A 288358-nucleotide genomic window follows, 5' to 3' on the forward strand; every position below is an offset into this window, starting at 1 on the left:
CCAATTTGCTTTTCTTGGGATGGATTTTGTATGTAGACGGATTTCTATGGTATTGTCGGTAGTGCATCTAAATCTGAAGAGGGTGTGTTGGAGGCGCAGTTTGGGTGGGTTAATGATTTGGATGTTTTTCTGCAATAATCAAGTATTGTGGAAAACATCCGGGGCACAATTTTGACGTTTGGTGATAGACCTCTTTTAGCAATGAATAAGTGCCAAAAAGGTGGCCAAACTGACCAGGTGACCATTCAAGGAATGAAGGCATGACACCCCCACCCTCATACACCCCTAGTAGTTTCTGCCCTTGTACCACCCCCAAAATGTGAATGAAACAGAACATACCTGCCTGTATGATAGCTTCAGATGTTATGGCCAGTCCTAGAAGAACAACAAACATGTTTCTAGAGTAGCTTCGTGGGCGGTGTAGTCAACCACGGCGGTGGGGACTCAGGCCCAAATCTCACTCTAACTACTACGCTTATGGTGAATTATGTGAGCCTTCCAAAACCTACTCAAATTCTACTGTACCTACATATAGGTGACACCTGCAGGCAAATGGGCTATTGGAGTGTTGTACAGTTGGGTCCAGTAGGTTTTGGAGGCTCACTATACAATATTAGAGGGCTATGGTAAGTTGTGTACCTGGGCCTTTTTTTGTGAAGTTCACTGCAGTGCCCCCTAGGGCGTCCCACTACTCTGCTGGGATATCAGTGTGGCCAGTCTACTAAAAATGCTGGCCCTTCCTATATCCCAATGGCTTGTTTCATGTGTTTTTCTTATGGATGTGTTTCCCCCTCCCCTCCATGAAAATGGTTAAAAATAAAATAGATACACCTAGGACAGGTACTTCTGAGAAATGGCCATTTTCAAAACAAAAAGAGATGTTTTTCTGTTTCAAAAATGGTCATTTTCGCTACTGGATTTTTTTTGTGAATGTCCTGTAAAAACATTCAAACTCGGATTGGGACATCATGTTGAAAATGTTCCTCCACATCACATAGTGTTAGAAAAACAAGGTTGCAGCTTTGTTAATGCAGCCTAGGGATGCGCATTCATTAGCATCCATTTGGCTTGTTAGTATGTCAAGATTGGGGAGAGTTATCAAGCTGCATGCAAATGCATGTAAAGCAGTTCATTACTATGCAAAAACCAGAATGCAAGTTGCAGCCGGTTTTGGCGTCCTTAAACTGGCCTTGAGTTAGGATGTACAAATAACAGGTATATAGACAATTGGATAGTTTACCTGAGAACTTTCATTTGGGCCACCTTAACAACCTATGTCTTGGACAAAATTCATTTTAAGTTAACCAGATAGGAGGTTCTCTGAGGCACAATAAAGAAGGCAGCCTAGAGATTTCTGCATGATTATCTTGTCCTATAATCCAATGCAAGATTATTAGCTCTGATCTGATTAGCTCTGAACCTTGGAAAATGTCTGACAGTAAACAAAATAAAATTTATGCAGCATTTTGCAGTCCCCAGGGGGGGAGTGTAGTGCAGTGGCTAAAGCTACAGCCTTAGCACCTTGAAGTTGTGGGTTCAAACCTATGCTGTTCCTTCTGATCCTGGGCAAGTCACCTAATCCCCCCCTGCCCCAGGTACATTAGATAGATTGTGAGCCCACAGGGACAGAAAGGGGAATATGCTTGAGTACCTGAATAAATTCATGTACACCATTCTGAGCTCCCCCAGGGAGAATGGCATAGAAAATTGAATAAATAAACAAACATGAAAAGAACTAAGCAAGTCTTGCCCTTTCCATCTAAAGTAGCATCCTCACATCATATGCATGCCTGAATGAGATTAAGTTACAGCTCCAAGGTATTCAAGATGTGCTTAAAGAAAATGGTGGGGCAATATGTTAAACAGAACCAGACTTATTAAACCTCTCTGTACAAGTATCCTGCTTCCAACAAAATACCAGTGCATAACAAACATAGAGGATTCTAACTATCAAAGCAGCCATAGCAAGGTCTAAATTCTTGGCCTTCCTGAAAGCTCAGAAGGGACCTACCCTGTACAATTCATCAACAAGACATTCTGAAATCACTGGAACTCATTTTCCAATAGGCTTTAAAGTTGAAAGGGTTCAATGCATTGCTGTGAATATCAGTAAAGCTGACTTCCAACTCTTCATCTTCAAGATTATTTTTTTTTAGCCATAAGTATTTGGAATCTTTAACACAGCTAAAATTAAAGGGATTGATGCTGATAATTTTGAGAATTATGCTTATAATTTAACCTCTTTGAAAAATTTGCGCTACATATTTCACTAAATGATGCATAAAAAGCGGGTGGCAACTAGGGTGAATTTAGGGTTGGTGAAGTATTAGGAGTTTAAAACCAATTTTCAGCACTAGGCTTATAAATTAGGGTCATAAATCTTTGCAAATAAATGACAGGTCTAAATTTATACGCATATTCAGTGTGTTTTTATCGTTGACCTTTGCTAGCTAATACCCTCTTTTACAAAGCCGTGCTAGCGGCTGCTATAGCAGTAACTTCCCCAAAGCCCATAAGAATTTAAAGGGCTTCCGGGCTTTTGCTGTGCTAGCACGGCTTTGTAAAAGAGGGGGTAAATTAGGTCCCGATATTCAATGCTAGGCCATGTCTGGACATGGTCAGGCAGCCAGTTTTTATGCAGATCCCAGCTGAGATATGCTTAAGATCATAGGTATGGAACAGGGGAGGCCATAGGGGCCATGTACTCACCAAAAATTGGTGGTCGCTGGTTGGGTGTCCACCCTCCCACCTGTTTCCCGGCATTATATTTTAAATCTTCAGGCCATGCAGAGTCAACGATCAGGCCTGCCCTGGAACCAGGGCCAGATTAAAGGGTAGGCCCAAGAGGCACGTGCCTAGGGCCCGGAATTGTCAGGGGGGCCCCAGGGCCGACATTAGGTGGGAGCAAGCAAGGCAGCTGCCCTGGGCCCAACAGATCTAGGGGGCCCCACGGTCTGAACTTCTTTGTTAAACCTCCTAAATTGTCCTTTTCAGAGGGGCCCCGACATGGCAGCTGTTTTCACAAGCTGCCGGCGACTGCCCCGAAGCTTTCCCTCTGCTGTGATTTGCCCTGTGGGAAGTTGCAGCAGAGGGAAAATTTCAGGGCAGCCGCTGGCAGCTTGTGAGAACAGCTGCCATGTCGGGGCCCCTCTGAAAAAGGACAATTTTGGCTGCGGAGGAGAAGTGATCTCTTGCCTTGCCTCCTCCCCTGTACTGTTCAGCTTTCCCTCCCCTGCTGGCCGTAACTCTTCATCTTTCCCCCTTCTCAGCTGTATTGGCAGGCAGGGTCAGCATTAGGGGGGAGCAAGGAGAGCAGCTGCCCTGGGCCCTTGGCTTCTGTTTTGGGCCGCAATGGTCGTCTGCATTCTTCCTGCTTCCCTGACGCAGTGGCCCACAAACCTTCCTCCCCCCCAACATCAATTCTGACATTGGAGAGGAAGTTCCGGGCCAACCAGGCATTGATTGGCTGGCCAGGAACTTCCTCTCCGACATCAGAATTGACGTTGGGCAGGAAGGCTTGTGGGCCCGTCGTGTCAGGGAAGCAGGGAGAAATCGATGGCGGTGGCTTGGTGAAATCAGCAGCAGCGGCGGTGGCTGTGGGGGGTGGGGCAGAGAGAGAGAAAGAAAGAAAGGGGAGGGGGCAGGAAGAAAGAAAGCCTGAAAGAAAGAAAGGGGCAGGGAGAGAAAGAAAAAAAGGGAGGGGACAGGGAGAGAGAGAGAGAAAAAAAAAAGAAAGGGGAGGGGGCAGGGAGAGCGGAAGAAAAAGTTTAAAGTTGGAGGAGGTAATGGAGTGTGTTGGGTGGCAGGGGGCAGGCAGGGAGAGAGGAAGAAAAAGTTGGACTCATGGAGTGACAGTGAGAGATGTTGGTTGGGATAAGGTCTGGAGGAGAGGAAGCATTCAGAAGGAAGAAAGAAAGGATGCACAATCAAAAGGAAATGCAACCAGAAACTCATGAAATCACCAGTCAACAAAGGTAGGAAAAATGATTTTATTTTCAAAAGTGATCAAAATGTGTCAGTTTCTTCAAATTTACATCTGATATATTTATATTTTGCAGAGTATTAGGGGGTTATGTGTCATTGTTTCTGTGGTGTTTCACTATATGCAGTTTGGCTTCTTGGTGGTTCAATTTAACCTTTATCTACATATTTCTTTTTTTAGTTTGTGATAACTTATCCATACTGGGTGAGGATGTATCTGTGTTCTGTGTGTGTGAAAAACATGGTTTTCTGTTAGTGTTTACTAGCCTTGTTTGGCAAAATGCATCAGGCATGGTTCTTGAGAGCATCTTGAATAAACCTGATTTGAATCTCCTTATTGTCTGCCGATCTTCTTTTGTTTTATGTTGGATTCTTTGGTGGATTGCTTGGCTTGTTGTTTCGTTACAAGTTAACATACATGTAATGGAAAGTACTAGAGGAGTTACAGATTTAGTTGTTTATATATACAGTACATATGAGTTATAGTTGGTCGACATAGAGTGAGGCAGTTAAGAGGCGTTGTAAACTTGGTTATTAATATAAACATATTTTGGATAGTATTACTGCTTTACAATATATTTGAACACTTTTATATACGTATGGAAAGGGTTCAGAGTTAAAGTCCTGCGTAAGTAGGTGGGAAGGGAAGGAAGGGGGATTTGTTCAGAGATGTTTGGGGGTGGCATAGAAGAAAAACTGTGCACTGGTATGCTAATCTTTGTTTGTCTTGAATTTAAAAAAGAAAGAAATACAAGTGGAAATAAAGAAGAAAACAGATAAATGGGGGTGGGGCAGGGGCGAGGCAAGGCCAGGGGGGCCCAATGTACTTGTGCCTGGAACCCTTCATTCTACTTCTGGGGGCAAGCCTGCTCATTCACGCTGCCCCGAAGATTTAAAGTACATTGCCTGGAGAAGGTAGGGGGTGGAGTCGGGAGCTGGTGATGGGTCGTAACGCAGGATTTCGCTAGGACTAGGGTGGAGCTCCTGGACCCCCCCCCCAACCAAACAGCATTCTGCTGCCTGTGCTTAAAACACTTACGTGGGTCTTGGCTGAATATTTGCCAAGACCTGCTTTAGTGGAATGTGCATGTGCTTCCTTTCAACTCACCAAGTGTGTTCTGATCCCCCTCTAAACTGCCCCACACCAGCTCCAATCCCCCTCTCAATTTCACTGCTGAGCTCTGATTTCCTTCCCAACCATCTTCACACAAGCTCCAAGGTAATATATAGAAACTAGTCTTTAAGCCTGTTACATTAATGGGTGCTAGAATAGATGTGTGTGTTTGTCTTTCTTTCTTTCTCTCTCTCTCCTTGGCCGCTTTCTGTCTGTCTGTCTTTCTTTCTTTCTGTCTCTTTCCTTGGCTGCTGTCTGTCTGTCTTTCTTTTATTGTTTCTGTCTCTCTCTTTCCTTGGCTGTCCACCACCACCCATCCCCTACTCCCCCCTGTCCAGCTATAGCCCTTCTCCTGCCCCTCCTCTGTCGTACGGGATCGCGTCAGAGGGAACATGCTACCGAGGTGGAGAGCAGCCTGCGAGGTTCGCTACAGCCGGCCGGCGATCCTCAGTAGGCTGCTTTGAAGAGGAGGGCAGACGCGAATGAAGAGCAGCAGTGGCGGTAGCGGTTTGTACCAGCGGGCCAGAATTACTACCCCGCGGACCAGATTTTGACATGTCAAGACTTAGAGTGCGTGAAGGCGGGAGGAGGGAGTCGCTGGCGTGTTCTCCGCCTCCTTGCATCTGTGGTCGCCATTTCAAACTCCACATGCGTAGTAGGAGCCAGAAAACCACAACAGGCTTGTTCTATTGGCATGGAGCTACAGATCACGGACGCAGGGATCACGAAGTTTGAAGTGCGCATGCGCGCTTATGGTTTTATTATAATAGATAAAAAAATAAAGGAAATAAGGTAATACCTTTTTTATTGGACTAACTCAATGCATTTTATGATGCGTTTTTGTAAGTAACTCTTTTTCTTCAGATCAGAAATAAGCAAATGACAAATATAAATATATAAGAAAAACATGAAAACATTTAGGGATAATTTCACAGGAAGAGGGAGGGGTGGGTGGGTGAGTAGGAGGCAGAGAGGTATCAAAGCAGTTTAAAATGTCTTTGTAGTGGGAAGGATGGGTTAAAAATCAAATAAATAAGAAACAGTGCAATAGTGAATGATGTCAGTTTTAAAACTATTCTAATCTAATCTATTTCTGCATTGTTCATACCTAGGCAGGCTCAAAGCGACTTATAGAGAGGTGCGAGGGGCAAGGAGGGAGAAGGGCGGGAGGTGGGGGAGAGAGTAGGGAAGAATGTAGGTAGGGGAAGGGAGAGGAAGTGGATAGGGGGAAGGAGAGGATACAGGAGATTAAGTCAAATAGATGAGTGTTCAGTTTCTTCCGGAATATGGTGTGGTTAGATTCTGTTCTGGTTGTTTCTGTAAGGTCATTTCAAGCTTTTATTCCTAGAAAGGTGAGCATGGAGTGGAAAACATGTTTGTACTGAAGATTTCTTGTAGATGGGAGATTTAGAAGTATCCTGTTGAGGGTTCTCCAGGAAGTAAACCATGCCATGGACATTAAAAATGTCTTTGGAGTACTGGTTGTAGATCGTGTATAATTTTTCTTAGTTTTTCCAGCTCTGGATTGTTTGTCACTACCAAGGGGGTCCTGTCTGCGGTTTTCTTGTCCTTGTAGTGCAGTAAGTTTTCTCTGGGTGTTTTAAGGGATGAGGCAATAATCTTAGAGACTATTTTAGGGTTGTATCCTTTTTGTTTGAAGGATTCAGTCAGGGTCTTTGGGTGTTTATCTCTGTCTCTTGGGTCAGAGCAAATGCAGTGAAAATTATACTTAAAAAATTATATATAAAAAAAATTTATACAAGATCTACAACCACTGCTCCAGGAAGATGAATGACTAAAAGAAATATTCCCAGCTCCACCTGTGCTGGCCTTCCGTCAGCCACCTAATCGGAAACAAAAATTGGTAAAAAGCAAACTCCTCACACAAAACCACAAAGAAGAGAATGGCACATGTCCTTGCAGTGTGGCAAACTACAAACTAAGTGAGCACATCTCAAAGGATCCCACGGTCACTCAGATGGGAAAAACATTCAATATAAAGGGATCCTTGAATGTTCATCTTCTAATGTGGTACATATCATTCAGTGCAAAGAGGGATGTTACATTGGTGAAATAGGCCAGATGCAAAATACCAGAATCAACTTACATTGATATTATATTAAAAATTGTGACACCAACCAGGATGTCACCCCTGTTGGACATCACTTTGGCAAAACTGACCCATGCACAAATGATTTTATGGTAAGAATACTATAGGGAAACTTTAAGACAATCCAAGAACGTAAAGATCTTTGAAATTAAAATGATGAAATATTTTGACATCTATCAGACAGGATTTAACAAAGATCTGGGCTTCCTTTCGCACTACAAAGATATTTGAAACTGCTTTGACACCTCTCAGTCTCCTGCTCATCCACCCATCTCTACCACTTCCTATGATACTGTCCCTGAAATGCTTTCATGTTTTCCTAATATATAACAATATTTGTCAACATTTGCTTATTTCTGATCCAAAGAAGAAGGGCTACCTTCGAAAACTCATCATAAAATGCATTGGGTTTGTTCAATAAAAAAAGGTAATACCTTATTTCCTTTGTTTTTTGTTTTATTTGTATATATTACCTTAAAAAACCTTAGAAATGTTTTAATCCCCATATTACAGCAATTCTTTAAAGAATTTATCATGAAAAAGGAAAATGCCCTTGCTGAGACACCTTAATAAATGCTATCAAAATCCTGGCAGAGATCATTTGGAAAACTAGACTTATAGGCCTATAACATTGATCAACATTGACTGTAAAATAAATGCAAAAATCCTAGCCAACAGACTTCAGCATATGTTAGATAAATTGATCCACATGAATCAGACTGAATTTATGAGAAACAGATTTTCTTCCGATAATACTAGACTTTTTTTTTTTTTTTTGCAATATATTGTATTTGCCAACACCCTAGAAATTCTTGCCTTTTCCATCTCATTAGATGTATAAAAGGCTTTCAACAGAATTGAGTGAGGTTACTTATTTCAAACAATGACATGATTTGGCTTTAGCCCTAATTATTTTATGATTAAAACCCTGCACAGCGTTCTTTATGCTACTATAATGATTAATAGCTCAATCTTTAAACTATTACTCCTGGCGGAATTCTGCAAGTGCAGAATTCCTCACCCCTTCAGGACACAGAATTCTGCACATGCTGTGTAGAATTCAATGCAGGCACAGGCAGTAGAGAAGGAAGTGAACCCCTGTACAGAGGATCACTTCCTTCTCCTGTGCAAGCTTAGACCCGACTTTGTGAACTGCTAACTCACATGCACAGAATTCCACCAGAAGTAAGCCATTCCATCTATTTAAAGGAACAGGATCAGTGTGAGTTTTGTTCCTCTTTTTTTCAATTTATCAGGATCTTGCATTGTTTCTTATTTATTTGATTTTTTTAGCCCATCCTCCCATAGGAGCTCAGAACAGGTTAAAAATCAAGTATGCAAGCATTTTCCCTATCTGTTCCAGTGGGCTCACAGTCTATCTAAAGTACCTGGGCCAATCAGAGCATTAGGGCCCTCCCCGGTGCATCTGGGGAATGTCCTAACACTCTGATTGGCCCAGATGCCTAAGGCCCCTCCCATAGGAGGGGCCTTAAACAACCTAGGCCAATAAGAGCCTTAAGCTACTCCCAGTGCATCCCAGTATGCACTGGGAAGGGGAAGGCTCACCATTTTGAAGAGGGAGACCTGCTGGCCGGAGGGAATAGGCATCTCTCCAGCCAGCCAGCCATCGTAAGCAAGGTAAGAGAGAGGGGGTGGGGTATTGTCGGAGACAAGGGGGGTGTCAGGGGAGGTTATGTGGTAGTGATAGGGAGTGGACATCTCTTACGATACCGGGGGAGGGGTGTCAGGGGTGCATTGCTTGGAAGCGGGAGGGAGTAGGCATCTCTCCTGTTGCCAGGGGGGGTGTTGGGTGGGGGGGTCACTTTACATCGGCAGTGGGAGGGAGTAGGCATCTCTTCTGTTCTGGGGGGCATGGGGGGGTGTTGCTCGGCAGTGGGTGGGAGTGGGCATCTCTCCCGCTGCCAGGGGGTGTCAGGTGGGGGGTTGTTTGATAGCAGCGGGAGAGAGTGGGCATCTCTCTCACTGCTGGTGGGAGGGCGGGGGACATTGCTGGATGGCAGGAGGGAGTGGGCATCTCTCTCGCTACAGGTAGGGTGATTGTGCAACACAGCAGGAGAGAGTGGGTATCTCTCCTGTAGATCTTTGATTTGGGGTTTTGGTTTTGTTTTTTGTTTTTTTTTTTGCAGAGGGAGGAGTCTGAGCTGTCAGACTTTACTTTCCTGTTAGTGCCTGAGCCAATCAGCGCTCAGACACTAATCAGAAAGTAAGGTAATGACAGCTCAGACCTGTCAGCAAATTCTGGCCACAAATGTGGCACAACGAAGTTAGAGAATCACTCAGCAATTATAGAGAATCGCTCGGAGTGATCATTTTAATATTAATGACTTTGTTGTAATACATTTGCATGGCAGTATCGGAGACTGCTAGAAAACTCAGAAAAGACCTCGGTAAGCTGGTTTGATAATCCACTGCTAAAATATAAGCACGGTATACCAGCTGGAACCGGTTTAAAGGCACATTAAAGTCAGATTTTAGTTTTGAGAATCTGTCCCTGAAACAGATATGTAGGTTGATATTCATCAAAGATGTAGAGAAGGCTTTTTTTCACCCAGAGAAGTACAAAACATACATCTACATTACCATGTACTAACTGGTTAGCGCATGGATATTGCATGAACCTTATCACCTACAAAATGCATGGCAATAAGTCTTTACATTGTAATTTTTTTTTTATTTATCTTTATTAAAAATTTATATACTGCTTATACTGATAAAAATATCTGTTTGAAGTAATTCCACAACAATGCCAATATCAGCACATGGCTATTAATGCAAAAAACAAAACAACAACCCTGAAATTTAGGCATTTTATAGTTATGATATTAATAGGAAAGGTATGCTATGGCAATGTTTTGCTACAGCTTAGTTAAAAAGACCCCTTTAGTCATACAAAGCTATGGCCTCCTTTTACGAAACTGCGATAGTAGTTTCTAGCGCATGGAGCCGTGCTGAATGGCCCGCGCTGCTCCCGACGCTCATAGGGTTCCTATGAGCATCGGGAGCAGCGTGGGCCATTCTCTGCGCTAGAAACTGCTATCACAGTTTCATAAAAGAGGGGGATATGTTGTTTCTACCAACTGGAATATATAATTCCTTGCCCTGCCCTGACTCTTAATCCTATCTTTTATGTTTCTCAGGGTTTTTTTTTTTAAAGAAATACGTTACGACAGAAATCACGAACAGGGGAAAAAAGTGAATAAGCAAAACACAATCCTGTAAAGATCAAAAAGTCTTAGTAGAATTAAAATATAATTTGTGTATCCCTTTGATGTTTGTACTTTTATGTTGTATATATAATGACATTGTTGTTGTCACCAGAATAAGAGAAACACAATAAATCAGAGCAATTAAGTGTGGTAGACCATATGCTTTATATCAGAGATGCTAAGCTGGCAACTATGTGCATAGTTTGGGTTTACCGCCCAGTAGTCTCTCTTTTAGACTTCGGAAAATGCTGTCTCAACAGGTGATAACAATAGCAAAGAAAATTAAAATCAGATAATATGAATAAGCACACTTTCCTCGTGTGAACTGAGTTGTGTTGCCAGTCTTAAGATAAAGGAAATTGGACTCCACTGATCACATCAAATGGCATAAACCTTTTGTGGTTATGGATGAAAGACAGGCGGTAATTCTGTAAGGCGTTGTGTTGTTGTAAGCAGGAATAAGGTGTGTAGATGGAGGCATTTTAGTCAATTACATTTGTAAGTGGTCGCTTATGCACATATATGACCTCTTATAGCAGGAATGTCAAAGTCTCTCCTCGAGGGCCACAATCCAATTTTTTTGTATGGTGACTTCCAAGGAGAAATGCCCTATCAATTGTTGGGGTGGGGGTGGGGGACTAGATTTTTGTAGATGCAGAGCATGTTTACATTTATCTTATTTCTTTTTGTTTTCATTTTCCATGTATGTAGATATCATTATCATTAAATCAGTTAATGTTAAATTATACAATTCTTTTTAAATGTCTATGTGTTTACAGAGAGAGAGAGAGAGAAAGAAAGAGGTAGAGAGAGAGAAAGAAAGAGAGAGAGAGAAAGAGGGAAAGAGAGAGAGTGCAGTTGCATTAATGACAGAACAGTTTATAATACTGTGCACTATTCATCTGCCCCTATCCAGCTATTGAAGAAGAATTAGGAGTAAGACCTTCATGAAAATGTAGGTGAAGACGTCTATGAGACCCCAAAAGTTATATTTTGAAGAGAGACATTGTGCTATTGAATTCTAGTTTCTGAACAATTATATCTTTCCCTGTCAGCAAGAAACAATATTCTCTGTAAGAGATTCATCTTTGCCTCCAAAAGCTGGCAAGCATCTGCTGACTTATAACATTGGTTATCTGCTGATGGTAACAGCCTTGGATAGTTTAGGACTTTCCAGAAGACGACGAACCCAAAACAAGAATAAGAAGATAAGCCCAGGCACCATTACTGCAGGATAAGATGTCCTACCAAAAGTTATCTAAACTACTAATGAGGAACAATGAAGCTCAGGAGAGGAGGGGACCTGACCTGTTCTCAGAAATTATTGAACTTGGTATTAAGAATGCATTGTCAGGGAAATAGAAAGGTCAGTTTTGACACTAGATTACATCATGCTTCAATATGGCTCCGAGATAAAAATGCAGACTATACAATCAATAGATATAATAAATGTGTGAACCCCATAGAAAGTATATAAGTAGCATACCGGTTGCCTTAGACTTTAGGATGAATTCATAACAATAGTGGCCACTATGTATGCTATCCATTGGCTCAATGTGCTATACTTTGTTTTCATGAAAGCTGACTTTTGTCTCTTGCTAATAAACCTATATTATATGCAGCAATTGGGTTGTTGCGAGGTCAGTTTTATAGAAAGGCCCACAGTCTACCTTCTCACTACTCCTTAATGCCACTAACAAAGCTTTCTGGAGAGAACACTGTGATATCAAATGTGTACATGCTGAGAAAATCAGATTAGTCCAAGATTTTGTTTATAATGTTGTCAAATTGTACTACTGTTGATAGTCTAGAAAAGTTTTATTAAATATATAAATTTTCCAGTGGCGTACCTGGCAGGGTAGAAACCTGGGATGTAGCACCCCTCCTCCAGTGGAAAGGTGCATGGATAGGTCACGGGATTGCGAGCTGTCTGCACCAGGTCATTGGCTCTGCTGGTTCCCCCCGCAACATGAAGTAGATATCAGAGGGAGCGGGGACTGTCAAACTGCTAAAATTTTCTCCCTGCACACTTTTCTCCAATACTGCCGTGTTCCCAACCATGCTGAAAAAAAATGTGTTGAATTTTCTCGGCACTCCAGGATGATGTCATTTGGAGGGGAGGGCGGAGCCAACAAGACAAAAAATGCAAATAACCGAAGTTGTGAATGCCAAAGTCGCGAATATGGAGGGAGAAGTATACTCTTAAAAAATCCCCAAGAGATGTAGTAACATGATTTCTCTCTTATTTTTCATAATAGCAGAAAGACATGCCCTGCAATGCATCACCAGGGGAATCACTCTACTGCTCCTGTGATTGAAATTACCAGGTTTTCAGCCTTCTTATGGCTTACAGTACTCCTAGGCATGTGAAGGGCAATTCTAGAATCTAGGCACCTAAATATATTACATTACATTACATACGTGTTTTCTATCCCGCCAATACCTTTTAGTTCCAGGCGGTCTACAAAAAGAATTGGCCTGGGCATTCCCAGGGAGCTTACAGAGTTGATAGATAGAATGAGTTTACATGAATTGAAGACTAGCATGAGCGATGGGTTTTGGGGGAGGGTTTATAAGGTTTTTGATTAGCTCATTTGACAGGGGGTATTCACGGGGGCTGAGCATGGCTGGCAATGTAAGTTACATAGAACACTTTTACACTTAGGCCTAGGTTCCTCTAGGCCATGGGGTGTCTAAATGGAGGTGCTCAGGCAGTAGCGTAGCTGGGACTTAGAGGGCCCTAGGTGGAAAGACCGAGATGGGCTCCCCCAGGTCTTGTACCTCCTCCTCTCCCACAATGCTCAATTACCCGCTTACTGGGTCCTCCACCGCAATTGTCTCAGACAGTAGCTAAAGGCTGTTTCTGGCTGGCATGACCTTACCTTTGCCATGTCCCGCCCATAGGAAGTCGCATCAGTGTGGCGGGATGTGGCAGAGAAGAGCTGGTGGGCAGATAAATAGTTGAGCATGGGGTTGGGAAGGTGCTAGACCTCAGTTCACATAAGGGAGGGTTTAGCTGTAGGCAGCCTCTACCATTGGGTGGCCCTGGGCGAGAGTTACCAGATGTTACATATGCAAAGTCCGGCCCCGTAGACCCCCCCCCACCCAGTCCCACCCATTTCTACCCATCCCATCCCGTTACGCCCATGCCATGCCCCTTTCCCCATCCCTAGACCCACTCCCCTCAGCCTGCTTGCCTCGATTGGGAGGGCATTCGCGCATGCACAGATGCGATGCGATGATGTCACCACATTGTATCTGCACATGCACGGATGCCCCTGCCGACATGATTTGCTTTTCAAAACCTAAAGTGCTGGGTTTTGAAAAGCCATCCGGACTCCGAACATCTGGTAACCTTACCTCTTATCCTGGGCATTTTTCCGGGCTGGCTGAATAGTAGCTATGCCTCTGTGCTCAGGTATATTGTCTCATTAATGTGCACAAATACACTGCTTGTAAGAATATGCACCGTTACTCATAAACTCAGATGTTATTCTACACTATTATAGACCTTCCATATTTTAATACTTTTCTGATAAATCCTTCTTTGGTGGCATTGCACAGTTTCTAAGGGAAAGGGAACTAGGCCAAGTGCAAGTACTTATCCAGACGGCCTATTTCCAGCTAGAGAGCTTCTATTTATCACATTTTCTCTGTATTGTCATTCAAAAATGACAATTTAATTTTCCTGAACGGCATGAAAAAAATTCCTCATGGAAAACTAGAGGATATCTGTATTTGGTTAAATGCAGTGCATCCAGAGATCTGTCTTTCTATTAATTTCTACTTTATAAATGATCACGCTTTCCAAATATAAAGAAGAAATATGAAATTCACATATGTTCTGACTACATCATTTGGGATGGGTGTGGGGGGGGTTCCTGGCACTGCTTTAGGGAAGAGATCAGCACCTGGGGGGATTTACTGCTTTGGTGTGTGTTGGGGGGAGGTGCAGTGCTACATTTGAAGATACTGTAATTATGCAAGGAACCATTGCATCTGGTGATTCTGTTTTGATCAGGAGAAGACAGCCTTGTGCTAACTGGCTTTCACTTTTGGGCTGGTTAGCATGTGGGATTTTGTAATCCCTATGGCATGCAAATTAAACTTTTTCTGTTAGTGCCTGCCAATAGCTTTTGGTGCTCTGAGGACAATTTTCTCCCAGAACAAGCTTACTGTAAATGTAATGAATAGACCCTTATGAGATGTTTTGGTATGAATGCTATTTTTTTTCTTTGCGTTAATTATAAATGCTTATCCATATCCCTCTGTTACCTTGTTTAACCCATTTAGGGGTCTATGCATACATTTGGCGAGGCATAATACAGCCTCTAAATGTGAAAACACCCACTCTATGTTTAAATTCAAGCAGTCAAAACTTAATCATGTTTATAGTGCTCAGAACCACACAAAGTGGTAAAACGAAGATGATCACAACAGGACGAAACCCCCGAAAGCAATGTCTTAATGCATATTCAAGATAAGATTAGTTAATGCAGATCTATAAGATAGTCTATATTAATGTTAACAGATACATAGGGGCTCATTTACAAAACACAGTAACGTCCAAATAACGACTTAAAATGGCATTTGGACGTCTTAATCGCCAATATGTCTAAATCGCCGTTTTCGAAACTTACTTCCTAGACTTCTTGCCAGGCTTTTTGTCTGCAGTGCATCCAGTGTTCAAGGGGACATGTTGGAGGCATGTTATGGGCGGGATTAGGGTGGGTTTAGCGCATGGATGTCTTGCAGCTATAATGGAACATTTACCAAGACGCCATTTAGACGTCTGGAACTAGACCTGTTTAAAAGGCGCATACAGGCCAAAAAGGTACCCACACTGACCAGATGCCCACAGGAAGGATTAGGTCATGACCTCCCCACACTTCCCCAGTGGTTACTCGCAGCCGCCAGGTACTATTTTGAGGCCCTCGGTATATTTATCATAATCATAAAAGTAAAATAAAACAGTTTCGTGATCATATGTCTCTTTAGCTATAAATTACAATATTATTATTAAAACTTAGGCAAAGGAAAGATTTATAAACTATAAAGAGTTTTACCTCATGCAAAATTGTCATTTCTTTAATAAGACATTAACTATTTTTTCTGAGGCCCTCCAAGTACCTACAAATCCAAAACGTGGCCCTGCAAAGGGTTTGCGTTTGAGACCAGTGCTCTAAAGCAGTGGTTCCCAACCCTGTCCTGGAGGACCACCAGGCCAGTCGGGTTTTCAGGCTAGCCCTAATGAAAATGCATGAGAGAGATTTGCATATAATGGAAGTGAGAGGCATGCAAATCTGTTCCATGCATATTCATTAGGGCTATCCTGAAAACCCGATTGGCCTGGTGGTCCTCCAGGACAGGGTTGGGAACCACTGCTCTAAAGTATATATATTGAGATCTTTATGTCTGTCCCCATACGCCTTATAATGAAGACCATGCACCATATTAGTAGCCTTCCTCTAGACCAGTGGTTCCTAAACCTGTCCTGGGGGACCCCCAGCCAGTCAGGTTTTCAAGATATCCCTAATGAATATGCATGAGAGAGATTTGCATATAATGGAAGTTACAGGTATGCAAATCTCTCTCATGCATATTCATTAGGGATATCTTGAAAACCTGACTGGCTGGGGGTCCCCCAGGACAGGTTTGGGAACCACTGCTCTAGACCGATTCCATCCTTTTTATATCTTTTTGAAGATGCAATCTCCAGAATTGTACACAATATTCTAAATGAAGTCTCACCAGAGTCTTCAGGGGCATCAATACCTCCTTTTCCCTACTAGCCATATCTCTTCCTATGTAGCCTAGCATCCTTCTAGCTTTTGCTGTCACCTTTTCAACCTATTTGGCCACCTTAAGATCATCACATACAATCAAACCCCAGTCCCGCTCTTCTGTCGTGCACATAAGTTCTTCACCCACTAAACTTTACTGTTTCTTCGGATTTTTGCAGCCCAAATGCATGACCTTACATTTTTTAGCATTAAATTATAGCTGCCAAATTTCAGACCATTTTTACAGCTTCACTAGGTCTTTTTTCATGTTATTTTTCATGTTATTCACACCATCTGGGGTGTCTACTCTATTGCAGATTTTGTTATTGTAACCAGTTTAAAAATTTATTATTACTTTTTTAAAAAAAAATCTTTATTAATTTTCAAAACTAGTACAAAGTGCCAGGAAACCTCACGGTTATTAGCGGTATATAAGAATTAAATTAAATTAAATTATACAGACATTAATAGTCAACGTAAGCATTTAAATTCCATCAATAACAATACAAAAGAAAAATATCCCTCCCCTCCCATTCAACAATTTAATCAAGAGATAAACCAAAAAGATATCCCTCCCCCCCAATCCGCCCCGTCCTGGATATGTATAGAAATAAACAAAATAAAATAAAAGACAACTATGTTGAAATAACAAAGGATGTCAACGGGCCCCCAAACCAGATTTAAATAATTGTTATGCCCCAACATATCAGCATTCATCTTTTCATATTTGTAATCTAAACATAAACTGGCCCACCAAAAAGGAAAGATGTATTATTTTTAAAACTGAAAAAGTTTATTCAGGCTTGAACAGGTCATGGAACACTGAGAGTGCCTGTGAGAATTCCAGGAGATAATGTGCATGTGAGCATTCTGAGAAAGTGCCAGTTAGGCACGTGCACGTTAGTGTGCATGTGCATGGCATCTGCATAAGAGCAGGAGAGAGTTCTGAAGCTCATGGCAGGGAAAATGGAATGTTTTGATTGGTTGTTTCCATCCATTACTTCTGGCCTGAGACAGGAAAGCAAGCAGGTGAAAAGCTGTTTAATTACTTAAATTCAGGTTACTTGCAAAATTAAATACATTTTTGGTGTTTAAATAACTAAAATGTGGGTAATGCATATATTTTTTAATAAGTATGCATGTAGTTAGTGCAGAGTATGCATGTGTATGAGGGATGAATGGATAATCCATGGAATATTATCTGAACACGTTCTAAGTAAATGTTGGTTTTTGAAAAGTTCAGTTGTCAAAAGTCAGTTGGCAGTATGGAGAAGCAGAAGTCAATTGCAGTATTCAGAAACAGAAGGCAGTTGCAGTTGCCAGTTGGAGATTGGAGCTAGTTGAAAAAAGTTGTTGCTAGCTGACTGGAAAAGTATGAGGGTGCCTGAAGAGGTTTGTCAATCCTCAGAGTGTGTTAAAGAGTTTAGGAAATAGTTAAAAGAAGACAGTTTGTTAATATTTTTGGCTGGAGAAGTATAAAAAGGTTTGTGAAACTTCAGAGAGTGTGAATGTCTGTTTTAAAGTCAGATTGCTTGAGAAAAGGATAGAATCTGAATACTAAAGGATAATTTAATGTGTGGTGTTAAAAGTGATTTTATAAGTATCTGAGAAGATAAAAAGATAAGATGGAAATATAATTTGAATAACTTTGAGTTAAAGAAAAGTTATTTTAGCTGGTTTTTAAAAGGGAATTTGAGAAAATAATTACTTTTGAGTATTTATGGGTGAGATTGGAAAGAATTTCTCTGATTTGAGTTTTTAAAAGGGATTTTCTAGAGTTACAGATAAAATAGAATTCTGCAGTACTGTGGCAGAAGTAAAAAGCTGGTGAAGATTCCAAAACACTGAGTAGTGCTGTGCAGTGTTCTAAATGCAGCAGGTTCTTTTAAAATCTCTTAAAGAGACAGTGTTTATTAATTTGAGACTGAAAGTAAGTGGAAAAAGTGAGTGGCACTCTTGTTAAAGGGAAAAGTTAAGGAATAATTTAAATTAAAGTTATTTTTCTAGAAATAGCTAGCAAACACAAAAAGTCAAAGAAGAAAATAAAGATACATCACTGAGGAAGTTAAGATTTTGCCATATTGATTTATTATGAGTCAGGTAGTAGGTATGACAATGCAATTGTTCCACTATCAGATTTTGATCTGAAGTTTCAGTGATTCCAGAAGTTCCAGTTCGTGATTTTAGTTGGAAGTTACAAAGATTGTCCAAGCAACGGTGAGCTCCAACACAAGAAAGCTGCGGTGGGCCCGAAGACAAAGGCTCTTTTTACTTTATTAGTGTGCATACTACTATGGTTATTTTTATTTGGGACATGATAAGAAAATGAATATTTACCTGCTGAAAGTTTAAAGTGAAACCCTGTAAAGAATAAAGGTAGAGAAATACCTGAGTAGTTGTTGGGAAAGGAAATAGGAAATATTTAATAAGTATGTTTTGAGAGTTTGTGTAATAAAATTGAATTTTTCTTACAAACACAGTTGTATGTTTGGGGTCTCTTCTTAAACTCACTTCCTTTCACCAGAACAATCACTCCAGAACAATCGCTCCTCTACATTCTAAAACAAATCTGGTAAAAAAGTTAATTTATTTGCAAACACAAGACCTGCTGTGAGGATTAGGAGTACGCAAGCACAGCCTCAGGGGAAATTTGACCTACCACTCGCTCCGTGAACACAGCAGTCCCTTTGGGCTGTTGTGGATTGAGGTGGAAGTTGACATCTCCCGCATTACGTGCGGGATGATATCCTTCTTTGATTGATTTTGGTCGTATATCTTCTCGAGTACGAGCATACTTCTTACATCATCATCCGTACTTCTTAAGACTCCTGAGGCAGTCCTTGATGGCCGAAACATGTACATGTCGAGTCGATGAATGTGTTTTATTGATGTTTGAACAATAAAGATCTTCAAATCATCAGACATATTGGAGGATACTTCTTTAGTGCACATCATTCTCTTCTGGACAATTCCACTCTGATTTGTGCAATTTTGTGGTTGTGGTGTTGTTTTCTGTCTTGTCTGGTGTGGGAAATAATTATATAATAATAATTATTATGAGGGGTTTATAATAAGTTTGTGATATTGTTATCATCGCCCTGCGCCCGGGCCCCTGCCACTTGCTGTATCATCTGCAAAGAGGCAAATCTTACCTGGCAGCCCTTCAGCAATATTGCTTATAAAAATGTTAAAAAGAACAAGCCCAAGAACAGAACCTTGAGGCACACCACTGGTAACATCCCTTCCCTCATAGCTATCTCCATTGACCACTACCTACTTTGTCATCTTCCATTTAACCAGTTCCTGATCCAGCCCATCATTTTGGGGCCCATCTCAAGAGCACTCAGTTTATTTATTAGACATCTGTGTGGTACACTGTCAAAGGTTTTGCTAAAATTTAAATACACCACATCTAGCACACTCCCTCTATCCAAATTCTCTGATCACCTAGTCAAAAAAAACTGATCAAAATTGTCTGACAAGACCTACCTCTAGTGAATCCATATTGCCTTTGGCCCTATAATTCACAGAATTCCAGAAGCTTCACCATTCTCTGTTTTAAAAGCGTTTCCATTAATTTGCTTACCACAGAAGTCAGACTTACTGGCCTGTAATTCACTACTTTTTCCTTACTTCCACTTTTGTGTAGAGGGACCATATCCACCCTTCTCTAGTCCTCCGGTACCACTTCTGACTCTAGAGAAGCATTGAAAAGGTCAGTCAGCGGAGTCACCAGAACTTCCCTAAGTTCCTTCAGCACCCTCAGATGTACACCATCCAGCCCCATTGCTTTATCTACCTTTGATTTAGGTAGCTCCTCATGAACACAACCTTCTGAAAATTGTTCGCATTTGTCCCTATTCGCATTTGTCTTCTGTGGTCCTGCTCCCGGATCTTCAGCCGTGAACACAGAATAAAAATATTTGTTAAGCAATTCAGCCTTTTCTTTATCAGCTTCTACATATTCCTCCCCTTCACTTTTGAGTCTCACAATGCACTTTTGTACGTCTTCCTATCACTGATATAGCTAAAAAATGTTTTGTCTTCCCGTTTTAATGTGTCAGCTATTTTTTCTTCCATTTGTATTTTTGTTTTCCTGACTGGATATCCTGAAAACCAGGACTGAATTTGAGGACCCCTGATAGGTGGAGGGGCATTTTCCAAAAACCATCTAAAGTTCCCCCTAGAACTCATCATGCTCATAATGTTCAGAAAACCCAGAAATCTCACAACCATAATCAAACAGGAATAATGTAAAGATTTCCTGCAATTTCTTGTTCAATTATGGCTGTGAGATGGACATTTTAACACTGAAAACATCCAAAATGAATAGCCATTTTCCAAAGTGAAACATCCAACTTTTGAACAACAAAAATCAGGGACACAAATGTCTGTCTGGCACAAATATCCCTGCAGAGCAATAAGCAGGTCAGAGGAGTAGCCTATTTAGTGTAATAAACTGTAAACCAACGGACACATGTTCAAATCCCACAGTAACTTTTTTTGTGTAAATGTGATCCCTTCAGGACCTAAAAAATACCTAATGTGCTTGAATGTACACCCCCTCAACAGCCATCAAAGGTGTATGTATCCTATATTTTTAGGTACAGGAGGTATTTTTCTGTTTCTGGAAGACTCAGAATTATTAACCAATAAAATTTTTTTTTTTTTTTTTTTAGTTCAAACATTTTATTAAATTTTTATAACAGACAAAATACAACTGAGAACTATATAAAGTATAACATACGAAGTAACCATAGCGATATTGTCATTGACAGAAGGGAGGAAATACTGTAATTATTATCAGTTTATAATGAACAGAAACACAATCATAATACCCATTGGTGAGATAGTATATTAAATCCGTGAAAAATAATTTTCAAGAGGTTTCCAAATGTTACAAATTTTATGGTATTTATTGTTTTTTTTTTTCTGCAGCCATGTTGCTCTTTGTGACTCTGGGCACTTAACCCCCCTTTTACAAAGCTATGCTAGCGGCTGCCGCTGGCAACAGTCCCGAAGCCCTTTAAATCCAAATGGGCTTTGGGGCCGTTACCGTGCAGCAGCCACTAGCGCAGCTTTGTAAAAGAGGGAGTTAATCCCCCATTGCCCCAGGTACATTAGATAGAGTGTGAGGGGAAAAATGCTTGAGTACCTGAATATAAACCATTTAGGCTATATGTGGTATATAAATACTTAAATAAATAAATATTTATGGATAAGACAAATTGTATGCTTTTTCCCCAGCGTCTTCCTCTTATGTGGTCTAAATTGATGGATTAACCACTTGCATATTATTTTTCCTTTTCACTATTTAGGGCTCCTTTTACGCGTTAGTGGCTTTATCGCAATCACCTTTTTAGCGCGAAAAACTACCGCCTGCTCATGAGGAGGCGGTAGCGGCTAGTGCAGCTGGCAAATTAGTGCGCGCTATTACGCGCATTAAACCACTAACGCGGCTTCGTAAAAGGAGCCCTTAATGTATATCAAGTAATAATAATTTCCATGTTTTTCTTTCCCAGTTTTTGAAGTGTGGTATATATTTTGTTGAACATATTATAAAATAATCTTTTGAGTGTGAATTTTACTGCATAGACCCCATATTGTGTCATCATGGTTCTGATTATAAAAGATTATGCCAATTTTCAAGTTCGCCTATTCTTTCTCTAGAGATCATACTTGAGATTTTTGTGGTTCAGCTTTTGTCTTTTAATTTGTTCCTGGGAGGTTTTTTCTAGGATTAGGGAAACATTCTCAAAGACCGCCACCATGTTTACAATAGGTTAAACTGCTCTCATCTAGCAGCTGAAGATTTACCCAAAAAAAATGGAAATAAACTGAACTAGTGACTCAGGCTTCTCTTTCTCAGATATACAGCACATTTTGTTCCTTTCAAAAACATGTTGCTAATAAATTCAATAATGTAATCAACAATCATGGAACTAGTACGCCTCCAAGACAGAGCTACTATGGATCAGGAAAGAAAAATGCCCGGCCTTCCCTTAAGAACATAAGAATTGCCGCTGCTGGGTCAGACCAGTGGTCCATCGTGCCACGCAGTCCGCTCCCGTGGCAGCCCTTAGGTCAAAGACCAGTGCCCTAACTGAGTCTAGCCTTACCTGCGTACGTTCTGGTTCAGCAGGAACTTGTCTAACTTTGTCTTGAATCCCTGGAGGGTGTTTTCCCCTATAACAGCCTCCGGAAGAGCATTCCAGTTTTCTGTCACTCTCTGGGTGAAGAAGAACTTCCTTACGTTTGTATGAAATCTATACCCTTTTAACTTTAGAGAGTGCCCTCTCATTCTTCCTACCTTAGAGAGGGTGAACAATCTGTCCTTATCTACTAAGTCTATTCCCTTCAGTACTTTGAATGTTTCGATCATGTCCCCTCTCAGTTTCCTCTTTTCAAGGGCGAAGAGGCCCAATTTCTCTAATCTCTCACTGTATGGCAACTCCTCCAGCCCTTTAACCATTTTAGTCGCTCTTCTCTGTACCCTTTCAAATAGTACTGTGTCCTTCTTCAAGTATGGCGACCAGTGCTGGACGCAGTATTCCAGGTGGGGGCGTACCATGGCCTGGTACAGCGGCATGATAACCTTCTCCGATCTGTTCGTGATCCCCTTAATCATTCCTAGCATTCTGTTCGCCCTTTTCGCCGCCGCACATTGTGCGGACGGCTTCATCGACTTGTCGACCAGTACTCCCAAGTCTCTTTCCTGGGGGTCTCTCCGAGTACTGCACTGAATATCCTGTATTCGTGTATAAGATTTTTGTTACCAATATGCATCACTTTACACTTATCTACGTTAAACCTCATTTGCCATGTCGATGCCCATTTCTCGAGCGTGTTTATGTCACGTTGCAGGTCTTCGCAATCCTGTGTCTTCACTACTCTGAATAACTTCGTATCGTCTGCAAATTTAATCACCTCGCTCGTCGTACCAATTTCCAGGTCATTTATAAATATGTTGAAGAACACGGGTCCAAGCACTGAACCCTGCGGCACTCCACTCGTGACGCTTTTCCAATCTGAGTATTGTCCATTTACCCCCACCCTCTGTTTCCTATTCGCCAACCAGTTTTTAATCCAAGTGAGTATTTCACCCTTGATTCCATGGCTCGCAATTTTTTAAAATAGTCATTCACGCGAGATCTTGTCAAACACCTTCTGAAAATCCAGATATATGTCGACTGGGTCACCCTGTGCAGCAAGTTCTTCAAGCAAGATCAGAAACTACTTTGGAGCACTGGGTGAGAGGCTGAAGCGGACAGGAGCGCAGGTGGTTTTCTCATCGATCCTCCCAGTTAGAGGCAAGGGAAGAGCCAGAGATGAACGTATCCTGAGGACGAACGAGTGGCTACAGGGATGGTGCCGGGATATGAACTTCGGATTCCTAAACCATGGGGAAGCGCTACAAGGACTTCAGGGACCAGACGGACTCCATCTGACCAGTAGGGGTAAGAACGTCTTCGGACACCGACTAGCCCGCCTGCTTCACAGGGCTTTAAACTAGGTAAGTCGGGGGAGGGTACCCATTCACATATTAGTGCAGAAAGGAATTATCCTGATGAAGTGAGTCGAAACTCCGCTTCCATGTCCAAGGTAAGTACCCACATTGCAAACAGTTCTTTGGGAGTCACACTGACTCGGTAGGATACGCCTCACAGGGACTTAGCAAACACAAGATATGGAGGGCCATGTATGTCAATGCACACAGTTTAGGTAACAAAATTCTAGAATTGGAGGCTGAAATAAGGAATGCCAACCTAGATGTGGTGGCAATATCTGAAACTTGGTTCACGGACTCACATGGGTGGGATATGGCTATACTGGGCTACAATCTACTTCGTCAGGACAGAGAGGGCAGGTTAGGAGGGGGGGTAGCTCTATACATTAAAGAGGACATCAAAACCACCAGGATCACAGATGTCAAGTACACCGGGGAGTCCCTCTGGGTAAACCTGGCAAGAGGCAGAGAAAAATGCCTGTATCTAGGTGTGGTATACAGACCCCCAAGACAACTGGAAGACATGGACGCAGAATTAATTGAAGACATAGAGAATATCACTCTACGAGGAGAAGCTGTACTGCTAGGGGACTTCAATATGCCTGATACAGACTGGAACTCATTTTCAGCGACAACCAGCGGTAGCAGGAGGCTCTTAACCTCCATAAAGGGAGCACGTTTCAAACAAATGGTAACGGAGCCCACTAGGGCCCAGGCGATCCTCGACCTGGTACTCACCAACGGGGAAAGCGTCTCAGAGGTCTCAGTAGGAGATAAGCTAGCCTCCAGCGACCACAACATAGTATGGTTCAACCTTAGGAAAGGCTTAGGAAAAGGTTGATGCCTTTTCCGCTACCTTCTCCTCATCTTATGGTGTTCCACAAGGATCTATACTATCTCCTCTTTTATTTAATATTTTTCTATCCCCACTTATCACTATCTCACAGTCACTAGGCTTTACAGCTTTTTCATATGCCGATGATATTCAACTCATGCACCCTCTCAACCCAGAAAATGCTGAAGAAATAAAAATTATCAATGACAAATTAGAACTAATAAAAAACTGGCTAAACAATAATAAACTAGCTCTAAATACTCAAAAAACAAAAACAATGCTCTTCACTTGGAAAGGAGATATAACTTTAAAAATACCATTCGCACTTGATAATACTCCTATAGAATCAGTTTCTCAACTTAAAATCCTTGGTGTAATAATTGATGCAGATCTTTCATTTCACAGCCATATTAGCGAAATAGTTAAATCATGTTTTTACAGACTACGGCTCCTTCGTTCAATTTCGACCTTTTTAGATTCCAAATCAATCAACATTTTAGTTCATTCTCTAATTATCTCAAAACTAGATTACTGCAATTCTCTGTTTATTAATATAACTCAGAAAGAAAAGAGACGACTCCAAATTATCCAAAACACATCAGTTAAACTTATTCACAAAGCAAGAAAGTTTGACCATGTTTCCCCCTTACTTATTAAATCACATTGGCTCCCCATATCTCATCGAATTACCTTCAAAATTATATTTCTGGTATATAAGACATTGATCTTTAATGAACCCCAATTTATATCAAAAATGATTGTCCCGTATAATTCTTCCCGTTCTCTAAGATCATCCTCATCACAATTGTTATCAGTTCCCTCGTTGAGAATTATAGGCACAAGACGTAATGATACGTTCTCTGTGATGGCCCCTACACTGTGGAACTCTCTTCCAAATTTTATTAAAAGTGAAAAAGACCTCGTTTCTTTTAAAAAAATTTTAAAAACATATTTATTTCAAGATGCATTTGATTTATGAAATGCAATATTTTAAGGTTTTTTCATTTTCTCTCCTCTTTTACATTTAATATCTTTGAACATTTAATATATTTTATTTTACCTCACCCCATTATTACCCAATGTGTTTTCCTTTTTAATGTAGAAATTTTAACAAACAACGAAATTGTAACTTTCCCCCACCTTCCCATTTTACTCTTGTTTGTCCAATTTGTTTGTCAATTGTCTAATTTGTACAAATTATATGTATTGCCACATTCTGATGTTTTTTTAATTGTACATCGCTTAGATATTGTTATAAGCGATTCATCAAATGCAAATTAAACTTGAAACTTGAAACTTGAAACTTCCCTAGATCAAACACGAAAACAAAGGTACTCAATTTCCGGGGCACAGACTTCGCACGCATGGGAGATTTCGTCCATCAGACGCTGCAGGACCAAGCGGAGACCATTGATGTAGAAGCTAAGTGGTTAACACTGAAATCAACCATACATGAAGCAACTAGCCGCTTCATAAAATCAGTAAATAAACGACAAAGAAACAATAAACCCCAATGGTTCACCGCGGAGATCTCGCACCTCATTAAGGAGAAGAAAAAAGCGTTTCTCTCCTACAAGCGCACGGAGAAAAGAGAGGCAAAAGTAGAATATAGGACCAGGTCTACAGCGGTCAAAATGGCAGTTAGGGAGGCAAAACTTCGAGTGGAAGAAATTCTGGCAAAAAACATTAAAAAGGGGGACAAATCCTTCTTCAGGTATATTAGTGACAGAAAAAGGAACACAGGCGGGATAGTACACCTTAGAAGACCGGACGGAAGTTACGTGGAAGCAGATTCCGATAAAGCCGAACTACTGAATGAATACTTCTGCTCAGTCTTCACCTGTGAGGCACCGGGACACGGTCCGCAGTTGAAGGCAACACAAAGCACAGAAGACCCGTTTCAGAATTTTGAGTTCACACCAGGTGAAGTTTACAGTGAACTGGCAAGACTCAAGGTGTACAAAGCCATGGGACCAGACAATTTGCACCCAAGAGTGCTCAGAGAATTGAGCGATGTCCTGGCGAAACCGTTGGCTGAGCTATTCAATCTCTCCCTAAGTAAGGGGAAAGTTCCCCTGGACTGGAAATTAGCTAATGTCATTCCTCTGCATAAAAAGGGTTGCAGGGCAGAGGCTGCGAATTATAGACTGGTGAGTCTCACATCAATAGTGTGCAAACTCATGGAAACACTAATTAAAAGCAAATTGGACACGATCTTGAATGAAGGGAATCTTCGGGATCCCAGTCAGCATGGATTCACCAATCCAATCTCATCAGCTTCTTTGACTGGGTAACAAGAAAGTTGGACTTGGGAGAGTCTTTGGACGTCCTGTACCTGGACTTCAGTAAAGCTTTTGACAGTGTCCCACACCGCAGGCTGCTAAGCAAGATGGAATCGATGGGGTTAGGAGAGACACTAACTGCATGGGTCAATGATTGGCTGAGTGGCAGACTTCAGAGGGTGGTGGTTAATGGTACCCTCTCTAAAACATCGGAGGTGACCAGTGGAGTGCCGCAGGGCTCGGTCCTGGGTCCACTCCTTTTCAACATATTCATAGGGGATCTGACTCAAGGGCTTCAAGGTAAAATAACACTATTCGCCGATGACGCCAAACTATGTAATATAGTAAGTGAATGCAGTTTACAGAATTATATGGCGCAGGACCTGCTTACATTGGAAAGTTGGTCCTCAACCTGGCAGCTAGGCTTCAATGCTAAGAAATGTAAGGTCATGCACCTCGGAAGCGGAAATCCATGCAGGACGTACTTCTTTAACGGAGAAACTTTAACTAGGACTTCAGCAGAATGAGATTTAGGAGTAATCATCAGTGCAGACATGAAAACTGCCAATCAAGTGGAGAAGGCTTCATCTAAGGCAAGGCAGATATTGGGTTGTATCAATAGAAGTTTCGTCAGCCGAAAGCCTGAAGTCATAATGCCGTTGTATAGGGCCATGGTGAGACCTCATCTGGAGTACTTTGTGCAATTCTGGAGGCCACATTACAGTAAAGATGTGTGCAGAATTGAATCGGTTCAACGGACGGCCACCAGGATGATCTCGGGGCTCAAGGGTCTCTTGTACGAAGAGAGACTAAACAAATTGCAGCTCTACACTCTCGAGGAACGTAGGGAGAGGGGAGACATGATCGAAACATTTAAGTACCTCACAGACGTGTCGAAGTGGAAGATGATATTTTCTTTCTCAAGGGACCCTTGGCCACAAGAGGGCACCCGCTCAAACTCAGGGGCGGAAAATTTCATGGCAACACCAGAAAGTATTTCTTCACAGAGAGAGTGGTTGATCATTGGAACAAGCTTCCAGTGCAGGTGATCGAGGCAGACAGCGTGCCAGACTTTAAGAATAAATGGGATGCCCATGTGGGATCCCTACGAGGGTCAAGATAAGGAAATTGGGTCATTAGGGCATAGACAGGGGGTGGGTAAGCAGAGTGGGCAGACTTGATGGGCTGTAGCCCTTTTCTGCCGTCATCTTCTATGTTTCTATGTTTCTATACTTCACAGAACAAGACTTCAGCCAGCTTCTCTATGCTTTCGTCATTATACGCCTGGACTACTGCAACACATTATTCAATGGGCTAACACCACTAATAAAAACACTAAACAATTAGAGTGGGTTCAAAATGCTATCAGACTTCCCAAAAACCTACAAGCCCATGACCCAGTCTCTCCATCACTGGTATTGGACCACTGGTTGCCCATAAACAAATGCTGCCTCTTCAAAGGCCTAGTGCTAGCTTATAAATCCCTCCACAACATGATACCTAGGTATTTCTCAGATAAACTCCCCCTCTACACACTAAAAAGAGCGTTACGATCCCGGGATGAAATACGCCTACATATACCCTCAGGGCATTCCCTCCAGCTCCATATATTTGGAAAAGTTGTCACTCATCCTTGGTGGTGAGCTACTACGTGTCCTGCTTTAGCAATTGTTGTAGATAAGATGTGGGGGTTGACAGGCCTTTGGGCTGACTCTGCGTGGTATATCTTTTAGTCTTAGCACCTTAGGGAAATAGGCTAAATATTTTCCCGACTGTGATGCCGTTCCACTAGTACTCTGTATACATGCATCTGCTTTTGAATATGAGACTGGATACTATGCAAACAAAGATTTGTTTAATGAGAGACCTGGAAACCATCTTTATCCCAAGTGACTTTCCTAATGAATGCTGAGCAAACAAAGCAACAAGACAAATCTTTTTAATTATCAGAAGGGCAGCCAAACTTTCTTCCAAGACTTTGGTGTATAAGGGGGGAAAAAAAAAATCATGAAACAGCTTTTCAAAAGAAAACATTTTCCTCTAAAAATTCTGGCCCGCTCCAAGTGCTTTACGGGCTGCCTGTTCAGTTTAATGAATCTGAACATTTGCTTCCGCTGTGCAGGGAATGCATCAGAGCTGTGAATGGAGAGGAAGGTACTTCCTCATTTTATTAATGCTATACAGATTTGGGTATTCTAGATTACAAAACGGCTAAATCTGAAGCCAAATCCCACAATAACACAGTTTATTTTAACAGCTTTTCAGTCAGTGCATTCAATACTCACACCAATGGTGTGGCCATAAGTGGGCCTGGCTGGGCAGTAGTGCGCCCAGTTTGTGCTGGAAGGAATACTTAAGCCCTGCCAGCTGACGACTTTCAGCCTCTCTTTCTTACCCCTCCCCTATTTCCTGCCAATGATCTGACATCTCTCCCAACTCTAGGCCATGCATGCCGAAGCAGCATATGTGAATCGTTGCTCATTGTCAGTGAAGTTTTAAAAGATACATGTGAAGGGGGGGAGGGGGGAGGGGGGAGGAGGAAATGCCAGATCACCACTGTGGTGAGGAGAGGAAGCCAGAGGGAGAGATACCGGACCATGAGGGAGCCTGGATAGAAATTTTATGCCCACCAACTTTGGGTTCAGACTTACCCAAAATTGACAGTCTGGCTACACCACTGATCCATACTTATTCTCTTTCATCTACAAGAAATAAAGCCAAATTTAGTTAAAACAAAAATTTTTTAATTTATTTATTCAATTTTCAATACTTTACAAGAAAACTACATTCTTGCTGAAGAAAATACAGCAGGAATAAATGTTGAACATCACGTTTGAAATAAACCAACATTCCATGCTTCTTTAGACCACAAAAGTGTGGGGGAGTAAAACAGGTAACAATAAGAAGTTAATCAGAAAAGAACAATGAAAGACTATAGCATAATCTGCATTATTATTTTATCTCCGTTAAACAGCAATTTTATTTATCTCCAGAAATGATCTTAGCTGCTTCCTCTAAAAAAAATATATACTTAACTTGAGCATACTTTACAATGCACTTACAGGGGTACACCAGTAAAAAGACATCCCCAAAGCCTTGGGGCTTCTTTTACTAAGGTGCGCTAATGTTTAGTGCACAGGATATTACCGCGTGCTACGTGGATAGAACTAACGCCAGCTCAATGCTGGCATTAAGGTTTAGCACGCATGGCAATTCAACGCGCACTATTCTGCGCGTTAATGCACCTTAGTAAAAGGAGCCCTTGGTCTCCTGCCTCATAGAGAAAACGTGTTTACTTTTTTCCTGAGTAACCTTAGCTAGGTCTAGGAAAACCCATATCTTTTTCCCATAGAACAATTCCTTTGACAAACGAAAATAAAGTTTCAGAAAGGAATCGAAATCTTGCTGAAAAATAAAAAGCCAGAAGTGTCACTCTCATTGAGGAGTCTGAAATAGACTCCTCCAACATAGCCGATATGTTATTAATATCCAATTACGGAGTCTGCAGTTTGCCTTCCTCCAATGTTTCCCGGGTTTTAGTGGAAAGTGGAAGATAATATATTTTATTTAGCGGCGGAATAGGATCTGAAGAGTACTTTAACACTTCCACCAAATACTTCTTAAACATCTCATACGTTGATATCCCAGGTACTTTGGGGAAGTTCAATATCCTAACATTAAGTCTGCGATTGAAATTCTCTATGTTTTCAATTTTTCGATGAAGCACATGGGGCTCCTTTTACTAAGCTGCGAAAGCGTTTTTAGCATACGCAGAATTACCGCACATGCTAAACCCACGCTATGCGGCTATAACTAATGCCAGCTCAATGCTGGCGTTAGCGTCTAGCACGCAGGGCAATTTAGCACGTGCTAAGCATGCTCTAAAACCGCTATCGCAGCTTAGTAAAAGGAGCCCATGGTGTCCTTAATCGCAGCTAAAGTCCTGTAAAGACTTCACTTCTGACTGCACTTCTTTAATTGTAGTTTTCACTTCAATATTTGACTGTTCCAATGCTTTAGAGATGTCATCAATCTTACCAGCCAAAACATTTACCTCTTCCAATGTCTTCGAGGCAGCCTTGTCCAATTTCTGGAGCATACCCCAAATTGCTGATACAGTCACCTCAATGGAGGGGATTATCTCCCAAGTGTTAATCTCCATCGGCAGAAGCTCACCTGCCCTGGATGCTTCTTCCATAGGAATCCCCGGCGCAACTTCAGCAACACTGGTTGTCCCTACTTCCAGGGTAATAGCGACTGCCGGACAGGGAGGCGGATCAATTTACGGTGGTGAGAGTGAGATTTCATGCCCCTGTGAGGTAAGGCCTTCTTCAGCTCCACCAGTTTTATGCAGATTCCAGGCACCAACTGCTCAATCGTCTGCTGTCGGGACAGGGTTGCAGGCGTTGAGGAAATAGGCACCTTAACACTCTCTTTTCTCTTATACGGCATTTTTTCAAACACTCACAGCATGAGAGCTCGATCTTAGCATCTGGTCAATGCCGCCATCTTGGCCACTCCCCCTGATATGTCAAAACTAAAATTTTAAAAGTGAACCCAATGCTTTTGAATATGAGCTAAAAGCACAAGGTAGAAACATCACCAGTGATATCATTTGAAAAAAATATTTGAAACATAAGTTCAACACAGCCATTATTTGCAGAGTTGGTGTTTATTTTTTTCAAACACAGTCTTACCTAGACAGTGTTAATTTGCTTGAAGTGCCAAAGACTTTCAGAAGGACATGGAAGCTGTGCAGAAAATTCTGGAATATTGAAATTCTGATTTATTTGAAATGGTTTAGTGTATGACACTCCAAAATACAGTAAAGGGAATGTTAGAGTAGGTGGCAAAGTTATTTGGTTTAAAACTAATCATTATTTTGTGTTAGGTAATCAGAATCTTGTATTGACCAAAGAAGTGGTTACCCTTTTGCCGCAGTTCTAATTGTTTGCCACTGGAGGGAGTCTATTTCAATGACATTAAATTCAGGGATTGAATTGATGAATTAGCTTTATCATGGTTCAAATTCCAGGTCAGAAGGATTCATTGCAGCTAGGATTTTGACTGCTGAATTCATTGTTAGCATTTTTTTTTTTTTTACAATGAATTTGATTTGTATGACTTGGTCTGGTTGCGATAAATTGGCTTGCAATAAGTTCAGGTTTCTAGGTTGGGTATGTGAGATGATATTTCTTCATAGAAACTTAGGACTCCTTTTACTAAGGTGTTCTACGCATTTTAGCATGCACTAAATATACGCATCTGCTAAACGCTAATGCACCCATTATGAGTCTATGGACGCGTTAGCATTTAGCACACACTAAAACGGCTAATGCACCTTTGTAAAAGAGGGGGTAAGATATGATTTTTATATATTCATGTCATAAGCTTACCTATCACTATATTGTAACCAGGATAAAAAAAATATGTGTTGAGGAAAGCAATAAACATCTTTGGTCAACAGTGCCACAACTAGTGCGATGTGAATTTGAGTTGTGTTTCACCAGAATTAATCACAGCTTTAAAAGACTGAACAAATCCAGTCATCACCGACTCTAATCCGAATTCATAATTGGCAGTTAACAGATGTGGAGAATTGCTTCAATCCAGTTCATTAAAAATACAGTACATTTAAACATGAGCTGAAGCGGGTCAAATTGAGTCTGAACATATATAAACTAGTTCAGCAACATTCAAATGAATTTATCTAGGAAGAGAAATAATGAGAAAATGCAATCCAGCATTTACATTCTGCTTACAAAACTCTGATATGTATGCAGATATCCAGAACCTCTGAGGATGCAGATCTGCAGACAGTTTGTGTATGCAATGGAATAGGGTTTCTTTAAAGACTAGAGGACTGGGGGAAATGTTTTACTAGCAAATGTCTTTTCTTGTGTGAACCAAATTTGTCTTAGGATATCCTCGCTCCATGGTGCAACCTCACATGGTGTATTGTATTCAATTTTGGTCTCCTTATCTCAAGAAAGATATAGCGGCACTAGAAAAGGTTCAAAGAAGAGCGACCAGGATGATAAAGGGGATGGAACGTCTCTCATATGAGGAAAGACTATAAAGGTTACGGCTCTTCAGCTTGCAAAAGAGATGACTGAGGGGAGAAATGACTGTAGTCTACAAAATCCTGAGTGGAGTAGACCGGACATAAGTAGATCAATTTTTCACTCTGTCAAAAATTGCAAAGACTAGGGGACACTCAATGAAGTTACAGAGAAATACTTTTAAAAACAATAGGAGGAAATATTTTTCATTCAGAGAATAGTTAAGCTCTGGAATGCATTGCCAGAGGTTGTGGTAAGAGTGGATAGCGTAGCTGGTTTTAAGAAAGATTTGGACAATTTCCTGGAGGAAAAGTCCATAGTCTTTAGTCTTATTGAGAAAGACAAGGGAGAAGCCATTGCTTGCCCTGGATCAGTAGCATGGAATGTTGCTACTCTTTGGGTTTTTGCCAGGTACTAGTGTCCTCGATTGGCCACTGTGAGAACGGGCTATTGGGCTTGATGGACCATTGGTCTGACCCTGTAAGGCTATTCCTATGTTCTTAGAAGGAATCTGAAGTTTCCAGAAAATACTTTCCCTCTCGTAAATAATTAAGAACATAAGAACATAAGCATGGCCTCTGCTGAGTCAGACCATGGGTCCATCGTGCCCAGCAGTCCGCTCACGCGGCGCCCCCCCCCCCCCCCAGGTCCATGACCTGTAAGTGTTCTTATATCTCAAACATTCTATTCCCTAATCATTTAATATCCTGTATGGTAACCCTCTGACTATACCCTTCAATCCCCTTTTCCTTTAGGAAATCATCTAATCCCATTTTGAAGCCCAAAATCGTACTCTGCCCTACCACCTCTTCTGATAGCGCATTCCAGGTGTCCACCACCCTCTGAGTGAAGAAGAACTTCCTAGAATTTGTTTTGAATTTGACTCCTTTCAATTTTTACGAATGCCCTCTTGTTCTTGTTGCCCCTGCTAGTCTAAAGAATCTGTCCCTCTCTACCTTCTCCATACCCTTCATGATCTTATAAGTTTCTATCATGTCCCCTCTAAGTCTCCGCTTTTCCAGGGAAAAGAGCCACAGCTTCTCCAACCTTTCAGCAAATGAAAGATTTTCCATGCCTTTTATCATCCTTTTTGCTCTTCTCTGGACCCTCTCGAGTATCGCCATATCCTTCTTAAGGTACGGCGACCATTATTGGATGCAGTACTCCAGATGCGGGCGCACCATTGCCCAATACAGTGGCAGGATAACTTCCTTCGTTCTGGTAGTGATACCTTTTTTGATAATGCCCAACATTCTATTTGCCTTCATTGCGGCTGCATTGTGCCGCCGGCTTCATTGTTTTATCCACTAAAACCCCCAAGTCCTTTTCTAGTTTGCCTTCTCCCAGTACCATCCCCCCCCCATCGTGTAGTTATACATCGGGTTTCCTTTCCCTATGTACAAGACTTTACATTTCTCCACATTGAAGCTCATCTGCCTCTTGTCCGCCTACTCACTCGGTTTGTTCAGGTCCCTTTGTAGTTCTTTACATTCCTCCACAGTTTTAACTGGAGAGTTTTGTGTTGTCCGCAAATTTTATAACTTCGCACTTCGTCCCTGACTCCAGGTCATTTATGAATATATTGAACAGCAGCGGTCTGTACCCAAATTTGGGTATACTGTCAGAGAATTAAAAACTGTGGCATTAACAAGGGTGCTTATTTTCCAGTATGGTAATGAAACATTTGGCATTGCTTTTACAGTGAATTGGCCAAGCTTGGTTTACTTGGCTTCAATAAATTCAACCTGATCTTCAATTTTTAATGCAAGACTTCTTTCAGTAGCAGCTGATGGCCTAACTGTAATGTGGGTGCAATCAATTTTTCCCAAAGCCTAAAAGTAAATTAGTCATGTCAAAAATGTCTCTCATGGAGTTATGTGTCTCAAAGAAAATAAATACAGTGGTGCCTCACACAACGAACTTAATTGGTTCCAGGAGCAAGTTTGTTATGTGAAACGTTCGTTATGTGAAACGCGTTTTCCCATAGGAATACATGTAAAAAAAAATAATTCGTTCTGCAGCATAAAATATGCTAAGATGACATAAAAAAGATAAATTTTTTGTTATTATTTTTATTTAGATACATCTAAAAACATACATCTCCCTGTCCTTTTACTTCCACTATCTTCCTATCCCATCTCTATTCCCTTTTGTCCCTCTCCCCATGATCAATCATCTCACCACCTCTCTCTGCCCTCACCCTCAGGGTTCAAGATTGCTTCCACTCTTTTTCCTGTTGTTCTCTCTGCCTGTCACCCTATGATTTAGCATCCCTTCTGCCCTTGTCCAATATTTCCCCTTCTCTCCCTCCCTCTCATCCCCTGCTCCAACATGTGCTTTCAGCGGCCTTCTCCCCCCTTAAGCGTCTTTTCTTCTCCACTCCACCTTTCCTCCCTCCCTGCCTCCACCTTTGTGGCGCTTTTGCACCCGACCGACAACAGAACAGGCCCGGTCGGACAAATCTCCCTGTCCTGTAGCCGCGAATCTAAATTACCTTCTTACAGCAGCTGGATTATTGAAGCTGCTGTAAGAGGTAATTTAGATTCGCGGCTACAGGGCAGGGAGGTTTGTCGGCCGGGCCTGTTGTCGGTCGATCAGGGGACCTGACCAGCTGTGCACATTCTTCGAGGCGGACCGCCCCCTCCCCCCTCTTTCGTTCGCCATTGCCTTCTTCCTACTCGTAGACACTTCTCAATTCTTATAAAGCAAAAAAGTATTTGGCTATTAGTACTTAGCTTTTATCCGGGGCCCAGGGCAACTGATGACTGTATATGATGATAAATACAATCAACACTCGGCTATGATTAAACGCTCAACGGAGCGTCTCCGTTTCGCTCTAACTGTAGGTTCCTCGAGAGATGAAGTCTTCCTGATGTCAGCGCTGACGTCGGAGGAAGGGAGGGCTTTGCTTAAGCCCTCCCTCCGACGTCAGCGCTGACATCGGGAAGATTTCCGTTCGGCTGTGGGCTGCGACAGGGCAGGTAAGGAGAAGGAACCCCGGAAGGATGCAGCTCGGGCGACTTCGTTGTGTGAAACGAAGTCCGTTGTACGAATCACGACATAAAGTACGTTGTGCGCAGCGTTCGCTGTGCGAGGCGTCCGTTATGCGAGGCACCACTGTACACTGATTAGTTCTCCTTAGAAAAGCATCAACTAACATATTGAGCGTAATGAGATGTGCTGATGTGGGTAATCCCTGCAGTGTCAGTGGATTCTGAAAACTGCCTCAGGCTAATACTAATGCAGTTTTGTCATTTAGATTTAAAGTCAGGGCATGTTCTCTCTCTTTGCATTGGAAATCCCCCTTTAATTCCTAGCAAAAGTATAAAATTATTTGTATGGCAGATATGACCCCCTAGCGATATTACTAAAAAACTATCACTAGTAGCTATCACTATCACCCAGTGACCTACTAAACCATCAGGGAATGATATAGAACCATAGGAATGGGGGGGGGGGGGGGGAGGTTGTTTAGGAGATGAGCTTGGTGGGGGTGCTTGATTTGAGTATCGTTGAAGTAGGCGATGGTCCTCATGAGGGTGAGTTGCTCAAAGGTGCTTGATCAGGATGGGAGGCTTGCTTGGGGGAATTGATCGAGGGGGTTTGATCTAGGGGGCATGCTCATGGGGAGCATTGATTGAAGGTGTGTGACCACTGGGGAGGTGGGGGGATGGAACAGTGGCCCCTGGATGATGAAGCTGGATTGGTGGCTAAATGATCCCAGGACAGTCTTTTGATTTCTTAAAGTGACAGTTCACTTTAGAGACAGTCTTTGTCGGGTTCCATGGATGATGTCACCCACAGGTAAGAATAAGCTGCCTGCTTGTCTGGGAAAACACTGCTTGTGAGCAGTATTATTCATTTACCAAAGTAGCCAGCAACTAAACGAGGCTATGCTACCAGAGGCTGCTGCCTCCCAGGGTGATTAAAACTGCAGTAAAAACTTGTCTTTTACCACACCTTGATAACTTCCTCCCTTTTTATGATATGCTGTCAATCACCAACTACAAGAAACTATGGGGCTTATTTTCAAAAAAGAAAAACATCCAAAAAGTGACCTAAAGGGACAGATGCACACTTTTCTTGCCAAACCCTTCCAATTCACTATTTTTGAAACTTTTTTTCTAGACGGATATATACAGTATGCTGTCCATCTGCAGTTCATCTAAATCTCAAGGGGGTGTATTAAAGGCATGGTTTGGCAGGACTTGGATGGGCTTCTGACTTGGACTTCTACCATAATCGAACTTTAGAATATGTCCATGGCACAATTTGGTTATTTGGGGTGACCTATTTTAATAACAAGTGCCAAAAAAGTGACCAAATTGATTAGATGACCACTGGAGGGATGTGAGCATGACCTCCCCCAGACTCTCCATGGTAACTGACCCCCTCCAGCTCCCAAAAATGTAAATGAACCAGTATGTACCTGCCTGTATGTCAGCTTTATATGTTAGCAGCAAGTAGAGCAGCAATTAGGTCTCTGGAGAAACCTGGTGATGAGTGCAGTGGACTCCAGAGAAGGGGACCTGGGCGCATATCTTAATCAGAATTATTCAGAGGCGTTATTCTACTGTGCGAAGCTCATAACCACCTTAATACCTTAATAGTTTTCAGTTATTTTCAAAGGGGGCAGAGTCTCAGTTCCCCGAGTGTTGTAAACCCTTAACAATCACACTAGAAAGGGAATTAACCTCACTGGCTCATGCTCCCCCTCCTGCCCTTATCTATTAACTGTTATTAAACCATAGACGTTGCTCAAAGCTATTAGAAAAAGCAAGGACTTAGCTTCAAATCCCGGGCAGGGTGTTGGAAAGTTTCGCAGTGAAGATAGTTATCACTCAATCTCTTCACTGCGAAACTATTAAGGTATAAAGATGGTTATGAGCATCTCACAGTAGAATAACACCTATGAATAATAATGATTAAGATTTTTGAAAATTTTATGAGAAGGGTATTTTCTAAAGAATACAATTCTGGTGACCTAGGCGCATATCCCACTCGAACTACTTGTGATAGAAGGTATGATCCCACCAAAACCCAATAAAAACCTTCTGTATCTGCAGGCATAAGGGCTATTGATGTAGTGTACAGTTGGGAACAGTAGGTATTTGGTGGGTTTTGGAAGGCTCACCATACAATATAAGGGGGGAATAGTGAGATAAGTACCTGGAACCTTTTATGTGACGTTCACTGCAGTGCCCCAATGCTCTGCTGGAATGTCTGTGTGGCCAGTATACTATCAATGCTAACCCCTCCTACATCCCAATGGCTTGCATTGTGCATTTTTCTTTAGGACGTGTTTCTTTTCAAAAATAGTTCAAAAAGATAGCTGCACATCTGAAAAATGTTGAAAAAAAATTTTGGAAAAAAAAAAACACCCCAAGATAGATGTTTTGCAGTTTTGAAAATGGTCATGTTCACAACTGGGTTTTTGTGCACATTCCGCAAAACGTCCAAACTCAGATTTGGACATCATATCGAACATGCCCCTCCATACCTACCAGGCAGTGGTGCACTTTAGCATCATTAAAAAGAGTATCTCAATTAAAAATTCAAAGGATGGGATTAGAAAGAAGGGGGTAAAATTAAGTGGAAGAAAACAGCTAATTTCTATCTGAGAAATGCTAAACAAGCGGAAAAAAAAAAGGCTTTTTGCACTATTATGATTGAAATATAAGCTCAGAGAGATTTTCAGGTTGGCAAGATTTTTGATCTTTAGATACTTTAGATAGGATGAATCAACTATTAAACGGCCCCTTTTGCAAAGTCGCAGTGGCGATGCTGCTGTGGTAAATACACCAAAGCCCTTAAAAATTAAATGGGCTTCAGTGCATTTACTGTGGCAGCATCGCTACCATGGCTTTGTAAAAGGGGCTCAAAGTCATTTAGGGGGAAGTTATCAACATAAACTAGTGTTAAGACAGATTATATCACTGTTAACTCAGGTTATTAGTAACTAGTAGTCAAGGCATAAAATGGGATCTGTACTAACATAGCATGAGTCATGGTAAAAGAAATCATTTCTTACTGACAGTCCATGTTGATAACTCTCTCCCTAATTAACTCTTATTGGCCCTCTTTTGCTAAGCTGCGATAGAGGTTTCTACCATGGACCAGGGCGCTAAATGTTCCAACGCTGCGGTAGCAACCTTTATCGCGGCTTAGTAAAAGGGGGAGGGGGATTGTCCCTTAGATCCAGTTTCCTCTAGTATTTATATTACAGGAACAGAGAATCTTTCCAGCTGGATGATTGATTTATTATATGTCTTCTTGTAGAAGGAGTGATTCCCCACAATTAAAACATGAAATTGTGACCCCAAGTACTGATGAAATGTATAGATTAATTTTTGAGAAGTTTAGATCTACAGTATTTCTAATTTGCCAATCTTTGCCAAACTGATAGAAAGATAGAACATAAGAAGGTGCCTCCGCTGAGACAGACCAGAGGTCCATCTTGCTCAGCGGTCCGCTCCCGCGGTGGCCCATCAGGCCTATTGCCTGAACAGTGGTCCCAGACTAATTTTGTAACTTACCTCTCATCCTATCCCTATAACCTACCTAAAGAGGTTGTTTTTCAGGTGTCTGGAAGGTAGTTTGTTGCTAGATAAAGCCGCTCTTTTAGGTTTGGTATCTGGATAGAAGCCTTATTACTGGCTTTATTGAACTGGGTATACTTTTTTTTTCCATAGACAAGAAAGTTCCAGTCTTGTTGCTTTCACTCTGTTTAGCCATCTGCTTTTGATTTGGTGGAGTCGGGGGTTTTCTTGAAGCATTATCAGTTAAGAATTAGAGAGCTGGTTCTTTGGTGGCTACAGTCTTTTATGCAAGAACATTCTTTCTGTGTGAAAATGCAGAACATTTGCTCACAAAAGTACCACTGGCAGTGGGGAATTCCTCAATATTCTCCACTTTCTCCATTACTATTTATTTAATATCTTCTTATCACTGTTGGCTCAGTGAATTTAAAAAAATATGAATTTGGATATTTATGTAAGGCTTACATATAATGAATAGTTTCACTTACTGGTAATAGAGATGATTGTGTTAAGCTATAGAACAAAGCTAGTTGATAGTGGTTTAGATAAGGAAAGTATCAACTTTGACCTTTAAGACAAGCTATTTTACTATTAAACACTATTAATATTCCTTTCTCTATTAGAACAATATACTCTTTTCAATTATTTCGCAAATCTATGAAAACATTATTATTCCAACAATATTTGGACCTTCAGTCTAGGTTGTCAAAATAATCTTCATGTATTAATAAGGGAGCAGCTGAAGTCTTGGAAGGGTACAGGGAGGATTGTGGGGGACCCTCTCCATGTTGCTAGAAGCATCAGATTGCAGTTTTGCAGCCTGATGGTAAAACAATCCCATCTTTTAGCTGGGATTATTATACTGTGGTTCTGAAGTCCTAATGTGATTTATGGTGTATCACCAGAAGTCACATTGATTCATTTGCATAATTGTAATTACTGCCTAATCCACAACAATTTATTGAAGTCAGGCAGCTTTAGGGCATTTTAAGTCACAATTAACATGCCTAAAGCTCTAATGATGATTGATGAATTCCCACTTAGGCAGTGACATAGTAAGGGTAGGAGATATCTGGGGCAGTTGTGCTCCCCCAATGCTCTCCTCTCCACACCCCCGTTCCTTCCCCATCACCCCCACAACACTCCTGCCCTCCCATCCACCCGTTCTTCTTTAAATCTTCACCAGAATGAGTAACTTTTCTGGCCTTCTGCTCATGCCAGTGTTGGTTTTCCCTCTGATGTCACTTCCTGGTCCCATGACCTGGAAGCAATTTCAGAGGGGAGCCAGGCTGGCACGAACAGCAGGCCTGAGAAGTTGCTCATGCTGGTGAAGATTTAAAGAGGTACCAGGGGGCAAAGAGGGCGTATGTGTGAAATGGGGAGGGCATAGAGGTGCCAGCATCCCCACCAAGATGGCACCCATGGCAGTCTGCTACTTTCCCTCCTTACTATACCACTGCACCTAGGTGTCTTTACAGAGTTCCTCCATGAAGGCTCCGGGTGTAGATAGTTATAGAGCTGAATTCTACAAATTAATGAAATTGGAAATTGCTCAATCAATCTCTAACATGTTTAGTGTGATGATTAATGCTCAAGCTATGCAGCGGCCCTGAGCACTGCATTGCCGATCTGAAGTTCTGTTGATGCCAGGGGTAGAAGGAGGCCCGTTTCCGATCTTAAGTGTCATCACGGGTGAGAAGGGGGGTTGTAGATCTTGTTGCCAAAATCAGAAAGGTGAGGAAGGGAGAAAGATGGGCCTGTGGTAGATGGAGAGATTGAGAAAAGGGGCAGATGATGGAAGTAGGGAGAAAGGGGAGAGAGAAGAGGGCAGATGATGGAAGTAGGGAGAAGGGGCAGATGATGGAAGTGGGGAGAGAGAAGAGGGCAGATGATGGGGGAAAAGGATTGAGTTAGGGAAATACTGGAGGGGTGAGGGAAAGAGGTGGTGAGCTGTAGGTAGACAGTAAAAAAGGAAATTGATGAGAGGGTAGTAAGAACGGAATCTAGATGGATGCAGAAAATAAATTATAAAGGAAAATGAGGGAAGAAAGGGATTGCAGAAGAGAGGTGTGGGAGAGAGATGCCAGACCAATGGGGGTGAAAGGAGAGATGGAAGGGAGAGGCATACAGTTTCTGGAAGGGGCATAGAAGGAGAGAAGATGCCATATAGGGAGAGGCAGAGAGATGGCAGACAGTGGATGGAAGGAAGACAGTAACAAGAAGATGAGGAAAGCAGAAACCAGAGAAGACAAAGGTAGAACAAAAATTTTCTATTTATTTATTGCTTTAGGAGACATGTGCCACTGTTTCTGTGGTGTTGCATTTTATGTAGAGTCCAGCTTCTTGCTGGTTCAATTTAACCTTTGTCTATGTATTTCTATTTTATCCCCCCTTTTACAAAACTGTGGAGCGTTTTTTTTAGCGCCAGCCGTTGTGGTAGCAGCTCTGATGCTCAGAATTCTATGAGCATCAGAGCTGTTACCACCGTGGCTAAAATCCACACTACAGTTTTGTAAAAGGGGGAGGGGTTAGTTTGTGATGGATACTAGGCGAAGGTGTTTTCTGTGTTCCATGTGTTCGAAAGACATGGTTTTCTGTTAGGATTGACGTGTAGGATTGATCTGTACTAGTCTGGCTTGTTTAGTTTTACAATGAGTGTATTGATGTTGTACTGCTCACTGCAATATGTAAGATGCTGCCTTTTTCTAGGTACACATATGTGACGTGTGGCTTGTTACTAAAAATCATGTTTTTCGTATAGATGGGGGGGTGCCAAAAAATGATGGGCCCCAGGTGTCACATATGCTAGGTACGCCACTGGGGCTTCCTTCCCGTTGTGCTGGGCTTCGGATTCCTTTAAGTATCTGGGTGTGTACTTACCAGCTTCTACTACTCAGCTGTACTCGATCAGTGTTTCTAAACTTCTCGCAGTTACCAAACTTCAACTAGAGACATAGGGGAATCTTCCTTTGTCCTTGCTGGGATGCGTAGCTTTGGTCCGGATGGTGATTTTTCCCCGTTGGTTATATGTTATGCAAACGTTCCCCATTCACTTGCTAAAAAAAGGATCTTAATGGTTTGGCTCAGTTATTATCTAGATTTTGTTGGAATCGGAGCAAGCCGAAAGTCCGCTATCACTATTTGGAAGGAAGCTGGATGCAGGGGTGCTTTGGACTCCCCAATTTTGGACTTTACAATGACGCCTGTTTGTTGCGCCATCTGAAAGACTTGCTGCAAGGAGAGGATCAATATACCCCTTTAGATTTTGGAATCAGCTTTTTATGACCCTCATTCTTTCCGTAGTCTTTTACACTTACTTACTAAAGATGTTCCAACTATGTTCTGGTCGAGTGTCCTTTTGAAATCTATGAGGACGATGTGGAGGAGTTTCATCTGTAAGTTAGGCGGGGACCTTAGGATGACTAATCAGATCTCTTTGAGATGAAATTTGGCCTTTCTCCAGGGCGAGATAACTCCACTTTCTTAGACTGGGCTCGACGCGGGATCCACACAGTGGAACATTTTCTGACGCCAGAGAGCCATCTGAAACCTCTCAGTGAGTTTGGTGATCATCTGGACCGCTGTTGGGGGGATACTTTTGCCTATTGTCAGGCTAAACATTACATTCTTTCTCTCCCTCTTGAGAAGATTGCACAACCTATAGGGAGAGGGGGTCCCCTCTGTTGTCATAAGGTGTGTCCCCTTGCTCGTAAATGTATCTTACAATCTTGGACTGTGTCGAACTGCCGCCTTTTGGGGATGGAGATCTCTGATGCATAATTTGGCCTTGTGGGAGGCCAGCGAGGCGATGAGCTGCCCATGCAGATGTAGTCATTTTTTGATCATTTGGGGTGCTTATTTAACTTCTTAATCCCCGCAAGGGTGCAGCCTCATTTTGAATACTATTTCTTAGGAAGCCTGTGGGATACTGAACTCTAGCTCGGGACCAGATACTGCAATCACTTTTATTTTTCTCTTTAAGTTTTTATTTTATTTATTTATTGAGACAAACTTTTTAGATGACCCAGGGGCCACAAGAATCCGGGCTTCTGGTGTGTCTGAGACCTTCTGGTCGCCTTCAATATTGATCTCATGAAGGGGGGGAGGGGGTTGTTTTGACGGGGCGGGATTGGGAGGGTACGGATGGATGGCTTTTTCTTTGAACAGTTGTGACTTGTTGACTACTTGTTGTTTATTCTGAATTCTGTTGGTTATATTTTCTGTCTTCACCTACAATAAAAACATATTTGAACATAAATTAAATCTAATCTAAAGTAAAGTAAACCCACTATGAGTTGAAGCAAAAGTCCACTATATGGAGAAAGGATGGATCAGAAAATTACAAAAAGAAAAAAAAACAAAAGTCTAAAAGAATTGTAGCAAAGAGTCAGTGAAATCCTTCAAATTTTAAGTCTCATGTAGTACCTTCAACTATAGGAGTCAGAGGAGGAATGAACCACCAGGAAACTAGTTAAATGAACAGGATCAAAAAATATATTTATACTTAATGCTCCTAACTGTAATACTCCAGGTTTTAACAAAATAAATTGTTTTCTCTTTTTTTTGTGTCTCTCTCAAGACATCAGCAAACACGTTTATTTACAAATCAAGACATTTCTTATCACGATGACAAAAAATGTACTCAGAAACCACTCTGTCAGAGATTAAAGCAAAAGTTACCACAATTGTGGCTGATATTATATTTTCTTGGTCCAAATGCTCCAATATATTAGAAACATCCAGAGTACTCATTTCAACTATAATTTCTATTCGTGGCTGCTCCTCTTGTTTCTTAAAGTCAGGAAGATATAAAGCCCTTACAGTAGGTGGAATAAGTTCCATAGTCATATCTAGTATCTCCATTACGTGTCTTCTAAACCTATCTAGTGGTGAAACCTTCACTTGTTTATAAAAATTCACCCGCAGTGTAGTGACTGTTCGAAACGAGTGAGATCTTGCAATACAAGTACCTACAGTACTGTATTTTCTATTAGTTTTTTGGGATTTGGAATGAATCGTCTGAGTTTCCATTATTTCCTATGGGGAAATTTGCTTTGATATATGAGTGCTTTGGATTACGAGCATGCTTCTGGAACGAATTATGCTCGCAAACCAAGGTACTACTGTATTTATAAAAATGCTAAACTTGAACAGTTATAGTGGACATTGATATTATTTTTGTCTGTTTGGGTTGTTTGGTTTCTCAGTGAAAAGGCAATAAGCCATGTCCTATGAGGGGATGCTGAAAAGTTCTCAGCCCAAGCAACTCCCTAAATTTGGAGTGATATTTTGCCACTGTTAATGAAAAGAGCGTTATCGTATTTCATTAAGTGCCAATTTGCAGAGACAAAATTCTATGTTTTTGACATTGTTTCAGATCATTGATTGAATCATATCCACATCATTCTCTTCCTGGTTGGGCTGAGAACATTTCAGCATCCCCTTATATAGAATAATGTTAAGGGTTGTCTGAATAAGTTTCAAGATTCCTGGAAAGGACTGAGTGAAAAGCTGCGGTAGCAGTGCTATTAGGGTACACACACTGACGCCCATCACTTCCTATGGGCTTTGCTGCATTTACCATGGCAGTATCACTACCATGGCTTTGTAAAAGAGGCCCTAAATTATTTGCATTTGATATTCTGAGGGCTGTACTTGATTGAATTTTTCTTTTCTTTATTTGCTGGCTTTGTTTTGTTGCTTGGAAATGGACATTGTCATTTCATGCTGTTTAGTTTCACTTCACACTGAGAAAAGCACTAAGCGGGAGAAGAGGAGTCAGCTGTCCCTAACTGGAGCACTGTGGAGGAGGGGAGCAGAGTTCCTGAGGAGAAAACTGTCACTGGTGTCTGACGTCATCTGCAGACTCAAAGTCACAGCAAATTTAAATAGCTTAGTGCCGCGGTCTTCCTTGGAGGAGAGGAATCAGCTGTCCCTGACAGGAGCACTGTGGAGGAGAGTGGAGTTACTGAGGAGAGAACTGTCGCTGGTGTCTGACGCCATCTGCAGATGCCAAGCCATGGCAGATTTAAACAGCGTAATGCTGTGGTATGTTTCCTGAGGTTGAATGCCCATGGACGCATGCCCCTTCAGAGCCAAATGAGGAGCCATTGAGGAATTATTGAGTTGCAGCTGAGGATTTGAAACTTCGTATTGATGGACTGCTGTGACCTTTCCTTTTCAAGGTACTTGTGTGTTTTCTTTTTCTTAAGTTATCGATATGGGGAAAAGGAAAGGATCAGTTGAAAGACAACAGAGAAAGGTTCAAGGTCCTATGGACTCCTTTGCTGTAATTAAAGATGCTTCTTCCATCACAGCTGTGAAGACCATTTTTCCATCAAAGAGCGAAAGTAGTATAGAGATCCCTTCTCTGAGCCCTGATCCATGCTCACCACCTAATCCGCTTAATGTGGTAGCAATCACTGCTCTAGTAACATTTAGCCCCTTAACAGGTGTGGATGGATCTGGAGTTTGTGTCATCAGAGATTGTGGGAAGTTCTCAACCAATTGTTGCAGCTGGGTTTGAAAAGATGTTATCAACTAATGAGTTGTCTTCTAATGATGCAATGATTATAAAGTCTTCTCTTAGACCAGTTAAGTTTGGAGGCTGTATGAGGCAGGATTTTGGAATGACAACAGTCCCAAAGGAAGTTCTGAATGTGGAAATTTGGAGGTTAATAGCTAAGATGGAGGGAACTTTAATTATCTCAACTGTGCATGTTCACAGGGGAAGCAGCCTCTGAGGTAGCTTCTTTGGAGAATGATTTGAAGATGCATAGTGGGAAATTAAATAAGAATCATTGGAAGCTATTAATGCTTCTTTGGTTAAAGGGAATATGACATTTGAAAATAGATGTGAGAGAATTGAGAACCAGATGAGAGCCAATAATCTTCATTTTCTAAATTTTTCTAAGTTCCCCTGAAGAGATTTTGAAGCAGTATATGGAAAAAATTATATCTTTAGTCTCTTCATCACTCCCCCAGATTTATAAATCATTTTATGTTTCTTCTTTAAAGAATATTTCAGGAAGAGAAGTGGGAGAAGTGATAGAGGTGGATTTGACTACTATGCTTGAAACATCTATTCTAGAGACTACATTAAGAGGTACCTTGCTGGTTCCCCTTTTTTGTAGTAAAGACAGAGATAAAGTTTTGTTCAATTTCTTCAGAAAAAGATTGGCTCATTTTCATGGTTCCCCTGTAAATGTTTTTCCTGATGTTTATTGAAGATCTGTAGAGAATTTCTTTAAATTGAGACCTAGGGCTTTGTCCTTGGGTATGACTTTTTTTCTTGACGTTCCCCAGCCATTGTTTAGTGAAGCTTCAGGGAAAAGATTATATTTTCCAAGACCCTAAATAATTAGAAAGATTAATTCAAACTCAGCAATAAGCCAAGTCTGCATCTTCTGGTAAGATGAAGTAAAGGTTAACATGGCTGATTATATTAGGTAATTTGTCTAAATACAAGGGGTTTAGTTAGTTAAGACTAATTGTTAGGTCTTATGATTTCCTTAAGGGTTTCTTCTTTGATTGATGGTACTCTCCTCCCATTGTCCTTAATTGTTTTAAATTCTCTTAGGATAGAGAGAGTTTGTACTGGTGTTGCTTTTTCTTTGTGATTTTGTATCTTCTGTTTGACTCAGTCTGTGAAGAATGTTTTGTTTTATGAAGGATTAAGTTTAAAATGCTAATAAAAAATAAAGAAAGGCACTAAGCCATGTGGTATTGGTTTGCTTTTACACTGAAAAAAGCACTAAGTTATTTGTGTGTGATATTCTGAGGGCTATTCTTGATATGTTTGCAATTGTGTATGTTTTGCTCACAATAAAAAAATTATTCACTTTTTGCTGTATTTGTTGTGATTTTGTGAACTGAAAAAGAATTAACATTTTTGGTAGAGTTGATCTAAAATATCACTAGCTGATGTTTGGTTTTCTGTGCACAATGCAGAATCCAGCATGCCTCACAAGTTGTACTCACTGGAACTGGTTCTTCACTAGAATCACTTGAAGAATTAATAAAAGCTACTTTCTTGGGTTTGTGATTCCTCCTGGAGTGACCATTTTTATTAATTTACAGGTACACAAATCCTCTAATATACTCTTGGTTATCTTGACAAACTTCATTATTTTCTGTGATCGGATCTGTTGATAATATATCCCCTTAATCCCCTTTTCTATCCTCCTCCTCCCCCCCCTTCTGACCCTCTCCCCTCCCCTGTCTCCATCCCCCCCCTTCTTCTCCCCTTGCTATTCGCAACTCTACGTTCAATTTGATATGCAACCACTTGTAACTACTATCTCCATGTTGTTTGCAATTCTATGACCATCTTGATATGTAACCACTTGTAATCTCTGTCTAACCTATGTGAACCGCCTAGAACTCTTCGGGGTATGGCGGTATACAAAAATAAAGTTATTATTATTATTATTATATCTCCATCTGCTTTATTTGATCAGTTAATTGCTGTTGATAAGTTTGCTTAGGAGCTTCCATTTTAGACTCTAATTCCTTTCTTTTTTTTTTTTCCTCAGCCAATGGTCAATAACATAAGATCTAATGAGCACTTGGTGATCACTTCATTCCACTGAGAGACATACTCAGGATTGTCTAAACATTGAGGTTCCTTAATTGCAAGCACCTAGGTTCTCGTTGAGCTTGGCAATATTCTACCAGAGAAGTGGAATGTAGTTCAGTTCTAATCAACAACTTTTGAATCTTCTGAATCTCTGGACAATCTTCTCTAAACTCATCTTGAGCTGATGTGAACAATCTATTACCAGTCATTAGAGCCGTTATTTTCTCAGTTGAAAATTCAACTGTGAATCCTTATCGTCATCTGGCATATTTTTAGAAAAAATTCTGTGAGGAAGGCATCTGTAGTGCATCTATGGAGATGCATAGGGCCGCTTATGAATGCCCAAGGAAAATTAGCTGCGATTCTATAAAGGATGCCGATGTATGATCTTCAGAGATCGGCAGCCTTTACAGAATCAGGCCCATAATGTGTCATGATGGACATTTTCAGACTACCATATTTAGGAAACCCATGGACAGGAATACAGTTTTGCACTATCAGAGTTTCCATCCCAAATCCTTATGTAATGGCAATCCAATGGGACAGTTTTTACAATTGAAACGTCTTTGACTTCACAAGAGTTTCAATCGCATTCAGTTATGATGTCACGTCATTTCCATCAGGGAGGCTATCCAAATAAAATAATAAGGAAAATGTGCAAAAAAGCAACAAATGTTCAAAGAGAATGACTTTTAAACAGTCTAAGACTTAAACTTGAAAATTTGGAAAATGAGTTTGTAGTACCAAATTTAAGGGCCCTGTTACGAAGCTGCAGTAAGCACTAGCATGCACTTACCAGAGCTTAAAAGGACTTATCACTTGACAAGCTCAGGTGTTCTACAGTAAGATCCCAATCTGTGCAAGTAAACCATGTGCTAAAAAATAATTTAAATATTTTTGCGGAGGGGGCATATAAGGGGCAGAAAGTGGACATTTCTGCGCTAATCAATGATTACATCTACATCATCAAAAATTAACTGATTAGCATGTGAGCCCTTAGGCCCCATTTCTTTAAACAGTGCCTAAAACATAGGCACTGAGGAACATGGCTCATAGTGTATGTCAATCATGAGTTAGGTGCCAGTTGACCAGTTTATAGCATCATGCCCAGCGAAGTCTAAATTAGACTTAGGTGCTGGTAGGTGTCAAAACCTTAGACACCCTCTATTTATGTCAGGGTTTTATTGACCTAAACACCAGTGCCTACAAGGAAGAGATGCTCATGATCTACCCTTAACCACAATCACTTTCTGGTAGGCACCTTGAACTAGGCACCTTGTTGAAAGTGGTAGGCATCTACCAATTTAGGGGCCTAGAAAGCAATTCATTTTAATTTAAGCCAATTATGTCATCGGCGCTGATAAGTGTGCTGATCTAGGTACCTGACGGTGTCTTTTATAGACCCCCCCCACCCCCAATCCCACCCTCCATACCTTGTAAACGTTGGTCGGACGGACGGGTGCAAAGCCCGCCCGTCTGGCAAGCCAGCCGGCTCCGGAATGGGGCCAGATTGGCCTAGGCGGCTCAAACCCCACCCACAGATGGGGCCTGAGGCACCTGGGCCAACCAGAATAGGCCCGGGAGCCTTAGGCTCCTCCTGTGGGCGGGGCCTTAGGCACAAGGGCCGGGTTGGAGTTCGTGGGGGCCGCTAGGCAGGAGGGCTTGGGCTCCCTCCTGCCCCGAACATAATCGTGGGCTCGGGGGGGCCGTGGGGCAGGAGGGCTTGGGCTCCCTCCTGCCTTGATCGTTGTGGGGGGGGGGAAGGGTGAATCGCGGCAGGGGAGATGAGCCATCTCTCCTGCTGCGATCATTGCTATAGGAGGGTAGGCAGGTTGCTGGGGCCGCTGAGCTGATCGCAGCAGCCACGATCAGCTCAGCGGCCCCTTTTCGGCACTTATACCTGTTTTGACTTGGTAGGGTGGTAGACCCCTCCCCCGAGGGCGAGGTTAGTAGAAGTTAGGATGATTTCAAGTTCGGTATGTTTACAAGTTATGGTTATTCCAATGTTATCATTTTAATCACGTTATTTATGAACATAAAGGTGATTATTTGTGTTATAACCATGCTGCGGCCATAAATAAATAAACTCCTTAGCGGAAAGTTAACCCTGGTGTCTGTCTCTGTTTTGGGGAGGTGGATGGGAGGGTAGACAGGAGACCCCCGGTGAGGCCTCCCCAACTTTATGGAGGCTATAGGCCTATAGTTGCAATCGAGTTAACTGACCCTTTGTAGTCCTTTATAATCGAGGTTACAATAATATGACCTTTTTTTTAATAGAGAAAGAGCCTTGCTCTACATGTGCTGTGACCAAAGAAAGAATTCTCCTTTAAATTGAAAGAAGGCCTCTTTATATAATTTTGGCAGACATGCCTTAAAAGTGGCCATTGATTTAGAGAATGACATGGGGACAAATTTGTCCCCATTCCTTCAGGAGATTGTCTAAGCGGTTTACATTTTGTTCTCTGGATCTGAGTCTGCCAAAATTATATAAAGAGGCCTTCTTTCAATTTAAAGGAGAATTCTTTCTTTGGTCACAGCACATGTTAGAGCAAGGCTCTTTCTCTATTTAAAGAAAAAAAAAAGGTCATATTATTGTAACCCCGATTATAAAGGACTACAAAGGGTCAGTTAACTCAGTTGCAACTATAGGTCTATAGTCTCCATTCCTTTCTTAGTTAAATTTTTGGAAAGTCTAGTTTCTCTCCAATTAACAAATTATGTGGAACATTTTGATCTACTGCAGAGTTCACAATCTGATTTCACATTGTTCCATAGTACGGAACTAGTGCTGGCATCTCTATTGGACCACATATCTGCACTTTTTAGCAGGGGATTGGGGGCTTTAATCTTAACAGTCCAATCTTAGCTGTGCCTTGTTGATCATACCATATTACTTCAATGCTTGGATTCCATGGCTGTGTTTTTCAATGGCTTCGTGATTTCTTGTGCTTGCGTTCATACCAGGTATTATTTGACAATACACTTTCTCGACCCTGGAGCAACCCTTGTGGTGTTTCACAAGGGTCACCCCTTACCCCTCTGCTTTCTAATATTTATGTATCCTCTTTGAGCACTAGGTTATCAGAATTGGGGGTTAAATTGTTTAACTATGCAGATGACATTACTGTCGTCATTTGTATTGCGCCGGGTTCCCTTAAAATATTCCAAGGAAATCTCAAGGGTGTTGTTGGCTGTTGAAGAGTGGACAAGGGAGTTTAAATTGAAACTAAATTTGAATAAAACCAAATTGTTTTTGTTACTCCAACTAAACTTACTGAGGATTGTTTGTCATTACAATTTGTACAATATCCTATTCTTTCTACTTTTAAATTATTAGGAGTCCTCTTGAACAGAAGTGAGCATAAGTGGATGCTGCAGTAAAAAAAATGGCTTCTCTATACTATGGAAATTATGTTCATTAAGTACTTTTCAATTATTGGTGCAGTCTTTAGTTTTATTAGTTTTGGACTATTGTAAAATACAGTAGTGAAGTCTATTTTGCCAGTCTACAAAATAATTTTCGGAAACTCCGCAGAATGATTGCTTTTTAATTTGGATCACATTACTCCTTATTTTCAAAAACTATACTGGTTTTCCATAGAGGCCAGGGTAGTTTTCAAATTTGGCTGTGGTATATGGGTCGTGCGCATTGATCCCAAAATTGATCTCAAAATTAGCACGGGATGCCTGAACGTGGCCCACAGAAGTACTTTTTAACCTGAATTAAGCATGAATTAGTGCTTACCGCAGCTTAGCAAAAGTCCCCAGTATCTATAGTGAATCATTACGGAAAACCTTAATGGTGTATTTTAATTTTATAAAAGGAGAAAGGATTTTACTGTTTTTGTGGTTTTTCATCTATGATTAGTTGTTAGGTGCCATCGACTCATGTTCGAGTCCTAGCGACTTGATGAATTGCATATCTAAAATGAAATCGGTTATGTGCTATTCCGGTTAGGTCCTCCAGCATCATCCCCATGATTGTTTGCAACATGTCCAGCCATCTGGTTGCAGGTCACCCTCTTCACCTGGTTCCTTTGATCTTCCCAAACATTATGTCCTTCTCCTGTGATCTCTCTCTTCTGATAGTGTGACCAAGATAGACAGTCATAAGTTCATCATTTCAGCTTTGGTTGACATAGCCGGTTGATCTCTTCCAGAATCAATTTGTTCTTCTGACAGTCTATGGCACGCATGGTTAGTATGTACTGGGTAGTATGTACTGGTTAGTATGGCATCTTATGGTTAGTAAGTACTGATAATCGCGAAATATGTAGTATATCAAGTCAGCCATGTGTTCAAAAAATTTGAATTAAGGAGATCAAAGGTCTAATCTAATTAGAATTTCTGAATCACAGTTATCCAGTACAGGTTCAAGGTGATTTACAAAATAAGAGGCCCATATAGGGACGTGGGGAAGGTCAGTGGCATAGTGGGGGTGAGTGGCGTCCATGGTGGTGGCCCTCCTCTTCCACTCTCTCCCCCACCGCGCGTGCCCCTTCCTCGTACCTTTTTATCTTTGGCTCGGGTCCTCACGCCAAAGATTAAAAGGTATGAGGGGGGAAGGGAAAGGGGGCATGTGTGTGCAGCAGGAGGGCGGAGAGCAGGAGGGGTGCCACATGGGCTGGACTGCCCCCCCTGCACCCCCCCTTACTAAGCCATTCAGAAGGTTACATTACATAGAGGAAGGTTACATTGTTGCAAGAAGCTGCCCAGAGACAACAGGACAGATTTGACGCTCTGGGGACCAGGCAGGCCGAGGGAAGAGGAGATGCAATATAATAGAGGGCTATTGGGTACAGTTGCTGGAAATGGATGGTTACAGGTTCATTACTGGACTGTGGATCATGCAAATGGGCAAAAAGACAAGGGTAGTTGCCGGTACCAGGATTGGAAGGTAGGCAGAGTTACAGTGCAGTGAGGAATTTATCAAACAAGTATGTTTTCAGTCTTTTCCTGAAGGTGAGGTAGTTCATTTCTTTTTTTTTTTAATTTTTTGTGTAATTCTTTATTTAAACACTGTATCCACTGTTACAACAAATACCGCAGTATAGTTCATTTCTTACGGACGATGGAGCTCTGGTGGCAGCATATATGAAAAGGGTGTTGAATATTCACTTATATTTCATCCCCTTGGCTGAGGAGATGATCAGCAGATGGGTGTTGTTGATCCTGGTTGAAGTGAAGTTGAAGGTGGAAAAGATAATACACTTAGGGCTTGATTCACAAAGCAAACCGATCGTGTACCCATCAGTTTGTGACCCCTTTACGACCAGATTTCCTTCGGGCTCCATTCACTAACCTCTTTTGCGATCCGCTTTGAATCTGTGCATGCAAATGAGGAGAAACGCATGCAAAATAGACAGTGACATGATTCACCAACCAAATTTTCCAAACCGACTGGGCTGGCCGATCGTCCCAAGAAGCGACTGCTGAGGACCAGTCGAAAAGGTTTTTCCGACTCTCCGAAGCTCTGCTCTCTGCACGCCCTGCTCTCTAATCTCTCCTGCCTGCTGCCCCTATGCTCATCTCTTGCCTGCTCTGCCCCGATCTCTCCTGTCTACAGTCCTGACTCTCCCGCTGCCCTGATCTCCTGCCTGCCCCGAACGCCTGCCTGCCCCAACTCTCCCACCCTTCCCCGCAGTGCAAGCCCATGGTTTTAACCTGTGGGCTTAAGCGGGTCAAAACCATGGCCTCAATTTAAAAAAGAAAGAAAAAAATCTCTGCAGGGCCCGGAGGTCCAGCACTATAGAGCGATCCAGGCAGGTAGATGGGGGTGTTCCTCCGATCGCCCCCATCTGCATATTGTCATTTTGAAAATTCATTGCACCTGCCCGGATTGGGCCCGATCGGGCAGGTTTGTGAATCTAGCCCTTAGATACCCTTATATTAAAGAGATATCTTTAGTGCTTTAGTGCTTACTACATGTTTAACACAAAACATAGGGGGTCCTTTAAGGTGCACTAATAGATTTAGCATGTAATAATGGACAGGTACAAGTGAATCAATTTTTTACTTCACCAAAAATTACAAAGACTAAGGGACACTCGATGAAGTTACAGGGAAATACTTTTAAAACCAATAGGAGGAAATATTTTTTCACTCAGAGAATAGTTAAGCTTTGGAACATGTTGCCAGAGTCTGTGGTGAGAGTGGTTAACGTAGCTGGTTTAAAAAGCCCATAGTCTGTTATTGAAACATACACGGGAGAAACCACTGCTTGTCCTGGATCTGTAGCATGGAATGTTACTACTATTTGGGGTTTTGCTGGGTGCTTGTGACCTGGATGGGCCATTGTGGAAATAGGACACTTGACTAGATGGACCAGTGGTCTGACCCAGTATGGCTATTCTTATGTGTGTTAATTGGCATGCAGCCCATAGGTATACATTGGGCTGCTTGGCATTTAGTAAGTGCTCATCATTACAATGCACTAAAAGGGATGTTTGCATATTTTTTAAAAAGTTTGGAATCCCCTCACAAAATATAGCGACATATCACATTTAAAATGAATATCTTTTTTTTTTTGGGGGGGGGAGGGGGGTAATGTACATCCATGCTGTTAGTTTTCTTATCTTTAGGTATGTTTAGTCTTAGGTCCTCTTCTATTAAACTGCGCTAGCAGTTTGTAGAGCGGTGAGCCATACTGAATGGCCCAAGTTGCTCCCGACGCTCATACAAAGGTACGCTAGGGCCTTAATGCACAGAATAATGCACGCTAAAATGCCGGACACGCTAGCCGCTACCGCCTTCTTTTGAGCAGGTGGTAGATTTTTGGCTAGTGCGCGCTAATCCGGTGTGTGCAGTAAAACCCGTAGCGCACCTTCATAAAAGGAACCCATAGAGTTCCTAAGAGCGTTGGGAGCAGCGCCGGCTATCAAGCATGGCTCTCTGCGCTAAAAACTGCTAGCGCAGTTTAATAGAAGAGGGTGTTAGTGTCAACATTATTTGTATACTGATTATTGTAATTAATCTGTTTTGTCAATCATTTCTGTGAACTGTTTGAGTCATGACTTGTTTATATTTGAAATTATTAATAAAATATATTGAACTTAGAAAAGAAAAATAGATTAATCCAATAAAATGGTATTTTCTTATTTTTTAAAAAAACCAAACAACAACTGTTAGTGCACTTTAGTAAAACGGCTCCTTAATGTGAAACAAGTGCACAGCCTTTGTGGGAAATACAGATGTCCTTCAGAAATTGCTAGACAAGGGTCCACTGAAAAGTTCTCAGCCCAACCAACAAAGCTGGAGCAGTCTCCATCAAGAACTATACACTTAGGGCCTCTTCTATCAAACAGCACTAGCAGTTTATAGCGCGGTGAGCCATACTGAATGGCCTGCATTGCTCCCGATGCTCATAGAGTTCCTATGAGCATCGGGAGTAGCGCGGGCCATTCAGCGCAGCTCTGTGCTAAAACTGCTAGTGCAGTTTGATAGAAGAGGCCCTAAGTCCAGTGATTTTCCACAGGTTATTTATACAGTAGGATGCTAATATAAAAATATACATTTGTTTTGCCTGGCAGTGCTATTAGCATAATTTTGTTATATTATTATCAAACTACAGACTGTGCTCTCCTACTTTTCTCTAATATAATAATAATAATAATTTATTTTGTATACCGCCATACCCAGGGAGTTCAAGGCGGTTCACAACAGATAGATGAATTACATACAGTGCGATTAGAAAAAAAGAAGAGCATAACAAGGCAATCGAAGGGTCAAACTCGTTTATATTAACAATTTAGGTGAGGGAAAGGCTAAATACAGGGTACATACAGTGTGTGCTGTAGTAGAATACAATATAGAAACCAAACAGGTGGCTTTCGTGTAGAATCTGGTTAAATTCATTCTGGGATTTTTTTTAAACAATTATTATGAAACTTCAGAAACAATTGCCTTGCATTTTTCAGTTACAGTATGTCACATACTGGGATCTTGGAACAGGAATCAGAAATTGACTGTCTGATGGTGAATGATCACTAGTATGCTGGGAAAATGCCATTGGATTTGAGGGGAAATCAACTTTGATTGACCTTTCAGCTCTTCCACCTGGCCATTAGCGAGCAGGAAATGACCTCCCAGATGACTATATTATTACTCAAACCATGACGTGTGGAACAAGCACAGAACAAGCTTTTGGAACAAGATTCTGAATGCAAGGGTAAATTTGTCCATTTTTGCTCCCCTTCCCCTCCCTGAGTGTTTCATAAATGAAATTACTCTGAAACCATCAATAGGTAAGGTCAATGGAACTTTGTATGGCATTTCACAGTGCATCACAATAAAAGCAGAAAATGATTTATGGCTGACATTCAACATTCCCCTTCATAAATGCTCTAAATGTTATTTATTCACTGGCAGCAAAAACAATAAAAATAAATTCTGTAAGGATTCGTACATAGACAATAGTACAAGATATCTATAAAGCAGCCATGCTTCTTACCAACCATTCCAACTGAATTAATTAAGGGCCCCTTTTACAAAGCCACAGTAGTGATGCTGTAGTGAAAGATTCAGGCTGCCATGGTAAATCCACCAAAGCCCATAGAAAATGGATGGGCAGCATTGCTACTGTAGCTTTGTAAAAGGGGCCCTAAATTAGTCTAAAATTTGCAGTCATGGAAAGGCAAGCAGAAGAAATTCTAGGTCCTTTGTTACTAAAATCATTCCATTTCAAAAGAAAAATGCAGTTTCCATTTTAATATCTAGGAATCATGAAAATGATGCATAAAATAGGGTAGAGAAAGAGTCTGTTTTCCTATGTCCCACACATACACTATGGCAAAAAGGAAATCTCCAGAGATCTGTGGTCAGACTTGGGATTCAATCAGCAGCTCATTAGATGTTAACTTCTGTGGTCCAACTTGGGACCCATGTGTCATAAGTTTCAAGTTTGAAGTTTATTAAAAATTTGATATTTTGCTTATCAAAATTCTAAGTGGAGTACAAGTAAATTTACATTAAAAAGTAAAATCTGGGGGACACGAGCAATATAACAAACTAACATACTAGTACACCAGGGAAGAGGGGTAGAACTACGTAGCCTATAGGAAAGAGAGACAATAAAGGGAAGAACAATTGGATGGGACCATTCTGTAAGTAATAATCATAATAAAAGGAAGAAAAAGTAAATGTGAGTATGTTAACTTAAAGATCAAAAGTATCTTTAAATAAAAATGTTTTTAATTTTGTTTTAAATAATTCCAAAGATGATTCTTCTCATAGATCTGCAGGCATGGCGTTCCAGAGCGTGGGAGCTGTAATGGAAAAGATTGATGATCGATGCATGCTAAACTGGCGTATTGATGGGATGTATTGGGCATTAGATCTCAGGGTTCTAGCCTGGGTATAAGGGATCACAAGTCTGTTTAAGAATTCTGGAAGATTTGTAGTGTGTGTTTTAAATGTCAAAAGTAGAATTTTATATGTAATTCTGTGTGTTACTGGGAGCCAATGAGCTTTTATTAAAAGTGGAGTAAAATAATCACTTTTTTTTTTGCATTCTCATTGATCTTTATTGCAGTGTTCTGAACATAATTATTGCCATACCGAAACAGACCACAGGACCATCAAGCCCAGCATCCTGTTTCCAACAGTGGCCAACCCAGGTCACAAGTCCCAAAGAGTAAAACATATTTTAAGCTGCTTATGCTAGGAATAAGTAGAGGATTTCCCCAAGTCATCTTAATAATGGCTTTTGGACGTCTCATTTTAAAACCCTGCTAAGCTAACTGCTTTCACCATGTTCTCTGGTAACGAGTTCCAGAGTTTAATTACATGTTAAGTGAAAAAATATTTTCTCCTGTTTGTATTAAATCCTAGTAGTTTTGGAAAGAGTAAACAAGCAACTCACATCATCTACCTGCTCCACTCCACTCAGTATTCGATAGACCTCTATCATATTTCCCCTGAGCCATCTCTTTTTCAGGCTAAAGAGTCCTAGCTACTTTAACCTTTCCTAATAGGGAAGTCACCCTAGCCCTATTACCATTTTCATCATCCTTCTCTGTACCTTTTCCTATTCTGATATAGCTTTTCTGAGATGCAGTGACCATAACTGCACACAGTATTTGAGGTGTGGCCACATTATGGAGCGATACAAAGACATTATAACATTTTCATCTTTGTTTTCCATTCCTTTCCTGATAATTCCTAATATTCTGTTTGCTTTCTTAGCTGTCGCTACACACTGAGGAGAGGGTTTTATTGTATAATTGATGATGGCACCTAGATCCTTTTCCTGGGTAGTGACTCCTAGCGTGGAACCCTGCACCATGTAGCTATAGTTCGGATTCCTCTTTCCCAAATGCATCACTTTGTACTTGCTCACATTATATAGCTTCTACCATTTTGATGCCCAGTTTCCCAGTCTCATGAGGTCATCCTGCAATTTTTCACAATCCTCTTGTGATTTAACAACTTTGCTCATTTGCAAATTTAATTATCTCACTAGTTATTCCCATCTCTAGAATACTGATATTTACACTACTTACCAGGAAGGCTCTAATAATCAAAGAGGATCTGACATATGTGAAATTCTAAGAATAGGAGGAAAAGCCTCAGAACCCCATTGAGAAAACTTTCCTCAGACTGGAAAGGTTAATTACTTCATCAGCTGAAAATTTTCCTAAAGAGCACTTAAATAATCTTTTTATTCTTAATCTTTTAAGTAAAAAAAAAAAAGAAGCAAGAACCATGAACTTATCTTGCATTCTTGTAAATGCTAGCAAGATGCGGTCCCACTTTGCCTCCCAGCCTCATCAGGGAATTTATGGACTGTACATCAAATCGGCGACACATTCGTGCTCAAGGCAATCATTTAAGTTAAAAAAAAAAACAACAACCAAGAACCCTCTTACCCATATCATTTACTATACAGTACACACATTAATGTTCAGCAAAAATGGCTGCCAGCCCCACTTCCATTTTAAAATGGCATTACCGGGGGCAGTGCATAGGTAATTACACACAAGCGTGCACAATTTCCTAACCCAGAAACAAATGTTTATAATTTAAAAAGTGTATGTATACAATGTGCTGATTTGATTTGATGTAAGTGGAATACTGCGTCCAACACTGGTCGCCATACATGAAAAATGACACAGTACTACTCGAAAAGGTCCAGAGAAGAGCAACAAAAAGGGTTAAGGGACCATAGCTGAACTGCTTCAACTAATAGCCAATCTGTCGATCAAATCGGGAAAGATTCCGGAAGACTGGAACGTAGCGAATGTTACACCTATCTTCAAGAAAGGTTCGAGGGGAGATACGGGGAACTACAGACCGGTGAGTCTGACCTCTGTACCGGGAAAGATGGTAGAGTCACTGATAAAGGAAAGCATCATTGATCACCTTGACGGAAATGGGCTGATGAGGACCAGTCAGCACGGTTTTAGCAAAGGCAGATCGTGTTTGACGAACTTGCTGCACTTCTTTGAGGGAGTAAACAGACAGATAGACAAGGGCGATCCAGTCGACATTGTATATCTGGATTTTCAGAAGGCGTTTGACAAGGTTCCGCATGAACGACTACTTCGGAAAATTGCAAGCCATGGAATTGAGGGTGAAATACTCACGTGGATTAAAAACTGGCTGGAGCATAGGAAACAGAGAGTGGGGGTAAATGGACAATACTCGGACTGGAAGAGCGTCACCAGTGGGGTGCCGCAGGGCTCAGTGCTTGGACCCGTGTTCTTTAACATCTTTATAAATGATCTGGACATAGGTACGATGAACGAGGTGATTAAATTTGTGGATGATACGAAGTTATTCAGAGTAGTAAAGATGCAGGGGGATTGCGAAGATCTGCAACGTGACATATAAGCTGTTATTATTATTATTATTATTATAATCAAGCTCGAGGAATGGGCATCGACATGGCAGATGAGGTTCAACGTGGATAAGTGTAAAGTGATGCATGTCGTTAATAAAAATCTCATGCACGAATACAGGATGTCCGGGGCGGTACTTGGAGAGACTCCCAGGAAAGGGACTTGGGAGTTCTGATCGACAAGTCAATGAAGCCGTCCACACAATGTGCGGCGGCAGCAAAAAGGGCAAACAGAATGCTAGGAATGATAAAGAAGGGGATCATGAACAGATCAGAGAAGGTTATCATGCCGCTGTACCGGGCCATGGTACGCCCTCACCTGGAGTACTGCGTCCAGCACTGGTCGCCGTACCTGAAGAAGGACACGGTACTACTCGAAAGGGTCCAGAGAAGAGCGACTAAGATGGTTAAGAGGCTGGAGAAGCTGCCGTACAGCGAAAGATTAGAGAAACTGGGCCTCTTCTCTCTCGAACAGAGGAGATTGAGAGGGGACATGATCGAAACATTCAAGGTATTGAAGGGATAGATTTAGTAGATAAGGACAGGTTGTTCACCCTCTCCAAGGTAGGGAAAACAAGAGGGCATTCTCTAAAGTTGAAAGGGTATAGATTCCGTACAAACATAAGGAAGTTCTTCTTCACCCAGAGAGTGGTAGAAAGCTGGAACGCCCTTCCAAAGGCTGTTATAGGAGAAAACACCCTCCAAGGATTCAAGACAAAGTTAGACAAGTTTCTGTTGAACAAGAACGTGCGCTGGTAGCGCTAGTATCAGTTAGGGTGCTGGTCTTAGACCAGAGGGCCGCCGGGTGAGCGGACTGCTGGGCATGATGGACCACTGGTCTGACTCAGCAGTGGCAATTCTTATGTTCTTATGGAGGAGTTGCTGTGCAATGAGAGGCTAGAGAAACTGGGCCTCTTCTCCATTGAAAAGAGGAGATTGAGAGGGGAGATGATCAAAACTTTCAAGATATTGAAGGGAATTGACTTAGTAGAGAAAGAGAGATTGTTCACCTTCTCTGAGGTGAAGAAAACCAGAGGGCACTCGCTAAAGCTAAAAGGGAATAGATTCCGTACAAATGTAAGGAACTTCTTCTTCACCCAGAGAGTGGTAGAAATCTGGATGCTCTTCCAGAGGCTGTTATAGGGGAAAGCACCCTCCAGGGATTCAAGAAAAGGTTAGATAAGTTCCTGTTGAACCAGAACGTACGCAGGTAAGGCTAGACTCAAATAGGGCACTGGCCTTTGACCTAAGGGCCGCTGCGTGAGCGGACTGCGGGCACGATGGACCACTGGTCTGACCCAACAGCGGCAAATCTTATGTTCTTATGTTTGAATATGTGTTGCTTAGTTTTGGTGCCTGACCTTTGTTTTTGTAGGTATGGTCCATAAATTCCCTGATGAAGCGGTGAAGCTGGGAGGCGAGGTGGGACCACATCTTGCTAGTGTTTACAAAACCGCAAGATAAGTTATGGTTCTTGTTTTTTTACTTAAAAGATTGCCTTCAGCATGAATGAAGTAATTACCCTTTCCAATCTGAAGAAAGTTTTCCTGATGGGGGTTCTGAGGCTTTTCCTCTTATTTTTTAAATTTCACATATGTCAGATTCTTTTTGATAATTAGAACCTTCATGGTGAGTAGTGTATTAGATATTGAAAGTTTCTGGCTTGTTATAGTTTGTTTGTTTTTAACCCAACTATTTACCCTTCTCCATTGAGAATATTGACCATACAAACCTACTCTCTGTTTTCTATTGTTTAACCAGTTCTTAATACATAATAGGACATTACCTCCTATCCCATGACTTTCTAATTTCCTTAGGATTCTTTCATGAGGTACTTCAAAATCTAGATACACAATTTCAACCAGCTCACCTTTATCCTCATGTTTATTCACCCCTTCAAAGAAATGTAGCAGATTGATGAAAAATGATTTCCCTTGACTAAATCCATGTTGGTTTTGTCTCATTAATCCATGTTTATGTATATGTTCTCCAACTATATTTAGAAGACTTCAAAATAATAAATCAATATAAATGTGCTTACGATAACATTATTTGCAATGTGAAATGCTCAGATCACCAACCCAAGTGCTCACTTTTTAGTTGTAAAAAACATAGGTTGCCCTAGGGATCGACTAGTTGGGACACACTTCAAGTTTATGAATTTAATAATTTAAGAATTAGGAAGCCAAAACACAGACCACTAAGTCAGAAGACAGCAAAGATAAGTGAAGGTTTAAGTTTTTGAAATATAAATGTGAGGACTTTGAAATATCTTAATAATGGCAGTTAAGGGACCGTGGAAGTGCAATGATGGTCCCTTAGGCAACCTATGCTTTTTACAATTATAAAGTGAGCACTTGGGTTGGTGGTCTGAGCACTTCACATTACAAATAATGTTATTGGAAGCAAGTTTATATTGATTTATTATTTTGAAGTCTTCTGAATATAGTAGGAGTATAAAAAGATACAAAGGAAATTAATATTTTTGGACTCCCTAACATTGAGTTATATATATTTTCTGCCCTTTTGTTCTTTATAATAGTCTTTACCATTTTGTCCAGCACCAATGTCAAACTCACTGGTCTATAATTTCCCAGATCACCTCTGGAACCCTTTTAAAAAATAGGTGTTACATTGGCCACCCTCCAGTGTTTGGGCACCATGCTGGATTTTAAAGATCATTTTTCAGTTCTGTCATTAGTCTCAGATGTATACCATCCAATCCAGGCAATTTGCGACTCTTCAGTTTGTCAAATTGCCCCATTACATCTTCCATCTTTACCGAGTTTTGTTTCAGTTTATCTGACTCATCTGCATTGAATACTATTTCTGGCACTGATGTCTCCCTCACATCTTTGCTGAAAACTGAAGCAAAGAATTCATTTTATTTCTCCACTATGACCTTGTCTTTCCTGAGTGCCCCTTTTACCCCTCAGTCATCTTGAGGTCCAACTGATTCTTTTCTAGGCTTCTTGCTTCTAATATACTTAAAGGGGTTTTTGCCTCTGCTTTGACACAATCTTCTTTTCATGATCTCTCTTTGCCTTCCTTATCAGTACCTTACTTTTTTTTTTTTTTTAGTATTTATGCACCACTTATAGCCTACATTGTTTACATTTTTCCCTATCTGTCCTGATGAGCTCACACTCTGTCTAATGTACCTAGTGCATTAACTGACTTGCCCATGGTTACAAGATGCAGCATGGGATTTGAACTCACAACTTCAGGGTGCTGAGGCTACACACTTGATGTTGAAAAAAGACGCCCTGGTGTAGACCAAAGAAATCGGGCACTGCAAACTGCAAATAAAATCAATATAAAAAGCTTATCCTTTCGTCTTCCTTATGTAGCGTAGCGAAACACAGACTGTGTTGGAGCCGTGAACTGACCTTTTCAGATAAGTGGTCTACTGTTAAACAGCTTTTGTAGAGCCAAAACATTTGCCACTCCAGTAGAAGCAAGAATCCTTGCTCCATGCAATGTGTTATGATTAAAATTCAAGCACCTTTCCAGTGATATTGTACCGCTGCTGTGGCGCCTTGCTAAAGAGCTTATGAGCACATTTAAATATTTAAAAGCCTTTAAATGTTATATGAAGATACTATTTGAGAAACTTGCCCAGTATTGATGAGAGGGGGGTTTTTGTGTTTGGTTCTATTTTGAAAATATTGCCCCCTCAAGAGGACTGCAATTTAAAATCCCCGGTCTGTTTGGATCAAACCAGATATACTATATAGTTACGGTCTAAGTTTCAAATACTGTATATGGAACCTTCTCAAACTTTTTCTAAAAGCATTTTATTGGAGAAGTGTGGGAAACAGGAAATCTAAAGTGCTGGAAAAACTAAAAATAGTTGAACTTGAGTGGCTTTACCAGCTCTTATTAAGACTTTCTTTTGGGAAAAAAAATCTTAACATAATAACAGAATGCAATATACATGCCACGTTTCATTTCTTCAAGAATAATGCCAGTTACTTGTGTCGAATCTTATGGTATAGACCAGGGGTCTCCAAAGTCCCTCCTTGAGGACCAAATCCAGTTGGGTTTACAGGATTCCCCCAATGAATATACATTGAAAGCAGTGCATGCACATAGATCTCATGCATATTCATTGGGGAAATCCTGAAAACCCCACTGGATTCGGCCCTCAAGGAAGGACTTTGGAGACCCCTGGTATAGACAATATTTTCACACACTGGTTATAAAAGAGGTAACAAAATTTGTTGTGTCCTGTTCCCAGACACTTCAAAGATATATGCTAATATTATACATTGACTCCTGAATTCTATAAATGGCACTTTGAGTTGTGCATGCAAGTTAATTGAATACTGAGTCAATTAGCACAGGTAATTGACTTCTTAAAAAGCAATTATTGTCAATCAATTTTAATTTATGCACATAAATTTAGATGTACAATCTATGCCTAAAATTTACAGGTAGCATCAAAAAGAGGGCACGGAAATGGGAGGGTCATGAGCAGATTGGAGCATTCCTCAAAGTTACACATGTAATTATAGAATAAGGAACATCCACACTTAACTTTACACACTGGCAACCCCTTTGCATTTTAAAAGATAAGGGGGTGGGGGGTCTTTGGAATGGGATGGGGAGAAGGGAAGGATATTCCGGTACAAGGGGGCCCCCTGGAGCACCTGATTTTTAAATGAAGGGAGGGATGCTGGATGGGAGGACATGTGGGTGGGGAAATCGTGGGAGGGGGCAAGAAAGAGAGGAATTGAGGCCCCCCTCCTTAATTTCTGCCCTAGCCTCAGCCCTTGCTGTGTATCTTTACATCAGCGGATTTGAAAGGAAAGAGAGCCACAGTGCAGGGATGAGGGTAGCTGGTTAATTAATTGCAGTGTACCTTTGGTGAGGTCCTCCTTCTCCTGCTCAGACACTTTCTGAACAGAAGACAGCCTCCCTCACTTGCCTCAGAGTCAGAGGACAGCCTCCTTCACTCGCTTCAGTGTCAACTCCCAGATTCTATATATGGCAACAGATTTGCACATGCCACCGAAATACATGCACAGATTAATTGCTTAACCAGCTCAATGGCATCAATAATGAGTGCCAATGATCAACTATCGATGTTAATTGGTACTCATTAATATTTCAATGCACATCTGGCTGCATACTATTCTATAAGCTAGTGCACTTAACTCCCTTAGGCCCTGATTCTGCAAACTGCGCCTAACTTTAGGCATGTTTTAGACATCTCCCGCACATATGTTGCGCTCAGCGTTACTTAGGCATCACATGCACGACACCGATAATCGTATTTTTCTCTTGCAGATGCCAGATAGACTGTATTGATATGCCAGATACAATGTATTTAGTTATATGTTAAACTGGGAACATCAGTATAGAAGGGTATAACTTTAACCTGTATGCTACATAGGAAGCTGCATAGTAATTGTAAAATTAGCTCCTACAAACAGTGTAAAGAATAGCTGTTTGAGTGTTGTTTGGGCTTTAGATAGATGGGGTTTGGGCTTCAGAAAGACATTAGTTGGATAGATGCTATTTAGGCAGCCCTGTAGGTCATCTGTTGAGCTTTGTTTGGGCTTTAGATAGACGTTTCTCTGAATGGGATTTAGGCAGATTTTGGACGTTTCCAAAGTGATCTTCTAAATACAGTTCATGGATTTTATTCTGTGATTCAGCCAGCACATAAACAGGACACATCCATACAAGCATATTGAATTTAAAACTTACTCATTTCCTGGCTAGAGAAGCAATGTTATTAGCTAATTACAGCACATGACAATCACAGCTTTAGGTTTCTTGCTTCAAATAACACTTTCTTTCTCACTAAACATTGCTACAATCAGCTCATTCTTCAAAGCAAAGAAAGCTCATAACTTCATTTGGCAAACCTTAAAACCAGAATAAAACACAGAACAGACCTGAATGTGGCTTCTAGTTCATTGTAAATGGAGGTATGCAGCTGCACTATGCTGACCTCATTGTGAGATCATCAAGGTGCAACTGCAAGTTACAATGCCACTGTTAAAAGATGGGCTGGGAGTTGAACTCACAACCTCTGCAAGATCAGCACAGAGCTTTTACACATTGAGCTACACCACCTTCCACTCCAGTTTCCCTGACTCCCCTGTCATATCATAGCTTAGTGATCTGCTAAGGTATCATCTGCTTAGCTATCATATCACAGTTAACTGAGAAAAAAGACTGTTAGCTCAATGGCTTAAAACACTGCTTTCATTTTCCCAAAAGCCAGAATCTCAAGTATGGTTGAATAAATGTGACATGGAGTCAAATACTGCTGTTTATATCAATTGCAAACTCCTCTTTTGGAATTTTTTGCTTCTAGTATTGCTAATGTTGTACTGTTTGAGATGAAAATTAGATTTGATTGGTCTGTAGCTTGTAATTTTTATTAAAATGAGTTTTGTGTCAGCTGAAGTACATGAGGGAGTTGAACCAACACCAGCCTCACACGCTAACCTTCATTCAAACTGCCATACAATAATAGCAATTCAGGTTTGATTATACTGTTCCGTATAGGCGTCATTATGGCTGTAGCTACTGCATGCTTGCGGCTCCGTAGTGGAGCGCCCGAAGCACGCCAAAATGGCTGTAGTTAAGCATATCGTAATCTGTCAGGGTAGGAAACCTCTCTCCTGACTGAAAGAAGCCATTTCTGGCTCACCAAGTTGAGGCACCTTGTTGCACCTTGTTCATCCTCTCCAGCTCTCATATAATGCCATTTTCTCAAATATTATGCTGTTTGCAGGCTGTGAGGCAGGAGATATGCCAGCCCATGCTACCCCTATGAAACATAGTACAGCTACCCTGTTTGCCATCCCCTAAGGGCCACCCCACTTCTCTCCTTTGCAGCCTGGTATTCATGGAACACTAGATAAGACAAAGGTCAATGTGACGAAGTAGCTGAATTTAAAGTGGTGCTTAGTAAGGAAATACTAATGCCCGGATGCTAATCAATGTATCTGAATGGGCCCTGGCCTTCCTTTTGTAAATAAGCACAAGGTCAAAAATGGTTTAAGATTTTTATTGTAGAACATCATGTCACTTCCTAGACACTCCAATCTAGAATTCTTGCACAGTCCAGGAAAGCAGCATGCAAATGTAACATCATGCAACTGCAGTTCGATGAGATGGATGACAGGTTTGCAGAGTGAGCCACGCCTAGGTCCAACTTTGGTTGAATTGTTAAGGTCCCATAATCTTCTCCTGGTAGGAGAAGGCAGGCTGTAGAAAAAGGAAGTTGGATTAAGACAAATTAAGAGTATATTGGTGACTTTTAGGCTCTCTTTTACAAAGGTGCGCTAAATCGACGCATACGCTAAATCGACACATGCGCTAACTGCTAATGTGTCCTTAGGATAACATGCACACGTTAACATTTAGCAAATGCTAACAGCACCCTAAACGTCATCGCTTTAAGTGCATGGTAAATGTTATCGCGTACATGTTATCCTATGGACGTGTTAGCAGTTAACGCATGCTTTGATTTAGCACACCCTTGTAAAAGAGAGCCTAAAACTCACCAATTTACTGTTCTCTCAGAAAATCATCAAGAAGTATACTCTTGTGAAGGAAAAAGTGTGGAACATGTTAGCATTGTGAAAATGTATTTAATTCATCACAAGGGCTATTCAGGGAAGAGGTATAGTTATTACAGTGCAAATAGTAAGCAAACTTTGCAGTCAAGTAAAGGATATATAGCGTAAGCAAACAAAACTTGCAATACATCATTCTCACCTATTCTTTCTGTTTTTCTATTTGAGCTGCTGGCAATAACTCTTTGTCCAGCTGCAAGCTGGTGTGCTGAACCTTTGCAAATCAGCCTAGTTTGCCGGTCTTATGTTTTCAGGTGGACTTCCTGGGACACCAGGCCGCTCAGTGGTATAAATTAATATCTGAATTTTTGAATAAAAAACCAAAGACTGGTCTGCATGACATTTGGAGCATTGAGATAAAGCATCAAATTACTGCGCCTCAATGGCCACGAATTTGAGCTTGGAGGATGAGATGTACGACGTCGGCATCTATGAGACAAACTTGGGGGGTTTTGTTACATAGAGCAGTTTGGACCCAAGTTCATTTACAGAAATTAGATAGCTCTAAGTCTAATAGATGCTGGCACTGTCATCTCGAAGCTGGGACATTAGATCATTTACTATTCTATTGTCCATTGATACTTAGTTTTTGGAAATCCATTTGGGGCCAAGTGAATAATCTACTGGAAAATCCTGTAGCATTATCATATGACACTGTGTTATTTGATACTTACATGAGCACCAAGAGTCAAATCTTTTCTAATAATAATAAACTTTTGCTCATCATGACAGGAGTTGCCATAGAGCAAATTATGAAAAATTGGAAAAATTGGGATTGGCTAAATTATAATTTTTGATGGAATTCATTATGCCAAATCTTTAAAATGCCATACAGCAGGGGCATTTTAAGAAATTTAGGGATGTTTGGGAGCCATTAACAAAATATTGTACAGAATATTGTACAGAATGAATATTACTTTTTTTCCCTTTGTTCATACACGTCCAGGGAGGGGGGGGAGGGAATATTTTCAGATTTATAATGCTTATGAACAATTGTTGGGTATAAGGGAGGGGGGATATTTGATGTGAGTTATATTTTGATGGTATATTAAGTGATGTTAAAATAGAAAATGATTGTATCTTATGTTACACTTGTTGAAAGTTTTAAAAATGAATAAAGATTAAAAAAAAAAAAATAATAATAAAATTGCCTAGCACGTTTTCAAAGACTTTTCAGCTAGGCTTGATGGCTTCTGAAAATGACCCTTTTTATTTGCATTTCATTTCAGTTCATTAGTCAAATTTAACATAGGAAATAGAAGTCAAGTGCAGCTGGAACCATTGCACAGTGCGTTTCAGGAGTCATGCAATTAATGCCACTGTATTCTGTAAACCATAAAGGTAATTTATTTTTTCTAAGCTGTTTAATCAGCTTGAAATATTCCATAAATGGATAATAAATGGTTTCAAACTATACCCCGAATCACTGTGTACCAGATGAGCTTGAGGGAAAGCTCTGCAAAGCACCTTAGACTGCGAGTGGCTGCAAAGGCTCTTCTCACACCCACCCTTAGCAAACAGTCATCATTTTTTCCACATTCAGTTTTGGAAAAATTATGTTTTCTCTATCCAGCTATTAGGTTTAAGAAAAGGGAAAGTCAAAATAAAAGTCCTGTATCCTCTAATGCTTAAAATGTACTGACAAGGCTGGAGGATTGCAGAGGAAAATATATTACCTGAAGGGATTGGAATATGACTAGGTGGAATTATAATATTCCAAAATGGATTATTGTGCCTTGGAAGCCATGTTCCATACCAAGGGCTAATAATTTCCTATATTAATCTGATTAAATCTATTGAACATTGTGCTCTATTGAACCATGATTGTATTGGTCTGAAATGATTGAAACTTTTGAGAGTTGAACATCTTATTTTAACTGCTCACAACATGCTGGAAGCAGGTATATGATAGAGGAGGAGGGTGCTGAAAAGTTTGCAGCCCAACCAAGAAAGAGAATGATGTGGAGTCATGAAACGTACACGTTCCTACACATATTCACCCCTAAGTTCTACACACTTGGCAAATTGTGTCTGAAGTTGTAACCTTTACAAAAAATATTCTGATATCTGGCCACTGAAATACTGCTCCTCTGCTGCAATCCCCTCCTTTCAAACTCTTTTTAAGGTTTGGGAACAGAAAATAGTCAAATGGAGCAAGACCTGGTGAGTAGGATAGATGGCCTATGCACTGAAACCCAACTGCATCAAAACAACCATCATTTTGCTAGCCTTGAGCAGGTGCATTGTCTTGCAAACAGAGAACTCCTTCCCCTTTTTTCTCTCAATGCCTCCTTTAATCAGCAGAGCAATTTATAGTAGTATTCTGCATTAACTGCTTGGTCCCTTGGAATATAGTCAGTCATTACAATACCTTCCTGATCCCAAAACATTGTGACCATGACCTTTCTTGCTGACTTTTGGGTCTTGAATTTCCTTGGCCTTGAATAATCTGAATGCCGCCATTGCTATTGTTTTGTCTCAGGCTCATAGTGGTATAATCATGTTTCATCAACAATAACTATTTACTCCAAAAGGTTGGCACCAGCTCGCTGAAAATGCTGCAAAATCAACTTCGAAGTGTCCACTCAACGTCATTTTGTGTCAGCATTCAGATATTTGGACACCCACTTAGCTGACAGTTTCTACATGCCCATCTGCTCATGGATTATATACCTAACACATTCCCAGGATATCTGTAGTGTCTCAGCAATTGTTTTAGCCAATATCTGCCGATCTGCCAAAATCAGGTCGTGGATATGGTCAACAATTTCAGGAGTTGACGCCGTTTGAGGTCTCCCAGACCTTGTTGCATCTTTGGTCTTGAAATCTCCACTCTGAAATTTTGCATACCACTTTTTCACTGTATGATGGGCATTTGTCACTCAATGTTTGCATCATACATTCATGGATTTCCTTTGGAATTTTCATTTGCAGGAATTGGAACTTCACGATGGCTCTGAGTTCCACACTTGAAAATTCTACACATTCCATTCACATGGTTCAATCAATGATCTGGAACAATGTCAAAACATAGCGTTACGATTCTGCAAACTGGCACTATGCAAAATTAAAATATTCAGTACCAGTGGCAAAATAATGCTCAGAATTTAGGAAGTTGGTTGGGCTGAGAACTTTTCAGCACCCCCTGGTAGAACAGGAGAAATGTTATTAGCTTGTGCCCCAATCAGCAGAATTAAAAAAAAAAAGCTTTAGAATGAGAAAAATACAAAGATGGTTAGCACTCCATAAGAGAACTACTGTTATTTTAGGAGGATAACAATAATATCATGTGGTAATGGTAAAATAATTTCCATAACCTAAATTTATGTATCAATTTTATAATATATGGAAACCAAGAAACAGAATGATCTATTTCTCTTATTGGTGGTTTCATAATGATACCATGCATTCTGCCATATCGCATGTTAAACCGCATTGAAATAGCAATGCCTTTATTCTCACCCGTTGTCTCCTGTGAAATGCAAACATGTTATAGACATGCAGTATATTAAAAAAATCTCTATTAAAATGTATCTATTATAATAAACTTATACTGAAGAGGACATCCCCTTTCGCTGCAGAGTTCAATAGGATTTTTTTTCTTTCATGAATTATGTGCTTAGATGTTAACTTAAACCAGGAAAACTGCAGCTTACATAAGTCAAATATTGTTTTTCTGCCTTGTAAAAAAATCCAAACACAATTATGACTGAAAAGGGGCCGCTGAAAAGTTCTCAGCCCAACCAAGAAGGGAACGATGTTTTTGCCACGAAACTTATAAGTTATTCCACACTTTTCTTGGCACTTTTCGTTTCATTTCATATCATTGAAACGAAAAGTGCCAAGAAAAGTGTGGAATAACTTGTAAGTTTCATGGCAAAACATCATTCTCTTCTTGGTTGGGCTTGAGAACTTTTCAGCTACCCCCTTCGTATGTCAAAGCAATTAGTTATCTGTTATTTCTGAAAAGAAGAGCTTTACAAAGCAGGAAAACTGACTTCCAGATCGGCTGAGGGATATAGTTCAGCAAGATATTCTCCCTCTGTTTTATTCATCTGAATGGATTATATCAAAATAATCTTCAGCAGTGCTCTCTGTTCATGAATGCTATCCTGGAACTCATTTGTATCTCAGCTTCAGTTAAAACAACTAATTTCTTTCCCCACTTTTCCTTTTGTTTAATATGTTTTGTCTTATTCGTTTGTTTTGTTTCCCCAAGAAATTTGAAATTTTACAGTTTTGTACATCGCTTAGAATTTTGAATAAGCGATTAATCAAATTAATAATAAACTTGAATTTGAAACTTCTCTATACTGTTGAGCACCGGAATAATATGAGCACCAGATCTATTACTTTTGTAAATCATTTTATTGAGCAGTTTAAAAAAGAAGAGTAGAGACTTATTTTATTCATTTTTAAAACAAATTGTATAGTCCTTTTTTTTTTCTTTTTCTTAAAGAATTTTGACAGGTGAGCAGCAGAGGGGTGGTGGAAAAAAAATCTTGCATCAGTAAGTATGCAGTGAAAAGATCTCTCTCGGATTCCAGAAACTTCAGTAGCATGATAATATGAACATTGGGGGGGGGGGGGGGGGGGGGGGGGGAGTGTTTGTTCCACAAAGTATTACATGAAAAGAGAAAGAGTGAGAGAAAAAGAGTAGTTTTAATATGCCTAAATTAAAATTACATGATACAAAAGGAAAATATAAAGAGGGAAGGAGCTTTCCAGGTTCTGATGCTGTTCCATTTTGTTCCTACTCAAATTATAGTTTTGATCTAGTAGCAGGATGCAATATATTTAATATATTTTGCCGTTATATCCGCTGTTTGCCCAGTTTCCCACTGGATTATATGGCATTTATCCTGTTCCTTCATTTTTTGGGGAAGTCTTTCATTTTGTCTCTCTGTCTGTGTAACATTGGTTTCATGAATGTAATTTTGTTTCCTTGGTACTCCGGTTGAAATGGAAATTACACTACGGGATGTACTTTGATTAGTGAAATTATGGTGACCAGTAAACAAGGCTGGATAAATATGCCCTCTGAAATCGGATTACCTAAATTCCTGTGTACTGAGATTTGTCACGGTCCTAGAATGTAAACCTGGTGTCTACAGCCACCGGAGTTCTGTAATTAGTGCAACGGTAATTGCAAGGTTTTCCAGAGTCCAAACGCTTTGGCTTAGTTATTTCTAGAGTAGGAATTTGACTTACATACAGGATAAAGGCAACATTTTATACAATCCTGATACAAATATCTAATTTTTTCAGAAGTGGCTGAAATTTTTACATTTTGTAAAGGAAATTTCTCTCAATGCCCTGCAAGCTGTTTCAATAACCACCTACTTTCCCTAGACAAGATGATGAATCAGACAAGACAAAATCCAGACTCGGGGACAAGAAACTATTCCTCTGCTCCTAAAGACATGCAATGTTGCCAAAAGAGAGAAAGAGAGAGAATTTATATGGAACCTCAGTTATATAGAGACTAAAACCCCCGTCTGTGTCCCTCAAGAATAAGAAAGTGATTTTCTCAGATAATATTGTTTCTTATGGATCATCACAACGAAACAAAAATTCACATTTTACATATACCGTAAATACATACATATATATATATACACCAGGGATGTCAAAGTCTCTCCTCAAGAGCCGCAATCCAGTCGGGTTTTCAGGATTTCCCCAATGAATATGCATGAGATCTATTTGCATGCACTGCTTTCATTGTATGCTAATAGATCTCCTGCATATTCATTGGGGAAATCCTGAAAACCCGACTGGATTGCGGCCCTCGAGGAAGGACTTTGACACCCCTGATCTATACGGATCACAGAAGCATATTATGGAAGAAAGTGGCACTCACTATGCAGGTAAAAAGAAACAAAACAAAGAGAGACACGTGTATACGTGTAAAGGTGCATAGAGGTATAAACGCACTAGACTAGAGAGAGAGAGAAAGGATACCCACATACAATCCTGTAGCCGGGCTACGGAATGAACCATCTATGCACTGCAGGTACCATACTGTAGCTCTAAATCCCCCATCCAGGTCTCCTAGTAATAACCTGAACCTGCTCTGAAGCCAGAGAGGAGCCAGGGACACCCCTGCCGGCCTCTGCACTCCGGAGGTTCTCGCCGTCTCCGCCTCGCTCCCAGCAAAGTGCAGGGGGCCGTTAGGGGGGGGGGGATCCGTTTCACCCTTTTGTCACTCGTAAAGGGGGGCGGGGGCAAAAGAACCCATCGTGGAGACCTATAAAAAGAAAGGAGCTGCGATCGCATAAGAGCAGACCAGCAAGCGAGATTTTGGAAGAGAAAGCGCGCGTGACTGTGCCTTTCTGTAGTGTGTTCGGTGCCTGGCTCCCCTCCACCCCTCTCCCGGAGCGCGTGTTGGTGTCAACCTCGCATCTCTGCCGCGTGGTCACCTGGATTAGATTGATCGCGCGCAGCGAGAGAGAGCGAGGGAGACGCAGGGCGCTGAGGTGTTTTGCATATCTCTAGAGCCCAAACCGCCTCTGCCCCTGAGCTTCTTCCTGGCCGGATCCGCGCGGCGATCGAAACAGGATAACCACCGAACCTTCTTTTCTGCCTGAGCGCAGTTGCTCAAGCTGTCTCGGAGTTTAAAAAAAGGTTTATTGACTTCCAGCCACTGAAGAATTTCCTGCGCTGCTGCCGAAGAACTTTGCAGGAAGCGTCCCTCCTTTATTTATTACCTGCCCCCCCCCTCCCGGTTTTAAACTGTATTCTTATTATACATGCACTCACATCTATATATGCATATATTCGGGGAAATGCTCGGGCTTTTTGCTCACTGGGCTTCCTGAGATCTTTACAGAATCTAAAAGCGAATTGAAAGAATTGCCCTGTTTCTAAGGAGACGTTTTGCCCATCTTTTCTTTGCATTTGTTGTTTTGCACCTTTTTTCGGAGGGCAGCTGAACCGACGCCGTGCCCGATGCGGTGCACAGGATCCTCCTGCTGTCTGCTGCTCTTACTAGCGGCGGTGCTGATGGGAGAGAGCTCCCAGCAACGCGGCCCCAGAGGCAAAGTCAACTCCATCAAGTCTCTTCTGCTGGGACAAGCCCCGAACCACGCGGCCAACAGATCGGCCACGGTCCAGCAGGGAGCCATCCACAAGAAGGGCAAACACCTCGGCCAGGTAGGAGAGTCTCTCTTCACCAGTCATGTGCGTGATCCGGATGTCTCTTTATTCCCTTGCACTTCAAAATATTCTCGCTCACAGTTTTCCTTACTTTAAATCGTAAGTATTAGCGGAGAACCAAAAAAAAACAAACTATTCTTAAAATCATTTATATTTTCCTATTGAATTTAAAATCTCTAGGGTATGTTTTTCTGGATCCTGTCTCTGTTCTTCTTTTTTTTCCATGGAAGAGTTGTTGCATAACATTTACACGCGCAAGCAAAATTAACGCGCGCTAGCCTCTGTTGCATTGTCTTTGGTTCATCGCGGGCTGGCGTGCACATCTTTAAAAGCGTGCAGGTATCACATCTGAGAAAGCCTGGAGGAGCCATCTGGCAAGCAGGTCCTGGTGTCTGATCTGCATTAAGCCACTTGCTGCTTGAAGACTGAACTTCTGGCTGCTTTGTTGCTCTCACAAGTACAGTTCACTTTAGCAGAAGAAATTGCCCCTATTCAGTGGAAACCCAATGGGCTTTCCAGCACGTTATTTTCTTACAGAAGTTAGTAGCGGCTGGTTGCGAGTTTTGACAGCTTTCAGCCTTGTCTTTCATGAGCCCACGGCCGGTGGGCAAATGGTGGCCACTGAAGGGATGGCAAGCTTTTGCTTACAAACAAAAATAAAAGACCAAAGAAGGTGCACGAGGACCAGCTAAGCTCTAACAAATGGCTCATTTGCAGCGGTTCCCAGGGACAACAGGTTTTAAGCAGGTATGCGACAGACCAACACCCCCCTCCAAATCCAGCTGTCCTCCGTCTGCTAGATCAGAAGTTTTAACGTGAGTTAAACGGAACCTTATGTCAGAGGCAGAGACCAGCAAGAGCTGTTACTGTATTTAGAAGCATGGGGGTGGAGGCTGGTGTAAGAATGATTGTTCAATGTGCTAAGACCCATCAGTATGTTCTTGTATTAAAGAGAGAATCGATTTTACCACGGAGTTTATCCTATTTTGTATCTATAGGAAAGAACGTTTTAGTTAATCACACCGCGGAACGTAACAGAGGGAAGTAAAGAATATTTTTTTGACTGTGATTTTCAACCTTAATTTATTTTAAACGCTAATGGCCTTGGACGCCTGAGGCATTGTTAAGTTGGTGCATAACAGCCAGTGAATCTGTTTTAATCTGAGGGGATGGGATACGATTATAATTTAGCACAGTTTCAATGAGGACAGTCCCTCTTTGCACTTTGGTAGATGTTTAACATTTATAAATGGGCAAAAGGTTTACAGCAGGGGTGCCCACACTTTTTGGGCTTGCGAGCTACTTTTAAAATGGCCAAGTCAAAATGATCTACCAACAATAAAATTTTAAAAACACCAAAAAGCACACTGTATGCAGAGAAAATGTTAATCATCATTTATATTCTGCGGTTTTTCAAAGAGGTCAAGGCAGTTGATTTTATGCAATGTTACCTCAGGAACAACTATACAAAAATAGACAAATATACCCCCTCCCTTTTTACTAAACCGCAGTAGCAGTTTTTAGGGCAGGGAGATATGCTGAATGCCCTGCGCTGCTCTAGATGCTCATAGGCTCCCTGCATTAAAAAACGCTATTGTGGTTTAGTAAAAGGGGGCCATAGTGCAAAATATAGACAGCAGATATAAATTCTCAAAATGGACACATTTTGATCACTAAATTGAAAATAAAATCATTTTTTCTACCTGTGTTTTCTGGCAATTTCATGAGTCTCTGGTTGTACTTTATTCTTCTGACTGTGCATCCAATATTTCTTCCCTTCTTTTCAGCCTGCTGTATGCTTCCAGACCTCATGCCCTCCGCCAACTTTTTCTTCCTCTCTCCCTGCCCCCTCCCCTTTCTTTCTTTCTGTCTCCCTGCCCCTCTTTCTGTCTGTCTTTCTCTCTCCATGCCCCCTTTCTTTCTGTCTTCATGTCCTTTCTTTCTTTCTTTTTCCGTTCTTTCTTTCTGTCTCCCTGCTCCCCCTTCTTTCTGTCTCCCTGCCTGCTCCCAAGCCACTGCCGCCGCCATGGGGGAACAGGCCTCCAAACCACCGCCGCCTCAAGCTCTCCCTGCTTCCCCACACGGGAGCATCGGGCCAACCAGATTTTCTCTCCCCGACATCATTTCTGAAGTCAGAGAGCAAGTTCTGTGCTAGCCAGGCAAAGATTGGCTGGCTTGGAACTTCCTCTCTGACATCAGAATTGACGTTGGCTAGGGGAAGTTGGTCGGCTCGGCGCTTCTGAGTTGGGAAGCAAGTAGAACGCGAAGGCAACGCGATCGACTCGCGTTGCCTTTGCAATCTACCGGTTGATCTTGATTGACCTTTTGGGCATCCCTGATTTACAGGAAGAAGAGAGATTGGAATCTGCTTTGGTTGCCACTGGAGGTAGTGTGTAGTAGTTAATTGAAATGATTTTTATACTTCCATGTGTTGGTGAATTTATACATATCACAGTCAAAGGCTGCACACGTGTGACAAATCATCTCTGGGATATACCTTCCCTCTCCCCTCCACATAAAACAAACAAACAAAAACCCATAGAAACCCTTGGTACAACAATCTCTCCAAGGGCATGATACTGTAAATAGCAAAAGGCAAGACAAGGTAAGATTCCTGAGGAGAAAATTATTCTGATTGGGGCTTACCTTTTTCTGTCTCTGTGGCATTGGTATTTTTGCAGAATGTTTCTAGAGGGATTTTTTTTTTTTTAGAGGGGGGGGAGGTGCTCTTCTATTTTCATCCTTAATCAAGCAGGGTACAGGCTAATACAGTGCTTCTCAAGCTAGTCTTGACCTACTCTTTAGCCACTATGGGAAAAAGACATGGGACAGATTTGCATACAAGGTAGGCAGTACTTGCAAATCTCTTTCATCTATCCCATGTATCCTCATTGTGGATATCCCGAAAACCCGAATGACTAGGGAGTACTTCAAGATTGGCATCAACAGTAGTGAGGTTAGAATCCATGAATTTAGCCAGCATCTCTACACTACACAAAGATGAATTTTCTGGCCACAACTTGCTGTAGGTACTAATAACATGTATGGGTGTGTGACTTCCAGTCCTTAAAGGCCACAAACAACTTGAGTTTTCAGAATATCCCTAATGAAAATGCATATGTTAGATTTGCAAATAGTGGAAGATGCATACATGCCAATCTATCTCATGCATACGAGGTTGGTTTGAAAAGTATGGTAAAAAAAAAAAAAGCAAGTTAAACGACTTAGTTTCCATCAAGGGCTATACATTTAGGGGTCCTTTTACTAAGGCACTAGTGCGTCTTAGCACTTTAAAAATTAGTGTGCGCTAAATGCTAACACATGCATCCATAGGATAAAATGGACACATTAGCATTTAGCGCCTTAGTAAAAGGACCCCTTAGGGCTTCTTTTATCAAGGCGCGCTACGGGGGTTAGCGCGTCGGACATTTCATCACGCGCTAACCCCTGCGGCAGCCTAAAATCCTAACGCCTCATCAATGGAGGCATTAGGTACTAGCGCGGCAGGCAGTTTAACGCGCGGTATTCCATGCGTTAAAGCGCTACTGCACCTTTGTAAAAGGACCCCCTATGTTTAGCAAATTTCCAGTTTTATTTCATTAGATGTTTTTTCCTATGACACGAAAAAACTGGAAACTCACTGCACTAAGGGGCTCATAATAAAAAAACCTAAAATGTCCAAAAAACCCCCCCCCCCGCCTAAATTGGCACTTGGACGTCCTAATCATCGGAATGTCCAAGGTCGATAAAACAATTTTCCTGGATGTTTAATGAAACATTATATGCTGTGCATCCAGAGTTCCAGGCGACATATTGGGAGGAGTGTTATGAGCATGTTTTGGGTGGACTTTGGATGTGCTTAACTTGGACGTTTGCTGGCAATAATTGAACCTTTCCCGAGATGTCCTGGATGGAACTTAGGTGTTTGGAGCTAGACCTGTTTTACAAGCATCTTAAGTTCCACAAAGGTACCCAAACTTACCAGATGACCACTGGATACATTAAGGTACGAGTATGACTCCTCCACTGCTCACTGATCCCCTCCCACCTCCCATAATTCTGAATGAAAGTACATACCTGTCTCTAGAACAGCAGCACTTGGTATGGGAAAGTGTAGTAGAGCATCACACAGGTGTCTAAAGTAACTTGGTGGAAGGGCCAGTAAACCATAGAGAAGAGGACCCAAGCACAGAAGCCATTTTAACTACGACATTAATGGTGAAAAGTGTGAGCCAATCAAAACCCTACTATACTGCTTTATAGGTGCCACCTGCAGCAATAAGGGCTATTGAGGTGGTAGACAGGTGGGTATAGTAGGTTTGGGGAGAGTTTTGGAAAGCTCAAAGTAAATTAGAATTATTCTGTGTTGCCAGTCCATTACAATGATGGCCACTCCCATATCCAAATGGTCTGGATTTGGACGTGTTCAATTTGGACGTTTCTTTAGTTGAAAATGGGGTATAATTGTAGGTATCCTAAGGTTGGACGTCCTGTTGGTCTAGATGTTCAAGTAGATGATTTTAAAAATACATTTTTGGGACGTCTAGTGGTTCAGCTTTCGAAAATGGACGTTTCTGTTCTTCCGACTTTGGACTTTTAGTGGGATATGTTCATGTCAGACTTAGATGTTCTTTTCAAAAATGGTCCTTCACATGTATAGCTCTCGATGGAGACTACGTTGTTTAACTTGTTTTTATTCCAAACTTTTCAAACCACCATCATATTCATTAGGGAAATCCTGAAATTTGGACCTATTTGAGGCCCTCAGAACACGTCATTGAATATTACTGTGTTGGAGCATTTTACCTCAGGGCTCAGAGAAGCAAAAATGAAATATTATTGGCAGACCGCAACATCTTAGATGTCTTCCTTTCTAAATCTGCTGGTCTGAAAAGAAAGAATTTCAATTGCTGTAGAGAAGTAGTGGCAGTTTTGGGGTGGTGAGGCTATGTTTTTTTTTATAATTGTTGTTGCTGTGTATTTTCATTAAAATGGTATCATGCATAGCTTGCTTATTGATACTTACTTCCACTTTCTATATATTGTAGGATATACATATTCATGGGTGTTCTGCACAGAATAGGCATATTGAAGTATTTTATGTTCTACACACTTTTATAAGCAGTCTCATGAGTTAGTGATTTACATCCAGGATTCAACCCCATGAAGGTGATAATCATTTTTTAAAGCAGATTCAAACTGGCTGTAATTAGCTACCTGGTTTTCTGAGTAACTCATACACTAAGTTGTTGGTTTTTTTTTGTTCAACTCTTTTTATTGGAATTATAGGCAAAATGCTTCATATTAGCTATGCTGTATTTGCTCATTGCTGACGCAGAATTAAACATGTATGTATAAGTATTGTTTTCTTTTTCTGTATACACTAATTTTAAGAAATGGACTTCTAAAGCTAACATTTCTGATATAAGAGCTGAGTTCTTGGGGTTATAATTGTACTTCAGTTCTGTCTTCAAAGTACCCTTCTACTGCACCATAGCAAAAAAGAATATGAGTCCAGTGTTTAGAGCTGGAGCAAGTGAAAAGTTTAGACAAAACAGAACCAGGAAATACCATGACTACTACTACTACTATTAATTATTTCTATAGCGCTACCAGTCGCACGCAACGCTGCACAGAGTCACAAAGAGTAAGAAAACAGTCCCTGCTCGAAAGAGCTTATAATCTAAACAGGCAAGACAGACAAACAGGATGTCATGGATACAGTTAAGGGAAACGGTTAATCAGCAGGCTGGGTTGGAGGGCAGAGGAGTAGGGTTAAGGATTGAAGGCTATATCAAAAAGGTGGATTTTCAGTCTGCTTTTAAACAAGGGAAGGGGCTTGACGGACAAACTTGGGTAATTTATTCCAGGCTTAGGGGGCAGCTTGACGAAAGGAACGAAATCTGGAATTGGCAGTGGAGGAGAAGGGTAACGCTAAGAGCGACTTAACTGACTCCCATTAGTTTGGTGGTATTAGAAATAGAAGAAATGCAGAGCAAATGACACATGAACTGTCTCATTACTTGGTTTATTTGGTTGCACAAACAGTTCGTTGAAGTGTGATGACTTTTTTTTTTTTTTAAACTTGTTGTTTTTGTACCTGAATAGTTAACCTCACCTGATTCGAGCTTGTGATTTTATACTTTTCACTCTAACATTGTAAAGTGCCTATATATGTATAGAATAATGTAAATATTTGGCCTTCATAGTCTATATTTCTATAATTAATGCAAACTCAAGTTTTTTTAGAAATCAGACCTAGAAATGTGCTACCCTTGCTGAATTCGGTGGCAGGCTCTTCTAGTCAGGAAGTGCATACCACCATAACTACCTCGCAAGCTTCAGCTTCCCACTGAATGCTTATACAAATTTTGGCACTAAACACGGGAGCCATTTCATATTTAAAAATGATATTCTATTTTATGGTGCTAAAATGGGGATTTTAAAGCCATTACCAAGTTTAGAGGAAGGAGGTGAGTGAGTCAGTATGTTATTCCTCTATAAGTGCGGTTTTTGCATTGGCTATTATTAATATGAATGAATCACTTGAGCAGCCTTTTCTTGCAGGGATTGTGGTTAATACATTTGAAAAGAAATAAAAATAAATGACAACTTCATAAACTAATTCATGGCGGCAAGTATCATGTCTTTTAATTCTCAGAACAATTTGTCAGACTCATGAACCTGTGCTGAACCTGTTGTATACCCACCAAGCAAAATACTGATTATTTTAGTTTTATTAACTAGATAAATCAGCTTTCCCTTGAGGTATCAAGGAGGTAGGTAACTCTATAAATTGGGTGCTAATATTTATGCACCCAGAATTAGGGGACACTCACCCCCTCTTTTACTAAGATGCGCTAATGCGTCCATAGACTAACATGCACATATTAGCGTTTAGCACACGCTAAATCAATTAGCGCGCGTTAATTGGTTAGATCACCTTAGTAAAAGAAGGCCTCAATGAAGTTCCAGAGAAATACTTCTAAAACAAATAGGAGGAAATATTTTTTTTCGCTCAAAGAATAGTTAAACTCTGGAACTCATTGATTGGACAGAGAATGTGGTAATACCGGTTAAACATAGAGGGGTGATAGATTCAAGAGTAATGTAAGGATTACTGTAAGGAAATTTTTCTTTACGGAGAGGGTGGTTGATGCCTGGAATGCATTTCCGAGGAAGGTGGTGGAGAGGGAAAGGGTGCCAGAATTTAAAAAAGCATGGGATGAACACAGAGGATCTCTAATCAGAAAATAATGGTATATATTGAAGAACTAAGGCCAGTATTGGGCAGTCTTGCAGTCTGTGCCACGTATATGGCCATTCAGTTGAGGATGGGCTGGGATGGTGTAGATGTTCTGGAGTGAGCTTCAATGGAAACTCCAGTAGATGCACAATACCTGGCAAAGCTCTGGATTTCTGGCCCAGAAATATCTAAGACAAAAGAACAATTGAAATTAAATCATTAAATTATAGAGGGTAGACTGGATGGACCATTCAGGTCTTTATCTGCTGTAATTTACTATGTTACTATATATATATGGGTTTTAAAAACTTTCAATAAATTCCTGAAGGAAACGTCCATAGTCTTCTATTGAGACAGACATGAAAGAAGCCATTGCTTGCCCTTGATCGGTGGCATGGAATGTTGCTACTATTTGGGTGTCTGCCAGGTACTTTTGTCCTTGATTGGCTAGTGTGGAAACAGAACACTAAGCTAAATGGTCCATTGATCTGACTCATAGAAACATCTAGTCTGCCCATCTGCAGTAACCATTATCTCTTTCTCTTTCTGAAAGATCCCATGTGCCTATCCCAGGCTTCCCATGTGCCTATCCCAGGCAATCTCTGTCTCCACCACTTCTTCCGGTTGACTGTTCCAGTCATCTACCACCCTTTCTGTAAAAAAGCATTTCTTTAGATTACTCCGGAGCCTATCATCTCTTAACTTCATCCTTTGCCCTCTCATTCCAGAGCTTCCTTTCAATTGAAAGGGACTCAACTCATTCGTATTTACGTCACATAGGTATTTAAGTGCTTCTCTTGCCTTTCCTCTAAAGTATATATATTGAGATCTTTAAGTCTGTCCCTATATACTTTATGATGAAGACCACGCACCTTTTTAGTAGCCTTCCTCTGGATTGATTCCATCCTTTTTATATCTTTTTGAAGGTGTGATCTCCAGAATTGTACACAATATTCTAAATGAGGTCTCACCAGAATCTTATACAGGGGCAGTGGCGTACCAAGGGGGGGCAGGGGGGGCGGTCTGCCCGGGTGCAAGCCCCAAGGGGGTGCACAGTTGGCCACCCTCCAGTGTTCTCCCTAGGGCAGTGGTCGGGTTCGTAAGCCACATGTGGCTCTTTAGCCACTTGAGTGCAGCTTGCAGCTCGTCTACAGCAAGGATGCCCAACCTGCTTCCCTTCTCACTGCCCTCCCTCAAGCCACCGCCGCCATCGGGGAACAGGTTGGATCTCCCTGCTTCTCTTCCCCGCGGAGCTGACCAACTGTCGCCACATGACATCAAATCTGACGTTGGAGAGGACGTTCTGGGCCAGCCAATCGCTGCCTGGCTGGCCTGGAACGTCCTCTCCGACGTTAAAATTGACGTCGGGTGGCGAGAGTTGGTTGGCCCCACGGGGAAGAGAAGCAGGGAGAACTCGGCGCCGGTCTGTTTCCGATGGCAGCAGTGGCATCCTATTCCCCGGTGGTGGTGGCAGCATGTTTCTCAATGGCGGTGGCATGGGGGAGGGCAGGGAGAAAGAAAGAAAGGAGGGGACAGGAAGCGGGATCAAAAACACAGTATGAGGCAGATGCATAGAAAAAACGTAGAGTACTTGGCAGACTTTTCCAGAACTTATCCTATTCCCAACAAAAAATAATGAATCTTTATTGGGGAAGATTTTTATTAAATCCTCCCCAATAAAAATCAAAATAAAATTACTGGGAGTAATCATCGACAAAGATCTTACCTTCCACGATCATATCAGCTCAGTGGTTAAAACCTGTTTTTATAAGCTTCGCCTCATTCGTTCTCTTACCTCTATTCTAGACACGGATGCAATCTCAACTCTGGTTCACTCCTTAGTCATCTCACATCTTGACTACTGTAACTCTCTATATAACGGAATTCCTCAAAAAGAAATCCGACGTCTACAGTTAATCCAAAACACAGCTATCAAACTCATCTTTAAATCAGGGAAATATGGCCACGTTACCCCCCTCCTGAAAGAAGCCCATTGGCTTCCCATTACCCACCGTGTTACTTATAAAACAATCATGCTGACCTTTAAAATTCTACTTTCCCACCAACCTTCCTACCTTGATAGGCTCCTCATTCCACAACGCCCTACACGGATGCTTAGATCTGCAGAACAGAACCTCCTTTCCATTCTCTCCATAAAGGATTTCTTCTACATTAGGAAATCAAACTTTTCAGTAGTTGCCCCTACCTTATGGAATGCTTTACCATCTCATCTCCGTCACGAAAAACAGCTGGATAGATCTAAGATAAGCTTGAAGACTTTCTTATTTCAAGATGCTTTCAACTGCTCTTGAATTATCTCTTTCCCATTCAACCAACCGCTTCTATGAAGTGATCCCATTCCTAATGTTTTATCCGCTCCCTCCATTTTTCATTCAATTTTTTTTTTCTTTTCCCTCATCTATTATGTAACTTTACCCCTCCCCTTCTCCTTTATCCTCACTCTCCTGTCTATGCCATTAATTGTACACCTCTACTACCTCTCTTTATAAGCGCTACAATCTTTTATTTCTATTTTTAATATTTTATTGTAAACCGGCTAGATACCAGCTGATGGTCGGTATATTAAAAATTAATAAACTAGAAACTAGAATCCACAAAAGGACACTCCACAGTCCTATTTAAAATTCATTCCACTTTCCATTAACCATGCTGGAACAAAAGTCTCAACAAATCAAAATATCAAAAAGCATTAATTTCAGTCACATTTACTTCATTTCAGTCAGAAATTACTTAAGAAAGGTTTGGACATGATCCTGGAGGAAAAGTCCATAGTCTGTTATTGAGAAAGACATGGGGGAAGCCACTGCTTGACCTGTATCAGTAGCATGGAATATTGCTACACCTTGGATTTTGGCCAGGTACTAGTTACCTAGATTGGCCACCGTGAGAATGGGCTACTGGGCTTGATGGACCAATTGGTCTGACCCAGTAAGGCTCTTCTTATGTTCTTAACTGCCGATAATCCTCAATCTAATAGCTATTCCGATCTGTATTCCAGCATTGACAGGAATCTGTGTAGTATCTAAAAACTACGAGTCTGCCATTTCCTTCAATTCTGCCATTCAGCAGCAACTCACAGACCGCTAGCCCCAACAGATGCACCCTGTTTCGTTCCACCCATCATCAGGGGACATTAGAAGAGAACAAAATCAAAACCACTTTTGAAAAATTTGTGCAACAGAATAATCCACTTCATGAAATGAGAGTAGAGTTTTCTATGTATATTTTGTAAATTTCAATTACCCTAATATTAACTGTGTAAATGTAACATCAGGGAATGCTAGGAAGATAAAATTCCTTGATGAGATCAAAGACTGCTGTATGGAGAAGCTGGTTCAGGAACCGAAAAGAGATGAAGTAATTCCAGACCTAGTCCTTAGAGGAGCATATGATTTGGTGCAGGAGGTAATGGTGCTGAGGCCACTTGATAACTGTGACCATAACATGATTAGATTTGACATTTCCCCCCTCCTTTACTGACGTGAGTTTTAGTGCCAGCAGTGACGGTAACTGCTCCGATGCTCATAGGAATTCTTTTTTTTTTTTTTTTAAATAATCTTTATTCATTTCAAATCTTAAATCAAGTACAATAATGACATTTATCAATTGAATTTTCAAATACACTTGAAGTCTTATAAATTGATCCTCATATAATAAAATATTACCCCCTCCCTTAATCATTTATGAAAATGATTTATCACAATAATAATCAAAAATTCCACCCCCCCCCCCATAATATCTTAAAATTTTTATTCAGGGAAGAATATTTTTAATCTTTACAATAATCTATCAATGGCCTCCACACATCCTGAAATTTGCTATAATGTCCTTTTTGGACAGCTATCCTTTCCATTTTATATATATGGCACACAGAGTTCCACCAAAACCAATAATTAAGTCTATTCCAATTTTTCCAATTGTAAGTGATCTGTTGAATGGCAACTGTTGGTGATCTGTTGAATTGAATTCTATGAGCATCGGAGCAGTTACCACTGCTGCAGGCGCTAAAACCCATGCTACAAGTTGTTAAAGGAGGGGGGTTTGTTTTTAATTCAGCAACACAGAGTTTGAGAAGGACCACTTGTTTTGCTTTCGCCTTAGTAAAAGGTAGTACACAAGAAATTTTCGAGTTGTATGCTTTCTCATTAAATTGCTCAATGGGAGTCGGAGTCCATGTTTCTCCCTCTGGTAAACAATGCGTCTTTTTATTTAAATTTTAGATGCATGTTAAAAATGGTTTTATTTATTAAATTTCTGGGGAAACAGTGATTTTATATTGATTTAGTACTGTACTTAATGATGTCAAATTTATATTTTCACTGTCTTTGTATAGCTTGACTCTTTTGTAAGCCGCTGTGAACTGCAGGGCTCAGTGGGCTATAAATAAAGTTTTATGATATGTTATATAATCTCTGGAGTAAGTACACACAGGAAATCCAATTCAATAGCATTTAATTTTAAAAAAAGGAGACTATGATAACGTGAGGAAAATGGTAGAAAAGAAACTTAGAGGAACAGCTGCAAAGGTCAAAAATTTACATCAGACATGATGTTATTAAAAAAATACCATCCTGGAAGCCTAGACAAGATATATTTCATGTATTAAAAAAGAAGGAAGAAAGATCAAATGGCAGCTGGCGTGGTTAACAAGTGAGGTGAAGGAAGCCATTAGTGCTAAAAGAAAATCCTTCAAGTAGGGGAAGAAGGATCCAACTGAAAAATAATAGGAAACAGCCTAAGGCAAGTCAAATGCAAGGCACTGATGAGGAAGGCAGAGAGCGAGCAAGCGAGAAAGACCTTGAAAAGAAGATTGCTGTGGATGTTAAAAGGGCACTCAGGGAAGACAAGGCCATAGTGGAGAGATTAAATTAATTCTTTGCTTTGGTCTTCACTGAGGAAGATGTAAGGGAGATACCAGAGTCAGAAATGGTATTCAATACTAACGAGTCGGAGACATTGAAACAAATCTCTGTAACACTGGGAGATGTAATGGGGCAATTTGACAGATTAAACAGTAGCAAATTTACTAACTTACCTTAAGACCGTCTTTTATAAAGGGCTCTTTTATAAAAGGGGCGCTACGGGGGTTAGCGCGTCGGACATTTCATCACGCGCAAACCTCCGCGGCAAGCCAAAAAAACTAATGCCTCGTCAATGGAGGCGTTATTGACTAGCGCGGTAGGCGGTTTAATGCGCGGTATTCCATGCGTTAAATCCCTACCGCGCCTTGATAAAAGGAGCCCAAAGGCGTGCTAAGCGTTTTAGTGCAGATTTAGTCCACGCTAAATCAACATGTGCGCTAACCGCTAACGCGTCCACAGGATAACATGCCCGCGTTAGCGTTTAGTACGTGTTTAGTGTGCACTAATATTTAGTGCGCGCAAAAATGCTTAGCGCACCTTTATAAAAGAGGAGGTAAATCTCCTCCCTCTCGTCTCGTGTACGTCAGTCCTTTGAAACTCCCTTTGTATTTATTTTTTATTAAGGGCTCCTTTTACGAAGGTGCGCTAGCAGTTTTAGTGCACACATTGGATTAGCGCACGCTATAGCGCGTGCTAGCTGAAAATTTACCGCCTGCTCAAAAGGAGGCGGTAGCGGCTAGTGCGCACGGCAATTTAGCGCGCGCTATTCTGCGCGTTAAGGCTCTAGCGTGCCTTTGTAAAAAGAGCCCTAAGTTTGGATATGTTATAACATTTATTTTAATTATTTTCTTTTAGACCTTATTTTATTGTAAACCGTTTAGACACCTATTTGATAAACGGCATTTCAAAAATAAAGAAACTTGAAACATAAAAAATGAACTTGTAGAACTATTGTTAGTAATTTGTAATTTATCTTAAAAATCCAGCATAGTACCAGAAGTCTGGAAGATGGCCAATGTGACGCCAATTTTTATAAAGGATTCCAGAGGTGATCCAGGAAATTATAGTTTGATGAGTCTGATGTTGGTAGATGAAGATGATGATGATGGTGGTAGAGACTTTTCTAAATAACAAAATGACAGAACATATACATAAGCATGGATTAATGAGAGAAAGCTAACATGGATTTAATCAAGGGAGATCTTGCCTCATCAATCTACTGCATTTCTTTGAAGGGGTGAATAAACATGTGGAAAAAGGATAGCCAGATGATACTTTGTACCTTATGGAAGACTTCTGAGGAAATCAGAAAGCTATTGGGTAGGAGCTAATGTTTTATTATGGATTAAGAACTGGTTAAAAAAAAACCAACAGAATAGGGTTAAATGGTCAATATTCTCAGTGGAGAAGGGTAAATAGTGGGGTTTCCTAGGGGTCTGTGCTAGGACTGCTGCTTTTTAACATATTTATCAATGATCTAGAGAAGGGAATATAACTATTGAGATAGTTAAGTTTGCTGATGATAACAGAGTTGTTCAAAGTTGTTAAATTGAAGAGGACTGTGAAAAATTGCAAGAGGACGTTGGGAGACTGGGCATCAAAACGACAGATGATGTTTAATGTGGAGAAGTGCAAAAGTGATTTATGTGGGAAATAGAAACCTGAACTATAGCTACGTGATGCAGAGTTCCACGTTAGGAGTCACCACCCAGGAAAAGGATCTAGGGGCTAGATGCACTAAACACGGTCGCTAAGACGTTGCAAGTCTCTGTTAGACGATTTTTTGGCTGATTGTGGAGCAGCGATCGATGTTCCAACAAGTTTCCAAGCAAATGATTTGCACAGAGGTTCACCGTAATCCCGTCTCACCAGTCACTCTGAGAGTGCCTGACACATGCGCAGAGCCGGTTTGGGGAAGTCCGAATATCTGAGCTGTTGGTGCTTTTCTTTAATGGCACAAATGTTGTGCATGTGTTACACATGCACAATATCTGCCCCATTAAAGAAAAAAGCCCCCACCCAATAATGGTCCCCCTCCTGTCGACACTACCCCTGACAAACAACCCTAGAATTAAAAAAATCGTCAAGAGAGATGCCCACTCCCTCCGGCCTCTGAACCAACACTCCCCTCGCCATACCCTCCACCCAAAATGATCCCTCCCCTCCCCTAAAAATTGACAAAAGGGATGCCTACTCCCGCCTGCTGCTGCAAACCAACACCACCCGCACTGACCTCCCCCCACCATGCTCTCCCAACTTACTCCTCCCCTTCTCTGCTCCCATTTCTAAAAATTAAAAATAAATAAAAATCACAGGATGGTTGCCCAGTTCCACTTGCCACTGAATGCCCCCTAGTTCCAGCCCCTCCCCCTCCCCGAACCTCTCTTATAATAGAGGGATGCCCAGTTTCTCCTGTTCTCCAGGTCTGCCACTTCAAAATGGCGGGCATTCCCATTTCTGTTGCATCCAGAGGAGGGGCCTTAGGCATGTGAGCCAATCAGGTCTTTAAGCCCCTTCAGGGCATCCTAGGATGCACAAGGAAAAGGAAGGCCCACCATTGTAGATATGTGTTTTTGTTTCCTAATCCCTCCATATGACTCCCAGTCAGCAAAGCACCAAGCACCACTGGCTAAATATCAGATCCCAAAGGAATAACTTAACTTGAAGACGCCCATGGCGAGTGTTATGCCTGGAAATTCAAGGCCGTGCCATGCCTAGGCTTTGGCATTGAATTTCTGGGTTTGCAGAGCCGGCTAATGCATAGCCACTTAAGTGTGATATTCAACACTTAAGCAGCTATAGGTTACTGCATAAATATAGATAAGGCTGACTTTTATACTGCCCTATTTACGAGGGCATGCTGAAAAGCTCTGAACCCAAGCAAGAAGAGAATGACGTGGATATGGTTCAATCAATGATCTGAAACAATGTCAAAACATAGAATTTCATTTCTAAAAATTGGCACTTAACGAAATAAGATAACACTCTTTTCAGCTACCGTGTCAAAATAACGCTCAGAATGAAGGAAGTTGGTTGGTTGGGCTGAGAACTTTTCAGCACTCTCTTGTCTACAGTTACCTTGACTGGTTAAGTGCTGAGTATTGGCACTTAACCAGTGAAGTGCTGACTCCACCCATGGAACCCCTCCCTCAAATAACTAATTTTGACTTGGACACTAACCAGATATTTTTAGCAGTGCTAACCATTTAAATGCTGTTGAAAATGAGCAGTTAGCCCCTATCAGGAGATTTAAATAGCCAGGAGCTGTTTCTGGCCAGTTAATAATAATAATAATTTTATTTTTTATATACCACCAAAGCCATGATAGTCCGAGGCGGTTTACAACAAGAGGTGCTGGACAATCAGCAAAGTGGTTTGAATATCAACCCAGTTGATTACAGGTAGCTCTGAGAGAAAAAAGTATGATGGTTTTCTTTGGTGATTTCAGTTGTTCCTTGGGATGTGGTATCAGCTTAAATCAATTAGTTTTCACCTGACAGGAAGGAAAAGGCACTACCATGTCAAAACAGAAAATCATTCTGGTTGGTGCAGCTGTTTAAAAAAAAACACCCCAAAACGTTTGCATGATTGATTGCCCTGAATAGTAAAGTTATGCAAAAGAGCCAGGGACTCCAAATTACAATAAGCTATTAAAAATGTTTCATCAAGTCCTTTTTTAGCAAAGGGCAGTGCCCCGAGCACAGTATTTCTTGAGGTATGAATCTTGGAATTTTTGGAAGTATAGGGCACTCTACCATTGTTTGACATGGCTCTGCCCTGGAATCTGTGCCACCTGGTTCTGGTACTGCATTGAATTATAGATTAAATACATTTTTTTCTCTTGTTTGTTGTAACTTGGAGAGTTTATCTCGTTTTTTTCTGTAACAAAGTTTGCCATTTTATGGCTGCAGTCTGACAGCCAGCTGAGTGCTAGGATATGCAAATAGTATGATGTAATAAGAGAAACATATGTTGTCAATTTAGTGTCATACAAGAAAACTGCTGCTTATTAAAGAAGGCCTAGTATTAATCTCAGTCTTTGACTGTGAACAATATAATCCCCTGTCAATCATTATCTTCTCCCTTCAGTGCAGTGTTTTTCTGATTTAAGTCTCAATGGCCCATTCTATATTATTAAAGTGTGCAATGTAGATTTTTTTTATCTGATTGTCAGCAATTTATAGGGAAAGAGTGCTAAGCTTCAACTAATGTTTAGAATATAAGTAAGCATTTTTTTAAATGTTCTTTATGTTGAAGATCTGTGGGACATTACGAGGGGCTGCTGAAAAGTTCTCATCCCAACCAAGAAGAACCATGAAACTTACAAGTTATTCCACACTTTTTGTGACACTTTTCGATATGAAATGAAACTAAAAGCGTCAAGAAAAGTGTGGAATAACTTTTAAGTTTCATGATAAAACATCATTTTTTTTCTTGGGCTGAGAACTTTTTAGTGGCCCCTCGTATTATTTTTTTATTTAAAAAATTTCTATACCGTTTATAACTAAACAGTTCACAAAGTTGCATACATAATGACATACAAATAATCCTAAAAAATCATGTTAAAACATTTTTTTAAACAAATTCTTTATTGATTTTTCAATCTTCAATAGTGCAATAAATAAAATACATATAATAAAACAATAAAAGCACATTCAGCTTACACGTATTCATAACCAACCATTTTCTCCCACCCACCCACCCACCCAATGATTATTCAATAAAACACAAAAACATAGATTATCGCAAAAAACTTATCCTAATCCAATTAATGATATCCTCCCATTCACCCACCCACCCCAAGAGCAAATACCCAAAGAACAAAATTAAGACAGAAATAATCCCCCCTTTCTCCCCCCCTCCCCTTCCCCTGGATGTGCATGAAAACAAACTAAAGCTAACTCCTGATCAAAGACCTACTAAAGTGAAGAAATGTAAGATGTCAATGGACCCCAAACCAATCTAAATAAATTACTGTGCCCCAAACTCGGCATTCATTCTTTCACATCTATAACTGGAGCACAGATTTGCCCACCAGAAAGGGAAATTTAAACGATTAAAACATTATTAGAAACTAAAACCATAATAAGAATGATCGTGAACAGTTCATCAGCTTTGCCAAAAAAGGCAATTATTAACTAGAAGAAAGTATCTACAAATAGCTGTGTCTTGAGTAATTTCCGGAACATGCCCTTTACACGGCAGTTTCGTATTTGGCCCACAAGGGAGTTCCATTTTTTAACTCCTGCACTGCAAAAAGTCATTTTGCCAGTCTCAACAAGCCTTGGGTTTACATCCGTCTTCAGTAAAGCTGAATTTTCAAAATGTAATGATCTATTTGGTGTATAACTGGACATATTAGTTTTAAACAATTTTGGGATGTTTCCATACAAGAATTGATGGCAGATTATTACTGTTTTATATTGTATTCTGAAGGCGGCTGGAAGCCATTGCAATTGCTGTAGATATGGCGAAATTTGATCATATTTGTCCAGTCCCATAATTAATCTTGCCACTGCATTTTGTACAACTTGCAAATGCCCTACTCCTTGCTTTTGTTATTCCAAGATACAGAGCATTACAATAATCAAGTTTCGACAGGACCATAGCCTGAACTACAGTATGAAAATCAAATGGCGCAAGCATTGGTTTCAATCAATGGAACAAATGAATTTGTGCAAAGCATGCTTGTTCAGTCTTAATTACTTGCATCTTCATGGTAAGGCCAGAATCAAGTCTAACACCTAATATAGTCATAAACTCGTGAAAATGAAGAAAGTCATCAATGACTTTCAATTGTTTAGGCCATCCTGTTTCCTGTTTTCCTGTGATCCTGTTTTCCTACAAACATTATTTCGGTTTTATCCACATTTAATTTCAAACCTTGACCTCCCATCCACTCCTCAATTTTACACATATAATGACCCAAAGATTTTTCAAAATATTTGTCAAATCTATCCACTGGAAAGAAGAATATGACATCGTCCGCATATATTCGATATTCGACTCCTAAGGATTCAAAAAGTTTACCTATAGCAGCCATATAAATGTTAAACAAAAGGGCAGAAAGGGCCGAACCCTGAGGTACTCCAGTTCTGGCAGAGTATTCACTTGAGATCTTATTTCTTACTTGAAAAGAGCGTTCTAAGAGATGTTTTAAACCAATTGAAAACAGCATTGTTCATTCCAAGACTGAATAATCTGACCAACAAATTATTCAAATCTACTGAATCAAATGCACCATTCCACCAATACCTCATCCAGTGATGTCAGCCTCATCAGTGATGTCACAATGGCTTGGTTTCCCTATGCTTGTGTCCTTTTACTAGATGCATTTGCCTCATTGAAACAAAAAGTGTTAAGAATAACTTGTAATTTTCATGGCAAAACATCATTCTCTTCTTGGTTGGCCTGAGAACTTTTCAGTGGCCCTTCGTACTCTTACATCTTTTCTAGTTATGCTCTCTCACCTATTTCACAGGCCATACGTGAAACAAGACAGTTTTGTGAGTTATAGACAAATGTCACTTTTTCTTTTCTTTTTTTTATGTTTGAGTGTCAGCATTCATATGTAGGATTTTTAAAAAAATATAAATTATGTATAGTAATAGACTTGAACCAACATATGCCCATGCTTGGGGTCAGGTACCTTTTTCTGTTCCTTTGTCACAAAATTATTCACTAGCATTTTTTTTCAATGTGATTCTTCAAATGAATTCCTTCAGTGGCTGAGAAAAAAATGTGCTTCAGGCTTACATGGTTCTTATTCACTGTTTCATGAGCTTTTATTCCTAACTCTTCAGAATGTTTTATTCCTATTTTAATAGCTATCATTCTCCCTTTAAGGCCAACTATCATAACTAGCCCTCAACTAGCCCTTCTGAACATGCAACCATGAATCCAGAATCGGGGGTTGGAAGGCTTCTATATGGGTTAGTTTGTGCATTTGCTCAGTCTCTCAAATTCACTGCTAATGCTCACCAAAGTGCTTCCACTGTACCAACAAGAAGCTGTCCTTCTGCAGTTCATACAATGTAATATCAAGGGTTATTTGGAAGCTGCTTTTAATTAGGCCTGTGGCATCACATTTCATTGGACTCTGTCTGTATTTTGAGGTACTTAAGGGTGTTTTCTTTCTCCACTTCTGGGACAATTCTATAAAGGTCATCCAAATTTGGGTGCTAAAAGGCAGGCTGCTGAGTTGGAACTCTAGCAGCCCAATATTCAGCGCTATTTAACCGGTCAGGAATGGCTCCTGGCCAATTAAATAGCACTTAGCTGGTTAAACGTCGGTAATCAGTATGAGATGGCCGCTGAATATTAGTGCTTAGTGGCTAGTAGATAGTCAGCTATGTCGCAAAATTTAAAGTGCTAGCTGGCTATGATTAGTGGCCAACCCTCTCCCCTCATATATTTAGGCTGAATGTTGGCCCCTATAAGTTCATCTGAGTACTCAGATTCTATTATAGAATGGAGGGTAAGTATTTGCATGCCAACACTTATTGACTCTGTATCTGCTCAGTATTTTCATCTCTTCTCTTGCCCTGCACTCCTCCTTGGGAACTACATTCATCAGGTAAGTCTCTTATCTGTACCCTTCTCCTCTACTGTCAACTTCAGATGCTGTCCCTTCTATCTTGCTGCACCATATGCCTGGAATAAACTTCCTGAGTTAGTATATCAAGCTTCATCTCTGGCTGCATTCAAATCTAGGATAAAAGCCACTTTTTTTTTTTTTTGGAGGCTGCTTTTAACTCCTAACTTCTACTCACTTATAGGAGTGTGTGGTGCAGTGGTTAGAGCAAACAACAAGAAAAATCCAACAGGGTCTGCAGTACAACAAGCAAAAAACAAACTGCAGACTGATATGTACAAGATGCAGGCAGTGTTTATTATACCAGATATTTAATGCAATTAATAATACAACCTTATTACAAACCAAGGGACCTGACATGGTCCATGTTTCGGAGAACACACCTTCTTCAGGGATCCTAATGGATATAAATAGCAAACCTAAGCAAGTTCAGATGATAGGTACAAAGTGGTGTGCCAAAATAACAAGGTGATAATCCATTTAAACCTCACAAAATACATTAGATCAAGTAATCATATACAGTTTAACATATAAAAAGTGCAGAATGTAGACAAAAGGGGATAAAAAAGGAAAGAAGAGATGAAGATTAATGTGAATATGGAAATACAAGTATGAAAACAGTGTACTTGAAAATCATGCGAATGTCCACTTTCTTATAACCAGCTATGCTATCCGCTCTTAGCACAACCTCTGGCAACGCGTTCCAGAGCTTAACTATTTTCTGAGTGAAAAAAAATTTCCTCCTATTGGTTTTAAAAGTATTTCCCTGTCTCCTAGTCTTTGTAATTTTTGAAGGACTGAAAAATCGATCCACTTGTACCCATTCTACTCCACTCAGCTTGGAAAAGAGACGGCTGAGGGGAGATATGATTGAAGTCTACAAAATCTTGAGTGGAGTAGAACGGGTACAAGTGGATTGATTTTTCACTCCATCAAAAATTACAAAGGCTAGGGGACAATCGATGAAGTTTTAGGGAAATACTTTTAAAACTAATAGGGGGAAATTTTTTTTCAATCAGATAATAGTTGTGCTCTGGTACGCGTTACCAGAGGATGTGGTAAAAATGAATAGTGTAGCTGGTATTAAGATTTGGACATGTTCTTGGAGGAAAGTCCATAGTCTATTATTGAGAAAGACATGGTGGAAGCCACTGCTTGCCCTGTATCGGTAGCATGGAATATTGCTACTCCTTGGGTTTTGGCCAGGTACTAGTTACCTAAATTGGCCACTATGAGAACGGGTTACTGGGCTTTATGGACCATAGGTATGACCCAGTAAGGCTATTATGTTCTTATGTTCTTATTTTGTAGAGTTCAATCATATCTCCCCTCAGCCGTCTCTTTTCCAAGCTGAAGAGCCCTAACCTTTTTAGTCTTTCATCATAAAGTCTTTCCTTCATCAGCTTGGTTGCTCTTCTTTGAACCTTTTCTAGCACCACTATATCTTTCTTGAGATAAGGAGACCAGAATTGAACACAATACTCCAGATGAGGTCACACCATGGAGCGATATAGGGGCATTATAACATTGTTAGTCTTGTTAACCATCCCTTTTTAAAATAATTCCTAGCATCCTGTTTGCTTTTTTGGCTACCGCCACACATTGGGTGGACCCTAGCATCCAGTAACTGTGATTCGGGTTATTTTTTCCCATTGTACATCACTTTGCATTTGTCCACATTAAATTTTATCTGCCACTTGGACGCCCAGTCTTCCAGTTTCCTAAGGTCTGCATGCAATTTTTCACAATCCGCATGTATTTTAACAACTTTGAACAGTTTAGTGTCATCTGCAAATTTAATCACCTTACTCGTCGTTCTGTTTTCCAGATCATTTATAAAAAGTTAAATAGCACCAGTCCCAGTACAGACCCCTGCGGCACTCCACTGTTTACTCTCTTCCATTGAAAAAAAATGACCATTTAACCCTACCCTCCGTTTTCTATCTGATAACCAATTCCTAATCCACAACTGAAGTTTGCCACATGTCCTATGACTCTTTAATTTTCTCAGGAGCCTCTCATGAGGAACTTTATCAAAAGCTTTCTGAAAATCTAGATACTAAATACATCAACTGGCTCACCTTTATCCACCTATTTATTCATACCTTCAAAGAAGTCAAGCAAATTGGTGAGGCAAGATCTCCCTCAGCTGAACCCATGTTGACTTCATCTCATTAAATCATGTTTGTCTATGTTTTCCACAATTTTATTTTGTATAATTGTTTGCACCATTTTGCCCCGCACTGAAATCTGACTTACCGGTCTGTAATTTTCTAGATCTCCCCTGGAGCCCTTTTTAAAAATCAGCCTAACGTTGCCATCCTCCAATCTTCAGGTACTACAGATGATTTTAGCAACAGGTTACAGATCACTAACAGCAGGTCAACAATTTCATGTTTGAGTTCTTTTAATACACTAGGATGTATACAATCTGGTCCAGGTGATTTATCACTTTTTAACTTGTCGATTTGGCTTAGTACATCTTCCAGATTCACCGAGATTTCATTCAGTTCCTCCGCATTATTACCCTTGAAAACCATTTTCGGTTTGGGTAGATCTCTTACTTCTTTCATAAAGACCGAAGCAAAGTTTCCATGTTTATTTAAAAATTTGTTGCACCGCTTATCATAATGCAAATAATTCATTCAGTCTCTTCGCTTAAGACTAGGGGTGTCCAACCTCGGTCCTTGAGGGCCACAGTCCAGTTGGGTTTTCAGGATTTACCCAGTGAATATGCACGAGATCTTTGCATGCACTGTCTCAATTTTATGCAAATAGATCTCATGCATATTCACCCTAGAAATCCTGAAAACCCAACCTGGTGAGGGCCAAGGTTGAACACCCCTCTTTAGACAATAAATGTTATGCAGAGCACAATTTTAAGAAATGTAAAGACATAAAGGACTATATTAAACTACAATTTGCATCAGTATATAATAGCTAGAAAACAATACCCCCCCCAAAAAAAAAAAAAAGCCCTAATCCAGCTAGTAAAGAAACTAATCAGTATCCTGGGTAAAGAAACTAATATTCCACAATATTGCCATGTCCTTTGAAAACAACTAATGAGCATTCAGGTATGTTTTTAGTAACTAGGAATAGAGGCTAACTTGTTAATTTTATGTACTGTTGGCCTGTTAATTAAGACTTGTACCTCACCCACTCCCAAGTCACCAGATGGATTTTCTAAATTCAGACTTGTCACAACTCTACAAGTGGAAAAATATTCTGATTTTCATGAAAACAACCACCTGTCAGCTGGACTTAGCTCAGACCAAGCTGCATAGATTTTGAATCATAAGTTACTGCTTTTATAGACATATATTAAAAAACTAGTCTTTAAACCCATTACATTAACGGGTGCAAGAATATATGTCTGTCTGTCTTTCTTTCTGTCTCTCTCCCTCACGCTGTCTTTAGTTCTGTCTGTCTCTCTCCCTGGCCCCCTTTGTCTGTCTGTCTTCTCCCTGTCCCTGTGTCTTTATTCCTTTCTTTCTATCTCCCTCCCTCCCGCTGTCTGTCTTTCTTTCTATCTGTCTCTCTCCCTGCCCCCTATGCATCAGCAGCATTTCTTTCCCCCCACTTTCCTGTGCAGCAGCCATAGCAGCATTCCCTCCCCCTCCATTTCCCTGTGCAGCATTTCCCCCCACCCCACTTCCCTGTGCAGAAGCAACATTTCTATCCCCCCACTTCCCTGTGCAGTAGCTGCAGCAGAATTCCATCCCCCTCCATTTCCATGTGCAGCAGCATTTCCCTCCCCCCACCCCACACAGTGCAGCAGCAACAGCATTTCCCTCCCCCACTTCCCTGTGCAGCAGCCGCAGCAGCATTCCCTCCCCCTCCATTTCCCTGTGCAGCAGCATTTCCCTCCCCCACCCCACTTCCCTGTGCAGCAACAGCAGCAGTATTTCCCTTCCCCTTCATGTCCCTGTGCAGCAGCGGTATTTCTCCCCCTTCATGTCCCTGTTCAGCAGCAGCAGCGGTAGTTCCCTTCCCCTTCACGTCCCTGTGCAGCAGCAGCATTTCCCCCTACCCTCCCCTTCCTGCGGTCTGGCCTGCTCCCTTAGTCCCTTGCCGCCGCCCCCCTCCTTCCCTTCCTGCGGTCTGGTCTGCTTTATTTTTAAGTTGAAAGGTGCCGCAGTGGCTCCTCTCACGATCGCTGCTTGCGTCGGAAGCCTTCTCCGATGCAGGTGCAGCTCTTGAGAGGAGCCGCCACCGCGGCTTGTTAACTTAAAAATAAACTTAGGCCGGTAGGGCTATATTTCCTGGATGGAGGACTACGCGAGATGGAGAACAGGGAGGCCAGCACTTTTCAATTTCTCTGGCGGCCACTGGTATAGCTAAGCGCACATGCGCACTCCTGCCGGCCATGGACCTACAGATCATGGATCACGCAGGTAAGGGTGTGCATGTGCGCTTAGCGTTTTATTATAGTAGATAGAACTACTATCTCAGACATTAAACATTAGTCAGGCATCATGAATAAAGGAGAAATAACTTCTCTGGTAGTGGAAAATGATTACCCATTCTCAGATTTGCTGTTTCCTCTTTACACTTTAAGCAGTCAGTTAAGAGATCACGATTTTTCTAATTTTTTGATTTACATGATGAGAATATTTCTTTCAAGATTGTCTTAGATAAGTCATAGGGCTCCTTTTACTAAGCTGCGCTAGCGGTTTTAGCGCATGTTTAGCGCGCGCTATATTGCTGTGCACGCTACACGCTAATGCCTCCATAGAGCTGGAGTTAGTATTTTCCGTGTAGCGCGGGGGTTAGTGTGCGCTAATCTACAGCGCACGCTAAAAACGCTAGCGCAGCTTAGTAAAAGGAGCCCATAGTTTTCACATGTGCACAAATAATATTTATAGTTTTTTTTTAAGAAAAATGATTAGGGGCTCCTTTTATCAAGGCGCACTACGGGGGTTTGCGCGTTGGACATTTCATCACGCGTAACCCACGCTGCAAACCTTCAAAACTAACGCCTCGTCAGTGGAGGCGTTAGCGACTAGCGCGGCAGGCAGTTGAACGCGCAGTATTCTGTGCGTTAACCGCCTACCGCACCTTGATAAAAGGAGCCCTAAATCTTTGTTAAAAGTCTTTGACTTGAAATAAGAGTAGTCCAATGGGGGTCTGTTGACTTTAAGAAAAAACATTTATGATGTCCTCACATATATATATTTACCATATATGTGAAAACTTAAAAGTTTGGTATATTAGTCAGATTGTGAGCCCACTGGGACAGATAGGGAGAATTATTTGAGTATCTCAATGTAAACCATTTAGGCTATAAGTGGTATATAAATATTAAAAATAAATAATATAAAATTTTGCTTCATTAAGCAAAAATAACAGCAAATTGTAAGAAAAATGGAGCTTTGTGTAATCAGTGGCTTTGAGGGATCCCAGGATGGGCTTAAAAAATTTTTTAAAATATATTTTTTGATCAAGCGCATTCAAATTCATGGGAAAAACATGGATTTACACAGTTTTTCCAGCTAAAAAAGATTTTTCTGGATAATCCTAAACCATTCGATTATCTCCCACTAAATACTGGCAGATAGGTGTTTATGTGCTATTTGACCAGTCAAGAGCCATTCCCAGCTGGCCAAATAGAGATGAGAATAATTAGTGAGATAATTAACACCCCCCCTTTACAAAGCCATGTTAGGGTTTTTTTTTATTGCCTGCCACGTTGGTAAATGTTCCAGTGCTCATAGAATCCATATGAGCATTGGAGCTGTTACCACCATGGACGGCACTAAAAACCATGCTATGGTTTTCTAAAAAAGGGGGGAGGGTTAATGTGAGCAATGATGCATGTGGGAAAGAGGAACCCAAATTATAGCTATGTGATACTTGGTTCTATGTTAGGAGACCCTGCCCAGGAAAAGGATCTAGATGTCATTGTTGAGAATACATTGAAACCCTTGGCTCAATGTGCGGCGGGGGCTAAGAACACAAATAAAATCTTAGAAATGATCAGAAAAGGAAAGGAAAACAAAGATGAAAATGTTATAATGCCCCTGTATCACTCCATTTTGGCTGCACCTTGAATACTGTATGCAATTCTGGTCACCATATCTTAAAAAAATAATAATATAGCGGAATTAGAAAAGGTACAGAGAAGGGTGAAGAAAATGATAAAAAGAATAGGATGACATCCTTATGAGGAAAGACTAAAGCAGCTAGGGCTCTTCAGCTTGGAGAAGAGACGGCTGAGGAGTGATATGATTGAGGTCTAAAAAACACTGAGTAAAGTGGAAAAGGGTAGATGTGAATCATTTGTTTACTCTTTTTAAATATACTAAGACTAGGGGGGCATGTGATGAAGTTACTAAGTACAGTGGAACCTTGGTTTACGAGCATAATTCGTTCCAGAAGCATGCTCGTAAACCAAATTGCTCATATATCAAAGCGAGTTTCCCCATAGAAAGTAAGGGAAACTCGCTTGATTCGTTCTCACCCCCCCCCCCCCCCGAGGCCAGCAGCACTGCTCTATTCCCCCAAGAACCGACATTGCTCCCCCCGCCCAAGAAGGCCCCCCCATGTGATCTAGAATCCCCCCCCCCGCAATGATCCGGCATCCCCCACACGATTCGGCACCCCCCCCCCCCGCCACGATCCGGCATCCCCCACACGATCCGGAACTCCCACCCACCCGAACACTTCACTTACCCTCCATCTGGCACCCGGCATTGGCACCAATGCACAGGACATGCCGGTGCCGGTGCCCGAAGATCTGCAGTCCTTTTTGCTAGGCCTTGAGCATCTGCGCATGCTCAAGGCCTTCGAGTTCCCGGTCTCTCCGAGATTCTCAGAGATCCGAGAATCTCGGAGAGACTGGGAACTCGAAGGCCTTGAGCATGTGCAGATGCTCAAGGCCCAGCAAAAAGGACTGCAGATCTTCGGGCACTGGCATGTCCTGTGCGTTGGTGCCGGTGCCGGGTGCCAGATGGAGGGTAAGCGAAGTGTTAGGGTGGGTGGGGGGTGCCGGATTGTGGAGTAGGGGGGTGCTGGATCGCGGGCGGGGGGTGCCGGATCACGGGGGGAGACGCTCGTACATTGAGGCAAGCTCGGTTTGTGAATGTTTTGCTCGTCTTGCTCGAATAGAGTAGCGCGGAGCTTTCTTAAGGTAAATTAATAATACACTCTGGCAATGGGGAGAGTTTGTACCCTTGATCACTGGTGGTTATTTCTGCATATTTGTAGGGATGAACGGCCTTGAAAAAAACTTTCTGGTGAAACATGTTGGCAAAGTTATCCCTGAAAGGAAGACCACATATAAGATAAGTCACTTTATTAAAAAATTATTGCTAAACTATTTATACATTACAACAGTATAGTTAATATCAATGCGACCCGGTGAGGAAACAACACTTAAAGCCTAAGACAATGAATTATAGGAGGTGGTGTATCTGAGGATCACTTAATTAACAGTTGCTGAACTGGTTGAATGAGAATAGAAGGTGGAACATTAAACTATTGTCCCACAAATTGATTATATTGAATGTTCTCATTCTAAGGACATTTATTGAAATTGGTGCTTCATTGAAAGGAAGTGAAACCAACATTGACAGCCTTTGCCTTTTGAAAGGGAACATTATGATTCCTCTAGGCCAAGCTGTTTCTTAGCAGTGTCTGATTTAAATACCAACCCCAATGTCTTTTTAACCCAAGCAGTGATTTATGAAGGATATAACAAACCTCAGGAAGGTTTTTGTGGTAGATATGGGAAATGAGATTTTGACCACTTAACATAGAAGCATCACCCAAGCTCATGAATCCCTCAGGAAGTCTGGTGACTTTTGGAGAATAAGAAATCCAAATTTGATGTGTCACCACATAAGAATCAGAACCAGATCATAGATGAGAAAAATCTGCATATGATCAGACTTTCCCTTCATGATCATAAGGTTTGGGGTTTAGATGTGACATATTTTTTTTGCTGTGTAATACATATTGCACGATATTTACCAGGAAATGTGGTTTTAGTGGCTTATTGTTAGCTCCATAAAGGGTTTACAAAATATCGCTGAACAGAAATCATTGGTTTTCAAAGTGGTTTGAAGCAAAATATGCAGAATTCCCTTACAAAATATTCATTCTTTTCATAATTCCTACTCTAGAGCAGTGTATTGGTGTTTTTCAAAATGCAGCATCACAATTAGGGCTTCTGATTTTAGGGTTTATTCTACACACACCAATAAAACACCCCCAAATGCAAAGCCATCAAATTAGATGTTTAGTGGATAAACACTAGGGAAAACAACACTTTCCCTATCTCTCACTCCTCCACTGGCTTATCCTGCACACTTTTTTGTGCCCTTTCTGTTCTAGTGATTCAGGTCCTGCAATTGTGTGGCTTTAATATGATCTTGAACAAGTAAAGGCCACTCCCCCATCCTTTTCTTCATACTCTGTCTTTCCTGAACAGATTATAGCCCAGTATAACTATATCCCAGCCATGGTTCTCCGTGAATCATGTCTTTGCAATCGCCACTAAGTCCAACTCAGCCTCTTTCATCACAGTGTGTGGTGCAGTGGTTAAAGCTACAGCCTCAGCACCCTGGGGAATTGAAACCCACACTGCTCCTTGTGACCCTGGACAAGTCACTTAATTCCCCCCATTGCCCCAGGTACATTAGATAGATTGTGAGCCCACCAGGGAAAAATGCTTAAGTACCTGAATAAATTAATGTAAACCATTCTGAGCTCCCTTGGGACAAACATTACATTGTGCTTTTTAACCGCATAACCACAAGTTGAACGCGGTTTACAAAAGACTATTAACGATAGGCATAGTACAAATGTATTAATTAATCAGATACTTGGAAAATAGATAAGTCTTCAGCTGTGTTCTAAAATGTTTATAAGAATAAGCTGTGAGCAATAACGCTCGAAATTCTTTGTCGTGAGAGGCTGCTTGGTACGCTAGTGTATGATCAAGACATTTTTCACTTCTACAGCCTTGGACAGAAGGAAAATTAAACAAAGGATAAGTGTTTATGCTATGTTTATATGAAGCTAAGGAGAATCTATTGACCAAATAAGGAGGAACTGATCCATACAGTACTTTGTAGCAAAAACAACCCAGCTTCAACAGCACCCGAGTTTCCATAGGAAGCCAGTGCAATTCACAGTAATAGGATGTGACATGGTCATATTTCTTCAGCCTGACCGCTGTGTTCTGTATTAGTATCATTCTCCCCAATTCTTTCGTAGTGATTGTCAAATAGACAATGTTGCAGTAATCAAGAAGACTCAGTAATAGTGATTGCACTACCGTATTTTCACTCATATACGCGCACCCGTGTAAAACGCGCACACGGGTATAGCGCGCGGGAAACTGTAATTTATGTAAATAAATTTTTATATACCGCGCATGCCGCCCCGACTCTCCTTTCGCCCGCCCCGACTCTCCCTTAACAGGAGGAGAGCGCGGCGCTTCACTCTTCATTTTCAGCCGGCGCGGGAGGAAGCAGGCCCGGCGAAGACAGCGGCAGAAGAGGGAGAGAGGAGAAGCCGAGAGAGGGAGAGGCAGGACACAGCGGCAGGCAGCGAGCGGTAGCGTGGGGGAGCGAGAGGGAGCTCCGCCCACCCCCAGCGCGTCACCGCCAGCATCACCAGCAGAGCGCCGGACTCCCCCTTAACAGGAGGGGAGCCAACGGCGCACAGCCGTTCGGCGCGCGGCGAAGGCGAGCGGTAAAGGCGCTCGCCTTAGCAAGAGCGCCTTTGCAAAGGAGCCTGCAGAAGGAGGCAGGAAGCTGGGCCGACTAACAGGGAGCACCAATACGTAAGTTACATTCCAGTTATTGTTCCTTTGTTTACTATTACCTAGCCACACAGCACACACCGAGACAAGCGCTCTCAAATAGCTCAACAGCACCAACACAACCAAGACCAACGATCAACAGGAGGAGGACTGCTATCAGGAGGGCAGGACACACACAATTGAGAAGGAGAACAAGACATGAGCGCCCACGGAAGCCAGAAGATGAGCTTTCCAGTCTTCTGCACCGGCTGCAGTATGTATGACTACCTCCCCTCGGGGACTAGGGCATACGTTTGCAGCCGATGCAAGGAGCTGGACAGCCTGAAACTGCAAGTTCGGCTGCTGGAGGGAACTGTGATGGAACTCGAAGAACTCCTTGCCAGGAAGGAGGAAAACTGCATGCAGGAGAAGCTGCTAGGGGAGTCCGATACCAGCGAAGGGATCATGGAACTAGAAAGATTCATCGAAGAAGCCCACCAGCAACACGTAGAGATCCCAGGGCTGGAAAACTGTACCCAGGATACCCAGAAAGAAGGCCTGGAAGAGAGGAGAGAAGACACCCATGCAAACACAGAAAAAACCGAAGATGAGGTAGGAGACATCCGCACACCAGGAGGAAGAGAGAGAACGCAGAATGACGTCCCCCCATTTGAAGAGCCGAAAACAATTTCAAGAGTAGCACTGGAGGAAGAGGACTGGCCCTATACCATAGACGTGGACTTACGACCCCCAAGAAACCCCCGAATAAAGAAGATGGGGATCATCGTAGGGGACTCCATTATACGTCACGTGGACAGCCACACTGCAGGAGGAAGAGAGGACAGAGTCGTCACCTGTCTGCCTGGAGCAAGAGTGAAGGACGTGGCCAACAGGATCTCCAGGATCATAGACAGCACAAGGGGAGAGGATACTGCTGTGCTCATCCACGTGGGAACAAATGATGTGAGCGGACGGAAGTATGACAGGGAAAAGATGAAGGGCCAGCTCCGCTCACTTGGAAGACAGCTGAAGATCAGGGAGGTGAAGGTGGCCTTCTCCGAGATCCTCCCAGTACCAAGAGCGGATGGAAAGAGACAAGGGGAATTGCAAGCTATTAACGCCTGGATGAGACGATGGTGCGAAGAAGAAGGCTTTGACTTTGTGCGCAACTGGACGGCGTTCTGGGGAAAAAGCAAGTACTACAGAAATGATGGACTACACCTCAACAAGGAAGGAGCAAGAGTTTTGGCAGGCAACATGAAGAAGGCCATCGAGAAGGCTTTAAACTAACAAATAGGGGAAAGCCGACAGTCGACCACCAGTTGATGGCACGGACGACAGGATGCCCCGATGAAGGAGCCATGGGCAACTACTCATACACAGGAGGGGACGACCTGACAGCAAATAAGGAAGACAAGGCAGGAAGGGACAACTCAGACACAGGAGGGGATGACCGCACAGCAAACAAGGGAGACAACACTGGAGCAGTTAAGGATAACGTGAAAGAAACAGTAGGGACAGCAAAGAGTAGAAAGTCCAAAAAGGTAACACGAAGAGAACTCAAATGTATGTATACGAATGCTAGAAGTCTAGGAAACAAAATGGGGGAACTAGAGACAATAGCAAGACATGATAAGTTGGAAATCATTGCCATAACAGAAACATGGTGGAATGAAGAAAACAAATGGGACACCGTACTACAGGGATACAAACTACATAGAAGAGATCGAGTAGGGCAGAAAGGTGGAGGTATTGCCCTATATGTTCAGGAAGGAATAGAATCTGTTGAAGTGGCTACGACGGAAACGAAAGAGAAGCTAGAGTCCCTCTGGGTCAAGATTCCTGGCCAAAACAGCGCAGACACGAAAATTGGCCTTTACTATCGTCCCCCAGGACAGGCGGAGGAAACTGACTCAGAAATGATAGAGGAAATCAAACAAGAATGCAAGACGGGCAATGTAATAATATTGGGAGACTTCAATTTTCCGAGGATAGACTGGAAACTAGGAACCTCCAACTGCGGCAAGGAGGCCAAGTTCCTGGAGGTGCTAGGGGATTGCTTCCTGGAACAAATGGTAAAAGAGCCGACAAGAGGCAACGCCACCCTGGACTTGGTACTAAATGGCCTCACGGGACCGACAAAAGAAGTAGAAGTTACGGTACCGCTGGGGACGAGCGATCACAATGTGATCAACTTTAAGCTTGACATCGGGAATAGAAAACGTGCCAAAACCTTAACCAAAACCTTTAACTTTAAAAAGGGCAAATACGATCGCATGAGAGCCATGGTGAAACAACGACTCAAGAAAAAGGTGGACAAACTTGAAACGGTAGACCAGGCATGGTTCCTACTGAAAAATACTATCACAGAAGCACAAAATCTCCACATTCCAAGGATCTCCAAAGAGGGGAGAACAAAAGGTAAGGGAGAACCGGCATGGCTTACCAGACAGGTGAGGGTAGCCATAAAAGAAAAGAAGGACTCTTTCAAAAAATGGAAACACATGAAAACAATCGAAGCATGGAAAATACATAAAGATGATCAAAAGAAATGTCACAAGGCGGTGAGGGATGCCAAAAAGGACTATGAGGAAAAAATAGCGCAAGAAGCCAAAAACTTCAAACCCTTCTTTAGATACGTGAAAGGGAAAAAAACCCGCAAAAGAGGCGGTGGGACCCCTGGACGACCAGGGAAGAAAAGGGTACATCAAGGAAGATAAACAAATTGCTGACAAACTAAATTCCTTCTTTGCGTCCGTCTTTACGGAGGAGGATACCGCTAAAATACCAGAAGCAGTGAAAGTGTTTAGTGGAGTAATAGAAGACAGCCTCACCACAGTTGAAGTGGAGTTGGACCAGATATACTACCAGATCGACAAACTTAAAAGTGACAAATCCCCTGGACCGGATGGAATTCACCCGAGAGTTTTAAAGGAATTGAAGGTTGAAATCGGAGAGCTATTGCAAAAACTTGCCAATCTGACAATCAGAACTGGACAGATACCAGAGGACTGGAAGATAGCGAATGTCACGCCAATTTTCAAAAAAGGATCGAGAGGGGAACCGGGCAACTACAGACCTGTGAGTCTTACGTCTGTCCCTGGAAAGATGATTGAAGCACTGATCAAGGATAGCATAGTCCGGCACCTAGATACACACGACTTGATGAAACCCAGTCAACATGGGTTCAGGAAAGGGAAATCATGTTTAACGAATTTACTTCAATTTTTCGAGACCGTGAACAAGCAAATTGATAGTGGAATGCCGGTGGACATAATATATTTGGACTTCCAGAAAGCATTCGACAAAGTTCCACATGAAAGGCTTCTCAGGAAACTACAAAGCCATGGAATAGAGGGAGATATACAAAGGTGGATAGGCAAATGGTTGGAAAACAGAAAGCAGAGAGTGGGCATAAATGGGAAGTTCTCAGACTGGGAGAAAGTGACTAGTGGTGTGCCCCAGGGCTCAGTGCTTGGGCCAATCCTATTTAATATTTATATCAATGACCTGGAAGACGGAATATCCAGTGAGATCATTAAGTTTGCAGACGACACAAAGCTATGCCGGGCAATCAGATCGCAGGAGGATAGCGAGGAACTCCAAAGCGACTTGTATCAGTTAGAGAAATGGGCAGAGCAATGGCAGATGAAGTTCAACGTGGAGAAATGCAAAGTAATGCATTTAGGTAGTAAGAATAAGGAATACGAGTATAGAATGTCAGGCGCAACTCTGGGTAAGAGCGAACAAGAAAAGGACCTGGGTGTACTGATAGATAGGACCCTGAAGCCGTCGGCACAATGCGCGGCAGCGGCAAAGAAAGCAAACAGAATGTTAGGCATGATAAAGAAAGGAATCACGAGTAGATCGGAGAAAGTCATAATGCCGCTTTATAGAGCAATGGTCAGACCACACTTGGAATACTGTGTCCAACATTGGTCTCCCAACCTAAAGAAGGATATAAAACTGTTGGAGAGGGTGCAGAGACGAGCAACGAAGTTAATAAGAGGTATGGAGAACTTGGAATATGAGGAACGACTCAAGAAACTGGGACTGTTCTCCCTTGAGAAGAGGAGGCTGCGAGGGGACATGATCGAGACGTTCATAATGCTGAAAGGCATCGATAAAATAGAGCAGGAAAATAAATTATTTACATTGTCCAACGCGACACGGACAAGAGGACATGGTTTGAAGCTAAGGGGGGACAAGTCCAGGACAAATGTCAGGAAGTACTGTTTTACGCAGCGAGTGGTAGACGCCTGGAATGCTCTCCCAAAGGAGGTTATTAAGGAATCCACTGTGCTGGGATTCAAAGGCAAATTAGATACACATCTCCTTATGAGAGGCATAGAGGGATATGGGTGACTAAAACTACATCAGGTGTATACCTGACTGGGCCTCCGCGTGTGCGGATCGCCGGACTCGATGGACCATGGGTCTGATCCGGAGATGGCAGTTCTTATGTTCTTATGTTCTTATGTTCTCCTCTGGCCATCCCGACTCTCCTTTAGCCCGCCCCGACTCTTCTCTCCCCCTTGAAGTCCTGTCCCCACCCTGAAAGCCTGATGCCCCCCCCCCGACGTCCGATTCACCCCCCTGCAGGACCGCTCGCACCCCCACCCCGAAGGACCGCTCGCACGCACTCGCACCCGCACCTGCACCCCACCCCGAAGGACCGCGAGCGGTCTTGCGGGGTGAATCGGACTTCGAGGGGTGGGGGGGAACTACGTAAAAAAAAGTTGTAAAACGCGCAAACGCATATAACGCGCATGGTTATGCACGGTTTGTAAAATTGTGTATAAAGTGCACGTTATATGCGTGAAAATACGGTAATAGTCGAAAAGCAGCAAATTCAAAATAGGATTTAATTGTTCGTAACCTCCATAAGGTGAAATAACTTTTACGTACTACTGCATCTATCTGAGTCTTCATGGTGAGATGCTGATATAAAACAACTCCTAATATTTTGATCGTTGAATGAATTGTATATACAGTTCAATTTATACTAATGGAGGATTCAGGAAGAGTTTTACTAAGAGACGCCACGAACAATTTAGTTTTGTCAGGATTGAGTTTAAGTTTAAATTGCTGCATCCAAATAGACATCTGTTTCATTATAGTTTCAATTTTTAGTGGCGATCTGCTTTCCAGACATTGCCCCTTTTTCCCATGTTTGTAGAAGTCATTAATGATTCACTTACGTAAAGGCTTATACCTAAGAACATAAGAATAGCCTTACTGGGTCAGACCAATGTTCCATCAAGCCCAGTAGCCCGTTCTCATAGTGGCCAATGCAGGTCACTAGTACCTGGCCAAAACCCAAGGAGTAGCAATATTCCATGCAAGAAGTGGCTTCTCCCATGTCTTTCTCAATAACAGACTATGGACTTTTCCTCCAGGAATTTGTCCAAACCTTTCTTAAAACCAGCTGCACTATCTGCTCTTACTACAACCTCTGGCAATGCGTTCCAGAGCTTATATATTCTCTGAGTGAAAAAAAATTTCCTCCTATTGGTTTTAAAAGTATTTCCCTGTAATTTCATTGAGTGTCCCCTAGTCTTTGTAATTTCTGACAGAGTGAAAAATCAATCCACTTGTACCCGTTCTACTCCACTCACGATTTTGTAGACTTCAATCATATCTCCTCTAAGCTGTCTCTTTTCCAAGCTAAAGAGCCCTAACTGTTTTAGTCTTTCCTCATATGAGAGGAGTTCCATCCCCTTTATCATTTTGGTTGCGCTTCTTTGAACCTTTTCTAGCACCACTATATCTTTCTTGCTATTGGAATCAACTGCCTCCTCACATCAGATCCCTCAAAGGATTTCTGAACTTCAGAAAAGCAATAAAAACTTATCTCTTCCCATAAATTCAGTCACTCCCTTCCAACCATATGTATTCTAATGTATGCTGAGCTAGACCCACTCTATATGTTAACTTAAAGACCAAACTGTATGCTAAACTTGACTCTGTATATCTAACATTACTGTACAAATGTAAATTCATAATTTGGCTATGCTTTATGTATGTCAACCTTGTTAACTGTTCTGAGTTCGTTAGGGAGGACAGGATATAAAACTAACCAAATAAGAACATGTAGATGGCAAGGGAATAGTGTGGGCATAGTTTGGGTGGTACTAGGGCGGGCCTACAAAATGAACATCTCTTCTCATTTCAGAAAGAGAATGAATGTCTATGTCCTAATGTCAAGATAGCCTATGTTGGTGAAGAGCCCCTGCTATGCTTCTCTAAAAGAGATGAGTACTTTTCTAACTTTTCTATAATTAAAATATCTAAATACGAAAAATAATTTATAAAAAAATATTTAAAATAAGACCGATGAAGACTTTAGTGCAAACAACTCTGTGAATGAAATGCTCTCACAGCTTGTACCGCTGAGGTCCTAAACGGAAAAAATATGTGTATCTAATGTTGTATATGTGATACTAATGTCAAGATATACATCTGCTACCTAGGAAATCTCATATCAGCAAAGTGATCCTACAGAGCAGCACTTCACAGAGATTAGGAAAGGTCGCTCCCTTAACCACCCAGTGATGACCCCTCCCTTCCACAAGATTGCACATAAAAAAATGACTGGCAATAGATACTTAGCTCTATGACAGCTTCAGGAAAATAAACATTTATGTTTCAAAAATGGCTAAGATAAACGTTTATATTCTGTCCCAGAAACATTTATGTTGCTGTTCCACAGTATAAACATTTATATGCAAGCACTGTTTAGTGCCTGTTTTAACTTATTGATCATTTAGATATTTAGATTTTTTAAATGGAAGCTCATTCTATAAGCAACCAAACCATAAACATCCTTTCTTCATGTAATTTAGAATAATCTCTGTGTTGGGAGATCCTGCTCGAAACTTGACATATCTTGACCTGAATGCCTCAGTTCTAATTAGAACATAAGAACATAAGAAGTTGCCTCCGCTGAGGCAGACCGGAGGTCCATCTCGCCCAGCGGTCCGCTCCCACGGCGGCCCATCAGGCCCATTGCCTGAGCAGTGGTCCTTGACTATTTCTATAACCTACCTCTACTCCTATCCCTATAACCCACGTCTACTCTTATCTGTACTCCTCAATCCCTTTGTCCTCTAGGAACCTATCCAAACCTTTTTAAAATGCAGTCCCACGTCAGTAAAAGAGAAATTTCACCCCTCTGACAATGTATTTTTACAAAGAAATGTTTTTTTCCCCAAGAGTCAGGAGGAAAAAAAAAAGTGAGGCGAAACCTGGAAGACGTGAAATAATTTTAAGAGAACGTAATAGAGGAAATCATGTTAACAATACAAAGTTCATGAGGAGGGCAGATTTACTGTACTGATTTTATGTTGTGGCCACACCAGGCACTGTATTATACATTCCTCCCTCAATATTCGTGGGGGTTAGGGGCAGAGCTGACTCTGACCACCCCGCCTCTCTCCCGCCTTTCCCCTGGCATCCTGGACCTTACCTGGTGGTCTGGCGGTCTTTCGGGGCAGGAGCGATCTTCCTACGCGCCTGCCCCGTGCAGATCACTCATCCAAAATAGCTGCCCTGAGTTCCCAGGGCGGGTCTAGAGGTCTGGATTTTCCAATTGGAAAAGCTGGCAATCTTATATGGGAGCATTCACTGACCCCTGTTTAACAAGTACTAAATGCTCCTGTGTTAACCCTGTGCTAACCAGTTAGCATGCAGTAATGGAGGCACACTAGCTGCTTAATGCAGGTACACCCATTCTCTGCCTATGACATTCCCCCCTCAAAAAATATCGAAAATAGTTTTTGTGCTTATCATGTCCATACTGGAGAATTACCACAGGATGAGTTAATGCATCATTTTAGGGCTTAGCACACCTTAGTAAAAGGGCCCTTAAATTAGGCCCCCAAATTTACATGTGTGGTACCTGCATACATATTTAGAATGCTAACATTTATGAAAATCCTTATGTTTAATTGGGGGTAATCTTAGTTTTTATCATATATATATGTTGCATATTTGAATATTTTTATACATCTCATTAAAGTCTAATTGTTTTATTATTTATATGTGCAGGAGTAAAGTTGTGGAATAACCTCGTTGGCCAAATTCGAAAATGTAGTGACAAGAGTTCATGTAGGAAAATGTTGAAAACACAACTATTTGTTGATGCATTTCTTTGAGCATTGACCTTTTGTAAGGACTGAATCTTTCTGCTTTTGCTCCTGATCTGTTTTAATATTTTATGTATGTAACCTTTTTGTAAACCATTTTGGAATGACATGGTATAGAAATTTTAAAAATAAATAAATATTTTTTTACATGGAATTTTTGTGTGTTTATATATTTATGCTTCTTGTACTATAGACTACTGATGGAGGCCGTTTAGGCTGAAACACTTATGTGACGAGTCTTTGTTGGAATGAATAAAACACTGTAGAACCCAGAGGTCACCTTCACTGTATTTGTTTTTTTATTTCTCCTGTGTTTGTTACTCTTGATTTTTTTCTGTCATAATCGAGCATTTACATTACATTACATTACATTAGTGATTTTTATTCCGCTTGTACCTTGCGGTTCAAAGCGGATTACATAAGAAGAGAACTGGACATTTCCAGGATGGTACATGACAATAGAGAATACAGTTTGAGGATAGAGACTTAATAACAGAATGATAGTAAAGACTTAATAACATCGGAAGATGTTTTGGACGGCAGTGTTTTGGTTTCTTGGGGGATGGGGTGAGGGAGGTTAGGTAGATTGTATATGCTTTTTGAACAGCAGTGTTTTGATTTCTTTACGGAATGTCTTGAGGTCTGATGTTGTGGTTAACAATCTGGTGATGGAAGGTTCGAGTTTTGCAGCATGTGTTGCCAGGAGGCTATCATAAAGCTTTTTGCGGTGAGTACCCTTGAGTGGTGGGTATGTGAATGATGTCAGTGTTCTTCTTGTTCTGGTTGGAAGGTTACGGTTTAGGCGGTCATTTAGGAATACATCCAGGGTACAATTTAGCCATCTGGGGATAGACCTAGTTTAGCAACAAGTAAATGCCAAAAAAGTGCCCGAAGTAACCAGATAACCACTGGAGGAATGTAAGCATAATTCCCCACACTCCCCCAGTGGCCGCTGACCCCCCTCCCCCCAAAGATGTGAATGAAACAGTACATACCTGCCTGTATGATAGCTTCAGATGTTATGGCCTTTCCTAGTAGAGCACCAAGCAGGCTCCTGGAGTAGCTTAGTGGGTGGTGTAGTGAACCATAGAGATGAAGACTCAGGTGCAAATTCCACTCTAACCACTACCCTTGTAGTGAAATATATGAGCCTTCCAAACCCCATCCTAATCCCACTGTACCCACATATAGGTGTTACCTAAAGGCATAAGAGCTATTGTGGTATTCAGTTGGGTACAGTGGATTTTGGGTAGGATTTGGTGGGCTCACCATATAACATAAGGGGGCTATAATGAGATGTGTACCTGGGACTTTTTATGTGAGGTTCACTGCAGTGGCCCCTAAGGTGCCCTCCCCACCCTCCCCCTGCTCTGCTGGGATGTCTGTCTGTCCAGTCTACTAAGAATGCTGGCCTTTCCTACATCACAATGGCTTGTTCTGGATGTGTGTTTTTTAACAAACAATTCAAAAAGATAGACACACTGAGCACAAACACATCTTTTTTTGGGGGGGAAAAAAAAGAAGATAGATGTCTTGCAGTTTTAAAAATAGGCATATTTGTTACTGTATTTTTGTGCATGTTCTGCATAACATCTAAACTCAGATTTAGACATCATATTGAAAATGCCCCTCCATATCAAGTGTGCAAGATTGAAATGAATACATTTACAGCATTTGAAGATCATTTCAGCATACTGTTTGGAGGCCACAAAGGAGGACTTTGGGGGTTGCTAACAGCTCTGGTGTCATGCTTTAGAGACCACTAGGCACTAAGCGCTATTTAACTGGTATGCGCAGTTTCTGGCCAATTAAAAACATAGTATGAATGCTACTATTGTATAAAGGAAAGTGAGCACCTACTTTGCTTCACAGAATAGGCTCCAAGGCTTGGATTCTCAAACCGGCGCTGATTTTCTAGGTGCTGTTAGTCGTCTCCCTTTCCCTCAACGATCACCTGAATTCCCTGGCAAAATCTTCTTTATGCAGCCTCCACATGCAGAGGAAAGTTAGATCCTATTTTCACCAAAAGCATTTCACCGTCCTTGTACAATCCATCATCCTATCCAAACTTGATTATTGTAACGCCATCAACTTAGGCCTAACGAAAAAAAGTCTTCGCAGACTCCAGCTTATCCAGAACACTGCGGCTAAGCTGATTTTTGCTAAAACGCAAATATGACCACGTCTCCCCTCTACTTACCAATCTTCACTGGCTCCCAGTACTTTCCAGAATTCATTTCAAATGCTCCTGCCTGGCTTTCAAGATCATTCACGGAATCCTTCCGCCCCTAATCCCTCTATCCTTCCTCGCCCCGACACCAACTACCACCAGATCTGCCCACAGACTTAAACTATCCTTCCCCTCTCTACACGGCATCCTCCACGTAGGTAAACTGGGTAGATCCCTCCTCTCCAAAATCATCGGCCTCTGGAACGACCTCACTGTCCCGCTGCGGAACCTGGACTCCCTCCAACTATTCCGAAAACAACTGAAAACCTGGCTCTTCTCTAGCATATAATAATCTCTTCTCCTGATTACGTCCCCTCTTTTTATGCTTTGTAAACTCTTTCTCTTCTCTCTTCCCATATTTTTTAAACTCTGTAAACCGTGTCGAGCTCCACTTCAGTGGAGAAGATGCGGTATATAAACCTAAGGCTTAGTTTAGTTTAGTTTAGTCTATACCACTGTTAAAAATGCTGTCCAAATGCATTTTTAACTGAGATTTGAGGCACATATCGGCGCATAGAAAATCGGCACTGGAATCACGCCTAATTAGGCGTTTTAGACCGTCGAATGCCAAAGTAGGCGTGGCCAACACCGGAAGTGGCATTTAGTGGCATAAAGCACCTACGTAGGTGCAATTCACATGAGGAGAGCCACCAGAAATGTAGGCCCAGAAAATCCTGGCCTATATTTCCAGTGCCTTTTGCAGTGGTGCAGTTCTGAAACCGACGCTGATGTGTGATTGACACATAATTGGTGGCTGCTTTTAAGGCGGCCACAGATGTCGGTGCTGGTTCGTGAATCTGGGCCCAAATGGGTGTCCTCTAGATACCCAAATGCCTGTGCCCCCTTCATAGAATTGCCTTCTTAAAAGTTAATTCTAGCCTAAAATGGGTGGAAAATTAATGCGTAATGAACAGGGAATGAGCGGACCGTGCCTTGCGGTTGGCACATGGTAGCTTATTGCAGGTAATGCAGATCAATTAACCCCAACTCAATAGGAAGCAATAGTGTGTTTGTCTTGCCAGTTATTAATGCATTGGTAAATGGTTTTCTTCTGCATTAATTTTATGGTAGGATGCTGGGAATACCTTCAGTAGTTAACACAGATTCTGTACAATAATTTGTGCACTGCCCACAAGGTAACTACAAAATTATACTGCACTTTCATAAAAGGCTCCTTCAGTTTTGAGTATCTTAAACTGAAACAAAACAAAACTATATACTGATAATTTAGCCCAGATTAAAAATCACAAAACATAGGAATTGACGTTTCTTCTCTACCCTCATTTGGATCCTAATGTACTTGGATACAGTGAGTGACCTTTGAACTGATCTATGGCTCAAACTTTTTTTCCAAGAACATAAAGGAGCTGGATAGAACAGCAAGAGTGAGAGAGAATGTCATACTTATAATACTTTTATTGTTCTCGGCCTTCAAATGCATTTATAAGATTTGCCCTCTCTCTAACTCCTGAAGCAGTTCCTGTGCAGTACCGGATGAATGCACAATAACCATGGAATGTTTATTATCCATTCATTTTATTGGGGGGGAGGGGGGTCACCATGTATGTACTTTCTCTATCCCTTTTCATTGAGTCCTACAAAATCTGTTCATGTAAATTGCAGAAAATATGAGTTTCCATTAGCAATATGAAAAACTATGGGGTTCATAATAAAAAAAAAACATCTAAAAAGTGTCCTAAATGGCTACTTGGACGATCAAAAAGCCTGATCATCCAAGTACCCATAGTGAATTCACGGGCGTTCAAGGCCGAAGCAGCCTGTTTAGAGTGCTGCCGGCCCGACGCTGCTTAGGGAGGTATGTACTAGGGCTCACAGTCGGCGGAGTTCAGATGGGAGGGAGGGAAGGATGGGGGTTCGACGGGGGCAGGTGCTCGGGGGGGGGGGGGGGGTACTTGCTCAAGGGATGGGAGGGAGGGAAGGGGAACTGCACTAGGGCTTATTTTTGGGATATGGCTTATATTAAGACCTACCCCGAAAATCCTGCTAGGGCTTATTTTCGGGGTAGGTCTTATTTTCGTGGAAACATGTATTAGTCGAGTTATCTTATTGAGATTTTTGTAAGTTATTTAGCCAAGTTAGAAGGAAGAAAATGTATGTGAGGTCAATAACAAGTATAGATATGCAGTGGCGTACCTAGCATATGTGACACCCGGGGCCCATCATTTTTTGACACTGGAAGTGGAACCTTCTATTCCTTTATGCCGCAATAAACTCAAAACTTCAGCAAACTAGACTATGAAATGTTCTTGGCAGACTGCTGATTTCAAGTAATGTATAATGTATTTCAGTTTGGTTTGAAGCACTGCAACTTAAACACAATAAAGCAAACATGGAAAAAAGCCTCTCACACCTGCAGATAATATAGGGCATCACGAGAACCTCACACTGGAACCTTTGCATGTGTTTTCCAAGCAGTGTGCCTTAAGAATGGATCAGATGGCTCTTAAACTTGTAGGAGCTCCTTTCTGAGCATATCTGTATTTATGCACACCTCTCTCTCCTAGCATGAGAGCTACAGCCATGGCACCCTGAGGTTGTGGGTTTTGTATCCCACACTGCTCCTTGTGACCCTGGGCAAGTCACTTAATCCCCATTGCTCCAGGTACATTAGATAGAGTGGGAGCCCGCTGGGACAGTTAGGGAATAATGCTTGAGTACCCAAATAATTTTTAATCTGCATAGAACTGTAGGATATGCGGAATATAAATTATATATATATATATATATATATAAATTAACTGACAGCATGCAAAAAATGGATGAATGGGCCCTCCTTTGGGCAGCTTATTTATTCTACCTTATTCAGATGTTCAAATACTTCAAAGGTATTAATGTAGAACAAAATCTATTCCAGAGAAAAGAAAATGGTAAAACTAGAGGACATAATTTGAGGTTGAAATAATTTGAGGTTGAGGGGTGATAGATTCAAGAGTAATGTTAGGAAATTCTTCTTTACGGAGAGGGTGGTTGATGCGTGGAATGCGCTCCCGAGAGAGGTGGTGGAGAAGAAAACAGTGACAGAGTTCAAACAAGTGTGGGATGAACACAGAGGATCTCTAATCAGAAAATAATGGGTATACATTGAAGGAACTAAGGCCAGTACTGGGCAGACTTGCATAGTCTGTGCCACGTATATGGCCATTCAGTTGAGGATGGGCTGGGGAGGGTTTTGATGGCTGGGATGGTTAAGATGGGCTGGAGTGAGCTTCGATGGAGAATCCAGTAGATGGAACCTAAGCACAGTACTGGGCAGGGCTCTGGGTTTCGGGCCCTGAAATATCTAAGAAAAAGGACCATTTAAACTAAATTAATTTATGGAGCATGTATGGTTGGGCAGACTGGATGGACCACTCGGGTCTTTATCTGCTGTCATTTACTATGTTACTATGTTACCTTGGTAGAAGCAAACCAAGAACCAGGGAAGCCCAGTTCAAATTCTGCTGCAGTGCTGTTTGTTCTTAGGCAAGTCACTTAAATCCCATTGCCTCAGAGGTAAATTTATACTGGTCAATATTCAACCAGCAGCAGTCAGTGTTTTCTGGATGCCACCGATTGAATTAGGTGAAGATTGTAATGCAGTCCGCTTTCCATATAAACCTTATCAAAGTCTACCAAGAGAAGCAGTAGTCATCTTAAATATCCAGTCTGTTGCTTTGCTGCAAACGTACTTTCTGGACAGGAGAAACCCTATTTTGCCAAGATGTGTCTTCAGGAGAAAAGCTTTGCCTGACATTCCAGCCCAATAGATTCCAAAATGGATGCAGAAAGGGAAAACAGCAACAGTTATAACCTTGATGTAAATACCCCAATGTGCAACAAACAGCTCCTCGTGAAGGTCAAAAGCTTTCCATTCAATAGCAAGATTTAATCCCTTAGGAACCACAGTACTTAATCCAAAAATCCACCGTTGTTCTTTCTGTCTCAGAGAAATATCACCCTGGCAATCACTCAATATTAACTGTTCCAGCAAACCACAACGAAAAGACAAAAACATGTGCTGCTTATCTAAACAGTGAGCCACCAGAGGTTCAAGCATTTTTTGTGTGCAGATATGCAGTGCCTGTGCTCAATTAATTGTGTCTTTAGTTGTCTCGAGGTCTGTCCTATATAATAAAGATCACAAGGGCAGACTAATAGATATATCATATTGCAAGAAGTACATGAAGTTTCAGTTAGAATTTTTCTCCTGAAGACGCTTCTTGGTGAAACAGAGAAAGTGTGGATGCAGCAGAGCAACAGACTGGATATTTAAGATGCCAAAAAATAGTATTGAGATACAGTGGCATATCAAGGGAGGTGGGGGGGGGGGGGGCGGTCCGCCCCGGGTGCACGCCCCAAGGGCGTGCATAGCCGGCCACCCTCCCTATTCTGCCACTGCTGCCTTTCCTTAACCAGCCACAGCGCAGTAAACAGGGGTGTCTGCGGGTGCTCACCGGCGTTGCTCAACTTCTGGCTAGCTCCCCTACTGAAAGTTGCGGGCGTCCGTTCCTCGCGCAATCCGAGGCTGCATCAGAATGTTCTCTCTGACGTCATGACATCAAAGAGAAGGCTTCCGATGCAGCCGCAGATCGGTGAGGTGTAGACACCCATGGCTTTCAGCAGGGGAACCGACCAGACATGCTTGGCAGGAAAGGGGGGAGGGTAGAAATGCTGGGGAGGGAAGGGGGGAGGGTAGAAATGCTGCACAGGGAAGGGGAGGGTAGAAATACTGCACAGGCAAGTGGGGAGAAATGCTGCAAAGGCAAGGGGGGAGACATGCTGCTGCTGCTGCACAGGGAAGGGGGGAGGGTAGAAATGCTGCAAAGGCAAGGGGGGAAGAAATGCTGCTGCTGTATAGGAAAGGGGGCAGAAATGCTGCTGCTGCACAGGGAAGGGGTGAGAGAAATGCTGCTGCTGTAGCACCCAATTGGGGGGAGAGAGGGAAGGAGGGAGAAGGAAGACAAGGGAGAGGAACCAGAGATGCCAAGTCCACGGAAGGGAGGGAAAGGAAAAAAGGAAAGGAGATACCAGACCATGGAGGGGGAGGAAGAGATGCAATGGCATGATGGAAGGGAAGGAGATAGAGATACCACACCATGGTGTGGAATGGGAAGGAAGGAAGGAAAGGAGAAGAGAAAGAGAGAGATGCCAAAGCATAGGGGAGGGGGTGGAGATAGAAAAATGGATAGGGGGTGAAGCTGAAATGAATCATGTGCAAAGGAGAGAAGGGACCCCAGATATACAGTTTATTGAAGGGACATAGAAAGAGGAAAGATGCCATATGGAAGAGAGAGAGAGGGTGGGCAGTAGATAGAAGGGGTAGAGAGAGAGGGCAGAAGCTGGGTGGAAAGGGCAAAGCGAGGGCAGATGTTGCATGGAAGGGAGAGAGGACAAACACTATAGAAAGAAGAGAGCAAAGAGAAGATGATTAAAGCAGAAACAACAAAAGGTAGAAAGATTTTTTTGTGGCTTTACTTAGAATCAAGTAGTATTGATAAAAGTTTATAAATAGGAAATGGAAATAAGACAATTTTTTGGACTAAACCCCTTTCCTCAGGACAGGATACCATAACAGCAGTATACTGTATTGTTCTGAAGAAAGATTTGGCCTCTGAAAGCTAATTGAAAAATGGATTCGCCCAATAAAATGGTATTTTCTTATTTCTTATTATTTATTTTATTTTTATTTGTTAATTTGTAAAGTGGTGATTGTTATGTATCAGTTTTTTTCAAATTTACATCTACTGTCTTTATATTTTGCACAATATTAGGGGACATGTGTCACTGTTTTTGTGGTGTTGCATTGTATGCAGAGTCTGGTTTCTTGGCGGTTCAGTTTAACTTTTGTCTACATATTTCTATTTTTAGTTTGTGATTATTCCATATTGGGCGAGGGTGTATCTCTGTTCTGTGTGTATGAAAAGGACATAGTTTTCAGTTGGCATTGACTACAGGATCAATTGACTGTGCGGGATCTGGCTTGTTTAGTTTTACAATGTATGTGTTGGTGTTCTAGTACTCACTGCAGTGTTTAAGATGTTGCCTTTTCCTAGGTACACTCTTGTGCGATATGTGGATTGTTACTAAAAATCATATTTTTGATATAGATGGGTGGTGTGTCAAAAAATGATGGGCCCCGGGTGTCACATATGCTAGGTACGCCACTGTCGAGATAAAACAGTATAATTCTGTGTCTCGTTGGCCACAAATTTGGACTTGGAGATTAAGGTGCACAGCGTCAGCATCTATGAGATAAAATGGTTGTTTTTATTACATAGGATTTTTTGGATCCCTGTTCGATTACAAAAAATAGATAATTCTAAATCTAATAGATGCTGGCATTGTCATATTAATATAGGGACTTTGGATCATCTGTTATATTTTTGTCCATTGATACTTGGTTTCTGGAAGTCAATTTGGGGACAAATTAATCTCATTCTTGAAGCAGATATTCCCTTATCTTATGAAGCTGTAATTTGTGGTACATTAGTTCATGTTAAGCCTACTTTAGACAAGTTATAAAAGTCACCTTTTCTTGATTTTGATAGGAATAAGGTGTTCAACTGATTACTCATAATTGGAAAAACCATGACAGGATTAATTTCACTTTTTGGTGGGTAAATGTGTGTACCACATATAAGTATGAAAGGATGATGGCAAAACGTTTGGGAACTAGTAAATCCTTTAATGATGTATGGAGTCCATTGACTTTATAGCATTATAATAAGGGTCATGTTTCTTTCATTATTATTAGATTTCCTTATACATCCAGGGAGGGTGGGTGGGGGGAGGGAAATATCTTTTGAATAGTTAAATTATTTATTTATAATTTGTAATCACATCATATATATTATTATATTAAGAATGAAGATAAGGATGGGAGAAAATGAGTGTTTAATGTAATAATTGTATAGTGTGTTATGTGCAGTTTTTCTGATTTACTATTTGGATTGCACTAACAAAGTTTGAAAATCAATAAAGATTAAAAAAAAAAAAAAGATGATTACTGCTTTCCCTTGGTAGACTTTGATACGGTTTATATGAAAAGCGGACTGCATTACAATCTCTACCTGACTGAACTGAATTTAATTGACTTGCATAGCCGGTTTTGGTTTGGGAACAATTACCGTTTGTTATATGTGGAGTTTTGTCTGACCTATGATTAATGTGAGCTTTTTATAAGCTAGGCAGCATTGTGCTGTGATACAGTGGCTTTGTTTTACTGAGGTCTTTTTTTCTATACTTTGGTTGAACTTATGTGCAGCTTCAGTTTGTTCCCACTCCACGATGGAAGAGAGTGAGTATGATTTAAACTGTGATACATAACTCTACTCTGACTCTGAATAATTTTTTTTTAGTTTATAAAGGTAGTTGAAATCATAATTATACTGTTACCTGATTTGCCAGCTTTCCTAATTTCTGTAAACATTTCTTCCTCTATCTGTTCATTCTGTCCAGGGGGAAGATAGTATAGTCCTATCTGTATACTCCTTCCCTTTACACATGGAATTTCTATCCATTAGGATTCCACACTACGATGTGTTTCATGTAGAATGTTTATTCTGTTTGACCCAATCCCCTCTTTAACATATAGCGTAACTCCTCTCCAATTTGATCCTTTCTATGATTGCAATATAATTTGTACCCTGATAATACACTGATTGTCCTCTTTTCATCTGGTCTCTAAGATGCCTATTATATCTACCTATTTAGTGCTATATACTCTAATTCACCCATCTTATTTTTCAGGCTTCTGGCATTTTCCTCCCTGCATCTGCAAGTTACTTAGAGGCTGACAGAGATAATTTGCATCCTTTACTTTGCTCTTTCCTTAAACACTCCTGGCTTTCTTCCACTATAATTGAAACCTCTTTATTGGGGGTTCCCTAAATATCCTATTTCAATAGTATCCTTCAAGAATATTTCACATCAAACCATGCGTTCTTGGGCGGATGTCGGCTTCCCCACCACCCCCCTTAGTTTGCATATGATCCAGTTAACTCTGTCTCACAAAGTACTGCACTAAGGCACTTCTTTATACCTATCATCACAAATCACTCTTCACAGACCATGTGCTTCTTGCATGACTTTGGACCTTATTTTTCCTATTGGACCCTACTTGTTAGAGTGCATATCTCTGTATTGCCATGCAGCTTTGGAATGCTCTTCCTTGTTCACTTCAAATGGTAGAGACTATTATAAAGAACAAAATTACAGAGCATATACATAGGCATAGATTAATGAGACAAAGCCAACATAGATTTGGTCAAGGGAAATCATGCCAAAACTGCTACATTACTTTGAAGGGATGAATAAATATGTGGATAAAGGTGAGCTGGATTTTCTAATTTCCTCAGGAGTCATTCATGAAAGTAATGGGATAGGAGGCAATATCTCTGTTGTGGATTTAGAACAGGTTAAAAGATAGAATAACAGAAAGTAGGGTTAAATGGCCAATATTATCAAAGGAAAAGGATAGAAAGTGAGGTTACCCAGGGAACCAGTGTTTTTTTAACATATTTCGGATGTCCAGGAGGAGCTGGGATTTCTTTTTACCTTGCGGACTCAGAATAAAGTTCCTCTGAGATACCATCATAGAGCTCTCTTGGACTCTTCTCCTACTATTCTGTATCATGCTCATGCTTCCGCGTAGGAGGCTGATCTCAAAATTGCTCTACCTGAGGCTACCTACAAGTCCTTTGTTCTTGCAATACGTAAGGTCACGGTCAGTGTGGTCTGTTGGGAGCTTCAATATAAATTTGCGCTTCACCTTCACTTATCTCCTTGTAAGACCTATTTGGCAGGGATGGCACAGACCTCCCATGTTCCAAATGTGGGTGTCGTGAGGCCACCCTGGGTCATAAGTTCTGGCAGTGTCCCCCTGTCCAACGCTTTTGGAGCTTGTTGTTGAGGGCCATATCATCTCTGTGGCAGTGTGGCGTGAAACTGGAAGCTTTGGTCCTGTTTGATGTCTTTTCTTTACAAGTTCCCACTCCTAAGGGCTATGCCGCCTTTCGTCAACGGGCGGTGCTTATGGGAAAAAATACTATCTTGCTGTTATGGCTGGAGCAGCAGGCCCCTACCGTTCAACAATGGACACAACATATGACCCTGCTATTGAAAATGGAGCGCACATAGATAAGAAACTTTGATTCTGTACCGGGACAGAAGTTTGTGCATATCTGGAGTTAATTTTGGAATTCCTTTTCCCCAACTGCGAGGAGTAGACTTTTGAACTTTTAGGAGAGTTGAGCGGTTTCATTGAAGATCTATTGCATATACCATATCATTCTATGTCCCATTTTTTGTGTTATTTATTGTTTATTATTTATTCCTTTTCTTTCTTCTTTCGTGTTTTGGTGTGTGTTGAAAATTGAGCCGGCGACCTGTTTTATGCCGCCCTGTATTCTGCGATCCCAGTTTTGCACGTTACATTTGCTTTTGTTCTGCTCAATAATCATGATTTAAACATCAATGATCTAGAGATGGGAATAATAGGTGAGGTAATTAAATTTGCTGATGACTCAGTTGTTCAAAGTTAAATCACAAGAGGACTGACGTTTAATGTGATCAAGTGAAAAGTGATGCATGCAGGAAAGACGAACTGAAATTATAAATACATGATGAAAGGTTCTACATCAGGAGTCACTGTCCAGTCCAGTTTTTTGACACCCCACTGCCATTATTTTTGACACCCCCCAATGTAAAAAATATTTTTAGTAATGTATCCCCCCAGGTGCCAGCCATGAGGGGGTGTTCCTGGCCTAGGAGTCATGGTCCGGGAACTTCCCTTCTCAAAGCCCCGGTGCCAAGGCTCTGAATAGTCCCTCTGGCCCAGCCAGTCTTTTCTCCCTTTACCTTCCGTGAAGCTGAAAAAACTGCCGGCCTCGGCAGTGATTCAGCTACGTTGTCCATGGCTCACCTTCCTGCTTTCCGTGTCTGCCTCTGCAATCCACCCGGACGGAAACAGGAAGTTGCGTCATTGGCAGACGCAGAAAGCAGGAAGGGGAGCTGCGGGCGACGTAGCTGAATCACTGCCGAGGCCGGCAGATTTTCCAGCTTCATGGAAGGAAAAGGGAGAGAAGGTTGGGAACATGCTGGGCCACGGGGACTATCCAGAGCCTTGGCACCGGGCCGTGAGAAGGGAAGTTCCCGGACCATGACTCCCAGGCCAGGAACACCTCCATCATGGCTGGCACCTGGGGCGGATCCCCTCCCCCCTTTGGTACGCCACTGCTGTCCAGGAAAAAGATCTAGGTGCCATTGTTGATGATACACTGAAACCCTGTGCTTAGTGCACAACAGCAGCTAAGAGAGCAAATAGAATGTTAGGAATTATTAGAAAAGGAATGGAGAACTAAACAGAGACTATCAGAATGCCTTTGCATCACTATCGCTACATGGTGCAATCACACCTTGAATATTGTGTGTAATTTGGGTCACTGCTTCTCTAAAAAGATATAGGGCTCTTTTTACTAAGCTGCGGTAGCGTTTTTAGCACGCGCTGCAGATTCGGATGCGCTAACCCCCACAAAACTAATGCCACGAAAAACTAACGCCAGCTCAATGGAGGCGTTAGCGTCTAGCGCACGCGGCATTGTAGTGCACATTAAGCGCGCGTAAAACCGCTAGCTTAGTAAAAGGAGCCCATAGCGGAATTATAAAAAGTACAGGGAAGGATGCTGAAAATGATAAAAGGGAAAAAACAACCTCCTTTTGAGGAAAGACTAAAGAGGTCAGGGCTCTTCAACTTGTAGAAGAGACAGTTAAAGGGAGATATGATAGATGTCTACAAAATGCTGAGTGGAGTGGGACAGGTAGATGTTGTTTACTCTTTCCAAATATACAAGCCCCCCACCCCAATATTCAATAGGATTTACATGTCTGGGAACAGCTCCCGACTGGCTAAGTCCCATTTGGCCAGCTATCTGCCAATATTCAGTGAGAGATAGCCCCATGGACTCTAGGGCACACAATGAAGCTACTAAGTAGTAAATTTAAAACAAATTGGAGAAAGTATTTCTTAATGCAATGTGTAATTAAACTATGGAATTTGATGACAGAGAATGTGGTGAAAGCATGATACCAGCCGAGAACATCTTTAAACTTACCAGAGAATTTTTCCATTCAATGGGAAAAATGGACCAACTTCTTTTCCCTTGTACATTTTCTGCAGTTTTGGTTTGTTTTCTTTTTCCAACTTCTTTTCCCACCAAAATTCAAATTTGTGACCAACAGACTTTCTCACCAAAATTCAAACTGGTGACCCACGGACTTTTCTGCCTCAATCACCTCAAGCCCCAACCAATCAGATTTAAGGACCCACTATATATAAAGACAAACTGCAGACTTCACAGATTACCCTGAAGAAAGCCATAGCATGAGGCTGAAACGTCAGTTGAAATTACCTGACCAGACGTGGCGAAACCCAGAAAACTGCAACAAGAGTGGTAAAAACAGTTAGCTTAGCAGGGTTTTAAAAAGGTTTGGACAAGTTTCTAATAGAAAAGTCCATAAGCCATTATTAAGATAGATCTGGGAAAATCCACTGCTTATTTTAGGACAATCAGCAAAAAATCTGTTTTGAGATCTTGTCAGTTACTTGTGATTTGTGATACTGGTCTTGTCTGTCTCAGGAGGATAATGCTTATGTTGTTATGTTCTTACAGAGTAGGAGCTGTGAAGAGTAGGGTTACCATATGGCTCCAGAAAAAGGAGGACGGATTGAGACATCCGGGTTTTACTTCTATTGAAAGCAATGGAAGTAAAACCTGGATGTCTCAATCCGTCCTCATTTTTCTGGAGCCATATGGTAACCCTAGTGAAGAGGAGCTATGTATTTACACTGCCTTTAAAGAACCTGTAGTGTCTTCCATAAAGCTACTGCAGCAAATTTCTTTGGCCTAAATAGAAGTTTTGAGTTTCAGCAGTATATCAGAGCGTAGTGTGAGCTTATTAAGTACCCTTTCATGGAGGAGAGGAGGGTTTGAGAAGAACTGACACTGAGGGTTGGATTTTACAAATAATGCCATTATCAGCGGCTGCCTACAAATTGGCCACCAATCACATGTCAGTCACACAATGGAGCCATTTGAAGAATCACAGGCTTATAGGAAGGGGATTCACTGGGACCTAGTTACATTTGTAATTCTGATCACCAAATCAGCAAACCGGAAACAGCAGAATCCCTCCAGCAAACAATTTTTATCAAATAGATTGATGAAAAATTCTTAACTCTGGCTTTTATGAGCGTTGGAGTCTTTACCTCGCCAACCCACAGTAGAAACATCTGCCACCGTTTTGTAAAAAGCAGCCCTAAATATATAACAGAATAGAATAAATATCCAAGATTGCATAAAGCCTGCTTTTGAAACATGGAACAAGTCATTCCTTAGTTAAAAAAACAGTGAAGAATATAATTTCTGAAATTGAAAAATAGATCAAGCTTTGGCTAATCCCTAAAGAATAAACAACTGGTGGCAAATACATGCAGAAACTGAAATTAGCTATTAGTCAGAGGTGATCATTTTTCACTAACCTGAAAGCAAAAACTTAATTTAATTATTTTAAAATTAGAATGAAATTGAGACTCGGAAAACCTGAATAATTTTTCTCTCAGTGCTGTACTTGAATTACAGGATTCTGACAAAAAAAAAAAATAGTATCTCTGCTTTTGGTTTTAGGAATAGCTATTATTTAGGGCAGATTCTTTGTCCAATATAGTTCTCCTTTAAAGACAGAAAAAAAGTTTAATTGTCCTAATAAAAACATTTTAATCATGATTAATCACACAATTAAAGGTATTTTATTTATTTCCTTCTGCAGCTCGTTGTGACTTTGGGCAAGCCAATTACCCTTCATTTCCCCAGGTACAAAATAAGTACCTATATACAGTATATAATATGTAAACTGCTTTGATTGTAACCACAGAAAGGCAGTATATCAAATCCCATCCCTCCTTCCCAACATCCTTTCTTTCTTTCCCTTCCTCTCCTCTTCTCCTAGATCCATTGCCTCTCTTTCTTCCCTGGGGTCCATTATTTCTCTCTCTCTCTCTTTTCCCTTCTTCCTTACTTCCCTTCCTCCCCCTCCCTCCCCTCCACCTCTATGAGCAGCACTAAGCTCTTCTCGTGGCTGCTAGAGTGCATTGCCTTGGTCTTAGTTTCCATCAGTGGCCCATCCAATACTGCTTGCAGGTTTGCAGCTCATGGCCCTCTCCCCACCTGGGTTCAGTATGTACCCTCTCCCCTTCAATCCCTCCTGCCTCTGACATCTTTTCCTGTTACTGCCTAGGCAGGACGGATCAGAGGGGCAGCTTTGGGCCAGGCTTCAGGCAACATAAGTACAATGCTGCCACTGGCGAGGATCAACAGAAGACCACCATGAAGGTAGACTGGTGTTGGGGGTTGGATGTGGAAGAGAGCAGAAGGGATGCTTAGAGGGGCAGGAGACACTGCAATATGATTCATGTTCTTAATGGTGATTAATGCATTAATCACAGAGTTAACCGCAATTAAAATGCAGCTCTATAAAATGTTTTACACATTGAGGAGGGAAGTTATCCATCTGCACTAGGGTAATTATCCAGATTCTTTGCCTCTAGTGCAATTTAAAGGATACTATTACAGGTTGTCTTATCCAAATGCAGCATCATCTAAGTTCCCACAGGATCATAATAATGAGATACAAAACATGCATATGCACATAAATCAGATCATTATTATGTAAATGTTATATTGCAACTAGCAGTGTGCAATGGGTGCACTCTGCAAGTTGAAGTATAGCTGGTTAAAAAAAAAAAACACACCTAAATAAAAGCCAGGGTTAAATTACCATCAGGAAGGATCAAGCTGTCAAGCAACGGCCCAATGCTCCTGGACCACATCTTAAAGAGGTTGTCGGTGCTGTCAGATACTCAGTGAGTATTCCAATCTCCCCAATGAGATCTCCAAACCCCCTAGATCAGAAATTCCACTTCATTGATCAATATCCCCACTCCCTGATTAAAAGTTGGTGGCTCTTGCATGTTCCAGCGGCTGTCCTCAGAATCCATCTTTGGCAGTGCATCCTGATGTAACATAACGTATCACGTGTATCCCGCAAAACCTTGCAGATCCATGCGGCTAACAATTAAAGGGCAGCTGAACAGAAACAGCAAATTTCCAAAGAACCAACAATTAATTTTTGAAAGGGGTTAATCATCTGAAGCCTCCAAGAGAATGACACAGAGACAGAATTTAACTTCAGGAAACCATTCCGTGTCCTTTAGTGTCTATCTCAACCTCGGTCCTTCTACACCAGTATTCTTCAATGCAAGGCTTGAGGGTCAGTGGCTGTGCCCATTCTTACTCTGATTCTTCCCTCTCTCCTTAAAGAATGACACAGGGCTGGTTTCCCGCAGTTAACCACGGGGATGGGGACAAGTGTTCTTGTGTCATTCTCTATGGCAAATCTTATGTAAGTCATGTATAGAACAATCAAGCCATTGTGACATCACTGATGAGGCTGGCTCTTAGGCATTGGTGGAATGAAGCATTATGACATCACAATATCAGCTCTGGAATGTTGCTACTATTTGGGATTCTGCCAGGTACTTGGGACCTAGGTTGGCCACTGTTGGAAACAGGATGCTGGGCTTGATGGACCTTCGGTCTGTCCCAGTACTGCGGGAAACCATCCCGTGTCATTCTTTAGTGTCTATCTCAACCTCAGTCCTTCTACACCAGCATTCTTCAATGCAAGGCTTGAGGGTCAGTGGCTGTGCTCATTCATACTCTGATTCTTCCCTTCCTTCTTAAAGAATGACACGGGGATGGTTTCCTGCAGTTAACCGACTCAGTCTGATGCTGAAGTCCTTGCAAAAATCACCTTTTGAGTCTCTCGAGAAGGCCACTATTTAGCCATTGTTTTTATTGACTATTATCTCTGCCAGAAGAGTGTCAGAAATCCAGATTTTATCCAGGTCCAGTTATGGAATTGCTTCACTTACTATTTGAGGTTATGCTAAATCTTTTAGGAGACATCTAAAAACTCATTTGTTCGTACAAACTTTTTGGTAGAGTTAAGAGTTGAAATAGATCTGTGGAGAGAGTTTGGTGGAAGAGTTTTGGGGATTTGTAACTGCTGTCATCAAAGTGACATGCAATTCATGTATGTTTTCTTCTAATCCGTTTAGGATCAAAGTGGAATAGAAATTTTAAAAATGAATAAATAAAATTAATTAAATAAATAAATCTTGTAGAGATACTTTTCTGTGTTTTATGGAAGATGGGGTATCCATTCGCACCGTTCCTTCATTTCTCTCTGAGATGGTGGTGTCATTAATTTAATTCAGACTTTGACCGGTAGCAGTGGATAGTCAAATTGGAATATGGAAGCAAGCATCTTTGAGATCCAGAAACTGAATAGCAAGTAAGGCCACTGAAATCACTATTGACTGCTCCAGCACTCTCTGGATAGTGTCAGCATGGTGTGTAGGCAGAATTGGAAGTTATCCTGTTAGCGGTGATATGCAGATTGCAAATCAAATAACTGTCTGGATAAAGTTTGTACAGAAAAATTGCTGTCATAATTTTAGCTAGTTAATTGTAGTCAGCTTCAATATTGCTGCTATGCAGATAGTACTGCTACTTTCTGCTCTATCTGGATAAAAAAAAAAAAAAAAAAGACATCAACTGCAGTGGCTGAATATTGAACCTGAGATTTTGATCACATTGCTTTCCTCAGCATGTGAAATACTGTGGAGGTGGATTTTTGCACTTAAATTCTTGGTTATTGTGACTGATACTAAGGGCTCCTTTTACGAAGCCATGCTAGCGGTTTTAGCGCACTCAATTCTGATAAAACCAAATTCTTCTTGGCAAGTCCGAATGACAAAATCAAAGATTCAACAATCTCCTTGAACGGTCAAGTCTTTCCTATCACTGATTCCATAAAAATTCTGGGAGTGACACTAGACCGAAACCTTACCCTTGAAACCCACACTGACCTACTAGTCAGATAAGGCTTCTCCGCCTTATGGAAACTAAGAACCATCAGAAAGTACTTCGATGCAACCTCATTCTGCTTACTGGTGCAATCCTCCATTCTTAGCTTACTCGACTACTGCAACATTATCTACCCGGGGTCCTTCAAAAAAAACATTCAAAGACTCCGTATCATCCAAAATTCGGCAATCCGACTGATCTTTGGGCTAAAAAAATGGGAACACATAACTCCCTACTACCAAAAACTCCACTGGCTACCCTTGGAAGCAAGAGTGCAGTTCAAGTTTGCCTGTCTCTGTTTCAAATCCATTCTTGGTTCGGCCCCCTTATACTTGGTTCCCCATTTTACCTTAGACTGTCCATCCAGACCCACTCGCAGAGCTCATCTATTCAGCCATCCAACTCTAAAGGCCTGCCGTTACAAAAGATTCCTGAACAGAATACTTGCCTTCCAAGCAGGTCACCTAAATGATTGGCTGAGCAATACTATCTCGCGCTCCTCATCCTACCTGAACTTCAGAAAATTATTAAAAACTAACCTATTTAACCGATTTGTAACCCAAGACCTCTCTCCCGACCCTTGTCCCCTAAGGTCTCTTTGTCATACCTCTGCTTCCTACTCAACGTACATTTAACCCCTTATATTTCTCCTGTTCCCTGCTTACATTTATTAATTGTATCTGTACTCGCTGATTGTACTCATTCGCTGATTGTTCAGCGCTTCTTTGTTGTAAACTGCCTCGAACTACTACGGCTTTGGCGGTATATAAGAAATAAAATTATTATTATTATTATAGTGTACGCTAGCCGAAAATCTACCATCTGCTCAAAAGGAGGCGGTAGCGGCTAGCGCACGTGGCAATTTAGCGTGCGCTATTCCGCGCATTAAGGCCCTAGTGCAGCTTTGTAAAAGGAGCCCTAAGACAATGGTGAAAAATGGGAAGAAACCAGGAGTGAAGCATTACTGTCAAGTTCCTTAGTAGTGGTATAAAAAAAATGATTGTTAAGTATCCAGTAAGCTTTTCAATAATTAAAACATCCTCATTTTTTCCTAAATTATGCAAACCATTTAGGGTCCAATATTCAGTCCACGGCAGTCAACATTTTTAAGCCACTGACAACTACAGGTTTAAAAAACCTGGATATTTAGTGCCAGGCCATGCTCAGGTACTGCCATTGAATATCTGTGCCAGTGTATTGACCAAGAAGTTAACCCGACACTGGCTGACTTTCAGACTGGTGCCCACTTGGCTTGGCAGATAAAGCTGTCCTCATTTTATGTGCTTACTTCACTGGTTAATGAACTAATTATCACTGCTAACCGGTAAGTGTTGGTTCTGCCCAAGCTCCACCCACAAACCTTCCTGGTACTAACCGGACAGTGCCATAGTGTTCAGAGCTGATATTCAACAGCAGTGACCCGTCCACTTACAGCCTACTGATCCCTTTGAAAAATGTTCTTTTATACTTTCCCATTTCTAATACTTCCCTACTTTCCTTTATAGAATACAAGTGAAACTGGATATTAATATAATATTTTGGTGCTTGTATTCACACCAGCCATAGGTCTGAGAACCTACGTGCAGTAGGGATGGGTGCAAATTCCTGTATTCTGCAACTTATACCAATAAGTGGGAGCTCCTCCCATGTCCCACCCATAGTGCGCCCCTGTGTATGCCCCCTTTTGCAAACACACACTATGGAGTCTTTTTCCTAAGCTGTAAGCTCACTACATCTGCCTCTGACATATTGATCATTCCATTTTAGATCTTTTCTGCCTCTTAACCTACTTCAATTGTTCACTTTTCAGTTACCTATCAAATTTCCATTTTCTCGCCCATTCCCAGTCTCATTCCTTCCTCAGCCCTGTATTCCCTGCCATCTTCAACATACTCCTCTTACCATATTTTTACCCTCTTAATAATAACTATCCTCCTATCCATGTCCTTGCCCTCCTACTCCTCCTGACCTTGCCCTCAGGGTTCTACCGTTCTCAGCATCTTTCTTCCTTCACCCTTAAAGCCCATCATCTGCTACCTCTTCCTTCCTTCCCCACCCTCATAGCCTGACATTTCCCTGTCCCTTCTCCCTTTCTTTCTGCACTCTCCCCCATGGTTCAGTTTTTTTTCCACTCATCCCTCACTCTCATTGTCAGGCATCATTCCATCACTCCCTTCTACCCCTGGATCCAATATTTCTATTTCTCTCATCTCCATCTCCTGTGTATCTCACCCTAACCTCTGATCCACTCCATGTCCAATATCTGTCTCCCTCCCATGTGCACTGGGTCCAGTATCTCTCTTCCCCCTTACACCAGGCAGCATTCTCTCCCTTCCATCCTTCTACTGTCATATTCTGTTTCTTTCCCACTGTCCACCATCCTTCTCTCTCCCTGCCTTGTACCCTAGGTCAAACATCTCTATCCCATCATGCAGCTTCTCTCCCTCCCTCATTATGTGTCAACATTTTTCCTCTCCCCATGAAATACTATATCTCCTCTCCACCCCTATGTCCAACGACATGTGTTTTTCACTTAAAAAAAGATCAGTTTTTGCAGTATCTTTCATTCCTCCCCTCTTCTCCCCCACTCACAGCTCTCTTTCCCTAAAGCAGGGGTGTCCAACCTTTTGGCTTCCCTGGGCCGCATTGGCTGAAAAAAATGTTTCTGGGGCCGTACAAATGCGTAAACGCTGTAGCAAGACAGAGGAGGGAGCCGGCAAGTTAGTAAACACCTGGGGGCAGCAGAGGAAAACACTGCATCACCCTCGACTGGGACCGCACAAAATACTTCATGGGGCCCCATGCGTCCCTTGGGTCACAGGTTGGACACCCCTGCCCTAAAGCATTGCTTCAGTGGGTCCTAGTGGTGGCAGTGATTCACACATGCTTCTACAGGTCATGGAGAGGCAAAGGAGAGGCCTCTGAGTTAGTGGCAGGCTGCATGTGTGAATCACTGCCATGACCTGTAGAAGCAACATTTTGGGGATGGATGTCATGGAGGAAAGAGATTCTATGCATAAAAGGGAAATTCTGCATGACTGTGCAATTCTGCAGAAATTCTGCATTGCGCATACATGTAGCATTCCACCAGGAGTAGCTGTTGTAGAAGATTTTCATCGAACAGCTGAATTTTTCTGCTCTATGAATAACTTTGTGTCTGCTTTGAAACCCCTCTTATCAGTCTATGCCAAAAGTTCCCAAACCGCTCCAGCCTGTCAGGTTTTCAGGATAGCCACAATGACTATGCATGAAATAGATTTGCATACAAAAGAGGCAGTGTATTTAATTGATCTCACAAATATTCATTGTGAATACCCTGAAAACCTGACTGAATGGGGTTCCCCAGGACCAGGTTTGGGAATTACTGGTCTACATATAAGCTTCATGCATAGAATTCATGTTGACATAGTCTACAAACAAACCTATGCATAGAACAGATGCAAATGATTTTTTTTAAAAGACTGCATATGTCTTTTCAAATATCAAGTTCAGCATTGTATTTTACCTGCTTGATAGCGATGAGTATTGTGGGACATTGCTTCAGAGTTGGTTTACTTCCTTTTCAAAGGGCAGCACAAAGCCTGCTTTTTTGTTGTTTTCTTTTTTTAAAAATTTCTATTGGCATTTTATCATATTTATTACATAAGAATATTGAAAAATTGAAAAGTGAAATATATACACCTTTAATACATACTATAAATCTAGAAGCTGATCAGGATTGTAAAATGTAGCGATTGATTTTTGTTCAAAGATTTTTGCAAAATTGAAACTTAGATGGGAAATCATTAGTTGCACTCAAGATTCCATTATCGTACTATATTACAAAACAGATTTATATTCCACTAATACCACATAGTTGTAAACTGATTACAAAGCAAGTTAACCAGTCAGACATTGGGAATTACATATCAAAACAAATTAAATTAATAATTTAGTAATGAATGTTTGCAGAACAAATGCACTTTCAAATATTTCCCAAAAAGCGGATACGATCTGATCGCACTAATTTCTAAATATATAGAATTCTAAATCTGAGTAGATTGATATGATATTATTATAATATAATTTCTCTTTGACCAATATAGAGTTTACAGTGAGTAATGTAAAGTACTTCCATCTTGCAGGGTCCTACTTACCCCCCCTCCTTACAAAACCATAGTGCGGTTTGTAGTGCTGGCCGCGGCAGTGACAGTTCCGATGCCCATAGAATTCCTATGAGCGTTTGAGCTGTTACCACTTCGGCCGGCACTAAAAACCATGCTATGGTTTTATAAAAGGGGGCAGGACACCTTCCAATAGGGAAACAAATGATAACCCATTATATAGGAAGAAACATTTCCAATTTGAATATTTCGTACAATTGTTCAAACTTGAAACTGTATTTGACTTGAAATTGGTAACCAATGAAGAGACTTCAGTTAGGGGGATAACTATTATATTGTATATTGCAACACAAATTAGGCACATAACAACATGTTGAATTGTCTGCAGTTTTCTAATTGCTTTTGACAACCTATTTTTTTAAAACACTGCAGTAATCAAGCCGGGACAATAAAAGACTTTGAACCACTAATTGAAAATTAGATTAACCTCATAGGGGTCTAATCCTTCATAATTTTTTTTTTTTAAAGAAGAAAAGCTTTCTTTACAAGAAAATTAATTTGAGCTTCAGGTGATAGTAAAGCAGTAAGTCCCCAATATTTTCAAGTGTGGTTCAAATTTAAAAGTAGAATTACTTTTATGAAGAAAAGTATCATTCATTTTGTTGACCCAATGAGAAACTTAGGGGTCCTTTTACAAAGGCGCGATAGCGGTTTAATATGTGGAATACCACGCGTTAAACCGCCTGCCGCGCTAGTACCTAACGCCTCCATTGATGAGGCGTTAGGATTTTAGGCTGCCGCAGGGGTTAGCGCGTGATAAAATGTCCGACGCGCTAACCCCCGTAGCGCGCCTTGATAAAAGGAGCCCTTAATTTTCTCTATATTTAATTTTAAATGGTATGCCCTATCCACTGAGCCAATGAATGTATACATTTTCCAATTCTACTTGACGTTTCATCATTTGTCCTAAGGACTGGTATTGAAATAGTTATATTGTCTGCATATATCATTGTGCAATAACCAGCTGCAGGCAATTCATGGCCCAATAAACTCATCAATGTATTAAACATTGTCGGGGATAATGGAGAACCCTGTGGGACTCCATATTGAGGGATCCAAGCTGATTCTGAAATTTTACTCTGTATCTCCTCTGAGATTTAACAAAAAAAACCCCCTCCTTAGCCAGAATAATACCTTTCCTTCTATACCAATTGAACTTAAAACATTACTGCAATTCTCTATATAACGGAATTCTTCAAAAAGAAATCCGACGTTTACAGTTAATCCAAAACACGGCAATAAAACTTATATACAAATTAGGTAAATATGATCACGTCACCCCTCTCCTGAAAGAAGTGCATTGGCTTCCCATTACCCATCGTGTTACTTATAAAACCATCTTGCTGACCTTTAAAATTAAACTTTCCCATCAGCCTTCCTACCTTGATAAGCTTCTCATTCCACAATGCCCAACACGTACACTTAGATTAGCTGACCAGAATTTCCTTTCAATTCCCTCTATAAAGGACTTTTTCTACACTAGAAAAACAAATTTTTCAGTAGTTGCCCCAACATTGTGGAATGCTCTGCCACATCAACTCCGCCATGAAAAACAACTTGATAGATTCAAGATTAGCCTAAAGACTTTCTTATTTCGAGATGCTCTTAAAGCATTTCCTTCCTACTCAACCAACCGCTTCTATGAAGCGATCCCACTCTAAATGTTTTATCCTTTCCCTCCATCTTTCTTTCAATCCTCATTTCTTTTTTTTCTCTTCTTTTTCTCTTCTTCTCCTAATTATATAACTTTACCCCTCCCTTCCCTTTTTACCATCACTTTCAAGTTCGTCCAGTTCATGTCCTTAATGTACACTTTCTTTAACTCCTTTTATAAATATAATCTTTTATCCCTATTTTTAACATTTTACTGTAAGCCGGCTAGATACTAGTTGATGGTCGGTATATTAAAAGTTAATAAACTTGAAACATAAGGCTATGATCAACCAAATCAAGAGCTTCTATTACAAAGCCTGGCGGCAAATGCTCTGACACCCATTCAATCCATATGGACATCGGAGCTTTAACCACATTGTCCTACCCTATCAGGCTTTGTAAAAGAGGGAGGCAAATGTGCAAGATAAATTAAACTGTAATTTTAATGCCCTTTGGCTTTTTCCCAACATTGAACGGCCCTCCACCAATAAGGTGGCTATTATCTCAGTACTGTATATTTTGTAGAAACCTGTCTGAGAATAAAGCAATATGCCAAACTAATCTAAGTAAGTCACCAAGGGCCATATTCTATAAATGGCGCTATAAGTTAGGCAGCGGTAGACGTCTTACCACCGCCTAATAATTGTTTTAATTGGCTGTAATCGGTGGGGTAATTGACCACGTTTAAAACTAATTAAAAAGTTGTTAACAAAGTAGGCGCCAAAATCACGTCTAACAGTGCCTTAAACCTAAGTGGGCATGGTTAGAGGCAGAGATGGACTTAGGTACTGTTAGGTGCGATGCACTAAAGAACTTAGATGCCTGCAATGTAGGCCAGTAAAACATTAGCCTACATTGCAGGCATCTTAAGTTTTTTCATAGGCTTTGTTAGCTATGATTGGGAAGGGGTAAAACGTGGACCTCATGGATCTAAAACCGCACGTTCTTAAAAATCTGAGGTCCCTGTCCGTGCCACTTGTAGTTTCTGTCTCTTACAGACCTCTATGACATTTTAGCGCTGACGGATCCGTCTCAACAAAGGGAGGGAAAAGTGTTAGGATCCGTCAGCGCTAAAATGTCATAGAGGTCTGTCAGAGCCAGAGACTAGTGCTGGAGCGGCTCTAAAATGAATCCTTTAAACCAGTTTCCTAAAATCTGAGGTCCGCGCCACTTTTAGTCTCTGGCTCTGACAGACCTCTATGACATTTTAGCGCTGATGGATCCTAATACTTTTTTCCCTCCCTAAGCTGAGATGGATCCGTCAGCGCTAAATTGTCATAGAGGTCTGTCAGAGCCAGAGACTAAAAGTGGCGCGGACCTAAGATTTTTAAGGACGTGCGGTTTTAGATCCGCAAGGTCCGTCAGGTCCGCGTTTTACCCCTTCCTGCTGTGATTCTGTTAACAGTGCCTAAGCATGATTGGCACGCAGCTGGTATCCATTTGTCCAAATTCCCTTTCATCAGTTAAAGCAAACTTGTTTAGAATTTATGATTAGCGTTTTATCAAATTTTTAATAAACTTGAAACTTGAAACTTTACTCTATTTGTAGGTATTCTTACAAGGTGGCCAAACAAATTTATTAATTTTGTCTTAAGTCTTAATTTTGATTTTGATTTGAAAGTGAGTGACCAGCATTTGAGCTGATGCAACAAGATCACCATTAATCTATAATACATCAGTAGGATCTTTAAAATATTTTACTAATCTAAACAATATACAGTAGACTCTCTGTTAATCAGAACCCAATTAGAACTCTCATGCAACCAGAAAAAAAAATCTAAGAAGGAGGGGTTGGGGGAGATTCATTCTTTCTTTGTGAAAATCAGAAAATTGCTTTGTTGCTATCTTTCTTATGGCGATACATTTCTTCCTTCTTCCGCGTAGTTTATTCTGCTGTGTCTTGTTGTTTCATGCCTTTGCATGTTTATTATTATACTAGTCTTTAAGCCCGTTACATTAACGGGTGCTAGAACATATGTGTATGTGTCTGTCTTTTTTTCTCTCTCTCTCCTTAGCCGCTTTCTTTCTTTCTGCCTTTCTTTTTCCTTAGCTGTCCATCACCACCCCTTGCCTGCTCCCCCTGTCCATTTTCCCTTCCTTTTACCTCCATTGTGTCCACCACCACCCCTTCACTGCTCTCCTTATGCAGCACAGCCCTTCTCCCTTTGTTTTACCTCCCCCCTGTCCAGCAGCACCTCTTTCCTTCTCCCCCTGTCCAACATTAGTCCTCCGTTCCTTTTTCTTCACCTCCCCTGTCCATCAGCATCTCTTTCCTTCTCCCCCTGTCCAGCAGTAGGCATCCCTTCCTTTTTTATCCTCCCTCCTCCTTCTTATCCCTATGATACTCTTACCTTGCTCTGCCCCTGATCAGAGGTTCCCGACAGCTGCCCAGTTGCACCCATTGGGAAAAGTTCCCACTGCCGCATCCCGCACCCCTCCTGACGTGGCTCCCGCTGTCCTTTCTGTCTGTCTCTGTTCCTGGCCCCCTTTGCCTGTCTGTCTTTCTGTGCATCTCCCTGACCCTGTGTCTTTCTTCTTTCCTTTCTGTCTCCCTTCCTCCCTCTGCCTCTCTGTCCAAAGCAGCATTCCATCCCCCTCCATTTCTCTCCCCCCACACCAGTTCCCTTTGCACCTGCCCCTGTGTCTTTCTTATTTTCTTTGTGTTTCCCTTCCTCTCTCTGTCTGTCCAAAGCAGCATTCCATCCCCCTCCATTTCCCTCCCCCCACACCAGTTCCCTGTGCACCTGCCCCTGTGTCTTTCTTATTTTCTTTGTGTTTCCCTTCCTCTCTCTGTCTGTCTGTCCAAAGCAGCATTCCCTTCCCCTCCATTTCCCTCCCCCCCCACCAGTTCCCTGTGCCGCAGCATTAGCGTTTCCTCTACCCCCCCCCCTTTCCCTTCCCGCGGTCCGGACTACAAAGGTGGTGATTCCAGCAGCGCTTGCATCAGTCTCCACACGCTGCTTCGGGCCCTTCTACTGCCCTGATTTACTCTGGCATGTCCCTGATGACATCATCAGAGACGCGGCAGAGCAAATCAGGGCAGTAGAAGGGCCCGAAGCAGCGTGTGAAGACTGATGTACACGCTACTGGAATCGCCATTCGGGCCCGCGGGAAGAGAAGGGGGTGGGCGGCAAAGGAGAAACGGAGATCGGCGGCGGCGGCAGGAGGAACGGAGAACGTCGTCTGGCTGCGGTCCGGCTTGTGGAGGCGATAGGCTGGTGACGTATTAGCACGCATGCGCCCTCCTTCGGCCACAGACCTACAGCGCACAGAACACGCAAATAGGAGTGCGCATGCGCGGCTAGCTCTTTATTATATTAGATTCTTGTATTAGCAACTAATAAACATGATTTTAAAAAAAATCTAAGAAATACTGTAATACTTTAAATAAAAATGAAAATAAAATCAATTTCTGGCTGAAATTTAAGTGTAAACTTGGCATGCCACCCCCGAGTATGCCCAAGCTTTGCCTACCGCATATCCGGTAGTTTGTCTGGAACGGTTTATGGTATAACTCAAAAGCAGGGGTTTGTTGTAGGGTGCTTCTCTGGTTGTATTACCCTCGACACATTTTCCCACAAAGTTCGGGAGGTTTTTTAAGCCAGTGATGTTTTAGAAGCTGGGCTTATTTCTTTGCTCTCTTCAAGCCTGCGGCTTTTTCCTCCATTAGAACATAAGAACATAAGAACATAAGCAATGCCTCCACTGGATCAGACCCGAGGTCCATCGTGCCCAGCAGTCTGCTCACGCAGCGGCCCAACAGGTCCAGGACCTGTGCAGTAGGCCTCTATCTATACCCTTCTATCCCTTTTTCCAGTAGGAAATTTTCCAGTAGGAAATTTTCCAGTAGGAAATTGTCCAATCCTTTCTTGAACTCCAGTACCGTACTCTGTCCTATTACGTCCTCTGGAAGCGCATTCCAGGTGTCCACCACACGCTCGGTAAAGAAAAACTTCCTAGCATTCGTTCTGAATCTGTCTCCTTCCAACTTTTCCAAATGCCCTCTTGTTCTTTTATGTTTTGAAAGTTTGAAGAATCTGTCCCTCTCTACTCTCTCTATGCCCTTCATGATCTTGTAGGTCTCTATCATGTCTTCTCTGAGTCTCCGCTTTTCCAGGGAGAAGAGCCCCAGTCTCTCCAATCTTTCAGTGTATGAGAGGTTTTCCATGCCCTTAATCATTCGTGTCGCTCTCCTCTGGACCCTCTCAAGTATTGCCATATCCTTCTTAAGGTACGGTGACCAATACTGAACACAGTACTCCAGGTGCGGGCGCACCATTGCCCGATACAACGGCAGTATGACTTCTCTCGTTCTGGTCGTAATACCCTTCTTAATAATACCCAACATTCTGTTTGCCTTCTTCGCGGCTGCTGCGCATTGTGCTGTTGACTTCGTTGTTGTGTCCACCAGTACACCCAAATCTCTTTCAAGGCTACTTTGGATTTTCAGTATCACACCATTGCATTGACTTGATGAAGTTGCATGGTGTTTGAATTATAGTTTATGGTATGGCATAGTATGGGGTATAGTATTAGTTAGGTCTATTTTTAATAGTAACTCTCAAGCAGCAAGAAACTACATTTATCCGGCATCTATCAATCCCCATGAGTGCCGGCACTGAGATTCTACTGTAATTTATTACTTCTCTGCCCCCAATATGTGAAGAACCCTTTTTTCTTAATTTTTAATACAAATTTGTAGTGTTGAATTTGTAACCTCCAGTTCAATTTATCATCCTCTCTGTTTGACGTCAACCATTTTCTCTTTCCAAACTTATGCATATCTTTTCGTTTTGAAGCACAGCATCAAACCATAAATTCCCTTGTCTCTTCTGAAATACTTCCCTCTCGTGGGGCTCCTTTTACAAAGTCGCACTAGCAGTTTCCACATAGTAAATGTGATGAAGCCCATAGGAATTGTATGGGCTTCCTCACATTTGCTGTGTGGGAAACACTAGTGCGGCTTTGTGGGGGCAACTGTGTCTAATATCTGCTCACTAACACTATTCCAGTTAGGAAAGAGAGAACCAAAGGCTGAGGACTGATCCTCTTCATCTTCCAAGTGCTAGATTAGCAGATTCTTCCCTATAGAGCACACAGGGACTGCTGAAACCCCAACATTTCATTTTTATGCCAGGGTCAGTTCTTTGCATCCATAGAAAGCTATTCTACTGGGCTGAGACAAATTATGTGAACAAGTTGCTCATGGTTTGCTTTTCCCCAAGTTCTCATTCCCTCCCACCTCATCTCCCCGCTTCCCCCAAGGTCAAATCTTGTTGAAAAATGTGGTTTTATAAGTCTGGTCTTGTAGTATATTTTGCTAGTGCACTCACAGTAAACAAGAACAGATCCAATTTTTAAGATCTATGGTCCAGGCTTCTGTAACCCGAGAGCCTATTGGCGTGGGATTCATTTTCATTTAGTCAAACACCCTCAAATTTAGGCTACAAATCATCGTAATAGTTAGAGCCAGGGGAATGCTATGATATAGAGGAGAGACATAACCAGCAGAGAAAGGAAATGATAATGCTTCTGTAGAAACCAACTGGAAGAATTTATCTTTAATAATGAGTCCCATTCTAGAGGTCACACCTCCAAAAGAATATAGAGTACAATTTAGAAGAGGCCTGTCAAAATGATATAGAGTTTGTAGCATAAAATCTATGATAACAGACACAAAGACCATTGTATGAATGTCCCAGATGAGAGAGGGGAGAAAGCAAATATGATAGAGACGTTAAAATACCTAAAAAGTATAAATAAGAGTTACCTATAAGCGAGTTTCAGTTGGCTGGATGTTCTATAAGTGGGACATTATCATGTTTGGCTGAAAAGGGTGGCTTCTTTACAGTTCTGATTCAGATTGAGGACTAATATTAGACACGTTTTGCCATTCCTTTACTTTCCTGCCTCTTTCTCTATTTCACTGTCACTGTTCTAACATAAAATTGTCTCTTAGTCATTCTTTTTTTTAAATAAATCTTTATTCATTTTGAAGCCAAAAATAAGTGCAACATAATATACAGTCATTTTATACTTTAACAGCACTTAAAATCAATCAAAATTATATTCTATGACAAATACATATATCACCCCCCCTACTATATATCCAACAATTTGCACTCAAATTAAAAATATATCTTCCCACCTACCCTGGACGTGTATTATCAACGGGCAAAATCAACAATCACTCCTTACAGAATTTTGTCAATGGCTCCCAAATATCCATAAACTTCCTATAATGTCCCTGTTGTATGGCCATCATACGTTCCATCTTAAAAGTATGACACAGATACTTACAGTGACACAGATTCCCACCAAAAAGTATAACTTATTCGATCCCAGTTTTTCCAGTTCCTCAAAATAAGTTGTATGGCAACCCCTGTCATAATAAAAAGAAGTTTGTTATTCCGAGCAGATATTTGGCTTTTAGCCCTCTTTAACGTACCAAATAGGATGGTATCGTATGTCAGTGCCACTGGATTTTCCAATATTTTGTTCACTTGATCCCAGATGGATCTCCAAAATGCTGAGAATTTCTCGAGTCTGGTAAATAATTTTAGACTGATTATACTGAGTCTTACCCAAAAGCTGAGATACCATGGAAATAACCAGAACATTTCTAGAATATTTTACTCCACAGACTTTAACAGGAAATAATCTTTTTCATACTTCAAGTTTTGTACATCTGTTTTTCCAGATTATCTTTGAGCTGAACCACCCAAACCCTAGCATAGAAGGATGATCCAGTTGTGTCTATACTGTATTATTGTATCTGTATTATGAAGTGGGTAATATACTATATATACCTATTCCTACATCTATATCTATCACAGTTCACTGCTGCTGAAGGACAGATACACAGTATTATTATTGCAGGGTAAGGGTGGAGGTTATTCCCTGCCAATGAAGTGTAAGAGCCAGAGGTTCAGGAGATCTGTGCTTGGGAAAAGCTATTGCTATAAATTTGCAAGTTAAAAAAAGAGAAGGAATGACAGCAAGGATCTGAAAGGGGGATATTGGGGATGGAAGGGTCAAGAAGGCACGCCAACTACATGAGAGAGTTTGGAACAGAGAAGGATAAAAGGCTTGCAGATCAGGAATTCAGTGTGTTGAGGTCAATGGGTGGGATGATGCATGGGAGTTTGGCTGCTGACATGAACCTCCCTGGATTATCTTTGAGATTCCACATGTAATGGTGTATTAAGGAGGGGGTGAGGCAGATTGCCCTGGGCGCCAAATTGGCAGGAGCACCAGCACATCTCCTCTCACCCTTCCTCCCTCCCTCCCTTCTTCAAATCTTCACCGATCATGAGCAGCATCTCTTACCTGCTGCTCTTGCCAGCCTCATCCCTCCCTCTGACATCACTTCCTGTTTGCAGGGACCAGGAAGTGATTTCAGAGGGGAGGATGAGGCGGGCACAAGTAGCAGAAAAGAGGTACTGCTCGCGGCTAGCGAAGATTTGAAGAGGTACGGGGATGATATAGAGAAGGGCTCACGACACAATGGTGCCAGGGAGGGCATGGTGCATCAATGCTGGGCGCTTCCATTCCAGGGGCAAACTTTCCTCGCTACACCACTTTCCACATGTCTTTATAAAATGGTCAAAATGCTTGAGACTAGATGTAAATGTACAAGGGTAATATATGCACATGCATGCATATTTTATGAACTATGGTTTATTGAATTTGATATACTGCAGTTCATATCTATGGCAAGGTGGTTCGCAATAAAATAATATTGTAAAATACATTAGTGTTGAAAGAAATTGCAATCTATAAGATTAAAGTGAAGGATAGGTAGAGGAAAATTTAGAATCAATACAGTTTTGCAGTCCAAACCCATCAAAAACTAGCATGCAAATGATTTGTCAAAAAGGTATGTTTTCAAGAGTATTTTAACAATTTTGAAGCAAGGTTCCAGATGGATATGTGTAGGACAGGTGTTCCAATAGAATGCACTTAAGAGGGTTGAATCTAAGTGTGTGAGAAGCTGATGAAATAAGCAATTGGAAATCATTCAACTGTCGACTGCTGGTCCTGGGTCAGAGATGAGTATTGAGGGGGCACAGGTGGCTTGCACAAGATGATAGATACATTTTCTAATGCTGGTGCCAGGAAGGAATACAGGTTGTCATTGGAGGGAGGGTTTTAGTAGTTTGCCACAAGCAGATTTTTTTTTTTTTTTTTTTTTTTTGAGGGGGGGAGTGGGGGAGGAACAGCAGCTACAGCCAATGGTAATTAACAACATTGTCCTGAAACTTAAATTTATGAAAACAAAATGAAAAAAAAAAAAAGAACCTCCCCCCCCAAAAAAAAAAAAACAAAACCCTGCAAATAACAGAGGAAACTAAACTACAGGGTGAGGCAAAAAAAAAAAAAAAAAAGTTATCCCTATATCTGTCTGGCTCTGATCTATTATGTTTTGTTTTTGGGTTTTTTTAAACTTCTTTTTGTTTATATGTACCCATTTTATTTTACCCTCATTCTCCATTTCTCTCATCTTCTAGTCATTATTCTTCTCCTTTTCACATTTCATCTACTTATTGTTTTTTCCCCATTTCCCTCTCCTACCCTTCCCCATCTTTCACCCTTCCCCTAGTCTCCTATTTCCATTCTCTCAACTCGCCCTCTCATCCCCTCACCAGCCCTATCTCCATTCATGTCTTTTTTTTTCCTTCTCATGTTCTGTGCCCCATCTTTAATTGTCTTTCATCTTTTTAGCTACATTTCTGCCCTCAATCCCTTCAGTGATCTATCCCCTTCCTCTCATATCCCTCCCCAGTGCTCTCATCCCTTTTCATGCCTCATCCTCTCCCCATTCTTCCAGGTGATTCACACACTGTTTCAACCTTTTCCCACACGTCATCCCCTCTCTCCTATCCTCCATTCATCCCCTCACTCATTCTCCCAGTCCATCAACATTCCCTCCACTCGTTCCTACCAACTGCCAAGTACTCACTATCTCCTCAAAATTCCCACTCCATCTCTCCCATCCAAAATTCTCTGCTCTGCTTCCCAGCACTCATTCAACTGTCCCAGCCATCTTCTGCTCTATTTTCCTATCCCTGCCCTAGTCATCTGCTCTGTTCTCTCTCCCCAGCCCAATTCATCTTTTGCTCAGTTCCTTTTCTCCCCTAACCCCTAACCCCTAGTCCCATCCATCTTCTACTTGGTTCCCCTTCTCCCTTCTACCCTCTAGTGCCATCTATCTGCCACTCTGTTTCCTTTTTCCTTCACCTAGTACCATCCATTTTCTACTCTGTTCCCCCTTCTCCCCTCCCCATCCCATCCCATCCATCTTCATCTCTGTTCCTTTCTTTACCCCAAGTCCTATCCATCTCTCTTTCTTTTTCAACCCCCCCTCCCCAGGCAGTCCAGTATCTGTATCCCTTCCCTTCACCTGTCTGTGGTCTGAAGTCTTCCTCTTCTCTCCCTATCCTTGTCTCTTTAGTCTTCCAACCGTCCAGTGCATTGCAGATAAAGGCAGCCTGAAAGCTTTTCCTTTGCATTGTCCCGCCTACGCAGGAACAAAGTTGTGCAGAGGGAAGACTTCTGAGGCTGGCAGGAGGTAAGACTGCCTTGATTTGCCATGCTGCTAGAAGGTCAGAGGACTGCAGAGCTGGGAGTCAGGAAGAGAAAGAAAGTGATGTCAAACTGTGAAGGGGTAGAAGGAAAGGCAGGAAAGAGAAGGAACAGATATCGAACCAGCAGGGGAGGGAAAGTGATACTGGGCTGTGCTAGAGGCAGGGTAAGCCAGACAATCATGCACAGAAAGGGGGCCTGAACCAAGACTCTGTGTGTGGGTGGGGGGGTGGGGGGGGGCATGGTCCTGAGTTCTTCCCTCATACGTTACACTCTCGGTCTGCCCAGATATTTACGACCTCTTTTACAAAGCCGCGCTAGTGGCTGCCGTGCGGCAACAGCTCTGAAGCCCTTTAAATCTCTATGGGCTTCGGAGCTGTTAGCGCAGCGCAGCCGCTAGCATGGCTTTGTAAAAGAGGCAGTTAGTGGTACTATTCAGGAAAGTGCCACTGAAAATCCAGATGTGGCCCATTAGTTTCTGGTTTGGTCATAGAACAGAGATGTTGTTAGTGTTTCTTTTTAATATCATTTGGAGGGAGTTAGAAATGCCAAATGCTACCTTTTTGTTAGCTTTTATGAATACACTATCAGCCTTTAATTACATTGACTATCAAATAATTCTGCAGAAGTTGCAGAAAGTTAATAACATAAGAATAGCCTTACTGGGTCAGACCAATGGTCCATCAAGCCCAGTAGCCCGTTCTCACGGTGGCCAATCCAGGTCACTGGTACCTGGCCAAAACCCAAGGTGTAGCAATATTCCATGCTACCAATACAGGGCAAGCAGTGGCTTCCCCCATGTCTTTCTCAATAACAGACTATGGACTTTTCCTCCAGGAACTTGTCCAAACTTTTCTTAAAACCAGCTACGCTATCCGCTCATACCACATCCTCTGGCAACGCATTCCAGAGCGCAACTATTCTCTGAGCGAAAAAAAATTTCCTCCTATTGGTTTTAAAAGTATTTCCCTGTAACTTCATCGAGTGTCCCCTAGTCTGCAATTTTTGATGGAGCGAAAAATCGATCCACTTGTACCCGTTCTACTCCACTTAGGATTTTGTAGACTTCAATCATATCTCCCCTCAGCTGTTTCTTTTCCATACTGAAGAGCCCTAACCATTTTAGTCTTTCCTCATATGAGAGGAGTTCCATCCCCTTTACCATCTTGGTCGCTCTTGTATTGAACTGATTTCCTTCATATTTAACAGACTATTAGCATCAGGGAAAGACTGATTTTCAGTGTTCTTTATGGAAGGGTGCAGCAGATAGAGTACCACAGGTATAATGTTTTCTGCATTGTTTAATATTTATATGAACCCACTCTATAATATTATCCAGAGTTTGGAGTAAATTACCATATACAGGTATATGCTTATGATATTATGATATATAGCCTGGAATAAATGGAACTCATAGTGCTGCTTCTTCTCAGAGAATGATGAATTGGCGTAAAAGCCATGGGTTGGTGATTAATTTAAAAGAAAAAAAAAAAAAAGGATGTGTTAGTAGTAACACCAGGATATTTGGCCTATGAGGTAAAATCCGTTGCATTGAATGACATTGTGTTTCCCTTAAGGTATGAGGTAAAGCATCTGGGAATTGTTTTCGATGGAAATATCAAGCATCCCCATAGCTCTAACTATGTGATGGCAGGTTTCCAAAATGAACAATAAATAATCAATATAACCTCAAGTGTGGTGAGAAAATGCTCACAGTAAGTGTGAAACAGAGGCCTCTGTTGGAAAGAAAGGAGGTTCAACCATAAGAAAAGAGATGTTTTATGTACTATGCTAAGTATTACACAATGGTATTTAGGGACTTTGAAGTCATTATATAAGTTGAAATATCTTCATTGTGAGATTGGGACCTCTGCATTACCTCTGTTACTGTGGTGATGTGGTTTGCAAATGTGTTAATGATTTTGGGATAAGTATTTTGTGGGGGTTTTCTTTTTCTTTTTTTTTTTCACTTTGATAATATGGGTGGAGATTTTTTTCTGACTGGTGATAGAGAAGCTCCAGCTGTGCTTTGTGAAACTTCTTAAACCTGTGAGTTTTTTTTTTTTTCTCCACACATTTTTGTGGAAGATTTCCAAAATAATAAACAATTATCAATATTACATTACATTAGTGATTTCTATTCCGCCAATACCTTGCAGTCAAGGCGGATTACAAAAGAAGTTATCTGGCCATTTCCAGAGGAATTGAAAAGTAGAGCAATTTGCTACAGAGAATTGGGATGAGTCTTGTGGTGTTAGTTTGTCTTCAAGGATGTCTTGAATAGGATGGTTTTTATTTAGAAAAGAAATAAATAAATGAACTTCCTATGTTGGTATTGTTCATTTGGCACAGCTTGAAAGACTTTCTATGCTCTTTTTTTTATTTTTCAATAACTTGTATAAAATGGGTAATCACCAGCTTGTCTAAATAGCTTTCTGCCTCATTGTCTCAGATTCCTTTCCAGCCTCAGAAATGCATGAAGCAAACTCCTTGTGATCATTTCAGATATATATGTGTAAAATCTGATTGTTTCCACCCAAGATTTCTGACTTTGGTCATTATGATCAAATCTAAGTTAGAAACATAGAAACATGATGGCAGATAAAGGCCAAATAGCCCATTCAGTCTGCCCATCCACAGTAACCATTATCTCTTTCTCTCTCTGAGAGATCCCACGTGCCTATCCTAAGCCCTCTTGAATTCAGACACAGTCTCTGTTTCCACCACCTATTCCGGGAGACTATTCCATGCATCTGCCACCCTTTCTGTAAAAAAAGTATTTCCTCAGATTACTCCTGAGCCTATCACCTCTTAACTTCATCCTATGCCCTCTCATTGCAGAGTTTCCTTTCAAATGAAAGAGACTCGACTCATGTCCATTTACGTTATGTAGGTATTTAAACATCTCTGGTTAGAGTCAGTGTGGCTGTATCGTCTGTGACTTCATGGAACGATGCCAGGTTCTAGTTGATTCATTCTCTTTGTCATAGCTCTGTCTTCTTTCATAAACTGTGACTATAACTAAATGGATTCTGATTTATTCTCTAAGCACTTTTTAATGTTGTTTCCTTCATATTTAATAGCCAATGATTCGAAACATTGACTATATATATATATATATATTTTAACTTGGTGAGGTTAGTTCTGGAATTCATAGAATCTAATATTTTTAATTAGGTTGGATTAATTTACCACTTTTTTTTTTTCAGTCTACAGTTTTTTCTCTAAAGACTTTTTAATTGTGTTATTTCATTCTGAAGAGTGTCTGGTTGTGATTCTTCTATTTGTAACACATGGGCCATATTACAATACTTATATGTTCCATAAATAATGCAGATAATAAATATAAACATGACATTTCTCCACAATAATATCTTGTAACAGTATAATTAAAATATGCTTTTCATGTAACCGTAATGTCAGTACTTTATGGGAAACAGATGCTAAGTTTAACAAATGCAAAGTAAAGCACAAAGGAAAAATAATTCCAACTCTGTACAAGATTCTTGCATTCCGGTGTTCTCCTCAACAGAATGTTGTATTGGAGGAGCTGTGTGGAATTGGTTTGATACTTTTAAATTCTATTTGATCATGTGCCTTTATGGATTTCACCATGAGCCATATCATCTCACCGTGCTGACAGGCCCTGTTGCATTAAGAGGGCAGTTCTACAAAAGGCCATGTACTAGGGTTCTTCAAAACGTCTCCACAATTTCATATTGTCATGGGAAATGATTGGGGTGGGAGAAGTGGCAAGAGAATGTGTCACAGAATGTCATGTGACTAGTTAGTCAGGAAAAACAGGGTGATTATGTGGAAAAGTGATGTAATTTGCTTTTGAGATATTTAATAAATGGTGTTTAAAAAAATGAAAGTGCAGAAACTTTTTGAAGATCCCTCGTATATTTAAGTCAAGTACCATTTTAAAAGTCTCTCGTTTTTAAGTTAATACCATAATAAGCAGCTTTAGTGAGTGAGTGTGAACCGATGATGATGTTCATTACCCCAGTAAAGACACCGGTATACTACGGTTGTTTGGGTGTTTGAGGTTCAAGACTCACTTCAATAAATGATATCTATATGATCTGTTTCATATATATTGGCTCAGTTTTGACAAGTGATTGATTTTTGTTGAGCAAGATTTTTTAGTTCTGATATTCTTGGACCAAACATAGGCGCCAAGGAATGCGGTGCTTAGCGCATGTCAATCTTAAGTTAGGTGACGTTTATAGGATCACGCCTAGCAGCACCTAAAGTGAGCTTAGGTGCCAGTAAATGTCCTAACCTTAGGAGCACCCTATTTAAGTCAGGGTTTGCCTGACCTAAATACCAGTGCCTTAGTCTAAAACAGACACCTACACACAAAATATGCCCAAGATCCAACCCCTAAGCACACCTACTTTCTGGTAGGTGCCTTAGACCAGGAGCCCAAGTTAGGTGTCTACCATCCAATTAATGTTATTTAAGTCAGTTATGATCTGCTAATTGCTTGTTATCTGCACTGATTAAGCTTTTTAAATAAGTTAGGCACTAGATCAACTAGGTGGGCCAATCTAGGTGCCTAACTTTAGACATCTTTTATAGAATCTAGCCTCAGTGCTGGCATGATCCAAATAGCAGTGATATTCAGGCCAAAATAACAGGCTTAACTTTAAAGATAGGTGTTGGCATGGTCAACAGTCAGACATATATTCAGCAACACTAATTAAACAATGCCAGCAGAGCCACTGAATATCAGGCCAACATTTGGCATATTTATGCTGCTTCCTTTCCTTTTGCTTCTGCTTTACTGCTCCTTTTGCTCAACTTAGACTGTCTGTCAAAATTAATGACTGTAGTTGAGACATCTGATTAGACTGAGATCAAATAATAGAGAAAATAATGCTAAGAACTAGGTGTACCTGGTATTTGATATTCCAAGGGGCGAAATATGTTTCCGAATAGCAAGAACTGTTTCCATCAAGAAGATCACATCTATTTAGTTAGCCTTTCTTTGTTTTATTTGAAAGTAAATTACTATTAACCTCTGTATTCATAAGCTATAACTTACTGCAAATTACTGATCTAAGATGTCATGTCCTATTAAGGGTCTTTCAGAGATTTGACCTGCTATATTCTGAATGCTCTGCTATGTTCTGAATGCACTGAATGTTCTGTGCTGCTCCTGACACTCATAGAGTTCCTATGAGCGTCGGGAGCAGCTCAGAGCATTCAGCACGCTGGCCTGCACGAAAAACTTGCTATTGCAGTTTTGTAAAAGAGGGGGGTAAATGTTTTAAGTGCTGGTTTATGCATGTATCAAATGCAAATAGTCCTCCATTCCCTCCCAAGTTCCTCAGATCCTACATAAGAACATAAGCAGTGCCTCCGCCGGGTCAGACCATAGGTCCATCCTGCCCGGCAGTCCGCTCCCGCGGCGGCCCAAACAGGTCACGACCTGTCTGAATCACCAGAAGGGGCTCCCTTGCCACCTTGGTTTCTCATTGAAGTCCTATCTTCCCATTGAAGTCCTATCTTCCCTCTTGCCCTATTGAATGTCTCTTCATGGGGCAGAAGTAATTTCTGGTTGCCCCAGCTCCACAGATGTGGCTATTGCAAACAGTGTTTAAAGACAAAATTGGCATACTACTTCTGTACAAGAAAATGGAGCCAACTTGTGTCTGATGCAAACATTTCTGCTTTAAACAGGTCCACTCGTTAAATGAGAACTTTTGGAAGAGCACATTCTCTTTGTACAATTACTTACTATGGTCACCCAGTGATCCAACTTCAAAATATTTGTATTTGTAATTTGTCTATTTAATGTTTACATTTCTACCCCCCTACAAAAATTTATTTTAACCTTTCATTTTTAGCATTGTAAACTGGCCAGGTGCACATCGATGGTTGGTATAAAAGCACATGGTAGCTGGCAGGGGAGTTTGAGGATTCAATCAATGCAAGCCGGAGCTATAAACAATCCTGATTTAATATTTCTTCCTTAAGAGCATGTGCACTGGCATTTTATTTTTGCTGTGTTTGCTGTTGTCACTCTTGGTCTCTTTTTCCTTTTTGGAAGACTGATGTGCTTTCTTCTTTTCTGGCCCATTAGACCTATCCTTGCAGCAACGATAAGGAATGCGAAGTTGGACGATATTGCTACAGTCCTCACAATGGTCCTTCTTCTTGTGTGATGTGTAGGAGGAAGAAGAAGCGCTGTCACAGAGATGGCATGTGCTGCCCTGGGAACCGCTGTAACAATGGTACATGAGTTATCTTTTCTCTTGTTTGATTTATGTCAGAAAAGGCACCAGCTGATTGATTATCCAAATGGAAGGCAGGCGGTATCTCCTTCTGAGCTGCTCTATATTTTTCCAACAATGGAAAAGCCTTCCCTGCCCTCAGCAAATAGGCACCACACACAAAAAATTGTAACTTTCTCTTTAGCCAATGGTTTCTACCTAAAAAGGGATTCTCTGTCATCTTTGCCATTTAATTAGAATCAGGCCAGTGTGGCCATACAGGGTTTAAAGATGGCAGAGATGCCATGTCCATTGTCTCTCTTGCTCAACTGTGATGCAGTTGGTGGGCAGGAGCACTTGAGAGCATGCCACACAGAATGCGTTTCTGGGTCACTAAGCTTCTGATTAGAATCATTTAATATTGCTTAAGGAAAATGGAATTAACTCATATTGTTGCAGGTGTCACAAAGTAAAGAAAAGCCTTCATATTTTGTCCTATTTTACCTGAAACAATTCGACTTAGCTGAAATGTTGAGCTGGCTAAGTTAAAATGTCACCCTCGATACCCCAGGGCGGGGTGACTGTAACATATGTGTTATAATCCAAGAAAAGTCTTAGAAATTGAGTTATTCAGCTGGCTAAGTAATCAAGAAGATGCTGAGTTAAATGCAACAAAGTACAGGCAGACCCCGAGTTACAGATGCCTGACTTAAGTACGACTCGTACTTAAGAACGCAGTTGTGGCTTCGTTTGATTTCACTGAGCAGTAGTTCCAGTGGCATAGACTCCTTCACTTCTCCTGCAATAGATTCATTAAGAACAGTGTGTGGTTGTGGATGCTGTACCTTAGAGGGAACACTAGGGACAGTTGGCCCTTTTGTCAGCTGGGAGCAGAGGTAAGCAGCAAGAATCTTAAAATCTACAAGTTCTGAGTTACGTACAAACCCGACTTAAGAACAGCTTTGAAAACGTAACTCGTTCTTAACCCGGGGACTGCCTGTACATCTTTCTATCATTTCATTTGCCAGAGATATACCGTTTCAATTAAGATAATTCAACAAATAAAAAGAACCCAACTGACATTGTTGCCTCATTTCTCAAGTAAACGTTCGCTAAGACTGAGTCCCTTTTCTTAGACTGCAGCACACATTGTCCTGTTAGTTCTATCTTAGTCTTAAGACTTGTCTTTACTATTTTATTCCAGGAGAGTGTTTCCCATTTCAGCCCTTTCTTATCCTGTAGACATAGCTATAATCACTAAGTAATGGAAACGTACTTACGAGGGCACCACGATAGTATTAACGCCCTTAGCTAAATGAATTCATATGTGTATAGGGATAAATTAGGAAAAGCGTGAGGAACACAGGCACTATGACTCACACTCACACACCAAGATAGATAATAACCTTCACTTTATTCCACACGTTAATCTCTTATGCTGCTTCGTTGTTATGATGTCTCAAAGCAATGCTGCTGTGGTACCCTTTCTATCACAGTGAACATATGAACATAAGCATCGCCTCTGCCGAGTCAGACCATAGGTCCATCGTGCTCAGCAGTCCGCACCCGCAGCGGCCCCCCAGGTCCGTGACCTATAAGTGATCCTTTACTTAAGACATTTTATCCTGTGTAGTACCCCTCTAACTATACCCCTCAATCCCCTTTTCCTTCAGGAACTTGTCCAACCCCTTTTTGAAACCCAAAATCGTACTCTGCTCTACCACCTCCTCCGGAAGCGCATTCCAGGTATCCACCACCCTCTGGGTGAAGAAGAACTTCCTAGTATTCGTTCTGAATCTGTCTCCCTTCAATTTTCTTGAGTGCCCTCTTGTTTTTGTTTTCCCCCGCCAGTCTGAAGAATCTGCCCCTCTCTACTTTTGTTTGTTCTCGCCCTTGTCTGGTCTGTTTTTTCCGAGCCAAGTGTCTTGGATTCTTTCAGACAGCTGAGGTCTATTTATTTATTTAATTAATTCGTTTGCCTTCCCGTTGTCCCCACAGAGCTCAGAACGGGTTACAGGTTAAACATGCATAATTTCAGTTCAAGTTTACGATACAAGTTTTTATCCTAACGTGACACGTACTAGGGGGTCTAATATTAATATTGAACCTCACGGTATAGCGGTATATCTAATATAATAAAATGGTAGGACGCGCATGCGCACTAAAAAAATCGTGTTCCCTGATCCCGTTGCGGAAACACGAGTGCGCATGCGCGCCTACTACGTCACCACAGCCTGCTCTCCACCTCGCGCCACTACAGGCCCCACACTCGCAACTCACACATCCGCTGCAGCCTAGCAACTCCGACCACAACCTTCCCCCCTCAACCGCCTAGGAGCTGCGGCGGGGGCTTTCAGAACAGAATATGATTACCATCTTTCTTTAGGCAGCCCCGGTTGTTTACTTGGATTCAATGTCAGCATTAGGGTTCGCCGGCCGCCAGCCGTGAGAGCCGGGTGAGGAAGGCCGCCGCAGCCTCGCCGCTAGGTAGGGGGACAACAATGGCGCTTATGCTCAAGCCGCTGCCACTACTCCTCTCTCGAACCGCACCAGGATCGAGAGAGGAGCTGCGGCGGGGGCTTGAGCATAAGCGCCATTGTTGTCCCCCTACCTAGCCGCGAGGCTGCGGCGGCCTTCCTCACCCGGCTCACATTGAATCCAAGTAAACAACCGGGGCTGCCTAAAGAAACCGGTGCTTGGCCCGCCAAACAATTCCTGCCGTTGCCGAAATTTGCCTCACCGTTCCTTCCCTTCCTCCATCACGTCAGTTCAGCTCCGTCTATGTTAAAAGCAGCTGCTTTGAAATTGGAGCCCTGCCGCCACCGTAACACGTTCCCTCTGCCACGGTCCCATATGTCAGAGAAGGGGCGGGACCAAGGCAGAGGGGAACGTGCCACGGCAGTGGCAGGACTCTGATTTCGACGCGGCTCCTTTTAACATTGCTGAATTCACTGCACCTGATGGAGGGAGGGAAGGAAAGGTGGTTGGGCGCTGTTGAGCCCCTCTTTGCCCTCAGACCCTCTCCTAACTGCTCCCTCCTGTCTCAGACCACTGGGGGGAGGTGCCTGTCTTTAGCTGCAGGGATGGAGGGAGGGAAGAAGAAAGAAGGGGCCCTGGCAAGCGAGTTTTCAAAAGCCAACCATAGCCTGGGACCCCTACATGATATGAATAATGACCAGACAACAAAAGGTAAGAAAAATAATTTTATTTTCTGTTTTGTGATTACAATATGTCAGATTTGAAATGTGTTTTGAGGGAGGCTGCCGCGGCGGCTTTGGACAGAGGGGTACCATTTTCGTGGGAGCTGGCCTTCGGAGAGGCTTGGGACGCGGGGACGGATGCGGGAGGGGCTGCCACTGCGAAGGGCTTTGGTGGGGGAGCCAGCCAGACTGCGAGTGTGGGGACGTTGTAAGCACGGATTGGTCAAGGAGCCGCCGCTTCCGAGGCTTTGAAATTGTTCTCCCACCGTCACTCCCTCCCGCCCCGGCTCTGCCTCTGCCCCTGCCCAGGTTCAAAAACAGGAGACGCGGTCATCTAGCACCCGTTAATCTAACGGGCTTAAACACTAGTAAGAAATAAAATTATTATTATTATAATTTGTCATAGTTATTCTTACCCTGAAGTTTTATCCTAATTTGACACACATAGACAGTTTACAGATTGGATTTGCCACAGTTACAGTGCAAGATTTAACAATGCAAGTTTTCCTTACATGACACACACTGGTTCTGATACCAATATACATTTATTTGAAGTCCATCAGTAAAGGGCAGGGGGTTAGGTGAAGAGGTAGGTTTTATTGCTTTTCTAAAGTTGAGGAGTCCTTTAAGGGATCTGATCTTCGGGGGCAGTCGATTCTCTGTTATTGTCCTGTGAGGCCACTTTAGGGTCTGGCATGCTTCTTGGTTTGCTGTTTTCCGGTAGAAGTTGGATGAGAAATAAACAGTTTAGAAAACATCCCTTTTTTGGCCCACTGAAGATAGTCAGCCCACAATTTTCCTAACTATATTATTATTATTATTTTTTTTAATCTTTATTCATTTTTAAAACTCACAATAAGTGTAACATAAAATACAATCATTTTATACTTTAACATCACTTAATATATCATCAAATTCTAACTCACATCAAATATCCCCCCTCCCTTATACCCAACAATTATTCATTAGCATAAGAAATCATAAAATAGTTCCACCTCCCCCACCCCACCCTGGACGTGTATGAACAAAAGGGAAAAAATATTTATTCTCTATTATTTTAATTCCACCCAAGCTCTGTCATAAACAAGTGAACTCAAAGGGTGTGGATTGAGCGGGCAGTTTATAGGCTTCCCATGTCTGTGACAGACCTCTGTGTAATACAGACATATGTGGTAATTCTGTAAAGATCACCTAAAGTTAGGTGTCAGGATAACACGTGTGAGTCTGAATTTACATGCTTTATCTATAGGCACAAAAACGTACGCTAGCTCAATGACTGATGTAAATGTTAGGGGGCATAAATATAGCCAGTTAGTTGTGTAAATACTGAAATTCTATAAGCTGTGTGTGGAAATGCTGGATATGCCTAGGGTTAGCAGATTTTCCTTCTGGAAAATTCAGACAGCACATCTAAGTTTTATTGGTAATCACAACTGGTCTTATAGTCATAACTGGTCTTTTTCAAGGGCCTTAATCACTCAATAAATAATATAGCACTGAATTATCTTACAAAAATGATGCTTTTATAATTCTATTATGAGGGACACTTAGGGCTCCTTTTACTAAGCCGTGTTAGGGCATAAATGCGCGGAATAGCGCACGCTAAATTGCCACACGCGCTAGATGCTAACGCCAGCATTGAGCTGGTGTTAGTTCTAGCCGTGTAGCACGGGTTTAGCGCGCGCTAAAATGCTGCGTTCGCTAAGGCAGCTTAGTAAAAGGAGCCCTTAATGATTCTCCCCTCCCCCACCTTTACAAAACCGCAGAAGCGTTTTTTAGTGCAGGCCATTGCGCTGAATGCTCTGTGCTGCTCATGACACTCATAGAGTTCTATGAGCGTTGGGAACAGCACAGAGCATTCAGCGCACCGGCCTGCACTAAAAAACGCTTCCGCGGTTTTGTAAAAAGGGTGGGGAGGTATGTCTTTTCAAGAGTCTTTTAAACTTAAGGGAGAGTATTTTGAAGCAGCTAAAGGCAGAAGCGGGCAACTTTGATCTTTGAGGGCCACAACTCAGTCGGGTTTTCAGGATTTCCCCAATGAATATGCATGAGATCTATTTGCCTACAGAGGAGGCAGCACGTGCAAATAGATCACATGCATACTCATTGGGAAAATCCTGAAAACCCTGCTGGGTTGTGGACCTTGAGGACCAAGGTTGCCCACCCCTGGCCTAAAGGTAACAAAAAAATGGGGCGGCTATAATATAAAATCAACAGCAACATAAAAATCGCGCACACAATTAAAATGAAATCCACTTGAAATAAATCTGTGGGATTATTGATTTCTGAAAATGAAGAGTGAAAGCCCCTAAGAACATGAGGGAAAGTTTCAGCATAATGATTGCTGCCAAGTAATACTCACTCCGTTTAATTCTGTCGCAGGGGCTAATCACAGCCTTACTATCGTGTTTCCCCGGAAATAAGACCTACCCTGAAAATAAGCCCTAGAATGATTTTTCAGGATAGGTCTTAATATAAGCCCTACCCCCCAAAATAAGCCCTAGTTGCCCACGGCAGCAGCGCTCCCCCCGTGACCCTTCCATCTCTCCAACCCATGCGAACCCCGACCATGAGACTGAAATACAGTACCTTATAACAAACCGCATCGTCAGCAACACAGGCCCCATTGTGGCTTTCTCACGCCCGTGCATTTCTCTGCCGCATTGCTGATAACAGAGAGAGGGGGGTTGCATGGCGGTGGCAGGGGGATGGGAGGGATTAAAAAATGCTCCACGGGGGATGGGAGGAAGGGAGGGATATAAGCTGCAAGGGTTCTGCTGCACAGGGGGATGGGAGGGAGGGGAGAGGGATAGAAAGATACTGCACAAGGGGTTGGGTGAGAGGGGAGGGAAGATGCTGCACATGTGGGGGAGAGAAAGGAAATAGGAAGAATTGGGGTGGAGGAGAGGAAGGGAGGGAGAATCATTGTACATGAAAAAAATAAGACCTAGTGCCTTTTTTGGGCCCAAAATTAATATGACAGTGTCTTATTTTCGGGGAAACATGGTATTAAAGGTGATCAAAATGCAAAGTGTTCCAGCTAATTAATCATTTAAAATACAACAGTTTGCTCAACAGTGGTGTTTATACTGAAGAAAGCAGATGTACTCAGGAAAATATTAATAAGATTCCACTTAGCTTAGGGCACAGAAGAACAAGCAGTAATAAACATACAGTAATAAAATTAGCTGCATATGCAGACAATATGTTGAATGTGTTAGGAATAACCGAGTAGTGGTTTTATTGAACCAATTGTGTACAGAAGATTTAGAGAAGGGAGGAAAGGAGGGGATTGTTTTGATTATGTTTAAGGAGTTTGGAGACCTTCAGAAGTTTTGATGCCGCATTGAAGGCAGAGAATATGTTATAGTGAAGTGTGAGAAGAAAAGAAGTCTAGGACTTTCGCTTTTATATAGGGTGCCAGGAATGTTAGAGGAACGCATGGGAGGAATGTTTAGGCTACGTTACTTTTTTACAAAATGATTGGTATTAAGGATTTTAACTTAGGGAGTGGTAGTGAGTGGCATGTAAGCTTTATATCAACCAAACATATATGTCCTATACCCTAATCAGACTGGTTTTCATAACCATCATATGGAGACTTCATTAGTGGGTAAGTTGGCTACTGTTCAAATTACCTTAGACCCTGATAAGTCCGTCCTCCTTTTGTCCCTTGATCCGTCAGCCACATTTGAGCTCATCAACCACCAGCTTCTGCTAAAGGAGTTAAGGGAAATTGGGTGTTTCCACTTTTACTATATTGATCGCGCATATCATGTCCACTGGCAACACAATACTTTGGATTATGTTCCTCTTATTTGTGGGGAGTCCCAGGATTCTCTCCTGGCCCTCACTTTGTTCAAATATTTATGTCTCCACTTGCTAAACTTATTCACTTTTTAGAATTAACTCCTTATATCTACATGGGTGACATTGAGAATCTGACCATTATAGATCCCTGACAGTCCCAAGATACAAAACTAAAAAAAACAACCTCAAACTGGCTAAAATGGCATTAGGGCTATAAAATATTACTGGACCACCAGGGTTTTGAGGGATAGGGTCTACTAGGATTCTAGGACTTTGGCTAGGTTTTAGGAGGTTAGGGGGTCTACTGGACCCTATGGGGCTCATAATCGAAAGAGAAAAACATCCAAAACACGGCCTAAGTCGGAACTTGGACGAACATTTCTCAAAAATGTCCAAGCGCCGATAATAAAACCAGGTTTTGGACGTATTTCTAAACAACCTAGGCCTTCATAGTGCCGCTCAACATCCAAAGCTAAACGGGGCGTTTCGAGAGGCGTGTCGAGGGCGGGAGTTGGGTGGGACCTGGGCCGGCTTAGACTTAGTCGTACAGCATGTATAAGTTATACAGGCCAGCATAGACGAAACTTGGACGTTGTGACTTAGACCATTTAAAACATGGTCTATGTCACAAAAACCCACCTAAACTCACCAGATAAGCACTGAAAACACATAACACAGACCCTCACACACTACCCCAGTGATCACCAACCCTCCCACCCCATAAAAAGTTTATTCACAACTTTAAATTTCAGCCTCCAGACCATCATCACCTGGCCACCTGGCATAGGAAAGCCTAGTTGTCCAGTACAGAGGCAGCTTCAGTCGTCTTGGAGGTGGGTTAGGGACCCATAGAGAAGAGGACCCATGCCCATAAGCCCCTGTAATCACTGCATAGATACTTAAACATGTGCACTGCCCTATATACCCCCAAAACCCTTTTTTACTGGCATATAAGTGGCTCCTGCAGCCATAAGGGCTATTGGGGTGGTAGATAAGTGGGTCTAGGGGATTCTGGAGGTGGTTTGGGGGGGCTCACCATCACCTATAAGGGAGCTGTAGTGAGGAGAAGCCATGGCACCCTTTTTGTGAAGTTCACAGCAGTGCCCTGTAAGGTACCCCACTATTTAGGTGGCATGTCTGGGTGTGCAGTCCATCACTTTGCAGACCCCTCCCACGTACAACAGGGCTTGTTCTAGGCGTCTTGGACTTGGATGGAAGGTTGGACGGAAATATGGTATAAAGATAGACGATTTAGTGGCTTGGACGATCAGATCGGCAGGACGTAAAATTAGACAATTTTCGAAAGTAAAAAAAAGTTGGACGTATCTTTCGAAAATGTGTCTTAGGCTCTTTTTAACTTTGGACGATTTGCGAAATGCACGTAAACGGACTTGGACGTCCCTTTCAATTATGCCCCTCCACGACTTTTTATGAGGGGCCAGAAGGGGGCCACCAGACCACAAGAAATTGTGATTGGGGTCAGCAAGGAGTCCACCAGGCCAGCTTTGAAATGTTTTAAAGACAGGTCTTTGGGGGCGGCACAGGAAATCCATTTGGGACATGGTGGTCATTCATTATCTCTCAGCCAACCCTTCTAATGCTGGCCTGGACCTGGTGTTGTTTTCTCCGGCGCTAAACACACCTGATAAATCTTTCTTTTTTTTTTTTTTTTTTTTCAACATGCTGCAGGGATACTAAATTACCTCATTTGCATTTAAATGCGGTCTGCACTAATGATTTCAGCACCCACACTGAAACCATTAGAGCACACTGGGCAGCATTTTAATGCAGGCAATAGTCGCCTTTAACACTGGCATTGGGTTTTGAGCATCGGACCAAAAGTTAGGATACTTATTTATGAAGACCTGTTTATGTGCTAACACTGGCCATTTAGTTCTAAAAATTGGGCGCTAAGCAGACTCTACCCCTGAAATACCCCTGATATAGCCAGCTTGCACTTTGGTGCTAAGCAATCATTTTCAGTGAAAATAACCAGATAAGTGCTGCAAAAAGGACTAGTTAGCTGCCAACAAGTGAGTTAACTGGCCGCCAGCCGTTCCTGACTGGTTAACCCATGCTGAATATTGGCAGGTGTGTATGTTGGTATTTGGCATCTTCTTTCTTCAGAGATGAACTATCTTTAAAAAAAAACTTTGCAAAACTTTTAATCAGGCCTTAATTTTTCTAAGAGGCGCTTATGCACTTTCAAGTCCACATTTTCTTACGTCTTAATGAGCAAGCAAAAATACTCTCTGAATTCTCATTTCATCTGGAACCTTCTCACACAGATCTTAGCAGGCAGAACAGTCCGTAGCCCACAGCCCACAGCTTTTCTCAGCTGAAATGGTGTCAGCAGCATTAGGGCTATAGAACATTACAAAGAGCTCTCTGCCTTATCTTGAACCTGTGAAACATAAGCTGGGATGCAACTTCAATGAAATTGCTGCCCGATGTTTAAGATGGCACATTGGCAGTAGCTCAGAGTGGGTATTCAGGTGACCGTGTTTGTCCAGCAACAGATAGTGGATAATATTTTTATTTTTGTTTAAATCTTTATTGATTTTCAAACTTTGATAGTGCAATACAATTGGTAAATCATAAAATACTGCATAGAACGCACTAATAACTATACAATTATTACAATTATTATTATTTTGTTGCATTACAGTAAGAGTCATGTTTCTTCCCTTTTCATTAGATTTCTTTACATATCCAGGGAGGGGGGGTTGGATGGGGGAGGGAAATGTACTTTGAGGAGTTAAATTATTTAATTATAATATTGAAATCACATCATATGTTTTATTGTATTAATAATTAAGATGAGAATGGGAGTAAATGACTGTTTAATGTGATGGTGGATAATATTAATAAAAGGTCTTTTTTTAGCTTTAGCAAATACTTATTAGGAGTTTTTTTTTTTCTTAAGAAAATGCCATTGTAGAGCTGAGTGATCGTATTAGCTTGTGATGAATCATAGGGGGATAAGTGCTGTACACAAATCATGTGGAAATTACATAATATATCTCCATTATGGTAACAAATGTTCCGGTACGAAAATCAGTTTTAGCAATGTATCATGTTCTGGTTTTCGGTTAATTGTTTTAAGGCATAAGTAATGTTATAGACAGAACAATGAGTTTGTAGCAACTTAGGGAGGACTTGTCACGTTTCCTGTTGTACAAGATGGCATCATTTCTTTTTTTTCCTATGGATTTTTCACTCTCTTGATTTGCCACAGAGTACCACTCATTATACTAGTGGCTCATATACATGCCTGCAAGACTCAAATGTGATTTTCTTGTATGATTATGTAGGGCTCCTCAGAGGTGTAGTAAGTGGGGTGTGTGGTCTGCCCCGGGCGCGGTCTTCCTAAGGGCGCAGCGGCGCCCCTCCTCCTCTCTGCCCACCCACTTGCTCCCCCACCCGCTCACTTGCTCACCCCCCCTTTGTTTGCTCCCATTGCCTTCCCCCATACCTTATTGGCGATCTCTCTGATGTCACTTCCGGGACCATCACCTAGGAAGTGACGTCAGAGAGAGCTCCAAAAAGGTACGGGAGAATGCAAGGGGGGGCACCACTGCCCCAGGCTACTCCACTGGGGCTCCTGATGAAGGCTATTGAGCTAAAACATAGACAATGTTGGGTCAACTTATAAAGCTTGATACCATACTGTATTCTGTTGGCGCCTTGTCTTTTGGCCCATTGGTTTGGTTGCTCTCACTCCACTTTTGGATGTTTTCTGGGACTGTTCTACAAGTCCTCCCTTTTCATTTTCATTTTTAAAACTGTTTAATTAGTTTTATAATATAAAATAAAACTAATATACAGTGTAAGAAGTGTGGTGCAGTGGTTAAAGCTACAGCCTCAGCACCCTGAGGTTAAGGATTCAAACCCCCGCTGCTCCTTGTGACCCTGGGCAAGTCACTTAATCCTCCCATTGCTCCAAGTAAGTTATATAGATTGTGAGCCCTCTGAAACAGAGAGGGAAAACTGCTTGAATACCTGAATGTAAACCGTTCTGAGCTCCCCTGGGAGAATGGTATAGAAAATTGAATAAATAAATAAATAAAAATAATAACATCAGAAAACACTAAGGTACTACATATCTATTCTTGGACCCCCCCCCCCCAATTACGTCCTGGATGTGGATGAAGGATCTCAATGAGAAAATATACTGTTTTAAAGAGATTTAACGTAAGAGTCTAACGGTCCCCAAGTTTCTTTAAATTTCTGGAAATCTCCAGCTTATATTGCCATCTCTCTTTCATAACGATAATACAAACAAACTGTTTCCCACCAAAATGAGGAATTCAAACAATCCCACCATTTCCATCATTTCCATTATCATTTGTAATGCAATACCAGTCATGACAAGCAGCAATCCTCCCTTTTGTTCTTTGGCAATTTTCTGCCACCCGTTAATTCTGAGGAAGAATGAGGAACCTAATCACTTCCCTTCTCAAATGCTCCTCTTTTTTCTATTTTCAGTGAATTCCCACAGTCAGGAACAGAAGTTTAAGGGGGGGGGTTATTTGTTTGTGCTGTTGTTGCTATACAATGTTTATGTTTTTAATTAATAATTGTATTAAGGGTCTTATTTGCTAAGGCTTTGCACCTAACACTCAACTGCAAATGTTACAGTATGTTAGGTGTAAAACCTCTGAGGTAACATATGGAGGCATTTCCAGGAGGGCTGATGCAGAGCCTGTAGTGCGAGCTACTTTTAAAATGACCAAGTCAAAATGATCTACGAACAATAAAATTTTTAAAAAACACAAAGCACACTGTATGCAGAGAAAATGTTAATTATCATTCCTATTCCGGGGGTTTTTCAATGAGTTCAAGGCAGATGACTCTATGCACCGTCACCTCAGTAACAACCATACAAAAATAGACAAATACCCCCCCTCCCTTTTTACTAAACCACAATAGCAGTTTTTAGCGCAGGGAGCTGCGCTGAATGCCCAGCGCTGCTCTCGACGCTCATAGGCTCTCTGCGCTAAAAACCGCTATTGCGGTTTAGTAAAAGGGGGCCATAGTGCAAATTATAGACAGCAGATATAAATTCAGACACATTTTGATCACTAAATTTAAAATAAAATCATTTTTCCTACCTTTGTTGTCTGGTGATTTCATGAGTCTCTGGTTGCACTTTCTTCTTCTGACTGTGCAACCAATCTTTCTTCCCTTCTTTCAGCCTGTATGCTTCCTCTCCTCCAGACCTCATTCCCTCCCCCAACTTTTTCTTCCTCTCTCCCTGCCTCCCTTTCTTTTTTCTCTCTTTATACCCCCTTTCTTTTTTTCTGTTTCCCTTCTTTCCTTCTGTCTCCCTGCTTGCTCCCTTTCTTTCTCCCTGCCCTCCCCCAAGCTACTGCTGCCGCCATCGGGGAACAGGCCCCCAAGCCACCGCCGCCGCCATCAGGGAACAGGCCCCAAAGCTGCCGCGACCCCAAGCTCTCCCTGCTTCCCTGCGTCGTGCCGACCAGCATTCCTCTCCCCTACGTCAATTCTGCCGTCGGAGAGGAAGTTCCGGCCCAGCCAGGCAGCGATTGGCTGGCCCGAACTTCCTCTCTGAGGGCAGACTTGACGTCGGGGAGAGGAAGGCTGATCGGCCCGGTAGATCGCCAAGACAAAGTGAGTCTATCACGGAGCCCGGGATGGGCTCCGCGTTCGACTCACTTTGCCTTGGTGATCTACCGGTTGATCGCGATCGACCTATTGGGCACCCCTGCTGTAGTGCAAGAACGGCACTAAAACTTGGCTCTCCAATGCGCGAAGCAAATGAAATTATGTGTCATAAATACAAACAAATCAAGAGAGATGTAGATATATTAGGGAATAGCAAATTATTTAAATTGGTTTGGGGCCATTGACATCCTTTGTTAATTCAACATAGTTGCCTTTGTTTAAAATTTTTAGTTTATTTTTATACATATCCAGGACGGGGTGGGTGGGTGGGGGGAATATCTTTCTGGTTCATTTCTTGTTTAAATTGTTGGATGGGAGGGGAGGGATATTTATTTTCTGCATTGTTATTAATGGAATTTAAGTGCTTATTTTGTTATTAATGTATATAATTCATGGCACTTTGTATTAGCTTTGAAAATTAATAAAAAAATTTTAAAATCAAGAGAGTAAACTTATACAATATAACTCACTATTTATTCAGACCTCGTACACCCAGAGCATTACTCAAAATACTTTCATTCCCTTACTGGGGTGGTGCATTCATCATTGGTCTGATTTTCTTTTAACTTTAGTCTGTGATGAAACCAACTGTGTACATCAAAATATATATACAAGAAGAAGCACTTAACTTGTTCCCGACGGGTTACTCAACTGTTTCAATGTTTAGTTTCCTTAAGGGCCGTGCCACTTCATCTGTGTATGTTCTTAACACCACACAACGGCCATTTCATATTACTTTTTATGGACCCTGTCTTGCTATTCCTTCTGCTTCAACCAGGTGCCTGTGAAGCAGAAGGAATAACGAGATACACAGTTGGTTTCACTACAACAACGGGAAAAAGGGAAACAAACGGGAAAAAAGGAGGTTACTCATGAGGTTTCAAGCTATTCAACGCTGCCTAACGCATCTCAAAAGACATTCCCGTTGGCGCAGTGGCATACCTAGGGTAAGCCATCTTTTTGGACTCAGCAGAAGCGGTTGTTTCCGCTCTTCTAAGACTGATCGGTCGGGTCACACCCTGATGCAGCTAGTCGGTGAAACGCTGGCCTCCGTCGGTGTGCCGATCAGTTAAAGATAAGTGGCTTTACTCCTCTATCTATATTAATACACATGTGAAGCATAAGTTTCTTTGCTCACATCAATTCATTTTTGAAGGTTTTGCCTGTGAGGTTACCGTCTAACCACCTTGACATCCACGTTTTGTGGTGGTGGGAGGGCCTTTTCTGAGGCTTTTTCCTTCTTTTTGATTGAAAAGCGAGGTGACACCTGCTCCACTGTGTTTCAGCAAAACGTTATCTTTTCATGTCCTAACATCACAGCAGTCGACAATTGAAAGTGTTGGTTAATACACATTGGTTTTTCAATATATCTGTGTTTTCATAGCTAGTACCTAGGGTATGTGGCACCCGGGGCCCATCATTTTTTGACACCCCCCCCATGTAAAAAAATATTTTTTGTAATGACCATGAAACGGAATAAATGGTCAGAATAGAAACAGGCAGTGAAAATTTTCTTATATTCCAAACATAACATAAATTATGTCTGAATTGTCATGACATCAGAAGTACATATGGAGTAGTTGCAGGTGATGCTTGGGACAGTTCTGATTGTGTTAGTTCGGTTTTATGTGTTTTTTGAATAGAAGGGTTTTTATTTCTTTTTGAAGGTTTTGCAGTATGTGGTCGATGTCAATTGGTTGTAGGGTTGGGGGTCGAGTGTTGCAGCTCGAATGGCTAGGAGGTTGTCGAACAGTTTTTTTCTTTTGACGTTTTTGGTTGGAGGGTGTGTGAATGGTGCGTGAGTTCTCCTATGTCTGTTTGAAGTGGATTGAATTATTTAGCTGAAGAAATTAGTTAACCCCTCATCCCACACACATTAATTCTCTTCCATTTTTGTTCCCATTATAAAAAACACTGATAAGTTCCCAGAAAAAAAATACATTAAAATAAGAAGTGAAAACAAAGGCCCCTACAGATGAGAACATAACATAAGAATAGCCTAACTGGGTCAGACCAATGGTCCATCATGCCCAGTAACCCATTCTCATGGTAGCCAATCCAGGATACTAATACCTGGTCAAAACCCAAAGAGTAGCAACATTCCATGCTACCGATCCAGGGCAAGCAGACACTTCCCCCATGTCTTAATAACAGATTATGGACTTTTCCTCCAGGAATTTGTCCAAATCTTTCTTAAAACCAGCTACACTATCTGCTTTTACCATAACTTCTGGCCACTTCATTTTTAAGTTTAGATCTTTCCTTTCAAACAGAGACCTTGCTAGATGTCAAATACAGCACAAGGTAACTTCACATGGACTTAGCTGTGCAGGAAATGTGAATCTCCTCATACACCCACCATATAGTGCAAAAATGTGCAAAGGTCTGTTTTTTTCTTTCGATCACTACATAGCCTAATGCCACACAAGCAGCGCTGTTACAAACATATTCTGTAGGTCAATGCTAAGGATAACAAAGTTTCCTTCCTTGGACCAGAAGGAGATACTGATAAACCACTGGAAGAGATCCCAACACAACACCCAAAGACCCACTCAGTGTGTGAACCAGTTGAGTGGAGTGGACTAACTGGGGGGTGGAAATGGGCCCGGAGTTTGCTCAGCAGAATTTCCCAGACCACCTCTTCCTCTCAACACATTGACACACTGCCACCACCACCACTAGAAACACCTCACTGGGTAGGCCAGCTATGCTATAAACTTTATAAAACACATTATTATATTTTCTTATAAAGCACATATTTTAACTGAACTCTCTGACATCCTCAGCCTTTCCATTCACAAAAATAGAAGGAAGAAAAGTTCCCATTTCCTGCTGTTTCATGTCCCCGGCCTATACAATATTTTTTTTCTGCAGACCCTTCAAAAGTCTGACCAAATCCTCGTTTCACTTGCATTATAAAGTACTGAGGATGCCATCTCTCCCCAATCCCAGGTCCTAAAGTCTAAGACAGTAGCGCAAACTAATGCTGCCAGATTCAGGAAAAAAAATTTCGATTCGATTCAGCCTATTGAATTGGTTTTTCAATTCGATTTTCCTGCCCAGTTGGGTGATTTTTTTCAAAACTCCTGGTGGGTTTTATAGCTTTTTCACCCCCTTTGGCTTCTCCTAACCACACTGGCGCTGTGGTGTAAATAAAATAAAGAAACAAAAAGGACTTTTCCTCTCTCTGTTAAATCCTAGCTCACGTTTGCAGTCCAACACCAGCTCTGTCAGGATATACATTTCAAATCTGACATATTATAATCACAAAACAGAAAATAAAATTAATTTTTCTACCTTTTGTTGTCTGGTTATATTTCAAATCTTGTTGGTCCAAGGCTCTGGTTTTCTTCTGATAACTTGCTTGCCAGGGTCTCCTTCTTTCTTCTTTCTGCGTGCTAACCATCCATCTGCCAACTCTGTCCTCCCTTTCCATTTCCCTTCCCTCCCCAGGAAGTCTGGTATCTTTCCTTTTTTTCATCTCCCTCCACAGATCCACCTTTTCTTAACTACCCTTTCATCCGGCATCTCTCCCTCCTTCCCCACCACCCCAGAGTCCACCATCTCTCCCTTTCTTTTCCCAATTACCCTCCTATCCAGTATCTCTATCCCTCCTCCACACCATCCCTTATGTCCAATTTCTCTCCCTTTCAGTTCCTTCCCTCCCTAAATCCAATGGTCCATCATTTCTCTCCCTCTCCTCTATTTTCAGACCCATTATTTCTTCATCCCCCCCCCCAAAGTTTGGCATATGCACGTCTCTTTGAACACCCCCTTCCCTCCGTGTACTTCTAAATCAGGGTCCCCCCCAAAGGCCTGTCCCCCCTTAAAGGTCTGCCTGTCCCCCCTTGAAGGCCTGCACCCCCCTAGAAGGCCTGTCCCACCCCCTTGTAGGCCTGTTCCCCCCTTGAAGGCCTGTCCCTCCCCCTTGTAGGCCTGTCCCCCCACCTTGAAGACCTGCCTGCCTGTCCCCCCCTTGAAGGCCTGTCCCCCCCCCTTGAAGGTCTGCACCCCCCCGAAGGCCTGCACCCCCCTGAAGGCCTGTCCCCCCCTTGAAGGCCTGTCCCACCCCCTTATAGGCCTGCCTGCCTGTCCCCCCTTGAAGGCCTTACCCCCCCTTGAAGGCCTGTCCCCCCCCCTTGAAGGCCTGCACCCCCCCCCGAAGTCCTGCACCCTCCTGAAGGCCTGCACCCCCCCTGAAGGCCTGTCCCACCCCCTTGTAGGCCTGCCCACCCCCTTGTAGACCTGTGCCCCCTTGAAGGCCTGCCTGCCCCCCCTTGAAGGCCTGTCTCTCCTCCTTGAAGGTCTGCACCCCCCCCGAAGGCCTGTCTCCCCCCCCCCCTTGAAGGCCTGCCTGCCTGTCACCCCCTCCCCCTTGAATGCCTGCCTGCCTGCCCACCCGCCCCACCCCGAAGGACCGCTCGCCCCCCTGGCCTCCTCGCACCACCTATGAAGCAGCACTACCTATGCTCCCGGCCTTGCCGTTCAGCCCCCACCACCACCACCACCCCCGAAGGACCGCTCGCCCCACTGACCTTCCTGCACCACCTATGAAGCAGCCGCAGCAGGATCGCGACGTCAGCTATCCCTGCGCTGCTTGGGCGTTGCTTCCTGCGCCGCGTTCCCGCCCCTCCTCTGATGTCAGAGGAGGGGCGGGACCGCGGCGCAGGAAGCAACGCCCAAGCAGCTCAGGGATAGCTGACCTCGCAATCCTGCTGCTTGCTGCTTCACAGGTGGTGCAGGAAGGTCAGTGGGGCGAGCGGTCCTTCGGGAGTGTGGGGGGACTGAACGGCAAGGCCGGGAGCACCCCTTCAGGGCTGGCACCCGGGGCGGACCGCCCCTCCCGACCCCCCCCTTGGTACGCCACTGCGTTGGCGTGCAATTCCCGGAACTTTTTGAACAGACCTCGTATAAGAACCTAAGCTTTGCCATACTGGGACTATTTGGGCATTGCTGCTGAATATTTGGTTGTGATCAGATTATTGCTAGCTGCCTTCACTTGTGGGTTTTGGCCCCTTGTCAATTCAAATACCCTTCTCCTGAACCTCCCCCCCTCCACCCCCACACACACACTTCTGATTCCAACCCCCTTCTGGAATTCTTCTCTGAGATCAACTTTCTACATAGATCAGTCCCCACTGAGACTGCCCCCCCCCCTCAGGGTCTACCTACATGTTTGGCATCCAGTGGGGGTATCCCGGGCAGCAATGTTTCCCACTTGCTCCTGTTCCTAGTGGTTCCATGTGCTGAAAGTGCTGTGAAGCTGTAGAGGTAGTCTTACATACTACCACTAGAGGGCAGCATCTCCTGCCTGCTTGAATTACTTTGAATATCAGGCAGATGACAGAGCAGAAGAAAGGACATATAATATATTCTTGTCTATAATATCTAATAATGAAAATAATCATTTCACAGTTTATGTTCAAGCTTTTTTACAGAAAGGGTGGTAGTTGCATGAAATAGTCTTCCGGTAGAAGTGGTGGACACAAAGACTGTGGGCTCCTTTTACTAAGCCGCGTTAGGGCTTTAACACGCGGATTTGTGCACGTTACCTTGCCACACGTGCTAGACCTTAACGCCAGCATTGGGCTGGCATTAGTTCTAGAAGCGTAGCGTGTGGTAATTTCCTGCTTGCGCTAAAAACGCTAGCGCATCTTTGGAAAAGGAGCCCTGGGTCTGAAGTCAAGAAAGTATGGGACAGGCAAGTGGGATCTCTTAGAGACAGGAGGAGATAGTGGATGCTGCAGATGGTTAGACTGGATGGGCCATTTGGCTTTTATCTGCCATTATATTTCTGTTTCTATGTAAGCAAGATTCATCCTTGAAGCAGATTTGAGTTTAGCTTTGATAGGACCAGGAATGGATTCAATAAATCATATTTGCAGACTCAGCGAGTTGGCAAATAGATCAGAATTAGTGCTGGTTTACTTGTGTCCAAAATGAACCATATTCTGTGCCCTAAAATAATGCTTCCAGTTTGTGATGCTTTGTTTATCTTTCTTGAGACAGGTATTTGCATACCACTGACAGAAAGCATCCTGACTGCTCACATCCCAGCTCTAGATGGGCATACAAAAAAAAATGAACAGCTCTCTGACAAGGACTTGGGTTGGCAAAATCTAGGGAGACACCACTCAAAGTTAGGACATGTAAAAGGTAAGTCTAATTTTTATGGCTCAATCAGCTTTATTGTCAAGAACATCAAGCGTGCACAGTGTAAAAGTTCAAAATAAATAAACATAAAAACCTGAACATATTGGCCCCACTGTAAATTCAGTATGGGCCACCAAACCCATGCATTTGATCAGTGGAGCTGTATTTGGAATCAGAAATATTAAAGACTCTTTTAGTGAAAACGATAAAAGTCTTACTATGAATATTCAATTCTATTGGATACATTTGACCTAAGTTAACTGCTTTCATAAATTAGGCCCCCATTTCTCAAGCTGCATCAGGGTTATTTTATCACAAATCGCTACGGTAAAAGCTCCGACGCTCATCGGAGTTCCATGAGTGTCAGAGCTTTTACTAAAACGGCCTGCGCTAAAAAAACCCTAGTGCAGCTTGATAAAAAGGGGCCTTAGTCAGTAGTATAAGCAGATGCCTCTAGACCGTACCATTGCAGCCCACAAGTCCAACCTTGCATGTATAAGTTGCAAAAGGATTATCCAATTTGGAGTGTATTTTTCAAAAGGCTCACTTTAATGTAGAGCCTTTCATTAGATCAATGATTCCCAACCCTGTCCTGGAGGAACACCAGGCCAATCGGGTTTTCAGGCTAGCCCTAATGAATATGCATGAGAGAGATTTGCATATGATGGAAGTGATAGGCATGCAAATTTGCTTCATGCATATTCATTAGGGCTAGCCTGAAAACCCAATTGGCCTGATGTTCCTCCAGGACAGGGTTGGGAACCACTGCATTAGATGCATATAAGGCTGTGGTAAACACAAGTGTATTTTTTTCAGAATGAACAGTGGAAATAGCCATTTTACAAAACAAAATGTTAAAAGAGAACAACATCACTTGAGATTTCATACATACAAATGGAAGATTTATGGAACCTATGGGGTTTGTTAAAGGGTGGCAAGTTTTTACACTTATTACATGTTAACTGCAAAAATTAACCCCTTCCTTTACAAAGCTGCACTAGCATTTTAGCGCCGGCCGCAACGGTAACAATGCAGCCCCATGGACTGAATAGTCTCACAACCTTGCAGAGCCCAGCAGCCTCACAGACTCCGTGTTACCAGTTCTTTTTCAAAATGCTTTTTAAAACTCAAATATAATATCAGAAATGCCAAGGGTGGCCCATCCCAAAGCTAGAGATTTACCATTGTTATGCTGTAGAGTACTGGAGGTTTTTCTCACAGACCCCGCATATTGAAAACCAGCTCTGGTAGATGTAAATTTCAAAAACTGACATATTCTAAGCAATACATAGAAGATAAAAATTATTTTTTGCACATTTGTCATCCAGTGTTTTTATTTTTCTAATTATATTGGTCCCAGTCTCTGGTTTCTGCTTTCCGCTTTCTTTTCTTAACTCTCTTGCCAGGATCTCTTCTTCCATTTGATATTTTTTCTCTCTCCACGCCTACCATTCATTTTTTTCTGTGTCCAGTATATTTCCTGTGTCCCTGCTTCCTACCTTCCCAGTGTCTGTATTCTTTCCCTATCTAGTATCACCTTTCTGTGTCCCCATCCCCTTTACATTTCTGTCATCATCCCTTTGTCTTTCCTATCTTCTGCAGGTCCCAGCATCATTTTCTTCCCTTCCCCCACTCCCTCGGTTCCAATATTTCCTCCTCTTCCCCCACAAGTGCCACGTCTTTTAGCTTTCCTCTCCTCCTGGTGGTATAGAATCTCTCACTCATTTCCCTCCCACCCTTCCCAATTCTGCATCTTTCACTTATTTCTCTCCTTTTTCTTTTTTTCTCCCCTCCTGATATAGTAACATAGTAAATGACGGCAGATAAAGATTTGAATGGTCCGTCCAGTCTGCACATTAGTTATTTTCATTAAAAATACATGTCTCTTCTTTGATATTTCTGGGCCATAGACTAAAGTCCACCTGGTATTGTCCTAGGTTCCAACTGCTGAAGTTTCCATCTAAGCTCACCCCAACCTATCCAACCATCCCGTTGTTTGCAGAATATCTACAGTAAAGTCTGGCCAGTAACATCCTCATGTTTCAAGTTAGTGGAGTTCCGATTGATGCCCTCCCTAGCCCATCCTACACTGAATCACCATATATGGGGCTCAAACCATAGAAGTCTGTCCAATACTGGCCTTAGTTCTTTAATTTATACCATTTGTTTTCTAATTAGAGATCCTCTGTGTTTATCCCACGCTTTTTTGAATTCCATCACCGCTTTCCTCTCCATCACCTCCCTCATCCTTAATCCACTTCCCTCATTCCCATTCCCCTCCTCCCCCCGCCTGGCATCTGTGCTTCCTCCTTCTGGGGTCCTTTAAATGTGCACTCTTTAAACTTGCACTTGATTGCTGGCACTGGTGATAGTAGCAGGAGAGGCAGCTCTGAAAACAGACTGTGGGTGTTCTACTGGGTCTTCTATGTGCTGGCACCACCCCTTTGGAAACAGGAAGTAGAATCAGAGGAGGCAACACTGGCAGAGAGAAGACCCTGCAGACTGCTGTGGCTGCTACTGCTGCTAGTACCAGTGATGATTGAGGGCAAGTTTAAAGGACCCCCCAGGGTAGGGTTGCCAGATTTCCTCTTTGAAAAAAGAGAATGCCAGGCCCCGCCCTGTTCTACCCCCAGTCCAACCCCATTCCGCCTCCAGCTCCACCCCCACACGAAGCTCCTCGAGCTTGAAGACCGCATTTGGAAGCCTTCGCACATGTGTGGACGTTGACGCAATGACATCGCAGCATGCATGCGTGCATATGATGTCATCACAGTGACAGCTGCAGATACGCAAAGGCTTCAAGATGTGGCCTCTGAGTTCAGGACTTCCCAAACCCGGACTAATTGCCGGGTTTTAGAAATCCCTCTGGTTGCCCAGACAGTCCTCTAAAGAGAGGATCTGTTCGGGTTTACTCGTACTTATGGTAACCCTACCCCAGGGGCAAAGGTGACAACTGCTGAACCTGGAGGAAGGAGGAAGTGGGCCAGAGAACACTTTGGCATGTGAACTAGAGAAGGGCAGCAAATTAATGTATCACATGTCTAATGTGTGTATCTTGGCATGTCTGTAATATTAACAGGTATTTCTGCAGATACCTTTTAGGACATGTGTACTTTTTCAAACATAAGAATAACCTTACTGGATCATGCCCAGTAGCCCGTTCTCACGGTGGCCAATCCAGGTCACTAGTACCTGGCCAAAACCCAAAGAGTAGCAACATTCCATGCTATGTTTCACTTTTTTTTTTTTTTTTTTAAGGGAGGCAGGAGATACCGTAATGCTGGCTTGGCCTTGCAAGGCCTGGGAGGAAGATTAAGAGAGAATGTGTGATTTCTGGCGATAACGAGGGGCTTGAGGGAGCATGCATGGAATGATGAGGGGGATAGAGAGGAAGTGTCCATATTTTTAATCTTTGATCATTGCATGTTGCAGTGAAAGTATGTGAAAATTAAAAATAAACTGTGCCTTGTTTGTCCCTTAATAGCACTCATCTAAAATAGTTTTAAAAACGTCATTCTTTTAGTAAACTGTTATGAACTTCGCATAAGCTAATGTGCAGTAAATGCAAATTTGTGGTAAATGTAGGGTGTGTGCAGAGAGTTACTGCAAAGACAGTGATTGATAGCAGAGGCACTACCTGTAACATGATATGGGTCCTTTGACTAGTAAGGCACTGAGCATGATTCTATAGAAGTCAGGCGCATTGTAGAGAGCAGTGGTCTCAAACTTGCAGCCCAGGAGCCACATGCGGCCTGCCAGATACTATTTTGAGTCCCTCGGTATGTCTATCATAATCACAAAAGTAAAATAAAACGGTTTCTTGATCATATGTCTCTTTAGCTATAAATGACAATATTGTTATTAAGACTTAGCCAAAAGGAAAGATTTATAAACTATAAAGAGTTTTACCTCATGCAAAATTGTCATTTCTTTAATAAGACGTTAACTGTTTTTTCTGAGGCTCTCCAAGTATCTACAAATCCAAAATGTGGCCCTGCAAAGGGTTTGAGTTTGAGACCACTGGCATAGAGTCATGCTTAGTACCACCTACGCGGGTTTAGGCTTCACTATCCATCCTAACTTTAGGCACAGCCTAGTTATGACTGGTTTTTTTTCACCTAAATACCTGTGCCTAATTCCCCAAAAGACGCCTAACTCAAAAACACACTCATGATCCTCCTATAACCACACCCACTTTTATGTAGGCACTTACTACTACTACTACTTATCATTTCTATAGTGTTGCGAGGCATACACAGCGCTGTACATTAAACATATAATAGACGGTCCCTACTCAGTAGAGCTTACAATCTAATTAGAACAGACAGACAGGACAAATAGGAGCTGGGGATTTTCTTGCAGAAGGAATGATAGGATGAACATAGGTATCTTATGGTGAGTTGGAGTTAGGATTAGGAGTTAAAAGTAGCTTCAAAAGTGGGCTTTTAGCATGGATTTGGATACTGCTAGAGACGAAGCACTTTGAACTAGGTGCCCACTTTTTATAGAATTGTGTTTTTCGAGTTAGGAGCCTAACTTTCAATTAAGATCAATTAAAGCTAATTATAAGGTACTAAGTGCCAGTTATCAGTGCTGATTAAGCCTATTAATCAATTAAGTTAGGCATCTACATTGGCTAGATGGCACTTAACTTTAGGCGGACTATATAGAATTTGCTAGAATATGTGCAACTAGGAGACATTCCCAATGCACCCCCTACTTGTTAATACCCCCTTGCAATTAGGCACCTTGCTACCTAATAGAAAAGTGCCAAGTGAATATAGGCGCTTGACAATCAACGGTGCCTTTTACACGTGTAAGTGGCACGTTCCTCTAGGCCTCAATTTATAGAATTGCCTTCACTGTGATATTTGTGATAAAATCCCTTGCTCCGTGGTGGATTTTATATTTTTAAAGGAAAATTGCAGGCTGATATTTCAAACACGATAGAGTCGATATTCAACGTGATTTAACTGGCCGGAAACGGCTCCTGGCCAGTTAAATCACCTGTTCGGAACTAAGTGGTCATTTTTGGTGGCCCTTAACTGGTTAGCACCTCTGAAATTAACCGGTTAGTGTCAAACTCAATACTAGCGACAAGGGGGCCGCTGAAAAGTTCTCAGCCCAGCCAACAAAGTTGGGGCTGTCTCCATCAGGGCTAAACACTTAGGGCTCCTTTTACGAAGGCGCGTTAGGGCCTTAACGTGCGGAATAGCGCGCGCTAAATTGCTGCGCGCGCTAGCCGCTAACGCCTCCTTTTGAGCAGGCGGTAGATTTTCGGCCAGCGTGCGCTATAGAATGCGCTAATCCGGTGCGTGCGCTAAAACGCTTAGCGCACCTTCGTAAAAGGAGCCCTTAGTCCAACGATTTTCCACTTTTTATTGTTCCATATTTTTCCGACGGAGCGAAAAAAAGAGACTGCCCCAACTTTGTTGGCTGGGCTGAGAACTTTTCAGCAGCCCCTCATATTTTGGGGGAATTCCGGGGACAGAGTCAGCCCTTGGCTGCTTAAGTGCTGATATTCAGCACATAACAGGCCAGGGTAATTGAATAAAAACGATGGCAGTCAGTCCTGTCTTTGGCAGGCTTTTACAAAGGTGTGCTGCCGAACCGTGTATGCTACCAGGCGGTTCAGCTTTTAGCGTGCACTGCTTGGGAGCATACCTTTGTTACAGAATCTGTTTATGTGGTAACCCATAACTGATTAGATCCTGAATATCACATTTAATCGTCTATGTATTAGCCAGCTCTACAAAGCCTGAATTGAATTTCCAGGTTTAGTGCCAGCAAAGGTCAGCAAAATTCCAATTGCTGCTGGTTGACTATGGACCCCTAAGTGGACTCGATATTGGAGATCTTCTAGACCAGTGGTTATACAGCCTCCAAAACTACATGCTTATGGCAAAAATCTGCAAATGCATTTAAAAAACACTTCAATAACTAGTGAGACAAATTTAATAGTGGTTTATTTAGCAGAGGTGTCGTCTTGTGTTTTTTATTTACAATGTTCACCCATGAATTTGCGAATCGCAGACTCGCTCATTCACTGTCTGCTCTGACCGCCTCTTCCTGTAGTAAAGTTGAGCTACACCAATCAGGAGCTGCATGTCAAACAGGTCCTGATTGGTGTAGCCTGACTTTACTACAGGAAGAGGCGGTCAGAGCAGACCGCGAGTGATTTTCTTCAGCCGCCGGTGCTCCAGCTGCCCTCTCCTGCCTTTTGACAGGCGAGAAACCATGAAATTCACGGGGGTTCCTGGTATAGAACCCCTGCGAATTTCAGGGGAGTACTGTATACCATTTCTCTCAAACATATTTGTCATGAAGTGGTTCACAACAACAGAACCACGGAATCAAAAAACATTAACCCCCCCTTTTACAAAGCTGCAGTAGAGGTTTCTACTGCGACCTGCCAAGTTTCCTAGTTTATTTACAGTTTGATATACCAACCATCAAACAAATATCTGGATGGTTTACAATTGCTTAAATTATAATAATAATAACAATAATAATAACTTTATTTTTGTATACCGCCATACCCAAGGAGTTCTAGGCGGTTCACATTTGTTTATCAAAAAAATTACAAGTGGTTCACAACAATTGAACAAAGTTAGAAGCAACGAAGTAGTTGAGGTTAGAGAGAGAAGGGAATGTGTAGGTCGGGGGGGGGGGAGGATTGAGGTGGGTAGGCTGGGTAGAGAGGTGGAAGGGGAAAGGAGGAGGTTGTGGTTCATTGGAGAGGGGTGTTAGGTGTCTTGTCCATGGAATAGGTGAGTTTTGAGAGATTTTCTAAACCCGAGGTAGGTGGGGGCCTCAAGGACAATTTGGGCTAGCCATGGGTTCAGTTTGGCAGCCTGGAAGGCAAAAGTTTTGGCAAGGAATCTTTTGGAGTGACATAGTTTTAGGGAGGGGAAGGCGAACAGCTGAATTCTGCGGGAGTGCTTGTTTATGCGATTCAGGTAGAAGTGAGGGTTTAAGTAGCTTGGGGATAGGCCAAATACTGTTTTATAATAGAAGCAGGCGAATTTGAATAGGACTCTGGATTCAAAGGGTAGCCAATGAAGTTTGTGATAAAAAGGGGTGACATGTTCCCATTTTTTCAGGCCGAATATGAGGCGGACCACAGTGTTCTGGATCATTTTAAGTCTCCTAACGGTTTTCTTCGTGGAGCTCAAGTAAATGATATTGCAGTAGTCTAGTATGCTAAGGATGGAGGATTGTACTAGCAGGCGGAATGAGGTTTCGTCAAAGTATTTTTTAATGGTGCGGAGTTTCCATAGCACCGAGATGCTTTTCCTGATTGTGATATCTGTGTGTTTCTCCAGGGATAAATGTTTATCTAGTGTGACTCCCAGTATTTTTAAGGTTTGTTCGAGGGGGAAAGTAGATCCTTTCACTTGAATTGTAGTGTCTTTGATTTTGTCATTGGGGGTAGCTAGTAAAAATTTTGTTTTGTCGGGATTTAGTTTTAGTCTGTAGGATAACATCCAGCATTCTAGAGTTTAAAAAAGTAATAATAAAAATAAAAGTAAAATAGGGTAACATAAAAACCAGACAAAGACAGATAAGGACAAAGTTGATACAATAGGTACTGTGGGAGGGGAAGACTCAAAATTAAATTGAAGTCAAAATAAAAATAAAATGGAGGTAGGAAGGGGAAGGGAGAGAATGAATAGGGGAGGGAAGGGGGGGGTCACTTCTTAAAAGTGGTTGTTTTTAACAATTAAAGATGGAAGAAAAAGGATCTTATCCAGAGTTTTGGTATGCGTCTTGAAATAAAAAGGTTTTTAGTTTGGTTTTTAATTTGTCGAGTAAGTTTTCCGATCGAAGGTGAGATGGCATTCCGTTCCAGAGGGAAGGGGCTGTGATGGAGAAGATAGAGCACTAGATGCTCCTATACTGCTCCGACGTGCATAGAAGTATGAGTACTGGAGCAGTGGCGGAGCATTTAGCAATCCGGGTGGCAGTAGACACCTCTACTGTGGCTTAGTAAAGTTAATCACCAAAATACTTATACCTACTGTAAATTATTCAAAGTCCTTTTTCTCGTGTATAATGTTCATCAATATACCGTTCTTTTTTTTTTTTTTTGTAGGACATGAAGGTGACCCTTGTTTGCGGTCAACAGACTGCATTGATGGTTTCTGCTGCGCTCGCCATTTCTGGACCAAAATTTGCAAGCCTGTGTTGCGTCAGGGAGAAGTATGCACCAAGCAGAGGAAAAAAGGTTCACACGGGCTGGAAATTTTCCAGAGATGTGACTGTGCTAAAGGATTGTCTTGTAAAGTATGGAAAGACGCCACATACTCCTCAAAATCAAGACTGCACGTGTGTCAGAAAATCTGAAAGAGTATGGGAAAACTGTGAAATTGCGTATTTAATGCGTCGCAGCATAATGGAAACATCAGGATTCTGTACAAGAACACCAGGACTAAAGAAAGAGTTTGTGAAATACAAAAATCACCACAGCTGAATCTGAGGCCAATACATTGGCCACTGGAATGATTTCATTATGCAGCTTTCATGTGTAAATAATGTAAAAGTCTGTGAAAGTGTCAGTTTATTAAAAAAGAAGTAGAAAAGGATATTTACCAGCTAATTAACTGTATTCTTCATGACTTTGTAAAAGACAGATTATATACAGTTATAGAAAATACTTTCTATTCATTTTAATATCTATTAAAATGTATTAAGAGGTGACAAACAGCTTTTTATGCTATTATTTTGTGAACATATATAAGAGTGCCTTAGAGTGATAATACTACAGTATTTGCCGGAGAGTATTCATATCAATCGGCTTTCTTGTCTTATATGATGTTGAGTAAAATTTAACCCCACCCCCCTTTTACAAAAGCGCAGAAGAGGATTTTAGCAATGCTCTGTGCTGCTCCAACGCTCATAGGAACTCTGTGACCATCGGAGCAGCGAAGAGCATTCAGCGCACCGGGCGTCGCTAAAAAGCTCTTCCGCACTTTCGTAAAAGGGGGGTACGGTTACATTTTTAAAACTAATAGGAACTGAGATAAATAAGCTGCAGAGTACCCAAAATTATTTCCACAAAACCAATACTCCACACCCTGATATTTTCCACATCATTCTTCATACTGTATATGGGTAAATCTATGAAGTAAGTACTAACATGGATGCCCCAGTTATATACTTTAGTATTTAGAAAATTATTATATATGTGTCTATACAAGTCAGATATGTGCCTGTTGAATTCTGTAAATATGTGCATATCTGCAATAGCGCATATTTGACAGGTGGGTATGCACATGGGCAGGTTGCATATTTTCATGCAGAATACTTTGGGATCCTTTTACTAAGCTATGATGTAAAGTGACCTTAGCAAGCGAAGGCCATTTTTACCACAGAAGTATAATGGCCGATTTTCCATTTTTTCAATTAATGGCCTTGCACTAATGTTGCCATAAACGTGCAGCTATTAAAAATTAAAAAAGGTTTCCATTTAACCAAATTTTAAGATTTTCACCATTTCCATTGGGCACAATCCAAAGCAAATGCAAAAATTCTGAAATAGATTGATAGAGCGAGCTTCAAGTAATTTAAAAATTAGTAGGCACATTGGGTGCAATAAAATCCAAAGTACAGCAATCCTCACTCAAAGGAATCCAATGTAGGATGGCAAAGAGGCTTACAAAACCTTTCACATCAATACAAAAACCAAATGTAGAGAAGCAGTTTTTCTCTAGCCCCAAATGAGGTTGGACGCTGATAAGAGCTCTTCTATGAACGCTTGAGAAAGCCCTTGTGGGTGAAACGGGTCCCGTCGGGGCATGCTAGAGACACTGCATTAAAAAATGGTAAGTAAAAGAACTATGCTGTTTTCTAGTTTTTATTTCTGAAAAAAAACTTACAGAAATAAACATATAAGCTGCATTGGATAAAGGAGGCAAGGATAAGAGCCAAGCCAAACATCTACATTTGGTTTTCGTATTGATGTGAAAGGCTTTGTGAGCCTCTTTGCCATCCTACTTTGGATTCCGTTGAGTGAGGATTGTTGTACTTTGGTTGTTTCCATTTTTGTCTCACTTTTCATCTTCTATACCTTCTAGTGCAATAAAATCCACTTATTTTTTCCCCAGAGATCCAGTAGAATTTCATGTCTACTGTGGGGTTTTCTTTGAAGAAGGCTCATCAGACTAATTTAGAATTCTTCCAAGTTTTACTGGTTTGTCCACTTTTTCAGCATACTAAATTTAAAGCAAACCAAATCTGAGCATGCCTCAGTAGCCTAGAGGCAGCACCACATGCCTCCTTCACCTCTCTCCCATTCCTTTCTCCCCCAAAGGCCAGGGTTAGGGATATAAGCCTTCCTAGGCAGGAATGACAAGGAAGATGGGAGGTTGATACTAGTTAAGTTTTGGGGGGTTCCTGCCAGGAACCATCAAGGTGTTGCCCCATTGATATTTTGGATATCTATTTCTCTAAAATGGATTTTCATGCTGCACATTGGCCACTATAGGAAACAGAATGTTTGTGTTGATGGACCTTTGACCTGACATGGTATAGCAATTCTTATGTTCTTATATAAAGAAATCTGTGCACATTAATATGACAGAACAGTTAGTAGATGTAACAAAAAAAAAATCTGACGAGAATGGTCATCTCCGTGTGACTTTGTGAAGACTGACTACCTAGTAATTAATAGCAAAACTATATACACATTGGCAGTAAATTAGCTTAACACTCAGCAGCTGTTTGTATTCATTTTGTACAGAGTACAATTGTGTGACCCACCTAAAGTTGGAAAAACAAGATAATGTACATCAGCGTTTCCAAAAGAGGTTCAACAAACTGGTTTAATGAAGCTTTGACATTCATACTTGTTTGCCAAGTTAATTGGAAAACCAAAGAGTCTACTTACAAACCTGATAGGTTCATACTTGTCCAGTTAGGTTTTCATGATTACTACAATGAAGATGCCTGAGGTAGATTTGCATACACTGGAGTCCCAGTCCTGGAAATCTTTCATTGCGGTGATCCTGAAAACCTAACTAGCTAGGCATGAGTCCAGGAAAGGGTTGCAAAACACCATCAATGAATGTTATTTATCTTAGTTCCTATGAAATAGACAATTAAACTATATTTTATAATTTATAGGGTCACTATTCTGAATTTGCAATTTATAATTTCATTACACATCAGATGCATTGACTTGTAAGCATGTTCAACAAGCTACAGCAAGCAAAACATCAAACTTTTATAACAGTTTAAAATGCAATTATTTTAAAAAGGAAGCAGATAGATAGGCAGAGATGTAAAGCAAGCCAAAGAATGTTACAGAGAGGACAATTTTAGCAGCAGCTTACCAGTGAGAACAAGTAAATAATAGAAGACAACAGTAGGTGCTTAAATATTTAAATGAATTTAAAGGGAGGTACACATTAGACATATTAGGGTTTTTGCATAGGAAATTAAGACATGGCTTGATCCAAATATAACTATTGCTAGGTAATAAATGCATTTGCTTGTCATGTCTGATATTACATGTACAATTTCATTGCCTCCTATGGAATCACCAGGTCTTAGACCATTGGTAGGGAACTCCGGTCCTTGAGAGCCGTATTCCAGCCAGGTTTTCAGTATTTCCCCAATGAATATGCATGAGATCTATTTGCATGCACTGCTTTCAATGCATATTCATTGGGGAAATCCTGAAAACCCGACTGGAATACGGCTCTCGAAGACCGGAGTTCCCTACCCCTGTCTTAGCCTATTGCTATTGTAGGTTAAATAGGCATTTACGCTCTTAAACATATAAATAAAAAAATAATTTTATAACGGGACATATAGGTTGTCAAGGCGCACAAGTGCATATGTTGTGTATATTTTACAAAGGCAACACACGCAACTATGTCGCTTTGATGCTTAATTTAGAAGCACCATTTGTGTTTTTTGACAGCCATAAATTGGCACTTAGATACCTGTCATCCATAGATTCTTGCATAGATGTCTAAGTTCTCATTTTACAAAGCTGGAATGTGAATGTCTAAACTGAAGCATGGCAAGGGGGGTGGTCGTGAGCCTGTTTTGGGCAGAACTAAGGCAGGCCTAAAATAATAGACATCTATCTCCCATTTCAAAAAGGGTGTGAACATCTATGTCACCAAAAATGGACATTGGGAGTTAGACCAATGACCCAGGACATCGGGGTTTCAGTAAAGTGCTCCTATTGATAGGGTTGCCAGATGTCCAGATTTTCCCAAACATGTCCTCCTTTTGAGGACATGCCCGGGGATCCGGATGACTTTTCAAAACCTGGCACTTTGTCCGGGTTTTGAAAAGCTTCCCCCGAAATTGTGTCGGGCAAGAGGGCACCCGCGGATGTGCCAGATGCCCTCCTGCCCAACCAGAGCAAGCATTGGGTTCAGGGCTATGGTGGGATTAGAGGCAGGACTGGGGTGTAACAGGGTGGGAATGGGCGGGCCTGGGGGATGGTCTAAGGGGTCCGGATTTTACAAATGTAAAATCTGGCAACCCTACCTATTGAGCAGTACTGCACTGGAGGGATTAGATGGGGGTCAGTTTCTTCATCTACTAATGGTTGTTGCCCCCTCCCAAAGCAAAATTGGCAAGGGATTTTAGGCTCTCATAGCTTTGGGCGAAATAGATGTCTATGATTTTAAAATGACTAACATAAATGTTTAGCAGTAGTGTAGTGAGGGAGGTTTGTGTCTGGGGAGAAGGTACCTGGCATCACAGCGCTGTTCATCCCTGATGCATTCTACCCCATCCCCCATCATCACAATGCATCACATTGCCTTGCACTTCTTCAAATCTTTGCTAGCAACAAGCAGCATCTCCTACCCATTGCGTCAGTTGAGTCTGTCCTTTAAAATCACTTCCTGGTCCTGCAAATAGGAAGTGATATCAGAGGGAGGGACAAGGCTGGTGCAAGCAGCAACTAGGAGATGCTGCTCGCTGACAGCAAATGTTTGAAGAGGTATGTGGCAGGGTGGGGGGTGCAATGAAATGACTCATTCTATCACCAGAGGGAGAAAGAGGAGAGGTGCAGGTACTTCCACCAAGATGGCACCCAGGGTGCTCCTTTCCTCCTCTGCCCTCATACTATGCCACTGTGTTTATGTGCTGGAACCAAAATGGTTATGCTGCCATATCATAACATAGATATTCCCGTGCTACTATCAAGATGTTTATGTTCCTGTGTTGCCCAATTGATGTTTTGGATGTTTATTTCTCTAAAATGGATGTTCATGCTGCACATCACTGACAGATCCTGTTCTAAGATACTAGAGTGACTTCAGATGTCTGAGCTTGGAAATTGTGATTTGTACATTCTTTCTAAAATTATGTTTTTATAAAATTACCCCAGGAAAACTAGGTGCATACATTGACATCTGCTCTGAGGTGAGTGTAATTAGTGTCAATAAGGATTGGATTATACACAGTGGCTTAGTAAGGGGGAGAAGGACTACCATGGACACTAGCACCTCTCCCCATCCCTACCCTTCCACGCCACACTTGTACCCTCCCTTCCCCGTACATCTTTAAATCTTCACCACCACGAGCAACTTCTCTGGCCTGCTGCTCATGCCAGTGTTGGCGTTCCCTCTGATGTCACTTCCTGGCCCGCAACCAGGAAGTGATGTCAGAGCGGAGCCAGGTAGGCTCCCCACTGAATCCCACCTATCCCACCCATTCTTTGTCTCCCAGAATACCTAAACATATATCATCAAAAAGTAGTTACTAAGATTTCTCTGTGCTTTTTTCATATTACACACACACACACACACACAAAAAGAAATAAATACCACTGTAAATTGACCCCTTAACTGGATAGGAAGGTTCCTACCCATTTAAATCCCACTGACCATCCCTAGAGTGGATATTCAGCAACACTTATCAACACTTATCTGGATATTGCAGCTGCATTTCTGCTCTGACTATCTAGATAGTTCCAGGATAATCCAGGAACAGAGTTAGGGTATCCTCCGGTTATCCAGGTACCAGTGGGGAGAAGTGGCCTAGTACTTAGAGCTGCTGCTTCTGCACCTTGAAGTTGTGAGTTCAATTCCAGGCTGCGCCCTGTGATTCTGGACATGTCACTTAACCCTTCATTGCCCCAGATACCATAGCTAGATTGCCGGGACGGATAGGGAAAACACCTAAGAGTATCTGATTACAATTGAATATATTGTACACCACTTTGGGTGAATCTCTTCATGAAAAGGCAGTTAATAAATCCCAATAAAATAAAAATTCAGTAAAACAAATAATCTATCAACCCTGATATTGGACAGAATGTGAAAAGTCCAAATTAAATAGAATCCAAAATACTGTATGTCAACCAATAAAATGATATAGATAGATGAATAAAAGGAATCCTCAAATCAACTTTCTCCCCCCCCCCCCCCCATATATAGGATCTGAGGGTCCATTTTCTTTCATTGGGTTTCCTCTCTGGAGGTACTATATGGAAGTACTTGTGTGCTATATATGGTTTATGATTTCTTTGCATATAGATTAGGCAATTTTACAACAGTCTACTTGAGCTTTACATACTCAAGTCCCCTAGACTGGAGATGTACCCTCAAATCATCCAAATAAAATTCTCCATAAAGTTTGATATATGTTAAATCAATAGCACTTTCAATATACAGTTTCTCCATTGAGGTTTCAATAAATTGATAAAAGATTCAATTAAACATACAATTACTGTGGACATTTTAAAAACATTAATATGGGGCTCCTTTTATCAAACCGCAGTAGAGCTTTTTACCATGGGTCAGCAAGGTGAATCCTCCAACGCTCATAGGAAGTGAATGAGCGTCAGAGCATTTACCTTGCTGGACCGCGGTAAAAAGCTCTACCGCGGTTTGATAAAAGGAGCCCATGATGAGCATAATGTGCTTCCTAGCTAGTTTTAACCCCTTTGTAATTATAACACTTTTCCACGCCATCCCAGCCTGTGCATCTCAGCTGATACTTGTACAGCATACTTAAAAAATGATAGTGATAAATCTTTGATTAACCAGAGATCACATTATAGACAAACCTCAGCAAACTGTTTTCAAGTCCAATTTTCTTAATAGGTAACCATTTACTGAATGACATTCAGCTAGTGGTAGTCAGCATTTTGTACCGAAATATTCAATATCATCTCCTATCCAGGTACTAGCATTGAATATCTGGGCATTTGACAATAATCATCAGTGCTAAACTCAGATTGCCTAGCTTGCCTGGATAGCTATTTATATGGCCCATCTTGCCTGCATAATTATCGAAAATCAATAGAATCCAATACCTAAACCAACTAATAAATATATGAATGAGAGGAATCTTCAGATCAACCTCTCATCCAAAAGGACCCCCAATATATAGGATCTCAAGGTGTCTAGAACATTTTTTTCATCAGATTCCTTCTCTGGTGGCAGTTTAATATTAATATACTTGTGTACTGTATATACTGTGGAGGAGTAGCCTGCCTAGTAGTTAGTATAGTGGTCTGAGACACAAAGGAACTGGGTTTGATTCCCACTGCAGCTCCTAATTGGGTTTGATTCTATAAATGGCGCCTAGCAGTTGATTGACAACTCTTGACAAATGACGCATAGGAGTTAAATGCTGTTTATAGAATCAGGGCCTTCATGATTGTTTGCTATACCGTATAGTTATCCGGGCACCAGTACTGAATTTCGCTGGGGTCTAGATAACCAGAGGATACCCTGACTGTGTCACTGGATTATCCTGGAACTAAGCAGATAGAGCAGATATCCAGTGACAATTTCCAGTTAAGTGTTGCCGTATATCCTTTCTAGGGATGGTCAGTGAGATTAAAATGGGAGGAGCCTTCCTTCCCAGTTAAGGGGTCAATATGTAGTCAGACTTAATTTTGTAATGTTGTCTACTAATTATGATTTTATTCTTAACTTCTGATGGAAACTCGTATTTCACATTAAAAGTACAAATACCTGGAATCTATATGTGGGGCTGATATCAACTTTGTCTATATAATTCTTAATGCTTTCATAAGTTGTTCAAAATATTCCTTAGATTGTTATTCGGCAAACTACAGTATGTGAGGAGTTTTGACCCAAAAGCAAACATGAGCTGTTGAAGGCTTGTTTTCTTGAATATATTTGTGATTTTGGCCAACTTCGAACAAAAGTTCAGTCAGATTTCCAAAATGAGTCTGGATGTGCTCTGGCTTAACTGAGGAACAGATCTGTGAATGCATAAGTTCCCCTGCTTGCAAACCTTCTCCCAGTAACTCTGGATTCAGTTCTCATCCATATTCCTTACGCTAAGTATATTGATTTATGTTGTCTCATCTTATGTTTTATCCATTTACTGTTCCAGGGAACTTTGGATTCTCACCAGGGTCACTAAAGTAAATTTGTCAGCAGTTGGCAAAAAATGACAAGTCTGAAAAAAATAATTTCTTGTCACCAAAGCTGTCTACATTTGCTTATCTCTAATCTGAAGAAGGATTACCTTTGAAAGCTAATCTAACCATGCTCTAGTTAGTCCAATAAAAAAGTATCACCTGAATTGTTTTGGTTTTGTTTTATTTCTTTTTATTTCTGCTTATTGCCTTACCACTGTCAGCAAAGTCCAGGTTAACTGGCCTTTCTCTGGGCCCTCAAGTTCCACGAGGCTGCACTTTTCTGGTTTATTCTTCTGCATGGATTCAGATTTGGGTGCCTAAATTTGGGCATGATCCTGAGATTTATGTGCAACTTAATTGGCTAATGAACTATTGGCACACAATAATTGGCAGCAAACAACAAATTAAGTACATTAATTGGCGCCAATTAGAATTTGCATGCGCATCTAGCTTCATAATTTTCAACAATGCTTGGCACCGAAATCCCAAAGCACACAACTCAAAAGGGAGCCAGGCCAAGGGAGGGGCATGGGCATATCAGTGGTGTTGCAAAAATTGGCACGTTGTTACAGAATAATGAGTCAACATGCTCAGTTTGGGTGCCACAGGAGTAAGTCTGGTGCCTAAAGTTAGGACTCGGGAATTTGAACAAAGTGAACTTCTATAAAGGATGTATACCCTTTATAGAATCGCGCTTTCAGTGCCAATCTGTGCCAGCACCAATTTTTGAGCGCCATTTATAGAATCTGGCTTGAAAACGTGAAAAATAAAGTGGGTTATTCATGCACAGTCACAGGGACTGTTACCGCACTGGCACGAGAACACGCAAATTCATGCATTAACTTCATGTTGTGTCGGGAGTGGGAACTGGGTGGGTTATGGCAGAGAAGGGGGTGTGGAGTGCACATTGCAAATAGTGCACAGCACTTACAGCATTGTTGCACCTGACGTTAGCATGGGAGCATCCGTGTTAATTGTGAATAATCGTAACAAGCAGTAAAGAATTCTTCTGTGCAGTAACTGCAGAGACATACTGGACACGGCTACGGCTGCAGTGGGAATCAAACCCATTCCCTTGTTTCTCAGACCATTGTACTAACTACTAGGCTACTCCTCCACACTATATTTTTTTGAGCAAGGGTAAAAAAAATGACTGTGGAGGCCTATCCTAATGGATAATACAGTCAGTGGTCTCAGAATCAGGGGAATTCTGTTTGATTCCCACTGCAGCAGTGCCATTTAGGCCAGGGTTTTCTTGGCCTAAATGAGTGCACCTAAAGTAGGCATCTATCGTAGGGTTACCAGACATCCGGATTCCCCCGGACATGTCCTCCTTTTGAGGACATGTCTGTGGGTCCGTGGGCACTTTGTCCGGGTTTTGAAAAGCCTCCTCTCAATTGCGTCGGGCAGGAGGCAATCCGCGCATGCGTGGATGCCACGGGATGACATCACGCGCATGCGCGGATTGCCTCCTGCCCGACCAAAGCAGGCCATGGGGGTGAAGCTAGGGCGGGACTGGGGCGGAGATGGGCGGGACTGGGGGCGGGTCTAGCATGTTCGGATTTTATGATCGTAGAATCTGGCAAACCTAGTCTACCGGCACCTAACTGAAACCAAACAGAACCCTGAATCCACACCTAACCATGCCTAGTTGCCATAGAGGTGCCAGTAGGTGCCTCGGTGCAGACACCTACCTCAATGTGGTAGGCATCTACCTGCAAATTCATTTTTAAATGGTTTTTAATGGTGCTTTCAATTATCAGCACCAATTAAGCCAATTAAAAAAATTAAGTTAGGGGCCTAGATCAGCTTGGCGTGCCAATTTAGATGCCTAACTATAGGAATGCAAGGCCTTTGCTTTTACTGTGTGGGTTTTTTTTCCTGTTAGAGCACAATCAGTTCAACAACTTACTACATCAATAAAGGGACACTAGGGGGTCCTTTTACTAGGATGCGCTAACCGATTTAGCATGTGCTAAATGCTAAGGTGCCAATTATATTCTAAGAGCGCCTTAGCATTTAGCGTGTACTAAATTGTTTAGTGCGCGCTAAATCAGTACGCGTGCCTTAGTAAATGACCCCTAGGTTTTGCTGCATAAAGGTGTAAATAGGCAAATGCTAAGTCCAGCAGTGTAGACGTGGCAAAGGAAAATAAGTGTCTGTGAAAAAAAAAATTTACATTTGGCAGACTATCAGTAAAGATAGTGTCATCTTTACCAATGGTGGTTTTCTAAAGAGAAGAGATTGTATAGATCAATTTATATTCTTAGCTTTAAGATATTGGAATTATTTCTGTGAAGCATTTCAAGTGTAGTAAATGCTGACCTTTTAATGTTTTCTGCATGCACTTCCATGTCCCATGCAAAATAACTATTTGAAATAATTTATTTACAAAAGAAATGTTTTATAGGATGTATTTTCTTAGAGCTATTTCTTACAGAAAGCTTTGTAGCTGACCATATTTGCAACTTAGAAATGTTGTAATGTCGAGAAAAATGTATAGAAAGATTATGTATATTAAATTTCATTTTTCCCCATACGTCTCCTGCATGTTCTGTAATTCTATTTATGAAACAAATTGGGGATATACTGTATATCTGAACTTTGGTGGGAATGAGATGATAGTGTTTAACATAAAATACATCTTTGTTTAACTGTATGAAGGTCTTCTAATTATTGGTTACAATCAGAAAACCCTGATACCCTCCTAACCTGGAAATTTGGGTTTCCAGTTATAATCAAACTCTCTAAAATTGACTTCCCTGCAGGGATCTGAAGTCATCAAACAGCTGCTATCATGACCAGATGACATCATCAGATGACATCATCATCTGCTCATTTGTCCCTATGCAGTGGCAATACTTTCCTTTGCTACTATCACTCACTGCCTCTTCGCTGGCTTGTAAGTAGGGTTATCATACAGCTCCAGAAAAAAGGAAGTAAAACCTGAATATCTCAATATGTCCTCCTTTTTCTGGAGCCATACAGTAACTCTAATTGTAAGAGAGTTTAAAATGCATGAATAGACCCTTATGAGACAATTCTATAATAGCACAATTTAGATGCCATATTATGCATACCAATGTCATTTTAGAATACTAGTGTAAACCTGTATCATTGCACCTAAATGTAGGTGTGAACATTTACAACAGGTCCGCTGGACTAAGGGGCTCATAATCGAAACTGAAATACATCTAAAAACCAGCCCAAATCAGCACTTGGACGATCTAAAAGAGAGGTTGTCCAAGTGCCGATAATCAAAACAGATTTTTAGATGTATCCAGGGACTTTTTAGGCCTCTGAATCCCGCTGTGCGTCCAGAGCTGAAAGCAACATTTTTGGTGGAGTGGTTTGGGCGGGATGTGGGCGGGAAGTGGACTGACCTAGACTTAGTTGTCCTGCAGTGATAATCAAATTTTTGATGAGACACGTATAAGTGCCAAAAAGGAATCCAAAGTGACCAGATAACCACTACAGGGACATAGCAAAGACCCCCCCCCTACACACTCCAAACCCACCTCCCCCCACCCATGTTCACTGGCCCCATCACTCACCCCACAAAGTTCAGAATAAAAACATACATACCTGCCTCCGGAACATCAACACCTGACATAAAAAAACCCTAGTAGAGCTGCACACAGGTGGCTTAAGTAGTATGGAGGGTGGGCCACTCTATCCACTACATTCATGGTGGAAAATGTGAACCTACGAAAAAAACCCAAAACCTTACTGTACTACCATCTGCAGCCATAAGGGCTATTGAAGTTGTAGACAGGTGGGTATAGTGGGTTTTAGTATTGTTTGGGGGGGGGGGGGCTCACCATAACCTATAAAGGAGTTCTGGTGAGATGTTTATCTGGCACACTTTTTGTTAAATTCACAGCAGTGCCCCGACGACTGTAGGCGACTTGCGCCCTACATCCAAATCAGACTTAGTCGTTTCTTTTGATTATGCCCCTCTACGTGTATAGTACTTGATGGAGACTACTTTGTTTAACTTACTTTTTACCAAACTTTTAAAACCACCCTCATATATATGGCTTCTTTGGAATTGGTGCTTCATTATTTAGGTGTTAAATATCACTTTTATGCAGTTTTTCCTACAGAGAATGGTGATTTACATGGTCATTTGAATGGATGTATGGATGCAGTGAGAATAGGCTGATTTTGACATCCAGGAGAGGGAATAGGCTGATTTTGAATATGCAGAAAACTGAAATTATGATGGTGAAAAGTTATGATATAGAGGAGAATTCATTAAGGTGCAGTATAGGTTCACCCTTTACCATTCCTTGATGCCCTACAGGATACAGCAACCTGCAGAATCCCAGTACCTCAAGTTGCTGAATCCCATTTTAGAGGAATAATGCTGCTTGTGAGCCACCTTGCAAGCAGCATTATTCCTGTAGCTCAGTAACACTGGGCCACAAAGCCACAGTCCAAGGCTCCTGGGCCAAAATATTCTTTGAGTTGAAGCCCCCACTCCTCCTCCCCCCATCTGAAAGGTTACATTGGAGATCCAGGGTGAGAGTCTTAGGAGTCCTCTAGGGTCCAAGGGTCTTCAGGAATTTGGGGGGGTCTCTTCAAGCAAAAGTAACACCTAGTCTATCCTGCCATGCCTGTCCCACCTTTAAAATGGTGCCCCTAGTGGTAGTCTTATACAACTTTCGCTAAGGAGTTCATATATTCCATATGAGGAAATATTTTAGGATAATAATAGAGTCTGGTTTTGTCAAAGATAGACTATTGCAATGCCCTCTACCTTGAGGTTACAGCCACCAGTTGGAGGGCCTTTTATGTTGTCCAAAATGCAGCTGTTAGGATGATTCCTAGGGTTGCAAAGAATGTTCATATTACTCCTATGTTGAAGCAACTGTATTGGTTGCCTATTCAGTTTTTTGTGCAGTTTTAAAATATTATGCTTAATCCCCCAGATTTTCAATTTGGCCTCTCCATGGAACTTGAGATTAAAGATACTTGACTTCAGGGATATTATCTGAAAAAAGTATGAATAGGATGAACGATCCTATTTGTTCTGTTCATTCATTCATTTATTCAATTTTCTATACGTTTTCCCAAGGGAGCTCAGAACAGTTTTACAATAATTTATTCAGGTACGCAAGCATTTTTCCCTGTCTGTCCGGGCAGGCTCACAATCTACCTAATGTACCTGTATCTTTGTATAGTGATCTTTCCCATTTAAATGAAATTCTTTTCAATTTTATTTTAATATTTATTGATTATATTGGAAACTGTTTTGGTCTATTTATTTAGCTAAGTGATATATAAAGAGGGACATAATCTAAGTCTGTTTACGTCCAACTCGCAAGTCGTCCAAAGTAAAAACAAGCCTAAGACACATTTTTGAAAAATACGTCCAAAATTTTTTTTGTTTCGAACATTGTCTAATTATACATCCTGCAGATTTGATCGTCCAAGTCGCTAAATTGTCCATCTTTATACCGCATTTTCGTCCAAGTCCAAAACGCCTAGAACAAGCCCTGTTGGATGTGGGATGGGTCTGCAAAGTGATGGACTGCACACCCAGACATGCCACCTAAATAGTGGGGTACCTTACAGGGCACTGCTGTGAACTTCACAAAAAGGGTGCCATGTCTTCTCCTCACTACAGCTCCCTTATAGGTTACAGTGAGCCCCCGCAAACCACCTCCAGAATCCCCTAGACCCACTTATCTACCACCCCAATAGCCCTTATGGCTGCAGGAGCCACTTATATGCCAGTAAAAAAGGGTTTTGGGGGTATATAAGGGAGTGCACATGTTTAAGTATCAATGCAGTGATTACAGGGACTTATGGGCATGGGTCCTCCTCTCTATGGGTCCCTAACCCACCCCCAAGATGACTTAAGCTGCCTCTGTGCTGGACGACTAGGCTTTCCTATGCCAGGCGGCCAGGTGATGATGGTCTGGAGGCTGAATTTTAAAGGTGTGATTAATATTTTTATGGGGGGAAGTTCGGTGATCACTGGGGTAGTGTGTGTGGGGGGGTCTGTGTTATGTGTTTTCAGTGCTTATCTGGTGAGTTTAGGTGGTTTACATGGTCTACATGTTTTACATGGTCTACATGTTTTACATGGTCTAAGTCACAACGTCCAAGTTCCATCAACTAAGTCTAAGCCGGCCCATGTCCCGCCCAACTCCTGCCCTCAACACTCCTCCCAAAATGCCCCGTTTAGCTTTGGTCATTCAGCGGCACTATGAAGGCCTAGGTCGTTTAGAAATACGTCCAAAACCGGTTTTTAGTATCAGCACTTGGACGTTTTTGAGAAATGTTCGTCCAAGTGCCGACTTAGGCCGGTTTTGGACGTATTTCTCTTTCGATTATGAGCCCCAAAGTGTTTTAATAAACATAACCGAAAACATAAACGTGAAACAGATGTTGTCAATTTACAAGCCAAACTGACAGTTATATTCTGCGTTGGCCATGTGACTATCTACCCAAGGGATATGTGAGGCTCATTAAAATGAGAGTGAATAAAGTGGGGAGAGAACTGTACACGCCAATCAGGGATAAAGGAATTAAGGATTATTAAAACAGATAAAATAGTCTGTATTGTGTATTGAATCAAAGCATTGAAACTAATCTATGTAGCAGACCCGACACAGTCCATGTTTCAGCTTAAAACCCTGCCTCAGGGGTTACAATTGACATCCAGTAGATGGCACTCTTGTAACGTAGGTGACTATTGAGTGCGTATAATATTGAAAATCTGATTTAACGCCTCTCCGGTAAATTGTACATATGTGACTTTCCCATATGGAATATGTCATAGCAAACCAACATCTGTAAGAATATTGAAGAAATGCCAGGGGGAGGGAAAGGAATGAAACAGACATGCCAGATCAGGGGAAAAAGGAAAGAGGGAGGGCAAGGAAAAAGAAGAGATACCAGAGCACGGAGGGGGAGGGAGAGATAGAAGGGAAGGAAAGGAGAAAGATCCCAGGGCATAGGGGAAGGGAAGCAGATGCTAGACCAAAGGTTGAGTTGGGAAGGAAAGGAGAAGAGAGAGAGATGCCAGAGCATGGGGTAGGGAGTGGAGACAGAAAGAGAAAAATGGAAAGGACTGAGAAAGAGGGTGGATACTGGATGGAACGGAAAATGAAGAGAAGATGAGGAAAGCAGAAACCAGAGATGACAAAAGGTAGAAAATTTTTGTTGTTGCTTTATAATAAAGTAATATTGTAGCTATATTGATAAACATTTATAAATAGAAAATAGAAATACGGTAATATATTTATTGGACTAATTTTAATACTTTTATTTTTTTTTTACTAACTTTTGGAGACCAAAATCCCCTTCCTGAGGCAGTGACGTACCAAGGGGAGGGGAGGTGTAACTTCTAGGGGCCACTCCTCTAAACCCTTTTTATATTTGGGGGGAGTGTTAAAAATGATCGACCCCCAGGTCTTACATACCCTAGGTATGCCACTGTATGTATATATATATATATATATATATATATATATATATATATATATATATATATATATGTATATGTATATGTATATATACCTACAGCCTAGCTGCTCTGGGTAGGCCTGCTCTTACTAATGGAAGCTAAGCAGGGTCAGGTTTGACTAGTAGGCTGAGGGACCCTATGTTGTGCGGCAGCAACATAGTAGAGCCACACAGTGCACAGGGGAAAGGCAATGGCAAATCACTCCTGTACTCTGCTGTGAAACATCACAGGGTGTTCACTGTGTGTTACCAGGGTTCAGTAATCTACTCAGTGGCATAATCCAATCCATATATACACATATGCCTGTCTACATAGTTCTCTTGAAAAAGGATAAAAAGTGTCACTGAAAATGAACAATTAGTCCTAGAGATTTAAATGGCCAGAAGCATCTTCTAGTTGTTGAAATCATTTTGAATATCGGGCCCCAAATATTAGAAATTCAGGACTTTTGAGTCCTGTGTGTCAGCACTCTGTCTTAGCTCTTATATCAAACCATACTGTATGATGACAACAACTCCCCAGGTAGGGCCCCCCCCCCCCCCATCCATTCATTCAACACACTTTCCCCATTTGTGAATACTAGATCCAGAGTTGCCTTTGCTTTCACGGACTCCGCCACTATTTGTCATCCATGATCCATTTCTTTCTGATTCTTCAGATGGAAGACTCCAATTCACCATTCAGCAGGTTGAAATCTCCCAGCAACAGCACGCCTCCTTTCATTCCTAACTTAGTTATTTATCTTGCCTGCTCAAGATCTATATGAATTTTGACCTCATACACGCTGTCACAATTACTCATCTTTGTCATTTAGCTTCCATTGTGTGTATTCAGTACTCATTCTACCCACAATTTTATATTATCTTTAACTTTTCTATTAGCCATTTCCCTCAAAATATGCATTATGAGTAAACATCTTTTCAACTGTGTCTTCTCTTTTAATCTTTTTTTTTTCTTTCTAGTGACGCAAGGCTCGTGAAGTAAATTATAAGTCATAACAAAACATGAAATAATAAATGACTTGGCAAACCAATGCATAATATTATATTTTATTCTTTTTTAATATTGTAAATCATGTCAAATTTGCTACATTTTTATTAGCTGCAAAATTGTATTTCTCAGTTACTGTTGCCTTGGAATATTCCAATAGGCTAAATTATTGTTACTCTATTATTCATTTTTATTTTCCCATATAGTTTAAGGGAAAAAATACATATGGTAGCAATAATTTTCTCTAAAATAGATAAAATAAATCAGAGCTTACTGAAACCAGCTCAACTGTATCCCTCGAGATGCATGACACCTATAAATAGCCTTGATTAATGAAGTAGTCTGCTAAATACGCATTCCAGCTGTGTAAATATCGCATGATAACTACTTGTTTGGGGAAATAAATAACTTAAGACACTTTAAACAGAAGCTTAGAGAACCCTATCCATTTATAAGAGCTAAGGGTAGACCCGAGTTATGATTAGTTAAATTAGGTGACTTACAATAATAACAGGTTCTTAACCAATGGGTCACAAAAAGCTGGGAGGTGTGCCACCAAAAATTTGCATTGGACGGCAATCCTACACTTTCCATAATAACTACATGTACGTGCAGGCTGGGAATAGCACAGAGAAGGAAGTCAAGTACTTGATATCCCTATCACCACTCACTTTTTATGCCTTCCCTGAGCCTCTACTCAGCCTGGGCAGAAAACATTGTGGGCCTGCTGTTTCCAGCACCCCTAGCAATTATTATTGCAGTGCCACCAGGATCACTGCTGCTACCAGCTTGAGTTGGAAATGCTGCACTCCATTCCCTCCCCTGCAGGTACAATTACTGCTACCTGTCTAGCCCAGAAATGAGGGGTCTTGCTCCCTTTCCTGTGTCACAATTACTGGCATGGGTGGCCAAAGAGGAGGAAAACATGGCTTGAAAAAAACCCTCCTTTTGCTCTCCTTCTTTTGCCAGCACAGATCATTAGGTGGAGAGGATGAGTTTTACAAGGGGGACTGATGAGAGAGAGGTGTTGAAAGAGAGAAGGAATGAGGATGGGGTGGAGAGCCTGATGGGTTTAAGAGAGATGGAGTGAATTTAGGGGTGGAGTGAGAAAGATGATGAACCTGGGGGCATGAAAGAGAAGGGTAAGCCTAATGCAATGGTGCTACTACAGGTGATAAATTGTTCTCCCCTTTCCCTCCTAAACAAATGGATTTTATGATTTAGGGATAGATTCACTAAGCAAACCGATCGTGCACCGATTTGCGACCCGATTTTCCACCGGCCCGATTCACTAACCTCTGTCCAGATCATCCTCCGATCCGCGCATGCAAATGAGGGGGATCGGCATTAAAATGTAGGCAAGCAGTGATTCACAAAACAAATCTTGAAAACCGATTGGGCTGGCCGATCAAACAAAAGAAGCATATGAAAGCAATACAATTGGGACATTATAAGAAATTTAAGGATGTTTGGGACCCATTGACAAAATTTTGTAAAGATTTATTATTGGTTTTAGCCCTTTGATTATACACATCCAGGAGGGGTGGGGGAGGGGGGATATGCCTTTAAATTATTATTTGATTGTAATTAGTTGGTCTTGATCATTTGCATTACTCTTGCTTATCTTTATACTGTACTAGCTGATTACCCGGCGTTGCCCGGATATTTATTTATCCCAAAATGTCTACCCCCTACATGTCCCACCCCCCTATGTCCCATATGTCCCACCCCCCACGTTACCTCCCCCCCACATGTCTCATATGCCCCACCCCCATGTCCCAACCCCCTACCCTCCACATGTCCCAAAGGAATGTCCCTCTCTATGGGGCTGAACTTAGACTTAAACGGCATCGGGAGTGTCAGTATTCATCTCAGCGAGCTCGAAAACTATGGGCTGGACATTAATATCTGTCGCTTTTGATAATTTTAACATATCACCCCCTTCCCACCCCCACAGTATTTTACCCCGTCCCACCTGCACAATATTTTTCCCCAGATAGTAAGTCATATGTGTACCAAGTTTGGTTGAAATCTCTCCATGCGTTTCAGAGTTATGGTGAGTATTCATCTGTGAGCCCGAAAACACTATGGGGTAGATACTAAAATCTGTTATTTTCAATCATTTTTACATATCCCCCCCTTCCCACCCCCACAGTGTTTGTCCTCAGATAGTAAGTAATGTGTATGTCAAGTTTGGTTGAAATCTGTCCATGCATTGAAGAGTTATGCTGGAACATACATACATACACACACACACATATATTCAAATTATAATGTGAAATATTTGACAAAATGAATACAATACAACTAACGCAAAACTTGATTATAAACAACATTTTTAGTTTCACCTCCAGGAGCAAGAACATATAAAATCTTGGGTGAACCCACCCTTGAGCAAGCAACATAGAGTTGTGGGCCGCGAGACCCCCAGAACATATCACCCCAGGTAGTGAGGGATCTGCATACCAAGTTTCGTTCAAATCGGTCAAGCCGTTTTTGAATTACTGTGAGAATGGCAGCTTTTTACATTTTTTCCATTGACATGAATGGGTGAAATCTGATTTTCTGTTTGTAGCTCCGCCCACGTGTGCAGGTGGGCCGCGAGACCCCCAGAACATATCACCCCAGGTAGTGAGGGATCTGCATACCAAGTTTCGTTCAAATCGGTCAAGCCGTTTTTGAATTACAGTGAGAATGGCAGCTTTTTACATTTTTTCCATTGACATGAATGGGTGAAATCGGATTTTCTGTTTGTAGCTCCGCCCACGTGTGCAGGTGGGCCGCGAGACCCCCAGAACATATCACCCCAGGTAGTGAGGGATCTGCATACCAAGTTTCGTTCAAATCGGTCAAGCCGTTTTTGAATTACAGTGAGAATGGCAGCTTTTTACATTTTTTCCATTGACATGAATGGGTGAAATCTGATTTTCTGTTTGTAGCTCCGCCCACGTGTGCAGGTGGGCCGCGAGACCCCCAGAACATATCACCCCAGGTAGTGAGGGATCTGCATACCAAGTTTCGTTCATCTACAGATGGTCTGCGCATGCTCAAGGATCGCTGTTCAACGATTCGATTCAGTCAGTTGGGGGCGTGAATCAGCCCCCCCAGAAACGGATCAAATCCCTCAAGGATCGGATCTGATCCATGCCTTTAGTGCAGGGGTGTCAAAGTCCCTCCTCGAGGGCCGTAATCCAGTCGGGTTTTCAGGATTTCCCCAATGAATATGCATTGAAAGCAGTGCATGCACATAGATCTCATGCATATTCATTGGGGAAATCCTGAAAACCCGACTGGATTCCGGCCCTCGAGGACCGACTTTGACACCTGTGCTTTAGTGAATCTAGGCTTTAGATTAGATCAGGGGTAGGGAACTCCGGTCCTCGAGAGTTGTATTCCAGTCGGCTTTTCAGGATTTCCTCAATGAATATGCATGAGATCTATTTGCATGCACTGCTTTCAATGCATATTCATTGAGAAATCCTGAAAACCCGACTGGAATATGGCTCTCGAGGACCGGAGTTTCCTACCCCTGGATTAGATGGTGATGGGGGAGGAAAGGGACACATGGATTGGGTTAGAGGTGTGGTGGTTTAACAACTAGATAGTGATTTGGGGGGATGACAGAAGTGGAGACTGAGAGACTGAACAGAGATGCAAGGGATTGAAAAGAATGAAAGCAAGGTAAATGGGTGGATGTATGTGTAGAGCAGGGGTGTCAAATATCAATCCTCGAGGGCTGCAAACCAGTGGGTTTTCAGGATTTCCCCAATGAATATGTATGAGATCTATTTGCATGCACTGCTTTCATTGTATGCTAATAGATCTCATGCATATTCATTGGGGAAATCTTGAAAACCCAACTGGATTGTAGCCCTTGAGGATTGACATTTGACACCCCTGGTGTTGAGGTATGTTAGGTAGGCTAGGGTCTCTCAGCGGTGAGGAGGAGAGATGGTGAGAAACTATGGAGATCATTGAGATGCCAGAAGAAAAGCGAGGTGGGGAGGGGAGGATGGGCAGGTCTGTGAAAGAATGAGAAGTATAAACAGAAGAGCTGAGGCGAAGGTGGCAAAGGGTATGGAAAGCTAAATGGGTGGTGGGGAGGATAAGACAGAAGAATGGGCTAGAGGTCAGGGAAGAGATAAAAGACAGAGAAGGAGCTGTGACTGGCGAGGGCACAAGACACAGAGAAAAGTGGATGAAGACTTAGAAGGAAACAAAGGTGCTTTTATAAAATGGGCTTCAAGAAATGGCACACCAAAGCTCCAAGAGAAATGTAAATGTATGTATGCATTCTATGCATATACTCTTGTGAAAGGTAATTTTTTGAACCTTTTTATACATAAAAAGTCACATAAATTAAGTCATGCCAAAATTATGCGCAATGGAAGCCAGAATGTACTTGCCTGTAAACTCTGGCTTATAGCTATTTCATTTCACTGCTTTTCTTTGCATCGTCTTGTTTGTACTTAAAAATTGTAAATAATTTTGAATTATTACTTTTTAAATAAGAACTGTATAGATATTTTATTAATAAATACATAGAGGGGCATAATCAAAAGTGTGCCTAAAAGTCTCCCTGTGCAAGACGTCCACAAACCCAGCAGGAAAAATGTCCATTTTCAAAGCTGCCAAATATCTATCTTTTATTTTTAAAAATGAGCTAGGTCCTTAGGACATCTACCTTTTTTGCCCATTTTCAAAAATAAAAATGTCCACCTGAAAAACATACACAAGCAAGTTTTATAGACGAACCCACCAACTACCTTGTCTGATCGAGGCAAAAGGAATCCCCATCAGCTGAACCGGTTTCAGGGATTCCTGGAAGCTCAGCTGATAAGGATTCCCCCTGCCAGGATCAGCTGAGCCACGGAGCTTTACATCCCTCCCCCCATCCCCTTCACATTCCTGATATTGTGTATCTCCCCCTGACATCCTGTACCTCCCCCTCACATCCCCAACATTCCCCTGACATCCCATACTTCCTCCGACATCCCTTGACATCTCCGCCTCCATCCCCCCAACATTCCTGGGCCCTTTCCCACATCCCCGGAACCCCCCCTCCATACTTTCGGAAGAGCAAACGACAGAAGGGAAGCTCAGTCCCTCCTGCCTACAGGGCTGCTTGCTGCAAATATTGGGGCTCCCCCTCCCAATGCATCTTGGGAGGGGCTGAAGGCCCTGATTGGCTCAAAATGGTATGGAGGATTCTGGGGATGTGGGAATGGAGCTCAGGAATGTTAGAGGGATCATTATTATATACTGCCTTTGTATGTCATGTTCATGATTTTTTTATATGATGTCTTTTATTATATGATGATTTTGGTCTTATGTATTTGTATATGTCTATGTGTATAGACTCCTGAAGCAGGCTGATTTGGCTGAAACATGTACATGTCGAGTCACTGAGATTTTTTGGATGAATCAAGGACTTTTTAAGAAAGAAGATTGAATTCACCAGTCCACACTGGACATCTCCACTCTTTGTTTTATGTCATTGTGGTTTGTGGATTTGGTTCTCCTGTTCTTTGTTCTTGGAGGCAGAAATGTCAGGGGATGTCGGGGGAGATAAGTGATGTCAGGGGATGTTGGAGGAGGTACGGGATGTCATGGGGAGGGGTGTAGAGCTCTGTAGCTCAGCTGATCCTGGTAGGGAGAATTCCCTTCAGCTGAGCCACCAGGAATCCCTGAAACTGGCTCAGTTAATGGGGATTCCTCTGCCATAATCAGTTGATGGGAAGCTTATGTGTTGTTTTTTTTGGGGGGGGTTCACTCTTTGGGTGGTGGGAGGGGGTCATGACCACTGGGGTAGTAAGGGGAGTCATGCCTTAAATCCTCCAGTGGTCTTCTTGTCAAGTTGGGCACTTTTGTAAAACTTAGATGCAACTCAAACAGGTCTAACTTCCGGCAACTAAGTTCCCTCTAGGAAAGCTTTGATTATGGCTGGGGTACATCCAGAAGTCCGCCCAATTCCCACCCATAACACACCTCACAACAAGCCTCTTTGATCTCTGGATACACAGAAGCTTAGGAGTGCTGCTGCATGTCCAGAAAGTTGGTTTTGATTATCGGCAGTTGGACATCCCTGCTATTAGGACGTCCAAGTGCCGACTTAGGCTGGTGTTTGGACATTGTAAAGTTTTGATTATGAGCCTCATAACATACTAATCCAGGGGTGCCCACACTTTCTTGGCTTGTGAACTACTTTTAAAATGGCCAAGTCAAAATGATCTACCAACAATAAAATAATAATAAAAAAACACAAAGCACACTGTACGCAGAGAAAATGTTAATTATCATTTATATTCGGGGGGAGGTGGGGGGTTCAAAGAGGTAAGGCAGATGACTTTAAAATATGCAATGTCACCTCAGTAACAACTATACAAAAATAGACAAATATACCCGCTTCCCTTTTACTAAACTGTGCTAGCAGTTTTTTAGTACCGGGAGCTGCGCTGAATGCCCTGCGCTGCTCCCGACGCTCATAGGCTCCCTGCACTAAAACCTGCTATCGTGGTTTAGTAAAAAGAGGCCATAGTGCAAAATATAGACAGCAGATATAAATTCGGACACATTTTGATCACTAATTTTAAAATAAAATAATTTTTCCTACCTTTGCTGTCTGGTAATTTCATGAGTCTCTGGTTGCACTTCCTTCTTCTGACTGTAAATCCAATATTTATTTATTTCTGCTTCCAGATCTCATTCCATTCCCCAACCAACATCTCTCTTTGTCCCTCCATGAGTCCAACTTTTCTTCCTCTCTCCCTGCCCCTCTCCTTTCTTTCTTTTTTTAAAATTTTTATTATAACAAGTTTTATTAAATTTTCACAATGGCAAAGGCACCACATAGCCAAATCCCCACCCCCAAAACATAAACAGTCATACTGGTACTCTTCAATATAAGGCATTACTATCCAACCCAAAATTTCCCCCTCCCTCCCTCCCTTTTTCTTTCTCCCTGCCCCATTTCTTTCTTTCTTCCAGTCTGTCTGTCTTTCTCTCTCCTTGCCCCCCCCTTTCTTTCTTTCTGTATGTTTTTCTCTCTCCCTGCCTCCCCCAAGCCATCACCACCAGTTTTTCCCTGCTTCCCCAAAACCAGGCCAGGCACGTACAAGTGCCGGGCCCACAACCTTCCCCCCTCTCCCCAACATCAATTCTGACATTGGAGAGGAAGTTCCGGGCCAGCAAGGCAATGTTTGGCTGACTTGAAACTTGACGTCGGGGGGGGGGGGGAGGCTGTGGCCCTGGTGTTTGTACGCACCTGGCCTGGCGTCAGGGAAGCAGGGAGAACAAAATGCAAAGGCAACGCGATTCTATCGTGAAGCCTGGGATGGGCTCCGTGATTGACTCGTTTTGCCTTTGCAATCTACTGGTCAATCGCGATCAACCTTTTGGGGACCCCTGTACTAATCTAATCTAAGCCTTAGATTTATATACCGTATCATCTCCTGAAGTAGGGACTCAACTCGGTTTATATAAGACTTCAATAAATGGGGAAATCAATTTAACTAGCATGTGAATTACTAAACAAGACAATTAACACTCCTTAGTACCATTTTCCCAAAACTGTTGAAATAGCATTAGTTTCATCGATTTACGAAAAATCTGGAGAGAGTAAAAAAATTCTAATATAACTAGGAATTTCATTCCAAATCATTGTAAACTTATATGAAAAGGAACAAGAGATATTACCAACAAGCTTTATCCTTTTCACTGAAGGAAATGAGAATTCCTTGAAACAAAAGACCGAAGTGGTAGAGGGACTATAGGCAAAAATAGACCATGGATAATTTCGAATATCATACAAACATATTTAAATTGAATTCTAAGATGAACAGGGAGCCAGTGAAGATTTCTCAGTAATGGAAATACATGATCAAATTTCCTTTTTCCAAAAATCAATTTGGCCGTTGTATTCGCGTGGGACTTGGTGAGAATGTTGCCGCGTCCGGACACCTCAGAAAGAGAAAAATATGAAGAGCGCCCTCAAAGCCAACAGATATAAGAGAAGCTCACACTTGAATTTTGTCTCCCCTCCGGTTAGAGGATGTAAATTTTAAAGACATCATCAACAGCGGGCAAGCAGGAGTTCGAGGCAGGAGGCCGATCCTGCAGGGGCGTTGAGCCGTTTCCGCCCCCCCCCCCCCCGAGTCCAGCAGGGGCTGACTTTTAAAAGAGAGCAGCGTGGAAGCTGCTGCTTACAACCACCGATCCAGCGGGCAAGCAGGAGTTCGAGGCAGGAGGCCGATCCTGCAGGGGCGTTGAGCCGTTTCCGCCCCCCCCCCCCCGAGTCCAGCAGGGGCTGACTTTTAAAAGAGAGCAGCGTGGAAGCTGCTGCTTACAACCACCGATCCAGCGGGCAAGCAGGAGTTCGAGGCAGGAGGCCGATCCTGCAGGGGCGTTGAGCCGTTTCCGCCCCCCCCCCCCCCTGAGTCCAGCAGGGGCTGACTTTTAAAAGAGAGCAGCGTGGAAGCTGCTGCTTACAACCACCGATCCAGCGGGCAAGCAGGAGTTCGAGGCAGGAGGCCGATCCTGCAGGGGCGTTGAGCCGTTTCCGCCCCCCCCCCCCCCGAGTCCAGCAGGGGCTGACTTTTAAAAGAGAGCAGCGTGGAAGCTGCTGCTTACAACCACCGATCCAGCGGGCAAGCAGGAGTTCGAGGCAGGAGGCCGATCCTGCAGGGGCGTTGAGCCGTTTCCGCCCCCCCCCCCCCCCCCGAGTCCAGCAGGGGCTGACTTTTAAAAGAGAGCAGCGTGGAAGCTGCTGCTTACAACCACCGATCCAGCGGGCAAGCAGGAGTTCGAGGCAGGAGGCCGATCCTGCAGGGGCGTTGAGCCGTTTCCGCCCCCCCCCCCCCGAGTCCAGCAGGGGCTGACTTTTAAAAGAGAGCAGCGCCCAACGCACAGCCACTAGATTATTGCACGGTTTCTCCACAATAACCTATACCGACTGATAAGTTGTTACTACTGTCTATCACCATAATAACCTGTACAGTCTGATATGCTGTTAGCACTGTTTATCTCCATAATAATCTGTTTAGTCTTATAAGCTGCAAGAACTATAATCTGTAGAGTCTGATAAGCTGATAGTATTATCCAACTCCTAAACAATCGATACATCTTCCATATTGCCTGATAAGTTGATAACACTGTTTAACTTCAAAATAACTTGTATAAACTGATAAGTTAATAGCACTGTCTACCTCCCACATCTTGACAAGCATTGACAAACCAATACTGATGACACTCTAATTCTCCTCTATAAGCTCTCCTGTTCTTACAAATCCTGAAAGCACTCCCCCGATCCAGAAGGGACCCCCACAATCTCAAAGAAGTGCTACTCATCTCTCAACAGAGGGAAGAAAAGCTTACCCATCTCTGAACTCACCACTGAAGGTCACAGACACTACAGAACAAACGACCCCCATCCCCTAACCTCCCAACACCACCCAGAACCTTGCACCTCACACCAGTCACCAAACAGCAGAGTCTCCTACACCTCACTCAAAAACTCACTATGCCTCTCAATATCTCTACAAGCGTACTCCTACAACTACTGCTCTTCCTTCTCCTAACCAACAGAAAAACAGAAAGTTATCATACATCCTCTATCCCAACCTTAACAGAATCCCGCAGGCCCCCCCCTACCTACCAGAAGAATTCATTCGCCCAGAAATTTGATAGAATGCCCCTCACTCAACCACATCAGCATACCAACCAGCTGGGGAAAAAGACCACCCCCAAAACCAAAAACAGAAAACCTCAACCGTCATCCAAAAACCAAAGAAAATCTCCTCCACCCAAACAGCTCACCAACTCCCCAAACTCTCAGCATCTCTTTATCATGCGCATACATGAACATCAGATCAATATGCACAAAAGCAGATCTTATTAAGGACTGGATAGTTAAAAAACAACTAAGCTGCTTATTCCTAACCGAAACCTGGCTAACTTCAGAATCCGATCCCATCATCACAGAACTATGCCCAACGGGTTACAAAATAGAATTGATCTGTAGGAAAAAAAAGCGTGGTGGAGGTCTAGCCATCATACTCAAAAACAACATCAATATAAAGACCCTTGACAAACACTCCACACCACACCTAGACCTCCTAGCCTGCCAACTATCCGAAGACTCACTCACCGGATCATTAACATGCATCCTCTGTTACTCAACTCCAGGAAAGTGGAATGATAACAAACAAGATATCGAAGAATTTATTTACCAGAATTCCCTCACATCACCTCACAACCTAATCCTAGGAGACATAAACCTCCATCTTGAAGATCACACCTTGAAACAAGTAATAAATCTTCTCTCATACCTCAAAGCACTGAACTACCAGATCCTTAACCCCCAACCCACTCATGAAAAAGGCCACCAACTAGATTTTGCTGCCTACATGACCCAACACCCTCACAAACCCGAAATTCTTATCTCAAATGGGGCCTGGTGCCCCTCACTCTGGTCAGACCACTACAAATACACCTTTAACATCAACTGGCCTCAAAACATTAGCAAACAATCTCCAAAAAAAACCTCCTTCAAAATACGCCAAAAAATCGAACCCCTCACATTTTGGGATAAAGCAGACCAAGCTATCACCAACACAACCCCCAACGAATTCATATCCCATTGGCGAACCATAAGCGAAACCATCCTGAATGAACTAGCCCCAGAAAAACTAAAATTTAAAATAAGTAGACCTTCTGACAAATGGTTCGATTCCGAACTCCACCAAGCAAAAAAGCACTGCAGACAACTAGAGAGAGACTGGAAAAAAAATAAGAGCTCAGAACACACTAAAACAGCATGGAGAAATCAAATTAACCAATACAAAATCAAACTCAAGGAAAAACGGAAAGCCTACTACTCCAAAATGATAGGCACAAAAATCCCAGACACAAAAAAACTATTCAACCTAGTAAAGAATCTCACTGACACCAAACCATACCTGGCCACTCAAGGTACCCACCCACCGACAGCCATCCACCTAGCAGATCATTTCAAAAATAAGATCACAAATATCAGAGCTGCATTCATAAACACACCCACCCATCTCGAAAAAATAATAACAAACCCAACAACTGATGAAGCCATCGCAGCAGACAGATGCTGGTCCAACTTCCCAATCCTGCTTTGGTCGGATATGAACCGACTCTACAATAAATACAGCCATGCATCTAGCGAACTCAATAACTGCCCCACCTACCTGTTATCAAACGCCTCCACCACATTCAAAACCAACCTGATGCTATGGATTCAAACCACACTAACAGAAGGCCAATTCCCACAGGAATTAGGAGAGATTATAATCACCCCTATCATAAAAGATCACAAGGGCCCAATAGATAGCCCCTCCAACTACAGACCCATCGCCTCAATTCCAATGTATGTCAAAATAATAGAAGGTCTTGTTACACAACACCTCACAAACTACCTGGAAAAACATAACCTACTTCACCACTCACAATCAGGTTTTCGAACCAACCATAGCACAGAAACACTTCTAATCTCACTCCTAGATATAGCCCGGCAACACATCAGTAAAGGAAAAAAGATGATACTAATACAACTTGACCTCTCCGCAGCATTTGACCTAGTAGACCACACCTTATTACTACAGATACTCGACGCCATAGGGATCTCAGGCAAGGTCTACAATTGGTTACACTGCACAACAATTTTTTGGTTAAGTCTTGATTCCTGAAAAGTTTTTGGTGATTATGACAGGTACCAACTTGGTATGCTCAAATATGGTTTTGGTTTTACTGCATCACGTAAGAACTATGAGAAATAGACATTTTTATGTTTACTGACAATAAAATATATAGTCAAGTTTACGTTTCGCACAAGCGACTAAATGAAACAGAATTAAAAGTGTTTTGCTCCCGAGTTTCTTTTATATTCAGTGTCTGGTGCATCACGTTGTAGCATCCAACAATAGTCGGCAAGCATTGACGGATTCCAATTGCCCTGGTATCGTTTCTCCATCGTAGCTATGTCTTGATGAAACCTTTCACCGTGCTCGTCACTCACAGCACCGAGATTTGCGGGGAAGAAGTCCAAGTGTGAATGGAGGAAATGAATCTTGAGTGACATATTGCACTTCATTCTCTTGTATGCTTTGAGAAGTTTGTCTACCAGCTGAATGTAGTTTGGGGCTCTGTAATTGCCCAGAAAATTGTCAACAACGTCTTTCAAGGCTTTCCAGCCAATTTTTTCCGGCCCAACTAACAGATCTTCAAATCGCTTGTCACTCATAACATGTCTGATCTGGGGGCCAACAAAAATACCCTCTTTGATCTTGGCATCAGTTATTCTTGGGAACATCTGTCTTAAATAACGAAAACCTTCCCCTTCCTTGTTCATTGCTTTCACAAAATTCTTCATGAGTCCCAGTTTAATGTGAAGAGGAGGCAAAAATATCTTTGTCGGGTCAACAAGCGATTCATGTGCTACATTTTTCTGTCCTGGAACTAACTTTTTACGGAGTGGCCAGTTCTTTCTAGAATAGTGCGACTCTCTGTCTCGGCTGTCCCATTCGCAGATGAAACAGCAGTACTTTGTATAGCCAAGCTGCAGTCCTAGTAACAGAGCAACGACTTTGAGGTCTCCACAGATATTCCAGTTATACCTGGTTGATAAGACACTTATGGGAGAAAAAATTGTTTGCATCCAAATATAAGAAAAAATCACGACAAAATTGAAGATTTCTCTGAAATGGTACGTGATGGGTAATTTTTGATGTAATATTCATGATCAGCACCCAAAATTCTATAAGAAACACCCAGCAGTGTTCAGGAAGCAAAAACTTTGTTGTGCAGTGTTACAAGGGTTCCTCAAATCAAGAACCTATAGGGTAAAATACAATGACACCAAATCAGAGCCATGGGCAAACCCCTGCGGAGTACCACAAGGATCACCTCTCTCACCTACACTCTTCAACCTCTTTATCTCCTCCTTAGGAGCCACCTTAGATAAACTAAACGTCACATCCTTCAGCTACGCAGACGACATCACCATACTCCTCCCCTTCGACCCGTTAGAGCCCACCACCACAGAAAAGCTGGAAACAACCTTAGATACAGTAGAAAAATGGATGATGGATCACAAACTAAAACTAAACCCAGAAAAAACAAAATTCCTCCTGCTTGAAAAGGCCAAAACCCCTACCATCACAGAACTGATAATCAAAAACACCAAATACCCAATACAACTCGAACTAAAACTACTAGGAATTACCATAGACAGATGTTGCACAATGCACTCCCAAATCAACAAGACAACACAGAAAGCCTTCCTAACTATGAGAAACCTACGCAAAATCAGAAAATTCTTCAACCAAACACAATTCAGACTAATAGTACAATCCTTAGTACTAGGTCTACTGGACTATTGCAACTCCCTATATCTCCCTTGTCCAGCCTCTATGATAAAGCAACTTCAGACCATACAAAACACCGCCCTCAGACTAATCTACTCACTTAGAAAATATGATCACATAACAGCTGCCTTCTTAGACTCCCACTGGCTACCCTTACAAGCACGAATTCAATTCAAATTCTACTGCCTATTATTCAAAGCTTTACACGGCTCTTCCCCATCCTACTTAACCAACCGCTTAAACCAGGTCTCCTCAAAAAGACACAGAAGAACCCCTAACCCTTTCACCTTCCCCCCTTTCAAGGGCACACATCGCAAGAAAATGTTCGATAACCTTCTGGCAACCCAAGCAGCAAAACTCAACCAATCTGTCACCAACCTGCTGACAACATCGGACAACTTCAAGATGTTCCGCAAAGAAATCAAAACCCTGCTCTTCAAAAAATTCATCCAAAAACCCTAACCCCCTTACCTACCACCAACTCACTTCACCAACCTCTCACCTTCATCCAGAAAATTCCAGTTACCCAAAAAAAAAATTTAAAAAAAAAAAAAAAAAAATTGCATCCTCACTGGAAAATGTCCAGTAATCTCCTCTGAAATGTTTACATCTCTGGAAATGTCCAGACAATTCTTTTGTAATCCGCCTTGAACTGCAAGGTATAGGCGGAATAGAAATCCGTAATGTAATGTAATGTAATGTAATTCTGCAAAACGATTTTGCAATAGTAAACTTTGGATCTTGGAAATTAGAGATAGTAAGAGTTTCTGTACTAAAATTAGATCTAAAGCCATGTTGAAATGGCAAAAGTATTGAGAATTTATCTAAATAACTAGAAAGTTGTCTATAAATAATGGCATCTATTATCTTTGTTAACAGAGGGATGTTAGACCTGTAATGAGATGGAATAGCTGGGTCTAAATCAACACTTTTTAGCAATGGTGTTAGCAATATGTCCTATGCTAATTGGAAAATAGCCATTATCTAGAATGTAGTTTACAAAAGATTTTAATCAAACTACTGCTTGATTGGGAATATTACAAAAAATATAAGGAAAAGGATTCAGAATGCATATTTTTTGTCTTAGCTTATCACGTGGCTTCTTAACTTGATCATCATTTACAGCTTCAAAATTGCACCAGGTCCTACCAACTGGGATCTTTAAATTTTTTGTTGTCCAAATCAGAATAAAGATCATCATGTTTTACATTTCCAAAGAGGCTCTTATAATCAAAATCTTTTTGTTGAAAAACTTTGCAAGATCATCCACATTTGATCTGTTATTTTTGTGCAGCGTATCACTCGCTTTAGTAAGGGATTTCCATAGTTTAAATAGAGCTGTATTTTGATCTTTAGAGCTACCTATTTTGATTCCATAATAGGTCTTCTGAGCTTTATTGAGTTCTTGGTTATATTCAGTGATTTTCTTTCTCCATTTTAACCTATTATCTTCTGAGTTGCTTTTTTTTCCCATTTGTGCTCTAACCTTCTACAATTCTGTTTGAGATCACGATGGCACTGAAAGTACCAAGGAGCTTTCCATGAATAAGAAATTGTTTTAGCTGTAAGAGGAGCTAAGGTGTCAAATATTTCCCTCGATTTATCACCCCATATTTTCCAAAGTATCATCGAGTTTACAATCTTAGGGGCATGGTAAAATTTCTATGAATTTTGACCAAAACACTTCTACACTGATTTTTTTTCCTCACAGTTATTTCTTTCCTAAGTGGGATCATTTGAAGTTTTGACATAAAAATAGGTAAATTGAAGCACCCCAAAAAATGGTCTGACCAAGGTAACTTTTCCCATCCTATATTAGTAATTGAAGATCTATAATACTTTGTATCTGTATAGCTAATAATGTCTAGAATATGTCCTTTATCATGGGTAGTAGCTGATATTGTGTCAGTCCCAAAGTATTCATAAATGATATGAAGTTAATCGTATCACCAGCTATCAATAATCTAGGATATTTCAAGGAGGCATTAGCTATAGTATCAGTAACTAAATCTACTGATTTGGACCAAGGAACTGGAGGGCGCTAGAATAATAAAATGCCCAACGGATCTTGATCCAATTCATCACTTACTTTAACTATCATGTACTCAAAATATGGGTCATTAGTCTTCTCACATAATTGAACATAAAAAAAAAAGATTGATATATTATTGCCAATCCTCCTCCCCTTCGTTCTGTTCTGGATGAGAATAGACCATTAAAGCTTGACACTTCGGTCTCTGCACTGATTTCGCTCCCTTGTGCTGTTTGTGCTCTGATGTCATTGTCCAATGCCGGCATAGCCAAACTAGCAGGAGCGCTGCACAAACACGGCTGTGGTGTAAGAATCTTCAAATCTGGGGTGAAAGAGATCTCATGCCCTGGAGACTCCATAAGTCCTCCTGTTTCTCATGACGTCTCAACTGGGCAGGCACTGGCAACCTCCTCGTGAGCCCTTGTTTGTTCTACTGGAGGCAAGGAGCCAGGCTCCAAGGGGAAAGTCCTGCCACTAGCTGGGAATCCTCATGAAGAAGATCCTGAAGGAACTATTTCAGGCAAATATGAAAATTGAAAAGTATGCATATAATGTAGTTCCAAACCTTTCCCAAACCCCATCTCCAGGGCTGTCTCCCTTAACGAAAGGTAAATATGAAAAAAGTGGTACTACGAATTTAAGTTTGCTCACATAAAAGATCAATCGATTTTATAAAAGTCCATTTCGGCTGATAAACCCATGGGGGAAAAAAATTGAATACTTTTCTCTCTGTCCTTAATGTCAAACAAAATGTCTCTTAGAAGTTGCAGATGCAAATCAAACAGTACTGGTCAATATAGCTAGTTCTTTAAAGGACTAGTGAGATTATCATTTCCAGACCCAGCCAACCCCGGAGAGGAATTCTGACTTAAGTATTCCAATGAAAACTTCTGATATAACTATTCTCTCCATTCCTCGTCAGAAACTATTCAAATCACAGCAAAGGACTTGGATACAATCCAGGAGGTGTTAGATCAGTATCTTGATTCCAGTCTGAGCACCTGCAGGCATCTCCCAGTGTTTGGAATCACATGGGAAATATTTCAAGAATACTCTATCGTAGGGGTAGGCAATTCCGGTCCTCGAGAGCCACAGGCAGGTCAGGTTTTCAGGATATCTACAATGAATATGTATGAGATGGATTTGCATGCACTTCCTCCTTGATATGCAAATCTATCTCATGCATATTTATTGTGGATATTCTGAAAACCTGACCTGCCTGTGGCTCTCGAGGATCGGAATTGCCTACCCCTGCCTTATCGCAATGATCCCTTCCAATCAAATTATTTACCCTACCCTCTTGCAGGTAAGCTTCTTCCTTTATTGCCACAGAAGAAAATGCTTCTGAGGTGGTTAACTTCTCTCATTTCAACAGTATTTTTGTATATATAATGAATGTACATTCTGTTCAAAGTGTAGGATTACACATGGATCAGAGAGGCATGATTAGAGCATTTCTCCAAATAGAATCAATATCAGTAAGAATTTCCTCCCCTCCTGATGTGACTTTATACATTCTGGTCACAATATTACACCCTGGTCACCCATATATATATCACTTGAATATTACAAGTTTTATAGTCAGGCCTCGGTGCTCAAAGTATACCATGCCAGTAAGGTTTGCTTTAGATTGGTTGTAGCCAGTCTAGTGTGCAAGCTATTTCAGCCTCCAATGCACAAAGGGGTCCTGCACAGAGAGGAAAGTCTACCTTTTAGGGCTGAAAATTTTCCAGCAGGTCTGAAGCTGTGGCAACACGAGGGAGACTCCTCGGTGGAGCAGTCTGCTAGCATTTTTTTTTAAATCCGCGCCTGAATGGGATGTGTGTCCATGTACGTGTATTGTATGTTTGTGTGTCTGTGCCTAACAAACGTGTCCAAAGTTGTCATGGAAACAAACAAACAAACAAAAAAAGGCCTTCCAAACTACTGCCAAAGCAAGAGGCTTCGGCTGCAACTCTGTGAAAGCTTTCTTATGGGTTTTTTTTGGGGGGGGTTTGCCTTGTGTACTGCTTCTGCTTTGTTCAGAGCTCCAGAGACCGCAGCAGTATACTCTACTGAGTGTGTGCTCAAGAGCTAAGCCTGCCACTCAGCTCTTGTGCACGAGTGCATATAGTTTGCATTCTGTTAGTGCCAGAGTTTTGTGCATCTGGCTCTCAATCATTCTGTAATAATATCAGTAATATCATTCCAGGTAACAGAGCCAGCAGATGTTTTGATTCCTGAGCATTGTTAGTGTTTTAGCTCTCACAAATCAATAATCAGATCTAAGCGTAGAGGTAAATGCATGTCTAGACTCTGAAAAACTTGTAGGTACCGATAGCAGGGACTGAGATGAAAATTGCCATGATGTAGCTGGTATACACATTAACAATTTAGAAATGGAATTTGTAAATTTTCAGTGATATAGCTCTGAGACAGGAATATGTGTTGTAATAACATTATTTATGGTCTGCCTACTGAGCTTGAAAATGTTTGCACTCTAAATGAGCAATGCACCCTGATGATTTAATCTGGGACCTGAAAAGGATATCTCCTGCAGAGCTGTGATACCATATGAATGTTATACCTCCTTAGCCTGAAGTGTTTAAACAGAAACAGGTCATGTTATTTCCATTTTCAATACCCTGACAGCATGCCTTATTGACGAATGTTCACTTTGAAAAACTACAGTGTACATGATCACTAATGAGAACTACAAAATTCACTAACGTGTGTTTGATCACGCTAGAAAATTCATACTCTCAAGGATACTTTAGACCAGTGGTCTAAAACTCGTGGCCCGGGGGCCACCAGGTACTATTTTGAGGCCCTCGGTATGTTTATCATAATCACAAAAGTAAAATAAAACAGTTTCTTGATCATGTGTCTCTTTAGCTATAAATTACAATATTATTATTAAAACTTAGCCAAAAGGAAAGATTTATAAACTATAAAGAGTTTTACCTCATGCAAAATTGTCATTTCTTTAATAGGACATTAAGTATTTTTTTTTGAGGCCCTCCAAGTACCTACAAATCCAAAATGTGGCCCTGCAAAGGGTTTGAATTTGAGACCACTGGTTTAGATCCAATATTATAGAAAGTTATATATTCAGTATTTTATATATATATATATATATATATATATATATATATATATATATATATATATATATATATATATATATATATACATATATATATATATATATATATATATATAATGTATGTATATTCTGTTCAATGTGTAGCATTACACATGGATCAGAGGGGCACGGTTAGAGCATTTCAGGCTGAACCTCACTACAAATCACTGTTTATGTTTTAGACATTCATAATGTGGCACTTAACCACCCATATCACATGGACATCTAAATCCCAATATTACAAGCCAGGATATGAAGAATACGCACTTGATTGGTGCTTGTCCTTTAAAATAGGTGTTCTCAACTCAATCCTTCGGGCACACCCAGCCACTTGAGTTTCAGGATATCCACAATGAATATACATAAGATACATTTACATGCACTGCCTGCTTGTTATGCAAATCTATCTCATGCATATTCACTGTGGATATTCAGAAAGCCTGACTGACTGAGCATGCTCTGCAGACTGGATTGAAAAGCACATTACAGGAACATATTGGTCAATATTCAGCTGACAGTGGTTAGCATATATTTATAATAGAAAGAGAAGAAAAAAGCAAGACTCGCCTCAAAAAATAACAATATATACACAAAAAGAGGCAAGCGAGATGTCTAAAACCAAACCATGGAAATGTATTTATTAGTCCATAAAAATGTCCAAATAAGAGAGCACCTCTCTTCTATAATATAGGATCCCAGTTTCAGCAGAAGCCTTCTTCAGGGGACTAGTAAGGTACTGGTAAAGCAATAAAGCCCAGGACTAATAAACCTATACAAGCACTTATGTTTGTTTTAAAGAATCTCGCTTGCCTCTTTTTGTGTATATATATAGCGTATATTTATATGCCGACTAAATTACACCCAGATATTCAGTTCTGGTCCATGTTCAGACACTAGAGCTAAGGCCAGAGAAGTGCTAAGATAGGAGCAAAAAACCAAGAACAACTGCAGACTATGTACAAGATGCAGGCACTGTTTATTTCAAACTCTAATGGTATATACAACCTTATTACCAACCAAGGGACCCGACACGGTCCGTGTTTCAGACAACACACCTTCCTCAGGAGTCCGTGGTAGATAAGGTTTTATAACAAACAGCATTAAAGGGAAAAAACAAGTGCCCAAACGAGTGTAGTGCTGAATTGTAAGAAACGTAGCAAACACAGTGATTGCTACATTTCTTACAATTCAGCACTACACTCGTTCAGGCACTTGTTTTTTCCCTTTAATGCTGTTTGTTACAAAACCTTATCTACCACGGACCCCTGAGGAAGGTGTGTTGTCCGAAACACGGACCGTGTCGGGTCCCTTGGTTGGTAATAAGGTTGTATATACCATTAGAGTTTGAAATAAATAGTGCCTGCATCTTGTACATAGTCTGCAGTTGTTCTTGGTTTTTTGCTCGCTGCTTGGTTTTGCTGCAGTTTCTGTTGGATTTTTCTTTTGTTTGTGGTAACTTTCAAGATTCTACATGGCATCCTTCCTCCCTTTATTCCACTTTCTTGGAATTCCTCAAATCCTAACACCACCAGATCCACCCAAAAATTAAAACTATCATTCCCCTCATTAAAAGGCATTTCCCATGCTGGAAAACTAGGGACCTCCCTCCCCTTCAGAATCACTGAGCTCTGGAACAATCTTACCTCCCCACTTAGGAATCTGAGTTCCCTCCAACTTTTCCGTAAACATCTGAAAACTTGGCTATTCTCAAAAATGTAATATTTCCTCCCTCTCTGGTATACTAAGCCCCTCTGAACATTCTTTGTACTAAGGCCTATAACCCTTCATTGGAGTTCCTTTTCTATCCCAGCTCCTGTAAACCGTGCCGAGCTCTACAATTGTGTAGAGGATGCGGTATACAAACCTAAGGTTTAGTTTAGTTTAGTTTGATCTGTACAATGGTGAATCAAACACTTCAAAAATAGAATTCACAGCACTTATCTTCAATACTATCCAGATGGAGCACTTTCGCTTCACCAACGGCTTCCTCAGGAGAAATGGAAAATGCTGTGTTCAATGTGAGAACATATTCCCCTGTAACAAAACATCAAATTAACAGAGATACCACATAACATGATCAACAAGACAACAATCCAACCTTTAAAACTAAGGCATCAGGCATGCTGATGTTCATTGAACAATGTATTCATTTTAAGGTGTTATCTTTGGTGCATCAGTGTGCATCATTCTCTGCCAGACTAGTTTCAAGATCGTTGGGCAGTCTATAGACCCTCATGAGTTCCGAGATCAGACGGTAGTATGCGTTTGATATCTAAATTGGCTGTGAACATAAGGTTACATGGCCATACGATTGAAAATGTTTTCATGTATGGGTGTTTCCCTATGGAATAAACTACAGGGACAATTAAAATTATGTTCGGATCAATATAGCTTTAAGAGATTGCTTAAAACAAAGCATTTTGCCGATGCATATCTGTGAATTACTCCCTTGGACTTTTATTCTAAATCCATCTGTAATGACAGTGAAGGATGATACTGAGGAGTCCTCAGGTTGCACTTATTAAGATGTTTTGAATTATTGTAAAATGTTATGTATGTGTTATTTTCATGTATGTTATTTTGGAAACTGCTGAGGCTCCAGGCAGTATATACATTTTTAAAATAAATAAATTGTGCTGTGAAATGCATATAAAAAATGTCTGCGGGTTAAAAAAATGCTAACCGCACAAAGACCAATCAAAAGTGTCAATATTGATGACAAATGAGACTGTGGATTGCAACTAATTTAAATGTCCATTGTAATAATACCAAAAAATAGAGGGAGGGGCTTCTGGCAAGTGTAGGGAGACTTCCATGGGGGGTCTTACCAAAAGAAGGGCCCGTTGGGTGAGGTAAGGTTGTCTATGCACTTAAATTATAGGATGGTTCGATTTAGGCAGGCCCTAGAGGGGGTGTTGATTGGGAGGGGGGTTCTAGCCACCTCTTCCAATTAAAGATGAAAGCCTCTTTTAGAGATAGGCCAGCAACAACATGGCACAGTTTCATGACCTGATGTAGATCAGCTGAATAATGCTGTTAGTGAGGTAGTTGGCAAGCAATGTTATTCATTTACCACAAGTCGACAACTGTGGTACTGAAATACTTCAGGTTAGTGACTCCCATGACACATCAAAGTGCAGTAAAAGCCAGCCTTTTACTGTACATTGAAAAGTCCCCCTTTAATCTTCTCAAAAATCAGGAAGAAGAATTTTAACAGCACAATGCAAAGTCCATATAGCTGAAGATAAAATTTCAAGCAGTTCCTGCTTTACTACAAGCAGTGGTGTAGTGAGGGCGAGAGGCGCCCAGGACTGTGGTGTCCTTCCCCCACCCTCTTCTCCAGTGCTCCATCTCCCCCCCCAACCCCCACTGCATGCATGCCCCTCCCCCCCACCGTACCTCTTGCTCCAAACTGCTGCTCTCGCTGGCTCTCTCTCTAATGGCACTTCCTAGGCGTGGGGCTCAGAAGTGACATCAGAGGGAGAGTCGAAGCTGGCGAGAACAGCAGGTTGGAGTTGCTGCTTGTGCTGACGAAGAGCTAGAGGTACATGGGGGTGGGGGAGTGAAGGCGGACACATGGCAGGGAGAGGAGCGTGGAGGACTGAGAGGAGTGATGCTGCCCCCCACCAATACGGCACCTGGGGCGGATCTTCCCCCCCCTTACTAAGTCACTGACTACAAGCATTCCCTCTAACTCTTCATTATCACCGTATTTTTGCACACCGAGTAAAAATGGTATACTTTGCACCTAGAACACTACGTAACACAATTTTTGTTCCTGGGCAGTAAGGCCCAGATTCTGGAATGGTGCCGACATCAGCCAGCACCTCCAAAGATGGCACCGACTGAATCATGACTTACGTCAAACCTAAGCACAGTTAATGTGGACCAGGGTTTTAAAGGCCTACATTACTGGCACCTATGTGTGACAGAGAATCATGCCTAATGGTGCCTAAGGTCAGTTTCAGTCATAACCACACCTATTTTGACCTTAGGTGCCACTAGGCACCATGACGTAGCTGTGATTCTGGCACCTATCGGGGTAGGCACTTTTTATTAAAATGGAATTTTAATTGGTTTTTGGCGCAGTCAATTACTGCGTCGATTAAACCAATTAAAGCCATTAAGTTAGGTGATGGTAGGGTGCCTACCACCATCTAACTTACAGCGCTGAGTTTAGAATCCAGGCCTAAGTGTAATTTCCTAATTGTTCATGCCTAAAAAGTATTGAAAATGTCTGTTATTTCCATAAAACTTTGCCTTTGTGACCATGATAATCAAATTTTGCAATTTACCTATATTAAAATGTGAAAACGCCAAATTTTCATCTTGTCATTCTTATAAAGTCATAAAAAGCACCATATGAATCATAATTAACATCTATTTATATTGAAGTTATACAAAGCTGACCACAGATGATTTAGAAGTGAGTAGTTTTTCGAGATTTGCGATTATATTTCACGAATCAGCCCCCAGATGTAGTCTGTCATCATGTTCTCATTATATTGTGCTTGGTAGTGTCGTTCGAAGTCCAGTATATCCTGGTGGAAGCACACACCTTGATCCTCTGAGTATGCTCTCATGTCTCAAGTTGAGCATCAAAGATATGGACCTGAGAGACATCCTACAGTCCATTTTACTATAACTCTTCATTCTCAATGAACTTCACGTAATTTTCAGCCTTGTGATTGCCCAGGAAGTCCCGAACCACTGTGACAAAGCTTTTCCAAGCCACTTTCTCCTTTCTAGTTAACTTTATGGGAAACTCCTTGCACTCCAGGATCTTCTTTATCTATGGTCCAACAAAGACACCAACTTTGACCTTTTCCTCAGAGAGATTAGGGAAGATATTTTGAAGGAACTTGAAGGCTGCCAACTCCTTATCTAGAGCTCTGACAATTTGATATGCAGTGGTGGCATCAGAACCTTCCAGAAAATTCTGCCATCCTAGTGAGAAACAAAATTGTTTTACCTTCTAGAGGTTTTTTTTGGGCAGTACTTGCTTGTGAAGTGAGGTATCCAAAGTTTGGGCCGGATTCTCAAAATTCACTGTACCTTTAACAATATTTGCTAAACCGGTTCTTGCCGGTTTAGTATGCTAGTATTTTACCACCCAATTCTCCACGGCTCACCATGTTTATTTTCCGAGCTTCCTAGCAGACTCCGACTCTGCCATGCAAATGTAGTACAATGAGGTAATTTCTACTAAAATAGTAGTAAAATAGGTTCATTAATATTTAAACAAGCACTCTGGGTGATTATCATTGCCGAGTGATTCTCCAAATGAAGCACTGGCTTTTAACAACCAAAAATTGCTGGCTGATTCGGGGGGCGGGGGAGGGGGGTGACATTACTGTGAAAAGTGCATCTCAGGCATATATATCAGGCTGTGGCTCACGCTAATTTTTTAAAACACATTATTCACATAAATTATAGCAATATAGTAATGAGAAAAAATTTCAAAAGCACGCAAATCGAGCGCATTTACTAAAGGCGTGTCTTACATGTACTTGTAGAAAGCTGATAACTGCATCTCACTCCCTTCCCTTCCTTTCCTTTCCATCCAATTCATTGACACGCCTATGATGGGCACAACTACATAGCATTTGCTGGTAGTTCTCCTATTCACCCAATGCCATCCATGATATGATATGCGTGCCTACGGTGTGCCTTTTCCCAGCACATGCTCACATTTATGCCTCTTTCCATGGACTATTCTGTGTATGTGTTGATTGCTATCACCAGCGACTGCTCTCATGCAAATGTGGGGACCTTCTGTGAACCTCATTTGCAAGCACGGTTATTTGAGAATCGCTCTTCTTTTATGAATCATTAGATTTACGGCCACTAGAGCGGCCTGGCGGATTTTACTGATGATATTAGAGACTCCGGCCCTTTGGTCTTCATCCCCAACAAGTATGCTAAATTATGCCTTGTAGGCATTGCATACTTAGTAGATGCTTCTGTGGAGTACTTTTTCCCTCTTGTGTTCATAAACTGACTGCATACATAGCAAAATGCATCTGCCAGATGTTTGCGTATTAGTTAAAGGGCCCTTAAGTTTATTCAGCTTGGAATCAATCTGGAACGTTCTGCAAAAAAAGGTAAATTTCAAAATATCAATGTCCTGGTTACAAAACAAACTTGAAGGGTAATGATATCCATGTTCTATACATTTGTAACATAGAAAATAAAGAAAGAATACTAATTACCCAGGCACAAAAAAATAAATTGTTACATAGTGGAATTCATATAACTATCAGCTTAAGTGATATCAATTGATGTTTGTACAGTACATTTGTCTGCATTTAAACAAGCATAAATGGGGGAGGTTGGTTGGGGTTGGGGATGTTTCTGTTCGGTGCTTGCTGAGTGGCATAAGAATGCAGCTTGCTCAGCAGTTCTTTCTTTGGGGGATGGGGTGGGTATGGGGGGGATTCCAGTATGGGTGGAGTGTATGCAATCGGGAGTTGGCAGAGTGGGGGGACGGGGGTTTATTTCCAAAACTTGTCTTGTACTTTTGATTTTCTCGACCTTGTTATGCTTTTGCTTTGTTCTGTGTGTTTGCTGATTGTACAACAATAAAACGTGATTTACACTAAACAAGCATAAATCCTGTGTGCAATAGTTTCATGAGGATTCCGCAGTCAGCCAGGTTTTCAGAATATGGAGTATGAATATGCATGAAGCATTTATTAAATTTCTTCTCTCTCTGCTAGTTAAAAGATTGCAGTGGTGTATGAAACTAAAGAGGCCTTTTACTAAAGTATGCTAAAGTTTTATAGCAATCCTGCAACATTTGCCTAAATTATCATGTGATAACTGCAAAGCCTCTGCATCAACTTTTTGGGGGTTACCTGCATCTTCCCATGCATGACCCAAAGAAAATATAAACACTCCTACAGCCACTTCCCCCACAAGTCCCCACCAACTCCCCCCTCAAGTCAGATCACAGAACTGATTGATGACCTTCCGAACAGCAGTGAAGGCCTTTCTCTTGTCAACTAAGGTCCAACCGCAAACAGTTCCCTCTGATCTCTCTCCCTCCAACCAGGGCAGGATTAATTCGTCGGGGGCCCCTAGGCATACAAGTACACTGGGCCCCCTACCACGCCTCACCCCACCATTCGCCCAGGCGGAAACAGGAAGCTGCATCAGAAGGAAGCTTTGGCCAAGCAGTATCGCTTGCACAATTACAGTTCCCGTTGCCTTTCTTACCCGCGTTGCTTGCTTGTCTTACTTTACATCGATGGGGGGACCGCGTTGCCGATTGGGGGGGAGGGGCCCGCATTGCCGATCGATGCTGGAGGGGCCCATCGCCGTTTGGAAAAAACAATGTTGATGCCCTTCTTCATCGGGCCCCCTGACCATTTAGGGCCCTAGGCACGTACCTGCTTGGCCTATTGGTTAATCCTGCCCTGCCTCCAACAACCACCAGCTGGCGACCCCCTGGTCCAATCTTCTGTAATGCCCCTCCAGGAATTTCCTATGACTGTCCTCAAGTTACTGTGCTACCCAGCCTTGCCCTTTTGTGACTATATCGTATCGCCAAATGTACAGTCCAATGTAACTTCTGTGAATGTTGGCTTGTAATCCGTTCTGAGCTCCCGGGAGGACGGGATAGAAATCAAATCAATATATAAATATTTTTAAATGAATTTTTTTTCATATGTACATATCCATATATGCAGGTACAATTCTTTTTATAGAATTAACCATATGTACAAAAAGATGTGATGACCAGAACACACATACTTGTATGCAACTTTAGTACAGATGTGTTCTGGGGTGGAATTCAGCCAGAATGCATGCATATTTGCAATTCATGCACATATTTTATATGCAAACATTTATGCCTGTTTGCAAGCATCCTTTTAGGCATGATTTCTGCTGGATTTGTGTCAGTATTTTATAAATATACGCCAAGAAGCATGGTTAGGGGTAGAGAACAGGTGTGGTTGACTTAGGCGTCGCTAATATATCGGCACCTACCTCCATGGCGCCTAGCAACACCTTAGCATGCTAGGTGGGATTCTATAAACGGTGCCTACTAGTTGATTGACAACCTCACCGAGCAGCGCTTACAATATAAGTGCCACTAGGCATCATTTATAGAATCAGTCTCTTGCTGACTGCTTTAGCTGGCAAGACATTAAGCAACAAATGTGCAGGTCCCATTGGAAAAGGGCTGAATTCTGCTACTGAGCTAGAAATAGATGCTGATTTTGCTAATATCTCTGTTGGTCCTGATCTTCCTCAGCTCACTGATGAAGTGATCAAAGACTGCGAGTCCTTGCATTGCTACTGTCAATAAAGTGAATCTTGAACTTTATGCCCATGGCTGAATTATTGACATCTCATCCTCATGACTCCTTTGTTGTGCCGTGATCAAAGACTTAAGCACAGATCAAAGTTATTACTTATTTTCTACATATTTCAACTGTGATTTGATGTAGGTAAGCTTCTAAATATTGCTCTAGATTCAGCGTGCAAAACTGCATATTTTGGTCACTGGTAGTTTGTAAAGTTTGAAAAAAATAAAATAAAAAATCTCTCCCTAAAATCGACACACCCTAGAAACAGCATAAGAAACGGGTTCCATTCCAAGGACATCCAAATTTCTATGTCCAAATATACTCTTTGGCTTTATTGTAGACACTCCCAAGTTAAGCCAGTTAAGGCTGTACCTCTGGTGGATTGTTTTTTTCCAGTTTAATTACAAACACTCCAAGTATATTTGGTTCTCGTGTTTAAAAGAATACTTGGGTTTAAGAGGTTGTAACAAGTAGGGAAAGTTTCTGCATTTGCTCTCAGTAATATTAGCACTCTTTAGGAAGAATTAACAACAGTGTTTTCAGGAGTATAGCAATGCCTTGTTAAGTTTTGCTGTATAGACACTTGTTTGCTGTTATTCTCATCCACATGAAACTGGACACCCTAATGCCTCTGGAATTCTGCAATGCTCCAAAGCCGTTTAAGCAATTTAAGTTACATTTTCCAGAAAGGTGAGGTGCTCATAAATGAAGTTCAACTTGTCAAAACTCATTACTAAATGATGTATGACCATTATATAGCAAAAGGCAATTTTCCATGTTCAAGCTCACAATAAACATTCAGCTTGGAAGATGCAGCAGTGCTAGCAGGACCTGATCACAAACTGAGATTTCTAGATTTAGATTATATGCATTTTTCAGGAAATACAAAACTAGTGCGTGGCCAAAAATAAAAAGAGAGTAGGATTTTACTTATGGCCACTTAACTCTAGTTCACATAAGCAAGCGATGAATAGGTTGAAATATTCATCTCAGTCAAGCTGTTGACAAGTTCAGTGCGTGAGGATAGAACTGCTTTATTTATTAGGGATGGTCCACCTGTAGATTGCTTAATACAAACCTTAGAAATGCATTCTATAAATACTAGTCACTCTATATTAGTACCTGGGGATAGCGAATTGTGCATTATGGGCTCAAAACCCCCATCCATCTTTTCAAGTTACAACCACATTTATGCCTGCTCATGAGGTGACCATGTGGCTTTGCACTGTGCTTATGGAGAAATTTTCTAAGTACACAACTATGAGGTACATAATCGAAACGGAAATACATCTAAAAACCCGCCTAAATCGGCACTTGGACGATCAAAAAGAGAGGACGTCCAAGTGCCAATAATTGAAATGGGTTTTAGACGTATCTAAAAACAGCTTAGGCCTTTTCAGTGCTGCTGTATGCACAGAGTGAAAAGGGGTATTTTTGAAGGAGTGGTGAGGGCAGGAGGTAGGCGGGATGTGGGCTGACCTAGACTTCGGGCCTCTTCTATCAAACTGCGCTAGCAGTTTGTAGCGCAGTGAGCCACGCTGAATGGCCCGCGTTGCTCCTGACGCTCATAGAGTTCCTATGAGCGCTGGGAGCAGCACAGGCAATTCAGTGTGGCTCTCTGCGCTAAAAACTGCTAGCGCAGTTTGATAGAAGAGGCCCTTAGTCGTTCTTTCAACGATAATCGGAAGTTCAACAAGACTTCCTAGACGGAACTTACATGTTGTGACTTAGGCGATCTAAAAACAGGTATAACTGCCCAGAAGGTATCCAAAGTGACCAGATAATTGCTGCACAGACAAACTAAAGACAACCTTACCTTCCCCCCACCCACCATATAAAATCGGGGAAAAAAATACATACCTGCCTCCAGAACATCAGCACCTGGCATAGGAAAGCCTAGTAGAGCTGCACAGAGGTGGTTTATGTAGTCTGGGGTGTGTGCTAGTGAACCATACAGAGGGGAGACCCAGGCCCATAAACCACTCTAATCACTGCATTTATGGTGAAACATGTGCACCCACCAAACCCCTCCCCCCCAAACCCTACTGTACTGCCATATAGGTGGCACCTGCAGCCATAAGGGCTATTGGTGTCGTAGACAGGTGGGTATAGTAGGTTTTGGGGGTGTTTGGGGGGCTCACCATGACCTATAAGGGAGTTGTGGTTAGATGTTTATGTGGCATCCTTTTTGTGAAGTTCATAGCAGTGCCCTGCAAGGTGCCCCATTGCTATATTGCCATGTCTGGGTATCTAGTCCATCACTTTGCTGACCCCCTCCCATGTCCAAAAGGTCTTGTTCTAGATGTTTTTGACTTGGATGATTTTTTGGATGAGAATGGGGTATAACGATAGCGGTCTGGAAAATCAAACGGCTGGACATAGAAGTAAACGATACTTGAAAAAAATATTTTGCATGTATTTTTCGAGAATGGACTTTGGACGTGTCCAACTTTGGGCGACTAGCGACTTAGGTGCAAAATGGATTTAGATATTTTTTTTATTATGCCGCTCCACATGTCTATTTTAACAAATCTTATAATTAAGATAACACATATAAATGTATGCTATTTATGCATTTTCTTATTATTCGTAATTTCTTATTATTATTATCATCTACAATTCACAAATGATGTGGCACAGCAAATGTTGGATGGTTCCCTTCATAATGATTCAGGCCCCACCCAAGGACTTGGAAATCTGGAAGGTAGCACTGAAAATGTACAAGGGGCCGCTGAAAAGTTCTCAGCCTAACCAACAAAGTTGGGGCAGTCTCCATCCTGAAGACGCCGCGTTGATCGCACGGTGGACCGGCGGCTGAAGAACACTGTCTTAGGCCAGATGGACGTGCCGGCCCTGTGGACTGGCAGAAAATGTCTGCGGACCGGCACTGGTCCACGGACCGGCGGTTGAAGAACACTGATCTGTAAGGTCCTTCAGATAGGTTTCATTCAAAAAGGTGATCCATTCATGCAAACTTCGGATCATACCCAATTTGTCATCAGTTCTCCAATTTTTTGTTAATTATTGTCCCATGTTCCTTATTAATGGAAATTTTAAGTATTTTTTCAATGTGAATAATTGCAATATTCTAAGTCCACAAATCAATTCAAATTAACACACAATTCTAATCAATACAAGGCCACACATCTCAAAGATGAGTTGTGATACTTTAGAACAGCCTCCAACAGTACTATGTTTCACCTCTTCTGGATGCATCAGGGAAGCAAGTTCTGTACAATAAAGAGTATTTAAAAAAAAGACAAAATATTACAGAAAGAGGAAGACAGACAAAAATATCTGGAAAAGATAAGAGGATGGTCGAGTAGTCAGGAAAGCAAAGATTCAAATGGAAGAAAAAAATAGCTAAAATAGGTAAAATGGGGAGACAAGACTTACCCCCTCTTCTACGAAACTGCGCTAGCAGTTTTTAGCACGGTGAGCTACGCTGAATGGCCCGCGCTGCTCCCGATGCTCATAGAGTTCCTATGAGAGTCGGGAGCAGCGCGGGCCATTCACTGCGGCTTTCTGCGCTAAAAACTGCCAGCGCAGTTTAATAGAAGAGGGGGTTAGATATATCAGTGATAGGAAGAAGTGCAAAAGTGGCATTTTGAGGCTCAAAAGTGAAGGGGAAAAATATGTAAAAGCTGATAAAGAAAAGGATGAATTGCTTAAGAAATATTTCTGTTCTGTGTTCATGGCTGAAGCGCCAGGTTAGGGACCGCAAAAGACAAACGTGAATAGGGATGGAGGAGTGGTAGACCCTGATCGATTTTCAGAGGGTTGTGAGGAGCTAGCTAAATTAAAGGTAGGCAAAGCGATGGCACCGGATGTTGTACATCCGAGGGTGCTGAAGGAACTTAGGGAAATTCTGGTGGCTCCACTGACTAACCTTTTCAATGCTTCTCTAAAGTTGGAAGTGGTACGGAGGACTGGAGAAGGGTGGATGTGGTTTCTCTCCACAAAAGTGGAAGTAAGGAAGAAGTAGGGAGTTATAGGCTGGTAAGTGACTATATTAACAGCTTAAATTTAATCTGATAAGAAATGGGCAGCCAATGGTACTGTATATATGATGGTGTTACATGATCATACTTGTGAGAGTAACCCAATAAATGGATTGCCACATTTTGTAATGTCTGTAATCACCATCAGTGGTATACTAAGGGCGGACAGTGGGTATTCTGGTTCTTTCCCCACACTACAGCTTACAATCTTCAGGCCACCAGCAGCATCAGTGAGCTTTCCAGCCCAGAAGCTTTCTCTCTGCATCATTCTGCCTCTGTGGGCTGGCACACGAAGGAAAAGCTTCTGGGGCCTTCAAAGGCAATGTGTTCAGCTGACTGAGGCTACTGGCAACATCCTGCAGGTAGAAAAAAACAGAAAGAGAGAAAGATAGTTAGCCTGCAGAAGGGGAGAGAAATGCCACACCCGATTGGGGGGAAGGACAGGTAAGAGAAAAAGCCACCAAATTGAAGGAGGTGGGTAGGATGTGGAAGGAAGGCCATGGAGGGGAAGAAAAAGAAAGGGAAGATAAGGGAGAAAAGAAATATGCCAGAGCATGGGGGGGGGGGGGTAGGAAAGGAGATGTCAGCATGAAGAGGGATGGGGAGGGACAGATGGGAGGAAGGAGAGGAAAGAGATGCCAGAGCATGGGGTGGAGGGTAGGAGAAATGGAAAGGAAGGAGACAAAGGTTCTCCTCCCCCATTGGTCCAGCATGTCTCCCTCTCCCTCCTTCCCACCCACCCCCTCCCAGTTCAGCACATTTCCCTTTAACTCATCCCCATGAGTCCAATGCATCTCCCTTATCTCCTCTATAGATGCAGCACCTCTTCTTCCTTCTTCAGTCTTTCTTCCTCAGTCCCCCCCCCCTTGAATCCAGCATCACTCCCTCTTTCTTCCTTAGCCCCCTGGATCCATCAAATATGACTTCTTTGCTAGCTTTAGCATTGGATTACATTGTGCCTTGGCCAGGTCTGGGCAGTATCGCATTCACACATAAACAGAAAGTTGAATTAGAGGGGCAGAAAGAATGCTGGTTTAAGTAGTATGTTATCTCTACAATTTCGAGGAAAGAAGTCAGATTCAAAAGGTCAAGGGGGAGGGGCTGAGGAGGAAAGAGGGAGTGATGCTGGACTCAAGGGGGGGGGGGACTGCGGAAGAAAGACTGAATAAGGAAGAAGAGGTGCTGCATCTATACAGGAGATAAGGGAGATGCATTGGACTCATGGGGATGAGGTAAAGGGATCCAGACTAGAGAGTGACGGGGAGGGGGGGGGAAGGGGTAGATAGAAGAGATGCTGGATTTGCAGCAGGAGGGGACGGAAGGAAAGAGAAGTTTCAAGTTTCTTAGGATTTTATATACCGCTTATCAAGGTTATCTAAGCGATTTTTACAATCAGGTACTCAAGCATGAAAGATGATGTAAACTTTACAAAAAATAAATAAATAAAAATAATCAGCTTTATGCAAAACTTGAAGGCCCTGACCCCATTGTACTGGTGACCAAGGGGAGGTATACTACAGATATGTAATTTCAGTGTAAAAAATCCTGTTTGTTCTGATTTCCTAATAAAAAATGTGTTGGTATTTTGAGGACTGGTCTTATATTTGCAGTGTTTCCTTTTTGTATGCTGCATAACTGGTGACCGAGGCATGGCTACAGTGGGAATGTGGTTCCTATTGGGGCAGAACCGTGGATTGTTACCTCACCCCCCAAAGGTTAGCCCTACAGTGTGAGTGTAACGGCACCTTTATTTCTTTGGGGGGGGGGGGGAAACACCACACACAGTATAATAAGCACATGTATGTCTACATCTATCTCCCTGGGAATGATTAGTTTCAAGCTGCCTGATGTTCGGCGGTATTTAGCCAGTCAAGAATGGCTCCCAGCCGGCTAAATACTCCTAATCCGGTTATCTCCTGCTTAATATCTCAGTCAGTAGTTGCCCAGTTACTGGCTAAGTTGCGCCACATAGCCGGACACTGCCAATATTCATCAGGGTGCTGGCTAAAGCCAGCGGCCAGATAGAGCCTTCTATAGAACTGGCCTTCTTTGGCTGCTAGGCCCTAACCAGCTTGAATATCAGCTTGGCTGGCTAGGTAAGACGCGGCTGCACTAAACCCGGAAAATCAATGCCGGCGGCTAGATCCAGCCCCAGCATTAAATATCTGGGTTAGCTGCTGAATATGGGAGGTAGCCAAGCTGCCTCACACGGTCTGAATATATCAGTCCCGAAAAAGTATAAGCCTAGGATTGCTGTTTGCACATACTGTGAACCATGTACCTGGCAAAGTGTTTCATAGAATCCATAATGGACAGTCCCTACTCAATAGAGTTTACCACCTAGTCAGTATGGACACATGCGTGATACGAGAGCATGTGTACCTCAAGTTGTCACTTCCCAGAATGTTCTTATAAAATGAATTCACAAGAAAGTGATAATAATAGCAGAGGTGTTTTTTTTAACCCATTTCTCTGGGAATGCACAACCACTAGGGATTTTCAGAATATCTCCATTAAATTTACATAATAGTATCATAGTTTCTGAACTTTCCATGAAGCCCACATACCAGGAATGTATTGCCCTGTCATCCTATCCAGAAACAGGTTTCTTAAATATTAAACTGCAAAGCATATTCGGATCCTCTTTAAAGGGAAGCTCCCGTATAAATGTGAATCATTAGCACTCTCAGTGCTACTGTTTCATTCTGCTCTATCAATAAAGTATACTCTCATATCTATTCTGTGGCCATTGGGCTATTGCAAGTCCCATAAAAAGCAACAAAGATCTTCTCAGTTGGTGCCCAAATGACAAACATTTGGTGCCCAATGTCAAAGGGAACAACAACAAAAAAAACCTGGCATTCCAGAAGCAGATAGCTAATCCACACTTAAACCTGATAGAAATCCACAGCTTTGCCTGGCATCCATAGTAATGACAGCCAGCCGACTTTGAGTCTGTAGCAAAAGCTAAGCATGTGTCAGTAGTTTGATGCAAGTCCCAAGCTTAAGATAATTCCCAAATTACTACAAGGCTGGTATGTGCATTTTAAGATATGAGTAATATTTCCTATTTATCTTTAAATGTCTCTTTGGATGCTGGGATTTCTTTTTTCTCAGCTTGATTCTGAGAACATTTCTTCTATTTGAATTCACTAAGCCCTACACTACATTCTCATCATATTTTTTTTTTCTCTGTTCGGTTATTAGACGGAGCATACCTACTCTTTCCTTATTTCTTTGATGTTTGTGTCTGGAGCTTCCCCAGTTCTGGGGGTATTTTAGGAACCTTTCATTCGGGCTATAGCACCTGTTGTGGAGGGTGCGTCTGTTCTTCCATCTGTACACATTAATTTTTAGCTTCAGATGCACAGGGGCAGCACAGAATGAAGAGCAAGATTGGGTCGGAGGTGACTGCTGCAGGAGGAGGGGCAGGGGAACAAGGCAGAGAGCTGCTGTGGAAGTTATGGTGCCCAAGTTCTTGGAGCTGGGGACAGAAGAGGAGGAGATTGGAAGAGCAGAGAACTTAGTGCTTTGAACTATGGAGACCATTCTACCACTGCCGCTGGAGACCGCCCTGGTCCAGAAGGAGGCAGCATCACAGATCCCCATCTATATTGGACAGACAGACCTTCTTGCTGATGTAGCCTATACATATTATCCTTTTATGTGATAGGAGTGGAAGCAGAGACTGTTAGACAAAAGAACAACTTGCTTCAGAAGAGCAACAGAAGAACAAGAAGAAAGGCAAGGGGAGGAGTCTGTCCAGCAAAATGGTCTTTATTCAAAACATCTCAACAAGGATCCAAGTTTCAGTACACGAAGTGACACCTTCTTCAGGGAACACTGACGTAAAATTGGCAAAAGAAACGCACTCGCTGAGTGGAGTCTACAGGCACTACGGCGTATAGACGCCACACAATGAATGTGTTTGGCCAATTTTATGTCAGTGTCCGCTGAGGAAGGTGTCACTTCATGCGCCAAAACTTGGATCCGTGTTGGGATGTTTTGAATAAAGACCCTTTATGCTGGACAGCCTCCTTCCCTCGCCTTTCTTCTTCTTGTTCAGCGGAGACTGTTAGCCAGTCGAGAATGCAGCCAATATTTCTTAGCAGAATAGGTTGCAAGGCAGCAAAGAGCAACAGCACTTAGTTCAGGAGTGAGATGAAGGTTGCTACTCTTTGGGAGTTTTCCAGGTACTAGTGACCTGGATTGGCCACCATGAGAGCAGGCTACTGGGCTTGATGAGCCATTGGTCTGACCTAGTAAGGCTATTCTTATGTCAAGGAAGAAGAGGCAGAGAAGTTTGGGCTTGTTGCTATGGACCCAGAGTGTACACAGCAGTACCAAGTCTCTCTGTGAGAGAGAGGCGCACAGGTCTGAAGCCTATGTACACATCATGACCCAAGACCCCCCATTCAAAACATCACCTTATTGTTTTACTTCAACCTGACATAATGTCATGCTTCTTACAGTGGAGTTGCCTTATTTCACCTAACCTTCTAAAAGGACCCCATCCTTATACTGTATATTTGAATTACATCTTTCTTGTGCCCATTTCATCCGCACCTCTCTTCTATTTAAGGAGGCCCTTTTGCTCTTTCCCAATGAAGGTGTAGCAGGACAATTACATCTTCCCCCTGTTTTCTAAAAAGAGAAAAATTCTGGAGCCCCTGCTCCTATTCTGACCCTGCCAAGCAATGTACATTGAAGGAGGCTGGGTTTATCCTTCCATTGTCACAGACTGTATCCTCTGATATTTGGAGAGAATCTTGAGGGAACAAAGGTTGTCTTCTCCCTCTAGAGCAGTCCATGTGTAAGAAAGACTGAGGGAGCTCAACATCCACACCAGGAGAACTGCCTTCCTGATGTTCATCTAAATACTCCAGATGGGAGAAGAGTTGCCTTAAGCCAGCTAGGCATTACACAAATGGAGAACCTCAGCTTTTTAACATGATTATAAATGACCTTGAAATGGAAACAATGGGTGAGGTGATGAAATTTGCAGATGATCATAAACTTATTCAAAGGAGACTAGGCATCTAGATGGCAAATGAAATTCAATAGGAACAAGTTCAAAGCGAGAACAAAGGACATTGTTACCACATATAAAAAGGGTCCTTGAAATATGTAATCCTTTATTAAAAACCCATTTGGCTTTGATAGATTGACTCATGCTGAAATGTTGTGTGTGACATTATGAGAGCAGTTTGACATTATTTTTTTATTCAGTTACTGAAATAATCTTATATTTGAGTTATACAGGTGCCAGCAATATTCAGAGTTGGCACCCACATAGCTAACTGGGGAAAGTTAGATCTACTTTTTATACAGTCTTACATGCCCAGTTAGCTAAGTGGATGCCAGCAATGAATACTGCTGGCATAACTCCCAGCTATACTTTCTTTTTAACAAAGCATATTGGACTCCTAGCAAACTATATAGAGCCCATTTAACTGAGTCTAATACTTGTTGGTACTGTAATAGTCAATTAGGTTATCTTAAACACATGATATATGATAGTCTATTAATTCAAATATTCTGGTCTTCCATTTGGAGAATCATTGCAAAATTCTACCAATTTCATCTCCACTGAGCTTCAACATAATCCTTTTCAGATCCCTTCCTCTGCCTGGTTCTCTAGATGTGTGGCAATCTAAATTATTAGATGCTCTTATAGTTTTGTAATTACAGATGATATTGTTAAATCGGAAATCTGCTCATTTATTAAATCCACTTTTTGGTGGGCCACAGTAATGATGATTAAGAATCTTAAGTAACGGATCTAAAGCACTAAGAATGTGGTCCCCCTTGGGTAATTTTTCTTCTGTCCCCTCATTCCAACTGTCTCACTATTAATAATTTTTCATCATAACCAGTTTACTGTTTATCATCTCATATTGACTGTGTTGCTTTCAATTCTCATAAATCTCTTATTGAACCAATTGTTCTCTATATATGGCTTCATGTAGTTATTTCTGTTATACTCATTATACATGGAGCTTGTTGCTCCCTTTTCGCTTTCTTGTTCTTGTATATGTCATATTTTACTGTATAATGTATTTCTTGTGCTAATGTACAAAAAAACTTCAATAAAAAGATTTTGAAAATTGAAATTGAAACATGGCAATTTTTATATCCTTAGAAATGCATTTCTTTCTCTAATGAACAAATATAAGACCCAAATACAAGGAGTTACAATAGTCTACTAAGAATGTTTGAGTTGTAGGTTTATTTATTCATTTAATTTTTTCCATTTCTTTATTCATTTTAAAAACAAACACAAAGTGAATTACGTTATACAAACATTTGGTACAGCACTTATATCTAACAAGTAATCATATAAGTACATTTCACCCCCTTTCCCTTCCTCCCCAGATGTGTGCAAAACTCCTTTAGAAATTAAAGGCTTACACTAGTGATCAGTATTTACAAAATTTCCTAGTGGGCCCCAATTCTCCTTAAATTTTTTATAATGCCCCAATGTTTCTGAATTCATTCGCTCATATCGATAAAATAGGCACAGGGTTTCCCACCAAAAAGTATAATTCAGTCTATCCCAGTTTTTCCAATTTTTCGTAATCAACTGTATAGCAATCCCCATCATAACAAGAAGTAATCTGTTCTTGCTTGAGTTAACTGGACATTTGTGTTGTAATATAGTTCCAAACAAAATAATATCATATACCCCATATAGACCCCATATAGACTTCCAAAAGTTGAGTATCAAGGGACAATAATATAACAGGTGATCCAGTGTCCCTACATCAAGATGACAATGCCAGCATCTATTAGACTTTGAACTGTCTAACTTTTGCAAATGAACAGGGGTCCAAAAAAATTCTATGAAAGAGAATAAAACGCTGTACATCTGATCCTCCAAGTCCAAATCCGTGGCCTTCGAGTAGCAGAAATCTGTGCTTTGTCTCAATGCTCCAAATATCTTTTAAGCTTGTTTTTGATTTTTTTGTTCAAATATTTTTTATTTTATTTAGGGCTCCTTTTGCAAAGGTGTGCTAGCGTTTTTAGCGCACGCACCGGATTAGCGCACACTATCCAAAAAACTACCGCCTGCTCAAGAGGAGGCGGTAGCAGCTAGCGCATGCGGCATTTTAGCACGTGCTATTCTGCGCGTTAAGGCCCTAAAGCACCTTTGTAAAAGGAGCCCTTAGTCATTTGATATACTGCTCTTAAGGTTGATGCATAGCAGAGGGATTTACAATAAACTGCTTCCATTGTAGGTAAATAGTTCTCATGCATATTCATTGTGGAAATCTTGACAACGTAACTTTATGGCCTTTGACGTCCCTCGTTGCCTACTACAGAATGACACAGGGATGGGTAACTGTGGTTAACCATGGGGTGAGGACAGGGACAATCCAATTACCTTCCCACCTGAATCTTTGGGAAGGATGTACCAAAACCAGATCAAAATTGAAGGCTCTATTTGTGATTTATAAAAAGTTATACAGAATATTGTCCCTTTTTATACTTTAATAAAAAATGTAAATATAAAATCATAAGTGTTCGAGGCTTGTACAAATGAGGACAGAGTCTGCAGGGATGAGATGTGGTGGGGACAGAGATAGAGTCTGTGGGAATGGGGCAGGGATGGGGCCAAACTTTGTCCCTGTACCAATCTCCATTGCCTACTTCTGATCTTGGTTGTTCTGAAGGCCAGTTGGAACAGCCAGGTCTTTCGACTCTCTTATATTTACAATATAATGCTTCAGAGTGAATCTGAATGGGGAGTGAATTCCAAGTGAGGGCCTAAATAGGAAAAAAAGGAGACCCTTAAGATGTTTAGCTGTAAATGCACTGGGGAGGAGAGAGAAGACCTATTTGCGAAAAATGAAGGGAATAGTTCAGACCATATGGGGATAAGATGGTAGCCAAGTAAGAAGACACTGGTGTACTAAGACCAATTGTATATGTGTGAGGATATATAGGAACCAGTTTGGAAGAAGAGGATTGGAGGGTTGGGGCATGTATGAATGCATTCATCTTGTACATAGGAGTGTGGTGTAGGAGGAGGGAGGAGGGAGGAGGGAGAAGATGAGTGGAAATGGAATTAGTAGTGAGTTGGCTTGCATTACAAGAACTATGTTCTTATTTTAGTGTGTAGAAGTCCAACTTTTTCAGGAGGTATATATGGATATAGATGTATGTGTACACTATGTAACAAAATTCTATTTATTTTATTTTTTTTCCTGGTTAATAAGTGTTCTTTCTTAATTGCCTATGGCACAAAAGTATAGAAAATAGCTATCATTCCCCTCAAACCTTGCTTTTGTGGCCAGGATATTGATATTTTGAAATTTACCTCTTTTGCAGAACATTCTAGATTGATTACAAGTTGAATAAACATGGGGGCTCAAGCAGTGGAACTTGTTGGATGAAATTGTGCAAATCACAGATCAGATGAAGTGTTACCAAGCTTTTTACACCTTCTTTACCCATGAAGATGGATTCTGCTTCTGCCACAATGTGACCAGTCTGTTTGAGACAACTAGAATCGCCAGTAACCCGTAAGAGTGACGTCTCTTCATTGATAGCTCATTCAGGAAGATCAAGGCTGTGCTGCTTCATAACGAGAGCAAGTACTCATCTCGTCCACTGGCTTACTTAGTGCACCTCAAAGAGGATTACAACAGCATCTTGAAGTATGATGGATATGGCTTGGAGGTCATCGGAGACTTCCAAATGGTGGCATTCCTAAAGGATCTCTGAGGTGGTTTTACCAAGTTTCCCTGTTATCTCTGCCTTTGGGATAGCAGAGACACAAAGGTACACAACCAAAGCTGAGACTGTCCACAGCGGACCGAGTTCTCTTTGGGGATAAACAACGTCAAATGGGAACCACTGCTGGACCCTCAGAAAGTGCTGATGCTACTACTGCTCATCAAATTGGGCCTAAGGAAACAATTTGTCACAGCTCTAGATAAGGAGTCTGTAGCCTTCAAATACCTTTAAGACATCCTCACTAATCTGTCTGAGGCAAAGGTCAAAGCTGGTGTCTTCATCAGATCATAGATAAAGAAGATCCTAGAGTGCAAGAAATTTCCCAAGAAGCTAACTGGGAAGGAGAAAGTGGCTTTGAAACAGCTTTGTTACAATGGTTCAGGGCTTCCTTGCAATCACAAGGTGAAAAATTACATGGAGTTGTTTAAGAATCTGGTGAAGAATTACAGCAAAACGAGCTGTAGGATGTCTCTCAAAGTCCAAGTCCTTGAGACATTTAAGGAAAACATGGGAACATACTCAGAGGGGCAAAGTGAGCGCTTCCACCAGGATTTATTGGACTTCAAAGGACAATATAATGAGAACATGACAGGGGACTACACGTGGGGGCTGATTCATGAAAGTGACTTACACTATAGTCACAAATCTCAAAAAACTACTCACTTCTAAATCTTCTGTGGTCATCGATATAAATACATGTTAACTGTGATTCATATGTTGGTTTTTATACGAATAAATTTTATAAGAATGAAAAGTTGAACATTTGGTATTTTCATATTTTAAATAGGTAAATTGCAAAATATGACTATCTTGGTCACAAAAGCAAAATTTTATGGAAATAACTTCTATACTTTTTAGGCATGAGTAATTAGGAAATTTCACTTAGGTGGAAATTCCAGAAAGGGCGCCTACATTTAGGTGTCAGTAGGCGCCCTATCGGCACCTACGAAAAGTAACAAACACCGTTTAAAATGGCACCATTAAAACAATCTACTGTTGCCTAAAATAATACAAGCCAGAAGAGAATGATATGATGGCAAATTTGTCCCCATCCCCGTAGGAACTCAGTTTCCCCGTCCCATCCCCATAAGTTTTATCGCTGTCCCTGCCCCGTTCCTGTAAGCTCTGCCTTAACCACACAAGCCTCCGGGCGGCTTTCCCGCAGAGGAGAGAATCCTGCATTCACCGTGGGCCTCATCTGGGGCAGCCTCCTTGGAGCGGCTGGGGCACGGGCAGTGTGTCTGGGAGGGAATGCATGGATGGGAGAACATCGCAGGGGAGGAGACATAGGCATCCTGGGACTGTCTGCCAAGTCTCTTCCCTGAAGAAGCCCTTTCTGGAAACGTCAATCGCTCCTCCTAAACTTACTTGCTCCACTTCATCACTGACGCTGAAACCGTGGATTGAAGACAAAGTTTTATTTTATTTTTCTTTCCAGCTTATGATTTATCTTTAATCTTATCTATTGTTTTGCCTTTTGTCTTTGTTTTGTTCTATTTCTATCATTTAAATTTCTCCAGAATTCTACTGTTCAACTGCTCCCCCTTCTGCTTCTATTCCTTTCTCTCCTCTCTTCTACCTTCCAAAGTATTTAGATCAATGCTGTCTTGTTAAAATGTTTATTTTATTTTTATTTTTCCTCTAACTCTACTTTTCACTTCTCTATTACCCTCCAGGTACTTTAGTTAGATTGTGAGCCTTCGGGACAGTAAGGGAATTTTTCAAGTACCTTTCTTATTTCTAATCTTAATGTATATTTTCTGTAAACCGCTTAGAACCTAACGGATGTAGCGGTATATAAGAAATAAATTACATTACATTACATTACAAGCCTCGAACACTTATGATTTTAAAGTGTTTGAGGCTTGTGCAGATGAGGACGGAGCTTGCAGGCATGGGGCGGGGACAGGAAAATAACTCACAGGGATGGGAAAATGAGTTCTGGCGGGGATGGAGAAAAACTTGTCCCTGTGTCATTCCCTAATGTGGATATAGTTCAATCAATGATCTGACGCAGTGACAAAACAGATAATTTTATTTCTGCAAATTGACAACGAATAAGATAACACTCTGTTCAGCTACATTGGCAAAATAATACTCAGAATTTAGGAAGTTGGTTGGTTGGGCTGAGAACTTTTCAGCACCCCCTTGTATGAAGCAGTAGGTATCCTAGTTCGCTCTCTCACACACTTTTTTCCCTCCTTTTTGGATTGTGAGGAAGGGGGTCAGGAGGGGTTATTGCCATCTTGCTGGGGATTATGGGAGTTTCTTTGAGGATTGAACTGGCAAAACACTTATTTTCAGTGCTCACTGACTAAGATTGGATGGAGAACCCAGCTGCACAAAATTGTGCTAAATCAAACTAGTGAAAAATTGACAGGCTAGATTTGTCTAATTTTCAGCTGAAAAAACATACCAGGCTAGCTTCAGCTGAAAATTATATTAAAGATAGTATGATACCTTGGCCACTCAGCATTGACTTGAAAACGGACGCAGAAACTCAAGGGCTCCTTTTACAAAGCCGCGCTCGCGGTTTTAACGCAAGCACCGGATTCGCGCGCGCTATGGCACGCGCTAGCCGGAAATCTACCGCCTGCTCAAAAAAGGAGGCAGTAGCGGCTAGTGCGTGCGGCAATTTAGCGCATGCTATTCCGTGCGTTAAGGCCCTAGCGCGGCTTTGTAAAAGGAGCCCTCAGTGTATTCTTTCTGAAAAACTGTAGTAATGCCTATGTGCTGTAAGGAAATAGCATTGAACTCAGGGATATGTTAGCGCTTTGTTAATAGCTAGATGGCTGCACAGACAAGCAACATAATTAGTTCAGTCTTTCTGTACTGTTCACTGGTGACACACAATATGGTACCCACCCATAGACCTTAACTCCTACAGTTTGTCTGATGCCTTCTGCAAAACACATGTATAATTAGGCAAGCTCATCCATTCACGCTGTCAACATGCGGACATTTGGACTGCTGAAAAAAATAAGTTCAGACATCTGGATAAATCTAGAATAAGTGCAAAGGCTGTGCGGTAATTGCTGGGGGTGTGCCCAGCATGTCCTCTGTAGTTACCACACTGAAATATATATATGTATATATATTTTTTTTTTACTATGCATTGAGACTGTTTGCAATTAGCTTGATTGCACAAGGAAGGCATTGTATAAAGGAGGGCCTAGTTTTAAGCACCTATTTGGAGACAATTCTGTAAACAAAATTAGTTGACAAATTCTATATAGTTCACCTAAAGTTAGGCATGCCTAGCTGATGTAGGCACCTAACTTAATTGATTAATAGGCTTAATTGGCGCCAATAATTTTAATTTAACACCTTGTAATTGAATTTCATTGGACTTAATCGAAAGCTAGGCGCCTAACTCAAAAAAAGTATGTGCCTAGTCCGGGGGTAGGCAATTCCGGTCCTCGAGAGCCGGAGCCAGGTCGGGTTGTCAGGATATCCACAATGAATATGTATGAGATGGATTTGCATGCCCTGCCTCCTTGAGATGCAAATCAACTTCATGCATATTTATTGTGGAGATCCTGAAAACCTGACCTGGCTCCGGCTCTCGAGGACCGGAATTGCCTACCCCTGGCCTAGTCCAAAGCTCCTACATAAAAGTGGACATGGTTAGGGGCAGGACATGGGTGTGTTTTCTTTATAAATTGGGGTGCAGTTAGGCGCAGGTATTTAGGCGATGAAAGCCCTGTCCTAAATAGGATGCGCCTACAGTTAGGACGCCTAAGCATGATTCTATAAAGTGCGCCTGACTTTTATAGAATTGTGCTTAGTGCTGCATTAGTTGGCGCTGCGTTTCTAGGCACGCTTTATATAAATGGACCTCAGATGCCGACTTTCCTTTATGGAATACTAGTGCAGCACTGCAAATATGTGCACGTAATGTAGATGCAACCACTTACACCAGTCACAGAATTGGTGTAAATGCTAATGTCTAGTTACTAAAAAGCAATGAAAATCTCAGCACTTGGTTAACTTAAATGGAGACTATTGTATAATTCAGTCCGTTAAATGCAAGAAATTATCTTACAAATGTGCCTCACTCCATTTTAAACTCTTTTATTCACAAATTTTTTTTGTATTTCATAGATCCTCAGAGGGCCACCACGCACTCAAATGTATTTCATAGTGCGGGCTTTATGCACCCTTTCGTCACTGGACCTGATTTTTTAGTTAAGTGTGACATTTTAGTGTTATGACTAAAGTATAGGTATTCTGAAAGTACTTAGCTTTTAGTTGACGCTAGTCGGGAGGGTAGAAACATAAATGTCCAACATGTTTTAATCCTGGGGTTCATTATTGTCATTTTCCAGTATACAAATCACTAAAAATCACTAAGGATAAGCCAGTAGGTAAACTTTACGTCACACTATGACGTCCCTTAGAAAACGGGACGTCGTCGTGATGATAGCGTATATAACAGCTGACTAAATACGTGACCGCCATTTCGTCAATGACGCAGTGGTTGGAGAAAGTTGTTACTGAACGGTAAGGAATTATCAGTTTTAAAGATAAATAAGAATGATAAATATAGGTTTACGGTTAAGGTATAGATACTTAGGAAACCTGTTTATGACTCGACTTATTTGTAAACTTTTTTAGGGAGAGGGAGCCTTGATAAAGCCCTGTGAGACAGACGGGCGAAACATGTTGGACATTTATGTTTCTACCCTCCCGACTAGCGTCAACTAAAAGCTAAGTACTTTCAGAATACCTATACTTTAGTCATAACACTAAAATGTCACACTTAACTAAAAAATCAGGTCCAGTGACGAAAGGGTGCATAAAGCCCGCACTATGAAATACATTTGAGTGCGTGGTGGCCCTCTGAGGATCTATGAAATACAAAAAAAATTTGTGAATAAAAGAGTTTAAAATGGAGTGAGGCACATTTGTAAGATAATTTCTTGCATTTAACGGACTTAGTTACTAAAAAGTGCACATAAATTTTCATATTCTATCATTTACACACGCAACTGTGATCCCTGCCCATGCTCTATCCGTTCTCCGTCAATGCCATCACATTTATGTGCCCTCTTAGGCCCTCTTTTAATAAACTGTGGCAGAAGTTTCTACCGCGGCCCAGAGCACTAAATGCTCCGACTCTCATAGGAATTCTATGAGCATCAGAGCATTTGGCACTCCATGCTATGGTAGAAACCTCTACCGCGGTTTAGGAAAAGAGGGCCTTATTGAATAGCAATAGACAGAATGTTGGCATTTATGTGCATAAGTGCAGATACGTATTTTGGTCATTTATGTACAGTGGAGTACCTAGCATGTGTGACACCCGGGGCCCATCATATTTTGGCACGAAAAACATGATTTTTAGTAACAAGCCACACGTCACACATGAGTACCTAGGAAAAGGCAGCATCTTACATATTGCAGTGAGAAGTACAACAGCAATACACCCATTGTAAAACTAAACAAGCCAGACTAGTACAGATCAATCCTGCAGTCAATCCTAACAGAAAACCATGTCTTTCGAACACACAGAACACAGAAAACACCTTCGCCTAGTATGGAATGTCATCACAAACTTACCCCTCCCCCTTTTATAAAACTGTAGTGTGGATTTTAGCCATGGTGGTAACAGCTCTGACGCTCATAGAATTCTGAGCATCAGAGCTGCTACCACCACGGCTGGTGCTAAAAAACACTCCACAGTTTTGTAAAAGGGGGGATAAAATAGAAATACATAGACAAAGGTTAAATTGAACCAGCAAGAAGCTGGACTCTGCATACAATGCAATACCACAGAAACAGTGACATATGTCTCCTAAAGCAATAAATAAATTGAAAAATTTTGTTCTACCTTTGTCTTCTCTGGTTTTTGCTTTCCTCATCTTCTTGTTACTCTCTTCCTTCCATCCACTGTCTGCCATCTCTCTGCCCCTATATGGCATCTTCTTTCCTTCTATGCCCCTTCCAGAAACTGTATGCCTCCCCCTTCCATCTTTCCTTTCACCTCCATCGGTCTGGTATCTGTCTCCTCTCCTTCCCCCCTGCTCTGGCAACTCTCTCTCCGCTCCCTTCCTCCTGTTCTTCCCTGATCTTCCTTCTCAATTTATTTTCTGCCTCTGTCTAAATTATTTTTTACTATTCAGTCCTCAATTTCCCTCTTTCACTGTGTCTACCTATAGCTTGCCACCTCTTTCCCTCACCACTTCCAGTAACTAACTCTATCCTCTTCCCTCAATCCTGCATGTGCCCTTTTTTTCTTTCTCCTCCCCACTTCCTTCCAGTATCTGCTCCCCCTTTCCCTCACACTTCCATTCAACAGCTGTCCTTCCTCTCCCCCACACTTCCATTCAGTGTCTGTTTCCCTCTCTCTACCCCTTCCATCTACTGTTCACCCTCTATCTCGCCCCTTCCATTCACTGCCCTCTGTGCTCTTTCTATCCAGTGTGCACCCTCTCTCTCTCTCTTCCATATGGCATCTTCCCTCTTTCTATGCTCCTTCCATAAACTATCTATCCCGTGCCCCTTCTCTCCTTTGATTTCAACTCTGTCACCTCTCCGCTTTTCTCTCTCTGTCACCACCCCCTCCCCTATGCTCTAGCATCTCTCTCTTCTCCTTTCTTTCCTTCCCACTTCACAGTCTGGCATCATCCCTTCTCGGATTCCCGGCATCTCTCTCCTTTCCTTTTCTCCCATCTCTCTTTCCCGCTCATGCTCTGACATCTCCTCCTTCCTTTCCGCCTTCCTTTTTCCTTGATCTGGCATACCTTCCTCCTTCCCTCCATGCCCTGGCGTCTCTTCTTCCCTCCAGTTGGGTACAGCAACACTCTCCCCAATTCTCTCCCCCTCTGCTCCCTTTCCTCCTTCTGTCACCCAAGGCCTGGTGTCCTGAACTTCATCGGGCAGCAGCAGCATTCACAATTCACTGTTGTTGCCCATTTCAGGCCTTCCTCTCTGTCGGGTCCTGTCTTCATGAAAACAGGAAGTAGGCAGGACCCAGCAACAGCAGTAAATTGTAAAAGCTGCTGCTGCCCGAAGAAGATAATGGCGCCAGGCCTTGGAGCACCGAGGCAGATCGCTTCTCCCCCCTCCCAGCCGAACTTCCGCTGACCCTCCTATCTCTCCCCCCCCAAGTGAACCTTTCCGACCGTGGCTTAGGGTTTTATTATATTAGATGATTGAACTATATTCACATCATTCTCGTCTTGGCTGGGCTGACAACTTTTCAGCACCCCCTGGTAATAGAGGTTTCGGGTTTATTAAGGCTTAATTTGCATTAGGACATTCCACTCTTAAGGAGAACTTTCAGAGTGTTTTACATCTGCAATATATAAAAAAGAAGAATGGAATAATTGAAAGGGGCTACACTGAAAGAGAGGATAGAGGGAGAGACAGAGTTACTGTAGAGCAGGCACCTCTCACAGTGCACCTGAGACATCCCTCAAGCATGAGAACTTTCAGAGGGAATCAGTCAGGGAAAGCATCTCTAAATAGAAATGGTCTTTAAGGAAAGTTTAATGCACAGACAAAGAGGGTGCTCATTCAAGGGCCCCAAACACTGAAAATTTTCAGTTTAAGAAAGTCATAAGAAATGTGACGGAAGGAAGGAACTACAAGACGGTTAGATTGACAGAATCTAAGGGTTTGAGATAGTGAGTAGGGGACTAAGAGATGAAAAAGATAAAGCAGCCAACCCAAGTAATGTACTCTGCAGACCAGTGGTTCTCAAACCTGTCCTGGGGGACCTGGACCCCCAGCCAGTCAGATATCCCTAATGAACATGCATGAGTGAGATTTACCTAAAAAGTAGGTAGTAGGCATGCACATTTCTCTCATGCATATTCATTAACCTAAAGCCTAAGCTTGGGGTTTTATTCAGTTAATTAAATAGCTGCCTATTGGATAACTCAAATTCTTAAAACCAGCTATTAAATATTTAATACAAACAAGTATTATCTGAATCAATTCAATTTTAATCTTATCTCCCACAATTCTTTTCATTACACTACTTTTACAACTTACCAATACTTAATTTATTAATAAACTAGTCTTTAAGCCCGTTACATTAACGGGTGCTAGAATACTGTTCACCCTCTATGTTGCCCCTTCCATTCACTGCCCTCTCTTCTCTTTCCATCTCTCTTTCTCTCCCATATGGCCTCTCTCCATCTCCTCCTTCCTTTTGCCTTTGTCTGGCATACCTTCCTCCTTCCCTCCAAGCCATTCTCTCCCCCTCTGCTCCCTTTCCTCATTTAACTACTTCATTGGGCAGCAGCAGCATTCACAATTCATTGCTGTTGCTGGCTTCAGGTCTTCCTCTCTGGCCGGTCCTGTCTTCATGAAAACAGGAAGTAGGCAGGACCAGCCAGAGAGGAAGGCCTGAAGCCAGCAACAGCAGCGAATTGTAAACGCTGCTGCTGCCTGAAGCACCCGAGGCAGACGCTTCTCTCCCAGCGAGATGACTTTAATATCAAACCTCCCTCCAGCGTTGGCATCCGCTGCACGTTAAACAGGCTGCTTCGGCTTTCTTCTGCAGTTGAGTCCCTCTGTTGCGTCATTGATGACATCATCGGTGACGCGGCAGAGGGACTCAACTGCAGGAGAAAGCCCGAAGCAGCCTGTTTAACGTGCAGTGGCTACCAACGCTGGAGGGATGTTTGTACCGGTGCAGAAACGATATGTCTCTCCCCCTCCAGTACCTGTGCAGCACTTTGCTGCGGCGCATCCTCCCATGGGGGGGGGGGGGGTTTGCACAGTGGGAGCGGGTGAGAGCGCCGATCTCCAGTTGGGTTTTTTGTTTTAAGTTGAAAGCCAGCGCTGCAGCTCCTCTCTCGATCCTGGTGCAGTTCGAGAGAGGAGCCGGTACCATTCACGGCGAGGAAGGCCGCCGCAGCTGTGTAATTTTTTTTTTATTATTTGAAAGCTGCCGCGAGCAAGTGGTGACGTAAAACCTGCACATGCGCAATCGTGTTTTTGAGACGGATCAGGGAACACGATTTTTTTAGTGCGCATGCGCGGCCTATCATTTTATTATATTAGATATCTGAATAATTTTGTCAGTGAACCCAATCCCCATCACTTCCCAACTTTCACACACATACTACAGTCATTGTGATTACTTTTATCCAAAACTTGATCTTGGTTAGTTCATGAGTTCATTAGTCCATGATCATCTAGTCAGAGAGGCTTCAAACTGAGAGTTGCACATCAGTCTAGCACAGGGGTGCCCAACGCGTCGATCGCGATCGACCAGTAGCTCAGGAAGGCAACTCGATTGCACTCGTGTTGCCGTCCTGATCTACGGGCCGATCAGCCTTCCTCTCCAGTGTTCTCCCTAGGGCCGCTGGGCGGTCTGCCCAGCTGTCATCTTCCGCTGCTGAACATTAAAAAAAAACCCCAAAAAACTGGCTTGGAGATTTCAGCCCCTAGCGAACTTATGCTCCGGGCTCTAACGTGTGCGTGCAGGCTTCTCTTCTCTTCCCTCCGAAACCGGAAGTTATGTCCGGGGAGGGGGGGGGGAGAAGGGAAGCCTGCACGCACATGTAGAGAGCCCTGAAGCAAGCGTTCGCTATGGGCTAATGCAGGAGACAGATTAGTGAAGCATTTGTTCTTGTTCCTGCCGGGTCCTGCCTACTTTCTGTTTCCGCGAAGGCAGGACCCGGCAGCATTTCCCCCAATAGGTTGATCACGATCTTGGGCTGATCAGCCTTCCTCTTCCCGATGGCAGAATTGACGTCGGGGAGAGGAATGCTGGTTGGCCGAAGCAGGGAGAGCTTGGGGCCTGTTATTGGTGGCGTTTGGGTCCTGGTCCCCGATGGTAATGGCAGTGGCAGTGGCTTGGGGGAGGGCAGGGAGAAAGAAAGAAAAAGGGCAGGCAGGGAGACAGAAGGAAAGAAGAGAAACAGAAAAAAATGAAAGGGAGGCAGAGAGAAAGAAAGGGCAGGGAAGAGGAAGGAAAAGTTGGGGGAAGGAATAAGGTCTGGAGGAGAAGAAGCATACAGGCTAAAAGAAGGGAAGAAAGATTGTATGCACAGTCAGAAGAAGAAAGTGCAACCAGAGACTCATGAAATCACCAGACAAGGTAGGGAAAATGATTTTATTTTAAATTTAGTGATCAAAATGTGTCTGAATTTATATCTGCTGTCTATATTTTACACTAAGGTCCCCTTTTACTAAACCGCAATAGAGGTTTTTAGCGCAGGGAGCCTATGAGTGTCGAGAGCAGCGCTGGGCATTCAGTGCAGCTCCCTGCGCTAAAAACTGCTATCGTGGTTTAGTAAAAAGGGAGGGGGTATATTTGTCTATTTTTGTATGGTTGTTACTGAGGTGATAGTGCTTAGAGTCATCTGCTTTGACCTCTTTGAAAAACCCTGGAATAGGAATGATGATTAACATTTTCTATGCATACAGTGTGCTTTGTGGTTTTTTTTAAATTTTATTGTTGGTAGATCATTTTGACTTGGTCATTTAAAAAGTAGCTCGCAAGCCCAAAAAGTGTGGGCACCCCTGGTCTAGCACATGAAAATCACAGTTTCTTAAACACAATCGTCAGGCCTCTCTGTCCTCATGATGGTCCTGTTCTTCAATTCATAAAGCATTCAGCTCAACACAAGACTGTGTTTTGCCACCTGGCGTCTTCAAGAGCTGTATTTGCAAGGCTCACCAACATCACAACTTCACCCGTAAACTAAGCATGACTCGAGTAGGGACCCAGGGTTCGGCACAAGCTGGGATCAGCTGACAAGCAGGAAACACACCATCTACCAGGAAATCAAACTGCATGACCCTTATATCCCTGTTCAAACAACTCCCATTCCAGTTATAACAACTTCCAGTTCACTTCTTTGTTGAATACAATAATAATAATAATAATAATTTATTCTTATATACCGCCATACCCAAAGAAGTTTTAGATGGTTCACAACAAACTGGGCAAGTACATAAAATACAGATGAAATATGAGATTGGAATAAGAGAAACTTAACAATAAAGAGTGGAATGCATTTACAATATAATGCGGATAAAATACATTAAAAAATAAAGAGAATGCTGATAAAATACCAGCTTAACAGGCAAAAGAAATGCATATAATACGAATAAAATATCAGCTGAATCTAAATTAATTAACAGTTTAAAAAAGAATGCAGTTAAACAAAATATTATTAAACTTCAAAGTAAATGATCTAAAAAACAAACAACCACTCCTTTATTATGCAAAAAGTAATGGCCACTCATAATTATGAAATACAATCCTCTTGTGCAAATTAAAACAGATCTACTACTGCTACGTTTTCTACTACCATTATTACTATTACTACATCTACTCTCTCATTATCTCAGTGTACACCGCCTAGAAGGCTGATTGGGCGGCATATGAAATTTTAAATAAACTTGAAACTTGATCTGCGAGAAAAATCAACAGTACCGGGCGGTATAGTGAATATAAATGTTAATTTTTATCTGACCCTCACAGAACCCCTGAAACCCATGGACCTCCATGGATCCCCCCCCCCCCAGATTAAGAACCCCTGATCTAAATGATTCTGGGGGAAAACATGGACCCAAAATTGACTTTAAAGGATCTGGAAGACAGAAATGAATGAAACCATTTAAACACTACATCTCATACAATGATTTTATATAAATGATTAAGGAATAATTTGTGGTTAATTAAACTGAATGCCAATGACAGGTCTGATGAGACAATGATGGTGATCTTAATTTATAACATTTTTTATTGAAGAAATCAGTAAATATACAATACTATAATACAATAAAACAGTGGTTCCCAACCCTGTCCTGGAGGAACACCAGGCCAATCGGGTTTTCAGGCTAGCCCTAATGAATATGAATGAAGCAAATTTGCATGCCTATCACTTCCATCATATGCAAATCTCTCTCATGCATATTCATTAGGGCTAGCCTGAAAACCCGATTGGCCTGGTGTTCCTCCAGGACAGGGTTGGGAATCACTGCAATAAAATAGTCATTAAATTAAAATTCATTTTATATTTCTTCAAAATATATTTTCAAAATACCCATTACATCTCTCAATACCCTCCCCCTAATTCCTACCCCCTTCCCTTTCTCTATTGCAGTGATTCCCAACCCTGTCCTGGAGGAACACCAGGCCAATCGGGTTTTCAGGCTAGCCCTAATGAATATGCATGAGAGAGATTTGCATATGATGGAAGTGATAGGCATGCAAATTTGCTTCATGCATATTCATTAGGGCTAGCCTGAAAACCCAATTGGCCTGGTGTTCCTCCAGGACAGGGTTGGGAACCACTGCTCTACCTTATGAGCATTTGTTTGCCAATGCAAAACAAGAGGGGTATCCTCCTTACCCAATCTGAGATTACTAAGATGTTGAGCCACCCTGAATTTGATCTTACAGTGCATTTGCCCCAGATACCATTAATCACACGGGCAAACTATACCCTACACAACCTTAGTGCCACAGTCCGTGTGTGCTCTTAAGATCACTCCCAGGGACCACAACCCTGTCAGTTACCAAGGCAAACTGGCAATATACACTCCCTGCACATTTAAAACGCCCCAGTTGTAATTGCAGCCTCACTCGCTGTCACTGCAGGACCAGAAAACAGTTCATAGACAACGGCGCGAAAGACATAGGCGCGCCCAGACAATTGAGCGCAGCGCGGAGGTGCGCGCCGCTCAAAATTACTGTTTTTAGGGGCTCAGACGGGGGGTTTTGTTGGGGAACCCCCCCACTTTACTTAATAGACATCGCGCCGGCGTTATGGGGGGTTTGGGGGGTTGTAACCCTCCACATTTTACTGTAAACTTAACTTTTTCCCTAAAAACAGGGAAAAAGTGAAGTTTTCAGTAAAATGTGGGGGGTTACAACCCCCCAAACCCCCACAATGCCCCCACAACGCGGCACGATGTCTATTAAGTAAAGTGGGGGGGTTCCCCCCCACACGCCACTGTCGGAGCCCTAAAAACAGTAATTTTGAGCGGCGCGCGCCTCCGCGCTGCGCTCAATTGTCTGGGCGCGCCTTTGTCCCGGCGCGCTTTTGACCTGACACCCCAGAAAACAATTCCTTCAAATTCCTACCCCTAGTGTAGGCAAACCTGGGCATTTCCACTAGTCGGGGATGAAAGTGAAGAAGCAGCCATAATTTCCGTATACTTTTCTTTAGCTCCTGTGCCTGATAAGAGTGTGGTAGCACATCACGTCTGATCTTTTCGCATCAATAACCATCGCCTATCAACATACGTGGCTTGCTTACGGGCTCTCTGCATCACCGTATAGGGCTGCAATACAACTGGGTCACTTTGAATGTGCAGGACCCTAGTTTTAGATTTGTCCACATTACCTGCCCTGCTCTTGACATTTAGCTACAGGCTGGTCATTCACTGCCACGTGTATTTTGTTTTTCTTTGCTGGGTGAGAGGAAATTTGTGGTGAGTTTTGAGTTCAGCGCCCCCAATCATTTTAAAACGTTGGCTCCTGTGAATCTTGCTTTAAGCACCACATGAATTACCAAGGGCTCCTTTTACTAAGGTGCGCTAGCGTTTTCAGCACACGCAGGATTTTAAGCACGCACTAAACCCACGCTACGCTTCTAGAACTAACGCCAGCTCAATGCTGGCGTTAAGGTCTAGCGCGCGCGGCAATTCAGCGCACGCTATTCTGCACGTTAAAGCCCTAACGCACCTTTGTAAAAGGAGCCCCAAGCTTCTGAGGGCCAGAAAAAAAGCACATGGAAGGCTGGGTTCTGGCTCCAGGGCCATAGGTTGGACAATCCTGGTTTTTAACCAGTTAACTTTGTTCATTTATTCTGCTTTAGCTAACAGGCTAAAATTGTGGCAGAATACCTAGATAAATCTATCAAATATAACCTGTGTAGTTAGATTTAAGTGAACTATCTGGGTGGCCATATATGGACAAAATTAGTCTTCAGGACACATGCTAACATTTAACAATGGAAAGGGCTCATTTCTATTTCTATCATTTAAATTTCTCCAGAATTTTTTATTTTATTTTTCCTCTAACTCTACTTTTCACTTCTCTATTACCCTCCAGGTACTTTAGTTAGATTGTGAGCCTTCGGGACAGTAAGGGAATTTTTCAAGTACCTTTCTTATTTCTAATTTTAATGTATATTTTCTGTAAACCGCTTAGAACCTAACGGATGTAGCGGTATATAAGAAATAAATTACATTACATTACATTACATATACTTGAGGTATTCTTCCAACATTCCAAAAGACATAGCAATATATCCAAGTGCAGCATGAGGGACCTAGAGAAGTCTGTCCTAGAGAATGACATGGGACAAATTTTTCCTCGTCACCGCAAGAACTCATTTTCCCATCCTGTCCCCACAAATTCTTTTCCTGTCCCTGCCCCATGCCTGCAAGCTCTGTCCTCATCTGCACAAGCCTCAAACACTTTAACACCATAAGTGTTCAAGGCATGTGTGGTTAAGGCAGAGCTTACAGGAATGGGGCAGGGACAGGGGCAGCGACAAAACTCACGGGGATGGGATGGGAAAATTGAGTTCCTGCCGGGATGGGGACAAATTTGTCCCCATATTATTCTCTAGTCTGTCAAATTTGTCTGTGGCATCGAGGAACTTGAGTGCCCTTTTCTCAAATGCAGCATTAAGAGGATTCAGAATAGATCCCAAATGCTATTTAATTCCTGAAAGCTACTCTACCAATCCACTTAGCCCCCCCCCCCTCCAACCTAACCTAAATTCCTCCTCTCTAGTTATCAATAGAAGCTGTGTAGTGAAGAAAATATGATCTCTTCCTATACCAATACAACCAAGATTGTAAATGATATTGACTCACCTCTTGAAACATTTTTTAACTATTTAGTGCATAATTTTCATGATTTTAGCATATAGCATGATACCATACACATCCCAAGGAAAGCCAACAGCCCCTAATATTTGACCTTACCTATTGCCCTTAATACAGATGCAGCTCCTCAGTATCTCTCCTATCTCTCCTTATACTCCCCTCTGGGAGCTCTATTCATCAGGTAAGTCTCTCTTATTTTTACTAGAGAATGACACGGTGGCAGTTACCCGCGGGTAGCCGCAGGTAACCCGCCAAAATGGTGGGTGGGGGGGAAGTGCTCACTGCGTGCATGGGGACAAGGCCATCCACCGCCCTGTGGAGCAGTAAATGGCCTTATCCCCACAGTTAAGGGAGGGAGGCACGCAATCACCGATCACGCGGCCCCCTCCCTCCAGCCAAATCTATCTCCCTCCCTCCCTCCCCCTTACCTTCGCGGCACTTTAGAAAAGAAACTTACTGAATCTGGCGAAGTCTGCCTGTGCCTGCAGTCACGTGTGTGTATGTGGGTGGAAGCTTCTCCTGTGACGCATCTTCCAATTGAGTCAGAGAAGAAGCTTCCGCCCACACACATGCGACTGCAGGCACAGGCAGGCTTCGCCGGCTTCAGTAAGTTTCTTATCTAAAGTGCCGCGAAGGTAAGGGGGAGGGAGATAGATTTGGCCGTAGGTAGGGAGGAGGCCGCGCATGCGTGATCAGTGACCGCACGCCTTCCCTCCCTTAAGTTTCTTTACTAACGTGCCGCGAATGTAAGGGGGAGGGAGGGAGATTCGCGGGCCGCTGAAGGGCGGTGAGGTGGCGAGAGGGAAGGGTGGATGCTGTAGGGATGGGGACGGGACAGTGAAGGTGACGGCAGGGGCGGTGAAGGGGACAGTGGTCCGGTGATGGGGACAGATTTTTTCCCCATGTCATTCTCTAATCTGTACCCTTCTCCTCCACTACCAAATCCAGACTCTGTCCCTTCTATCTTGCTGCACCACCTGGAACAGACTGCCTGAGTCCATACGTCAAGCTCCATCTCTGTCAGTATTCAAAGCTAGGCTAAAAGCCCACTTTTTTGATGCTGCTTTTAACCCCTAACTCTCACTCACTTGCAAAGTACCCACGTCTGTTTTATCATTCCCTCTGTGAGAAATTCCCTAACCTCTATTTGTCCTGTTTGTTTTATTGAACAGGAATTGTCTCTGACATGTTTAATGTACAGCGCTGTGTACGTCTAGCAGTAATAGTAGTACAGGTCCTCTGTTAGCATAATGTCACTATATATGGCAGCAAAATAAGCAGTACAAGCCATTTTTCTAAAAGTCCAAGCTTCTTGCTGTACAGCCATAAATTTAAGTTTCCTGTTGAGCTGTCCAACTGTTAAACTCATTTGCAGGTAGAATAACTGATTGATGACTGCTGATTTACAGGAGTGTTTTGGCGATTTATTTAGTGGTGTCTCAAGCTTCCCAGAGGAGGAATGATAACTGAGCTCACTGCTTTCCTACAGATGTTGAAGGGAGACTTGACATTGCCAAAGTGACAAAGGAATACCGAAACTAAATTGTGTGCTTAATGGCACATAAGGTTAGATTCCCAGCTATCAGACTTCTTTCTTCTCAGCCACATAATCTATTCCCCTCTCCTTCCAATTTCTCAAAATTATCCTCAAATAAAGCAGTAAATAAATCAGGATGTACATGTAAAAGACTTTTTAATCTGCTGTGGGTTATATTTAATTCATAAAACTGTTCTCATGCCAGAAAATGTCCATGATTATTCCTCTACTTCATTTTACCCCGGTCTGCCTCTGTCTTCTCTCAAGGCTCTTCAAATAGTTCATGATACGGCAGCCCATTTATTAATGAGATGGAGGCATTATGGCCTTGATGCTATAAAAGTAGCCTATAGTTAGGTGCCTAGATCGGTGCGCCTAACTGATCTAGGCATCTAACTTACCCCCCCTCCCGTCACTTTAACAAAACCGCGCAAGAGGTTTTATGGTATAAACAATTTTTATTGATGCAAACATTATCAAATATAACATAAGACACTTAATACAATAATGATGCATCAAATACAATAATATAATAAACACATATAAATAATGCCTTCAACTCCCTCCAACAAATCCCACTTAATCTATATATGCCTATGTTTTCAAAACTTTCAATACCCTCTACCTCCCCTCCCCTCCCCAAGCCTCCCCCTTCCCTTCCACACCCTATGGTACTCTCCACCCCACCTCATCAAAACACCCCAATTCTATCTCAATCCTACTAAATTAAAGCCCAATTAGGATGCCCATCTTAAAACCACACTTCGGCCTTTAGGATGTAAGGCCTGCAAATATGGATCCCATATTTGCATAAACAACATCTTTCTCTTCCTAGACCCTCCAGCATCTCTAGCTTCCCAGATGGCCAACTGATGTAACTGGTTCCGCCAATGCCAAAACTTCGGAGGGTCAGGGATCATCCAATATTGAAGAATACATTTTTTTGCCAATAGACTCATCTTCCTATACAGCGTCTTATGCCCCTTAAGTAAGTGACCAGAAGCCTCTGGTAAATCCAAAATAAAATGGGACGGAGAACAGTGCAAGGATCTTCCAATTATCTCTTACATCTATATATATAAAATCGGAGGTATGTATGTGTGTATGTATGTATGTGTGTGTGTGTGTATGTGCCGCGATCACGCAAAAACGGCTTGACCGATTTGAACGAAACTTGGTATGCAGATCCCTCACTACCTGGGGTGATATGTTCTGGGGGTCTCGCGGCCCACCTGCACACGTGGGCGGAGCTACAAACATAAAATCAGATTTCACCCATTCATGTCAATGGAAAAAATGTAAAAAGCTGCCATTCTCACAGTAATTCCAACTACCTGGGGTGATATGTTCTGGGGGTCTCGCGGCCCACCTGCACACGTGGCCGGAGCTACAAACAGAACATCAGATTTCACCCATTCATGTCAATGGAAAAAAAGTTAAAAGCTGCCATTCTCACAGTAATACAAAATCGCCTTGACCGATTTGAACGAAACTTGGTATGCAGATCCCTCACTACCTGGGGTGATATGTTCTGGGGGTCTCGCGGCCCACCTGCACACATGGGCGGAGCTACAAACAGAACATCAGATTTCACCCATTCATGTCAATGGAAAAAAAGTAAAAAGCTGCCATTCTCACAGTAATTCAAAAACGGCTTGACCGATTAGAACGAAACTTGGTATGCTGATCCCTCACTACCTGCGGTGATATGTTCTGGGGGTCTCGCGGCCCACCTGCACACGTGGGCGGAGCTACAAACAGAAAATCAGATTTCACCCATTCATGTCAATGGAAAAAAAGTAAAAAGCTGCCATTCTCACAGTAATTCAAAAACGGCTTGACCGATTAGAACGAAACTTGGTATGCTGATCCCTCACTACCTGGGTGATATGTTCTGGGGGTCTCTTCACCCAAGAATTGATATGTTCTTGCTCCTGGAGGTGAAACTAAAAATGTTGTTTATAATCAAGTTTTGTGTTAGTTGTATTGTATTCATTTTGTCAAATATTTCACATTATAATTTGAATATTGTACTTTTTATAAAGCTGTAAAAAAATAATTTCATTCACCACTATAAAGTATCTTTATTTGAATCCATTTACAGTGTTATTGCTATAATTAAATACCCGTGCAATGCCGGGGCATCAGCTAGTATAAAATATTATTCGCTTCCAAAAGTGCTGAATAATGGGACAAAACCAAAATGCATGTCCCAAAGTATGACCATCCATCCCACATTTGTGACACAGTGGAATAGAAAGACCTTCACTATAAAACAACTGTGTACGAGTGAAATAGGCACGTAAAGTTACGTTTCTCTTAATCATGCACATGGTGTCACCCCAGGTGTTGCCCTTAAAGTACGGGCTATATCCCAATGTTCCAAATTAAGCTGTAATTCTCTCTCCCATTTATCCCGAATATACTGATAGTCTTTGTCTGGTTGTAATTTTTGCAAGCTAGCATGAATGCTAGACACCGAAAGAGACACCCCCTCTTCCCTAGTAAAAAACTCTCGCAGTCTAGCCCCCAAATGCATACTGAATTGTGCTCTGTCAAGGGATCTCATATAGTGTTCCACTTGAAAACATGCAAACTTCGCTCCCCAGGTCTCCCCCACCTTAGCTAACAATTCTGCATTGGTCAACAACTCCCCTTCATTCCCCCAAATATGTTCTAAACTTGAAATTCCTCTCGCTCCCCATAACCTAAACTGTCTAGAATCCCGTCCCGGAAGAAAGGCCGGATTACCCTGTAAAGGCAAGAGATCAGTAATCATCGGATTCCCTCCCAAGATTTGCACAAGCCAACGACAAACCGCCTGTAATGTGTTAAATAATAAATCTGAACAAATAAAAGAGGGCAATAACGCAAACACATCATATGAACAAAAAATTCCCGTTCCATTTGAAGAGGGGTATAAATGCTAATCATATTTACCCAATCTCCTAAATGACGAAGGAGACACGCATAATTATAGATCCTCATATCTGGTAAACCTAATACCCCTCTATTCCAATTACCCAGAGGTTTTTAGCACTGGCTGGCATGATGAATGTTCTGCGCTGCTCCAACATTCAGAAGAACTCTATGACTGCCGGAGCAGCGCAGAGAATTAATCATGCCGGCTGGTGCTAAAAAACTCTTGCTCGGTTTTGTAAAAGGGAGGGGGAGTTAATTTTTTTAATTAGCTTAATTGGCACTGATAATTGAAAGCATCAATAAAAAACAATTTAAAACCAATTAGAAACATGATGGCAGATAAAGGCCAAATGGCCCATCTAGTCTGCCCATCCGCAGTAACCATTATCTCTATCTCTCTCTGAAAGATCCCACGTGCCTATCTCAGACTCTCTTGAATTCAGATATAGTCTCTGTCTCCACAGCAATTCTGGGAGACTGTTCCACGTATCTACCACCCTTTCGGTAAAAAAGTATTTCCTTAGATTACTCCAGAGCCTTTCACCTCTTAACTTCATCCTATGCTCTCTCATTCCAGAGTTTCCTTTCAAATTAAAGAGACTCGACTCATGCGCATTTATATTATGTAGCTATTTAAATGTCTTTATCATACCTCCTCTCTCCCGCCTTTCCTCCAAAGTATACAGATTGAGATCTTTAAGTCTGTCCCCATACGCCTTATGACAAAGCCCATGTACCATTTTAGTAGCCTTCCTCTGGACCGACTCTATCCTTTTAAAATCTTTTTGAAGGTACGGCCTCCAGAATTGTACACAATATTCTAAATAAGGTCTCACCAAAGTCTTATACAGGGGCATCAATACCTCTTTTTCCTACTAGCCATACCTCTCCCTATGCAATCTAGCATCCTTCTAGCCGATAGTCACTTAACTCAGTAGACGTCTACAAGGGACCTACTGGTGCCTACATGGCAAATAGGCATTGTTAGGGCTGTATTTGGGGCAGAGTTTGGGCATGGATTGACTTAGGCGAACTCATTTAGACCAAGAAACCCTGGCAGTGCCTCTAAGGATTTAGAGCCCAATTCTGGAAACGGCACCTGCCGCGGTAGGCCCTTGAAAAACGTGTGTCTTCCGCGTGTCAATCACTAGTAGGCACTACGTCCAGAATCGTGTCCATTTTTGTACGGACACCTTAAATATAGGCCACCGTTTTATAGGCTACATTTAAGGCAACTGACTTGCGCCTTCGGATGTGCCTAGGCTTGCCTATGGATGCCTTAGACCACTTCTGGAATAAGCCACACCAAAGAAAGCCTTAAGTGTCTATAGCTGTACCTAGGCACTTCCGTAGATGTGAGTCAGGCCAACACTGTAGGCATCATTCAAAGCCTCAATTTTTTAAAATAACTTGCTTCCTGATTGGTCCATTAGATGGTAGTAGGATGCCTACTGCTACCTACAGTTGGGATGCTGTTAGAGAATCAGACCCTTAATGCCTACTGGCACCTAAGACCACTTAGGTGCTTCTAGATGCAATTCTATAAATAACGCAATAGTGGTTGATTAACCACTGCTACAAACTAGGTGCCATTTATAGAATCAGGGCCTTTCAGCGTGTTAACCCAAACCTCTACTCACTACTCTGCACGGTTCAAGACACATTGGAGATGATTTTAGAAAGCCTGCACATGTTTAATTAGTGAGTTTACATGTATAAATGTCCCTACTAATGTAAATAGCAATTTTGGAAAAGACTCTTCTTATACATTCATACCCAAGGCATGCATAGTTTTGCAGGGCACATATGCTGGGCATGGTTTAAAAGTATGCATTTATGTCTTATTTTGTAATGGCAATACACATACAAGTACACGTTATAAAATTTGTACATGCACAGCGAATTATGACATCTCTCAAATTCAATTCAATGTACAAAGCGAGATTAAGGAGTCATTGTGTTTATCTCTCTAATTATCTCACTAGTTATTCCTATCTCAAGATCAGGGGTGTCAAACTCAATCACATAAGGGGCCAAAATCTAAAACATAGGCTAAGTCACGGGCCAAATTTTTTATTAAGATACTTAGGGGTCCTTTTATTTAAGAAATTTTTTATTAAGATACTTAGGGGTCCTAACCAATTTAGCACGTGCTAAATGCACACCTTAATAAAAGGATCCCTTAGTCTTATTAGAAGTATAGGGTTACAACCTCTCCAACCCCACGCCGGCTCTGCGATGTAAACAAAATAAATTAAAAAAAGAGTTTTCCTCTCTCCTTTAGGTCCTAGTTCACGCTTGCTGTCTAACACCAGCTCTGGCAGGATACACATTTCAAATCTGACATATTGTAATCACAAAACAGAAAATAAAATTATTTTTTTCTACCTTTTGTTGTCTGGTCATTATTCAGATCATGTTGGTCCCAGGCTCTGGTTGTCTTCTGATAACTCGCTTGCCAGGGTCTCCTTTTTTCTTCTTCCCTTTCCTTCCTTCCCCCAGAGGTCTGGCATTTTTCCTTTTGGCCCAAGATTTGGCCCTCTGTTCCTTCCCTCTCTCCATCCCGGCTTCCAGGTCTCACATTAAAGCAGCCTGCAGAGGATTGCCAGTCGGCTATAGTGATCCTAGCAGGCTGCCATCGGCCTCCGCAGTACGTTCCCTTTGCCGTGGTCCCACCCCTCCTTTGACAGAGGGAACGTGCTGCTGAGGCTACAGCAGCCTGCTAGGATCACTACAGGGTGCTTTAATGTGAGACCTGGAAGCTGGGATGGAGGGAAGGAAGGAACAGCGGGCCAAATCGTGGGCCAAATTTAATTACCCTGCGGGCCAAATTTGGCCTGTGGGCCTGAGTTTCACACCCCTGCTCTAGGTCATTGATAAATATGTTAAAAAGCAGCGATCCCAGCACAGACCTCTGGGGAACTCTACTATTTATCACTATCAACAATATGCAGATAGAGTAGGTTTCTTTAAATTCATATACCAAATATACCTGCTCACTCCTTAAAACAAGTTAAATGTGCACTTCAAATTTGTACCATGCACTCTATTTGTACAAGGAGGAAAAAATCCTCAGATCTCCATCATCAGCCAGAACGAATCTTGCTGAAGATTAATAATAATAATAATAATAATAATAATTTTATTCTTATATACCGCCAAAGCCATATAAGTTCGAGGCGGTTTACAGCAAGAGGCGCTGGACAATCAGCGAAGAGGTTACAATCAAAGTCAGCAATACAATCTTACATAATAAAGAATATGAAAGCTAAAAGGTTCATAGGGTTACAGGATTGAATAAGAAGTGGTGAGTAGATTCTTAGTTAACAAATCAATTGAACAGACTTGTTTTTAATAGTTTTCTAAAATTGAAGTAGGATGAAGAGTGTGCTAAAACGATACTAAGCCAGTCGTTCCATTTGCCTGCCTGGAAGGCAAGAGTTCTGTCCAAGAATCTTTCGTAGTGGCATGCTTTTATTGTCGGATAGGTGAACAGATGAATTCTTCTAAGATAATTTGCCAGATTGAAGTGGGAAACCAGGTAAGTGGGAGCCAGACCAAATATTGATATATAACATAGACAAGCAAACTTAAACAGGATTCGCGCCTCCAGGGGCAGCCAATGGAGTCTTTGATAGTAGGGGCTTATTTGTTCCATTTTTTCAGCCTAAAGATCAGTCGAACTGCCGAATTTTGAATAACTCTGAGTCTTAGAATGGTGTTTTTGAAGGAACCCAAGTAAATAATATTGCAATAATCGAGCAAGCTCAGGATGGATGATTGAACCAGTAAGCGGAAGGATGGTGCATCAAAGTATTTTCTGATGGTTCTGAGTTTCCATAGAACTGAAAAGCATTTTTTAACTAGTAAGTCTGTGTGTGCATTTAGAGTGAGGTGGCGGTCCAAGGTGACTCCCAGAATTTTAATGGAGTGGTCAATAGGGAAGTCCTGACCATTCAGGGAGATCAAGGAGTCTTTGATTTTGTCGTTAGGGCTTGCCAGGAAAAATTTAGTTTTGTCGGTGTTGAGCTTCAATTTGAATTCGGTCATCCATCGTTCGATTTAATTTAGAATGGATGATAGATGAATCTTTATCTCGGAGGTCAGAGAAGTAAGGGGAATAACAATGGTGATATCAGCATAGATATAAAATTTAACCTTTGAGCTATGTAGTAGGTTCCCCAATGAGGCAAGGTAGATGTTGAACAATGTGGGGGAAAGAGGAGAGCCCTGCGGGACTCCGCAAGAGTTAACCCAACTAAAGGATATTTTATTGTCACTGTAGACTTGATATGACCGTTTGCTCAGAAACCCCCGAAACCATTTTAATACGTTACCTGAAAGACCAATTGATTCCAGACAGGCAATCAGAATAGCATGGTCAACTAGATCGAAGGCACTACTTAGGTCTAGTTGCAGGATAAGAGCACTTGTACCCTGGCTGAATAAGGTATGGAGGAAGTCTAGAAGTGATGCCATGACAGTTTCGGTGCTGAATCCGGAACGAAAACCAGACTGATAGTCATGCAGTATGCTAAATTTGTCCAGATACAATACTAGTTCCTGGTTGACCAGTCTTTCCATTAGCTAAGGTTCAAAGAACCTCATGGGCTTCAAAAAAACCTCTACTTGCTCACTGTTACATTTAAACTCAATATGGATGTATTCACACTCAAATTTGCTATCATCTACTATGAAAACACAGTTCTGTAATTCAAACAGTTCTAATCCATTGATATTTATAGAAGAAGGTGTTTGTAAAATGAAATATTGTAGGCAGCAATTACTTATCTTATCAATCGGCACAGTTGTTATAATCGTGTTTGCTGTAAAACAAGCTGCCTGCCCTTTCTACCTTATCACTGTGTTTGTACCCCGGTATGACAGTGTCCCATTGGTTATCTTCCTTCAACCAGGTCTCAGAGATGCCTATTATATCTATCTTTTCATTTAGTGCAATATATTCTAACTCTCCCATCATGTTTCTTAGGCTTCTGGCATTTGCATACAGACATTTCAAACAATGTTTGTCATATCTATTTACAGTTTGCTTAGCAGTTGGCATGGATAATTTGCAATCTTTAAAATCTTGCTATCGGGATGCTCTGTCTTCCCTTTTTTGATGATATCTTTTAAAGATACTGTTTTACAAACCATGTCCTTTGAGCAACTGTCAGCTTCCCCCCAGTTTCTAGTTTAAAAGCTGCTCTATCTCCATTTAAATGTTGATGCCAGCAGCTTGGTTCCACCTGGTTAAGATGGAGCCCATCTTTGCAGACTAGGCTTCCTATTTTTCAGTATATTGCCCAGTTCTTAACAAATCATCGCCTTATCCATGCTTTGAGTCTCTGGAGCTCTGCCTGTCTCTTGGGTCCTGTGTATGGAACAGGGAGCACTTCTGAAAATGCTACCCTAGAGGTTCTGAATTTTAACTTTCTACTTATGAGCCTAAATTTGGCTTCCAGAACCTGCCTACCACATTTTCCTGTCATTGGTACCCACATGTACCAAGACAGTAGACTCCTCCCCAGCACTGTCTAAAATCTTATCTAGGTGACGTGCGCAGTCCACCACCTTCATACCAGGCAGGCAAGTGACCAAGTGATCCTCACGTCTACCAGCCACCCAGCTATCTGTATGCCTAATGATTGAATCTCCCACTATAATGGCCAACCTAATCCTTCCCTCCTGGCTAGAAGCCCCTGGAGACACATCCTCGATGCAAGAGGACATTGCATCCCCTGGTGGGCAGGTCCTGTATATAGGATTGCCTCCTACTTCACTATTGTTTAACTGAAAAGCAACCTTTCCCAAGTTTGCCAGCAGGTAAGATATTCCAATGAAGTTTTTCTTCCACTTAGTAGATTCTCACTCAGCATCTCTTATATAGTAACATAGTAGATGACGGAAGATAAAGACCCAAATGGTCCATCCAGTCTGCCCAACCTGATTCAATTTAAATTTTTTAAATTTTTTCTTCTTAGCTATTTCTGGATAAGAATCCAAAGCTCTACCCGGTACTGTGCTTGGGTTCCATCTGCCGAAATCTCCATCAAAATCTACTCCAGCCCATCTACACCTTTCCAGCCATTGAAGCCCTCTCCAGCCTATCCTCCACCAAATGGCAATATATAGACACAGACTGTGCAAGTCTGCCCAGTACTGGCCTTAGTTCAATATTTAACATTATTTTCTGATTCTAGATCCTCTGTGTTCATCCCATGCTTCTTTGAACTAATTCACCTTTTTCCTCTCCACCATCTCTCTCAGGAGCACATTCCAAGCATCTACCACTCTCTCCGTAAAGTAGAATTTCCTAACATTGCTCTTGAATCTACCACCCCTCAACCTCAAATTATGTCCTCTGGTTTTACCATTTTCCTTTGTCTTGAAAAGATTTTGTTTTACGGTAATACCCTTCAAGTATTTGAACGTCTGAATCATATCTCCCCTGTCCCTCCTTTCCTCTAGGGCAGGGGTCTGCAACCTTTAAGACATAAAGAGCCACTTGGACCCGTTTTCGAAAAGAAAAAAAAACTTGGAGCCGCAAAACCATTATAAAACAAATCTAACACTGCATATATTGTTTCTTATCTTAATGCTATATACAGGATCACTAAATTGAAAATAAAATCATTTTTCCTACCTTTGCTATTTGGTGATTTCATGAGTCTCTGGTTGCACTTTCTTCTTCTGACTGTGCATCCAATCTTTCTTCCTTTCTTTCAGCCTCCTGTATGTTTCCTCTCCTCCAGACCTCATTCTCTCCCCCAACTTTTTCTTTCTGTCTCCCTGTTCCCCCTTCTTTCTGTCTCCGTGCCGTCCCCCAAGCCACTCGGTTTGCTGCCACCGCAATCGGGGAACAGCCCCCAAGCCACCGCCGTCCCAAGCTTTCCCTGCATTAGTGTTGCGCTGACCAGCATTCCGCTCCCTGACGTCAATTCTGACGTAGGAGAGGAAGTTCCGGGCCAACAAGGCATTTCTCCTCATTCCATCCAGCCTGAGCCCCATCTCTCCTTGATCCAGCATTTCCCTTCTGTGTCTGTCAGAATTACCATTCCACCTATTTTCCAGCATCACCCTTCTTTGTGTCCATCTCACCTATATCCCTATCTCACCACTTTTTCAGAATCTTCATTTGTCTCTGTCCTTATCTTTACGCCATGTTCACCATTTGCCCTTTCAATGTCTTTATCTCCCCCCACACACTTTTTCAGCATTACTTCTATGTCTCTATTTCACCTCCTCTTCATGTCCCCTCTGTATCTCTATCCTTATTCAGTAGGTCCTGCTTACCCTTTCTCTTCTTTGTGTCACTATCTCCATTTTCAGCTTTCCCCCCTTTTCCTTTGTTACTGCACCCTGTAGCTAGAATCTTTCCACCCTCCCTCCACTCCGGCCCAGCCCAGTATGAAATATTTCCTTTTGTTTCCCTCCCCTCTCTCTTTCTCTCTCTCTTCTCCTCCCTCACCCACGAGTCCTGCATCTGGCCCTCTCCCTTCTACCTGCACCTGGCAACACCCCCCTGCTCCGCGGCTCTCTTCAGCAACTCGTCAGCAGCGGTGATCAAGACAAGCTGCCGACATCGAGGCCTTCCCTCTACGAGTCCCGCCTTTGTGGAAAAAGGAAGTTGAAACAAGCGGGACTCGCAGAGGGTAGGCCCCGACGTCAGAAGCTTGTGTCGATCGCTGCTGCTGAGTTGCCGAAGAGAGCCGCGGAGCAGGGGATGTGGCCGGAAGCAGGTAGAAGGGAGAGGGAGATAGGAAGGCTGTAGATCTCCGGAGCATGACACCGACCCCGGCCAGGATGATTTCTTTTTCAGGCGTGCACCTTACAAGTCCAGCATCGCGGCGGGAAATAGCCATGCTGAGCAGTGAGCTCAGCACTACACAGATGAAAGCCTTGCTTGCTGACTGGTCCGGCGGCACGGCGGGGCGGGGCCGCCGGACCAATCAGCAAGCAAGGCTTTCATCTGTGTATGTGCTGAGCTCACTGCTCATCATGGCTATTTCCCGCCGCGACGCCGGACTTGTAAGCTGCATGCCTGCGTGACACACTACCGGAGCCGCAGCAAAGGTGGAAAAGAGCCGCATGCGGCTCTGGAGCCGCAGGTTGCCGACCCCCGCTCTAGGGTATACATATTCAGGGCTTCCAGTCTCTCCTCATACGTCTTCTGGCACAAGCCTCCTATCATTTTCATCGCCCTCCTCTGGACCGCTTCAAGTCTTCTTATGTCCTTCGCCAGATACGGTCTCCAAAACTGAACACAATACTCCAAGTGGGGCCTCACCAATGATCTTTACAGGGGCATCAACACCTTATTCCTTCTACTGGCATTCCTCTCTTTATACAGCCCAGCATCATTCTGGCAGCAGCCACCACCTTTTTTCACCTTTAGATCTTCGGACACTATCACCCCAAGGTCCCTCTCTCCGTCCATGCATATCAGCTTCTTACCTCCCAGCATATACGGTTCCTTCTGATCATTAATCCCCCAAATGCATTACTCTGCATTTCTTTGCATTGAATTATAGTTGCCAGGCATTAGACCATTACTCTAACTTTTGCAGATCCTTTTTCATATTTTCCACTCCTTCTTCGGTGTCTACTCTGTTACAAATCTTGGTATCATCTGCAAAAAGGCACACTTTTCCTTCTAACACTTCAGCAATGTCACTCACAAACATATTGAACAGGATTGGCCCCAGCACTGAACCCTGAGGGATTCCACTACTCACCTTTCCTTCCTCCGAGCGACTTCCATTAGCCACCACCCTCTGGCGTCTGTCCAACAGCCAGTTTCTAACCCAGTTTACCACTTTGGGTCCTAACTTCAGCCCTTTAAGTTTGTTCAAGAGCTTTGCTGAAATCTAAGTAAATTATATCTAGCATATGTCCTCGATCCAGCTCTCCGGTCACCCAATCAAAAAATTCAATCAGGTTCGTTTGGCATGATTTACCTTTAATAAAGCCATGTTGCCTCAAGTTTATTAAAATATTTTTTAAACTGCTTAATCAGGTTTCTAAGTGGTGTACAATATAAAATTTACATAAAAGCATATTAAAACTGGGGATCCTGTAACCCATTAGATTCAAGGAAGTACACTATCCTTTCTTTCAGCAACACTTCCATTATTTTTCCAACAAACGAAGTGAGGTTCTAATTTTGCTATTTCTAGTTAGATATCTTATTTTTTTTAAGATTAAACTTTAAATGTTACTGTCGGAGAAGATCTTTGAAATGAAATCCAGAAAATGTACTACAAACAAAATTCACTGATTTACATCAATGGAAACAAACCACATACTACAGCCCTTAAATTAGAGAGAGAACCAAGAAAAGTAAATTCAAAGGAAACTGGAATAAAATAGAAGAAAATGGCCTAGAAAAACTTTTACCTTCATGGAAACATTGCAGTTGAGAAGGTTCATAGAAAATATATCTATTACTCTGATAGGAAACCAAAAAAATTGTAAGGAAAACTGAACTCAAAAGAGACCCCAAATCTATAACTGACTGACAAAGTGCTAAGAACTTCTTTTCACCTTAGTTGGGTCAACAGAGAGACATCTGGAAATACAAACACTCTTCTCTGACATAAAAGTAACATTCTAAGCTTATGGTATAATCTCAGATAAGATTCTTTTGGGAGGTGGACATTTATAATGTTATTAACTCGGTTAATTTTTTAAAACTTGAATGAGGGACCTTTCATTTATCAATGATTAAAGTTTCATTTATCAATGATTAAAGTTTTTATTGTGCCCACCCACCCCTCATTACCTTAAAAAGCTTTGCTCTCTAATTTCTACTGAACTTTTCATAGGGTAGCCTGTGGGTGACGATTTATTCAATTTCTGGGACTATGCGCTCTTTGCAATTTGACATCAGTTTATAATTGTGATCAAATCAGCTTGGAACATCATAGATTTATTCCACGCTACTAGACTCCTGATGCAGGCCTCTGGCCGAAACACGAATTGCGTTGAATCATTTTGTATCACTTAATAAATCGATCCAATCACGGTCCATTGGTTTGCATCTCCTTCACTGTGGTATTGCTTGTTTTTTTTTTTTTAGTGCCATAAATCCATGTGCTGATTAGGAGCAATTAATTGTGTGATTAAAATTTCTAATGATGCGATTAATTTATATTAAAATTTTTGATCATTGACCACCCCTAGATTCTTTATCTTGAAGAAAAATGAAAGAGCTCAGAAGAGTAGATGAGGCAGTAATATCAATTTCAGATGACTCAAAGAGCCTAGAAATATCCTTGCCCCTTTCTTCATCTACTGTCTATGTCTCTACCCTAGGCAATGTTGTAGAGTATATTTTCTGAACAGAAGGCAGATTAGTCTCTGGAAATTTCAAAACTGATATCAAAAACATATGAAGTTCCTTGGGTCCCATTAATCTGGAGACTGGAAAGTTCAGAATCCTGTTTTAAGCTTCTATTCGCATTCTCCAGGTTTTCTGCCTTCCTCATCATTAATGTTTTATCTGCCTCCTGTTGAGCAACTGTGTTTTTTATCTGGTTAATTTTTCTACTTTTTTCAGCCCTTGAAGCTTGTTGTAAATTAGTCTCTAAGTTCGCTAACTTGGTAAAAGAATTCGACAAGATAGTGACCAACGTGGAGCATATCCTATGCAAGCTCTCCAGGGCAGTCCACAAAGCATTCAATGGCTTGAGGGGAACTTCTGTTTATCAAAGCATCCAGATCTTCTAAGGCATTTGATTCAGCCAGAGCAGGCTCTCTTTGACATTCCACATACTCACCACCATTAGTATCCAGCAACTGGACTTCTCCTGATGGCGGCATTGTCTCTTGATACTGCCACTGCAGTTGAAATCATTTCCAGGGTCATCTGGTATGAGAACTCAGGCAACCCAGAGATAATCCCTGGACCCTCCAACAGCTAAATCAGTTTCTCCTGTGACATACCTGGAGGAGGGGGAAGAATTGGTCTGGAAGTACTCAGCAATACCTCAACATTCAAGTCTGGCTCCTTCCTGAACCCAACAGCAGATTTGCCCAAAGCAACAGGCACCATGAATGCTGTTATCACGGTTTGTCACAGTGCAGAGTAAATGCCTCTGCATTTAGGCATTGTAAAAAAAACAGCAGGTAATTTAAATAAAGAAGTATTAAGCTTATCAAAACAGGAGCTCCCTCTATAACAGTGGTCTCAAACTCGCGGCCCGGGGGCCACATGCGGCCCGCCAGGTACTATTTTGAGGCCCTCTGTATGTTTATCGTAATCACAAAAGTAAAATAAAACAGTTTCTTGATCATATGTCTCTTTAGCTATAAATTACAATATTATTATTAAAACTTAGCCAAAAGGAAAGATTTATAATCTATAAAGAGTTTTTACCTCATGCACAATTGTCATGTCTTTAATAAGACATTAACTATTTTTTTTCTGAGGCCCTTCAAGTACCGACAAATCCAAAATGTGGCCCTTCAAAGGGTTTGAGACCACTGCTCTATAACATCTCAGTTGGTGGCTAGTGAGATGTATATTGCACCTGCCCGAATGCATTCTGGGTACAACCAGAGGTCAGTCAGAGTCCAGATGTTCAGTGCTGGTATCTGAATATCAGGGCCTAATTCAACAGGTTGCAGACTGCCTGTCACTGGCTGAATATTGTCCAGTTAATATTTGCAGACAAAACAGAAAAGCAAGGGAGGCGTCTTTTCAACCAATGATTAAGTATTTATTTGCATCAAATAGTCCCAACAAGGGTCCCAGTTTCAGCGTGTAAAAAAATGCCTTCCTCAGGGGACACTTGGCTGGTGGACACGAGGTCCAAAAGCACTCTTGTGTACAGAAGCAGCAGCATTGGTTGAAAAGACGCCTCCCTTGCCTTTCTGTTTTGTCTGCTGTGCATATCCCAAGGCAAGGTGTTCTTCTGTTTTCCTGTCCATTTAGTGTGTGCAAATTCAATTTAGTGTCCATTAACCTACAGATTAATGCGCATACCATCAATTTCACACATTACAAATTTCTAAGGCTGTAAACTCTTTATGGTTCATTCACACTTCAGTACAATTCTTAGTCCCTGTCCTAGTAGGGGAAGTGATATGTTGCCTAGCTACTAAAATGGCCGGTGGTCTGTGTCATAAGGCGTATTGGGACAGACTTAAAGACCTCGATATGTATGCCTTGGAAGAAAGACGGGAGAGGGGAGATTTGATAGAGATGTTTAAATACCTATGTGGCATAAATACACATGAGGTGAGTCTCTTTCAACTGAAAGGAAACTTCAGAGTGAGAGGTGCAAAGAATGAGATTAAAAGGTGATAGGCTCAGGAGTAATCTGAGGAAATACTTTTTGCAAAAGGGGGGAGAGGGGTAGAGATGCATGGAATAGTCTCATGGTAGAGGAGTTGGAGTCTAAGACTGTGTCTGAATTCCAGAAAGCATGGGATAGGCATGTGGGATCTCTTAAGGAGAGGAGGAGACAGTGGATGCTGTGAATGGGCAGACTGGATGGGCCATTTGGTCTTTATCTGCTGCCACGTGTCTATGTTTCTAGTTTGGTCTGCAGGATATACATGGAACTAATTTGATTAAAATGGCGAAAGTGCTTGCTTACTCAGCAGCAGATTGACTTGGGAATTCTTCAGAACTGGCTTGAGAAAAGCCAATGCCATGTATTGGATAGAAGTCTCTTTGAATGTCCCCCCCACTATACACACTTGCTCAGTACGCAATGAATTCAAGCAGGTATTTATTTATTTATTTATTTTAAGAATTTCTATACCGTTTAAGGCCTACACAGTTTACATAGTGTTACATACATAATATTGTAAAAAATAAATAAAATGGGTAAACATAAATAAGCGAAATCTAGGGAAATCAGCAATAAAAAAAATCAAAGCCCAAAATGCTTTCAAAAAAGAGTTGACATATGTAGAGACAGAAGACAGATACCAGTTGCTTTTTGGAAGAAGAGAAATGCTAAATTAACAAAGGAGGAGAGAGAGATGTCTGTCCAAGTTAAATTGTAAGCTCTTCTGAGCAGGCACCATCTCTACATGTCAAAATGTACAGCACTGTGTACGCCTTTCAGCGCTATATAAGTGATAAGAAGTAGTAGTAGATGTTAGGCTAAGAAAGAACTGTCACTGGACAAAGTCAGATGGTAGCCAGATATCCAACTCCTTTATCATAGAGCCGAGAGCTTAAAGCTTGTGAAATCCATGTGTCACTTTCTTTCTGAATCAAAAGATTCTGCCATGAGCGTTTTGCTGTTTTGTTCTTGTACACCAAATGGTAGATGTGCTCTCAGCACCCCCCGGTACATAGCTTAGAAAACAGTTATCCTACCAATAGCGCTAGTGCCAGAGGCATATTAGTTTTACCCTGTGGCTGAACTCGCCTGATTCCTGCTTTAAATAAAAGCCCATAGTCTCTGTTATCTGAAGCTATGAACACGTGAGATGGCTCTTATTTGGTGACTGCTGGAAAAGTGTGTTTTCCATAAGAAGAAAAGGTTCACAAGTCAAAACAAATGCATTCAATGTGTCATATGATGAAATCTGTTTATGTCCTAATTTGACAACTGCTGTCATAATGATAACCATGTTTGCTGGTGTGCGTTTATAACCCGAAATATATAACATTGGAACATTAGTCTCTTTTATTTAATAAGCTGGTCGTCTGCTGTTTATCAAAGTTGCATTTTTTTCCCCCCCTTATAACCACAGCAAACGTCTGTGGGCTTGAGCAATATTCAGAGTCTCAGCAGCAGAGCGAAAACTGCATCTGTAGAAAATGCATTTGTAGTCCAGAGAAGCCCGGCTCTGATACGCGTCCAGCAGTGAAAATGTGCTCATATAAAATTGTTATGGAACATGAATGACCTTTCAGAATTGCACAAAATGAAGGCAGACGTAGAATTTCACTGTGAATCTGGATGCCAAACCTAACCATGACTCCACGCCTATGCCATGATTTTCAGTTTAAGTTCAGAGATCAATATAAACGCCTACCAATGCCTAAGCCATTGTATGTCCATTCTCTGCCCCTAAACATGCCCACTCTTCAGGTAAGCGACACTAGGCGCCTCGCCAAGTTTCACACAGAACTTAAATTAATTGCGTTTAATTTTTTAAAAAATTAACTTTTAATGGCATTTTCAGTTGCCATGCCAATTAAGCCAATTAAACAATTTTGAGTTCTGTGTGGAACTCAGCTAGGCGCCACCAATCTAGCCGCCTAGCGGCATCTATTCTAGGCGCTGTTTATAGAATAAGGGCCTAACCATCTGGCCCAAATTCTGCGGAATACTGTTCTACTGGAGCTGTGTATGGTGAGTTCATATCAGAAATTTCAAGTAAGACTAAAGATGGCTTTAAACTCAGGTTTTTTTCTGGCTCATAAATTACATATTGAGGGATTCTTCCTTTTGTGTATCAGTGTAAAGTTTGATGGAACGATTGTTACACAAATATGTCCTCCCACTTCTGTCCTTTCCCTGTTCTCTTTTTGGCTAATTTGTCTGACTTTATTCCAAACTATAAACCTTGAAATTCTAAACTTCTCTGATACATTTACTAAAGAATGATATGTCAAATACCTATAAATAAGAATAAAACTAGAAGAAATAGTAGCAGGAGAGATCTACCGGTACTAGCTAAAAAAGAAAAGAAAAGAAAAATCAGCCTTCCTCCTTCTTTTCCATAAAATGCACACATAGGAGCCTTTTATTAAAGCTTTAAGCAAGTGCTAACACTTTAGTTAAAAGGCCCAATAAAGCTTTTGCTCTGGGTGCTAACAAAAAAAAAAAAAGCCTAAAATATTGCCAACCAGGTTCTCAAAGCCCCAGTTTTGCTTCTTTCTATGATGCTGAAAGCAGTTTCTGATAAATACACAAACGTATATTTAACCAAATAAAAATACACATCAACCAATGAACCAACACACATACACACAACATATCTTACACAAAAATCCGTGCACAGAAACCTCTCCCTTCCACCCGTCCATAAATATGTGCCTACATCTTCTCCTGTTTAGTTCCTAAGCTGCCTTTGGCAGTGTAGCTGTCTGGTTCGCCTTCCTTGATGACCTCATCTGGACAGGGGAAGGATGGAGATCAAGAACGGTTTAAACAGAGCAAGCAAATGTCAGTGTTTGAATCTTTCCATGTGCTCCTGCTGTTTCTCACTGCCGCATGCACTTGTTTGCCCATTTTCATTCTGAGCCATGAAATGGTTCCCTTCTGGGCTCCTTAGTCTCCTCTGACCTCACTCCTTGCTGACCTCACTTGCTCAGGGAGACTTTAAATAGAGAAAACAAATACCAGAGACACTTGTGCTCAAATCAGTAATACAGGCAAGGGAGCACAACAAAGGAATTCTGCTTGTTGATCTTTTTGGTAGTAATTGCTAAAGACCTTGACTTTCTGATAGACTGATAAACTGAGCTGATTGCTTTCCTTTAGATGTTGGATTTAGATTTCTAGGTATTGATTTACTTTGTCCCCCCCCCCCCTAAGGATATGCATTTTCCCCAACCCAATCCATCCCTGTGATTCTAGGAAATGGCCAGTATGATGCATTATGATGGCTCACAGCCCCTGGTTCCAATCTTTTTATGAGAAAGAACATTTCATCATTTATATTCCTCAAGGTTCTGTATCCATTCTTAAAGTGATCAGTGAGCTTGTCTGTTCATTTAATCAATACAAGATCCGTAAGGAACAAGATCCCTATTTTCTTCAACTTGATGATTGATAAAGATGCAGAGATTTGATGTGTAACAGAAAAATGGCTTGCAGTTACTGACACTGTAATTATAAACCATCTTTGTTGCTCTTCATTTTCCAGAGCTCATAAACCACTTTATATACTGTATAAGCAATGCTTATAATGCAATATATATTTTTAAAGATTCTTAACCTTCTCTAGGTGAATATTGTCTATAGACCCTCAACATGGTTACTTTCCCATTGCCAACCCAGATCTTCCTGCTTATGAGTCATCAACCCTTGTTGAAACATTATTTACATGCAATATTTAACTTAATATCCATCTTTATGGCACATCTTTGCCCTTATCCTATGAGGACTTTCCATTGGTGATATCCCCCCATGGCTTTTTCCAAGTTGTTAGTCATGTGAAGGAGCTTTTGGTACATCCCATTATCTAACTGTTTACACAAATCCCTTGGTTGGATTATTTTATGATGAATTTTCAGCTAGATGTACCCTCTACTTTAACTGAACCAAATACTTTATTGGGTACTGTAGAAGAAACAAAAACATTGCTATTTCATGGCGTTGTACTTCTTATAATGTCTGTGCTGAATTTTGTCTTTGTGTTGTATGTCATTCTTTGTGCCATGTGTACAGAACAATTTTCTTTCTCTTGTGGGAAAAGATCACATGCTGGTCTGTGCAAGTTCTGACACCGGTGAATCAACTTGGCGGCACATAAGTACTGCTGATCAACCTAATTTGCAATATGAAAGAATAAAGTCTTTCCATACTGTTTGGGACATCACTTAGGACCTGGTGATCTGCTCATATGTCCTGGAGCTGGGCCCTAGTTTTCTCCAGCAGAGATGTCCAAGAATGTGGTAGCTTAGCTGTGTGATGCAGTGTAATTTTGTAAAGTATATTTTTATCAAATTGTATATATATTTTATGCTACACTAATAAATTATATTGATATTACTGCTTGTATCCTTGGATGTTGAGACATGTATCATTATTTAAAGAATTCACATTGAACTTGATAGACTGTGAGAGACAGACATTTTCTGTGGTCTACAGTGAACACAGAAATTCAATGCCGGCACCATATCCAGTGACTGGCATTGAATTTCCAGCCTATTTTTGGCTAGCAGAGACATAGCCAGCTAAGCCAATATTCAGTGGCTAGATGGCTAAGACTTAGCAACCAACGATAGATCAGCCTATAAAGCTGGTCTTTCTGACTGGTGAGCTTGGCTGGCGAGGCATAGAATCTAATCTAATCCGGGATTTATGAGTCACACTATGCCTAAACAGGTTCAAGGCGACTTACAGTACAATTTAAGGAGATACAATTTAGTACAGTACAAGGATGCAATAGGACAGTGTCGCTCAAACTGTGTGCCAGGGCACAGTGGTGTGCCCCAAAGAGATTCCAGGTGTGCCTTGAGAGATTCCAGAATTTTACTTTATTTTTAAAAATCCCCTTCACAAGTATACACTAGAATAGATGACATGTATGATGTTGTGTATGCAAAATCTGTCAATGTTATGAGCACCTGTGTGTAAGGATACAACCGCCTAGACAAGCATCATTCTTTGACGTTATTGGTCCTTGAAAACTAATGGCAAGTCGTTTTAGCTTTATTTTTTATGCAGTAGTTATCCTAACTTGAGCAACTAAGCGATCATTGTTACCATTTGGATCTTCTTATCTTTGCGAACTTGGATTGTCAGTTCTGACAGAAATTAAATTTTTAAAAAAAGAGAATGGCTGTAAATTGTGGATGATGAAATGTGTGTTTGCCTGTCGACAATCGAGCCGTGTTTTGAGTTAATTTGCACTCAAAAACAAGCACATCCATCACATTGATTAGCAATTCTATTCTATCTACTCTAGTTTCACCACTGTTGCAATTCCCGATACGTAACTTAAATAACTTTCAAATTTAATTTTTGGTTGATTTTTCAATTTTATAATTTCAATTATACTGTGCTGCGAAAAACATTTGCTCCGTTTAGTGTGCCAGAGCTTAAAAAAGTTTGAGAGACACTGCAATAGGAGATACATTATAAAACAGTTTGGGAGATGGTACAATACGAGAAGAAATGAGCTAGTACTGTTTAAAGAGTGGTGCTATGAGGTAAACGGTAGAGGTCATAGAGGCTACAAAATGTTTTGTAAGAACATAAGAATTGCCACTGCTGGGTCAGACCAGTGGCCCATCGTGCCCAGCAGTCCGCTCACGCGGTGGCTCTCTGATCAAAGATCTGTGCCCTAACTGAGACTAGCCCTACCTGAGCACGTTCTGGTCCAGCAGTAACTTGTCTAACTTTGTCTTGAATCCCTGGAGGGTGTTTTCACCTATGACAGACTCTGGAAGAGCATTCCAGTTTTCTACCACTCTCTGGGTGAAAAAGAACGTCCTTATGTTCGTACAGAATCTATCCCCTTTCAATTTTAGAGAGTGCCCTCTCATTCTCCCTACCTTGGAGAGTGTGAACCTGTCCTTATCTACTAAGTCTATTCCCTTCAATACCTTGAATGTTTCGATCATGTCCCCTCTCAATCTCCTCTGTTCAAGGGAGAAAAGGCCTAGTTTCTCTAATCTTTCACAAGGGTCGTTTTCTGAGGCGGATATGGTGTTGAAGAGATGAGTCTTTAGTTTCTTTTGAAATGTGAGGTAGTTTGGTTCCGATCTGATGGTTGTTGGAAGGTTGTGAGACATCCAATCCACTGAACAAGATATGCAACAGGAGATAGGGAGATCCTCAGGGCAGCTGAACAGCCCCAACCTCTTTAGTCTTTCCTCATACGAGAGGAGTTCCATCCCCTTTATCATTTTGGCCACTCTTCTTCAAACCTTTTCTAATTTCTCTACAGCTATTGTTTTCATGAGGAGCAAACTAAAATAATAAAAAAAACGATGAGGCTGGATTGGATACATTCAAGGGTACTAAGAGTTTGACCTCTTCAATACATCTATAGTCAGGGTCTGGAAGACTGTAGATAGGCAGATAGTAACATAACATAGTAGATGACGGCAGATAAAGACCCGAATGGCCCATCCGGTCTGCCCAACCTGATTCAATTTAAATTTTTTTTATTTTTTCTTCTTAGCTATTTCTGGGCAAGAATCCAAAGCTCTACCCGGAACTGTGCTTGGGTTCCTACTGGCGAAATCTCCATTAAAATCTACTCCATCCCATCTCCCTCCTGGCATTGAAGCCCTCCCCAGCCCATCCTCCACCAATGGCCATATACAGACGCAGACCATGCAAGTCTGCCCAGTTCTGGCCTTAGTTCAATTTTTAATATTATTTTCTGATTCTAGATCCTCTGTGTTTATCCCATGCTTCTTTGAACTCAGTCACAGTTTTACTCTCCACCACCTCTCTCGGGAGCACATTCCAGGCATCCACCACCCTCTCCATAAAGTAGAATTTCCTAACATTGTCTTTGAAACTAGTACCCCTCAACCTCAAATTATGTCCTCTGGTTTTACCATTTTCCTTTCTCTGGAAAAGATTATGTTGTACGTTAATACCCTTCAAGTATTTGAATGTCTGAATCATATCTCCCCTGTCTCTCCTTTCCTCTAGGGTATACATATTCAGGGCTTCCAGTCTCTCCTCATATGTCTTCTGGCGCAAGCCTCCTATCATTTTTGTCACCCTCCTCTGGACCGCTTCAAGTTTTCTTACGTCCTTCACCAGATACGATCTCCAAAACTGAACACAATACTCCAAGTGGGGCCTTACCAATGACCTGTACAGGGGCATCAACACCTTCTTCCTTCTACTGGCTACACCTCTCTTTATACAGCCCTGCATCCTTCTGGCAGCAGCCACTGCCTTGTCACACTGTTTTTTCGCCTTTAGATCTTCGGACACTATCACCCCAAGGTCCCTCTCCCCATCCGTGCATATCAGCTTCTCTCCTCCCAGCATATACGGTTCCTTCCGATTATTAATCCCCAAATGCATTACTCTGCATTTCTTTGCATTGAATTTTAGTTACCAGGCATTAGACTATTCCTCTAACTTTTGCAGATCCTTTTTCATATTTTCCACTCCCTCTTCGGTGTCTACTCTGTTACAAATCTTGGTGTGCAAAAAGGCACACTTTTCCTTTTAACCCTTCAGCAATGTCACTCAAAAACATATTGAACAGGATTGGCCCCAGCACCGAACCTTGAGGGACTCCACTAATTTAATTTAATTTTAATTTAATTTAATTCTTATATACCGCTAATAACCGTGAGGTTTCTAAGCGGTTTACAAAAATGATGCATTAAAAGATACAATAAATAAAAATAAATAAGATAGGTACTTGGAAATTCCCTAACTGTCCCAAAGGCTCACAATCTAACTAAAGTACCTGAAGAAATAATTTATGAAAAGTAAAGATAAAAATATAAAGACAGAGGTAGAGATAGAGATAGAAATGAATATTCCAACAAGATAGCAGCCAATTAGGTCATCTTCTGTGCTGTCTCCCTTGTCCTGTTTTTGTTTTATTTTACCTTTGTTGATTTTTCTTTTAAATTTCTTTTTTGTTGGTTTTTTGTTCTGTCTCTGCTGTTTTCATTTGGGACTTCCAGTCTCGTTGGTGTTTGCTTCTTTTGAGCTCACACACCGATTTCCAGTTTGACAGTTGCTTCGATCTGGCAGCTGAGGGAGCCATTGCCTGATGCCTGAATGGTTCTATGGTGGCGGTTAAGAGTTGAAGAATTGGGTCCTGTTTCTTTTCATAGTGGATGGGAGAGTTCTGGCTTTCGGCTCCTTGTGTTCATGTCCAGCCACTAGCGGAGAGGAGTATGGGAGCACTGCTTCGCCCCCTCCCGAACCAGCATAGGACCAGCTCCGTTGAATTCAAGCTGCAACAACGGCGTGCTGAGGGCAGATTAAGGCGGGAGCCAGTCCATGCCGCCACGGAGGGACTACATCAGAGTGGCATGCAGGTCGGTCAAGCCAGCTCGACCTCCTCCCCATTACCAGCAGCTTGTAGAGGCAAAAAATATTTTTTAAAATCAAATCTGGCAAATCCAAGATGGCCACCGCAGGATTTATTTTACTAATAAAACAACCTGGGACCCCCCTCCAAAAAAACAACAACAACAAACAAACCAAAAATAAAACCCACAGCAATTTTAGAATTTTCCTTCCTCCGAGCGACTTCCATTAACCACCACCCTCTGACGTCTGTCCGACATCTAGTTTATAACCCAGTTCACCACTTTGGGTCCTAACTTCAGCCCTTCAAGTTTGTTGAACAGCCTCCTATGAGGAACTGTATCAAAGGCTTTGCTGAAATCTTAGTAAATTACATCTAGCATATGTCCTCGATCCAGCTCTCTGGTCACCCAATCAAAAAATTCAATCAGGTTCGTTTAGCACCATTTACCTTTTGTAAAGCCATGTTGCCTCGGATCCTGTAACCCATTAGATTCAAGGAAGTACACTATCCTTTCTTTCAGCAACACTTCCATTATTTTTCCAACAACTGAAGTGAGGCTCACCGGCCTGTAGTTTCCTGCTTCAATCCTATGACCACTTTTATGAATAGGGACCACATCCGCTCTCCTCCAATCCCCAGGAATCACTCCAGTCTCCAGAGATTTGTTGAACAAATCTTTAATAGGACTCGCCAGAACCTCTCTGAGCTCACTTAGTATGTTGGGATGGATCCCGTCTGGTCCCATCGCTTTGTCTACCTTCAGTTTTTCAAGTTGCCCATAAACACTCTCCTCCGTGAACGGCGCAGAATCTACTCCATTTTCTCGTGTAACTTTGCCAGACAATCTCGGTCCTTCTCCAGGATTTTCTTCTGTGAACACAGAACAGAAGTATTTGTTTAGCACATTTGCTTTTTCCTCATCACTCTCCACATATTGGTTCCCAGCATCTTTTAGTTTAGCAATTCCATTTTTCATCTTCCTCCTTTCACTAATATATCTGAAAAAATTTTTGTCTCCTTTTTTACATTTTTAGCCATTTGTTCTTCCGCCTCTGCTTTCGCCAGATGTATCTCTCTCTTGGCTTCTTTCAGTTTCACCCTGTAGTCATTTTCTGCACTCCTCTTCTTGGGTTTTTTTTATATTTCACGAATGCCAACTCTTTCGCCTTTATTTTCTCCACCATTAGTTTGGAGAACCATATCGGCTTCCTTTTTCTCTTGTTTTTATTGATTTTCTTCACATAAAGGTCCGTAGCCATTTTTTATCGCTCCTTTCAGCTTAGACCACTGTCTTTCCACTTCTCTTATGTCCTCCAATCCTAACAGCTCTTTCTTCAGGTACTCTCCCATTGCATTAAAGTCCGTACGTTTGAAATCTAGGACTTTAAGTAACGTGCGGCCACTCTCCACTTTAGTCGTTATATCAAACCAAACCGTTTGATGATCGCTACTTCCCAGGTGAGCACCCACTCGAACATTAGAGATACTCTCTCCATTTGTGAGGACCAGATCCAATATCGCTTTTTCCCTTGTGGGTTCCATCACCATTTGTCTGAGCAGAGCCTCTTGAAAGGCATCCACAATCTCCCTACTTCTTTCCGATTCTGCAGACGGAACATTCCAGTCCGCATCCGGCAGGTTGAAATCTCCCAACAGCAGTACCTCCTCTTTCCTTCCAAACTTTTGGATATCCACAATCAGATCCTTATCAATTTGCTGCGATTGAGTCGGAGGTCTGTAGACTACACCCACGTAGATAGAAGTTCCATCTTCTCTTTTCAGAGCGATCCATATCGCTTCTTCCTCTCCCCAGGTTCCTTGCATTTCGGTCGTTTGAATATTGATCTTTGTATAGAGAGCTACTCCTCCACCTTTTTGACCATCTCTGTTCTTCCTAAAAAGATTATATCCTGGTATGTTTGCATCCCTTCCATATGATTCACTGAACCGTGTCTCAGTGATAGCGACAATATCTAGATCTGCCTCTAACATCAGACTGCGATCATTTGTGGTCATCGCTTTCCAGCTATTTTTCAGCGGTAATCTCCTTTTTCGTATGGATTTTTGTTTTGTTTCATGTTCTGTTGTAATACTAAGAAATGAGTTGCTGATATTGTTTATTTTGCAATCTTTACTACTATCACATCTTTTTTTTTGCCAGTGGTGGTCTCTATAATGGTCCTTCATACATATACCACTCCCACCTTCTAGTTTAAATGCCTAGAAACATATTGTCTAAATTTCTCTGCAAGGTTTCTTTTTCCTGCTGTAGTAATATGTAGCCCATCAGTGCAATATAGCTTCTTGTCCTTCCATGTATTTCCCCATCCTCCAATGTACCTGAAGACTTCTTGATGACACCAGGCTTTGAGCCATCTATTAAAGTCCTCTGTGTTTTTCACTCTTTGCTTTCCCTTTCCATATGCAGGCAGTATTTCAGAAAAAGATAAAGTCTTTACAAAAGGTTTCAAATCTTCACCAAGCTCCCGAAAAGCTTTCTGTGCTGCAAGTGTGGAGTTATTGGCCAGGTCATTTGTTCCCAGATGGATAACAACATCAGTGTTAAAATCCTTAGTTTCTTCCTTAATTATCCTATATAATAAAACGCTAGCCGCGCATGCGCACTCCTATCTGCATGTTCCGTATGTCTGTGGCCGCAGGAGTGCGCATGTGCGCTTAACAGACCCCACGCTTGTGGCAGCAGAAAACACTCCTTTGCCGGCTCCCCACTCGGTAAGGTTTTTTCACCGGTCTGACCCTTCCATCCCTTCCCGACGTCTGATGGCTCACTTAGTCCTTTGCCGCCCCCTCCCCTTCCCTTCCCGCGGTCCCTACTACGAACCTGGCGATTCCAGCTGCGTGTGCAGCAGTCTTCACATGCTGCTTCGGGCCCTTCTACTGCCTTGATTTGCTCTGCCGCGTCTCTGATGATGTCATCAGGGACGTGCCAGAGTAAATCAGGGCAGTAGAAGGACCCGAAGCAGCGTGTGAAGACTGCTGCACACGCTGCTGCAATCGGCAGGTTCGTAGTCAGGACTGCAGGAAGGGAAGGGGGGCGGTAAGGGACTAAGAGAGCCGGACAGACCACGGGAAGGGAAAGGGGGGGTAGAGGAAACGCTACTGCTGCTGCACATGGAAGTGGTGTGGGGGGAGGGAAATGGAAGGGGAGGGAATGCTGCTTTGGCTGCTGTACAGGGAAGTGGTGGGAGAGAAATGCTGCTGCATAGAAGGCAGGGAGAGAGACAGATAGATAGAAAGACAGACAGACAACGGGAGGAAGGGAGACAGAAAGAAAAGAAGAAAGACACAGGGGCAGGGAGATACACAGAAACACAGACAGACAAAGGGGGCCAGGGACAGAGACAGACAGAAAGAAAGACAGCGGGAGGGAGAGAGAGACAGAAATAAAGACAGACAGACAGACATATATTCTAGCACCCGTTAAAGTAACAGGCTAAAATACTAGTAGTCTATATTTGCCTGGAACTCCTGGTAGCTGAGGATCCTGGAAGACATTTCACTATTTTGGTCTCCTCACCTTGTGTTCCAAGGTTAATGCCTCTGATGATGGAATCCCCCAACAGTAATACTTTTCTGTTTTTGGCTTTTTTATTTGTGCTTAGGGTGTGCTTGTTCTCTTGAGTTACGTTCATTGGTTCCAGTCCCACCTCCCTTCTGTTTTCTTGTATCACAGTGCACTAGTGGAGCAAAGGAATTCTGTAGAGGTAATATTAGTGAAGGTAGATGTTTCTGTGTTACATGTTGCAGTCTTCCTGAGCCTACTGTGACCCATTTATTCCTGGGCTCTTTTAGTCTTTGAGGTAGAAGTGGTAAGTTGGTATGATTTTGTGGAGTGATGGAAGCTGCTTTAATTGTATTCAATTCCTGTTTAAGTTTGTAGAGCTCCTCCTTAATACTAGCAAGACAGATGTGGCAAGCCTCAAGCCTCCAAATAGTGTGTCTTGGTATTAAAGCACCACAGTGATTGAATAGAATAAAGGTCATCTTGATTGGTTGTGAAGTGACTTGATTTGAGTAGTCCTGATTATTTGGGTCTCTATATATGAAAAGTGGTCCCTGGGTTGGTGGGATTATAAGTCTTACCCTTATTCCTATGAAGGGAAAGAGGAAATAAAATTTAACAAAGGAAAGAGAAGGGTTTATTTTTTTGTGTTTTTTTGGTTTTTTAAGTAAGAAACAGGGAGGAGGAGAAGAGAAATTGAGCAGATATAATGCTGAAAAACAGTGAAAAGAGCAGAATATGAAATGCTGAGTAACTTAGCTTTTAGAAGTTCACAGGGCAGGCTTGTTCACAGCACTGTCCCAAAGATGTGGTCACTATTCACAAAGACAGAAGAATACTTGAAACTAAAAGCTGTTAAATCTGACCTCACTTTGTGAGTACATTAGTGGAATTGTTAAAACAGAAGATAGTGCTATTTCTTCAGTTCAGTGGATTACAGGAGCCAAGGCAGCATGGTTTTACCAAAAGTGGGTAGAGTCAGATTAATTTGATACATTTCTTTGACAGAGAGCAGAGAATTGAATCAAGGAGAGTGCTACATGTTGTGTACATGGATTTCAGCAAGGCCTTTGATGTAGTTTCCCATATGTGAATAATAAAGGGCTCATTTTCAAAAAAGATAAACATCCATAAAAAAATGACATAAAGGGACAGATAGACGTTTTCTCACCAAACCCTTCCAATTCACTATTTTCAAGACTTCCGTTCTAGAGATATTCATCTAAATCTTAAGGGGGTGTGCTAGAGGTATGCTGTAGGCGGGACTAGGGTGGGTTTATGACTTGAACGTTTTTCTGCCATAATCAAACATTTAACAATACGTCCAGGGCACAATTTGGACGTGTGGGACTAGACCTGTTTTAATAATGAATAAGGGAAAAAAAGATCCCCAAACTGACCTGGAAGGATGTAAGCATGGAGGGATGTAAGGGATGGAGCATGGAGGGATGTAAGCATGGAGCATGTAAGTAAAAATAAAGCAAGCCTCCTCAAAGTTGATACACTGAAAAATGTGTTTAATGTTATAGGGGGATGCTCCTTAAAACAGCTTCTCTGCAAAACGCTGAATTCACATCGGAGCCCCATTCAGTGTATCAACTTTAAGATAAGTTATTTATTGGTTATAAACTTGAAAAAAAAATATTTATATAAAAAATCATGAAAGATTAAGCAAGTGACCGTTGAGGAGGCTGGCTACGGCATAGCATGAACTTTACATGAAATAAGATGTTCAAGTCTAGTCACTGAGGTCACAGTTGAATTGAATTTCAATGTTTTTCCACCTTTGATGAATGAAAGAGATATCTATGGAAGAATTGAAGCAAGTATCATAAGAAGTTACTATATTACTATGTATGATAGTGTGGCAACTGTTGCTGGTTTTGATATTTATTGCCTTCATTCAGAAGATAAGAATTATTCTTAAGGCCAGATAATTAGTGATTTTGAATATTAGTTGGCATATTAGTTGGCCACAGACTCCAAAACCTTCAAAAAAGAAACAAAAACCCTACTCTTCAAAAAAATACATAAAACCAATAAAACACAACCAATAATGTTCAAACTATTCCTTAAGTACTTCTTAATATCTTTTCAATATGTACTTCTTAAGATCATAATAATTCTTCTGTAATCCGCCTTGAACCACAAGGTAAAGGCGGAATAGAAATCACTAATGTAATATTAGTTTTATGATGGGGGATGTCTTGTGCGATGTGTGTGCAAAGGTTAGTGTGTGTGAGATCTACAGATGACATGAAAGATAGAGAGAGCAGAACAGTAAAAAGTGAAAAAAAGGCTAATCACCTTTTTTATATATGGTTGGAAGATGAATTTATGATATTACTAATATGTTTATATGTATATATGCATTTACAGTACTTTGTAAGCCCCTGAAGCTGCCTTAGGCGAAACATGGATGTTGAGCATCTGCTTTTAACAACCTGGAGCAAGCACTGATAATTGAAAGTGCTATTTACAAAAGCATTTTAAAACAACATTAAAAATTATTTAACTGGTAGCAGAGCTGACAGTGGGTCTATTGGCCCTGAAGCAGTGGACTTAGAACATTGTCCACGAAATGCTGGCCGCGTCGGCCTAGACATTATATAGGCAGTACAGACAGACCACTAAACAATGGGACATTCAAGTCATACAGCTGCCTGAGATAAGTAACTTTAGTGTTTACTGTTCTCTAATTTTGAGAGTAATGCACCCTGAGGAAAATTGAAGTTTTAACACGTTATTTATGTTTCACTAAAGAAAAAGTTCTAAAAATAATTTTAAAAAACCATCAAGTCCAGGGGCCCATGACTGGAGTATGGAGCTGTAAAATTACGCTGACTGTTCAGTTCATGATAGGACTATGCGTATGCTCCAAATCTGAGGCCTTTCCTGGTGATAAAAAAGATAAGAAAGAGCAAAAGTAAAAAAAGTAAAAAGCTATATATTTGATGCATCTCTCATATTAAGTGGTATATGTGTTATATATGAGTATAGTGTATTTTGACCACTTGGGCTTATAATATTTAGCTTTCATATTTTGTGACCCATTACACCTTTGACCCATGCCGCCGGTGCATTTTCCCAGCTTCAGATGCAGTGTCAGCACACAAGTCGACGATTGACGCAATATAGGCCTCTCGCTTACTGGCACTGCATTGTTAACTGCCAAACTAGTTCTAATTGTGACATCAATTCTTGATTTATTTTTATTACTAGTATTTTAGCCCGTTACATTAACGGGTGCTAGAAGTGTGGTCAGCTCTCGTAGTCCAATGCCGCCGCCCCCCTTCTCTTCCCTTCCCGCGGTCCCGACTCCAAACCTGCCGACTCCATCAGCGTCTGCAGCACTCTACACACGCTGCTTCGGGGCCCGAAGCAGCGTGTGTAGAGTGATGCAGACGCTGCTGGAGTCGGCAGGTTTGGAGTCGGGACTGCGGGAAGGGAAGAGAAGGGGGGCGGCAAGGTGAAGAACTTACTTTTACCAGAGCAGGGAGTCCAGCGCTGGCGGCCAGTCCTGCCGGCGAGTATAGTTAGGTGCTGTAAGGCTGGGGAACCCGCGCAGGCACACTCCTGCCACCACGGACCTACATCTCACGGAACAGGGATAATGGAACACACAGGTAGGAGTGCGCATGCACAGCTAGGGTTTTATTATATAGGATTATTTGTTTTTTATGATCACCATATGCAATTTCCATTCATTCATAAATGGCAGTGTCAATTGTAATGGTCACAGTACTGTTACATGTGAGTCAAGTGTCGTGAACTGCGACTGCAGTAACAAAGACTATTACATGTACTGTCTGCCTGTTCCAAAATCACTTGATCAGCTTATTTTTGTACCCCTCAAGCACGATTGAAATAGCCTCAATAGTTTCAGGATACATGCTACTTTGTTGAGATGCAATTATGCACTGAAGTGTCTCTCACATTCAGCTGAAAATGCTGGAATTACATAGAGCCACCTAGCCTCAATAACTAAATACAGTTCAGCACTCTTCACAGTAGCTGGCAAAATATTTGCACCAGGAACCTTTCTCATTAACTGATCAATCAGTGTTTTCCTGCCTGGTCTGGCGACAACACATGATTTCATATGATCTGTCATATTTTTTGTCCTCTACTGTTTAATCAATCCTTCACCTAACCTTGATTTAAACAGTAGACAACTTAAGCGATTCACGCAGGCGCCCAGCCAACAATCTGCTTACGGTTTGTGGTTTCAACCAATCTGAACGTTTTCCAACATTCGCCTTTGCCATCTGCATTTTCTTTCAGGACAAAAGAACCATTTCGAATCGCATTATACATACTGTCCGATGTCCACGTTGGAAACGGTTTACAGTCATCCTTAGACATCTTGACTGATATTTCACTACTCTTACTCACAGGGCCGAACTGCCCAGACCCACCCGATCTGTGCTTAAACTGCCAATTGGATTCCTACCTGCAGTCAATTCAGTCCTGCACAGCCACACTCAGCCACCAGGGCACATAACCGGCGTTTTTGTTTTTACTGGGGAGTGGGGAGTCAGCGTTGGGGTTGAGCTGCACCTGCTTAGCCGTTTCATCATGGTTTTCTTTCTCCCTTTGGGCGCAGCTAAGATGTGCAGGCAACTTTACTGACTGAAGATTTATTTTAGGATACGATATAAATTGCTGCTATTAATTTATCTTTGCCTTCATGGAATGGTGCCGAGATATTTAATCAACTGTATATCTGAGTATGTACCATTACGCAGTTTTCGTTCAGTCCAAGCTGGAGAGCTGTATGTGGGAGCTTTTTCTTGTGCTGGTCCAGCTGCGTGGAATGCCATTCCATTGTACATCAGAGAGCAAAAAGATGTGATTGTTTTTAAGAGGCTTACGAAGAGAGATCTTTATTGCGAAATGAAGCATGGATGCTGAGCATCTGTTATTAGTCAAATTGTATGATATGTCGATGAAATTTTTACATGCGAGTCTTATGGCTGTTTGTAATGTCTATATCCTAGTGCTACAACTGTTTAACTCACTTTTGTTTCTTAATTGATGCATTTCAATTTTAACTGATTCTTAATTGATGTATTCAAATCTTTAATTGTTTGTTTTTATTATGTCATTTCAATTTTATTGATTGTATGTATTTTATCTTGTTGTGAACCACTTTGAACCTTTTCTGGTATAGCGGTATACAAAAATAAATTGTTATTATTAATGCTTACTGTGAATGTGGTATTGTGACCCACCTTGTTAAAGGGGGGGGGGGGAAATAACCAAATAAACTATCAACTATTTCCCACAGCAGCTTTGCAGATCCATAGTAAATTGTCTCCCCCGCAGCTACATTCTGCAACAGGCAGTAGAGCTCAGGCCTCCAGCATCAGCAACACTCCATTCCCCCTCTGTGGCCCAACAGGATTTGTAGGAGGGCCAAGCCACAACCACACACTACAATGATCATCAGGATCACCTCCAGAGAGCAAGGCAAGCTGAAGGAAGCAGGTAAGTAAATAAATATAATTTTACCATGGGTCAGTGGGTGCCCAATAGATGAATGACAGACACTATATATTTTGTTTCCTTGTTTGTTTTGGTGTGATTGACAACCATGACATTAATAGAATCAGGCCCAAAGTGCTTTTATTAAAAGGAACCAATATGGTCTGTGTTTTGACTGACCCATGCAGCAGGGGTCTATATCTTTCTATCTATCTATCTCTCTCTATATATATACAGTGAAGAGCAAAAGTTTGTGAACGCCATATTCTGTGCAAATTTCAGTGCAAGAAACACTCAGAGGTACAAACAAACAAGCCAAATAACATTTTTTAAATGAAGTACATGCACAAAAATAGTGTAGCTGTTGACTAGTCCAAAATGAATACAGTCCAAAATTAATTAAAAAATACAGTCCAAAATTAATAAAAAAACAACAACACTGAACTATCGCAATGTTTATACAGAAGCATGCTTTCAAGTAAACAAACATTTACTGAAGAACACCAGGAAGTAAAATAGACCATTATAGCCATTAGTTGTTTCCTAAAATGTAGATAAGAAACAGAGGTCAATAATAATTGTTTAAAATCCTTATCCCGTATAGCTGCTTGATATGAAAGAATATGCTCATGATGGTTTTTTTAAGTTTACAGCCCCTAAATGATTAGTTATTATGATTAGTTATATTTTGGGCTCCTTTTACAAAGGTGTGTTAGGGCCTTAACACGCGGAATAGCGTGCGCCTAAATGCCGCGTGCGCTAGCTGCTACCGCCTACTCTTGAGCAGGCGGTAGTTTTTTGGGTAGCGCGCACTAATCCGGTGCATGCGCTAAAAATGCTAGCATACCTTTGTAAAAGGAGCCCTTTATGTTTTACTAACAGAGAATTTTTGCATGTATGTATTTAGATAGATAAATAGATAGATATCAGACAATGGGCCATTTTGGGTCATTTTAATAAAAGTACTTCATGTCGCTGTTCTTGAAGTCTATAGGTACTTTTATGGTATATATCCCTTGTTATAAAATATTATCATTTTTAATGAAATTTTATATAGCTAACTGTCACAGTGTACATGTATGACTTTGATTTATTTTATTTTTTTAAATCTACTGCAGGTGCAACAATCGCTGTAAAAGATGAAAGAAGCAGAACAAATAAACATTTGGAAAATGAATCTCTCCTGAGAGCTAGTTCAAACCTCTCAGTTCAGCAGATATGTCATACACAAAAAGGATGCCTATGTCAGGAAAAGTCAGATCAGTCTCTTTTAGCACCTAAATCCCCTTGATACAGAGGTTACAAGACTCGTACTTTAAAAAGCTTTTAGTCAACATTAATATCACTTTGATTTTTAATCCAGCCATACCAAGCTCTTCATAGTATTATCCACTGATCCAGTTCATGGCTCCCCATGGTGACTGATTCACTTCAGGGGAATGTCTTTTGTGGTGTTCCTGGCATAAGATGCAAAGATGTGTGTTTTTTTTCCAGTGGTCATGTTGTTCAGAAAGGCATGTGCTCCATAAAATCTAACAAGATGTCACTTTAGGTTGCAGTAACCAGAAGTTCATATTTCTTCGGTGAACAATGAATTTTTCTGTCATGGAAATGTATTTTAACCTTTCGCGTTTGAAGACATGCCATTCAAAACACAGTTGATACTGGCCATTACTATATTTTGCCGGACTGTAACGGACACGTTTGTCAGTGAAACATACCATTACTGGAGCCGTGTCACAAGTTAAAGTAATCTATGGGGCTCAAATTTAAATCTGATGGGAATTTCAATATACTTTAGCTTGGTGAATACTTGATGACCTTTGTGTCAGTTTCACAGATATATTTAAAAGCAGCTTACAGCTATGTTCCTTTCAAATTCGAGTACAAAGCAATCTCTGTAAATATCTAGAAGGCAGCTGGTACAGGTGATGGTGTTTTAACAGTGTAGATAGGCCTTGATTTATTCAGTCAAACCAAGAGGCACACACAGAGTAAATCTTTAATGAATTAGGTACATATTGAGGGTAATTTTATAAAAGGCGACTGACAGGGTACCATGAGGGTGATGCGTCAAAACTGCAGAGGACAATGGCGCGCCGACCATCCCACGCTGACATTTCAGCGCAGGAGAAAAGCACGCTGCCCAGGGCTAGATTAAAGAATAGGCCCAGTAGGCACGTGCCTAGGGCCCAAAATGGTCAGGGTGGCCTGATGAAGGAGGGCATCAACAGAAATTGTTTTTCAAATGGCGATGGGCCCCCCCCCCCCAAGCAACGATCGGCAATGTGGTCCCCCCCGATCGGCAATACAGGCTCCCCCATCGATGGACCGATCGGCAACGGACCCTCCATCGACGGAAAGTAAGATAAGCAAGGAATACGGGTAAGAAAGGCAACAGCAACTGTAATTTTACAAGCAGTGCTGCTTGCCCAAAGCTTCCCTCTGATGCAGCTTCCTGTTTCTGCCTGGGTGTGTCAGAGGGAAGCTTTGGGAAAGCAGCACCGCTTGCAAAATTACAGTTGCTGTTGCCTTTCTTACCCAAGTTCTTTGCTTATCTTACTTTCCGTCAATGGGGGAGAGGGGTCCGTTGCCAATCAGTCCGTAGAAGGGGGGGCTGCTTTGCCAATTGATGTTTGGGTGAGGGGACCGTCGCCATCTGAAAAAAAGCAATTGGAGTGAAAGGTGAGTGATGAGATGGGCCTAGGGTGGAGGGAGAGAGAGAAGGGGACAGAGCAGGGCAAATAATGGATGTGGGAAGAAACGGGCAGGGCAGGGCAGATGATGGAAGTGGGGAGAAGAGAGACAGAAGGGAGCAGGGCAGATGATGGATGTGGGAAGAAAGAGGCAGGGCAGAGAATGGAAGTGGGGAGAAGGGAGCAGGGCAGGGCAGATGAAGGAAGTGGGGAAAACTTGTGCCCAGCCTCACCTCCTCACCACTGCTGCTGCTTTACCACATGCTGGATGGGGAGAAGAAGATAATGAGATAGTGGAGGGGGGAAGGAAAGGGGTGGCAAGCTGTGAGTAATCACAGTGAAAAGAGGGAAACTGAGGGCTGAATAGTAAGAAAGAATTTAATTTAGACAGAGGCAGAAAATAGAGAAGGCAGACCAGAGAAGAAAAGGAAAGGGAAGATAAAGGAGAGAGATGCCAAAGAACAGGGAAGGAGACAGAGATGGAGGAAAATGAGGAGAGAGATGCTAAGAACCACAGAGGGGGGAGGGAGGGAAGGAGAGATGGAAGGAGAAAGATGCCAGACCATGAGGGGAACAGAGGGAAGATGATGGATGCCAGAGAAGGGGGGAGGGAGCCAGGAGGAGAGAATGCAGAGGGAGGCAGACATTTTCTGGAAGAGGCAGACAGTGGATGGAAGGAAGAGAATGACAAGAAGATGAGGAAAGCAGAAACCACATGACAAAGGTAGAAAAAAATTCTATTTTTTTCCCCCCCTTTAGGATGAAGTAGTATTGTAGCTGTGTTGATAAATGTTTAGAAATAGAAATAGTGATCCTTTTATTGGACTAATTTTTATACATTTTTTATTAACTTTCAGAGACCAAATTCTTCCTCAGATCAGGACAGGATACTTTAACGGCAGTATACTTTACTGACCTAAGGAAAGAGGTTTTGATCTCTGAAAGCTAATTTAAAAAAATTTATTAATCCAATAAATGATATTATCTTATTTTCCATTTTTTGTTTTATTTCTTAATTTGTAAAGTGATTTGTTATTTCTTTTTTCAAGTTTACATCTGCTATCTTTATATTTTGTTCAGTATTGGGGGATATGCACCACTGTTTTTTCACCCCCCTAAGCTGTGAGACTGAGGGCTTTCCCATTCACATTCAATAATTTGTGGTAGGTTGTTTTGGTTGGACTGCCTTTGCCCTTCACCCTGTTTTTGGGTCAGGGGAAACTTGTTTTTTTCGCTAATTTGCAGTACTCCTCTCTTTGGGTTTTTCTATTGTTCTGTGTATATGAAAGACATGGTTGACCATGCCAGCGTTGACCAGCCTTGTTTGGCGAAATGCAACAGACAT

The 288358-nt window shown here is 41.7% G+C and overlaps 1 protein-coding gene across 1 annotated transcript; it reads left to right on the forward strand.

Annotated features, from left to right (window-relative positions):
* The first annotated feature begins 73751 nt into the window (after window positions 1-73751).
* DKK2 (dickkopf WNT signaling pathway inhibitor 2) lies at window positions 73752-180507 on the forward strand. The gene is made up of 4 exons (XM_033956502.1): window positions 73752-74607; window positions 151940-152090; window positions 170777-170923; window positions 179016-180507. The coding sequence occupies exons 1-4, from the start codon at window positions 74404-74406 to the stop codon at window positions 179264-179266; spliced, it is 753 nt and encodes a 250-aa protein (XP_033812393.1). The 5' UTR covers window positions 73752-74403; the 3' UTR covers window positions 179267-180507.
* Window positions 180508-288358: the final 107851 nt, after the last annotated feature.

The sequence above is a fragment of the Geotrypetes seraphini genome, chromosome 1 (genome assembly GCF_902459505.1).
Source record: "Geotrypetes seraphini chromosome 1, aGeoSer1.1, whole genome shotgun sequence".
Taxonomy (NCBI): Eukaryota; Metazoa; Chordata; class Amphibia; order Gymnophiona; family Dermophiidae; genus Geotrypetes; species Geotrypetes seraphini.

Excerpts from the sequence above, each read along its gene's own strand:
- DKK2 (XM_033956502.1), top strand. The coding sequence starts at position 74,404 with ATGCGGTGCACAGGATCCTCCTGCTGTCTGCTGCTCTTACTAGCGGCG. Across the intron at positions 74,608-151,939 it reads AGGGCAAACACCTCGGCCAG|ACCTATCCTTGCAGCAACGA; the intron begins GTAGGAGAGTCT and ends CTGGCCCATTAG. Across the intron at positions 152,091-170,776 it reads TGGGAACCGCTGTAACAATG|GTATTTGCATACCACTGACA; the intron begins GTACATGAGTTA and ends TTCTTGAGACAG.